We start from the raw sequence: 288,269 nt of genomic DNA, 5'->3' as shown, positions 1-288,269 counted from the left end.
TCTCAGACTAAATCTAGTTATACTGTGTTGCGAAGATGAACGGAGGTCTTGCGGGCTTGGAATGACACAAGGGTGAGTCATCAATGTCAATTATCTACAGAAAACATTACAAGAACATTATATAATGCTCATTCTAGCTGCGGTGAGCTCATATTGTGGCCATAGTATGAGCACATACTGAGATCACTGTGAGTTACACTTTTAGCTGACTGTGAACTCACTGTGAGATCAACATGTTGACTGGATGTTCCCTTTCGTCCTGGGAACTCCGACGTGTCGTCGGGGATTCCCTGACGAATTGGGATCACACTAGGGACCCTGATTACTTCTGATAGAATTAACAACGAGCCAATAATCATTAGCATGCAATCTTTGGTGAAGAAACGTTTGGGGTGCTGGTGTGACGGTGCTTCCAGTGATCTTCGTCCCGAGTGCAGCACGCGCTGCAGTTTCCGGCGGTGTCTGCAGCGGAGATCCCCCGGCGCTTCGGCACGGACGAGCAGTTTCTTTTTTGTTTTCTTTTCTGTTTCATTGTTCTGAAAGAGCTCCACGGTGCATTCGCGTCCTTTTCAGGATGTCGAGACGCCCGTGCGTTTCTGGATGCGGTCGATTTCTCCCTCAGGCTGATGGCCACAAGTACTGCTTCACGTGTCTGGGCTTAGCACACGCTGAGGTGGCACTTGTGGATGAGTCATGCTCTCATTGCGAGAATATGACTCTCGCGATGCTACGTTCGAGACTGAGATCCCTGAAACAGGGGGGAGTCCCTTCAGAGAATCTCCGATCTAGTTTGTCTGCTGGTTCAGTTCAGCAGATGGCTACTTAATAATAATAATAATGAATTTTATTTGTAATGCACTTTACACATGACGAACATATCTCAAAGTGCTACAAGTGTACAGATAAAAACAATAAGAATAGATATAAAAACATGCAATGACAGAATTAAAACAACAGACTTAAGAACAGTCAGTTAACAACAAAAGCAAATATAGTTTAAGAAAATGCATTTAAAAATAGGTGGGTCTTTAGTTTATTTTTAAAAACCTCTATAGTCTGTGGCGCTCTCAGGTGATTAGGTAGAGCGTTCCAAATTCGAGGTGCAGCTACCTGGAAGGCCCTGTCTCCCATAGTGCGGAGTTTAGACTTAGGAACCTGGAGTTTGTGAGTATCAGAAGAGAGGAGATGTCGGGATGGATTATGAATATTAATGAGTTCTGTGAGGTACTCTGGTGCGCTACCGTGGACGCACTGATACGTTAGGAGACAGATCTTATAATCAATCCTAAATCTGACAGGGAGCCAATGGAGTTTTTGGAGGATAGGTGTGATGTGCTCGAATTTGCGCACCCTCATCAGGACCCTGGCAGCGCAATTCTGAATGTACTGCAATCTTTGCATGCTACTGCCAGGGATCCCAACGAGGAGTGAATTGCAAAAGTCAAGCCTGGAGGAGACAAAGGCATGCACCAGCATTTCTGCATCAAAAAAGGAGAGGGAGGGGCAGAGTTTGGAGATGTTCCGGAGATGAAAAAATGCAGTTTTACAGATGTGTTGGATGTGAGTATTAAATGATAAATGGGCGTCAAATCGTACCCCCAGGTTTACTATGGAGGATGTCAAATGAATATCATGGCCAGCAAATGAGTAAATGGTCAGGGGGGAAGATCGGAGTTGGCGTGGGGTCCCAATTAGGAGACCTTCAGTTTTGGTGCTGTTTAGCTGGAGGAAGTTATCCGTCATCCATGCCCTTGTCTCCTCCAGGCAGGCGTTTAGAGTGGACAGTGATAGTGTAGGTGATGTTGGGTCTAGCCTGACATATAGCTGAGTATCATCAGCATAGCAATGGAAGGCAACGCCATGCTTGCTGATGATGTGGCCCAGTGGGAGCATATAAATGGAGAAAAGGATAGGGCCGAGAACAGAACCCTGGGGCACTCCACATGTGACTATGTGGGGCCTCGACCTGGCCCCCCCAGGGCCACATACTTAACCCTGTCAGTCAGATAGGATCGAAACCATTGAAGTGCTGTGTGTGAGATGCCAATGAGGTGTTGCAAACAATGGAGTAAAATGGCGTGGTCAACAGTGTCAAAGGCGGCTGTGAGGTCCAAGAGAATAAGGAGAGATGGAGAGCCCTGGTCAGCAGCCACAAGAAGATCATTTGTGACCCTGACCAGGGCTGTCTCTACACTATGGCCAGAGCAGAACCCAGACTGAAATTTTTCATAGAGACTATGTGAGTGAAGATGGTTATGAATTTGATTTGAAACTATCTTTTCAATGACTTTGGAGAGAAATGGAAGGTTGGAAATGGGCCGATAATTTGATAAGATATCAGGATCAAGAGATGGTTTCTTTAGCCTAGGGTTGATGAGAGCAGTTTTAAGCAAAATTGGAAAAAGACCCGATTGCAAGGAGGAGTTAATGATGGTAGTGATGAAAGAACTTAAAGAACTAATATTTGATTTGATCATAACAGTGGGAAAAGGGTCCAGTGAGCATGTTGAGGGTCTCACACTGTCTGAGAGTCTCAACCTGTCTATGTGTTGAAGTAGTGAAATGAGAGAGTATTGGTGCAGAGATTGAGCTGATGGATGAAGTGACATTGCTTGGTATTAGATTAGCGCGGATGGTAGTTATTTTAGTGTTGAAAAAATCAAGGAATTTATTACACTGGTCATCAGTATTGTTTTTATGCGTCAGGGAAGATGGACTGAGAAGATAGTTTACTGTTTTAAAGAGCTGTTTTGGATTTCTTGGATTGTTGTTAATGATATTGGAGTAGTATTGTGACCGTGCCTGACTGAGTAATTTGGAATATGACCTTTGGTGCTCTCTATAAATGATTTTGTGAACAGTGAGCCCAGTGGCAACATAGCGTCTCTCAAGGACCCTCCCAGCCGCCTTCTGTCTACGAAGTTCATCAGTATACCATGGAGCAGAGCGTGTAAATGTTACAGTCCGAGTCTTGAGGGGTGCATGGGCATCTAGTATCCCTTTTAATCCGATATTGTAATGATCGACAAGCGTGTCAGTAGTAGAGTGATCGGCAGATGTGGTACGTTTTTGTAAATCACATGACAGATGTTCAAGGTTAATTTCTTTTGTTTTGCGAAAGCAGATTTTATGTTTAGGTTTATTAAGTGAAGTCGACAGTGAAAAGTCAAATGAAATGGCATTGTGATCAGATATGCCTAAGTCATGTACATGAACACTGTTGACTGGAAAGTTTGTCACAATGAGATCCAGTGTATGCCCTTTGATATGTGTAGGGACTGTCACGAGTTGCCTGAGGTTGAGTGAATCAAACAATTGCAGTAATTCTGTGGTGTATAAACTTGTTGGAGATTCAACATGAATGTTAAAGTCTCCAAGAATTTCAACATTGTTTCATGTGGTAGAAACTGGTAAAAGTAACTCAGTTAATTCTGCAATAAAACAGGGGTGTGATTTAGGTGGTCGGTATATAAGGATGGTTGTGAATGGAGTGGGTAAGTCACATCTAAAAGCCAGACATTCGAATGATGACAGCTTTGGCATGGTCACTAAAGATAGGTGAAAATCAGAGCGATAAATGACCGCCAAACCCCCTCCACGACCATTTCCCCTAGCTTTTTCCAGATAAGAGTAGCCAGGTGGGCAAGCTTCATTAAGTGCAGAATACACTTCTGATTCTACTTCAGTGATTCCTGTTGGTGAGCGTATGAGGATTACTGTGAGAAACGTTACAGGTGAAAGATCCTGTCGGGCGCCTCACGCCTCTAGCAGCACGCTGCCATCGGCGCTTCTGTTGGAGTGGCTGGAGCCCCCTCAGCGGTTCCGGTTGTCTCTTTCAGTGCGCCACCTGAGGACCAGATGTCGATCGCGGCCTCGCAGGAAAAGCAGTCTTCTGGCGAAGACTCTGCAGCGCTGCCCCCTTCGGGTGTCGTGGCGTCGGTGGAGCCGGACCCGGAAATGGCTGCTATGCTCGAACGGGCGGCCGCGAATGTCGGGCTTGTGTGGAACCCTCCACCGGGTCCCGAACCTTCGCGGTTGGACGATTGGGTTCGTGGAGCAGGTCGTGCGGCTGCCCCGCGGCCTGCTTCAGTCCCTTTCTTCCCCGAAGTACATGAGGAGTTGAGGAAGTCGGAGGCAACCTCGCTTCTCCTTTCTCACCACCATGGATAGCGGGGCGGCGCACGGGTACGAGGGAATCCCCCCAGCGGAGCGATCTGCAGCTGTGTCCGAAGACCGCCTCCTCCTGGCGGGGTGCCCCTTCACTCCCCTCCCGCGCCTTTAGGTTTTCCTCTGGGCTGACCAGGGATGCCTACAGTGCATGTGGGGACGTCGCCTCCGCCCTTCACGCCATGGCGCTTTTGCAAGTACACCAGGCGAAGGCGCTTCATGACTTCATGGCCCTGCTGCAGGAGCTGCGTGTGGCGACAGACTTCGCTCTCCGAGCGACGAAAGTCACCGCACGTTCGCTGGGTCGGGCGATGTCCACGTTGGTGGTCCAGAAGCACCACCTTTGGCTGACCCTGGCAGATATGAGGGAAATGGGAGAAGAACAAACTATCCCAGGGCTGCCTCTTCGGCGACACGGTGGAGAACTTGGCCCAGGAGTTCTCCACCGCCCAGAAGCAGTCGGAGGCTATACGGCACGTCCTGCTCAGGAGGCGGAGTGATGCGAGTCATTCCCCTGTGGCTGTACAAGCCCCGGCTGCTTCCCGTCACCGGGGTCCTTCCTCGGTGCCAGCTCCTCCTCCAGCGCAGACCACCAACCCTGGAGTGAGGAAGTCTGGTCGCAAGAGGGCGGCCCAACCCGCTCAGGCGCCCCCGGCCCCCTCCCGTAAAAGGAGAGGAGGGAAGCGTCCCTGAGACGGGCGACCTGGTGGAGCGACGAGAGACTGCTCGGGAGGGTGCCTCTGCACACCTCCTTCCCCCGGGGGAGGGCCGGGCGGAGAATTTTTTGTTCAGTTTTGTTTCTGTTCCCAAACTTTGGTACCCAAAGTTTCAGTAAAAGAGCGGTTTCCTTTTCCTCCTCCAGGTCATCTTCGGTCGAGACTGACGGGCACTCAAATGTCCGAACGGCAGTGGATGCTGTCTCGGAGCAGCGTCGCTCTCGTTCCCCTCTTCCCAGTCTGCAGATAGCAGCGGCGCTTCCTCGGTTTGCGTCGCTCCGGTCAGCAACTGGACTCGGAGGGGCAGAGACCAGCCCACGAGGAGGCAGGGCCTCGTGCTGCGTCTCTTCCCCTCCCCTCGTCATGGGGCGGCCCGCAGCAGGGAGTCCACAGGCTCTCTCTGCCATCTGCCCCCCGGTGGAAGCAGGTCCCTGGCGAACTTCACGCCCACACCCCGCTTCCAGTGGCTACATTGCCACTGGAGCCGGGTCCCTGCCTTCCACCTCGCTGCCCCTCCGCGAGTACGCCGGTGGTTAGGGTGGGCTCATTGGGTCGGTACCTAGAAGCCTGGCTCGCGCTTCCGGGTCCGTCCTGATGGCTCATCCGCTCATCGGTTCGGCTATGCAATTCAGTTTGTGCCGGCCTCCCAGGTTCAGGGGCGTTCACTTCACCCATGTGAGGTCAGTGGACGCCCCTGTCCTGCAGAAAGAAATCGATGTCCTGCTGGCGAAGGACGCGATCGAGCTGGTCCCTCCTGCCGAGTTGAGGTCCGGGTTTTACAGCCCCTACTTCATTGTACCCAAGAAAGGCAGTGGGTTACAGCCAATCCTGGACCTGCGAGTTTTGAATCGGGCCCTGCATAAACTCCTGTTCAAGATGCTCAAGCAGAAGCGCATTTTTGAGTGCATCCGTCCCCAGGATTGGTTTGCAGTGATCGACCTGAAGGACGCGTACTTTCATGTCTCGATTCTTCCTCGACATGGGCCATTCCTACGGTTTGCTTTCGAGGGTCGAGCGTATCAGTACAAAGTCCTACCCTTCGGGCTGGCCCTGTCACCTCGCGTCTTTACGAAATTCGTGGAGGCAGCCATTGTTCCCATGAGAGAACAAGGCGTTCGCATCCTCAACTATCTCGACGATTGGCTCATTCTGGCTCACTCACAAGAGGTGTTGTGCGATCACAGGGACATGGTGCTACGGCACCTCAGCCGGTTGGGGCTTCAGGTCAACTGGGACAAGAACAAACTTTGTCCCGTGCAGAGGATCTCTTATCTCGGTAATGAGTTGGACTCGGTCGCCCAGACGGCGCGTCTCATGGAGGAACGCGTCCAGTCAGTGCTAACCTGCCTCAGGTCCTTTCGAGGCAGGACAGCGGTTCCACTGAAACTATTTTAGAGTCTCCTGGGGCATATGGCAGCCCCAGTAACGCGGCTCAGCCTGTTACATATGAGACCGCTCCAGCACTGGTTTCACAATCGAGTCTCGAGGTGGGCGTGGCAGAGTGGCACGTTCAGGGTCAAAGTAACCCCGCACTGTCGCCAAACCTTCTCCCCTTGGTCGGATCCTGCGTTTCTTTGGGCCGGAGTGCCCCATGTCCAGGTTTCCAGGCATGCTGTGGTTTTCACAGATGCCTCTGCCATGGGGTGGGGGGCCAAGTACAAAGGGCATGCAGTTTCGGGTATGTGGACGGGGCCCCAACTGCATTGGCATATCAACTGCATGGAGATTTTTTTTTATTGCAGGTTAACAAAACAGTAACACATACCAGGTAAGATTCAGTGAGACACATCTACAATACAGAAGGAGGAAAGGGGAAACGCAAAAACAAAAAAAAAACACAGAGAACAGAAAAATACACAACAGCCCCACACAGTCATCGACAAAGTGGTATATGTAGGCACACGAGATCCTTTCTGTGATGCAATTGGGTAGTATCTGAATAGTTGTAGAGGATATGATAGAGACTTTGACAAACACAAAGAAATATATATATATATATATATATATATATATATATTAGTATTAGTGGTGGTAGTATCAATGATAGTATTTATAATGATAATATTCATGACAATAATAGTATTATAGGCTATAGCAATCTACGACAGTAGTGACAATAGTATTATGACAATAAGAATACATTTAATTTCATTGCACATCTGCTCTAAACTCTGGGTCAGAGGGCTGATCCAGAACTGCCAGTGAGCGCAACCAACAGGCCCCCCAGACACAGATGTTTCCCCTCGATTCAATAACACGATTCCCCTCCACCACCATCAGTGACACCCAACCCCCATCGTTAAACTTCTGGGCTACATTGAGTTTTTCCACCGGGGGACCACAACAGGCACCTCCAAACCAATCAACTGCCTGGAGTTGCAAGCAGTACGCTTGGCTTTGTGCCGCCTCAGGCGGTTTCTCAAAGACAAGCATGTACTGGTCCATATGGACAGCACTGCGACCGTTGCGTATATCAACCGCCAAGGTGGTCTACGCTCCCGCCGCATGTCGCGACTCGCCTCCCACCTCCTTCTGTGGACTCAGAAGCATCTGAGGTCGCTTCGTGCCACTCATGTTCCAGGGGTGCTCAACCGTGTGGCAGACAAGCTTTCACGGTTGCCTCCCCTGCCAGGAGAATGTCGACTCCACCCCCAGGTGGTCCAGCTGATCTGGAGTGTTTTCGGAGTCGCACAGGTAGACCTGTTCGCTTCTCCGGACACGACCCACTGCCAGTGGTTTTACTCCCTGTCCAAGGGGACCCTCGGCACAGATGCCCTGGCCCACAGCTGGCCCCAGGACCTGCGCAAGTGTGCGTTTCCCCCAGTGAGCCTTCTTGCACAGACACTGCGCAAGGTCAGGGAGGACGAGGAGCAGGTCCTGTTCGTGGTGCCGTATTGGCCTAACAGGACTTGGTTCATGGAACTCATGCTCCTCGCGACAGCCCCTTATTGGCCGATTCCTCTGAGGAAGGACCTTCTTTCTCAGAGACGGAGCACTCTATGGCACCCGCGTCCAGACCTCTAGAAACTCCATGTCTGGTCCCTGGACGGGATGCAGAGGTTCTAGGTGATCTACCACAGGCAGTGGTGAACATCATCACTTCTGCTAAAGCTAACCTCTACGAGGTGCCTCTACGCGTTGAAGTGGAACCTGTTCGTCGAGTGGTGTTCCTCCCGCCAGGAGGACCCCCGAACTTGCCCGATCAGAGTCGTGCTTTCTTTCCTACAAGATGGGTTGGAGCGTAGGCTGTCCCCTTCCACCCTTAAGGTGTATGTTGCAGCAATAGCTGCGCATCACGATGTAGTAGAAGGTAAGTCCATGGGGAAGCACGACCTGGTCATCAGATCAGATTCCTCAAAGGTGCTTGGAGGTTAAATCCGCCTCGTGTTTTGCACTCTGTACCCTCTTGAGACCTAGCTCTGGTACTGAGAGCTCTCCAAAGTCCTCCCTTTGAGCCTTTGCTGACAGTAGAGCTGAATATCCTGTCCATTAAGACAGCGCTCCTGTTGGCATTGGTCTCTTTCAAGAGGGTCGGGATCTGCAGGCTTTTTCGGTCGACGAATCGTGCCTGGAGTTCGGGCCGGGCCTTTCTCGTGTCATATTGAGACCCCACCTCGGATATGTGCCCGAGGTTCCTACCACTCCCTTCGCGGACCAGGTAGTGAACCTGCAACCGCTGCCCCAGGAGCAGGCAGACCCAGCCCTAGCTTTTCTCTGTCCAGTCCGCGCCCTGCGGGTTTACATTGACAGAACTCAAAGCTTCAGGACCTCAGGCCAGCTCTTTATCTGTTACAGAGGCCAGCAGAAGGGGAAGGCTGTCTCCAAGCAGAGGTTAGCCCACTGGTTAGTGGATGCTTTCACCCGAGCGTATGAAGCTACGGGTGAGCCTTGTCCTCCCAGTTTGCGTGCTCACTCCACGAGAGGTGTTGCCGTCTCCTCGGCTTTGGCTCAAGGCGCCTCGCTGACAGACATCTGTAGAGCTGCGGGCTGGGCGACACCGAACACGTTCACTAGATTCTATAGCCTACGTGTGGAACCTGTTTCCTCCCGAGTACTCGCTACGGCAAGTGGTGCGAGGGAATAGGTTGTGTCGGCTTGCTACGCCACTCCGTGCCTCAGCCAGATACGTGCGTCTTCTGCTCCGTTGGCGCCCTACGTCAGTTAGCCTTGGGAGTTCCTCCATCACCCCTCCGGTACCTGACGTGGCGGACCGCCAGGCGCCAGGTCTACTACCTCTAAGGGAGTTGTTGTGTAGACTGGGTGTTATGTCCAGTGGTCTCTTCGGTGACCCATTATGCCACGTGCAGCCCAGCGTGTCTTCCCCTTGACAGACTCGTTCTGTCATCCCTGTTGTGTACGCTCCCATTTCCCCTTGGGTTGGGACTACCTCAGGGACTGCCATATGTTTCACTATCCCCCTGGGCTAGTACATATCTGTATTCCAGGCCTTCATCAGGCGACTGGCTTCCGCAGCTTTCCCTTCCCCTTCTTCGGGTTGGGCACGCTTTCCCAGTGTTATCCAATGTCCACTGGTTGGGTCTGGCGGAACAGCAGTGTGACTTCCTAGCTAGCTACCATTATTTCTGAAACTGCATGTGTAGCGTCGCTGGGCGCTGGAAGGGGCCAGCACCATGGCGTTTTATTAGGGATCTCAATTCGTCAGGGAATCCCCGACGACACGTCGGAGTTCCGAGGACGAAAGGGAACGTCTCGGTTACGCATGTAACCCTCGTTCCCTGAGTACAAGGAACGGAGACGTGTCGTCCCTTCGTCATGTTGTTGTACCTTCGCGGAGGGCTGGACTCTGTTCGGCTCTTCAGCAAAAAGCGTCTATGCAATGTTTGCTTCCGCTTTTATATCCACGTTTGTAGGCGGCTCGCGGAATGCAAAGATTGCATGCCAATGATCATTGGCTCGTTGTTAATTCTATCAGAGGTAATCAGGCTCCCTAGTGTGATCCCTATTCGTCAGGGAATCCCCGGTGACACGTCTCCGTTCTCTGTACTCAGGGAACGAGGGTTACATATGTAACCGAGACGTTTTATGTGAAGAATGAACAAAGCCTTTGAATCTGTTTTGTCATTTCCCGTTTTTTCATACCATCACCCTTATTCTCTCCATCATTTTGCAACATACATGAAAGTTTCTGACAGAAGTAATTACCTTTCCATTATAGAAATGTCTGGAGCCCAAAACATATTTTTGGGGGCAACAAATGTTTCAATTCCACAAAATCTGCTTATATTCCACCACATATTCCAATTTGGCCACTGCTGAAAAGTTATATGAAGTTCAAAGTGATTATAAGACAGATAATGTATGCTTGAAAACCAAATAAAATCTCTGATCATATGACAAAAATGTTAAATTGAGCAGAGGTGGAAAGTGCAGGGGTCAGAAAGTAAAAGTCCTGCCATATTTTTATTCTACTCATATCAAAAAGACTTAAAAGTGCTAAAGTTAATGAGATAATTAATTGAATAACTGAGTGATGATCGGCCATTATTGAAGACACCTGATGTTAACAAGAAGAATCATTGAAGGAGAAAATCTATGTAGATCTATGTGTAGGCACATTTTGTGATGGATGTATTATCAGTGACCACCAAGCTCCCAAATAATAGGGTGAAAGATTTTTTTTTTCCCAAAAAACAAAAAGTCATGCATAGTGGGTTAAGATTTTGGTTGCTGTTGTAATTGATTTTGAACTGCCAGATGAACAAATAGAAAATGTGATCAGATGTTATTGGTCATGTTTCGACTTAATTATCATTTGATCTGATTCACTGAACTCATATGGAATCTAACCTTTGACTTGAATGCAAAAGTGATCAAAACAGCATCACAGTTATAACATCAGATCCAGATTTCAATATAAACCAAATGATATCTTAAAAGTTGTTCTGATGATGACGATTAAAAAAAAACATCAACTTTTTTCAGACACAAACTTCAGTGTATGAATCTCAACAATGGTGACAAACAGAATATTCAATTAGGAAAGGAAATTACTGAGACAATTCAGATAATAATTTATTCAAACCGCAATGCATGGTGGGAGCCATGAATGTGGCAATTTTGTGGCACCTATAGACAGTTTTACGCCCGACAGTTTTTCGCACCTGTTGTTCCTGATGCGTCCAGCAGAGGGAGAAGGATATACGGCGAAATAATGTAAAACGACGCTGGAAACAAACACATTAATAACCGTCCTGACTTTTACTAATTTTTACGTATTTGTTTATTTAAATAAACGTTATATAGACAGTGGAGTTTTCTGCACTAAGGATTAAAACATCCAGACGTTCAGTTGGGCTTCACACTTCACTCAACCTACAGAAGATTTGTTTTTGTTAATTTAAAAAATATTAATACACATAGTTGGATCAGATGGACAAAGTAATGATATTTGACTGTAGAATTAATTGTTTTTAAACTGTTTTATATAGACGCTTTCATCAGACGCGTTGCCACGGTGATGAGCTGGCCCAAAGTTAACTTCCGTTCTGTTCGTTTATTACTGTTTATTGGATAATATGGCATTGACTACAAATGCAGTGAAAGTTAAGGTGATGAGCAGGCTGTTGAGCTGTGGGGTGCAAACTGACCTAGGGACCAAACGCAATTTTTAAAAATAAAAATGTCAAGGTTTCCTATGAGGGAGACAGCGGTATTAAAATAGCCTAGTTTATCTGATCTGAGTGGCAGAAAAGTCATGTAAAAGTCACGGATCTCTATCGCTCCGAAATGGTTTCAGGTGCGTCCCCGAGGCAGGTAACGCTACTGCGATTGAAGAAGTGCTGTTAGCAACAGGAGAACAGGCAGGCCATGAAAACATTGTTTCTGCATCTCGCATGAATAAAGCAGTTGTCGTCTTTTTAAAAAACGAACAACTAGTAAACCAAGGTGATTGAAAGTGGTATTTGGGTGAAAGAAACATATGTACCTGTTTCACCACTTTTTGCTCCAGCAACAAAAGTGACCATTTCCAATGTACCCCCTTTTATTAAAGATGTGCGAGAGTTAACTCGGTTCGGAAAGATGGCTAGGGCTGTGAAAACTATTTCTTTAGGTTGTAAATCTGCCGAACTTAAGCATGTTTTGTCTTTCAGACGACAAGCGTTTATGTTTTTGACCGCTCCTTCTAAAACACTGGATGTTTCGTTTCGAGTGACATGTGGAGAGAGTTCTTATATGGTTTAAGCGAGTAGTGATACGTTACGTTGTTTTGAGTGTGGAGATATCGGACATAAGAGATTGTCTTGCCCTCATAAACAACTAGCCGAGGAAGAAGCAGGGAAGTCGGGTTTGGCAGGTGCGAGTGGCGGTGCGACTGCAGTGGGGAAGTCGTTAAGTGACACAAGCGCTCGGAAAGAGGATGGAGAAAAAAGGAGTAAATGCAACAAGTGATAGTGGAGTAGAGGTGAGTGTAAACGCGTCTGGAAATACTGAGGGGACAAACTTAGAAGTTTCGGCTTCTGGTGGAACTGGCATTTGTGAGAAATGAGAAATTTCTCCTGATTTGGAGAAATTTATCGCATCCGTAATGAAAGCTCGTAAAGATTGCAATGTTGATGTTTTGTCGCTGCAAAAACGGTTCAGACTGAAGAAATATTTGACAGGAGTCAGACAAAAAATTAGAAAGATGAAACGCAAACGTAGGTCTAGTAGAACTAATTCTAAATAAGCGCACATGGGGATCTGGCCTTTTCTGTGTTATTTCCTTTGCTTTTCCTTTACCTTTCCCCCTTTTTATGGATGTTCTTAAAATAGGATCCTTAAATATAAATGGGGCAAGAGATAAAAGTAAATGGCCTTTATTAAAAGAATGGGTAAACTTGAAAGAAACTCAAGTTGTGTTTTTACAAGAAACACACAGTAATGAAGAGACTGAAACTGATCTGGGGATGTGGTGGGGAGGTGAGGAGGTGAGTCATGGCACCAACCTTTCTGCAGGGGTGGCAATACTATTTTCACCCAGATGTAAAGTTAAAGTTTTGTATAAGAGTGAGGTAGTGAAAGGGCACCTACTTGCTCTTAGAGCAGAAATAAAAAATCGAGTTTTTGGGTTAATAAATGTTTATGCTCCTACAACAGGTAAAGAGAGGATTGGGTTTTTTCTTAAACTTAAAGATGTAGTTTCTTCTTTTATGAATGAAGATTTTTTGGTAATTGGAGGGGATTGGAATTGTACTTTGGATTTTACTTATGATAGAAATGGAGAAGAACCTAATTTTTTATCAGCAGTTTCTTTAAGTGAGATTATCACACAATTTGCACATATTGATATTTGGAGAGAGAGAAATAAAGCAGTTAAACAATATACATGGATTAAAGTGACAGAAAATAGAATTAGTGCAGCACGTTTAGATAGATTTTATGTTAAGAAAACAATGTGCAGTAGAATAGAAGAGACATGTATAAGTCCAAGCTCTTTTTCAGATCATCACTTAGTTTCTTTAAAAATTATTGTAACACAAACAACCCCTCATTACTCTTATTGGAGATTTAATAATAGTTTACTAGAGAATCTTGATTTCCTTGAAAAATTTAACTGTTTTTGGAATCACTGGACAGAACAAAAGAGTAACTATGAAAACCTTCTTCAATGGTGAGAGGTGGGGAAAGTTCAAATTAAGCTTTTCTGCCAACAATATTCATCACAAGCTTGGGATAGTTTAAAAAAGAAAATGTATAAATTAGAAGATGATATTTCTGCGTTGTATGTTTTTTTTTTATTGATGAGAACGACAGGGGAGTCCAGGAGAATTTGTTATCTAAAAAACATGAATTAAGAGGTATTTTACATGAAAAAGTGAAATCAGCACTTGTTAAAGCATTAATCATCCATTAATGATATAGATGCACCTACAAAATATTTCTTTAATTTGGAAAAGAAGGTTGTTAATAATAATTATATGCATTGTTTAAGAACACCTGATGGACAAATTACTTCAGATCCTTTAATGATGAAAAGAACTGCTGTTGATTTTTATTCTAATTTATTTGCCAAAGAAGACATCGATTTGAACACAACCTGTGAACTGTTTAAAGATCTGCCAATTTTGAAAGATGATGAAAGACTTTTTCTAGACTCCAGCATTACGTTTGAAGAAGTAACTGATGCAGTAAAACAACTCTCAACTGGTCGAGTACCAGGCCTTGATGGACTTACTGCAGAATTCTACAAATCCCTTTGGGGAATAATTGGTCAGGACTTCTGTGCTGGAGTAGTTTTCTTCCCCTCCTGCAGGAGGCGCTGTAGTTGTTCCTAGTGTTATGTTGAACCATTAGTAGCAGGAGAATAAGAAATACAGCACATGTTGAAGTATGACTGACGGCAGTATCCACTTCTGACGTTATCTACATTCATCCTTCTTTGTTGTCTTACAGAAAGCATTGCTTGTGAGTATTTTATGGTTAATATTAGTCTTTAAAGTAATATTTGTGAACATTTTTGTTAATCAAGATTATATTTGATAGTTTAGTTTTGATGAATGTCAGCTCCACTTTGCACATATCCACATGTGAACATACATTAAAATACATGCTGTTTATTTGTTTCCTTTTGTAGTTTCACTCTGTCGATTATTGAAGGATATGTCAATAAAAGGACATGACAACTGTCAATTGTCGAGGAGTTTATCTATCTGCATAGCTGTGTCTGAGTCTAACAGTGAGGGCAGAATAACTTCTTCAATGTTCTTGAAGAGAGCTATAAATTGAAGGAACTGCCTAAAAGTTGTCAAAGGGCAGTCCTTTCTCTTCTTCCAAAGAAAGGAGATTTGTGTTTACTTAAAAACTGGAGGCCTGTTGCTGTTCTAAACTCTGACTATAAGATACTGTCTAAATCAATTGCAAATCGCCTTAAGACGGTTTTAAGTTCTTTGGTTCATGAAGATCAATCGTATTGTGTTTCTAAAAGATGTATTTATGATAATTTGTTTTTAATGAGAGATATTTTAGAATATGTAAAAATGTATAATGTCAGTACTGGTCTAATATCATTAGACCAGGAAAAAGCTTTTGATCGGGTGGATTATTTGTATTTGTTTCATGTTTTAAAGTGTTTTGGTTTTGGTGATGATTTAATAATGTGGATAAAATTGTTGTATAAAGGTTCCGTGAGCATGATAAAAATAGGAGGTGGGTTAAGTGTACCAGTTCATATACAAAAAGGAATCAGACAAGGTTGTCCAATGTCTGGCCAACTGTACAGTCTGGCGATTGAACCCCTTTTATGCATGCTTAGACGTAAACTAAAAGGATTAGCTGTAAATGGCAGTTTAAGAAAAGAGTCTATTATATTATCTGCATACGCAGATGATATTGTCACGGGGTGGTCAAGGAAGACGAGGAGGAGAGTGGAATAAACATATAACTTTAATAAATGGAGCTCAGGAACAGGTTGACAGCGTGTAGACACGAACAATACCGGACAAGGGAGTAAAGACAGGCAGGAACTTAAATACACAGTGACGGTGATTAACAAATGACAATCAGCTGTGCGGGAGGTGATTAGTGTCCATGGAAACAGATGAGGGCGGAGAACTCAGACGAGGGGAACACGTGATGAATCAAAACACAGACAGTCCAAGGGTGGTGACAGATATTACCATAATTGTTCAACAATAGGAGGATGTACAAAATTTAAAGGGGGCTTTAGACATGTATGAAAGAGCTTCATCTGCTAGGCTTAAGATAAAACAGAAGCTGTGTGGTTCTACTGGAAACTTTAATATGACTTTGCCCAACCTCCCTAATAATATTCAGTGGGGTACACTAGGTTTGAAATATCTAGGAGTGTATATTGGTCAAGAGGAATATAGAAAGAAAAACTGGGAGGGTTTAGTGGAGAAGGTCTGTGCGAGGTTGTCTACCTGGAAATGGTTGCTACCCCAGCTATATTGTAGGGGGAGAGTACTGATTGCCAACAATCTCATTGCCTCAATGCTTTGGCATACATTTATGGTTGTGGATCCACCAGTGACGTTAATCCAGGAAATTCAAAAGAGACTTGTTAACTTTTTCTGGTCTGGCCAGCATTGTCTGAGAGCTGCTGTCCTCTACCTTCCTGTTCAAGAGGGGGGACAGGGACTGATCGATATTCGAGCTTTCCGACTGCAGGCTGTTCAGCGCCTACTATATCACCAGCATCATGGATGGATGGAACTAACGTGTGCTATCCTACGCAAGGCTGGACGGATGGGTCTAGATAAACAGCTATTTACCATGACCTTACAGAGAACTTCTCTTGGTGGACTTAACCCCTTTTACATCAATTTGTTGGACTTATGGCAATTGTTTTCTGTTTCAAGAGAGTGGTCAAAACCAGGACCTTGGATATTTAACGAATCTCTATTTTTTAATTCTCTTTTTCCTGTCGAGATCCTGAACTCTGAGACCATAAGGTCAAATTTGATTTCTGCTGGAATAGCCATGTTTCGGAATCTCAGAAAAGGAAATGGGTGGATTGAAACGGAAGAATTAGTCCAAAAAGTAGGTTTCAGGTCTGTGCGTCTTGTCAACCGATTGCTAGAAGACCTAGAAGCTGCACTTCCGGATTCAATCAAAGAATTTCTTAAAGAGACTTGTGCAGATGATACAGAGCCTTTTGCTTTTCCGGAATTTGACTTTTTGATGAAAAAAGATGAGCAAGTGGAAGATCCTATTAAATTGCTACATTTGAATACTCCAGAAATGGGATTGTTCAATGGGTTATCAAAAAGAACTTTATAAACAGCATGTGTCAAAACAATGAACTAGAAAGACCTTAAGGATCAAATAGGAAGCAAATGGACTTTAGTGTTGGGGTCAGGCTCTTCCCCGAGTGGTAGTTGGCGGACCCTGTACAAAAAAACCCTGTGAAAAGAGAGTGGGAGATTTGCAGTGGAGAATTGTACACGGAGTTTTAGCCAAAAACAGATACATAGCACGACTGGATCCTTTAGTTGGGGAGGGTTGCCCTTTTTGTAATGTATCAGAAACGTCTCTGGTTACGTATGTAACCTTAGTTCCCTGAAGGGAACGAGACGCTGCGTGTAAACGCCGTGGGAACGCCTCTGCGTGATGAGTCATGAAGCACGTATGAAATCTGTCCAATGGCAAAACGGAACGTCATAGGGGGGGTAACGTATCGACCAGGAAACTATAAAGCACCCCCGAAAACACAAGCGCAACAGCTTCTGATAGGACTGAAGCAAGCGCTCACGGGCATGCTGGGAGTATGGCATGGACACGCAGCGTCTCGTTCCCTTCAGGGAACTAAGATTACATACGTAACCAGAGACGTTCCCATTCAAGGAACTTCGAGCTGCGTGTAAACGCCGTGGGAACGCTAATACCAACGGTATACCAAAGCAGGTGTCCGTCGTATGAAATCAGAGTGCACATTCTGACGAAAGCACCTGCGCCCCTGGAGTGGAGCTGAAGTCCAGATGGTAAAACTTTACAAATGTGTGCGGTGAAGACCATCCTGCCGCATCACAGATGTCACTCAAAGGAACTAGGCGGCCATACTCCGGGTTGAATGAGCCCGGACAGCCAAAGGAGAAGGCTGACCGGAGGACTCATAAGCAATTGAGATGGCCTCGACCACCCACTTACTCATCCTCTGCTTAGACGCAGCAGAACCTCTATTAGGAGGCCCAAAGCAGACAAATAATTGTTCTGACTTCCTCCACAGGGCAGCTCTGTGGACATAAGCGTCTAAGGCCCTCACAGGGCAGAGCAGATTTAGTTTCTCCTGGTCTGGTGTCAGAAACGGAGGAGGACAGAAGGCCTGTAGCACTATAGGTCTGACAACACTAGTTGGAACCTTAGGAACATACCTAGGGAGGATGAAAGCCTTCGCCATACCGGGAGCAAATTCCAAGTACGAGGGGGAAACCGACAGCGCCTGAATATCTCCAATTCTCTTTAGGGAAGAAATGGCTAGGAGAAAGATAGTCTTGAGAATATCTCCAATTCTCTTTAGGGAAGAAATGGCTAGGAGAAAGATAGTCTTGAGAGTGACAAATTTCTCAGGCACCTCTTCAATGGGCTCGGAAGGGGCTAAACAGAGCACTTCCAACACAACCGCTAGATCCCAGGTCGGTACCCTCGTACGCACTACCGGCCTCAGCCTCAGGATACCACGAAGGAAACGAGTTACCAGGGGATGTCTCCCGAGATAAGCTCCACTCAAAGGGACGTGGTAGGCGGATAGGGCCGCCACATACACCTTTAGTGTGGAGTAGGATAACCCCGTGGAGAAGCGTTCCTGAAGGAACTCCAGCACTGCCGGCAACGGGCAGTTAACTGGATCCAACTCGCGCTCTCCACACCAAGAGGTGAAAAATTTCACCACCTCAAGGCGTATAATTTCCTCGTGGACGGGGCTCTGGACTGGAGGATGGTCTCCACGACCTCAGTCGAGAGACCTGACCCTATGAGCTGGGCCCCCTCAGGGGCCAAGCCCACAGCCTCCACAGTTCCAGACAGGGGTGAAGTATCACCCCATCTGCTTGAGACAGAATGTCCCTCCTGACCGGAATCTCCAGAGGAGGACCCTCGAGAAGGGAAATCAGGTCCGCAAACCATACCCTGGTCGGCCAATAGGGGGCCACCAGAAGTACACTGACCCCTTCCCGGCGAATCCTTTCCAGAACCCCTGGGAGCAGAGCAATCGGGGGAAATGCGTACAGGGGTGACATCGGCCACTCCTGTACCATCGCATCCAGCCCCAACGGAGCTGGAGGGCTCAGGGAAAACCACAGCGGGCAGTGTGAATTTTCCCTGGATGCAAAGAGGTCCACTTCGGCACGACCGAAATGCCTCCAAAGGAGCTCCACCACCTCGGGGTGAAGTCTCCACTCCCCGGACCTCGGCCCCTGCCTCGACGGGATGTCCGCTCCCTGATTTAAGTATCCTGGGATATAAATCGCTCTCAGCGACCGAAGTTTCCCCTGGGACCACAAAAGGATCTGGCGCGCCAGCTTGTACAATGGACGTGAGCGCAGACCCCCCTGATGGTTTATGTAAGAGACCACTGACATGTTGTCTGACCGGACAAGAACATGGTGACCTCTGAGGTCTGGGAGAATGTGTTTCAGAGCCTGAAACACCACCATCATCTCTAGACAATTTATGTGCCACAGAAGATGATGGTCTTGCCACAGCCCACGGGCCGAGCGACCACTCATGATCGCTCCCCAACCCGTGAGAGAGGCATCCGTCATCACCGTTACCCGGCGACACGGGGCTCCCAGCGCAGGTGCCAGGGACAGGAACCAAGGTTCTTTCCACATAGCCAGGGCACGGAGACCACGTCGCGTGACCCTGATCTTGCGGAGCGGGTTTCCCCTCGGGGAGAACCCCTTGGTCCTGAGCCACCACTGTAGTGGTCTCATGTACAGCAGGCCGCACGGTAACATGTTGGACGCTGCTGCCATCAGACCCAGAATTCTCTGGAATTCCTTTACAGTGAGTGACTGGCCTAGCTTCACTTGCTTGACAGTTGAGATAATCGAGGCTATACGAGCCGGCGACAGACGTGCCTGCATCGTCGTCGAATCCCATACCACGCCTAGAAAAGTGGTACGCTGAACTGGCGAAAGCACACTCATCTTGGCATTGATTCTCAACCCCAACCTTCTGATGTGGGCGAGGACGGCATCTCGATGCCGAATCGCCTGATGCTCCGATTGAGCTAGAATCAACCAATCGTCGATGTAATTTAGAATGCGAATGCCCCGGAGTCGCAGGGGGGCCAGAGCCGCATCCATGCACTTCGTGAAGGTTCGAGGAGATAACGCTAGGCCAAATGGAAAAGCCCGATATTGGTATGCTTCGCCCCCAAAAGCGAACCTCAGGAACTTCCGATGTTGCGGAAGGATGGAGATATGGAAGTAAGCGTCTTTTAAGTCTATCGTGACAAACCAGTCCTCGGACCTGATTTGTGACACGATCTGCTTGAGAGTGAGCATTTTGAACTTGGCAGGGTTTAACGACCGTTCTGTATCGCTCCTCGGAGCAAACGAGCGTCCCTCGGGAAACCGCTCGCTGGAACCGTCTGCGCCCCACCTTACAGGCAGGGTTGGCAGAACGGACCCCTGAGGGCACCGAGAGAGAGCGGGCGCCGGATACAGCGGCGAACACCTCTCTCTCACGATGGGGACCACCCTCAGCATCCTGACGCCAGTGGCGTCAGGACTTCTTCGACGAGGCCTTCCTGGCGACAATAACCGTCCTCAGATCGGTTCTGTCCCGGGAAGACCTCGCCTGAGAACGCCGCATCTCAGCCCAGTTCTGCTGGGGAGGAGCTCGAGACGCGACGCTCTTCTTCTGCTGCGCCCTATGTGACGAGGTACCCGACGGGCGGGGCTGCTCCCGCCCAGCAACCCCGGGAGGATGAGTACGGAGGGGGAGACATTTCTGGAGCGCCGAAAAAGACCAAAAAGACCTTCAGTAGACAGCGGCGCATCCAGGAGAAAAGCTTTATCTTTCTCTTTCATACTCGCCAAATTTAGCCATAAATGTCTCTCCGTGGCCAACAGGGCTGCCATAGAACGGCCGACTGATCTGGCCATCTCCTTTGTGGCACGGAGAGAAATATCAGCCGCCTGACGCAGCTCTTTAATCACGTCAGTGCTGACGACCTCCCCCTCACTCATATCTCTCAGCAGATCTGCTTGATACTCCTGGAGAATAGCCATTGTATGCAAGCAAGATGCTGCCTGTCCGGCCGCTGAATAAGCTTTGCCCACCAAAACCGAATTATTTCTGAGTGGCTTGCTGGGCAACGCCGGTGTTTTAAAAGACGATGCCGTATCAGGAGAAAGATGGCTCGCCAAAACTTCCTCCATCCTCGGCATCGCCCCATAACCCTGTCTCCTAGACCCAGCGATATTAGAATACATAGACGTTTGATGTGTCAAAATTCTCGCTGACACCGGTTTGTTCCACTCTCACTCTCGACTCTTGTTTCTCGACTGGCCACTCAATGCTTAGTTTTTCGACAGCCCGAGTCAAAACCTCCATAAGCTCAACATTCGCGGGAGACTGGGATGGCGAGTCCCCGATCTCCACTGAGTCAATAGACTCTGCATCCACACTTTCAACATCCAGTTCCTCAGAACTGGATAGCTGAAGTGATGGAGCCTCAGCCTGGGCAGGAGAAACCGCAACGCGGACCCCCGCACCGAGATCTGAGGCGCTGGATCTATCAGGTAAGGGCAGAGAAAAGGCAGAGCCCGTCTCCATCCCTGCTGCTAGATCCATCTGCGATCCCCACGACGCAAGCCTTCGCTGTGCCTCGGCAGCAGCGGGACCCGAGCCGCGGGGAACGCGCACCGAACCACTCTCCTCGAAGAGTGCCCGGTGGGAGCGGAGTGTCTTCATGGGCAGACACTCGCAATGCTCACAGCCAGCCCCCTCGAGAGCTGACTGAGCATGCTGCACTCCCAAACAAGCAACACACAGATCGTGTGTATCCCCACCCGTGATGTAGCGAGGGCAGGGATGAACACACTTTCTGAACTGCTGCTGTTTACTCGCCATTTCTTTGATATATATATATATATATATATATATATATATATAGACAATATTTTCAGACAGACAGACAATATTCATACATAGAGCGCTTGTGAAGACTCAGAAGCTGTTGCACTTGTGTTTTCGGGGGTGCTTTATAGTTTCCTGGTCGATACGTCACCCCGCCTATGACGTTCCGTCTCGCCATTGGACAGATTTCATACGTGCTTCATGACTCATCACGCAGAGGCGTTCCCACGGCGTTTACACGCAGCTCGAAGTTCCCTGAATGGGAACTGTGTTTCACACGTTTATGGAATGTTATCGCCTGGAAAACTTCATGCAGTTAGTGAAGGTTTGGAGTCTGAAGCTTATGGGTTTGTTTAATTTTTCATTGTTCATTTATGGGCCAAAGTACACAGTAGATAACAAAAAGAGAATAATCATCCTTAATTTTCTTTATGGAATGGTGTAGTTGGCAATTTGGTGTTCTAGAAAAAACAAAATTGAAGGAAGTGGGTGTACTGATCCTATTCTATTGACAAAGTGTTTTGTAAAAAAAAAAAGGTTAATGGTAGAGTATGCTTATTACAGCCTCACACATAATGTTCAGTGTTTTTTTCATCTCTGGGGTGTTAATAATTTTTTGTGTGAACCTGATGGGAATGGAAGTTTTAATCTCAACATTTTCTAATGTGTACATGAAGAAAACATATGTTGAATTGTTTTAGAAACAAAACAAACAGACAAACATGTGTTTGTTTGTTGTTTTATAAATATTTATGCAGATAAATCCCAAATGTTAATTGGATTAATAAAGGGATTTTTAAATGTCAAAAAATGTCTCTCTCTCTCTCTCTCTGCGCATGCGTGAGCGTCTGTTGAGCGAGTGTGACGCCCGTTTCACGCCCGTTTCACACATACTCCGTTTGCAGTGCGTATGCGGTGAGTGTTGCGGTGCGTATCCGGTACAGGAGCCGCACGCGCTAAAGTGCTTTCACATATGCTGCGTTTGCAGTGCGTGAGCTGTACCACAAACACTCGCTATTTTTATTTCAAAATCAGAAGTTATGCAGCAATACCGTGACCAGTGACCAACAGTCCTGTTATCCCAGTCCTGTTTTCACGTCCTTCCTGGCCGTTTTTTATAAAGTGATGTCCTGGTTTTCAAAATAAATAAATAAATAAATAATAATAATTAAATAAAAAACCGCTGGAAAAGATCAGCTTTACAGCTAAATATAGGAGATGAGCAAACAAGGAGGATGAGGAAGAAAAACAGGATAAAGAGGAAGAAAACTAGTTCGTTTCTGTACGTTTGTGAGAGGTATTATTGTTGTTTAATTTAAAGGTATTTCTTTTAGTTAATTAATATTTACATCATTGTTGGACAGAAGAGCACCTTTAGCGACAGGATGCTCTCTTTGTCCTGCTCCACCGACAGACTGAGGAAGTCTTTTGTCCCTCAGGCGATACGGCTTTATAACGCATCCCTGTAATATAATTTTTTTTTTTTTTTTTGATAGTTTTTAATTGTTATTAATTGTTGCTACTGGAAACTTGAATTTCCTTAACGGATGAATAAAGTATTTATCTATCTATCTATCTATCTTTATATATTTATTTTTCTAATTCAGAAGAGACATTATTTTTTAATCATTATTTCATTCATTATTTTTTTAAACCAACCTGTCATAATAAAACATGTTGAGTATCCTCTGAGAAGCCTAGGCTATCTGAATTTGTGTCTTAATATAACAATTTTCTATCCACAGAGGAGGCATATCCTATTTTAATTGTATTGAAATTAATAGCATCTTTGAGTAAACTTCGAGTATCATTTGTTTTCTTGGCCATGTGTCCTGGTTTTTGGTAATCAAAATATGTTCACCATATGCAGCAACTTTTATTAAAATAAAAGTTTTGCCATGGCTTTGCGATTCTCTTTTACAAACTTGAATGGACGCATGCTCGTTTAAACACGATTTAAACAACGAATATACAATTCCATGCATATAAGATGTCTTAAAGTAAAAATATGAAACAATTAAATACCTTTATGGAGAGATTACTACATTTTATTGAATTAAATGCATTTATGGTGAAACTACATTTCGAGGTCAATCTGAGTTCATTTTGACCACGAACCGTGCGCTGTCACTTTATTTCTGCGTTTGCAGCACAGCAGAAATATACGCCCGTTTCACACATACTCCGTTTGCAGTGCGTATGCGGTCCGTATTTTTTTCCGTACCCATGTTAACAGGTTAGAGCTTTCACACTGCACACGGATGCAGTCCGTCGATCCGTTCCAGTTGCGGTGCGTATACAGCAGTGCAGAGATCGTTTCCGTACCGAGTCTATTTCTGCTGTACTGCAAACGCAGAAATAAAGTGACAGCACACGGTTCGTGGTCAAAACGAACTCAGATTGACCTCGAAATGTAGTAGGCCTAGTTTCACTATAAATGCATTTAATTCAATGAAATGTAGTAAAAGGTATTTAATTGTTTCATATTTTTAGCCTACTTTAAGACATCTTAATAAGTAATGCATGGAATTGTATGCATTCGTTGTTTAAATCGTGTTTAAACGAGCATGCGTCCATTCAAGTTTGTAAAAGAGAATCGCAAAGCCATGGCAAAACTTTTATTTTAAAAAAAGTTACTGCATATGGTGAACATATTTTGATTACCAAAAACCAGGACACATGGCCCAGAAAACAAATGATACTCGAAGTTTACTCAAAGATGCCTTATTAATTTCAATACAATTAAAATAGGCTGTGCCCCCTCTGTGGATAGAAAATTGTTGTATTAAGACACAAAATCAGATAGGCTTCTCAGAGGATACTCAACATGTTTTATTATGACAGGTTGGTTTAAAAAAATAATGAATGAAATAATGATTGAAAAATAATCTCTCTTCTGTAGGCTATTAAAAAAATAAATATATCAATATTAGTTAACTAAAAGAAATACCTTCAAATTGAACAAAAATACAAACGTACAAAAACGAACTAGTTTCCTTCCTCTTTATCCTGTTTTTCCTCCTCATCCTCCTTGTCTGCTCATCTCTATTTTGCTATTAAGCTGATCTTTTCCAGCGTTTTTTTTTTTTTTTTTTTTTTTTTTTTTGAAAACCAGGACATCACTTTATAAAAAACGGCCAGGAAAAAAACAAGCAAAATAATAATAATGTCTCTTCTGTATTAGAAAAATAAATACATAAATATTAATTAACTAAAAGAAATACCTTCAAATTGAACAAAAATACCTCTCACAAACGTGCAAAAACGAACTAGTTTTCTTCCTCTTTATCCTGTTTTTCTTCCTCATCCTCCTTGTTTGCTCATCTCCTATGCTGTAAAGCTGATCTTTTCCAGCGGTTTTTTATTTTTTTTGAAAACCAGTACATCACTTTATAAAAAAACGGCCAGGACAGGACGTGAAAACAGGAATGGGATAACAGGACTGTTGGTCACTGGTCACGCTATTGCCGCATAACTTCTGATTTTGAAATAAAAATAGCGAGTGTTTGTGGTACAGCTCACGCACTGCAAACGCAGCATATGTGAAAGCACTTTAGCGCGTGCGGCTCCTGTACCGGATACGCACCGCAACACTCACCGCATACGCACTGCAAACGGAGTATGTGTGAAACGGGCGTGAGGTGCGTTTGGTGAGTGCGTGTGGGTTATGCCCGCTGTGGTTTTTTTCCTTCAATTCTTTTTCTTTCAATCTCTTTAAGTTTGGGTTGCGTTGTTTATAGTGTATCGGGTGTTAGATTTAGGTTTTCGGGTGTCAGCACCCAGTGTGTGTCACTGGGAAGCATGGCAGCCCAAAACTCCAACACCTGTTTAGACTCTCTCACGCGGCGTCACGGAGTGAAAGTGGTGACCGCAGTGAATGTAGAGGAGTGCATTCTTGCCGTTGGAAATGTTGTTGGCCATGAGTGTATTTTAGCGGCATCTAGGATGAACAATGCAATGGTTTTGTTTTTAAATTCTGTGGAGAGAGCGAATGAAGTAGTGGAAAAAGGTGTAGTGATTAGTGGTTTGTTCACTCCAGTGCTTTTCTACACCCGCGAAAAAAGTCACTCTGTCTAACGTACCGCCGTTCATAAAAGATGAGATGCTACCCAGCAAACATTGGTCCGACGGCGACGTCGTGTCCCTGGCCAAAAATAGTTGCGGCCAGGACGTCATAAATCGGTAAAAATATGTAACACAGAAAATTTCCTAAAAATGCATTCAGATGCATTTGTACATGTCTACAGTTGCATGCATAATAGTTATTTTAAGTTTTAGGTACGTGTAGTTATATACAGTTTATCGGGTGAAAGGACGTCACTTGGCGACGTCTTTTACACGTGTATTTATAGTCCATCATGACCCTCTATGAAATCCTTGTTAAATATGCAAAAGCTGCGCTTAATCCTCGCATGGTTTATACCGCAATAATTAATGTAATTGCCGAAGTAGTTTTTAAGAGGTTGTGAAGACGTCCAATGGCGTCCTTTACACGTCTAGTCTGGCTGTGAACGTCCACTGGCGTCTTTTGCACGTCTAGTCTAGCCAGACAGAAAACAATTATCAGGAATTATCTTTATGAAATACACGATTTGTATACAATGTAAATTATAATCACAAAATGCCCAGTGTAGTCAAGTGATTGCAAAGCCACTGCATTTATTCATGTTGTGGATCAGTTTTAAGTTGACGTCCAGTAGGTGACGTCCTTTACACGTGCATTTATAGTCCGTCGTGACCCGCTATGAAATCCTTATGAAATATGAAAAAGCAATTATGCTTACACCTTGGCTGATATTGCAGTAAATAATTTAAATGCCCCAAATAGTTTTTACGAGGTTCTGAAGTACAATTACGTCCTCAACCTTTACACTTAACTGTGCTACCGAGATTTGATAACAAATCCCGCGATATGATTGATTATCTCGCGATAAAGCAACTACGCAGCCAATTTCCTGTTTTTTCTTCTTCAACCACGACGAGGCGAGAAGGACTTGATGGTCGGGGGCAATTTGTTGTACAAAAAGTTGACGAACTACTACAAATCTGCTGTTTGGTAAGTACATTTTGTATTATTTTATAAATGTGATTTGAGTTTTGTAATTGGACTCAGGAACCGGAATAAATGATGCGTACACTTTCAACTGAAAGGTTTGAGTTTGGATAAAATTAATTTGGCAGAATTTCAGATTGCGACCATTTCTCCGCCGGTGAGACCAGATTTTGTTATAAGTCGCGCTTACGCGACAGCAACGTTGCAAAAGTCAAACAAAATGAAAGCAGAACGAATCTGCGAATCGAAAGCGGAACGAATCTTGCGCTACTCCTGCACGGACCCTTTATTGGTTCGGACCATTAAGGATCTTTCATAATATTTCAGGTCCAAGTCAGGTTATGTTTTCCATAAGTGTTAACATAATATCCCAAAACGGCTCTGTGATTGACTGTGTTTATATCTTACACTACAATAAAATTAACTTTTTGTGCAGGTGAGGTAATGCACAATGAAAATAGGCACATATCTGAATGGAGACTATCTGATTCCTCAACCATGGCCTCAGCTTTAAATGTAAAGTATTGACTGTACATTTTTGCACATTTGATTATAAATACTGTCTGTATGCAAAGAATAAATCTTATGTTTTTGATAATATTTGGAATGTAATGTGAGTGTATTATTGTCACTTAGAAGACAGTTAATGTACTCTCTATAAGGCAGTTTTCCAGTTTTGCTCTGTTACAAGTCTCTAACCATACTCTAAAGATTACCAATTTTGTGATCACTTTTGTGAATTTTATTTTTCAATTTGTCTTTCAGGGTGACATAACGAACAGCCATCTGTCAGACGTAGAATTCAGGAATCCTTCTCCAGGCCATCTGGCAAAACCGAAAGAGGCATGGCATTTTTCTTGTTTTATGTCCTTCGCAAAGTTTTGTTTGTTTGTTTTGTAATGGTGTTTGTTTATTGATTAAGGTGTCTTTACTTACTTAAAATATTTTTCACCCATTTGTTTTTAATGTCTATAGTCACCAGTTCCAAATTCTGCATTATCATCCCAGTCCCAGAGGACACCCCATTGTATGTTAGAACTTTGCTATTTGCATCTTATTTTTTTTTACACAATTTACATTGAATACAAATATAGAGCCTATGTCTGTCATTGCTCAAGAAAAAGCTAAAGTACAGCCAGCTAATTTCATAGTATCTAAGTCATTATTACACTGTTAAGTGAACATTTGAACTGCAGTCTTATTACACAATTTAAAATATGCGCAGACCAGGTGTAGCCAACCCTGGTCCCCGAGAGACACTACCCTGCTTGTTTTCCAACTATTCCTGCCCTTGCAGCTTCTGAAAACACACCTAATCCGTTAATAGTCAGCACTCAGCAGTAGGACAGGGATAGTTTGGAAATAGCAGGAGTGAGGCTCTCGAGGACCAGGGTTGGCTACCTTAGATTTAGTCATTATGAATGATCATTATATGGCTACAATAGTTTACTAGGTAGAATTGGATAACAATATGTCTAAATCCTTGCTACATCCACAAAGTAGGCCTAGTTAAAATAAAACAATATTGTTTACTGTTTTTTTTTTTAATTTATTAAACTACTCTCTTATTTAAGTCTGTTATGTTTTCATGAACAGAATTTCCTAATGTTGTCTTGCCTCTTGACCGCTGCATTCGGGAGAGAACACAGAAGTGAGGGTATGTACGTTAATGTTTTTTTCCAGCCATGGGGTTGTCCTATCCAAAACTGAATTTACATTTTACAAATATTTATTTAATATCTCTTGTTCCTTAATGTAATTTTATTTTAATTATTTCACTCTTCAAACGCATTTAGTCCAAAACATCTTTTATTGGCATAAGATTATTATGCAGAAAAATAACATTGCTATTTTCAGACATTTTCAAACACCGTACGTAATTAACCTAAAAATGAGCCTTTTTTTAAACCGCATTCTCTTCCCTCAGATGCTGTGATTGTGACGAGGTGGAGCCCAAACGCCACAGATTAAGATGTTGATGCAGCAATGGCGAACACCTGAAGCACACTCAAGAAGAGCTGGATATAAAAATAGCCATAAACAAAACCAAAACCTTAAAGCCATAAACAAATTTCAAAGACTCTAAATAATTTTATTTATGTCTGTTTAACAGTAATGCAAGACTGAAGTAACTGAAAGTTAGTACTGTCACAGCTCTGACTTCTATTTATCAATGGTGGAATATTTTTAGAACGACTTTTCTGTAATATTATAGAATGTGTTGACTGTTCCTGTACTTTTGTTATATTCTGGTTTGATTAGTGGCTGCTTAACCTTAGCCTAATGTGAAACTGTCAGAAAATGTCATTGTACTATTTTTATTATTATTATTTTTAGCAGTTTAACAACTGGAAGACATTTCAAATGTAATATTCTCAATAAAATGTTGTTGTAAATTATAACTCTTTTGCTTTTGTCCAGAAGTAATGTGTTGATGTAGACGTGTTTAAACCGTTTTATAGACGTCCAGGTCTGACCGGACCGATTTTGGACCCGTTTTAGAACCTAGTAAAGTTCAGATGTGTAGAAATATCCTGATTGATTGACTTTCACGAACTTATACAATATGGGTGTAATTATTTTATATGCAGGAATATATATAAAAAATAAGCCCATTTAGACGTCCGTGGACGCGCAGAAAAGACGTGCAGTTCACGGCCAGATGACGTCGAAGACGTCGGTTCAACTTCCATTTTGGAACTATTTTTCAACCATGACGGGACGTCTCGGATGGACGTCTTTTCAACGGTCAATAAACGTCAAAATGTTTGCTGGGTAATAAAAGAACTGTCACGGTTCGGAAAAGTAGTCAGTCCCATGAAAAAGATCGCTCTGGGTAGCAAATCAGACTTGATCAAACATGTGGTATCTTTCAGGAGATTTACTTATATGATCTTGAAAGATAATCGAACTGAGCTTAATCTGAATTTGAAACTCAGAGTTGATGACTTTGATTACACCGTCTTTGTGAGCACCGATGTGATGAAGTGTTTTGGCTGTGGAAAAACAGGGCATTTAGTACGTGCTTGTCCGGACAGTAATGGTACAAGCACACAAGGTGTCTCAGGCGAAGCTGATGTGCAGGTCAGGAATAGAGTAGATAATGTTCCTGATTTAACCCAAACTGATCCCAGACCATCCACTAGTGGTCTAACTGAAACAACTTTTCATGAGAATCAAGCCATAGCTGGGAATAACGAGGAGAATGCTTTAGCTAATGTAGTTGTAGTTGACAAAGGTGACCCCAAGGCTGATGAGAGCATGGATAGTTCGGATGTCACAACTGTAGTATCTGAAGCAAAGTCTCTTGCAGAAAGTGTCAACTCAGGTGATGATTTAATGATGGATTTAGATACAGTAGTTTTTAAAACACCGTTAAAGAGGAAAAAGAATGACAAGGTTTCTGAATCAAAACAAGCTAAAAAAAACAGAAAATGAAAAAGAGTCTGATGATGATGTAGGAAATGAGAGTGATCTCTCTGATTCTGGTGCTTCTAGTTGTTCCCAGAATGAGTGGACGTGTCGAGACTATGATGCTGACGAAATTAAGAAGTTTTTGAAAATGTCAAAAAACTTGAGGGGTGTACAGGTTGCTGATTATTTTCCAGACATAAAGCGTTTTGTGGAAAATACGAGGGCTTTCATGGCTGAGGGATGTTTTACTAATAAAGAAGTTTACAGGTTGAAAAAGTTTGTGACAAAACTCCAACAACAGTTGAATAATTAATGGCAGGAAATTTGACAATTTTTTTGGCCCTTCTTGGCTTTTTTTTTCTTTATGGCCTAAGTTTATTTTTTCATAACTTTCACATGGGTGACTTTCGTGTTGCATCCTTAAACGTGAATGGAGCAAGAGAATGCATAAAGCGTGCACAAATAAATAACACTATGAATCAGAAAAAACTTGATGTGTTATTTTTGCAAGAAACACATAGTGATAAGACAAATGCTGATGAATGGGCAAAAGAATTTAAAGGTCTTTCTTTTTTTAGTCACAAATCCTCAATTAGTGGTGGTGTGGCTATTTTATTTGCCAATAGTTTTACTCCCTCTACTATTGAGACTGAAGAGGTTGTGAACGGTAGATTGTTAAAGATTCGAGCCCATGTTGAGAACCATATCTTTATTTTTATATGTGTATATGCTCCAACTCTACCTGCTGAAAGAATGGTGTTTTTACATACTCTTTGTGAGACATTGGATAAATGTAATAGTGAGGAGCATTTATTTTTAGGTGGAGACTTCAAGTGTGTAGAAAGTGACATGGATAGAAATCATGTAGAGCCACATTTGCTTTCTCGTAAGCGACTCATCCAGTTCATCAAAACAAATGATTTATGTGACGTCTGGAGGAGTTTAAATGGAAATGTAAAGCAGTACACATGGGCACATGCCCGTGATAGGTTGTCATTGGCAAGACTAGATAGATTTTATGTTTTTAAACATTATCTTAGTACTTTTAAAAATTGTTTTATAAGCCCAGTTGGGTTTTCAGATCATAGTATTGTCATATGCACAGTAACGTTACGCTCTGTCAAGCCAAGAAGTGCTTACTGGCACTTTAACACAAATTTATTAAGTGATGCACATTTTAGAGAAACATTTACATTTTTTTGGGGAAAACTTTAAGAAGGAAAAAACAGATTTTCAGTCTTTGGAAAAATGGTGGGAGTTTGGTAAAGTACAAATCAAACAACTATGTCAACAGTACACTCACAATGTCACAAAAGATATAATCAATTCTATAAAAGCTTTAGAAGATGAAATTCTGAAATTTCAAGAAGTGGCAGAGTCAAGTGGAAATCAAATACATATTGAATCCCTTTTTTTAAAGAAATCTGTTTTGTCCGATATACAAAAAGTGAAGGCACAGGGGGCGCTTGTTCGGTCACGTTTTAGAGATATAGACCAGATGGATGTACCGTCCAAATTTTTCTTTAGCCTAGAAAAAAAGAACGGTCAGAAACGTTTTATACATTCTTTATTTTCTGAGACCAATGCCGAGCTCAAGAGAGCTATAAGCCTAGGAGAACTGCACGAAGTGCTCCAGAGCATGGAGAACGGAAAGGCTCCTGGGATCGATGGAATCCCAGTGGAGTTCTATAAAGCCTTTTGGCCTGAGATAGGGGAGGATCTGCTGGCGGTTCTCAGTGGCAGTCTAGTCGGAGGACTTCTGCCGCTGAGCTGCAGAAGAGCGGTCCTTACTCTTCTGCCGAAAAAAGGTGATGTGAGAGACATAAAAAACTGGCGACCTGTATCCTTGTTGTGCTATGACTATAAATTGCTCTCAAAAGTTTTAGCTACTAGACTGGGAAACGTTTTGGAGGAGGTAATCCACTCTGGTCAGTCCTATTGTGTACCAGGAAGATCAATTTTTGATAATATCCATTTAATGAGAGATGTATTTGATGTTTCAAAAATAGTGGGTGTAGATATGGGTTTGATTTCCTTAGATCAGGAAAAAGCGTTCGATCGTGTAGAACACGATTATCTGTGGAAAACTTTGCAAGCATTTGGTTTTAGTTCTGATTTTATAGGTTATATTAAAATTCTTTACAATGACATTGAGAGTCTGCTGAAAGTTAACGGTGGCTTCTGCGCTCCTTTTAGAGTGTGTCGTGGAGTAAGACAGGGGTGTTCTCTGTCAGGAATACTGTACACGTTGGCAATAAAACCGCTTTTAAATAAATTGAGAAGAGTTTTAGAAGGGGTATCTTTACAAGCCTGTAACAGCACTTTATGTTTATCAGCATACGCTGATGATGTTGTCATTATACTTAACAAACAAAATGATGTGGATTTATTAGTAAAAACATTGAGAGATTTTGGAACCATTTCTTCAGCAAGAATTAATTGGGGAAAAGGTGAAGCAGTGTTAATAGGAAAATGGGAAAGAGGGGTACCAACACTCCCAAATGGGTTAAGTTGGAAAAAAGATGGCTTGAGATATTTAGGAGTTATTTTAGGAGATGAAACGATTGTTCAAAAAAACTGGGAGGGAATAATTTAAAAAATGAAAGGTCGTCTGTTGAAATGGAAATGGATTGTAAAAAGTTTATCATACAGAGGACGTACTTTGATTATTAATAATTTGGTGGCCTCTTCCCTATGGCATCGACTGGCTTGTATTGATCCACCTGCAGGGTTACTTGCAAAAATTCAGTCTCTTTTGGTAGATTTCTTTTGGGAAAAAAATGCATTGGATACCTCATAATGTTTTATATGTACCAAAAGAAGAAGGAGGACAAGGACTTGTACACTTGCAGAGTAGGACTGCAGCTTTTCAGCTACAATTTGTGCAGCGATTTCTCACTGGTCCAGAGGACTTAAGCTGGAGACCTGTGGCCAGTACGATTCTAAAGACTGCTGAAGGACTGTGTTTGGACAAGTCGTTGTTCTTGTTAAATCCCAGTAAACTCAACACATCCAGAATGCCGGAGTTCTACAAGAATCTTTTTAAAGTGTGGGATGTTTTTAATGTTAAAAGAATTGAGTCTACTTCCTCCTTGTTTTGGCTGTTGAAAGAACCTCTGATTTATGGGTCACGTTTGGACATTTTAGGAGCATGTGGGACAATGTCTGCTAATTTTATCAAATCTAAGATCACAACACTTGGGTGTTTAATCAATGTGGTTGGCTCAGGTTTTGAAAAAGTTGAAGATTTAGCTGTTTTGTTGGGAGTTAGGTCCATGCGAATTGTTGCACAAGTATTACATAAACTACAATCTGCTTTTACAACGGAAGAAGCAAAAATGCTTCAAGGTTACTGTAAAGGAGAGTTTATCCCTGATAAGAGAGACACATTTCCGAATTTGCTTCTTTCACCAAAGTTAGGTGAATGTACAGGAGTGTTTTTAGAATCTGAAAAGCTAGACATGGAGTTGCATGAAAGTAATGGGAAAAAATTGTATAAAGCTTGTGTAAAGGCTTTTAACAAAAAAGGACTACATGAAAGAGTTGACACGCCATGGCGTACTGTGTTTCAGATGAATGACGGAGTCAGGCCAGAGTGGAGAGCGTTGTACAAGCCACCGTTAGCTAAAAGAGATGGAGATCTACAATGGAGGATTTTGCATGGCATTATTGCTGTAAATGCTTTTATTTCTGTTTTAAATCCAGATGTTGGCAAAGAATGTCCCTTTTGTTTCCAGAGAGAGACTGTTTTCCACACATTTTTGTATTGTTCAAGGCTTAAGCCTTTATTCGATGGTTTGCAGAATCTTTTTAATGTTTTTGATGAGAGTTTTTCTGTGCAGACTTTTATTTTGGGCTTTAAATATGTTCAAAAGCGAAGGAATGAGTGCCAGTTGTTGAATTTTATTTTGGGTAAAGCCAAAATGGCCATCTATATTAGCAGAAGAGATAAAATTGAAAAACAAATTGAGTATAATGTTGAAAGGGTGTTCACAGCTATGATCAAATCAAGGCTTGTAATTGATTTTCGTTTTTACAAAGCTATGGATTCCTTAAATGTGTTTGAAGGAATATGGTGTCACAGAGGAGCGTTGTGTTCTATCATTGAAAATGAACTGCATTTTGCACTTTTTTTATAAAAAAAAAAAAAGTAATACCTTACATTTGTTTTATGTGAAGAATCATTTTTGATAAATAAAGATGATTGAAAAATCAAAAAATCTCTCTCTCTCTCTCTCGCAAACACATTGACAGCGGACCAGTCTGTGTATTGAATGGTTAGTATCATAAACAGCGCTGCACAGATCCATCCAACATGCTGTCAATGTGGAGACCCACCTTAAAAAAGGTTAGCAAGCATGTAAGAAGCCTAGCTAATAAGGAGAGCTATGTTAACCTTATCAAACCCCGCCGTCGCACTCGCCACAGTTTTTTTAACACTGCGGTAAATCAGACACGTCGGTAGAAAAACATCTTGTCTCCAATTTTTGTTCAACGGGTCTGGTAGTGTCACATTTCAGTTTGGCCAGGTAACAATTATTTTCTTTGACTGGCAAAAAATACCAACTACTAAGGTTATTTACTTGTTATGGATTGTCTCCGCAAGTCTGCCGGAAGTTAAGTTTGGGCCAGATTAATGCACATGCGCAGTACCGTTTGTTTATGTTGTCACTGCTGAAAGCGTCTATACAGGTAACTGACTGATATACTGTATGTTGTTGTGAATTATATAAAGTTACATAACCATTTTTAGCCCATTAGACACTCAGTACTGTGTAATCAAATGGATCCTTAATGAACTATCTGCTGTAATATTGTCAGTTGGTCATACAGCGACAGAACAGTGTCCTACATAACATTTAATAAAGACAAACACAATCTAACCCTTTTCTAAAATTCCAAGGGCCATTTAAAAGAAAGAGACAATATTTTTGTTCACAAAAAAAAATATTTATTTACAAAATAAGCTATAAATAGAAGCTTATTTTGTAGTTATAAAATGGCAGGATGTCATTTTTGGGGGTTCAAAAGATGGGTGTTTATAAAAGTTTAGAGATAGAGATTTTAATTTTCTTAAGTAGCTAAAGCAGACACACACCTAATGAGATACAAAGAACTAAAGACAGAGTATGATAAAACACTCATACACTGTATACAGGGTATACACATCATAAACTGTGATTAACACATTTCTAATATCCATTGTAATGTTGCTCCAGAAACCATGTGGTAGGCTATGTTTAAATGCAAGGACTAAACTGGGTCTTACCAGAAGAAGCCATGTCATGCCAGGTAAAGACAGACAAGATTAAAATTAAAATTAAATGAATTTTAAAAGTGAGTGAGACAGAGCAGAAAAGACTCGGGCAGCTTTTAAAATGGCATATTATACACTCACGAGAATACTTTATTACTTTAACGAAGTAAATATACATTAATGAGCACATATATTTTTTAAAGAACTAAGTGTTTTTAGCTAAGAATAAACTAGAAAAGTTACACAGTGTAGCTTTAAAGATATGAACGCACAATGCAATGTTTCGAACATTAGACAGCCTGTGTTACAAGTGATAACTGTTTTGAGTTTTGTGTCTAGAGTTTTGAAAAATGACATCAAGCTTCTGAAAATAGTAACAAAGTGATTGTAAAAAAAAACTGTAAATTATAGACCCATCTTTTGAATTGATATCGAATCTTAGCTTATCATTTATAAATAATAAATATTGCATCATTACAATACAATCAACAACAAAAACTTTAGCAGATTATTTAAAATACCTCAATTCGTTTCGCTTCTAGAAGGTCTGATGATGCTATAGGTCTGTAATGAAATAGGACTAGGCTCATATAACGTTACTAATGTAGTCTCCCCCTACTGGACGCATCAGGAACATGGCGGGCATAAAACTGCCGCCTCCAGGTCTGAAGCCTCCCCCTACTCCCCAGAATGCACTGCAACATGCTATATAATTGTCCCCATTGTTGAGAATCACATGCTGATTCTTGATGTCTCTGTGTCCAAATATGTTTTTTTTTCTTTTGTTTTGACTAGAACAGCTTTTAAGAAATATTTTGGATAATATTTAAATTGCTGAAAATATTACATCGTGTAATCAAAAGGTTGAACTCTATAAATGAGTTTTGTGACAAATGGTGATTATGTCAAAGCATAACAAACATCACCTCATAAGCTTTCCATGTTGTTCATCTGGCTGTTATAACTCCGGTAGCAGTCAAAGAAAAACTAATATGAACAGTTTAAGGGTCAAGAGTCAAATTAAAGCAAAGACTGACCACTTAAAAAATGTGACTTGCTGCGTCCCAATTCGCTTACTTATACTACGCCCTAAAAGTGTACTCTTTTTGTGAGGAAAAAGTACATACTTTTGAGTGTGTAGGAAAAGAGTAGGCAAGCTTTGGGACATACTATCACGTCATCTTTAACGGACAGCTCTGTCGCGTGCTGCGTTGCATCCTGTCACCGTAAACTGCCCTGTCAATCATCTTGTCACAGTTAAAATCCTCCATTCTATCTAATTATATTTCCTACCGTTTCGGAGAGCACGTTCATCTGCCAGTTGTGGGTCTTTCATGCTCTCCTCGTGTTTTCAATTTGAATATAATGATGCATGTAATGTAAAACGTAATGGCTAAACGTGTCTTTACAAAAGTTCACAATGCTGCTGCAAATGCAATATAATGTGGACAACATTGAATAAATTAATTTTTGTCAGGTTAGATACTGATAATTAATTACTCAAAGCTCTTTATCTAAACCTCTCTACACAACCGAGGGGACTCGTGCGTCCTCCGAATCGACTACGTGCTGTAGTTTTTTAACACTTTTTACTCGTGTTTGTAGTTCTAACCGAATCCTCGTCCAACGCGCAATGGTTTGTGGGCAATATCAGCCGTTAGAGTGCGCATCGATCTACACTTCGGATTCCGACCGGAAAAAGTAGACCATCCGGGTATCTTTAAAACACTCATTTCAACATACGATTTGGGACGTACTAATTCTATTTTCGAATACTATTTAGGACGGATAGTATGCGAATTGGGACGCAGCAACTTCCTCCTTCAGTGATTCAGCTTGTTAACATCAGGTGTCTTCAATAATGCTCAATCATCACTCAATTCTTCACTTAGTTATCTCATTAACTTTAACACTCTTGAGTCTGGATCCAAATAAAATCCCAGGAAAGTTAATTTAACATTGGAGTTTTTGCTGTAGGTGGAATAAAAATATGGCAGCACTTTTACTTTCTGACCCCTGGACTTTCCACCTCTGAAATTGAGTAAAACTGTGAAATAAGAATGAAATAGATTTTTAAAAGGCTTACTGTTAGTATTTTGACCTGTGTCGTGAGACTCTGCGCTTTTTCATCCTGTAGATATAAGATGTGTTGAAAGATGATATTGCAACTGCTTGACATCCCATAATGACTTGAATGAGAAGATCAATCATACTGGACACATACCACATTTATGATGGAGGTCACATACAGGTCCACATAAATATAGAGAGGGGAGTAATAGTATATCATGGGCCACATTCTGGTATTCTCAGAGTCGTTCTTGTCCAAGCCGAGATATTTAAAAAGATCACTTTTAGCTGTATATTGTTCGTAAGGACTGCAGTCATAAGCATCAGACGTCCACTCTGCGAACATGAGACAACACAGCACAATATATTCTTCAAGTACACAGTAAAATAAAATTTCATGATCTTCTACATTTCATAGTTTTGCCAGACATACACAGAAATACGAAAACACACACAAAGACAAACCCATACTATAGGGGGTCATCCAAATGTTCTTTTTTAAAAACATTTTTATAGATGAGGTAATTCTAGATCAGGGGTCTACAAATAACAGTCCTGGAGGTCCACAGCTCTGCAGAGTTTAGCTCCAACTCTGATAAACTCTCTTGTCTGTAGCTTAAGGCGATATCGATATACACTGTGCGATGTCTGTGCGATTTCAGCAAGGTACCTACTCACACTCAACGAGTAAATCGCATGCGATGCAAAGCCAAAGTTTAGGATTTATGTGCTCACACTGTACGGTCCGATCGTCGAGCTGCGACTTCACTGCTCACACTATACGTGTATGTATCCAGAGATATCGCCAAAACAAGCATCTGCTGTCAGTATCAAGATGATTTAGCATTTTCAATTTATGCATTTAATTATTATTAGTATTATTGTATTATCATTATTAGGGGAGGCCTATAGGCTAATTTTATTATTAAATTGATCCGCTATTATAATTAATTTGCCACGCAATATTTTCACAGCACATAACCAACGTGCTGTGAGGATAATAAAATATTACATAATCTTACTGCTCATTAAAAATCGTCTAAAACATTTAGGTCGATTACAATGAATTATATACATATAAAATAACTATTAACAGTCTATAATATGTCCGAACATTGCCATTATTAATCATCAATGAAAATTAAAAACAGGTTTATTTCAAAAACATTGTCTGACAAATTAATAAAAGAGGCGTTACATCGCAGGTGGCTTGGAAGACGGTGGGTAATATTATCCATTTTTCAACACAAACTGGAGGTAAGCAACAGACAGTAATTTGTAGCTAGTTTGAGCTACAGAACTTAAAGATCTCCCTCTTTTCGTTTTTATTTTAATTTTATTTTTGCTGCAGATGAAATGGTTAAACTTCTGTTTTCGCGCAGGTGCAGTGAGGGAAAAAACACTGAGTTTAGGGCAATCGGTTCGTAGCGTTGCTTCAACTGTGCGATATAGTCACGAGGAGCGACCAAAATTTCTGACATGCCAGAAATTCATCCGACCATCCGATTGTCGACCGTGAGAGGTTAATCGCCTCTCGTTTCTCCCTGTACACTGCACGAACACTGCACGACAAAGCTGAAAATCGGTCCGACACGAAAAAGAGTCGCACGAGTCAGAATTCGGCTCAAAATCGGACGGAAATCACACAGTGTATGCCCGCCTTTACTATTCCTGATTCTGAAGACACTGATTAGCTGGTTCAGGTGTGTTTGATTAGAGTTCCAGGTAGATAGCAACAACAATTGAAACAAAATTAAATCAATGTTAATGTGTACATTTATGACTCAATATCACTTTTGCTCCCCCAATTAATGTGATTATTATTATTTTTTTTAAGATTTAATCCAAAAATCAATGGCAATGGGCCGTGAATCCAGGATCGCTGTCGTGAAACACTTAAATGTTTTCCTTATCTAAGAGAACCGTTTAAGAGATTATATGCAACACCCTTAAGTTATTCTCTCAGGTAAGGGGAAATCGCTCCTTAAGTATCATTCTTAAGGGAAAAACTTAAGGTGCTTTATGCAACCGGGCAATGGTGTTTGACCCTCGGTCATTGGGGGATCATACCCAACTGTGTATTCACAGGGAAGAGATCAAACAGGTTACTTCTTATAGGTATCTGGGTATCCACCTGGATAACCTTTTGAGTTGGGGTGATCATGTTGATTATTTATGTTCCCGTTTACAGCAAAGGCTGTATTTTTTACGCAGACTGAGGGTGTTTGGTGTCAGTCAGAATATCATGTTTTTGTTTTATCAGGATGTCGGCGTGGTTTGGCAGTCTCTCCACACAGTCCAAATCAAAGTTGCAGCGCCTGGTACAGACTGCTATGAAGGTGATGGGGAGGACTGAAAAGCTCTCCCTTCAGTCCATCTATGAGCAGGCTGTACTCAGACAGGTGCGGAGAGTACTGTCGGACCCGTCCCACATCCTTCATACGGAGTACGAGCTCTTGCCTTCTGGCAGAAGGTTTAGAATTCCAAAAACCAAATTGAACCGTTTCAAATACTCTTTCATACCCAACTCCATCAAAATCTTAAATCAAAATTTTTAGATCTGTATGGGGAGGAATGAGAAGTGTGCAATAACTTGGTGTTCTGCTTGTTGTTTTAGTATTGTATGTTATTTTAATTTATTTATTCATTTTTATTTTATTTTCTATTAGATGTGTCATGAGTATGTATGTAGCCTACATGTACGTTTTTAGCTGGTATTTGTTTTACTATGTGTATTTATTGTTTCTAATGGCAGCTACTACTCTGCACCACACACTTTTGAGTCCATGACAAATTTCCCCTAGGGGACAATAAAGTATATTCTATTCTATTCTATTCTATTCTATTCTATTCTATTCTATTGTTTGCTTTAGGTGGACTCTTGACCCTTATATTATTAACTTAAGATTTTATTTGTTATAACTGCCAGATGAGCAAAGAACAAAAGTGATCTAATGGTGTTGTTTATATTATGACAATCATCATTTGAATTTTATGTTTGTGATTTGTGCTGTTGGTTACAGTATAACTATGATTCTGCATAAATATACAGAATATTAGATATAATATAAAGGATTTCTTAAAAGTAGTAAAAGAAATCATTCTTTTAGGCACACACAGACCTCAAGATTCAGTCAATGCATCTTAACAATGGTGACGAACAGAATATTCAATTAGGAAAAGTAAATTACATAGAAAATTCAGATTATAATTTATTCATACCGCAATGCATGAGGAGAGCCATTAATGAGTTGTGATTGGTGGCAGCCACTGCAACATGCATTGTTATTGTCACCATTGTTGAGACCCACAGGCTGATTATTGATGTATGTGTTTCTGAATACATTCTATTGAAAGTGTTTTGATCAGAACAATTTTTATTAAATATTTTATGTTATAAGGACAACACTGAATATCACATGCTGTAACATCACAAAGCAGTTGCTATCAAGTTGAATCAAATCATCTAATTAAGTTTCATTATTCAGATCACAACATGATTATGCCATAACATAACCAACACTCTTCTTTGTTCAATTTGACTGTTATAAATCAATAACAGCACACCAACTAAAGCAACTAAAGCAAACACTGATCTCCATAACGGTGACTTACAATTTGTGATTTTCCCTTCAGAGATTCTGCTTGTTAACATCAGGTGTCTTCAATAATGCTCAATCATCACTAAATTAATCACTGCATCATGTCTTCCATCTGAAAGCAGGTGAAGGCGATTTACTACTAATCAAGGAACAGGCTTTAGTGAAGAGATGCGCATAACAATGTAATGCAATATATCGCCCAGCCCTACTCCAAAGTGTTAAAACATAAAGGGGTCATTGAAGCCAATAGTTTAAAGGACCATTTCTTTGTTAAAGCCTTACTTTCCAGTCAGACTAAAGTTTAGCTATCCTTGAGAGAAAAAAGGCATTATCTTGATGTTGAGACAGACGACTCTCCTGTTTATAGTTAGAGCCTGGCCAAATCCAACCATGGAAAAGCAGTGTTGGTGTGTGTGTGTTAGTCTTCTTGGTTAAGGGTTAAGGAACCACTGGCATTATTGGAGATTGACTGAGTTGTTCTGGACATACTGACGCCCAGCAACCCAAATCTTTGACCTGGAAGGTCATGACGAGCCTCTGCGTGTCAGAGGCATAATCGATGTAGATATGCTTCTGTCTATCTGTATATGTGTGGAAAATTACTGTGTTTATCTATTTCTTAGCCAATAAGAATCATTCAACGTGTAAGCAATGACGTATCTCAGACCTTGAAAATGGTATAACTGCTGTGATCTTTGTAACTGTATGGGGGGCGGCCTATGAACTCCTGTGTGAGTCTTGAAGCTGACTTCTGCTGATGAAACTGCAAACTATATTCAGTAAAGCTTTTCTTTAATTTTTTTTATAATTCTTACTCCGGGTCTTCATTCTTCATATCTGGTTCTGGGTCTTTGACGATATACCCCTTACACATCCCTAAATGAATAACTTAAATATGTAATTAGTAACTATAATATTGCTTAGGTGTTATTTTTAACACCCTGTTGGTGGTTACCCGAGCGGTGTTAATTCAACACTGGGGAATTTTTTTTTGAAAACCTCAAAATAATTTAAATAAAAAAGCACAATACAATGACATCCTAACTCCATAAAGACAACAAAAGCAACAAAAGTATAATTGGTAACACTTTATGTGAAGGGGTGTGCATAAGACTGACATGACAGTGTCATAAACATGACATAACACCTGTCATGAACATGAAGGAGCCTTTATGAATGTTTATGACTGTTGTCATTAAGTGTCATTCAGTAAATTATGACACTTTTAATGCAAAGTTGACATTGTTTAAAAATGTCTTTGTTATGACTACTTGACATTAACAAAGACAAAAATGTCTTGATTACGACAACTTGACATTAACAAAGACAGAAATGTCTTTGTTATGACAACTTGACAAAGAAATCATAACTAGTCCAACGTGTTCCACTTTACTTGAGGTAAGGGGACATATTAATGACACTGTTGTTAAAGAATTTGACAGTTTAATAACCCTTAATGACATCTTTATAACTAGTACAATGTGTTCCACTTTACTTGAGGACAAGTAAAATATTCATATCACAGTTATAACACAGTAAATTCCCCGGTGTTAAATTTAACACCGCTCTGTGTTTATATGGGAACCACTAGCAGGGTGTTAAAAGTAACACTGATACAGTGTTAGAGTTAATGAGATAATTAAGTGATTAATTTAGTGATGATTGAGCATTATTGAAGACACCTGATGATAACAAGCAGAATCACCGAAGGAGAAAATCACAAATTGTAAGCCACCGTTATGGCGATCAGTGTTTGCTTTAGTTGGCCATTATACTTCCACTTTAAACTTTGTTTGTCTGCTGTTATTGATTTATAACAGTCAAATGAACAAAGAAAACCGTGAACTGATATTGTTGGTTATGTTTTGACATAATCATGCTATGATCTGAAAAATGAAACTTTTCAGATGAATTGGCTTAACTTGTTAGTAACAGTTTAGTGATTGTGCCGCATATCAGTATTTTTCTTATTACCTAAAATATTTAATAAAAACTATTCTGATCAAATCACTTTAATCTTTATTTAGTAACACAGACATCAATAATCAGCCTGTGTATCTCAACCGTGGTGACATTAATAATCCTTCTTGCCACCAATCACAACTCATTAATGTCTCTCATCATGCATTGTGGTATGAATAAATTATGATCTGAATTGTCTATGTAATTTACTTTTCCTAATTGAATATTCTGCTCATCACCATCATTGAGAAGCATTGACTGAATCTTGAGGTTTGTGTGTGCCTATAAGAATTAAAAAAAAAAAAAAAAAAAAACTTGTAGAAATCCATTATATTATATCTAACATTCTGGATATTTATGCAGAAATCCAGTTATGCTGTGACCTACAAAATTAACCACAAACATATATTTCAAATGATGAACGTCATAATATGACCAACACCATCATATAAATTGTTTCTTTGCTCATCTGGCAGGTATAACTCAGATGCAACAGTCAATTAAAATATAAAGTTAATAATGAAAGGATCAAGAGCCCAACTAAAGCAAACACTCACCTCCATAACGGTGACCTGAAAGTTAGGTTTTCTCCTTGTAATTCTGCTTTAGGTGTCTTCAATAATGCTCATCAATCATCACTCAATTAATCACTTAATTATCTCATTAACTCTAACACTGCCTCAGTGTTACTTTTAACACCTTGCTGGTGGTTCCCATATGAACACAGAGCAGTGTTAATTTAACACCGGGGAATTTACTGTGAATGGTGTCATGACAACCACAGATAAAACCAACCATAACATATGACAGGGTAATGTAATGTGAACATAAAGCTAAATAACTTCTTTAAGTTTGATAATTAGATCTGTAATGACATATTTGTGACAGGTTGACAGGTTATGATTTCTTGGTTAATGTCAAGTTGTCATAACAAAGAAATTTAAACAATGTCAACTTTGCATTTAAAGTGTCATAATTTACCAAATGACACTTAATGACAACAGTCATAAATATTCATAAAGACTCCTTCATGTTCATGACAGGTGTTATGTCATGTTTATGACACTGTCATGTCAGTCTTATGCACACCCCTTCAAATAAAGTGTTACCGGATAATTCTTAGCACAGGACACAAGCCATGTGGAGCAACAATGAGCAACAAACCACCAGGACATTAACTCATGCCGAGTTCAGACTGCATGATTTTCAAAGTAGTCGGGTCGCTGTTCTTTTCACACTGCATGACTATCTTGGCCAGAATTCAGTCACTGCTGTGTTCACACTGGACGATTGATCGGTGACAGAAGGTTTCACACTGCATGACTTTACAATAGGAAAAATCGCCGACAGACTAGCACGCTGCGCGCAAACTACGTTTTACAACAAACACACGTGAGATGTGAAAACGAAACAACGCGACACCACACGTGCAAGACCGGAGTTCTCACGTGAGACTTTTTTTCGACCCGGTTGTGGCTACGTTAAAGCTGGTGAAACGTCAAACAGACACGAGTGTTCCTGCCAAATTTCTACTCATTTTTCTTCCATTTATTGTGTCCAAATAGACCGAGAAGGAGCTTTTTTTCTGAAACAATGCCTGTTATGTTGATATGTGATCTATAACTCCTCCCCGAACTCCCTGCTGCTCTGTATCTTGCTCTCTCACTGGCTGCCGGTGATCGCCGACGTAGTTTTCAGTCAAAACACTTTTCACACAGCAGGATTTTGAATCACCGACAGGTCCAGATATTTAGGATGCCAAATATCTCACGGGCGCCGGCGACTCGTCGGTGATTCTCTCATTTCGCGTCTTTGCTCATTCACACTGCGTGATTGTCACTCGCATGAACGAGCGCCGATTTGCCTGTTATTTCGGGCATTTGTCGGCGATTTCTCAAAACCTGTCGGCGAGCCAAAATCGTGGCTAAAATCATGCAGTCTGAACTCGGCATCAATAATAACAAATAGCCATACAAGCATACAAAGTGACAACACACAACCTTCTGTTGGTACATGTATAGGCATGCAGGAATAAACAATAAACATATGTAAAACACAGACAACATTTTAATCTCGATAAAATATTAGAGACACAGATACAGGTTGATAAAACGGCATCATGCACCTGAGTTATAAAACAGCATTATAGAAGAACATAACAGACTGATAATAAAATACAATAATCCATACATACCATAATCATCCTGCGTCACTCCTGGCAACAAGCAAAGGACATGAAGCATATTAACAGCAGATTAAATAATAACAGCATTAATAGTTAAATAAAAAAGCACAATACAAGGACATCCTAACTCCATAAAGACAACAACAGCAACAAAAGAATAATTCTCAGCACAGGACACAAAACCGGGATATTAGCAATAACCCTGTCGCGAACGGCCATGTAATCACCGGCAAAACCCAGAATATGCTCATATCCCGGATTTTAAAAACCGGGATTTTATACCTGGGGTACCTAGCCTGGATGCCAGCAACATTTTTTGGTCGGTAAGTTCGGTCTGGACTCGATCCATTGAGGAGAAATTATGATCAGTCAAAAAATGATCGGGCCAATCAAATTGCCAGGGCGGGCTTTATACGATGATGGACAGATGATCTGCAGGGACGTAATCATCACGTTATCAAAGATCGCTTAACTGGTTTAACTGGAGAATTGAGATGTACAGATTCCGCTGTCGCGTCTGTTGTAAACTAAATCGACAGCGCATTCATTTTAATAGACAAACAGAAAACTGCAATCAAGGCATTTGTCGATCGGAAAGATATTTTTGCCGTCCTTCCTACATGATTCGGGAAAAGTGGAACTTATCAGCTGGCTCTGACGGTCGTTAAGAAGATGGGACGTAATGAAAAGACCTGTGGTCGTTGTGGTTTCTCCTTTGGTCGCACTCATGGAGAAGTAAGTAAAAGAAGTAAAAATCGTTATTTAACTTCTAAAATAAGTAAGTTCTGTAGTTGACAACTGTGATATTGTGAAGTAGTTGACTTACTGCGTTGCTCTGATTGGTTGTAGGTATACCGACTATCCAATTGAGTGCAGAGTTTTTTTTTCCTGGTTCGGTTAAGACACGCCTCATAATCAAAGCCCTATGGAGCAGTTTCAGACTCACATTTTGACAAAAATATGAGCATGACAAAGTCAGGCTATAGGGTACCCCTTTTCTAACCCTAATTTTTGGTCATATAAACGCGTATCGGCATATCTCCATAGTGATTTGTGTTCTGCGCATGTTCTATTCGCAAGGAATCTTGGTCTTTTGAATAGAGAAAATCCTCGGTGCATACAAAAATCCGTGTGCAGTATACCGGAAGTAAACATGGCGAGACGCAGCACAGCATAGTTTTGGAGCGAGCTCAGTAACGTTACCAGCATCAAAGCACAAACAAAGGCGATCGCTATCTGCTCCAAACTATTCATTATCTGTGTGCTGCTGTTGTTGTTGTCTTTGGATACAGGAAGAAGAATCGGAAATGATGCATATTACGTCTTAAGGTTGTCAGTACGTCTAGACGCTAGCTGCGCGTCACCGTTTACATCGGGATGTTGCAATTCCATGTATACAGGAGAAACTCTATCTGCTCACGCATGTAAACGGGTTATTCCTAATGTTTCAGAAACCCAAGTAGTGACCTTAACCCGACAATAACCCTAAAATTGGGTGCATGTAAACGTAGTCAATGAGCAACAAACCATCAGAACATTACCTTAGTAAAACCAATCAGCATTTCCACACAAATAGCCATACAAGCATACAGTGACAACACACAACCTTCTAGGCATGCAGGAATAAACAATAAACATATGTAAAACACAGACAACATTTTAATCTCGATAAAATATTAGAGACACAGATACAGGTTGATAAAACGGCATCATGCACCTGAGTTATAAAACAGCATTATAGAAGAACATAACAGACTGATAATAAAATACAATAATCCATACATACCATAATCATCCTGCGTCACTCCTGGCAACAAGCAAAGGACATGGAACATATTAGCAGCAGATTAAATAATAACAGCATTAATAGTTAAACAAGCAATGAACTACAGAATTGATCACATGTTTGATTTTCTAGAAGCCAAGCTTTAAAGGGTTAGTTCACCCAAAAATGAAAGACCTCCGTTTATCTTTACACAGTTTAAGGCCATGTCCACACGGACACGGGTATTTTTATAACCGGAGTTCCCTTTCGTAGTCACTTCGAGTTACGTCAGAAGTGACGGAGATTGGGGGTTTCGTATAGAAAGCCAATCCTCTTCGAGTATTTAAAAACGAGCCAATGGCATGCAATGCCTTGGGGCTGCGGAAATTTGCATAGCGTACTCCGCCCTACTCCGTGAGTATAAAAGGAGGAAGTGAACGCAACCGCAGTATGTCTTCGCTGAGGAGCCAAGAGAACCTCTTCAGTCCTGAAAGCCATTCTCACTGTTCAAGACTCTTCGAGACGAGCGTCCTCTTCAGTGTTGGTGTGACGGCGGTACCCAGCGAGATTCTGCATCGCCTGCGATCTGAGCAGTGGTCTGCCAGACTTTGCGCTTCTCCCTGGTCGCCTCAGCGCTGAAAGAGTGAATTTCCTCCTCTCTTTAAGTGAAAGAGCTGCACGCGGCACGTCTTTTTAAAGACGACTCGCCCGTGTTCTTCTGGGTGCGGTCGTTTCATGTCATTTTCTGATGGTCGCGATCGCTGCTCTGTGTGTGCCTGGGCTTCAGCATGCAGTATCAGCGTTCGCGGATGACTCATGTTCCTTCTAAAGGGGAACATGAGCATCTCTACACTGTGATCGAGACTCAATGATCTGATAGTGAGAGTCCCCGTGTCCGTTACTCGTTCTGCTTCTAAAAATAGAAGCTCTTCGACTCGCGGATAGGGTGATATGACGGTGAATGTGTGACACTCCCCCCGACGTTAGTTAAAGCCTCGGGTCACACCCACCTCTCCAGTGTTAGAGCCAGTGAGCGCTGTATCGCTTCAGACGTGCCTCTCTGAGGTACCGTCTGTTTCGTTCAGCGCTCCAGAGAATGATGCGATGACGATCGCAGCATCACAAGGCGGGCTTGACTCCTCGGGAAGTGAGGATGCTGCCGCGTTGCCTCCCTCGGGAGCGTCGGCGTCGCCGTGTCTGATCCCGCGATGATGGCCATGCTATCTCGGGCCTCCGTGAGCATCGGATGGGGGTGGAACTCCGCCCTATCCCGATCTCTCGCGGATGGATAATTGGTTTTTGGGTAACGCTGCCGCCTCACGGCCAACCCCAACTGACACGCACTTAAAAAACAAACAAAAAAAAAACGAGAGCGTGCTTCAGTTCCCCGCCCTTCCTCCCCTCGGCGATGCGGCTGTCTGTGGGTACGCTGGGGCTCCCCGGTGGAACGCTCTGTTGCGATGCAGCTGCGTCCGCAGGGCGCGTCCACCCGCGGTTGCTCTCAGATGCCCCTCCAAAGCCTATGGGTTCTCGTCGTCTATGGCGGCGCGATTAGAAGTAGAGCGGCGGGACAGGCAGCCTCCGCCCTGCATATGATGAGCACCTACAAAGCTAGCTGCTCAGGAATGTGCACGAGGAGAGGACGGACCAAGCGAGCTGCGAGCCTGCCGCCTACCTTGCCCTTAAACGGGTCACGGAAGCGGTCGCTCGCTCCCTTGGTCAGGTGATGCCCACCGCTGTGGTCCGGGAGCATCATCCAAATGTTCAGCGGTGCGGTCAAGGACTTTGCCCAGCACTTCTCGACTACCTAGGAGCAGACGAAGGCGGTTTCTCTGCCCCGACGGCCAGCTGCTGCCTCCAACCAGCCGTCGGCTGAGACGCCTCCGCCCGCTCGCCGCCGAGGACGCCCCCCTGCGGCTCCCTTCCCACCCACGCGGCCCCAGCAGCAGCCTTCAGCCGGTTCACGTCGCGGAGGAGGCCACAGGTAAGCGTCCCCCCCCCTCAGGCCGTGTGCCCCGCTAAACGGCAGGCGAAGCGATGTTCCTGAGGCGGGCCGCTCAGTGATTGTGTCATGGTTTTTCTCAGGAGGCGGTAGCAGGGCCCCTCCTTTCCCCGGTGGAGGGTCTGTGGAGAGGAAAAGCTGACACTGTCATTGAGCACACAGACTGGAATGAGCGCGCACGACGTCCAGTGCGTCGCCCCGTTCATTCCTCTCTGTCTCTGAGGGTGCGGATGGGAGCGTGTGCCGTCCCCCGACTACATCACTCCTCTCCCCCTCTATCGCCAGACCCCCGGCAGAACAGACCCCCGTGGAACGCTCTGCCTTCCCTGGTCTCTTCTGTCGGGGAACGGGGATCGACTGTGCATCCGCACAGGGTAACTCCTGTGCGCATGCCGGTCTCCCTGTCCCGCTGCCCCTCCGGGGGGACGTCTGTGGTTCGCATGACTCCGCTGGTTCAGTTCCTGGGAGCCCGGCTAGAGCTCCCCGACCTGTCCCGCTGCGTCATCAGAACGATCAGATTCGGCTACGCGACTCAGTTCGCGAGGTCTCCTCCCCGCTTTAGGGGAGTTCGCTCCACGGTGGTTGGTGGCTATGCCCCGGTCACGAGAGCGGAGATTGCACCCTGCTGGCGAAGGGTGTCTACTCAGGGAACGAGGGTTACATCCGTAACCGAGACGTTTCCCCCCCCTACGTTTAAAAAAAAAACCTCCATCCACATGAAAGTGCAAAAACAAGACATCAAGCACTGTCAAGAGCATGCAACGCCAGCAGGCGGCGATATAAACCTAACCGTAAAGCCACATTAGCCAATCAGAAGCCGTCAGCGGTGCAAAAACTCCGATTTCACTGTCTACACTGTCCACGCTGTCTTTCCGTGTGGACGAACGGCCGAACCATGTAAAAAAAGTCACGGTTATAAAAATACCCATGTCCGTGTGGACTTGGCCTAAGACAGTGGTTCCCAAACCTGTCCTGGAGGACCACCAACACTGTTGTCTCCCTAATCAAACACACCTGATTCAACTCATCTGTTTATCATCACATGGGTTAATGAGTCATATCAGGTGTTTTTGATTAGGAAGACAACAGTGTTGGTGGCCCTCAGTTTGGGAACCACTGGTTTAAGATATTTTAGATTTAGTCCGAGAGTTTTCTGTTCCTCCATTGAAAATGTGTGTACTGTATACTATCCTTGTCCAGAAAGGAAATAAAGACATCATTAAAATATATTTAGCTAACTAATCCACTGATGTCACATGGACCACTTTGATGCTTTTTTATTTCCAACTGTCTTTTCAGCTGATTTCGTTGCAGTTCTTGTGTTTCTCTTTACTTCTGTGATTCTGCTCATTACCATCAGGTTTCTTCAATACTCAAACAACCATCTGAAGGGGGTGGATTGGAATCCACTGCTGCTTCAATGTATATGTAATGATAATCAAAGTTTTAATCATTATTTTTCCTTCTAAATATTAAATGAGTTGAATGACTTTTCTAGGCTTGTGAGCTTTTACTTTGTTATATTATATTTTACTTAAGTTACCAGTATGATTACTGAAATGTTCGTTTCATGTATTTTCTAATGTCTATATTTGATATCTGAATGCAGTAACAGTGTTTGCTCATTAGCCCAGCTTTCAGAAATGAAATAGGGATTTGTTTTGTGTTTGAGAAAGGTCTCCAAAGTAGGGCTGGGCGATATATCGCACAATATTGTTATGCGCATCTTATCAGTAAAGCCGGTTCCTTGATTAGTAGTAAATCGCCTTCACCTGCTTTCAGATGGAAGATATGATGCAGATATGAGTGTTAAATTAACATTCAAGACTGTTAAAGTTAATGAGATGATTAAGTGATTAATTTAGTGATGATTGAGCATTATTGAAGACACCTGATGTTAACAAGCAGAATCTCTGAAGGAGAAAATCACAAATTTTAAGTCACTGTTATGGTGATCAGTGTTTGCTTTAGTTGGACTCTTGACCCTTACGTCCATTTCACACATACTCCGTATGCAGAGCATATATGGTCCATATTTCCGTACCCATGTTAACAGATTAAAGCTTTCACACTGCATGCGGATGTAGTCAGTCGATCCATTCCAGTTGCGGTGCGTATACAGCAGTTACAGAAATCGTTTCCGCACCGAGTCTATTTCTGCCACATTGCAAATGCAGAAATAAAGTGACAGCGCATGGTTCTTGGTCAAAATTAACACAGATTGACCTGGAAATGTAGTAGTTTCACCATTAATCTCACCATAAATGCATTTAATTAAATACTACTTTTCATCTTTTTAATTTAAGACCGGGGTTTTAAGGAAGGAAAACTACAATTTACCTCAAGAAGGACATAATGAACGACACTCTCTCATTTGTGGAGGTAGAAAAACAATTTCTTTGTGACATGCAAGATTTATTGTATTAAAATTTAAATGCAAAAGAAAAGGCATGAGAGTCAGCTTTTTAGTCAATTTTAAGTTTTTATTTAAAATGTTTTCGGTTTTAATATAAATACATGGTTAAAGGGTTAGTTCACCCCAAAATGAAAATTCTGTCAGTATTTACTCACCCTCATGTTGTTCCAACCCCGTAAGACCTTCGTTCATCTTCGGAACACAAATTAAGATATTTAAGATATTAAGATCGCTCCTGCATACAGTCCATAGGCTTCTTGAGGGACTGGCTCTTGCTGTCCTTGAAAAGTCATTAAAGACATCGTTAAAATAGTCCAAGTGACTACAGGGGCTCAATCTTAAGTTTATCAAACGACGAGAACACTTTTGTGCGCAAAAAAAACCCCAACAAAAATAACGACTTTATTTCAACTATTCGTTTATTTCTCCCTCTGCGCGAGTCAGGTTACTAGTTTAATAGCGTAAGCTTCTGTTATTGTATGTCACACGCATCACACACACATGACCAGCGTCAGCCAATAGTGAGCCTACGTGTGACGTAGCTCTACGCAATCACACTACGTTAACTGACTTACAGGCTCATGGAGAAGGAAATGAATAGTTGAAATAAAGTCGTTATTTTTGTTGTTTTTTTGCGCACAAAAGTGTTCTCGTCGTTTGATAAACTTAAGATTGAGCCCCTGTAGTCACTTGGACTATTTTAACGATGTCTTTAATGACTTTTCGAGGACAGCAAGAGCCAGTCCCTCAAGAAGCCTATGGACTGTATGCAGGAGCGATCTTAATATCTTAAATATCTTAATTTGTGTTCCGAGGGTGAACGAAGGTCTTACGGGGTTGGAACAACATGAGGGTGAGTAAATACTGACAGAATTTTCATTTTGGGGTGAACTAACCCTTTAAATATTTGACCACTTGCTTGAGCAACTTAATATATAGAAGGAATGCATGGAATTACAGTCCTACGTTGTTTAAATTGTGTTTAATCGTGCATACGTCCATTCAAGTTTGCAAAAGTGTACAAAGAGAATCACAATGCTGACAAAACTTTTATTTTAATAAAAGTTGCTGCATAACTTCTGAATTTGAAATAAAAATATTTCCAGACTATCAATCTGTCAATCCTTTCCGTGTCCGGGCCGGGTGAGCTTTCCCGTGTTGTGTCAAATTAACCCTTCCGTCAATTCCTTTAAGTTTCAGCTTTGCAACCATACTCCCCCCGGAACCCAAAGAAGAATGTGTTTGTGGTACAGCCGTGGATCAGCAACGAACTGCAAACGCATCAGATGTGAAAGCACTTTAGCGTGTGCTGCTCCTGGACCAGATACGCACCACACCACTCACCGCATACGCACTGCAAACGGAGTATGTGTGAAACGGGTGCTAGACTTTCATTTTACATTTTGTTTGTCTGCTATTGTTGATTTATAACAGTCTAATTAACAAAGAAAACTGTGATCTGATAGTGTTGGTTATGTAGTGGCATAATCATGCTGTGATCTGAAAAATGAATCTTATTGAGATGATTTGGCTTAACTTGTTAACAACTGCTTTCTGATTCTGCAGCATATGATTATCAGTATTTTTCTTATAATCCACAATATTTTATAAACATTGTTCATTGTTCTGATCAAAACACTTTCAAATGAATTTATTTAGAAACACAGACACAGAAACACAGCTCTTTGTAGTAAATGCCGCTCCATCTGAAAGCAGGTGAAGGTGATTTACTACTAATCAAGGATACTCAATTTAATACTCAATTTTACTACTAATCAAGGACACTCAATAATCAAAGATACAGTAATTCAATCAATTTACTGATGAGATGCGCATAGCAATATGATGTGATATATCGTCCAGCCCTAATGTATAGGTATCCAGGAATAAACAATAAAGACAGACAACATTATGTTAATCTCGATAAAATATTAGAGACACAGATACAGGTTGATAAAACGGCATCATGCACCTGAGTTATAAAACAGTATTATAGAAGAACATACCAGACGGTTAACAAAATACAATAATCCATACATACCATAATCATCCTGCGTCACTCCTGGCAACAAGCAAAGGACATGAAGCATATTAGCAGCAGATTAAATAATAACAGCATTAATAGTTAAACAAGCAATGAACTACAGAAATGATCACATGTTTGGTTGGAAATACATTTTTATCATTCTTATCAGCCTGACTTCATCACACTCATATTCTTGTGGTAATATGAGTCTGCAAAAAGCAGCCTCATATTACCTGCAAAAAGCAGCTGTGTTATGGTTGTCTGTTGTCTACTGCCCAATCCTGTTTCAGAAACCTTTTTGTTTCCTGCTCAGCAGGATTATTTTATGATGTAGCCCTCGACTGCGGATAGCTCTACGTGTTTACGATCAAAGACACTGCTTATATTGCTGAAGAAACTCCTTTGGTGGGAAACCTTATGACTGACTAAACATCCAAGTAGAGGACAACAACTTTATAACTCTGCTCATCTACAGATAAGACTGGTTTCCTTGATGTCACAAACTGATGCTCTCAACCAGTATAGTGGAATGTGTTAGATGTTTCACCACACACACCTGTGCCAAGTAACTGGGACGGGTATATTTGACTTTTAAGTTATTCAGAATTGTTTATATTATAAACAGATATGAATGAACAATATCTAAAAATCAACATATCTAGATCAGTGTTTCCCAGCCCTGTTCCCAAAGGCACTTGGTGTGACATAACAAAATTCTTAAGTCTTACAACTCAAACATACATGTTTCAACTCATCAGCTCATTAAAAGGGACTCCAAGACCAGAAATTCGTAGTGCCGTTAGTGTGCCTCCAAGAGCAGGGATGGGAAAATCTGATTAGATTAACAAGTCTCGTAAAAATGTTGTTAATTGTTTTCATTTACTGTCATGAACTAATGTTACCAAATTGATCCTTATTGTTAAGTCTTATCATCAAAAAAATATTTACTTACCCAACGAGAACAGAAAGAATATAAGCCAGTGTGGGTGCATGTTCAATAGCGAAAATAATCCCAAGTGTCTGAGATACTTCTGCTGTAGGATGAGGTTTCACTCTTGAACAGATGTCAGTCATCTGGTCATATTTATACACTGTGAGTCAGCCACACATTCTCACTCTCAACCAGTGGTGGAGTCAGGATATTTAGATTTTTGCCTTTTGCCCCTCAGGTCACAAGACTTTTATTTTAATAGTTTTTTTTTTTCCCTGTTTTTTTTTTTTCATTTCTCCAGATGTTCCAATATTCATTTTTTCTCCAGATTTTTTTTTTTAAATTATGAAATATGCAAATACAGGCACCATCAATAACATAAATGTAAAAGCAGAAGAAAGTATTATTAATCATTTTGTTACACCACAGAAGTTCTTATGATTATAAGTTCTTATCATTTTATCACTTGACTATCATATAGACGGTTTCACAAGATTCTCTTTCAATTTCTAAAGGTTTCAAAAGGTTTCAATTTCTCTCTAAACATCCCACTTACTGTTTTACGAGTTCACACTTACATATAATTGAGGAATAAGATTTAATGCGTATTTGGCGTGCTGTCCGGAGGGAGGGCTCCAAGCTCGAATCCAGCCCGAACCCAGAGTACTCCCCCCCATGTAAGTGATTTTTTAGAAAGAGGAGTGTGGAGAACTAGGAGTGTGGAGTGTAGCGGTCCCTTGGATTTACTGATCAAGACGCAGAGAGTTTCAAACGGGTGTCGATTTATTTATACCTCTCAACGTGCACCATGCACCATGAACACCGTGAAAACTACAGAATAAACAGAAGAAGTACAAAATGCTTCAATGTAGTTTCACAAATAATTGCACATAAATAATGTTCACATATTAATCATGTTTACACACAATGCAAATCATTTTTAACTAACAACCAATAATACTATTAAATGTTTTTGAGCCTTTATGACAAAATATCACATGCTTTTACATGAAATACAATATAGTTGCTCACAAAGATGATATTGCTTGTATATTGACGACATGTGCAATTAACCATAAACAAATGAAGTAGTAAGATTTCTTTTCCTTAAAATCCCTTCTAATGACAATAAACTAGACACACTTTCATACCTCATTCCGCTATCCAAGGACGCTATTCAAATAGTTTCCACCATCAGCTATCGTGCTCTCTTGACACTCTCACAGTTCGTAGGTCTTAGAAATAACACGTACAAACAATACAAAATAATAAAATCACAATGAGAACACTTTCTTTACAAGAATCAAAGGGATGAACATGAAAAATAACTACGTGTTTAACAGTTTTACCGTTCTTCCGACGACACGTGAGCATCACATTATGAGGAGAGAGTGGCAGGAAGTTTTTTGCGTCACAAACACATTAGAAGAAGAAAATGCACCTTTTTCAAAATAAAAGCCAAACAGACAAAGTGACACCGTAGAACTATAAATATAATAATAATATAATATAAAATATTTATATAAATGTAATACTATGTAAGATAATATTAAAGTGATTTATCAGACATTTACATGGAGAAGGGGTGGAGGAGGGATGCTGCAAACTGCCAATGAATCGAGGTAAGACTGCTGAGTCTATTTGTACCCTCTCATCATTGATTGCTGATTGCTGTCCACTCGTGTTAATTATCTGAACATGCTCCTCCCGAACTTAGTTAATAAAACTTCATTTCACAAGTTCACACTTACATGTAATTGAGGAATAAGATTTAATGCGTATTTGGCGTGCTGTCCGGAGGGAGGGCTCCAAGCTCGAATCCAGCCCGAACCCAGATTACTCCCCCCAATAGACAAGAAGCAGAGGACAGCCGCCGGACTAAAGACCCCCCAATGAGTGCCGAGATTGGCGGGCTGGCATCTTGAGAAGGGGCCTGGATGCTCGATCGGGGAGACCCGTGATGGTGGCTCACAGCCTGGACTGAATGCCCCTGTCTGTGAAGAGGTTGTAGTGTACTTGTTCAGGAAGTTTTTCACGCTGCGTCCGCTGAAAGACCAAATGCTCTGAAATGAAAAGGGACAACGTGAGTGCTCTACCAGGATTGTTCTCGCTCCGTCCACTGAGAACCAATGCTCGCTGGATGAAAAGAGAAAATGTAATGCTCTACTGGGAAAGCTCTCACTCCGTCCGCTGAGAGACCAATGCTCGCTGGACGGAAAGAGGAAACTGAAGAGAGGAAAATGAGTGCTTTCCTAGGAGATTTTCCCAAACTGCATCCGCTGTGAGACCAAATGCTCGCTGGATGAAAAGAGAAAATGTAAGTGCTCTACTGGGAGAGCTCTCACTCCGTCCGCTGAGAGACCAATGCTCGCTGGACGGAAAGAGGAAACTGAAGAGAGGAAAATGAGTGCTTTCCTAGGAGATTTTCCCAAACTGCATCCGCTGTGAGACCAAATGCTCGCTGGATGAAAAGAGAAAATGTAAGTGCTCTACTGGGAAAGCTCTCACTCCGTCCGCTGTGAGACCAATGCTCGCTGGATGGAAAGAGGAAACTGAAAAGAGGAAAGAATGAGTGCTTGCCCAGGAGATTTTCTCGCACTGCATCCGCTGTGAGGCCAGATGCTCGCTGGATGGAAGAGAAAATGTAAGTACTCTACTGGGAGAGCTCTCACTCCGTCCGCTGAGAGACCAATGCTCGCTGGATGGAAAGAGGAAACTGAAGAGAGGAAAATGAGTGCTTTCCTAGGAGATTTTCTCAAACTGCATCCACTGTGAGACCAAATGCTCACTGAATGAAAAGAGAAAATGTAAGTGCTCTACTGGGAAAGCTCTCACTCCGTCCGCTGTGAGACCAATGCTCGCTGGACGGAAAGAGGAAACTGAAAAGAGGAAAGAATGAGTGCTTGCCCAGGAGATTTTCTCGCACTGCATCCGCTGTGAGGCCAGATGCTCGCTGGATGGAAGAGAAAATGTAAGTACTCTACTGGGAGAGCTCTCACTCCATCCGCTGAGAGACCAATGCTCGCTGGACGGAAAGAGGAAACTGAAGAGAGGAAAATGAGTGCTTTCCTATGAGATTTTCTCAAACTGCATCCGCTGTGAGACCAAATGCTCGCTGGATGAAAAGAGAAAATGTAAGTACTCTACTGGGAAAGCTCTCACTCCGTCCGCTGAGAGACCAATGCTCGCTGGACGGAAAGAGGAAACTGAAGAGAGGAAAATGAGTGCTTTCCTAGGAGATTTTCTCAAACTGCATCTGCTGTGAGACCAAATGCTCGCTGGATGAAAAGAGAAAATGTAAATGCTCTACTGGGAAAGCTCTCACTCCGTCCGCTGTGAGACCAATGCTCGCTGGATGGAAAGAGGAAACTGAAAAGAGGAAAGAATGAGTGCTTGCCCAGGAGATTTTCTCGCACTGCATCCGCTGTGAGGCCAGATGCTCGCTGGATGGAAGAGAAAATGTAAGTACTCTACTGGGAGAGCTCTCACTCCATCCGCTGAGAGACCAATGCTCGCTGGACGGAAAGAGGAAACTGAAGAGAGGAAAATGAGTGCTTTCCTATGAGATTTTCTCAAACTGCATCCGCTGTGAGACCAAATGCTCGCTGGATGAAAAGAGAAAATGTAAGTGCTCTACTGGGAAAGCTCTCACTCCGTCCGCTGAGAGACCAATGCTCGCTGGACGGAAAGAGGAAACTGAAGAGAGGAAAATGAGTGCTTTCCTAGGAGATTTTCTCAAACTGCATCTGCTGTGAGACCAAATGCTCGCTGGATGAAAAGAGAAAATGTAAGTGCTCTACTGGGAAAGCTCTCACTCCGTCCGCTGTGAGACCAATGCTCGCTGGACGGAAAGAGGAAACTGAAAAGAGGAAAGAATGAGTGCTTGCCCAGGAGATTTTCTCGCACTGCATCCGCTGTGAGGCCAGATGCTCGCTGGATGGAAGAGAAAATGTAAGTACTCTACTGGGAGAGCTCTCACTCCGTCCGCTGAGAGACCAATGCTCGCTGGACGGAAAGAGGAAACTGAAGAGAGGAAAATGAGTGCTTCCCTAGGAGATTTTCTCAAACTGCATCCGCTGTGAGACCAAATGCTCGCTGGATGAAAAGAGAAAATGTAAATGCTCTACTGGGAAAGCTCTCACTCCGTCCGCTGTGAGACCAATGCTCGCTGGCGGGAAGAGGAAACTGAAAAGTAGGGGTGTCCATGGTTAACCGATTAACCGTTTAAAATTGCATAACCGAGTGAAACCTTTTTGCTCGGTTAAGTGGCGTCGATACATATTTGCACAAAACTTTTGCATTTTTTTTCTGATTGTCGATAAAAAAATATTGTGAAATGACAGCGTTTCTATTAACGGTGTTATGCGACTAAAACTTCTTTTTTTTTACTTTCGCGATAAGCCATTCCAAAAATAATGGCAACGGACGTTGGTATCACAGCCACCGCACTAGACATTATTATTATTTATGGAAGGAGACGTGGTGTGTCATCCAAGCATTAATGGCAGGGAAAGTCACAGAGTTTCTGTGTGTTTCTCCCTCATTTCTGTTCCGCGGCTTTGATTGTGGCATTTCTTTGAGGTTTTGTCTAGTAGGCTATTCCTTGTATCTTTTATGAATTAAAAAAAAAGAACTCTGCCTCGTATATGTCCAAACGGTCAGTGATCAGGCTGTTTATGCTTGGGAATGGAGAATTGTGCGGGGCTGACAGGTCGATTATTAGGCGTTTTTTACCCGAGAATTTCCTTGTAGCCACTCCAATGGGGCTGACACGAAACGGATTGAATGGAGGATTGTCAAACGGACTGATCATGAAGACGGACTCAACTTCTTTTTTGATCAGTTTTTCTACAACTTCAGGTTCTGTCAGGGCGGATTGGAGATTATTGCATATGATGTTTTGAGAAAGCAGGCATTCTAAGCCGGGTTTAAAGCTGTTTTTTAGACCTGACAGCAGATAATCGGTAAATTCGGCATCTGGGTGATAAGCTAGTTCGTGTTGCATGCGCGAAATATTGTCGAAATATAAGTCGCCAAATAATTTTTTGATTTTTTATTCACAGACTTGAAGACTGGACATACAATGTGGGCATGGGCGCCGCCACAAAAGCTGCAATGTGCATGTAGCGGCAGCGCGCTCTTTGACATTTGCCTGCGTTGAAGTGATTACAGGGCTGCCTGCTTTCGTCAAACGTAGAATCTTGAATTGCGCTGGTGGTTGCTGCACGCGGCACATAGCTGGTGGATTTATTATTACTTATTCCCACAAAGGGAAGAGAGGTAGTGTTAACCTGTGGGCATGTTGCGGTTGAGTGAGCCGCTGACCTGCAGGGAGGAGAGACAACAGAGTGGAGAGGTCTATGTCCATACCTGAGAGGATCTGAGCGCGGATGGATTGAGAAACTGGTGGGGGTTCCATGGCAACTGCATTGAGCGGTACAGGCATCGGAGTGGCTGTGAAAAGAGAATATGTAAGGGTTAATGCCCGACGAGGTGTCCATTGTCAGGTTTTAATGGACGACGGCGAGGCGTAAACCGGCCGACGCGCAGCGGAGGAGTCCATTAAAACCTGACAATGGACACCTCGGAGGGCATTAACCCGCTTATACCATGGTCACTTGCCAAATAAAACATTTTTAAAACATTAGTTTATATTTTAATTAGGCTAAATCTAGTTTTTACAAATAATAACTTGCCTTGCCTGACTGTTTATTTAGCAACCGGAGATAATTATAGTCCGCTTAGTATCCCTTCAGGTTCACAAATGCTTTTTTTTTTTTTCATGAAACACAAAGGTAGGTAGGCATAGTTTTTTTTTTTTATTACACATAAAACAATTAATCAAACAACAATAAAAATACAATTAGCTCTGAGGTCCAGCGATTTGCGCTTAACGTTATAGAGGGCAATAAATTAATCAGATCAAAGAGAGGGTCATTTGCCTCAGGCTCCTTAGGCTTGAAACGCTGTAACGTTCAGCCTTCTCCTGCCTTGGTTGTCTGGACAGCTGCGTAAAAACTCCCCGCAGGGTCTCATTCAGGGGTGCGTTTCCCGAAAGCATCGTTATCCAACTATGGTCGCAAGTTACGTCGTTACCAATAGCGTTCAATGGAGCAGAGCAGCAGCGGTGTAATTTTCTCCGTTTTATTTACATTTTTTCTTTCTTCAGCAGCATACCAGTCGTCAAAGTTGCCATATTCTCCATAAATGTTAAAAGAAATAGCACGAAGTCGCTCATTGTTGTATTAGGCTATAATATCTAACGTTAGATGATAGAGCATGTGACTGCCTGTTGCTATGGTTACTCACAGCCGTTGTAGGCAGCGCATTTATTTATTCATTTCGAATGGTAAACAGGCAGTTTCACCAGAACTACTTTACTAGGTGTCCTCTATCACTTTTTAACGGACACCCTGCAGCCAATCAGAATCGAGTATTCACCCAGACCATGGTGTAAGGTGATTTAGTTTGTATAATGGAACTGGGAAGGGTATAATCCGGGGCTGCGATTGACGGCTGTGCCCTCGCGATTGGATGACCTGTTGTAAAATGAGCAGGAAAGTTAGTTGGAGGATGTGAGGGATGATAGAAAGTGGTGTGAGGTTGTGCTGCAAGCGGAGGCGAGCCCACGCTTGCTTGAGCTACTGGAGCTGCAGGCCACTGGAAGTGTTGTAACCTGTTGGGTAGACCTGTTGTCGACATGTTGGGTCTGTGATCCTAGCGGCGATAGCTTCGCGCTAGTGTCTGCAACTGGAGCTGGAGGCCACTGAAAAGGAAAAGGGTTATGTACAGCGGGAGAGTAAAATTGAGCGGCTGTGGGGAGGCCGCTGTATGTGGCACTGCGGCGGCGGAAGCAGAGGTGGAGGGCTGGGCCTCATCCAAAGGTGATAGTGGAGCTGTTGTGACGAAACCTGAAGAGCGGCCCTGGCTCGCTGAGGGCCTGTTGCTGCGGCGGGTCGAAGGGCGAAGCGAGCTGCGTCCTGTGCGAAGAGACGAGGGTGGTGACTGGGCAGGTGAATTTTGAGCCCTGTGGACTTTGCTCTGCCTGTGGGTCGTTTTAGGAGTTGGATTTAAGGAGACGTATAAATCATACAGCTCCGCTTTATTCATTTTCCTTGGAACTTGTAGATCGGAGTTACCCAGCGCTTGCCTCAACCCAGCAACGGTCCATTTCCCGATGGATGGGATAGTCGGGACGGCCGAGCGGTAGGAGGAAGCTGGGGAACAAGATGGAAGTCTTGCCGGAGGCAGCGAAGACTGGTCATGGCGTCTTGTTAAGCGTCGGGCTGATTGGGCCGGAATGCGGCCGCGAGGAGATGCCATGACCATGCCATGCCATGGGCTCAGGTGCACCGACCGGCGTAGAAGGGATGATCGTGGGTCCAACGGGGTGAGAAGTTGCATCCGAGGTGAATTCTTCGTCAGAAGAGGAGCTTGTTGGAGACATGCTGCGAGTAACCGGTAGTTGACCGAAGCGGCGAATCTACTAAATGCTGCAAACTGTCAATGAATCGAGGTAAGACTGCTGAGTCTATTTGTACCCTCTCATCATTGATTGCTGATTGCTTTCCACTCGTGTTAATTATCTGAACATGCTCCTCTCGAACTTAGTTAATAAAACTTCATTTAGTGACCGTAACCATAAGACAGGCGCAAGTATTCAACTTTAAATAAGCATACAGTCATGTCACTATATAAATATGATTTAAATTCCTTATGTCTAGTCTGTTTTGTTTTTTTCACAAAAAAACCCTGTTATTTAACATGTTCATAATCATTTATGCATTCACTACTTTGCCTGGCAATTCAGCCTTAAAGGTTGAAAAAACTTGGCATACTGTCCTTGGAGGAGGCCCTGAACCAAGACTCCGCTTGAGCTCTGAGTTAAAATGATGGCATTGTGCATAAGAGGAAAGTGATAATTTACTGGAGGAGGAGGGCGGCCGGAAGAGTTTGTCAATGAGATGACATGGTGTCTGCTGCTTATATAGTACGCTTATAATGATGATTGACAGGACATAAAGTTTAGGCTCCTAAACTATTGAGCATTAATGATGAACACCTGATGTGTATAAGCAGAATTACTGAAGGAAAGAGAAACATAAGAACTACAACTGACTTCCAGCCACAGTCTTAGATGAAATCAACTTAGACATTAAAGACATTAAATCTCTGAAGATCTCAGCAAACATATAAACAACAATAAACAACTCCACAAACATCATTAACAACTTCACCTATTACTAACCAGATTGACTTTATTTCTGTCATGCGGCAGAAGTTCTTATGCTACGTTCACACCGGACGCGAATCGCGCGTCAAATTCGCGCCTGACGCGTCTAGTTTGACGCTTGACCACTTTGTGTTAATTCGCGTGTCAAGAGCAAAACTGGCGCGCGTAAAAACAAAAGTTTGAAGCGAAATTTACGCGCGTCAGAATCGAAATCCGTTGGCGGCCATTGTTTTTATGTCGACCGAGCATTCATCAAGAGAGTTACCGCTCTATATTTACTCCGGAGAGCAGAACAGTGGCGTGGGGATCATCGTCGCCGTATATTTGTGTCCACCGGACCCTTCGGAGCCGAACCGTTTGGCGAGTTTCACCATTTGCTCGCTCCAGGAGCTGCGCCTGGATGACGGCCGTTGTCAGCGGTACTTCCGCCTGTCCCGCGGCCAGTTTGATGACATGTTGTCCCGCATCGGAGCGAGGATCACCCTCGCCCTCATCCATCTAATCTGTCATTTATTTTTTGTTTTGATGATAAATAGAGCCAGCCTTCAAAAGTTATTAACCTGTCCTGTGATTATTTTTCTCTCTCTCACGTCCAGACACGAATTTATGCACATATGTTGATTGTCTTTACAACATAATACTGTTTCATATAATCTAGCTATGGAATGAATAACATTCAATACAAAATGAACATGTCTCATATATAGAAATAATGTTTTAAGTGATAACATTTGCTTTGCTGTGCATAATCCCGCCATGCATTTAGTCATATTAACAAAATAATTTATTGAAGCATCCAGACACTTCACCACGTGAGCAAGCAGCTAGGCTCCTGAACGCCAAAGTTCAGATTTTTCAACTCGGGCGGCAGACGCGAATTTGCATCAAACGCGTGAATGCACAAATGGCACTAACTGAATCATTCGCGCGTAACGCGCTTAACGCGCCAGACGCTCAATTCACGCCATTCGCGCGTACTTGACGCGTGAATGAGGCGTATTCGCGTCTTCCGCGCCTCGCTCCGCGCCTCATTCGCGCCGCAGGAATTTTTCACGCGCGTAAAGCGTCTTTGCATTGACTTAACATTGAAATCATTCGCGCCTGACGCGCTATTCGCGTCCGGTGTGAACGTAGCATTATAGAGAATAAACAGAGGTTTGGATGTTGATGTTTTATTTACATTTTGGTCACCATTATGGTGATCTGTGTTTTATTTAGTTGGTCAGTTTGACACTTAGCTGTTAATGTAAGTTAGTAGTCTTTGCAATAGTGTTTACCAAAGCACATAATTTGTTCCAAATAAAACGAGAAGCACCTGGCTGCAGCCTGCAGATTTGGGCGGGGGTGCACCTGGGGCGGGGGTGCATGTGTAGCCCCGCCCACAATGCTTCTCACTGGTTAGGGGCAAAGTGATGACGTCGATCGAGGTGGGGCCGCCGCTTTCTAGCTTGTTTTCATTTCCGCTGTTCATCGCTGCATGGTGAGTACAGGCTAATGTTCTTTTTTTCCTCTGATTTTATTTACAATTTTTAATTCTGAAGTGGCGTTTAGTGTGATGATACAATGAAGTGGTATAACAATAAGATTGTGTAACTTTACTCACCATATCACACAAATAACTGGGGCAGCGTTTCCCAAAAGCATCATAGGTGTGTGTGTGTGTGTGTGTGTGTGTGCGCGTGAGCGCGGGCGTATGTATATTAGGGTGGTTTTGGTGGGATTTGGAGGATATTAGTGTTAAAAATGAACCAGAAGAAAAACATGATTTAAGAGTTAATAGTAGCAATATACAAAGTTATATTGTAAGATTTTTTTCTATAAATAAATTGATTAAATGTAAACTATTTTGTAATTAAAAAGATTACATTTATTTAATTGAACATGAAACAAACATGCTTATTCTGATGCTCTATACGTCATTCTCTTTGCTTATCCTTGGCATTGTCATCCTCATTTATATTCCCTGGGTACCACTTTTGCTATTTTACTTTATATATATTTTGGTGTTTGCTAATTATTCTATAACACTTACTCTAGTCCTCCATCTCTCTCACCTATTTTTTGTTGTTGTTTACCCCCCCCCCCCCCTGCAAAAATTTACACAACAGTAGGTCCCCATTCTGTCAGTACACCAGCATGCCATATGGCCGATGTATTACCACAACAAAAATAATTTCATAATCTATCTATTCATCTCTGTGTGCTATCCATCTCTACCTAACCGTCATATCCATACATCTGTCTGTGCTTGATAAACTATATTGCCCTCAAAACTTTTAGGATAGGCTTGCTCAAGCCAAATTAAAGTTTTTATTTAGAGTTTATATTCTTCCTAAACAATTAGGTACTTGGGTACTACAGACAAAGCCTGTAGTAAGCCTGCACTCAAGTGTATCTTGTCTAACATTTTCCTATATAATATGTTTAAAATGTATAAAAAAGAAATTCCTTGTATGACTTTGTACTGATAATGCCATTCTTCAAAATGATTCAGTATTGTTTGTTCTGTATTTTATCTAAATTAGGTGTTGTGGACTGGAGTGCAAGAGTTCCAGGTGCCCTTGTTGACTGTGATTGCACTGTACTGAAATACACAAGGACTGCCCACCTGGGTGTGTAGGTGATGGCAGAAGGGGAGTCCTGCATGCATTTTCTTCCGTGAAGGAGGTTAAGGGGTAGTTTTTTTAATTATGGAGGGGAATTTCAGGCTGAGTAGATTGTGTGAGAATGTATGTGTGTGAGAGTGAGTGTACGCGTGTGTGTACATGATGTGTGTGACTGTACGTGTGTGTGTGTGTGTGTGTGTGTGTGCGTGTGTGTGTGTGTGCGTGCGTGTATTTGTGTGTAGGTGATTATCTGAATATCTCTTTACACTATTTTTCAAACTTGTTTTGAAATAAAAGTTATCACTGGTATGAGTTTGGTTTTTTTGAGTTGGCATGCATAATATCGTTTGCAGAGATTGACAATGTACTGTATGTAGTTATTTTAACTTCAAACTTTATTGGCATAAATGTTTTATAATAACCTATATAATGCACAAAAATAAACAAGACCTATTACAGAGGAATGCTTAAAATAAAAAATATAGGTAACACTTTAAAATAATGGTCCGTAGTTAACAAGTAGCTATGCAGGAAGTAATAGGTAGTACTGCATTAACACCGAACTTAATACTATTAACTAATATGGAAGCAATATTAACTAAGCATTAAGTAATAGGTAATTTAGTACAAAGGTAGTTCCTTGCTAGGTATTTGATTATTACTAAAGAAATATATCCTCATTGAGAACTACTTGTGAAATAAGAAATAATAACCAATTAATTACTAATCACAAAAGTAACATGTCTAAAAAGTGAACAATTGTGGGGGTTTTATACTCTTAACATGGTCATAACATTTCAGAAGCATGTGCCTCAAATGGGTTCTTTGTGGAAACCAGTTTATGAAGTTTATACATCCCCCCAAATACATTAGCTAGGTTGAGATTGTGACTACTACTCTTGCCAGGATGGACGCATGTTCTCTGTTTATTTAAAACTTAAACAGAAAATAATACTAATAATGACAGTTTTTAAAAATAAACCTTAAATAATTAGGAAGTGATGCTGACACTCTCGTGATTGGATTAGTTCACTATTATGAGCTCTATTGAATGTCATTCACATATATCTCAGACTCCAAAGACCTATAACTTTATGTTACAGTAGCTGCCTGTATAAAGGCGGATATTGACGGCGGTCAAAAGACGTCCCAAAACGTCAGTTTTATGACTTTTTGGGATGAGACTGTGTTGTCCTGGCAAGAGTAGTGGTCACAATCTCAACCTAGCTAATGTATTTGGGGGGATATATAAACTTCATAAACTGGTTTCCACAAAGAACCCATTTGAGGCACATGCTTCTGAACTGTTATGACCATGTTAAGAGTACAAAACCCCCACAATTGTTCACTTTTTAGACATGTTACTTTTGTGATTAGTAATTAATTGGTTATTATTTCTTAGTTCACAAGTAGTTCTCAATGAGGATATATTTCTTTAGTAACAATCAAATACCTACCAAGGAACTACCTTTGTACTAAATTACCTATTACTTAATGCTTAGTTAATATTGCTTCCATATTAGTTAATAGTATTAAGTTTGGTGTTAATGCAGTACTACCTATTACTTCCTGCATAGCTACTTGTTAACTACGGATTATTATTTTAAAGTGTTACCGAAATATATTTAGGTGCCATTAATGTTTACAGTTATTTTGTTATTTACATGGTGAAGTGCAACAGAATGTGAAAAACTTTTAAAATACTACAAAGATATTACACAATACTCTGTAATACCTTATACACTGAACTTGGATCAGGCATAGTTAAAACTATGGATATGTGCTCTACTCCTTTTTGCTGCTTTCATTATTACTTTAGAGATTTTTAATACTTAATAATTTTATTAAAAGTATTATTTCAAATTTGCGCATTCTGTCATGAAACTGCACATGGAACATGGACAGAGGTGATCCAAACGCAGGCTTTATTAAAGAGGAGAATCCAGAGACAGGTACAAGGAAACTAGAAGATACTAGAAAAACACTAGAAGCAGTCAGACACTAGACACAAACAATACTGAGCACCGAACAAAGGGGAAACTCGGGCTTAAGACAGGTGAACTAAACAAGATGATAAAACACAGGTGCATGAAATAAACCATAATCAGTCCAGGGTAAAACAAGAAAGAAACAATAAACTAGGAAGGAGTGCCCCCCAGAGGCTCAAGCGGGCACTCCAGCCGCAGATCATCACATAACCCCCCCTCTAAGGAGCGGCTTCCAGACGCTCCTAGAACAATCCAGGCGGGGGGCAGAGTGAAGGTGATCCCGGGGGAGGGACGGAGGGCCAGGCCCGTGCAGGGGAACGGGACCCGGACACAGGCAAGGCGGGCCTGGGCCGTGGAGCGTGGGTGACCAGGTTGGAGCAGGACGTGATGGCGGCCAGGGGGGAGCAGGACGTGAAGGCGGCCAGGGCGGAGCAGGACGTGAAGGCGGCCAGGGCGGAGCAGGACTTGATGGCGGCCAGGGCGGAGCAGGACTTGATGGCGGCCAGGGCGGAGCAGGCTCAGGCAGAGACGAGGGCGGAGCAGACTCAGGTGCGGTCCATGTCAGTGTCGCCTCCAAGGCCCCCGCAGAGTACCTAGTGCCCCCCCCCAAAAAATACTTGGGGAAATTCACGGGAGGAACCTCTGGGTGGTAAACGGGTTCAGGAAAGGTCTCCCAGAGCTTGAAGGACGCAGTCAAGGTGATGCGCAGAGGCGGGGCCGGCAGGGCGAGGCGCAGTGGAGGGGCCGGCAGGGCGAGGCGCAGAGGCGGGGTCGGCAGAGCGAGGCGCAGAGGCGGGGCCGGCAGGGCGAGGCGCAGAGGCGGGGCCGGCAGGGCGAGGCACAGAGGCGGGGCCGGCAGAGCGAGGCGCAGAGGCGGGGCCGGCAGAGCGAGGAGTCTGGGCACGCTCACCGGGGCCTGGCGAACCAAACGAGTCCTCCTTCTCCTCCTCCTGCGGCGGCGCGTCACAGGGCTAGACACACTCGCTGGGCTGGACAACTCACTCACTTGAAGAGGAGATGCAGCGCTCACTTGAAGAGGAGATGCAGCGCTCACTTGAAGAGGAGATGCAGCGCTCACTTGAAGAGGAGATGCAGCGCTCACTTGAAGAGGAGATGCAGCGCTCACTTGAAGAGGAGATGCAGCGCTCACTTGAAGAGGAGATGCAGCGCTCACTTGAAGAGGAGATTCAGCGCTCACTTGAAGAGGAGATTCACTCACTTGACTCGATTTGGACCTGGACACACTTGACTCACTTGATTTGGACCAGGACACACTTGACTCACTTGATTTGGACCTGGACACACTTGACTCACTTGATTTGGACCTGTACACACTTGACTCACTTGATTTGGACCTGGACACACTTGACTCACTTGACTCGGCCGTTGACTCACTTGACTCGGCCGTTGACTCACTTGACTCGGCCGTTGACTCACTTGACTCGGCTGGCACGCGCTCAGTGGAAAACTCTTGAGGCAGGAATGCAACGGAGCTCACGTGAAGTGTTAGAACAACAGGATTCACATGTCGCGTGGATTCGGGGGACTCCTCACCAAGTGCTGGTTCAACTGGGCTTTCATGTAGCACAAACTCGGCGGAGCACGTGTGAAGCGCTGGTTCACCGGGAGACTCTAGATGCGTGGATTCAGTGGGTACCTTGTAAAATGCCGCATCGTCGGGTCCTCTGTGAAGCAAAAGTTCCAAAAAATCCACAGTAAAAAGCGAACCGCTCATGGAAAGGGCCAGATCAATATATTGGGAAAGAGTCCAGCTAGGACTCGGAAACGGTATATCAGAGCCGAGCGGTTCAGACAGTCCTCCCCGAAAGAATATCATTAAACAAAAATCATCCAAGTAGGACTGATGAGAGAGCTTCAAAAAATCCATCACAAAAACCTTGAGAGGACGTTCTCCTTGGCGGAGGCATACGATCTGTGCTGTGGGATCCATTGCGAGGTCCGTGTTCCTCTCAGCCGCTGGATCAGTAGTGGCTCAGTATTCTGTCATGAAACTGCACATGGAACATGGACAGAGGTGATCCAAACGCAGGCTTTATTAAAGAGGAGAATCCAGAGACAGGTACAAGGAAACTAGAAGATACTAGAAAAACACTAGAAGCAGTCAGACACTAGACACAAACAATACTGAGCACCGAACAAAGGGGAAACTCGGGCTTAAGACAGGTGAACTAAACAAGATGATAAAACACAGGTGCATGAAATAAACCATAATCAGTCCAGGGTAAAACAAGAAAGAAACAATAAACTAGGAAGGAGTGCCCCCCAGAGGCTCAAGCGGGCACTCCAGCCGCAGATCATCACACATGCGTTTTGAAGCATCGACATCATTACCGTACCACTTAATGCAAATACGATGCATGTGCTTTCAGCGAGGTGTATATATATATATATATATATAGCACAAAAAAACTTATATATCACCTTTATCACCTCCCATACACACACACACACACACACACACATATATATATATACATACATACAGAGAAAGAGAGGTGATATATACAGTAAGTTTTTTTTTTCTATTTCATGAACCACAGGGATTTGTAATAGGCTACAATGCAAATTCTCTCTTGAAGACAGTAAATAGAGACTGTGTTTTTAAACATTTACATTTGTAGATGAAAAAATGTACCCAAGATAATTAAAGCGTTTAAAAGCATTTCATTGTTTTTGTCTTTTATTATAATTCCTAATGTGATGTTATGTCTATTGAAACTGGAGAGAGACTGGAGATAAGGCTCCAGCCAATGATACATGTCACACCAGAATGTGTTGCTGTAAGAGCAGGAGAAAAACAAATGATCCGTGGTCTCTATGTTCTAATCACAGAATGTACAGTTAGCTCTAAGGTAAATCTACGTGAGAGGTTTCAGCGCGATTTAGCGCAGGAGTTTTTCAGCCCCATTTACTGTTTACCGTGCATGGCGTCGACATCATTGCTATGCCACTAACCAATGAGAAGCGTTTTGGGGCGGGACTGCACATGCAGCCCTGCCCTAGTGCGGCCCCGCCTCGATCGACGTCATCACTTTGTCACTAACCAATGAGAATTGTTATGGGCGGAGCTGCACGTGCAGCCTCGCCCCAGGTGCAGCCCCACCCCGATCTGCAGGCTGCAGCCAGGTGTACTTGAATAAAACCAGTGTCGTGGCAAATTCTCAATCTTTAGTTCAAGTCTTCAAAGTCTGGTTCAGCTCTCATTAAAAGAGTCGAGGTTTCAGGTCTCAGAAGAATAACTTTATTGAGCAGTTCAACAAAGTGAGATGTTGGCCAGGCATCTGATCTTACAATGGTCTGCACTCATTTCTTATACCTTGTGGTACCCAATTAGCGCTCAACTCATTATCTTTTCTCTCTTTGCTCCTCCTTATTACTCCTCCCAGATTAAAAACACCTGCATCATTATTTTATTTTTAATTGGGGCAACCTTCTTTGCACATGCGTATCTTTCTTTTTACACAATGGGCTCCTTGTTTTAGTATGCTTTTCTCGGTGGCACATTGTTACATTGTATACAATCTGTTTCTCTCCCAGTGCCTCCCAACACCTGCATCTGTGCTACAAGTGTTTTTGGGTACTTTTCCACTCTCTTGTCCCTGTCCTCATGTTCCCACAGACTTACATTCACACTTCTTTCACATTTACAGCACAAGCAGAATTCTCCAACACCAGCAATTATGTAGATGTAGATGCAGATAAAGTGGTGATGATGTTGTTTTCAGCATTGTAAGGTAGAAAAATGAATTAAGAGTTTTCTGACCAAAAGTGGTTATTGGTTATTAATAGATTTTATCCATCAATAATAATTTCTTGCAGCAGATCATATTTTATGAAATTTGTTATTTAAATGTACAGTAAGAATTATTTCCTTAAGAAGCCCACAGACATCAATGAGAAAAGAAGTTTACTCTGAAAACTGGTGCTAGACCAGTGGCTGAAATCACTTCTGCGGTAGTGAGAGAAATGTATTGTAATGAAAGGAAGCAGTACAGAAATGATAGACATAGAAAGAATTCAGACAGGCTGAGCAGCATTTTATGTGGTTATGCCAAAGGTGTTTGACTGTAAAAAACATCTCATGAAAAACAAAATCAGCATACACACTCATACACTCACCTAAAGGATTATTAGGAACACCTGTTTAATTTCTCATTAATCTAATCAACCAATCACATGGCAGTTGCTTCAATGCATTTAGGGATGTGGTCCTGGTCAAGACAATCTCCTGAACTCCAAACTGAATGTCAGAATGGGAAAGAAAGGTGATTGGTGTGGGGGATGTTTTCTTGGCACACTTTAGGCCCCTTAGTGCCAATTGGGCATCGTTCAAATGCCACGGCCTACCTGAGCATTGTTTCTGACCATGTCCATCCCTTTATGGCCACCATGTCTCCATCCTCTGATGGCTACTTCCAGCAGGATAATGCACCATGTCTCAAAGCTCGTAAAAGCTTGTATTGTAATGCTTTTTTACATCTTGGCCAGGGGACTACAGATGAAAAATAGCCTTTTGGCTAATTCTGGCTTTTTTAACCATGTTTGTTCATGTGTTTTGTGAAATTGCACTGTCCCCTTTTAAATAAACCAATAAATCAAATCAAAGCTCGAATCATTTCAAATTGGTTTCTTGAACATGACAATGAGTTGACTGTACTAAAATGGCCCCCACAGTCACCAGATCTCAACCCAATGGAGCATCTTTGGGATGTGGTGGAACGGGAGCTTCGTGCCCTGGATGTGCATCCCACAAATCTCCATCAACTGCAAGATGCTATCCTATCAATATGGGCCAACATTTCTAAAGAATGCTTTCAGCAGCTTGTTGAATCAATGCCACGTAGAATTACAGTTCTGAAGGCGAAAGGGGGTCAAACACAGTATTAATATTGTGTTAATAATAATAATCATTTACGTGGGTGTATATTGTTTTGGTTTTGGCATAACTAAATTCTGAATTCTTATTATTCTTTTTCTTTTTAATCTGTACTGCAGAAAGAAAAAAAGAAGAAAATCTTTCAAAACCTCATTGTACAGTTTTTGCCACTGTACTTTTGCCATCTCCAATTAACTCAGATTACTCTTTGTTGAATTTAATTAAGGGTGCTTATTAATTTAACTTCTAAAATCAAAATGGCCTTGTTTTATTTAACTCTTGTTTTTTTAAGATCTTCCTGACAACAACATTTTTAGTTAATTAAAAGGTTAATATGATGTTCCTGAAACATTCTATCAATCATTCAAACACCATATGTGCGAGCACGGAAAGGAAGAGAAATAAGAACATAATGTAGCCCTTTGGGAATTTGAAGTGTTTTCTAAAATCATTTATTTTTATTTTGTTTTCTTTAAAAATGTACATTTCATGTTGTTAAAAATGTTTAAATAATATTTATGTGTGTTAAATATTAAGTCAGTTAAAATTCATGTACCCGAAAAAAGAAAAAAAAAGATCCAATCAGGAGTGAGGGTGAGAGTTCAGGGAAGAGAGGAAGAATAGAGGGAATGCATTGACACGTGACTTCCCGCCGGAACAACCCTCCTCAGCCTGACAAAGTGGCAAAAGATCTGCTGCGTGACTGAATTTAATAGGGGAAACTGTGGAAATGTGACAAAATCGAACAATTTTATCAATTTAAACTAAATGTTGGACTCAATATAGTGTTCCTTACAACTTACTAAAGATCCAGTGATCCATGGATATTGGACATGAAGCCAGGAATCGTGTTGCCTGACATTTATGTTTGCCTGATTTCAACACAGGGGAAATAAAAGCAATATAGACCTAAACATAAAGCAAATTTGCCTGTGAACGCTTTATATAAATACAATATAGGTAGGTCTAAATCCGGGTGATCACTTATACCAGTGTTATATATAGCCTATATATAGCTATATATAGTTATAATATCATATCGTCCAGCCCTAAAACGTCTCGGGTTATGACTATAACCCTTGTTCCCTGAGAAGGGAACGAGACACTGCGTCGATAAAATCGACTCTTTGGGGACGCTCCCTAAGCGTGCGCCTCTGAAGTATGAATGAAACTAATCCAATCCTGATTGGTGTTGCGTCGTGACGTAACATGTGACGGCATACCCGGAAGTATAAAAGTGACGCTGTCACAACACACACTAGCCTCGCGATGAAGCAAGACGCTCAAGGGTCTGAAAAGGGGGCGTGGCAACACGACGCAGTGTCTCGTTCCCTTCTCAGGGAACAAGGGTTATAGTCATAACCCGAGACGTTCCCTATCGAGGGAACTCAACACTGCGTCGATAAAATCGACTCTTTGGGGAACGAGTACCCACTAGGCCACGCACCGAACAGACCCGCCCCAGAGTGAAACTGATTAGGCACTCAGCAAGGGCCGAGTACGTGTGCACCGGGCGTACTGGGAAGGCTGAGACTGTAAAACCTGATGAAAGTATGCGGGGTAGCCCAGCCGGCTGCCTCACAAATCTCCTGCAGAGGTACTCCCGACAGAAGGGCCCTAGAGGAAGCCATGCCTCTAGTCGAGTGAGCCCTTAAGGCCAAAGGTGAAGGAACCCCACGCACCTTGTAAGCCTCAGTAATAGCCTGGACAATCCAGTTACTTATAGTTTGTTTGGTCGCCGGGAGCCCCCTCTTAGGTGACCCAAAGCATACTAACAACTGGTCAGATCTTCTCCAAGAAGCAGACTTTTCCAAGTATACACTCAAAGCTCTGACGGGGCAGAGCAAGTGAAGCCTCTCTTCTCCCGCCGACACATGAGGTGGAGGATGGAATGCCTGAAGGACTACAGAGCGAGCCGTACTCGAAGGAACTTTAGGCACGTAGCCCGGACTCGGGTGCAAAAAGGCCTTTACTTTGCCAGGGGCAAACTCCAAGCAAGCTGGCGTTACCGCCAGGGCCTGGAGATCTCCCACCCTCTTAAGAGAGGTAATCGCTAAGAGAAAGACCATTTTCAGCGTAAAGTCCTTAGGCGAAGCCGACTCTAAAGGTTCGAAGGGAGCGAGGGACAACCCTTCCAGAACTATTGCCAGATCCCAGGCAGGCACCCTGGACCTGATCGCCGGCCTCATCCTCCAAGCACCACGGAGAAACCTAATGACCAATTGGTGCCTCCCCAGAGGTCCACCATCTACTGGCGCGTGGAAAGCCGAAACGGCAGCCACGTACACCTTAAGAGTGGACGGGGAGAGACCCGCAGAGAAACGATCCTGAAGGAATTCCAGAACTGAAGCCACTGGGCAGTTTACTGGATCCAACCTTCGTTCTCCACACCAAGTGTGAAAAACCTTCCACTTGAGGCCATATAATCTCCTGGTAGATGGGGCCCTAGAGCTAAGTATGGTTTCAACCACCTCAGCTGATAAGCCAGCATTTAGGTACTGAACCCCCTCAGAGGCCAGACCCACAGCTTCCACAACTCTGGGCGAGGGTGGAAGATTGTGCCCTCCGCCTGAGACAATAGATCCCTCCTCAGAGGAATCGGCCATGGCGGAGCTATGAGGAGTGATATTATATCCGAGAACCATACTCGTGTCGGCCATCTCGGGGCAACCAGAAGAAGACTGATGCCCTCTTGACGGACCCTCTCCAGGACCCCTGGGAGCAGAGCGATCGGGGGGAAAGCATACAGGCGAAGCCTCGGCCAAGCCTGTACCATGGCATCCAACCCCAGCGGGGCTGGATGTGAGAGGGAGAACCAAAGTGGACAGTGCGACGTCTCTCGAGACGCAAACAGATCCACTTCCATCGGTCCGAACCTCTCCCATATCGACTTCACCACATCCGGATGAAGTCTCCATTCCCCGGGCCTCAGCCCCTGCCTCGACAGGATGTCTGCTCCCCGATTCTGAACCCCTGGGATATACATTGCCCTTATTGACAATATCTTTTCCTGGGACCAAAGGATAATCTGATGCGCCAGTCTGCACAGAGGGCGCGATCTGAGTCCCCCCTGTCGGTTCAGATAGGCCACCACTGACGTATTGTCCGTCCGTATAAGGACGTGGCGACCCTCGATGTCTGGGAGGAAGCTCCTCAAAGCCTTGAATACCGCCATCATCTCCAGGCAATTTATATGCCAAGTGCGATGATGGTCCTGCCACAGACCCCTGGTAAAGCGGCCGTCCATGACCGCGCCCCAGCCCGTAAGGGAGGCGTCTGTCGAAACGGTTTCCCGGCGACATGACACCCCCAACACTGGCCCTTGGGATAGGAACCAAGGCTTCTTTCATATTTGCAGAGACTGAAGGCACTTGCGCGTTACTCTGATCATACGGAACGGATTCCCTTTGGGTGAGAACCCCTTGGTCTTCAACCACCACTGGAGGGGCCTCATGTGAAGGAGGCCCAGCACCCTGGACACCATCGCCAGAATTGACTCGATACGTGCGGGAGACATATGTGCCTGCATTGTAATCGAGTCCCACACGACTCCCAAAAAGGTCGTGCCCTGGGACGGTTCTAGCACACTCTTCTTCAAATTGAGTCTTAACCCCAATTTTTGAATATGGCCAAGAACGACATCTCGATGCCGAACTGCCATCTCCCGAGACTGGGCCAAAATAAGCCAGTCGTCGAGATAATTCAATACGCGAATCCCCTGAAGTCTCAGTGGAGCAAGGGCCACGTCCATACACTTGGTAAATGTGCGGGGAGAGAGTGCTAGGCCGAACGGAAGAACCCGATATTGGTATGCTTCGCCCCCGAAAGCGAACCTCAGGTACCTCCTGTGACAAGGAAGGATGGAGATGTGAAAATAGGCGTCTTTCAGATCTATCGTGACAAACCAGTCCTCGGATCTGATTTGACTCACGATTGTTGGAATGGTCAACATTCTGAATTTGAACTTTCTCAGAGACCGGTTCAACACTCTGAGATCCAAAATTGGCCTTAACCCCCCATCCTTCTTTGGAACTATAAAGTACCGGCTGTAAAACCCGGACTCCCTGTCTACCGGAAGAACACGTTCTATGGCTCCTTTCGACAGCAGAGTCTGTACTTCTTGTTCCAGCACCTGAGCCTGCTCTGGGACCACCGCAGTGAGCACCACCCCAGAGAACTTGGGGGGGCGGTGCGCGAACTGCAGTCTGTACCCAACTCGTATTATCCGCAGGACCCATGGAGATATGTTGGGAAGATGATACCATCCCTCTACAAAATCTGCTAAGGGTACCAGCCTCTCGAGGCTGGCCTCTGGTGTCTTTTCGCTGGAAATTGATGCGGCCCGAAGCGCTGTTAACGGCGGACCTGCATCTTTTCCTAGAGGGCCCCGTTGTGAGAACAACCTCGGTTCTCTCACTGCGGAGGGGGCAGCCCTCTGAAGTCCTGCCTTGGCTAGGACCTCTTTTCCGAAGTCCTCTTAGCCTGAATGACGTCCCTCAGGTCGCCCCTCTGGCTGGAGGACTTCGGTTTTTGGGAGCGTTTCCTCTGTTGCCAAGACCCCGGAGGGGGGGCTCTAGAGGAAACGCTCTCCTTCTGCTCTGCCCTGTGGGAGGAGCTGGCTGATGGCTGGGGCTGATTGCTTTGCCCCCCCCTACTAGATTTGGCCTTCGCTTTCCGGGGGAGGTACTGCTGGAACGCCGCAGATTGTTTTCTCGACTCCTGAAACCTGTCGACAACCGAATTAACGGCGTCGCCGAACAGGCCAGAAGCCGAAAGCGGCGCATCCAGCAGGAAGGACCTATCCTTTTCTTTAATACCGGATAAGTTCAGCCACAGATGCCTCTCCGTGGCCACCATGGCCGCGACATCTTCAGGAGTAGGCCCCTCCCCCTCATCCAAATCTTTCAGGAGGTCGGCCTGGTATGCCTGCAAAATCGCCATTGAGTGCAGACACGAACCAGCCCGACCCGCCGCCATGTAAGCCCTGCCCACCAATGCAGATGTCTCTCTGCAGGGCTTACTAGGCAACACCGGGGTCTTTAGGGAAGACGCCGATACGGGAGAGAGATAGCTCGCTAAAGCCTCCTCCACCTTCGGCATCTTCCCATATCCCATATCTCGAGCCCCCATAACATTGCTGTAATCTATTACATTGGGACTCGAAATACGGGACGAATGCGGTCTTTCCCACGTTCTCGAGATCTCTTTATGGAGATCAGGGAAAAACGGCAGACCCCGGCGGTGAGGCTGTGACCTGCGCTGCAGGTAACGCTCGTCCATTTTACTGGTGACTTGCGTTTCCTGCTCATGTTGTGGCCAGCTGATGTTTAGTGTGGCCACAGCGCGTGTTACAACCTCCACCAGCTCCTCATAACCCAGGCCGCGTGATGGCGTGCTGAGATCACGGTCGTCCGCATCGATGCTGAGCACGTCCCCTTCCTCAGAAGTAGACAGCTCAAGCACCGGGACCTGATCGCGGGTAGGAGAAACCGCAGCGCGGGCTCCCACACCACTCTCAGAGGCTGTGGGATCAGCCGATGGCGAGCGAGAAAATGCCTCAGCATTCTCACTCTCCTCCGCCAGATCCCGCTGCGAACCCCAGGATCTCAGTCGCCGCATCGCCTCGACATATGCGGGACCGGAACCCTGGGGAACGCGAGCCTGACCGTGCTCGTCAAAGCACGCCAGCCGGGAGCGCAGCACTCTAATAGGCAAAGCCTCACACATTTCACAAGCAGCCCCCTCGAGAGCTGCCCGTGCGTGCTGCACTCCCAAACAATACACACAGAGAGAGTGTGCGTCCCCACCCGTGATGTAACGAGGACAGGGATGCACACACCTCTTGAATTGTTCACTGGCCATACTTTCTTTCAATAATAAGACAAACAACACCAAATAAGACAGACAGTTTCAACATAAAGCGCTTGCTGAAGAGCGAAAAGCTAGTGTGTGTTGTGACAGCGTCACTTTTATACTTCCGGGTATGCCGTCACATGTTACGTCACGACGCAACACCAATCAGGATTGGATTAGTTTCATTCATACTTCAGAGGCGCACGCTTAGGGAGCGTCCCCAAAGAGTCGATTTTATCGACGCAGTGTTGAGTTCCCTCGATAGGGAACTTTAGAGTTTTTTTGGTCAGTGTTTATTAAAAAAAAAAAATCCAATAATGCAGAATATACAATGATACATATTTAATTGATGAGTTGTTAATGTATATAACAATACAAAATATATGGGTATGGTTTTACAGCTAAATTCAGCATATTGACACAAAATGATAACTGCAAATCCACCTTTCGCTGACTGGAGTCCAGTTGTTTCTGTGAATTGCAGCGATCCATTCGCTCCTCTTTCTATAGCAGTCTGTAAAAATATACCTCCGATGTTTTGTCAAATCCATTTTTTTTATTAAAACAAATTAACCATCTAAAACTGAAAATCAAATAATGGTCTTCAAAGTATGGGTTTTCACATTTTTATTTATGACAATTATTTTAAAAAAATTACAACCAATTTGTATGATTTACAACATGTAAAACTGACACACCAACTTCCTGCACAAGTACACAAAGGGGTACAAAGTGTTCTATTCATCACAAGAATCAGTAAATTTACTGTTTGGAATCTGAGCTACTGACATGACTCCTGAGCGGATCTTCAAAAATAGTTTAGCAGCCAGGACTCGGGGCATCTGAACACCAGGCTACAGCGTCCGTCCAAAATGTCATGGTCATCGTGCACGAGCTGCCCACCCTTATACTTTCACTTAATATTTTGTTTGTCTGCTGTCATTGATTTATAACAATCAAATATACAAAGATAAGTGTGATTTGATAGTATTGGTTATGTTCAACAGTTTAGTGATTCGATAGCATATGATAATCTGTATTTTTCTTGTAATCCGAAACATTTCATTAAAAATTGTTCTGATCAAATCACTTCCATGTTTATTTAGAAACACAGACATCAATAATCAGCCTGTGAATCTCAACAGTAGGGACAATAATAATCCTTGTTGCCACCAATCACAACTCATCAATGGCTCCCATCATGCATTGCGGTATGAATAAATTATGATCTGAATTGTCTATGTACTTTACTTTTCCTAATTGAATATTCTGCTCGTCACCATTGTTGAGATGCATTAACTGAATCTTGATTTCTGTGAGTGGCTAAAAGACAGATTTTCTTTCTTTTTTTTTTACAACTTTTAAGAAATCCTTTGTATTATATCTCAAATTCTGGATATTTATGCAGAATCACAGTTATGCTGTAACCTTCAGCATAAATCACAAACATAATGCTCAATCATCACTCAATTAATCACTTAATTATCTCATTAACTTTAACACTCTTGAGTTTGGACTCATACACTCCCAGGGAGTGTTAATTTAACACTGAGTTTTTGCTGTGTGTAAGAGCCGTAGTTAACTGATAAGCTGAGCCATATCACATTAATTATCGTTGGCGATACATCCTCGATATTAATGCGATATGGCTCAGCTTGTCAGTGAACTACGGCTCTTTGTAGTAAATGCCGCTCCATCTGAAAGCAGGTGAAGGCGATTTACTACTAATCAAGGAACCGGCTTTACTGACGATATCGTGCGATATTTCGCCCAGCCCTACTTTTCAGTGTTAATTTAACAGTGGGGATTTTGCTGTGTAGCAGGTCAATAAACAGTTGTTTATATAAATTTACAATTTTTAGACAAATTTTACTCTTTGAAAACAGTTTGAAACTAAGCAGAAAAGTCATTCTTGAAAGATTCATCTTTTTTTACGAATTGGGTGAGTCAATAATTCAATGACCCATTCATAAAGTCAATTGACACTTGGGCTGAATCCAAAATTGCCCCCAGCACACTCTAATAGGGCGCTATTTGAAGGGACTTCCATTTGTGGTGGTGTCTGAAACCATAGTGGGTGCACTAACCACATTATTGAGTGTAAGGGTGGATTTCCTGCATGGGTTCAGGTTGCAAGACTGACAAATGACTAGAGAAACGATAGTAGCAAGATGGTAGAAAAATGTACATTTCTTGTCTATTTCACCCACTGCCACTTATACCAACGACGGAAATAAGCGCAGTTACGTAAGGGTTAATGCCCGACGAGGTGTCCATTGTCAGGTTTTAATGGACGACGGCGAGGCGTGAACCGGCCGACGCGCAGCGGAGGACGGTTGCCTCCGCCGAAGTCCATTAAAACCTGACAATGGACACCTCGGAGGGCATTAACCCGCTTATACCATGGTCACTTGCCAAATAAAACATTTTTAAAACATTAGTTTATATTTTAATTAGGCTAAATCTAGTTTTTTTTAAATAATAACTTGCCTGACGATTTATTTAGTAACTTGAGATATAGTCCGCTCAGCTTGTAGAACCCTTTAGGTTCAAAAATGCTTTTTTTCATCAAACACAAAGGTAACGTTAGGCATAGTTATTTTTTATTACACATAAAACACTATGTGTTACACTAGTCTACACTAACCACTGCTGTAGATCGACTCTCCGATGCTGGACTGGAGATCCGTCAAATAATGTCGGTGACATCGATGCGAGAGCAGTCTGCGGGCTTAACTTACTGGGCTCCGTCAGTCCGTGAGAGACTGACGAAAAAACGAAGTCGCTCATTGTAGTATTAGTAGGCTATGTAATATCCAACTTGTAAAGCTTTTGTTCATATTACGATGGAAGGAGGTGCACGCTGAATTCGTTTTATCATGAGGATTTATTAACTCAAAATCACACAGGCAAAGTGCTCACTCTTATCTCGCTGGATGCATACTGAACTCTGAACTCTCCAGAGCTATATCGTATTACTCACATGTGACATGGCCAATAAGAACACAAGATATTATGTCTATGGCATATGATTGGTTCTTAGCAGAATAACGTTAGATGTTTGTTTTGATAGAGCAAATTGTTAACGGATACTTCGACTGCCTGTTGCTATGGTTACTCACAGCTGTTGTGGGCAGCGCATTTATTTATTCATTTCGAATGGTAAACAGGCAGTTTCACCAGAACTACTTTACTAGGTGTCCTCTATCACTTTTTAACGGACACCCTGCAGCCAATCAGAATCGAGTATTCACCCAGACCATGGTATAAAATAGCTTAATATGTGGTAGAGCTTTGTTATAGAGAGGGAGAGTATTGTATTGCAATAGGTAGCACCTCAAAGTCAATACCAAATCAAAACTATTTAGTAGAGTTGAGCCGGATACTCGGCTGAAACGAGTATCCGGTACGGATAAAGCACTTTTGTCGAGTACGAATATTATACGAGTAATACGAGTCAACATCTGTGCTCGGATAAAAAAAAAAAAAAAAAAGTTACGTTGAGATTAAGGCTGAGCGATATATCAATATAAAGAATATATATATTTTTAAATGTGATATGTAATTAAATCATATTGCATATCGATATAGGCTATTCAGGTTTGCGCTGTGATCCTTGCTCCAAGCAAGCTGCTGAGTGCTGAACCAGAGCTCTCTGCACTGCTCCCCGCGCCCCAGCCACTCCTTTTCCACTTTGCGTGCTTGATTAAAGGCAAGCATGTTATGTTATGAAATAAAGTCTTTCACCTCAGCAAAACGGACTTTCTGTCCTGTCACCCGTTAAACTGTAACGTTAGTCGTGGCGCACACTCAATTGCACGCGCAAATGCGGTGGCGAGCGATGGATCGCCTCTGTATATAAAGTGCAAAAGAATCTACACGAGCATGCAACACCGTTACGTTGTAAATTACACGAAATAAAAGCAATGCAGTTATGATTTTCATTCTATTCACCAGAGCAGTTTCCATGTTTCATAAACAGTTCTTGTTAGTATTGTGTATTCACTATTCACCATAGTAACTGTCGTTTCTATATTAACCCCTTAATGCCCCTATTTTTCTTTGTTATTTTTTATATTTTTTTAAATGACTGTAATGGCTCATACCAACGTTGTATTAACAAAATAAATAAACCAATTAATAAATCACAATTACAATTCCAAGGGAATAATCTGCAATTATGATTTTTGTCATAGCTAATCATGCAGCCCTAAGGTGAAGAAACCTGTTTATTATTCATTCATTTGGTTTGGCAAATGTTCAAGTTTCAATAAAACTACTTGTGACATGTCATATTTGGCTTTGACTGAACATTTGCTCTCACTTTGCAGAAAAAAATATCAGGATATATTTTGTATATCGAAATTCAGCCTAAATATATCGGGATATGACTTTTGGTCCATATCACCCAGCCGTAGTTGAGATGAAAACTCTTGTTCATTACATTTTATTTTATAATTGCAGCCACTTGTGTTGTATTCATTGTTGCAAAACTTGTTTTGGAGTTCGTTTGTTATCGTGATCAAAACCATTGATCTGAAGCTCAATGCTGATGCTGTCATGTAAATAGTTTTATTTCTTATCAGCAAAAAATATAGCAATTTCAGATCAACCCATATCAATTGCATGCTTAAAATAACATACCGGTTAAAGCCCCGCCCATTTCAAGACTACCCGACCCACTTCCGGGTTTAGGCCCCGCCCAGTCCGAATACAGATACAGATACAGATAATTCACATGGTTAACAGATACAGATACAGATACAGATAATGCTGTACTCGCTCATCCCTACTATTTAGCACATTAGTTGTAATTGAAAAGGTTTAATGACAAAATATGGCTATGGTTATATGTATGAGATGATGATAACTTATACCAATAATCTTACCCAGCATTGTGAAGTATTACCAAAGAGAGAGAGAGAGAGCGAGAGAGAGAGAGAGAGAAAGAGAGAGAGAGGAGGCAAAGGGTGAGAGGCCCCAAGAAAGGGAGAAAGCCAGAGCATAAAAAGAGCAGAGCATTACAAGAGACAGATCAACAGTTACAGTCTTCTTTTATCCTTTCCCTGACTAAAACCCAAATGTGAGACATTCAAACTGACCTGATCAGATAATTACACTTCCCCCAGTGTTCTAAAGGTTTGACAATTCATTGACCCCCAAAGTACACAAATCTTGGCCTACAGGCCTATATCACTATCAGCCCTTGATCACTATCAGCCCATCTCTGTCTTTGGGAACTCCAAATGTTCCTTGTGGTTGAAAGAAAGTAACACAGTAAAATTAATTTCATTATGTCTTGGATTATTTTCAATCCTACACCAGTGCACTCATTCAATCCCACAATAATCCCTTGATACTTATGCCAATGTTATATGCACTGATGGGCAGTAACGCGTTAGAAGTAACCAGGGGTGTAAAGTAACGAATTACAAATACTCACATTACTGTAATTAAGTAGTTTTTTTTTCAGAAATTGTACTTTTTTGAGTAAGTTTAAAATTGTGTAATTTTACTGTTACTTGAGTATATTTTAAGTGATGTATCGGTACTTTTTTCCGCTATTTTTCTTCTGTTTGTGGCCGTTACTCGTTACATGCTTGTTTTAATTTTATTTTTATCCATCAACGTGATTGGATCGAGTAATCGGTCTCGTGACTGTCATCAATTCAAATTAAGCATAGAAAACTTTAACCGCCTATTCCTGCTGTTACTCGTGACTGCTGTGGAAGTGCATTCATCACGCATCAATTCAATCCAGATATCAGCGTCTTCCTCTAATATGCTAAGGTACATTTCACATTTCTGCTTAATATGATATTTATATAGGCTGGCCTGTCTACATGGCCTAAAATTTGGTCTGAGGTTGGGGGAATTGCGAGACGAGTTCATAATGCGGTGAATTCCCGCTCCCATTTACTTCACAATCACATTTTAGAGAGACGCGCGTCACGATCTGTGCACTGCCGCTCGCCATGCCGCCAGATTCAGAATCAGTGCATGTCGTTAACTTGAACTGCATTTCTTAATAAGAAATTAGCACAGCTCGTTAATAAACAACGTTTTTTGATTGATCCATTATAGGATCCGTCTTCATTTGGCAAGTGCACTTCCGCAAAAACATTGTTCATGTTGAACTTTTTTTTTTGTGGATGTTGCTGATAAAACAGCTTCGCCGAGACTTCAGAGACAAAGTGTGTTTGTTTGTTTCTTTTGTAAAAGTTTCCTGGATATAACTTCCCTATTTAATGCACAATTTTCCTTACAAATTATCCATTTTAATCCATTTCCAATTAGTCCATTTTACCAAATTATATTATCAGCATTACAATGTGAGTAAAACACCCCTCTAGAACTGTCACGTTGTGGGTTTTGTTTTGCTTTGTATATCACGTGTTTCCTTGTTTGTCATGTGATCCTGCCATGTGTCTTGTCTTTTGTTATGATTTTGCTCAGTGTCCACAGGTGTTTCTTATTTACCACACCCCCTTGTTAGCTTGATTAGCTTGTTTGTCTGTGTATTTATACCCCTGTGTTTCAGTTGTTGGGTGTCGGTTGTTGTTTAAATGTTACTTGGTTCCTGTCTGTTTCTCTGTCCTGTTCTGAGTTCCCTGGATTATCGGTTAGTGTTATTAATAAAAGCTTGCGATTGGATTCACTCTCTGTTTCGTTCCTGACCAGATGTGACAGAACAACCGACCCAAAAATGAATCCAGCAGCACAAATCCGGGAGTTTGCTGGTCAGATCGCGGCCTTGGCCCTGAATAGTTGTGATTTGTTCCAGTATACCTGGGGGTTTGTTCCTCTCGCTGCCTCCTGCTCTCTCGGTGATGAGGCTATTAAGCTGTGTTACCAGCTAGGGGCTAAGGAGGTCAACCCGAGGGAGCTCCCCAATCTCTCGGGTCTGAACTGGAGAGAGGCGATCTTCGTTTGTGAAGAGAGTTTCATTCCAAAGCTCACCGTCAGCCCTGCCGAGCCTGCGCTCACCGTCAGCCCTGCCGAGCCTGCGCTCACCGTCAGCCCTGCCGAGCCTGCGCTCACCGTCAGCCCTGCCGAGCCCGAGCTTTCAACGCTGGTTCCGTCCAGCTCTCCAGAGATTGAATGCTCTTCACCGCTGGTTCCGTCCAGCTCTCCAGAGATTGAATGCTCTTCACCGCTGGTTCCGTCCAGCTCTCCAGAGACTGAATGCTCTTCACCGCTGGTTCCGTCCAGCTCGCCAGAGATTGAATGCTCTTCACCGCTGGTTCCGTCCAGCTCGCCAGAGTCTGAATGCACTTCACCGCTGGTTCCGTCCAGCTCTCCAGAGACTGTATGCTCTTCACCGCTGGTTCCGTCCAGCCCTCCAGAGACTGTATGCTCTTCACCGCTGGTTCCGTCCAGCTCTCCAGAGATTGAATGCTCTTCACCGCTGGTTCCGTCCAGCTCTCCAGAGACTGAATGCTCTTCACCGCTGGTTCCGTCCAGCTCGCCAGAGATTGAATGCTCTTCACCGCTGGTTCCGTCCAGCTCGCCAGAGTCTGAATGCACTTCACCGCTGGTTCCGTCCAGCTCTCCAGAGACTGTATGCTCTTCACCGCTGGTTCCGTCCAGCCCTCCAGAGACTGTATGCTCTTCACCGCTGGTTCCGTCCAGCTCTCCAGAGATTGAATGCTCTTCACCGCTGGTTCCGTCCAGCTCTCCAGAGACTGAATGCTCTTCACCGCTGGTTCCGTCCAGCTCGCCAGAGATTGAATGCTCTTCACCGCTGGTTCCGTCCAGCTCGCCAGAGTCTGAATGCACTTCACCGCTGGTTCCGTCCAGCCCTCCAGAGACTGTATGCTCTTCACCGCTGGTTCCGTCCAGCCCTCCAGAGACTGTATGCTCTTCACTGCTGGTTCCGTCCAGCTCTCCAGAGACTGTATGCTCTTCACTGCTGGTTCCGTCCAGCCCTCCAGAGACGGTAGGCTCTTCACTGCTGGCTCCGTCCAGCTCTCCAGAGACTGGATGCTCTTTACTGCTGGTTCCGTCCAGCCCTCCAGAGACCGTCCAGCCCGTCCAGCCAGAAACCGTCCAGCCCGTCCAGCCAGAGACCGTCCAGCCCGTCCAGCCAGAGACCGTCCAGCCCGTCCAGCCAGAGACCGTCCAGACCGTCCGGCCAGAGACCGTCCAGACCGTCCGGCCCGAGACCGTCCAGACCCTCCAGCCCGAGACCGTCCAGCCCGAGACCATCCACTCCCCATCTGCCCTTCACCCGGGGACTCAACCCAAATATTTTTTGGGGGGGGGCCCAGTGTCCCAGCCACGGCCGCCTGAAGGGCTCTCACCGCCGTGGCTGCCCGAAGGGCTCTCACCGCCGTGGCCGCCCGAGGGGACTTCACCGCCGTGGCCGCCCGAGGGGTCTTCACCGCCGTGGCCGCCCGAGGGGTCTTCACCGCCGTGGCCGCCCGAGGGGTCTTCACCGCCGTGGCCGCCCGAGGGGTCTTCACCGCCGTGGCCGCCCGAGGGGTCTTCACCGCCGTGGCCTTCGCCTGGTCCTGCTCCGCCCTGGCCTTCGCCTGGTCCTGCTCCGCCCTGGCCTTCGCCTGGTCCTGCTCCGCCCTGGCCTTCGCCTGGTCCTGCTCCGCCCTGGCCGTCGCCTGGTCCTGCTCCGCCCTGGCCTTCGCCTGGTCCTGCTCCGCCCTGGCCTTCGCCTGGTCCTGCTCCGCCCTGGCCTTCGCCTGGTCCTGCTCCGCACTGGCCTTCGCCTGGTCCTGCTCCGCACTGGCCTTCGCCTGGTCCTGCTCCGCACTGGCCTTCGCCTGGTCCTGCTCCGCCCTGGCCTTCGCCTGGTCCTGCTCCGCCCTGGCCTTCGCCTGGTCCTGCTCCGCCCTGGCCTTCGCCTGGTCGCCTGCTCCAAGTCTGGTCCTGTTCCCCTGCACAGACTTGGCCCTCCTTCCCTCCCCCAGGACCATCTCCGCGTCACCACCCTCCTGAACTTGTGTTTTGGGTTTTGTTTTGGGTGTTACACTAGGGGCGTCGGGAGCCGCCCATAGGGGGGAGGCTATGTCACGTTGTGGGTTTTGTTTTGCTTTGTATATCACGTGTTTCCTTGTTTGTCATGTGATCCTGCCATGTGTCTTGTCTTTTGTTATGATTTTGCTCAGTGTCCACAGGTGTTTCTTATTTACCACACCCCCTTGTTAGCTTGATTAGCTTGTTTGTCTGTGTATTTATACCCCTGTGTTTCAGTTGTTGGGTGTCGGTTGTTGTTTAAATGTTACTTGGTTCCTGTCTGTTTCTCTGTCCTGTTCTGAGTTCCCTGGATTATCGGTTAGTGTTATTAATAAAAGCTTGCGATTGGATTCACTCTCTGTTTCGTTCCTGACCAGATGTGACAAGAACAATGTGCATTTACGTTTAAATTGTAACATATTTAATAGCATGGAATTAAAGTGTGTAATTAGTGTTAGCTCACTATCTTAGCCTTTTTCAGTGCATTAGTTGAGGTAATATGATAATATTAGTGATTCTCATTTATCAAAACACTAACATTGGTACCGTTTTGGAGAGAAATTGGGTATTTTTTAATCTCTCTATTTAACCCATCTCTTGGTGTGTGATGCTGAACTATCATATGAGTTTCTAAAGGTTTTTGAATTCTTTGCACAGTTATGAATATTGATATTTTATGTGCAACAATAGCATGCTCAGACCCAGTGGTTTTTCGTCTAATTTTAAATGCTTCCCCCCCCCCAAATAATATGATTTAAATGGTGATGAGTATACTGATTTGATGCATTTTAAAAAGATTGATGATAGATATTCTTCAATCTCTCTTACAAAGAACAAAATATAATGTGAATTACAGTATGTGCAATTTTTTTTAAATTTATGAATTGTAGTGCACAGTGTTTATTATAAGGGGTAGAATCCGCACCTCAGTACTCACTACTCACTACTCTTAAGTACTTTTAAATAGCTACTTTTTTACTCTTACTCAAGTAGTTTTTTGGACAAGTACTTTTTACTCTACTCACACTACATTTTTTGGAATGTAATGGTACTTTTACTTGAGTATGTTTTTTTCAGTACTCTTTCCACCACTGGAAGTAACGCGTTACTGTAATCCAATTACTTTTTTCTAGTAACGAGTAAAGTAAGGGATTACAATTGAAAAAAACAGTAATTAGATTACCGTTACTTCCCCGTAAACAGCCTGCGTTACTGCGTTAGTTAACCGTGATTTTGTTTAGTCAGAGCGTCTCGTGACATGAGTCTTGCGTGAATAAAAATGATGTATGAGCGCCGCGACATCAGTGAGAGACAACTAGAGCGCGGGAGAGAGCAGCCGAGCTGCCAACTCTCACACACGCTCACACGACACAACCCCGATTTCTCGCGCTGAAGTGTCAATCCCGTCGGCCAAATGCCTGAAAGATGAGTATATCTATAAATCTAACCGTTGAGCCACATTTGTGATTGACTAGTTATACCGCAAATTAGTTAAAATCTCCCGGAATCTAGAGCGAGCGCACATGCGAGACTGTGTTCCAAAGTCCAAACTTCGTATCGTGCGCACGACGAGGAGAGCGAGAGAGACTTGCGTACTATGCAGAGAGCATCCTGATCTGGAAACAGGACCCCCGTTGGAGAATGTCAAAATTCTACCTCAAATCTGAGCAAGCATGTCACGAGACAGCCTCATACGGTTAACTAAAGCAGCAAGCCGGTACAGGAATGTGAAACTTACTGAAAAAACCCTGAACCCCCCATCTGACATGACCGCTGCGGCTACATGCTGATGGGACATAACCACTGTTTAACTCCGAAAGAAAAAAAAAACAGAAAAAAACTTGAAGCCAAAATACGGCATGCAACAGCATTTTCTGTTTTGATTAAACAAATTTTTGCTCCTCTCTGCACTTTACTGTTAAAAGACGTGTTAATAATTTGTAATATAGTCAGGAGCGACTTTCATGATTTTGTTGCTGTATTTTTACATCTATTCAAATGAAGGATTTTACAAAACATATTTATCTTATATGCTGGAATATGTAGAAATGAATATTAACAGAAGAAGGGCTGTCTTTATTTCATTAAATGGTGGAATGTGCAGAAAATAGGTTTAAATGTTCAACAATTTTCTTCTAGTCTGAGACTGTTGCATTTAATTAAATTTTTGCTCAATGCAATGTGCATAAAGTAAAATATTGAAAGAAATAAAACAAGTTTAAAAAAAAGAAAATGTTTAATTTGATTACATTTTAGATGATGGAATATGCAGAAAGAATAGAATTAGGCTGAAAGGTCTATGATTTAGCGTATTCAAGTCGTGCATCATGTTTTTGAAAAGTAACTTAGTAAAGTAACTAGTAAAGTAACTAATTACTTTTGAAAATAAGTAATCAGTAAAGTAATTTGATTACTTTCTTGGAGAAGTAATCAGTAATCAGTAAATAATTACTATTTCCAAGTAACTTGACCAACACTGGGTATATGTAACTTTACTTTTTATAAATAATTATATAGTAGAGAGGTTAAGCGACTTTTGACTTCAAGTCATGATGCAAAGGTCCCCTTTGGTATGGAAGTACCTTATGGCCATAGAAATAAATTTATCCTAAGACACAAGTGAGATCACATTTTGTTTCTTATATACGCACATTTTTTTTAAATGGCCACCAATCATACTTGAGAGGCCCATATCTTTGCTTCTGTTATAGCTATAATGACAAATTTGATATCAACGTGCACATTTTTGTGGTCAAGGAGTCCAATAAAGTAGGTTCCAAGACTAGAAAACAATAATGTTGTCCTTACCATGACAATTGGAGGTGAAGTATGCATTTTTTTTAATAAAAAAAGCATGCCAAACACACAGTCCAATCACAACTTAAAGGGACAGTTCACTTTGAAATTAATTTTTGATATGTTTTGGCTTACCTCAAGGGCATCCAAGATGTAGGTGTCTTTGTTTCCACAGTAGTTTCAATTTTGATATTTTTAGGTCAAACCGTTTGAGTCTATCAGTCATATAATGGAGGTCTATGGGGTCCACCTTAAAGAGCATGCACAGAGCAGTCCAAATTAAACATGATTAAATGACTCGTAAATGTAAGTACACATTGATGGCCTAAGACACGAAATGAGTGGTTTGTGTGAGAATGAACAGAATTTATGTCGTTTTACCTCTTGTAACCACGGCCACGTCCAAGTGATCTGAGAACGCTTTGTGGCTGTGGTAACAAGAGGTAAAAACAATATAAATACTGTTCGTTTTCTCAAACAAACCGCTTGTTTTGTGTCATTTACGAGTCACTGAATCATGTTTAAATTGGACTTCTCTGTGCATGCTCTTTGAGGTGGACCCCATAGACCTCCATTATACTGTATGACTGATAGACACAAACGTGTTTGTGTTTGACCTAAAAATATTTAAAAAAATTGAAACTATTGCGGAAATAAAAACACCTACATCTTGGATGCACTTGAGGTAATCTAAAACATATCAAAAATTAATTTCAAAGTGAACTATCCCTCCAATAATTTCTGCTTCGCCTTTACAGCCTTTACAGCACTGGCTGAAGACGCGGGTCCCGTGTCGAGCATGGGCATCCGGACGTTTATGTCTCAAGGTAACTCAGAACTGTATCACAGCTCTGGAGCCCTGTGAGGCGGTCGACTGGTATCAGACAGGTGTAAACCTGGGCGTAATCTCAAAACTGAAAGTGGTTTCGACAGACGCCTCCAATTCGGGCTGGGGCGCCCTCTACAAGGGAATTTTGGCCTGTGGTCAAGCCAAGAAAAGAGCTTGCACATAAACTGTCTAGAGATGAAGGCGGTTGAGAATGCCTTACATAAATCGCCAGGGCGGTCTGAGATCACGGAACCTTCATGCACTGGCAGAACGCCTGCTTGTATGTGTTCAGCGCAACCTACTCTCGTTGAGAGTGGAGCGTGTGCCAGGCCATCTGAATGTGGGTCCAGACAAGCTGTCCAGGGACAACGTTCCCCCAGGGGAATGGTCTTTCCACCCTCAGACAGTTCAGCTGTTGTGGGACACCTTTGGTGCAGCAGAAGTCGGCCTCTTTGCGTCTCAAGACAACGCTCAGTGTCCAATATGCTTCACAAAGAACAAGGACACGCTGGCCCATCACTGGCCCAGCCGCCCTCTCTATGCTTTCCCTGTGATCATGCTGTTACCACAGGTAATCAAGCGTATCAGGGAGAATGGTTCCTCTGTGCTTCTAATAGCACCGTTCTGGCCAAACCAAGTTTGGTTTCCGGAGCTGATACAGCTTCAGAGCTTGGCTGCATGGCCTGTCCAGTTGAGGAGAGATCTCCTCTCACAGGTCGTGGGGACAATTTGGGCTCTGCATGTGTGGGCCATCAACGGGTACCCATCAGTCTCCCAGACGGAGTGTTAAACACGATTACGCAAGCTAGAGGGCCCTCTACTAGACGGCTTTATGCTTCCAAGTGGTCAGTGTTCTTAAGTTGGTGCTCAGCTCGCAACCCTGATCCACAAGATTGTGAATTATCGGAGGTTCTCTCCTTCCTACAGAAGCTCTTGGATAAGGGTAGATCCCCATCCATGCTCAAGGTATATGTGGCGGCTATTGCTGCTCTTTTCAAACATTCGCATGACCAGTCACTGGGTAAGAACAACCTTGTAGTCCGCTTCCTCAGGGGAGCTAGAAGGATGAACCCTCTTCGCCCCCCCCCCCCGTTCCCATATGGGACCTTTCCTTGGTCTTTAAGGCCATGAAGGGTGCCCCTTTCAAACCTCTACAGTCTGTGGACCTTACGTATCTCTCATTGAAAACCGCCTGGCTATCGCCTCAGTCAAGTGGGTGGGTGACTTACACGCACTTTCTGTTAGCGCGTTGTGCCATGAGTTTGGGCCTAATGACTACAAGGTCATCCTCAAACCAATACTTGGTTATGCTACCATCTGGTTTCGCTTCAGTCAATGAAAACCAAGGAGCATCCTATCAAGCTCTGGCTTATATAGGCATAAGCCACGCCCATTTGCGCGGGACGTGACGTCTGAGGGCGCCGGCGCCCTCATTGGGGCTTACGTCACGAGCAGTCCCTCGATAGGTTGCAGCAGTTGCCGCAGAGTGGAGGGCTGCATTGGGATTGAGTCCCGCCGGGTCCTGCGGGACCCAACGCAAATCACGCGGGAGCGGGCACTTTGAACTTTGCTGCGGGCGGGAATGGGCGGCTAAAAAAAACCTGCGGGATCGGGAGGTAGCCTAGCAACATGATGGGGATGTCAATAAATGATGTGGAAAAGATCCTCAAACGAGGTATTTACAGCACAAAACCTAAGCATGGAAAGTCTGACATTTGGACTACTATTCATCTTCCTGATTAGTGCGTCAAAATACTTGCAGGCCAGGGTAACGAAAAAAACAACCCCATGATTCTCTTTAATAATAGCAATACAAATATGTGTTTTTTCCCGCGGGATGGGAGAAGACACAAAATCAATTCATCTCTATTATTGTGTGGGAATAAATTCTCAGAGTTTTGCGGGTGCAAATGGGAGTGGACATACATATTGCGGGAATGGGTGGGAGTGGAGCACATACGCTGCGGGAGCGGGCGGTAATGGTCAGAATTTCGGCGGGCGGGATGATGAAAACAGTCCAGCGCAGAGCTCTACTGCAGAGCATCCAATAAGCGAGCAAGCTGCCTCACCTAGGTCTGCTAGCAGCAGTAAGTGCATTTAAATTAATACAAATTATAAGGATAATTTTTGCCTTCAGTATTCTCGAGAGAGAGTTTTTCCCTCTAAGGTTTTATTTTCTTCCATAGTCAACTATCTAGCTAGTTATTAGTTATCTAACATTTCAAAACATTTTTCTATTTAACAAGAAAGTCAAACAAACCTTAAAGTGTTAACCTGTCACCTCTGACCTTCAACAGCTGCCACAGCTCCTGGTGCAGATGGGATGTGTTGTTGCAGGAACTGATTTGCTATAGGCTACTCCTGACTGGTCGAAATCTCATGCTACTTAGGACAAATGTACAGTAAAGTACAGAAGTAGCTGCATTGCTTAAATACAAAATTAAAGTTTTTGAATGAAAAGATATGTAAAGTCACACTGATGACATAATTGTTTATGTAAAATGTGCATATTTACCCCCAATTGTCATGGTATGGGGAAAATTATTATTTTTTTAAACTTGAAACCAATTTCATTGGATTCCTTGACCCCAAAAATGTACACTTTGACACAAAATTTGTCATTATAGCGATAACAGAAGGAAAGATAAGGGCTCAAGAGTAATTTCGGTGCATTTTTGAAAAAACGTATTTTGTTTATTTCTGAAACAAAGTGTGATCTCACTTGTGTCTTAGGATAAATTTATTTGTATGACCCTAAGGTACATCCATACCAAAGGAGACCTTTGCATCATGACTTGAAGTCAAAGGCCTATTTTTTGGGCTTAACCTCCCTACTAATAGGGATATTCTTTTTTTTCACTTGAGATGCAGTGAATCTTTGTGTTTTGTCCATGAATTCTTGTGTATTAAACTTAATATAAACTTTAGATTAACTATGTTAACTTTTAATTTTAAAATGTAGTATTGTCCCAGCTAACAGAATTTTGTTATAAGAACATTCTCTAAATATTCAGTGTTGGTTCTGGGAACATGAAAAATGTCCAGTTTTCTTGATGTTAGAGGAACGTGTATTAAAAGGTATAATGTTCCTCATAACATTCATTACACATAATTTTCGATTAAAAATTCAACATGATAGAGATGTTGATTTCTAACATTCCAAGAACATAAAATGTCCAGTTTCCTGAATGTTTTTTTTTTCCTGAATGAGAATTGAGATGTATAGATTCCGCTGTCGCGTCTGTTGTAAAATAAATCGACAGTGCATTAATTTTAATAGACAAACAGAGAACTGCAATCAAGGCATTTGTCGATCAGAAAGATTTTTGCCATCCTTCCAACTTGATTCGGGAAAAGTGTAACTTATCAGCTGGCTCTGACGGTCGCTAAGAAGATGGGAGATAATGAAAAGCCTGTGGTCGTTGTGGTTTCTCCTTTGGTCGCACTAATGGAGAAGTAAGTAAAAGAAGCAACAATCGTTATTTAACTTCTAAAATAAGTAAGTTCTGTAGTTGAAAACTGCGCTATGCAAAGGAGTTGACTTACCGCATTGCTCTGATTGGTTGTAGGTCTACCGACTATCCAATTGAGTGCAGAGTTTTTTTTTTCCTGGTTCGGTTAAGACACGCCTCATAATCAAAGCCCAACAGAGCAGTATCAGACTCACATTAGAAAATGAGTATGACGAAGTCAGGCTACAATTTTTCAATATAATCCAAAAGAATTCTTTAAAATTGTTCTGATCAAAAGCCATTGCAATGGAATTTTGTTTGGACACACAGATATCAATAATTAGCCTGTGATTCTCAACAATGGTGACAATAGCATTCTGGGTGCCAACAATCAAAACTCATTCATAGCTCCCATCATACATTGCGGTATGAATAAATTATGATCTGAATTGTCTTACGAATATCCTTTTCCTAATCAAATATTCTTTTTGTCACCATTGTGGAGATTTATACACTGAATCTATATGTCTGTGTGTGCCTGAGAATTATTATTATTATTATTTTATCAGAACAACTTTTAAGAAATGATTTACTTTATACTGAACAACCTGGAACTTATATGCCTGAATCACTTTGATTCTGTAATGACCAATATACATTCTAATCTGAGATTAGGACTACTTGAGTTTGATGAATCAGGTCATATGATTGTGAATTAATTATTATGTTGTAACATAACCAACACCATCAGATCAGATCAGATTAACATCAGAGAAGTTAAACATGCAAAGGTCAACTGTCCAGCTAAACCAAACACTGATCTCCATAATGATGACTAAAGTTTAAATTTTCTTCTTCAGTGATTCTGCTTGTTATCATCAGGTGTCTTATATCAGGTGTCAATAATGCTCAGTCATCACTCAATCAATAACTTAATTACCATAACCTTAACACTCTTCAGTGTTTATTTAACACTCAAATTTGAACACTTAAATGCTCTTGAGTCTTTAACACTCTCGAGTTTTTGCTGTGTAGTAACATTCAGGAAACTGGACATTTTTATGTTCTTGGAATGTTAGAAATCAACATTACTATCATGTTGAATTTTTAATCAATAATTACGTTTAATGAACGTTTGAGCAACATTATACCTTTTAAAGTATAATTAAGGTATAATTATTATACCTTTTAATTTTTCATATTATTTAGAGAACGTTCTTATAACAAAATTCTGTTGGCTGGGGTGTGATCTCAAGTATAAGACATCACAATGGAATCCAAAGCTTCCCAAGCACAGACAGAAAGACAATAATAGTGATTATGTAAAGAACTAAGAAGGTCAGATCTATGATTCTTGCCACACTGGTGAAGTACAGACATGTCTTCTGTCGTTGGTTTCGTTGAGTTGCAGCCTGACACTCAGTGAGGATCTGCTTCAGAAGGTCGAGGGTATGAGTCTGTTCTTCATTCTGATCTGTAACTGAGGCTGGAGGGTTCTGCTGGTCTCTTACACCGCCTGTGAGAGGAAAACAGCAAAGCAAGTCCCTGGATGCTATTTTGTGTTGTCTGAACAATCTCAATTATACAATTTTCAATGTGGAATCTTTGTTGATACTGTTATAGAAAAACAAATGAAAATTCATCCTTTAGAGGGGTTTGCTTCATACTGAATTATTTTTTGTGCCATGTGTGGCTTTACATGGGTTTGTTTCATACACAATTATTATTTTTTAGATGTGCTATTTTCAGCCATCAAAACGCTTGTACTATTTTACGGGCCCATGGATGCTGGAACGTGTTAAAAAATGTTCATGTCTAATTTACTCACAAAGATTAAATTTATTAGCTTTTTTTTGCATATGTACCAAATTAACAAAACAAACTAATCTTAAGATTAATTTAACTAATAAACCTTAATGTGAATTAAAAGTATAAATACAGGAATCAGATGCTGTGTCGACTCTTACCATCTTGGCCACTAACAGTAGATGTTGTTTCCACTGATCTCCTTTTAACTTCTTTAACCTTCAGATAATTCACAAGGATGGTCTCCAAAACGCTGATACCAATGAGACAGAAAACCGCACAGCAGTAAATCCCTGTGAAAAACAGTAAACTATGACCATTATACAGACTCATACACTGATTCAAGTGACTCAAGTGAACGCAGCCATTTGTGTCTGTCATTAATTCAGTTGTCATAACAACATAATATAGCATTAATTGTAAGCAATCAGAATTAATAGCCTATGTGTTTAATTCAGTCTGGACTATAAAGACTATCCAGTGTTATTTTACATTGGATTACTTTATTCAGTATCTGTAGTATTTCTGACCTATACCAAAAAAATACCCCAAAATGTCTCTTTATTTGTGTCTTTATTGTATTTATTTGTGCTACTTTTTTCAATTTAATTCAAAGATTGAAATCAAGCTTCCATGTGTTGCATAAACTCTTAACAAAAAAAATGACAAACATTTAGGTAAGATCATCAATGTATTTAAAAAAAAGTCTAAATATTTATATATATTTTTTTATCTATATCTATCTTAAACATAAAATAACCTGATCATGTTTGGTCAAGGCGTGCAACTGACTTGTCCAATTTTCAGCATCAATTTTGCATCTTGCATCAAAATCCTGTCTATTCATTGTATGCATTTAGTGTATAGTGTACCTAAAATAAAAACAGTTTTATTTACAGGTTTGTGGCTCTTAATTTCTTTGTATTAATTAGCCACTAGTAAACTTATGTCCACTGTTCTTTAAAAAAAAAAATATATAGGATATGTATTACAAGTACATCTATATTCATTATAGTCGAATCGAGAATCAAATCAGGAATCGAGAATGGAAATCGAAAATTTAATCGAAAATCGAAATCGAATCGAAATTGAACATGTGAATCGATACCCAGCCCTAAAATTGTTGTCCCCGTCCCCACCAATTTCAAAATCAAACCTACGCCCTTGCGTCATGCACATGCATATTATGTGTTCAGTCTATAGTGTTTCCTCGCCATCTACTGGCCTGGCTGCAGAATACAGGGTTTTTTGTCGTTTTCACGGATCCGTAAGAATTGGGATCGTTTTGACAATGGTGTCATCTGTACACGGAAAACTCTGTACACAGAAAATTGCCGGGTTTAGACCGCTTATGGTTTACACATGTGCCTCTCACTGCTCTCCTTGTTCGGTTCTGCTGCTTCAGTCACGTCACGCTGGCTCTAAACAAAAACGTGTTGTGGAAACTCGTTTGCCTATTACTTTTTGATCTTTTCTGCTATTATAGTTTTTCGAGATGGTGGATTGACATGGAAGCCTCCATGGACTTACCCATCCCATATATATAAAAATAATAAATTCTTCGTTTACAAGGATAAGTCAGATAATTGGCAGAGTTATTTGTGCACCACTGAGGACATATTTATTTAAAAAAATATTGATTTTAGATAACAAATTACCTAAAAAGTTACACACAGTCCCTTAACCCCTTGACGCCAGAATTCATTTACAATTATATAAAAAAATATATATATTATGTGTGTTTCTGGCTCCAAGCTGATGCTAAATTAAGTTGAGATTGTTAATTTTTCTATAGCATATAGAATAGACATAAATTTAGGTATGATGCAAATTAGCGACAACAGGCATTTATGGTAATTTTTTTTTTACTAAATGGTCAAATTAATAAAACACATTTTCCCATCTCAGGTGTGTAGATTATATTCATGTCACAAAGTTGTAATAACTTCTAAACTTTAATTGACAAATTAATGAATCTTGACAACAGCAAGTGTTACGTCCCAAGGGACGTATTCATTTATTTATTTATCTAGTGTTACGTCCAAGGACATATTCATTAATTTATTTGTTATGATCATTTATGACTGTGTGGGCATAGTTGTGTGTCCTTTGTTTTTGTTTGCTTGCTGTCTCTCTTTCTCTCTCTACTCATTCTCAGGCCTAATCATCAGCACCTGTATCTCATTTGGGAGTGTGCCTGAGACGGAGAGTGTAGACAAATCCGCCGCAAACTCTATGGGCGCCGCCATCTTGCCTGCCGCCATTACTGCGGGCCTGCGAAGTGTGACGGTGACGGCGCTCTAATGATATTTCAATGAAAGTGGATCCTGCTTATGAAATAAAATATCTGGTTTACATTGGGTACCCGGTAGATGATGTCAGGCAGTGGCCAAAACTTACAGATAAAGGTAATTTATTGACAACATGTGTTAATGTAAAAATGCGTCAGCCTAATGTAATGTAATTAAGACGTGTATTAATTTATGACAACAATAAAACCGACCTCTGTCATAGATGTGTTGCTAATATCATATGTTCACATGCCAACTGTCCCGATTAAATACTGCCCTACAAAGGCAAAATGAACTAACTACGCAAACAAAGACACGGAGAAAAGGCCTTTAAAGTTTTTATACGCAGGCAAACAAAGTGAAGTTTCCTGCCGCCAGCGCGTATCTCCGCCAGATTGCGTTCGTTACTAGGCAACATATATGCACGCTACGTGCACCACTGATCTATACAATGACATGTCATTCAGTAGCGCGAACACCCGGAAATGGACGGAACTCGGCCACCGTACGTTCGTTACTTGGTAACCAACAACATCGCGCGAACACATGTGTCGTGATGGAGAAGAAGCTAAGTTGGAAGAAGCTCGTCTAACATTTTTAGGCTAAAACATTTAATATATAGCCCATCGTACATTATTATTGATGCAGTCAAAAACTCTACTACAACTACTTTGCAACCAGGCTCAGTTTGGCTATCTTACGTTATCTGAAACTAAGAGAAATGTTAGTGGGTATGGAAAGGAATGAAGATTTACTGATTTTATTTTAAATTATACTGTAATATTAATAGTCTTTCTAGTTACATTAAGGATGTATTACAGCAGATTGCTCTGGGTAATATTTAATCATTGTCATAATGTTGCATTTGTATTTTTCAAAGATGTCAGGAAAAAAGCAGAAAGATATTTTGTCATTTTGGGCACCAAAGGGTAAGCCCCCTACAAAGGTTGCCAGATTAGAGGAGGATACAGTGGAAGAGGTGGTGCACTCTAATCTGTCCATTTGTTCTCAATGTCCCACCACACAATAAATCATTCGTCTAGAAGACGCATTCAAAAATCAAAATGCAATTTTTAAAGATTTGTTTGAAACTGTTCGGAGCAATTTGTTATATTTTTGGTTAGCTATATTTGTAATACTGCATTAAAGAGTATATTTGATGTGATGAATTGCTCTGTCATTTATCAGATTTACTAATTGTTATGATTTCAATTTGTTCTGGTTAATTATGAACAATGGGTAAAATTGGGGGCGGGGATGGGTGGGGCGGGGCTTCATTATGGCTCCTCCCCTAACCGCGTGTGATCTCACTCCAAGCTTTTGCTCAAACTTGAGAACCCTGCAGTAACAATACAGAGAAAATTGTTAAAACAGCCAACCACGCAACATGCTCTTCCCGGCATCACTGGACATACGCACAAAATAACTAAATAAAAACATCTACCATCTGCTATAGCCACCTACGAGAACAACGCTACTTCCGCAGCAGCAAGGCCCGCAGTAATGGCGGCGCTGCTTTACTTCCTTGTTTCGCAGGATTTGTGTATAAGGGTGCAGTTCAGTGTTGCAAAGGAAGGACACACTTCTTCCCTGCTCCAAAGTGAATGCTGTTTGCTTGTGTGATATGTTTGTCTGATGTTGAGACTAAACTTGTGAGTTAGCGGTGGCTAACTAAGTTCAGCAGTGGCTAACTGAGTTCAGCAGTGGCTGGTACTTAGAGATCTTGTTCTCACAACGAAATCAAGCAGAAGGTATTTTGTTATTAATCTGTTTAGTTTTTGTGAGGGAAGCTGTAGGGGGTGAGTGCCTATTTAATTTTTTTAATACTGTTTATGTCTCTGTTCCCTTTCGTAGTCACTTCGAGTTACGTCAGAAGTGACGGAGATTGGGGGGGTTTCGCATAGAAAGCCAATCCTCTTCGAGTATTTAAAAACGAGCCAATGGCATGCAATGCCTTGGGGCTGCGGAAATTTGCATAACGCACTCCGCCCTACTCCGTGAGTATAAAAGGAGGAAGTGAACGCAACCGCAGTATGTTTTCGCTTCGGAGCCAAGAGAACCTCTTCACTCCTGAAAGCCATTCTCACTGTTCAAGACTCTTCGAGACGAGCGTCCTCTTCAGTGTTGGTGTGACGGCGGTACCCAGCGAGATTCTGCATCGCCTGCGATCTGAGCAGTGGTCTGCCAGACTTTGCGCTTCTCCCTGGTCGCCTCATCGCTGAAAGAGTGAATTTCCTCCTCTCATTGAAAGAGCTGCACGCGGCACGTCTTTTTAAAGACGGTTCGCCCGTGTTCTTCTGGGTGTGGTTGATTTCTGTCGTCATCTGATGGTCACGATCGCTGCTTTGTATGCCTGGGCATTTCAGCATGCAGCAGCAGCGTTCGTGGATGACTCATGTTCCTTCTGTGGGAACATGACCATCTCTACACTGAGGTCGAGACTCAATGATCTCACTTGAGTGAGAGTCCCGGTCCCCCCCGCTCGATCGGTTTCCTCCATAGGGGGCCCGTCGACCCGGGGACCTGGTGATTTTACGGTGATGGTGTGGGACAAAGCCCAGACGATTCCTCGGGCCACACCTCCCGCCTCAGTGCGAGAGCCAGCGAGCGTTAGTTCGATTCAGTCGGTTGCTTCTTCGGTGGCACCGGCTGCTTCGGGCAGCGCTCCAGATGATGATGCGATGTCGATCACAGCATCACTAGGCGGGCTTGACTCCTCGGGAAGTGAGGATGCGGCCGCGTTGCCTCCCTCGGGAGCGTCAGCGCCGCCGTGTCTGATCCCGCGATGATGGCCGTGCTATCTCGGGCCTCCGTGAGCATCGGGTGGGGGTGGAACTCCGCCCTGTCCCGATCTCTCGCGGCTGAATAATTGGTTTTTGGGTAACGCTGCCGCCTTACGGCCACGGCCAACCCCAATTTCCTTTTTTTCCCCGAGTTGCATGCGGAACTGACACGCACTAAAAAGTAAATAAAAAAAAAAAAAAAAAAAAGCGTGCTTCAGTTCCCCGCCCTTCCTCCCCTCGGCGATGCGGCTGTCTGTGGGTACGCTGGGGCTCCCCCAGTCAACCGGCGGTTGCTCTCAGATGCCCCTCCAAAGCCTATGGGTTCTCGTCGTCTATGGCGGCGCGATTCTGTAGAGCGGCGGGACAGGCAGCCTCCGCCCTACATATGATGAGCACCTACAAAGCTAGCTGCTCAGGAATGTGCACGAGGAGGTGATGGACCAAGCGAGCTGCGAGCCTGCCGCCTACCTTGCCCTTAAACGGGTCACGGAGGCGGTCGCTCGCTCCCTTGGTCAGGTGATGCCCACCGCTGTGGTCCAGGAGCATCATAATGTTCGGCGGTGCGGTCCAGGACTTTGCCCAGCACTTCTCGACCGCGTAGGAGCAGACGAAGGCGGTTTCTCTGCCCCGACGGCCAGCTGCTGCCTCCAACCAGCCGTCGGCCCAGACGCCTCCGCCAGCTCGCCGCCGAGGACGCCCCCCTGCGGCTCCCTTCCCTCCCACGCGGCCCCAGCAGCAGCCTTCAGCCGGTTCGCGTCGCGGAGGAGGCCACAGGTAAGCGTAACCCCTCAGGCCGTGTGCCCCGCTAAACGCCAGGCGAAGCGATGTTCCTGAGGCGGGCCGCTTAGTGATAGTGTCATGGCTTTTCTCAGGAGGCGGTAGCAGGGCCCCTCCTTCCCCGGTGGAGGGCCGGTGGAGAATCTTTTGTTCTAGCTAGCTCCCTGAGCTGGTTGAGGAAAAGCTGACACTGTCATTGAGCACACAGACTGGAATGAGCGCGCACGACGTCCAGTGCGTCGCCCCGTTCATTCCTCTCTGTCTCTGAGGGCGCGGTGGGTGCGTGTGTCGTCCCCGGGCTACGCCAATCCCTTCCCCCTCTATCGCCAGACCCCCGGCAGAACAGACCCCCGTGGAACGCTCTGCCTTCCCTGGTCTCTTCTGTCGGGGAGCGGGCTTCGACGGTGCATCCGGACGGGGTAACTCCTGCACGCATGCCGGTCGACCCGCCTCGCTGCCCCTCCGGGGGGACGTCTGTGGTTCGCATGACCCCGCTGGCTCACTTCTTGGAAGCCTGGCTAGCGCTTCCTGGGCTGTCCTGCTGGGTCATCAGAACAATCAGATTCGGCTACGCGATTCAGTTCGCACGGTCTCCTCCCAGTTTCAGGGGAGTTCGCTCCACGATGGTCGGTGGCAATACCCCGGTCATGAGAGCGGAGATTGCGACCCTGCTGGCGAAGGGTGCAATCGAGACGGTCCCTCCAGCCGAGATGAGGTCCGGGTTTTACAGCCCCTACTTCATTGTCCCCAAAAAGACCGGTGGGTTACGACCGATCCTGGACCTGCGCATTTTGAACCGTTCTCTCCATCGATTACCGTTCAAAATGCTCACAGCCAAACGCATTCTCGAATGCGTTCAGTTTCAGGATTGGTTTGCAGCGATCGACCTGAAGGACGCGTACTTTGATGTCTCCATTTTGCCTCGACACAGACCGTTTCTTCGGTTTGCTTTCGAGGACCAGGCATATCAGTACACGGTTCTCCCATTCGGCTTAGCTCTGTTCCCTCGCGTCTTCACGAAGATCGTCGAGGCAGCCCTTGTTCCCCTTCGCGAGCACGGGGTTCGCATCCTGAACTATCTCGACGACTGGCTGATACTGGCACACTCTCGAGCTCAGGTTTGCGAACACAGAAACCTGGTGCTCCGGCACCTAGCCCGTCTGGGCCTTCGGGTCAACCGGGAAAAGAGCAAACTTTGCCCCGTGCAGAGGATCTCTTTTCTCGGCGTGGAGATAGACTCGGTCGCCATGTCCGCGCAGCTCACGAGCGAGCGCGCACACTCACTGCTGACTTGTCTTCGACAGTTCGAGGGCAAGAGTGCGGTTCCACTGAAACTATTTCAGAGGCTCCTGGGGCATATGGCATCCGTGGCCGCGGTAACGCCGCCTCGGTTTGCTTCATATGAGACCGCTTCAGCTGTGGCTTCGCGATCGAGTCCCGAGGTGGGCATGGCATCGCGGTTCGCTTCGAGTTCCAGTGACTCCAGCGTGCCGCCGAACCTTCTTCCCGTGGTCGAACCTCAGCTTCTTACGGACCGGCGACCCTATTCAGCGAGTTTCCAGGCATCTCGTTGTCTCCACGGATGCGTCTACCACGGGTTGGGGTGCCATGTGCAATGAGCATGCAGCCGCCGGTTCCTGGACAGGAGCCCAGCGCCTCATGCACATCAATTGCCTTGAGCTGCTGGCAGTACGGCTCGCCCTGCACCGCTTCAGAGCGTTGCTCTCTGCTCAGAGCTCTTGCCAGCACGGGACAACACTACGGCAGTAGCGTACATCAACCACCAGGGGGGTCTACGCTCGCGCCGGTTGTCGCAGCTCGCCCGCCACCTCTTGATATGGAGTCAGAAGCACCTGAGGTCCCTTCGTGCAGTATACATTCCTGGAGACCGGAACCTGGCAGCCGACGAGCTGTCACGGGTCCGTCCCATCTCCGGCGAATGGCGACTCCATCCCCAGTCGGTCCAGCTGATTTGGGACCAGTTCGGGGAGGCACAGATACATCTGTTCGCCTCTCGGGACTCGTCCCACTGCGCCCAGTTTTATTCCCTGACCTGGGGTACGCTCGGCTCAGATGTGCTGGCGCACAGCTGGCCACGGGGCCCAAGCAAGTATGCGTTTCCCCCAGTGAGCCTCCTTGCACGGGTGTTGTGCAAGATCAAGGCGGACGAGGAGCAGGTCTTGCTGGTAGCCCCCTACTGGCCCACCAAGACGTGGTTCTCCGAACTCATGCTCCCCGCGACAGCACCTCCTTGGCCTATTCCTCTGAGACAGGACCTACTCTCTCAGAGACGGGGCACTCTGTGGCACCCTCGTCCCGATCTTTGGAGGCTGCACGTGTGGCTCCTGGACGGGACGAGGCAGGTTTGAGTTCGCTGCCACCTGCGGTGGCGGCAACCATCACTTCCGCAAGAGCGTCGTCCATGAGACACCTTTATGCGTTGAAGTGGAACCTCTTCGTCAATTGGTGTTCTTCTCGCGGAGAAGACCCTCGGAGGTGTTCGATCGAGGTCGTGCTTTCCTTCCTGCAAGAAGGGTTGGAGCGCAGGCTGTCGCCCTCCACCCTTAAGGTTTACGTCGCGGCCATTGCCGCTTCTCATGACGCAGTGGAAGGTAAGTCCTTAGGGAAGCACGACCTGGTCATCAGGTTCCTGAGGGGAGCGAGGAGGCTGCATCCGCCTCGTCCTCCCCTCGTACCCTCTTGGGACCTCTCGGTAGTTTTAAGTGCTCTGCAGAGGCATCCCTTTGAGCCTTTGCAATCAGTAGAGTTAAAGTTTCTGTCCATGAAGACAGCACTCCTGGTTGCATTGGCCTCCATCAAGAGGGTGGGGGACCTGCACGCATTCTCCGTTGACGAAGCGTGCCTGGAGTTCGGGCCGGCTTACTCTCACATGATCCTGAGACCCCGGCCTGGATATGTGCCCAAGGTTCCCACCACTCCCTTCCGGGACCAGGTGGTGAACCTGCAAGCGCTGCCCCTGGAGGAGGCAGACCCAGCCTTGGCACTGCTCTGTCCGGTACGTGCTCTCCGCACCTATGTCGACAGAACGCAGTGTTTCAGAACCTCAGACCAGCTCTTTGTCTGTTATGGAGGGAGCCAGAAGGGAAGGGCTCTCTCAAAGCAACGGCTGTCCCACTGGATAGTGGATGCCATTGCTTTGTCTTACCAGCAGCAAGGCCGTCTGTGCCCCCTTGGTGTGACGGCCCATTCCACTTGGAGTGTGGCCTCCTCTTGGGCTTTAGCGCACGGCGCCTCGCTAACAGACATCTGCAGAGCTGCAGGCTGGGCGACACCCAACACCTTCGCCAGATTCTATAATCTGCGAATTGAGCCAGTGTCCTCTCACGTTCTCGTTTCGGCCAGTTCTGGACCTGCTCAGGTGTCTTCACTTGCTCGCCACTCCACTCCCCGGACTGGATAAGTGCGATATTCCTCAGTTCTTCCATTGAAGTCCTGAGTCCTCCAGCACCGACGATGCGGGCACCACTGCTGTTGCTCTGGATGCTGGCTAGGTGCCTCCATGCGTACGGTTCCCCCTTGGTAACCGTCTCATGTGTATTATCCACTGTAAGCCTCGCTGAGCATGTGTCTTCCCTTGGCAAGCCATCTGCCACCCCTGGAGTTGAAATCTTTGCAGCCACCTACGGTTGGTGCTCCAGTGTCTCCATATGCGTTCCTTCGTGGCCATATGAGTATTCTTAAGTCCTCCCTTCGGTAGGCATCTGGTAACATGTCCCTCCCGGGATATGTTTCCCAGTGTACCTTGGTAATCCTGTGTCAAAGTAGAATCCCTAAAAAAGAGAGGAGGAGTCCAGACTTTCGCAGGGCACTGGAAGACAGCTTGAAGATGGCGTGATGGCACAGACCCCCAATCTCCGTCACTTCTGACGTAACTCGAAGTGACTACAAAAGGGAACGTCTCGGTTACGTATGTAACCCACCCTTAAATTAACTACATATCATTTAAAGAGAATACTCTAGTTTTAATATATAATTTGTTCGATTGTTGCTCACTTACTTTGAACTTCAACAACAAAAAAATGTATTAATATTAAATAATCAGGTCAAAGTTACTCACCAATCAGAGGGAGGTTTTCAGCCGTAGAGGGCAGTGTGTTACTAAGAATCAGCAGCATCACAGAAATAGACAGCAGTAAAGTCACTTTAAAGCTCAACTTGTCATCTCTGTTTGTGTCGATGAAGAAGGTGGCCATATCCAGAATGAGGAAGAAAAATACCGGTACTATAATGTTTATGACATACAGTAGAGGTCTCCTTTTTATCTTGATCTGTCATAGAGAGAGAGAGAGAGAGAGAGAGAGAGAGAGAATTTTAAAACACATTTAATTACAATCAAAAATTAAACATTATTTCATTACATCATTCTCATTTTATAAAACACACACAAAAACTCTACTCTGCTATTTATGCATTACCCCATAAAAATACTCCTTTTACTGCAAACAGGCAGCAAAAATTAGTGTCCCTTCATGCACAGAACACAATACCTCTCCACAACACCATTTCACTTCAAACAATGACAAATCATTCATAGCCTTGAAAAAATTGAAATCTGTAATTATTCTGGACTTAATCAGATTGGAAAAAAAACACCAGTACATCTTGTCCCGAACTATTTTCAATCTTATTCTTCCTACTCACATAGATTGCCATTTTTTATTGGCCCAACACATAATTTAACGACTGACACACAGATGTCACAGATAAGAAGAACACAGATGAGTGAGTATCAACCAGGTTCATTGAGACAGGTGATATTGGTCAAATAGCAGGTGAGTAATGTAGATGAAGTTCAGTAAGTAGCTGGTAAACAGTCTGATAGCGTTTCTCTTATCTTGAGCAGGAATGGAAGACAGATGGGCTGTAGCAGCGGACGGGTGAACAGGAGAAGACCGGGAACAGGAGCAGATGAAACTTGGAGCCAGCGGGTAAGTAATCCTTTTCAAAGTAGAAGCGGAGCGGGAGTCTGTAGTCGTAGTGTAGACGAGACCAGACAGTGAGTGACTGTGAGAGGTGAGTCTTGACAGGGAGGATGGGAGGATGATTAGCACGGTGATTGATGAGAGCAGGTGACGGTTATTAGTATTCTGGGGAGCTGGAACGAGTGGGCGGAGTGATGGTGTCTGGTGCTGACGCTGATGGATCCGTGACAGTAATATCTCGAAAATATTTCATTCAGATCTCGAAATATTTCATTCATGAAGCCTTGGAAGATGGCGGGTGAGTTGGACAATCCGAAGGGCATAACAAGATATTCATAGTGCCCTGCAGGGGTGATAAAGGCGGTTTTCCATTCGTCTCCTTCCCGGATTCGGATGAGGTTGTAGGCACTACGAAGATCTACCTTGGTGTAAATGGATGCCCCTCGGAGTTGTTCCAGAGCGGCTGGGACCAGAGGAAGAGGGTAGCGGAATTTGACTGTTGCTTGATTGAGGATTCGATAATCGATGCAAGGGCGCAAGCCTCCATCCTTTTTTCCCACGAAGAAAAAACTCGAATCGGCAAGGGAAATGGATGGTCTAATGAATCCTTGGTTTAGAGCCTCCTGGATGTACTCCTCCATGGCCTTCTGCTCCGGGACGGACAGAGGGTAGATCTTACCTCGCGGTAGGACCGCCCCAGGCAGAAGGTCAATCGCGCAGTCCCATGGCCGATGTGGAGGTAGGGTGGTAGCCTGGTGTTTATCGAAGACATCCTGGAACGCCCGGTATGGAGTGGGGATCTCCGGTAGAAATTCGAAGGGAGGACTCTCCATGGAGGTGGTGGACAGCGGAACTTTCCCGACCGGAGTGGTGGAATGACAGATGGTCTTCGTAACGGATGATAGACAACGTTGGAAACAGTCGTTACCCCACTGTAAGATCTCACCGGTGGACCATTGAATGTGTGGAGAATGGGTCTCTAACCAAGGGCGTCCCAGGATGATCTCTGCCGTTGAGCCCTCCAGCACCAGAAAAGATATCTCCTCCTTATGGAGCCAGCCGATCTCTAATCCCAGGTCAGGGCTTCGATGTCCAACCCGACCGCGTCCCAGTGGTTGTCCCAGAATGGTCTGTACCTGCAGTTTATGTGGGATGGTTCGTTGTTTGGTTTGAAGACGGTTAAGCGTGGATAGAGCGATGAAATTGGCCGCTGATCCGGAGTCGATCAGCGCCTGAACTGGAATGGAACGATTCATATAAGTGATAGTGGCAGATGTAAATTTCAACGTAGAGATGGGTAATGGTAATTGAACCGTACTCACAGCGGGTCGGGGTGGACGAGTGGGACAGGAGGCGAGCAGATGGCCAGAGGCTCCACAGTATAAACACAAGCCGTTGGAGATACGACGATTTCTCTCTGATACTGGAAGGCTGTTGTGGGGTGATGGGCTAGGAGTTGGAGGTGCAGGGCTGTCGAGCTGGCATGCAGTGCGTCGCTGGTGGATGCGAATGGATTGCTGGATGATGCTCTCAATACCGACATTGTTGTCATAAATCGCCAGCTGAAGACGGATATCATGGTTTAGACCATGGCGGTAGGCGGTAATGAGAGCTGATTCATTCCATCCGAGAGTGGCGGCAAGGGTTCGGAATTGCAGCGCATACGTTGCAAGGGACGATCTTCCTTGCCTCAGACGATACAGCTGATCTTGCACAGAGATGGAATGCACGGACTGAGAAAACACCTCGATGAAGTGACCGGAGAATGCGGTGAATGTCCGGGTAACAGGACCTCGATCCTTCCAGAGAGCATGGGCCCAATTAAGCGCTCGACCTTGGAGTAGAGAAATGAAGAAGGCTACCTTCGATCGTTCGGTGGGGAATGATAGTGGATTCATCTCCATGTAGAGCTCACACTGCAAGAGGAAGCCACTGCACTCCTCCTCCTCGCCAGAGAAGGGCGCCGGTTGGGCCATGGGACTGACAGAGGCAGATGCTGAAGAAATGGTCACGGAGGATGTGGCAAGTGCTGAAACGCTGGTCAGGGGAATGGAAGGAGAAGGTGGGTTCGTTGTAGCGCTGGTGCTAGGGGTGGATTGAAGCATTTTGTTGGTCTGGTCTTCTGTCACAGATTATAAGAACACAGATGAGTGAGTATAAACCAGGTTTATTGAGACAAATAGCAGGTGAGTAATGTAGATGAAGTTCAGTAAGTAGCTGGTAAACAGTCTGATAGCGTTTCTCTTATCTTGAGCAGGAATGGAAGACGGATGGGCTGTAGCAGCGGACGGGTGAACAGGAGAAGACCAGGAACAGGAGCAGATGAGGAGCAGATGAAACTTGGAGCCAGCGGGTAAGTAATCCTTTTCAAAGTAGAAGCGGAGCGGGAGTCTGTAGTCGTAGTGTAGACGAGACCAGACAGTGAGTGACTGTGAGAGGTGAGTCTTTATAGGGAGGATGATTAGCACGGTGATTGATGAGAGCAGGTGACGGTTATTAGTATTCTGGGGAGCTGGAACGAGTGGGCGGAGTGATGGTGTCTGGTGCTGACGCTGATGGATCCGTGACAACAGAAGCCTTTCTCTTTACATATTTAAACCCACATATAAACATTTGCATAGAGAATTTTTCATTAAAAAAGCCTTAAAAAAGACTCTACAACAATAAATAAAGGTCTTAATCTATCACAATACATAAAAGCATGAAAAACGGTTTCTCTCTGCAAGCAAAAAGGACAATCAGAACTAATCTCTGGGTTTATTACAGAAGTAAAAGCATTCACAGCTATGACTCCATGTAATAGTCTCCACTGTATGTCACCCGCTCTCTTAGGTAACGGTGGCTTATATAGTGCTCTCCATTGCGGTCTAAAATCTCTACTAAGACCAATGACATTACGCCAAGGTGTATCACTCCTGTTATGTAAAACTTTCCTGTTAAAAACTTTCACACAGTTGTTATACACATCTTTCACATTAAAAGAATCAGCCCTGAAAAAAACATCTTTCTTTTCCAAAAAAATACATTCATACTCATCCATTTTTGGTGACTAGGGTTGGGTATCGAGAATCGAGTATCGATTGGAACCGAGACTAACTTTTCGTTTTTCCCGGAATCATTCAAAAGTTAAAATTTCGATTCCTAGTTTCGATATTCACAGTCCGCCGAGCGGAAGAAGAAACCGCTGAACAACACCAACGAAGAATCGTCTACCGGAAGTGTTCGCATAACCACGCGAGTCGAACATGAGTACCTTACGTCGGCGATCCAAAGTGTGGCTTCACTTTTCTAAAAATAACGAAATCTCGTCAAAATGCAAAATTTGTGACAAAAGGAGTATTTTTACAGAAGGAGTATTTCCTTCAGAAAGGATTATCTCCTTCAGAAAGGCCGTTGGTTAGCAAGGTTAGCTAAACTTTTTTGACCCTGCCTCTTAAAAGAAGAATCGAGAATCGTTAGGAACCGGAATCGAAACAAGGAATCGCAATCGGAATCAGAATCGTTCAAATTCAAACGATACCCAACCCTATTGGTGACAGTCTTAAAGTATGGAAAGGGTCATCCTCCTTGGGTCTTATGACACCTCTACAAACGTCTTTGATGGTTTTCAACTCCTCTTCTTCAAGAACTGACCTCCACTTCAGTAAAAGTTGATGAACCACCCTTAGAGATTTAAATCCCAATTTTTCTGCTGTCTTCTCAACATTGTCCAAATCCGGTCCTGCAACATTTGCTAAATGTCCCAATGTTGTAATTCCTGCTTTAATTAATTGTCCAGTGTTTGCAGGAAAATGAGAACTGTTCACCACATTTTCAAAACGGGTTCCATAAATCAGTGGTTCTTGAAGTATCCAGAACAAGCTTGACTTTTGAACATTTTTCACATCAAACAAATTCCAGACTTTAAAAATGTTCTGATAAAAAATTGGTGCCTTCAATACATTCATCTTTGGGAGATGCATCAAAAAAGAGATTTACCAAAATCTAACTCTTCCATTTCCTTCAAAATCTCACAAGCAACAACCTTCCAACTTGAAGTGGATGAACCATATAAAAGTCTGTGTATGAAACGCATTCGCAAAGCTGCAACTCTACTTTGCACATTTATAAGACTCTGCCCTCCTTCATCTTTGGATAAAAAAAGTAAAAAATCAACCAAAGCCTTCTGAATCTCACACACATGCATGGTCCACACATGCTAAACGGTGCCACAAAGTAGATGCAAGGTTGTTAATAATTAAGAGTGCGTCCCCTGTACGACATCTTTGGAATCAACCACTTCCATTTATTCAATCTTCCTTTTACTTTTTCAAAAGCATCATCCCAATTTTTTTTTAACAGTAGAAGCATCGCCCAGGAAAACACCCAGATATTTAAACCCTCCCCCAACTTAAGTCGTGTGGGAGCTTCGGTATGCCCTGTGACCAATTTCCAACCAAAATCGCTTCACTTTTGGCCCAATTTACCTTAGCAGAAGAAATTTCTTTAAAATCATTTAAAATATTGACCACAGTATCAATGTCCCTTTGGTCACTAATTAAGACCACTACATCGTCAGCATACGCTGATAGTGAAACAGTTTTACCTGAAAAAGGCAAACTTACACCTTTTATGTTTTCTCTAACCTTGCATAAAAGAGGCTCTATTGCAATAGAGTACAACATGCCTGACAAAGGACAGCCTTGTCTTACACCTCTTTCCACTTTAAAAGGAGCACATAAGCCACCGTTAACCTTAATGGATACTTTCAATGTCATTATATAAAATCTTAATTTTTCCCTCAAACTCTTTAGTAAAACCAAAAGCCTCCAGAGTTTTGATGTTGATGTTTGATATTGATGTTCAACCCTATCAAAGGCCTTCTCCTGATCTAAAGAGATTAGGCCAACATCAAAACCTTTCATTTTAGACAAGTCAAAAATGTATCGCGTATGAACGATATATTATAAAAAATAGACCTCTCCGGGATACAATATGATTGGTCAGAGTGAATCACTTGCTCTAGAACCCCTGAAAGTCTATTAGCAAGGGCTTTAGAGAGGATCTTATAGTCACTGCACAACACTGACACTGGTCTCCAACATTTAATTTCTGTGAGGTCTCCTTTTTTTGGTAGAAGAGTAAGGACAGCTCTACGACAGCTCAAAGGCAAATGACCATTTGTAAAACTGTCATTTAAAACCTCGAGCAAATCTTCCCCCACCACGGACCAGAAAGCTTTAAAAAACTCGACAGTGAGCCCATCTATACCTGGGGCCTTTCCAAGTGCCATACTCTGGAGTGCTTTTTCCAGCTCTTCCAAACGTAGCTCTCCACCAATATCCCCATTAGACTCAATAGAAACCTGGGGTAGTTCTTTAAAAAAAGAATTACTTATGTTTTGTTCATTTTTTTAACTCACATTTATACAACTCTTTATAAAAACTAAAAATGTGTTTGTGTATTTCATTAACATCAGTCAACAATCTCCCAGAGTCAGATCTCAATGAATGAAAAAAGCGTTTTTGACCATTCTTCTTCTCCAGGCCAAAAAAGAACTTAGATGGTACATCCATTTGGTCAACATTTAAAAAACGTGACCTTATCAAAGCCCCTTTTGCTTTTGTCTCCAAAAAATCTCCGAAAAATCCCTCATAACAGTCCAGTGTCCATTAGTTTCTAATTGCTCTTGCAACTGTACAATTTCCATTTCTAAAACTTTCATAGACCTATCTATATTTGCAGTAATATTTTTTGTGTACTGTTGACTTAACTGTTTAATTTGGGCCTTTCCATAGTCCCACTATTGTTGTAATGAGCTAAATGTTGACTTTGAGTCTCTAAAATCCTCCCCAAAAAATTCAAAAATATCTTTAAATTCTTTATGATTTAGAAGAGCATTATTTAAAGTGCCAGTATGCACTCTGTGGTTTTACAAAGTTCAGGAAAACAGCACAATGAACCATACAGTGATCAAAGAATGAAACTGGAAAAATATTACAACTTCTAAAAACATTACTCTGATGACTATAACAATATATTCTGTCCAACCTTGCTAAAGACATAATCTTATCTCAAACATGAGTCCATGTATATTGTCTACAATTGTGATGAAATGTTCTCCATACATCACTAAGTTTGTGTGTGTTAATGAGTTGGATAAGCCTTTTACGTGACAACATGTGAGGTTCAATGTGATTTCTGTTACATCGTGGAGTGCTATTTATGCACGACTTGTTTAGAGTGATGACACTGACACGAGCATTTCACATAGCAGCCTTTACTGACTCGTGACTCAACAAGACACAGTTGTTCTGCGCATGAACAATATCCCGAGGAGGGCAAATACGGAATCACCGTAAGGACAAAACCCGAAACGTTAAGTAAACAATACACAACATATTCCTCCCCTTTTACTTTTGAAGTCAATCTTAACAAATAAATGCTTTTGATGTCATACATACATTTGTCTTTAGTTTAAGAACATTACTCTTATTATTATTATTTTCATGAACATTCTATTAACTTTTCTAACTCTGGGGAAGGAGGGTAGACTGCCTCAATTCCCTGGCGGAACCCTGGGGATTATTCTGCCCCAATGTCGTGGGTTAGCCTCTAGACTAAAGATCCAATCTCCGTGGTGGTTTTCGCACTCTAGTTGGGTAACGATGGAGAACAGGCACCGGTGGTGTTTCTACTGAAGTGTCTGTAACTGTCACTGATGAGGAAGAAGTATTCTCAACGGGAACGCTTACCCGCGGTTCACTCGAAGATGGTGTGGGTAAGGTTTCTGATACCACCTTTCGACCCGAGTTGAAGAGAGATGCGTGTTGATGTGCGTCCAATTCACAGGGATCATCACTGGAGATTGTCGAGGACAACAACTGGTCAACATGTCTCCTCCACGTAAACTTTTCCTTTGTTTCAACGATGTATGAAACAGGGCCGGTTTGTGCAAGAACAGTTGCAGGTACCCATTTCGCTCCCTTTCCATAATTACGAGCAAGTATCTCATCACCTCTGTTGAAACTCCTGAACTTCGCCTTGGATCGCCTCTCCACCTGCATTCGCTGTTGTGACAATACAATCTGCTTGGTTCCGGTTGGTCTCAGAAGATCCAGTCTGTTGCGTAGTTGTCGTTTCAACAAAGCTGTACCTGGAGAGACTTTTGTGGTTGCATGAGGAGTGTTGCTGTAGGACAATAGAAATGTGTTCAGTCTTTGGAGCCCTTACCCTGAGATGTCTTTAGCGCCTTCTTCAGTGTCTGCACGAATCGTTCAGCCAGGCCATTTGTGGATGGATGATAAGGAGCAGATCTGATGTGCTGAATTCCATTTACACTCAGGAAAGACTGAAACTCTTCAGACACTAGCTGGGGCCCATTATCACTTACAAGCTGTTGTGGCAGTCCAAAACGACTGAAAACATTTCTAAGCTCCTCAATGGTCTTCTCCGAAGATGTGTTATGCATGACCGCAACCTCAGGCCATTTGCTGTGAGCATCCACAAGTACCAGAAACATGTGGTTCTCCAGAGGTCCTGCGAAGTCTATGTGAATTCTTTGCCATGGCACCTCTGGAAAATCCCATGGATGTAAGGGAGCTGGCTGGGGCATGTTCCTTACATTCTGACATTCTGAACAACCCTTAACTTCCTCCTCGATCTCTGCATCCAAGCCAGGCCACCAGAAGTAGCTGCGTGCCATCTCTTTCATTCTCACTATTCCCGAATGACCAGCGTGAAGTTCTTTCAACAAACGGTGCCTCAGGGGCGGGGGTATGATGACACGATAACCCCACAGTAAGCAATCCGACTGCACTGTCAACTCATTTCGTCGAATCAGATAGGGTTTGAATTTATCTGTCATCTTTCCTTTCCAGCCCTGAGATATCCTGGTCAGAACTTCTGACAAGACAGGGTCAGTTCTTGTGAATCGTTTCACTTGGGCAGCAGTTACCGGAGCACCTTGCACTTCTTGGAAGTAGAATATGTCGCCTTGAGGGCATTCTGGCTTTGTGTCTGGCAAAGGCAGCCTAGACAGTCCATCCGCATTGCAATGTTGCTCAGACCTCTTATACTTGATGTCGTACTGATGAGGCGACAGTAGCAGAGCCCAACGTTGCATGCGATTCGCTGCCAGAGAAGGAATACCGGTTTGGGGACCAAAAATGGAGGTAAGGGGTCTGTGGTCTGTGAGCAGGGTAAATCTGCGCCCAAACAGGTACTGGTGAAATTTCTTCACACCAAACACGATTGCTAAAGCTTCTCGCTCAATTTGAGCATAATTACTCTCTGCTGAGTTCAGAGTCCTTGACGCAAAGCGATTGGTCTTTCTTCACCAGATGGCATTACATGTGAAAGTACCGCACCTACACCATACGGTGAAGCATCACATGCCAACTGTATCGGTAGGGCAGGGTTGTAGTGTGTGAGGACCTCTGATTGTGTTAATGTGCACTTCACATCTCTGAATGCCTTTTCACATTTGTCAGACCATTTCCATTTGTTTGACTTGTTTAACAGTTCATGAAGTGGACGAAGTCTACTGGAAAGGTTTGGCATGAACTTTGCATAGTATGTTAGCAATCCTAGGAATGATCGCAGTTGGCTTACGTTCTTTGGTGACGGCGCATCCACAATAGCTTTTACCTTTGATGGAGCTTTGTGAAGACCAGCGCTATCAATCACGTGTCCTAGGTATTCGATGGTGGGCTGGAAGAAGTCACATTTGTCTTTCTTCACCCGAAGGCCATACTCTTTTAGCCTTTGTAGTGTTGCGTTCAGGTTCCCGAGATGGTCTTCATCATCTTTTCCTGTAATTAACAGATCATCGAGATAACACTGTACTCCATTCAATCCACTCAGGATCTGGTCCATGGCCCGCTGGAACAACGCTGGAGCCGAAGTTATGCCGAAAGGAAGCCTCTGATACCTGTATAGGCCCTTGTGTGTCACGATGGTCAGCAGCTCTTGGGAAACAGGATCCACCTGCATTTGGAGGTAAGCTTGACATAAGTCTATCTTGCTGAATTTTTGGCCGCCTGCTAATCCAGCAAACAGATCTTCAATTAGTGGCAAGGGGTAGTGTTCAACAGTTAACACCGGGTTGATAGTAACCTTGAAATCGCCACAAATTCTGACTGATCCATCCTTTTTCAGTACAGGAACAATTGGCGTGGCCCACTCGCTAACACTCACTTTCTTCAGTACACCGGTTTCCTCCAGCCGGTCTAATTCAGTTCCTACCTTAGGCTTTATGGCGTAAGGAACTGGGCGAGCCTTTAAGCACTTAGGTTTACTATCAGACTTAATGGTCAGTTTTACAGTGATATCTTTCATGCTTCCCAATTCATCTCCAAACACCTCTGCATGCTTCCTCAGAATGTGTTGTAGGCTGGTAGACTCTTTCGCCACTAAATGTACTTCCTGCCAGTTTAGCTTTATTTTCTCTAGCCAAGATCGACCGATCAGAGCTGTGTGACTACTACCTTTCACAATATACAGTGGTAAGTTTACCTTTTGTCTGTTTAGCTCTACAGACACATCCACGACTCCTGACAGAGGTACAAGCTCACCTGTGTATGTTTTCAAGCTCAGCTTCGCTTCTTTGAGACAGAGGTATGGCCACTTCTCTCGGTAAGTTGACTCTGCCATGAGCGATACAGCAGCTCCTGTGTCCACTTGCATTGGGACAGCTTTTCCATCTAGAAGTGGTGTCACCCAGTAGCCATCAGAATTTGAAGACACAGACATTACATGCGAGTATTCAGTTTCATCAGATTCATCCTCCTGTTGTTTCCCTGAATATTTCACTTGATTCACGTTTTTCTTTTTGAGTTTTCTGACATAACTTTTCTTGAACTCTCCAGGTTTAGCTGGGTTTGCTTTCTCATTTTGCTTTCTGTTTTGGCACACACGTTCAATATGGCCTTTTTTCCCACAGTTTCTGCAGTCTTTGTCTTTGAACCAGCATTCCTGTGCCATATGACTACTCTTTCCACAGCGGTAACATGCTCGCTTATCATCCTGTTTCACTCTTTCACTGTACACATTGTGAACTTGACTGGCTGTGCTTAACTCTTGTGCTTCTTTTGCAGCCATTTCCATGGATACACCGATTTCCATTGCTCGCTCTAGCGTTAGGTTACTTTCACATAAGAGTCGCTTTTGAATGGTCTCACTACGCAACCCACACACAAATCTGTCTCTTATGGTGTCACTCAGTGTTGTGCCGAACTCACAGTGTTCTGACAGACGCTTCAGTACAGCCACAAATTGTGCAATCGATTCTCCTTCTAATTGGTTGCGTTTATGAAAGCGGAATCTTTCAGCGATGATGAGTGGTTTTGGTGCATAATGTTCCTGGAGCATTTTTACAATGTCCTTGAATGAGCTATCACCAGGTTTATTGGGCTGGACCAGGCTACGTAGTAGATTATATGTCTTACAACCCATTACACTGAGAAAAGTTGGTACTAGAACTAGGGATGAGCGAGTACAGCATTATCTGTATCTGTATCTGTATCTGTTAACCATATGAATTATCTGTATCTGTATCTGTATCCGGACTGGGCGGGGCATAAACCGGAAGTGGGCGGGATTTAAACCGGAAGTGGGTCGGGTTGACTTGAAATGGGCGGGGCTTTAACTGGTATGTTATTTTAAGCATGCAATTGATATGGGTTGATCAGAAATTGTTATAATCTATTGCTGATTAGAAAACTATATTTAGATGACAGCATCAGCATTGAGCTTCAGATCAATGTTTTTTTTATCACGATAACAAACGAACTATATACAGAACAGAACAAGTTTTGCAACAATGAATACAACACATGTGGTTGCAATTATTAAGTAAAATGTAATGAACAAGAGTTTTCATACACAACATAACTTTCTTTTCTATTTTTTTTTTTACTTTTAATTTTTTTATAAGTATTTTTTTTCCACACCAGGTGTGTGTGTGTGTGTGTGTGTGTGTGAGAGTGAGTGAGTGAGTGAGTGAGTAAGACAGAGAGAGATAAAGGGGGTGGGGGGGGTACGATGACTGTGTTCTACGGATCAAATAGTCCAACGCTGTTTTTCAGATCTGTATTGACTTTAATGAAGACCAGTTGTTCCACATGGCTAGGGTCTAAGTTTGAACGCTGTGGACTGACCACATTTCCAGCTGTGCTAAAAACACGCTCAGACTGGACACTTGTAGGTGGACAACTGAGATGCTGCAGTGCTAAGCGTGTAAGATTGGGCCAGCACTGAAGCTTGCCTGACCAGTATTTCACTGGGTCTTCGGTAAGGCTGATGTCCCCATCTGCCAGGTAGGCCTCCACATCACCTGATGGTAAATGTGTCCTCATTGGAATAGCCAATTTCTTTTTCTGCAGGAAAGACAAGACTGAAGTGCTGCTGGTGGCAGGTGTCTCTTCTGTGTTTCTTGCAGGTGTAACCACAGGGTCACAGAGCTCCATCCTAAGGAGTAATGTCCTCTTCAGTGTCTCCACATCAACATTGTTTGGAAAACAGCTGTCCTTATATCTGGGGTCAAGGAGAGTGGCAAGCAGAAATGTGGAGTTTGCAAAAATTGGTTCGAAACGCCATTTTAGTTCTTTGCTCAGATTGGCTGCCAGTTTCCTTGCTGCTGTGCCTAACCTTTCCCTGGACTCAGCCGCAACATCTTGGCCCAGCTCCACTGTGGGATCCTGATCATCATCACCAGCCATGAACTGATCAGATTCATCCTCAGATTCCTCACTAGCATGCAGTGACCTGATAATGGAGCACAGGCCATGCAGGAGGGGGATGACCTCAGAGATGGAGGCGCTGTGTTTTGAGAGCGTCCGTGTGACCTCCTCAAAAGGAATAAGAACAGTGAGCATGTCTGATGCTAACTCCCACTCATTTGGATAGATGATTGTTGGAGCTTTACCCATGTTAGATTCTTGTGTCATAATCTGCACAGCCCTGCGCTGCTCCACCAGCCGCTGGAGCATGTAGAACGAATAGTTCCACCTTGTTTTTACATCTGTAATGAGTGTGTGATGGGGGAGGTTCAACTGTGTTTGCAGCTCATGTAGTCTGTTGCTGGCTTTGCTTGAGCGATGAACATGGCCAGATATGCTCCTGGCTTTGGAGAGAAGGGATGTCACAACCCTGTCCTTCTCCAGTGCTTTGATCACCACCAAGTGAAGCGTATGGGACACGCAACGGATGTGCCCATATTCAGTCAAAGCTTTCACCATGTTCGCTGCATTATCTGAAACAACAAACCGTATTGTGACAGACTGACCAACAGACTCTTCCCACTCTCTCATCTTTTCCTTAAGGCAGCACAGAATGTTGTTTGATGTGTGCTCAATGTCCAGCACACCAACATTTAGCAGCCCTGCTTTCCTCTGTACTGAAGCTTCCCCTACACGTTCACACCAGTGCCCAGTAAGACAAAGATATGCATGTGCATTATGATTGCTGGTCCAGAGATCTGTAGTGAGATTGATGACACCTCCCTCAGCTGCCTTAAGTGACTGGACCAACTCCCCTCTCATTGCCTCATAGAGCTCAGGCACTACAGTTCGACTGAAATAGTGCCTTGATGGGATCTTATACTTGGGCTCTAAAAAGCCAACAAGTGTCTTGAAGCCTCTCCTCTCCACCACAGAGAAAGGTTCAAGATCAGTGCAGATCATTTTACCAATCATCTCTGTAATTTGTTTTGACCGGGGATGGTTTGCTGAGAATGGCTGTTTTGCTGCAAATGCAGTGAGTATTGTTGAAGAGGAAGATGAATGTGAGCCCTTAGCATCACCCAGCTGAACACCAGTGCCCCGAGAAGGAAGAGGAGAGGAGGAGGTGCCTGATACAGTGGGTTTTCTCATGTGATGAACATATAACAGATGGTTATGCAGAGATGTTGTGTTGTAATGTTTTGCATCTCTACCTCTGCTTAGCTTGGACTTGCATAGCTTGCAAATGGCTTTGGATGGATCATTTTCGGAAACAGTGAAAGAGTTCCATACTGTAGAAGTCCTCTTGATCTTTGGTGGAGGAGGACCTCCATCCGCAGATGCAATATTGGTCTCAGTGGGGGAAAGGTGTGTGCTACTGCCACTGTTTTCATTGTCACTGATTTGACCCTCACTGTCTTGCAAGGTTAAGCAAACTCTGACTGGTTGTGCAGTGTTAGCTGAAGTACTCTCTGTATCACTCATAATTCTGTATCACTGATCATGAGAGAGGGAGAAAGAGCGAGGGAATGGGGTGTTTGTGTGTGTATCTTAATTAATCTGTAATATTATTTATACCACAACTACCTTTATATTTTATATAAAATACCGCAATATATCAGAAACTCAGTGCATGAAGTCCAAAAAACAAACAAAACCTGACGGTTTAAAAAAAAACAGCAGATGGTAAAAAATTAAAATAAAACCTCTGATGGCGGGCAGATAGAGGGAGTGTCAGTGTGTGTGTGTGAATCTATTCTAATTAATTTGTAATTTAGTTTATTAGTTTTATATCACTACTTCCTTTTTTTAAATATAAAATATACAGCAAGATGTCAGACACTCAGTGCGTGTGTGTGTGTGTGTGTGAATCTATTCTAATTAATCTGTAATATAGTTTATTAGTTTTATATCACTGATTCCTTTTTTTTAATATAAAATATACAGCAAGATGTCAGACACGTCAGTGCGTGAAGTCCAAAAAAAAAAAAAAACGACGGTTTAAAAAAGCCAGCTGACGGTTTAAAAAAATAAATAAATAAAACTCAGATGGCCGGCAGAGAAAGGTGTGTGTGTGTGTGTGTGGCTAATTAATTTGTAATATTAGTTTTATACCAAGTTACTTCCTTTATTTTTTTTAATGAAATACAGCAAGACAGTGTCAGACACTCAGTGCGTGGTGAGAGACAGCTGACGGTTTAAAAATGAAAAAAAAATCTCCGACAGGCAGAGACGCAACGCGAGTCGCATTCAAGCACCACGTCTGAACAAACCCCAAGTTAACCAGAACTCTACTGGCTAATAAGTAAGTACAAATCTGAACCTGAAGAAACCATAAATGTTAACGGAAAAGAGAAGACACGGCCGCGAACCTGAGTGACTGAGGGAGAGACAGAGAGCTGTTCTCTTCTCAGTGTTCTGTGTGTGAGTGAGCAGAGCGGGAGAGAGCAACACGGTGTTGACGCGCTGTGTTGACGCGCTGTGTTGACGCGCTGTGACTATAGCCTATCACAGAACGTAGACACAGTCAGCTACCCAATTAGGATTTTATTCAATCCGAGCACAGATATTGACTCGTATTACTCGTATAACACTCGTACTCGGCAAAAGTGCTTTATCCGTACCGGATACTCGTTTCAGCCGAGTATCCGGCTCAACTCTAACTAGAACCTCATCTTTTATCCCATTAGCCTTGACAAAATAATCGAACCGCTCCGTATACGAGCTCCACTGCTCGACAGTTTCATCATATGGTCCGATTTGCCCCACTAGAATCGCCATTTTGGTCTGTTGGTCAGTGTAATTTACCACTCACTCTTCTTTTATACTGTTTTGCGTCGCCTTCGTAGTGTGTAGTTGCCGTTCTCTGTTTGCGCTATTTCCCAGCGCGACGAGCATCGCACGACATGACTCGCGTGCGTTTTTGCCTGTTAGCTTCCACTGCTCGACGCCGTCGCGGTTAACGAGTCGCCGTCAGCTGAATAGCACGTTATCTCGGAGGGAGAGAGAGAGTTTATCCTCGTCGCCAACTTTGTTACATCGTGGAGTGCTATTTATGCACGACTTGTTTAGAGTGATGACACTGACACGAGCATTTCACATAGCAGCCTTTACTGACTCGTGACTCAACAAGACTGTTGTTCTGCGCATGAACAATATCCTGAGGAGGGCAAATACGGAATCACCGTAAGGACAAAACCCGAAACGTTAAGTAAACAATACACAACAATTTCTATCCATGTTTTTTTCAGTACAATTAAAATCACCACCAAGAATTAAAATATCATCATTAGAAACCTCTTGTATAGCCAAACAAAAAGAATCTAAAAAAACTATTCTATCTGTAGTTGCAATAGGAGCATATACACACATCAAAACAAACACTTTATCCTCAACAACAGCTCTAATTTTTAAAATTCTTCCTTTTAGAATCTCATCCACTTCATAAGAAACAGGGGTGAAATTTTTTGAGAAAAGAACAGCAACTCCTGCGCTAAGTGAATTATGATGACTCAAAACGGCAAGGCCATCCCATTCCATGGCCCAATTGATTTCATTTTGTAAGTCGCTATGGGTCTCCTGAAGTAACACAACATCAAACTGTTTTTGTATAGCCAACTCATAAATCTCCGCTCTTTTTTTGCTATCCCTTGCACCATTCACATTCAGGGATGCAATATTGATGTTACTCATGCTTGCTAATATAAACCACAACAAAAAGCCCCATACCAGCATCACAACAGGGACCATGGAATCCGATTTTTTAAACACCATCATTGCTTCCTACTTCCATGCTAACTTTTCTCACAATTTTCTTCAGTCGGTACACCTCTCTATCAGTAAAACACCCCTCGCTCATTAAAGCACGTGACCTTTCCACAAACAACTGAGCATTTGGGAAATAATTTTCAGCATTTACGTTCCGCTTATTTTTTGTAATTCTCAGAAACTGTTTAATATTTTGAACATCATAAACTCGAAACCCATAATCCGACTGAGAATAAACACTACTTGAACCAGATGAATCTTGATCAGTTTCATCTTCCTCTCCATTTGACATCTCCGTTGTACCTGCTTTTTTCACCAACTTCACGCTACCATGACCCTTCATCTTTCTTCACAGCACACTCAGACCCCGCTGGGGGCTGCCTCCCAGAGAGAGCCCCCCCCAGCTAGGTCCCTGTGTTCCACTTCGATGCCCCACTCCGGGTATGCCTACGGTCCTCTTGGTTCCGCTTGTAAGGTCTCTGAGAGCCTGGTTAGCGTTCCCCAGTCCGTCTCGCTGTCTCATCCAGACCATCAGGCTCGGCTATGCGATTCAGTTCGCCCGGCGTCCCCCCAAGTTTCGGGCCATCCACTCCACTACAGTGAGAGCAGCCGATGCCCATGTCTTGTGCGCGGAGATCGCAGTCCTACTGGCGAAGGACAGGATAGAGCCGGTCCCTCCAGCCGATATGAAGTCAGGGTACTACAGTCCCTACTTTGTACCCAAGAAAGGTGGTGGGTTACGACCGATCTTGGACCTGAGAGTTTTGAATCGGAGCCTCCACAAGCTACCGTTCAAAATGCTCACGCACAAACGCATCTTCGAATGCATCCGTCCCCGAGATTGGTTTGCAGCGATCAACCTGAAGGACGTGTACTTTCATATCTCGATTCCCCCTCGACACAGGTCATTTCTGCGCTTTGCATTCACGGGTCGAGCATGTCAGTACAAGGTCCTACCCTTCGGGCTGTCCCTGTCCCCCCCTGTCTTAGTTCATGATGTTGATTTAAAATTTAACCAACTTAAAGGAATATTTTTCAGTTCATCTTCTACTAAATGTTTTATTTATGGATGTTTGTTGTATGGTTTATGGTTAGTTTGTTGTATGAATGTATGTTTATTTTGTAAAAAAATCATATGTAATAGTGATTGACCACAGGAAGAACAGCACTCATATGAATATGAGATAGCTGATTGTTGGATCAATAAACAATTCAATTCAATTCTTCACGAAAGTCGGAGTGGGCCCTTGTTCCCATGAGAGAACGGGGTGTTCGCATCCTCAACAATCTCGACGACTGACTCATACTAGCACACTCTCGAGATCAGTTATGCAATCACAGGGACCTTGTGCTCAGGCACCTCAGCCAGTTGGGTCTTCGGGTGAACTGGAAGAAGAGCAAACTCGCCCCTGTGCAGAGGATCTCTTTTCTCGGTATGGAGTTGGATTCGGTCGCACAAACAGTGCGCCTCACAGAGCAGCGCGCTCAGTCGGTGCTGGAATGCTTGAAAATCTTCAAGGGTAGGATGGCGGTCCCACTGAAATTCTTTCAGAGGCTCCTGGGGCATATGGCAGCGGCAGCAGCGGTAACCCCGCTCGGCTTGCTTCATATGAGACCGCTTCAGCACTGGCTTCACGGCCGAGTCCCGTGATGGGCGTGGCATCACGGCACTCACCGGGTGGCAATCACACCGGCCTGCCATCAGACCTTCAGCCTGTGGTCAGATCCCTCGTTCCTTCGGGCAGGAGTCCCCTTGGAACAGGTATCCAGGCACGCTGTGGTATTCACAGATGCCTCTGCCACCGGCTGGGGTGCCACGTACAACGGGCATGCAGTATCAGGGGTGTGGACGGACCCTCATCTGCATTGGCATATCAATTGCCTCGAGTTGCTAGCAGTACACCTCGCTCTGCGCTGTCTGAAAAGGCTGCTGCAGGGCAGGGACGTGCTGGTCCGTACAGACAACACTGCGACCGTTGCATATATCAACCGGCAAGGTGGTCTACGCTCCCGACGCATGTCGCAGCTCGCCCGCCATCTCCTCCTCTGGAGTCAGAAGCATCTGAGGTCGCTTTGAGCCATGTATGTCCCCGGTGTGCTCAACCGTGTGACCGACGAGCTATCACGAGCTGTGCTCCCGGGAGAATGACGTCTCCACCCCCAGGTTGTTCAGCTGATCTGGAGAGAGTTCGGGGAGGCTCAGGTAGACCTGTTTGCCTCCTCAGAGACCTCCCACTGCCAGCTGTTTTACTCCCTGACCGAGGGAACACTCGGTACGGTCGCACTGGCACACAGCTGACCCCGGGGCCTTCGCAAATATGCGTTTCCCCCAGTGAGCCTTTTTGCACAGACACTGTGCAAAGTCAGGGAGGACAAGGAGCAGGTTCTTCTGGTGGCTCCCTACTGGCCCACTCGGACCTGGTTCCCAGAACTCATGCTCCTTGTGACAGTCCCTCCCTGGCCCATTTCTCTGAGGAAGGATCTTCTAACTCAGAGACGGGGCACCCTGTGGCACCAGCGTCCAGACCTCTGGAAGCTCCATGTCTGGTCCCTGGACAGGACGCGGAGGTTCTAGGTGACTTACCCCTAGAGGTACTTAACGCCATCACTTCCACGAGACGTGTCTACGCCCTGAAGTGGAACCTGTTCGTCGAGTGGTGTTCTTCTCGCCGAGAAGACCCCCGAAGGTGTTCGATAGGGTCCGTGCTTTCCTTCTTGCAGCAAGGGTTGGAGCGAAGACTCTCTCCCTCTACCCTCAAAGTCCATGCTGCTGCTATTTCAGCTTATCACGACCACATCGATGGCTAAAAATCTGGAAAGCACAACCTGGTCGTCAGGTTTCTTAGGGGGGCGAGACGATTAAATCCTCCTCGACCCCCCTCCATACCCTCTTGGGATCTTTCCCTGGTGCTCCGAGCATTTCAGGACGTTCCCTTTGAGCCTTTGCAAATAGTGGACTTAAAGGTTCTTTCCATAAAGACGTTGCTGCTGGTTGCATTGGCCTCTGTCAAGAGGGTAGGAGACCTGCACGCATTTTCGGTTGACGAATCGTGCCTAGAGTTTGGGCCGGGTGACAGCCACGTGGTATTAAGACCCCGGCCTGGCTATGTGCCCAAGGTTCCTACCACTCCCTTTAGAGACCAGGTAGTGAACTTGCAAGCGCTGAGGAGGCAGACCCAGCCCTGGCTTTTCTCTGTCCCGTTCGCGCTCTGCGTATGTACATGGACGGGACTCAAAGCATCAGGACCTCAGACCAGCTCTTTGTCTTTTACGGAGGCCAGCAGAAGGGAAAGGCTGTCTCCAAGCAGAGGATGGCCCACTGGATAGTGGATGCCATTGCCTTGGCTTACCAAGCTCAAGGCGTGCCCTGCCCACTCAGGTTGCATGCTCACTCCACGAGAGGCGTTGCATTCTCCTGGGCGCTGGCTCGTGGCGCCTCGCTAACAGATATCTGTAGAGCTGCGGGCTGGGCGACACCTAACACGTTCACTAGATACTATAGCCTACGTGTAGAGCTGGTCTCCCGTGTTCTCATCCTAAACAGGTAGAAGCACTGAGAGGCCCAGCTCTGTCGGCTTGCTGCGCCCTACTGTGCAATGTTATTGCTCCAGTGTGAAAAACCTGTTGAGTCCTCCAACACCCCTCGGCCCGGACATGGCGGAGCATTGAATCCGCTGTCCGCTGAATCCTTGAGAGCCGGACTCGGGCTGGGTTCCATATGTGCGACCCTTCGGGGATCCCATATGTGTATATGTTCCACGGCTGCTCCTAAGACGGAAGCCCGTGTCTTCCCTTGGGCTAAGTCACCCATGATATCATATACAGTACAGCCTTCGGGTTAGTCCATATGTATTTTCCACATAACTCTCTGAAGAAAGTGGGTTCCGCACCGTTCCCCTCCCTCTTAAAAGGGCACGCTTTCCCAGTGTTATCCAAGTCTCACTGTATGGGTTCTAAAGGAACAACAGTGTCAGACACTCTCTGTGCAACAACAGTGTCAGAACACTCTCTGTCAGACACCCTCCTCCTATCGTCCTTCCAGGCAAGAAGGTGCAGAGGCTTGCATGGGGCACTGGATGGGGTGCAGCGACTGTGGCGCTTTGGTAGGGATTCCTATAGGTCAGTCTGACCTACGTTGTAGTGACTGACCGATAGGGAATGTCTCGGTTACATATGGTAACCCTCATTCCCTGAGGGAGGGAACAGAGACGAATGTCTCATCGCCACATCTGCTGCTGCCCGCTGGGGGTCAGCCTCCCATGTTTTGCTCCTCAGCAAAAAACTGAAGTGCAATCACACAGCCGCTCATTATATACCCGCGCTGAGGAAGACGCGCAGCTATTGCAAATGATTGCACGCCAATGTGCATTGGCTTGTTTTAGATTCACTCGAAGTAAATTGGCTCTCTAGCGAGATTTCTATAGGTCAGTCTGACCTACATCTCCATTCCCTCCCTCAGGTTACCAGGTAACGATGGTTACCATATGTAACCGAGACGTTTCTGGCTCTGACCACAAACTCACATCAAAAGCCAAGAGTCAAACTGACCAACAAAAGCAAACACCAATTACCATAATGTTGACCAAATATTTTCAATAAAAGATCAACATACCTTTGTTAATTCTCAATAAGAACTTCTATAGCCGTATGACCGAAATAAAGTAAATCTGGTTTGTAATTAGTGAAGCTGGTAATGGTTATGTGGAGTTGTTTAATCCCTCTCTGCTGAGATCTTCACAGATTTAATTTATTTTCTCTTCAGTTGATTTCATCTCAGGCTGTGGCTGGAAGTCAGTTGTAGTTTTTGAGTTTATCTTTTCTTCAGTGATTCTGCTTATTAATCATCAATAATGCTCAATGAACACCTGTGTCTGATTGCAGTCATTGGCGTGGAGAGACCGCATATAACCGGCGGGAATGAGAGAGCAAGAGAGAGAGTTGGACTGAGACTTCGCACGTGGCTACTGCAACCGAGACTGAGAAGCAAGTGTTGGATCGTGTGTTTTGTTTATGGTGGTGCCTCGTTTTTTTTTTTTTTCTGAATAAACGGGAGTCCCAGTAATGCCGACCCTGTCTTCTTCCTTCCACACACACTGAACCTCTTCACACTGACCTTATCTGATAGGCTACTGTACAATATTTTCATTGTGGTATAATAGAAAACGCATTTTTGCACATAATTTGGTTAAACCGCCCGCCACCCGCCCGAATTTAATAAAAATGTTAAAATTCTGTCACGAGACAAACACTACAGCGACATGGCTACATGCACGAGCACAAGTGATAGGCTACTGTGGCCGCCGGTCAGTAGCGGAGTGGCAATCTGGAGATTCAGGACTTTTCCCGGTGGGCCAGTAGTGTTTCGAGGCCACGAGGACCGGTCTGATAGTTCTACTGTGCAAGTTCTTAGCAAACACTATCCGGCGGCCTGTACACAATAGTCTCTGCAACGGTGAGAGAGTGAAGTGTGCATCCGAATGAAGACGGTGCGCGAGCCGCAAAAGACCATGCAACTGATAGCAGCAAAAAAGATAGCTCCGCTTGATTTAAAAAACAACAGATTTTAGCGCTAGATCTCTTATTTAATAGCAAAATAAATTAATTATCTGCTATTTGACTGGAGATGTTTTATTTATTTTTGTATTAGCTGTACAACTTTCACCTCAACTTTCATAGATAGAATAATTTGCAAGCAGCTAAAATAAAGCATACAAAACATCGGCTAAAATAATCTATAGCTGTATGATAATAATAATAATAATAAACTTTATTACAGACTCACCGGTCCAGATAAAAAAAGACAGACAAATAAGACAATACACACAGTATAATACAAACTTCAAAGGAGACAACTGTACCAATGCTTCCATAACTTGGACACATACCGTGTAGTGCTAAATTTGATATTGGTCAAAGCCACAATTATATAATTCTCTGAGTTATTCAACCGACATATAAATTTGTACATGAAATTTCTCAATGTGGCTTGCAGGGTATTAACACCTGCCGCCACAAACATCTCACTGGCGGATTATAATCAGAGCATGTGCATGTTTGTCAGTGATTTATTTATATTAGGTTATTACAGCATTTAGAGCACAGACCTACGCAAAGGAGGTGCATGTGAAACACCTTGTAAGAAATACTTTCCTTTTCAGGAAAAGCGATTTTTCAGCGATTCTTGACTTGGTATTGGTATCGAAACAATAATTTTGGTATCGTGAAAACACTACTGTGTAGTTATTCTTTGGTTTTTGTTTTTATAATTTCATTTACCTGATATATCAGCTGATCAAATTCAGTCCCCCTAAAGAGTGTAGCTTTAGTGTAATTTAAACGGAGGAGTTCCCACTCTCCCTGGGCCTGAAAGAGCTCCTGTGAAAAATAGATGATGTTTCCTTGGTCAGACATTGGCATAATTGTAATATCCTTCTCTGTGGGAACAGACATTAAAATTGTATTTCATGTTAAAGTCAAATAGTTCAGAAGAATAAACCATGTTATCTTGTGTTTGTTTGTTAAAACTGATTTTTGTGTTTTAGACATACTTGAATAGACTGTAGACTGAAATGTTATATTGCAGCTTTGGGAGTCGAAGGGAAACCTGTAGAGATCCATCTTACAGGCTGTGGTCAGAGTTACAAAGTCAGCTGAGACTGTGATGCCGTAATGGAACAACAGCAAATTTGAAGACTCCTTTGTTCCAAACTCTGTCCTTATGCTAAATGGATAAAATATAAATGAACACTGATTGAAGTATGATGATTGTAGATCAAAAAGGAGATCAATCAGTTTTTGAGGGGTATTTCCAAGCCACTTAAGATCCCAGATTCTAGAACAGTTTTTTTTTTCCCCATTGCAGGTACATTAAAACTGTAAATGAATATCATTAAATTGTGACCATGCCAATAGCCGCGTTTTCACTGCCGGGCGAGGGCTGGGCCAGAGCTAACAGCGAGCCGAGCCGAGCCAGTGGCCTCGGGCCTCAAGCACCGGGCTTGTGTTTCCACTGCCGGAACAGTAGCCCCACAGCGCTGCCCTAAACCCCACCCCTAACACGCCTTTCTCGATCAAACGTCATACAACCCAACCCATTTCAGCCGGTATTATGAATTAATTAATTTTTTAAGTTAGAAAGATAGCATGTACATATTAACTCACCGGCCGTGGCTGCAATAGTGTCCCGATTGTCTCGCGAGTCGCCACTAACAGAGGAACGGTGACCCAGCACACCGTCCATCAAGTCGAACCATGGAAAAATCCTTCTCTGTACTCCGCTTTGTCCATTGTGCATTTTAATCGCCTTGTACAATACTGCACCCGCAACTTTTTTTTTCCTGAACTTGAATCGTTGCTCGCTGAATGCTTAGCTTAGAAAGTTGAGCATCAATGTATTTTATAACGTCCTCATTTCTTCACACGGCGTCAAATTGGCGTCGTTCCCTTTCTTCTGCCCAAATGCTCAGAAGAGCTGTCGTATCCTCGACAGACCAGTACAGGCGATTATCCATTTCTGCGCAATATAAAAAAGTGAAATGTGCATCTTGCTTCAGATCATAACATTCCATAACACCAATAAACTCCGCCTTTTACCTTGAGCACGCCTCTAGCACGAGCTGGCCTGCTCTGGCCCAAGGTATTAGACGGGCCAGATCACCGTGGCCGTTGGCCCCGAGTAAGCACCGGCAGTGGAAATGCGGCTAATGATTATGACTTATGTGTACCCGGGCTTCCTAATGTGATTGGTGCCATAGACTGCACACACATCCCCATCAAGGCCCCATCAGCCCCCAATGAAAGGTATTTTGTAAACCGAAAAGGGGTTCACAGTGTAAATGTGCAGGTAAGTTACTATTAGGATTCTTCATATCTTATATCAAATTAAAAGAAAATAAAATCATAACAATGGAATCAAAAAATATACAGTTCACTTATTAAAATCTCTTTTTGAGATTTTGTGTGACTATGTCCCATATGACAAATTTGGAATCAAAATGACCAGAATCTGTGCATGGCTCAAGAATTTTCAGAGAGTCACATGCAAATTATATGAACGTAGTAAGGAACAATATGTCAAATTTTGGTAGAAAATGAAATTTGGGTTAACGTCCAAACATTTGTTTAATTTCAGGCTCCAACGTCATTAAACAACTCTACAAACAGCATTACTAGCTTCACTTATTACAAACCAGATTTACTTCAGTTATATGTGTATATAAGGCCTTAGTTCAGATGTTGATTTATTAAAAAATAATAGTTTGGTTTGATGTCATCATTTAATAATCAATGTTTGCTTTATTTGAGCAGTTTGACTCTTAATGTTAGATTTTACTGAAACTGTGATTATATGCCATCAGATAGATGATGACAAAAGTAAATATACAGTAATTATGCAGTGCTCTGATAAAAATGATGTCATCTTAACCTGAAAATGTTTTAATAATTTCATTTTAATGAATACATCATTTTCATGTATACACACTCAAACCTCAAGAATCAGCGTGTGAATTTCAATAATGGTGACATGCTTCATGCCGCAATGCATTTTGTTAGCCACTGATGATTTCGGGCCTTTCTCAATCTGTGTTCTTGTCTGTATTTGTGTCCTTGGGTCCTGGTGAAACGTCATCATTTGTGGCCCAAGTACTGTCCCAATACACAAGTTTGCATTTTGGCAAGAACGGTTAAAAATCCTGGATGTGTTCTTGACACGCCCATTTTACCGAGGATGCATCGGTTGGTAACTTGTGTGAACTTGACGGCAGAAATATCCCAGCATTCAACTCGGCATTCGAGGAAGGAGAGGCAGGTCAATACAGTAATTTGTTTTTCTACAACTACGTACGCTAGTCACTAAATTCACTTCTGAGAACATTTGATATGAGAAATCAACTGAGTAGATTTCAAATATTGGCATTTTTATGAAAATTTATGGCGATTCAAAAATGTACGCAAACGTTTTCGGAAGTGAGAATCTCCATAAGCGCCTGCGGGTGTTAAAGGGATAGGGGGATTTTCACTTTGAAATTAATTTTTTATATGTTTTAGCTTACCTCAAGGGCATCCAAGACATACTGTATCTGTCTTTATTTACACAGCATTTTCAATTTTGATACTTTTAGGTCAAACCGTTCATGTCTGTCAGTCATATAATGGAGGTCTATAGAGTCCACGTCAAAGAGCATGTACAGACAAGTCCAAATTAAACATGATTTAATGACTCGTAATGGCCTAAGACACGAAACAAGTGGTTTGTGAGAGAAAACGAACAGTATTCATGTCATATTTACCTCTTGTAATCACAGTCACGTCCAAGTGATCCGAGGGCGCGGGCGCTTCTGTCTGCACAAAGGCTGTAAGTGATCTCGTGCGTGGTTGCAAAAAAAAAAAAAATCAACGTTGTCTGTTATCGAAATCGTCTTCCATTGTGATTTCCTGTATATCTAAAAATGTTTAGATCTTCACAGTGAAAGGTTACACTTCTGAAATCTCGGTGTAAACAACGAGTGACGCGCGAGAGATCACTTCCGGGGCTTTCCAACGCTTGCGCAGACCGAAGCGCATGCCCCCTCAAGGGGGTCGCACACTGGGCGCGCACATTCTATTCGCACGAGCTCAGTTTTGAATCAACTCCTGGTAGAAGTCAAGAGCTGCAAGATGGGTGAGTTTAAATTTTTATATGTATTATGTATTTTGGATGTATTATATTTTTTATGTTAAGTGAATAAAATAGCTGATGTTTGAACGTTGTTAACCAAGTAAAAGTGTTTATCACCTTGTTAAGTCTGTTATTTTGTTGTAACGTTATCCGTTGTCCAGGCAACTACTTCATTGATTACTTCCTACTCCTTCATACTACTCTCTACTTCATTGATGAGTTTTTCTTCGTTCATTTCGCTCCGCTGCTACGCTACAGAAATTACCTGAAGTGTGTTGTGACCTGGTAAATCCAATAGGTGGCTCTACACGACCGTGAATGTAACCACGTGAGGCAAACGTTACATCGCCTATGCATTAATATTTCGCACTGATGGGTTTAGACTGGTACTTAATAATAATAATAACACAGTTAGTGTATGGTTAATATGATAGAGTAGCCTATTGAAAAATGGATTTAAAAAGGCTATGTTTTACATTTTTTTCCCCAATATGACTATTCAAGCTGTTAGGAATTAGGAAAATTAGGAATGTTAAATAGGCTTAAATTTATATTGCAGCACAGGGTGAAGTCTGTATGTACATTAACGTCGATTTGAGACAAATAAATGCAATTTTAATATAAAACTATGCAAATGGCGCTTTGTGGCGCGGCAGGGTTTTGAACACAGTCCTGAACCGTAGCTGGGCGGCGCGGACAGACGATTCACTCACGGATTCTTGAGGTTTTTCGACTTTATTGTAACTACTTTCTGTTTTTTCTGATTAAATGCTGGAGGATATTATGCTGTAGGAACTTTGGACTGATATAATCATGCAAAATAGATAACACTAATTCCCTGGTTGAAATCAGGAAATTGTATTAATTGAATTATGAATTTCTTTATTATCAACAAGTAACCAACTTCAGCAATCACATTTTCTCTCGCCATAAGAAATGTTTACAGATACACAAGAATATTGATTATTAAGAAGTAAAGGCCAAAGAGCCCAACTAAAGCAAACATTGACCTCCACAATGGTGACCAAACCAAACTTTAACTTTCAAGCAAACTTCGACATCTAAACCTCTTTAAGAAGCTAAGTCTTGTGTCTGCTGGGAAACTTCCCGTTAAAACTTCATAAGAATGTTAGGGTATAATGTTTTATCAGTTTTCATCACTAAACATTTTTGAAATGTTTTTAGATAGTGTTCCTAGCCTTTAGGATAACATTCTGTAAACATAAATACAATTATCTACAGAAAACATTACAAGAACATTCATCATTCAACATTCAAAACATTCATAGTACAACAACATTTCTAGCTGGGGTGAGCTCATATTGTGGCCATAGTATGAGCACACACACAATGAGTGCGCTCTAATGTTACACTTTTAGCTCACTGTGACCTCACATTGCTGACGCTGTGACCACATGGTGAGATCACTGTGAGATCAACATGTTGACTGGATGTTTTATGAGCAGAATGAACAAAGCCTTTGAATCTGTTTTGTCATTTCCGTTTTTGTCATACCATCACCCTTATTCTATCCATCATTTTGCAACATAAATAAAAGTTTCTGGCAGAAGTAATTTTGTATACCTTTCCATTATAGAAATGTCTGGAGTCCAAAACATATTTCTGGGGGCAACACATGTTTCAATTCCACAAAATGTGCTGTTATTCCACTGCATATTCAAATTTGGCCACTTCTGGAAAGTTAAATAAAGTTTAGAGTGATTATAAGACAGCTACTGTGCTTGAAAATCAAATAAAATCCTTAAATTGAGTAAAACATTGAAATAAGAATGAAATAGTTTTTTAACATGCTTACTGTTAGTATTTTGACCTGTGTCGTGAGACTCTGGGCTTTTTCATCCTGTAGATATAAGATGGTTGAAATATGATATCGCAACTGCTTGACATCCCATAATGACTTGAATGAGAAGATCAATCATACTGGACACATACCACATTTATGATGGAGGTCACATACAGGTCCACAAAAATATTGACTGGGAAGTAAGTGAACATCATGGGCCACATTCTGGTATTCTCAGAGTCGTTCTTGTCCAAGCCGAGATATTTAAAAAGATCACTTTTGGCTGTATGTATTTTAGAATAATTGCAGTTATGAGGATCAGACAGCGACCCTGTGCATATGAGACATTCGGTAACAGAGCAGAATATATTCTCCAAGCACACAGTGAAAGAGAATGTCATGTTTAAACATCCATTCTTCTACAGTTCATACTCTTGTCAGACACAGAAGTACACAAACAAAAACAAACATGTACTATTGATCTTAGGGGGTCATCCAAAGGTTCTTTTTCCCAGCAAACAAATTTAGGTTCTGGGAACGTTAGCTTTTGTTTCCCAGAACGTTCCTAGAACTTTCCCTTAAGGTTAAGGGAACGTTCCCAGAACATTCTCCTTACGTTATAAAAATGGAACCTAAAAATAACCTACATGGAACGTTCCTATAACGTTCTTGTTTGGTTCCCAAAAAAATATCCTCATCAGACCATTCGGGAACGTTAGGGGAACGTTCTGTGTTTGCTGGGTTGTACATATTTATAGATACGCATGGAGGAGCTGCCGCTTTTACTTTTGTTTTGTGTTTGGTTATGATACATAGCCGCAATGTTACTTTTCTCACTTAACACCCTTTAGTGTCGACATATGTACATGGTTTACAAACTTATTACAAACTCTGGTTCACCTGAAATCTGTGAATTGAAGTCAGTTTTAGTTCTGTAGTCATTGCAAACATGCCGACGCATGACAGAAAACAGAATGGACAAGGACAAAGAAAACGTGCAGTGTTGGAGGTCCCCCAGGACAGGTTTGAAAACCATTGACATAGACAATTCAGATTATAATTTATTCATACCGCAATGCATAATGGGAGCCATTAATTAGTTGTTATTGGTGGATTATTATTTTCACCATTGTTGAGATTCACAGGCTGATTATTGATGTCTGTGTTTCTAAATAAATTCATTTGAAAGTGTTTTGATCAGGACAATTTTAAATAAATATTTTGGACTATAAGAAAAATACTGATAAGCATATGCTGTAGATTCACAAAGCTGTTGCTAAAAAGTTAAACCAAATCATCTCAATAAGTTTAATTTTTCAGATTACAGTATGATTACGCCAAAATATGTGATTACGTGGAAAGCATCCAAACAAATGGTATTATTGTCTGGTTTGGAAGCACCACCCAAGCAGAAAGGAGAGCTCTCCAGAGGGTAATAACGACAGCGGAGAAGATCGTTGGATCGGACCTTCCTTCTATGGACACTTTATTCACACAACGCTGCAGGAAGAGAGCTAAGAACATTCTAAAGGACACACACCACCCTGCATACTCTATGTTTAAACCTAAACACTCAATATATAACTTGAGATATAACAGACCGGACAGTATTATTTCACACAGGGTGCGGTTCTATAACAGCTTCTTTCCAGCTGCTGTGAGACTGATGGCTAAGGACATGGCAGAAGGAACGAATGTGTTTGCCTCATTTTTTGTATAATGACAGGTGTTATTTATTATAGTAAGAGTATAGATAAGTGTAAAAGTATATTTAGTACAGACAAGATTTATTACAGTAAGTTTGTTTTTAAATATTTATATCACGTAGTATCTTGGGACAGTGCAATATTCTTTCTTTTAGCGTGGAGCAATCTTAAATGTAATCTCAAAGTAACAATTGTAGGGGTGGGGGTTTCTTAACATGGGATTATGATGCTCTTTGTTGAGGTTGAATGTATTTTTTAAGTCTTGATTTCTTAAAGTCCATTGTGTGTAGCGTGTGCTGTGTAGCTTGTTAGCTGTTTTAATGTTTATCTTTTATGTTTGATTCAACGAGCTCTGCTACAAAAATTCCTATGTACATGTACAGCTGTACCAGTACAAATGGCAAATAAAGCTTTAACTAACTAACTAACTAACTAACTAAATATAACCAACACTATCAGATCACACTTTTCTTTGTTCATTTGAATATTGTGAATCAATAACAGCAGACAAACAAAATTTATAGTGAAAATATAATGGTCAACTAAAGCAAACACTGATCACCATAATGGTGACTTACAATTTGTGGTTTTCTCCTTCAGTGATTCTGCTCAATTACTTGACTTCTGGTAATTATCGAATTAATTTTAACACTTTTCAGTGTTCATTTAACACTCATATTTAAACACTTTAACTCTTTAATTGTGGACACAGGAGAGTAAATTTAGCACTGGAGTTTTTGCTGTGTAGGATAACATTCTTGCTTTCTTGCGAACGTTGATTTGATAATGTTCCTCCTTTGTTATTATGGAACATTGTATAATCTTTTATCTCAACAACTTTCCCAAAACATCCTCAAAATGTTACAGTTAAAACATTATATCTTAGTTTACATTTAACCTCATAGAAACATTATTTGAAATGAGAAAACCTTAAAACATTCTTTGAACATTTCTTTAAAACATTAACCAAATAGGGAATGTTAGCCAATGTTCTGAAAACGTTCTCTGCTAGCTGGGGACCCAAATTAGAAATTTATGATACTATTCTACTACATATTTGACCCACTTTAAATACATATTCATGTCTCCACCAGGGGAATTACCCTGTAATCCTCCTTTGCTGAGATCTTCAGTGATTTAAAGTATTTTATCTTCAGTTAATGTCAAGCTGTGGTTTTAAGTCAGTTGTAATTTATGGTTTAATTTTCTGAGAATGCAAAAATGTTGTTGAAACAACAGCACATTGTAACATTGACTCAATGCCTTTACCATTGATTTAAAAAAAAGTTCACCATTATTAGAGTACTAATTATGGGTGCAACAGTTGATTCAATACAGTTAACGATTTTTTATATCCATCTGGGCAGCTATTCTGCAGCATTTATTAACTTGGCTACTGTTTATTTTAGGGCTGTGCAAAAGTTAATTACGATTAATCGCATCCAAAATAAAAGTCTCTGTTTACATAATATATTTGTGTGTGCTGTATATAATTATTTTGTATATATAAATACACACACATGCATGTATATATTTAAGAAAATATGTTATTCATATATAAAATATTTATATTTATATAATATAGATTATGTATTTATAAATATATACAGAATTTAACCGCAAATAATTCTTAAATATATACATGCATGCATAGGTATTTATATATACAAAATAATTATATACAGCACACACAAATATATTATGTAAACACAGACTTTTATTTTGGATGCGATTAATCGCAATTAACTTTTGCACAACCCTAGTTTATTTATACATACTGATACATTTTATAAATAAACATTATCTAGATTAACAGATGTTTTAAAACTGTTAATTATTGTCCTTTATGATGCCTAATGCATTAACTAATGTTAACAAATTGAACTTTATTGTAAAGTGTTACCATTAAACAATATTACTTACCCATTGGTGCAAGAAAAAATATTAGCCAGTGTAGGTGCATGTTCAATAGTGGAGAAAAAAAAAACAAGTGTCTGAGATACTTCTGCTCTACGATGAGGTTTCAATCTTGAACAGATGTCAGTCATTTGTTATATTTATACACCGTGAGTCAGCCACACATTATCACTCCCAACCAGTGAACCAGGATATTTTCATAGGAGTGGTTAGGCAGGGGCCAGTAAAACATCTTGGACGGCCCAGAAATAATCATTTACAGAATTACAGAATTTATATACATACATTATAAACACAGTATAAATATTAAATAACAATTGACCAATTTAAGACAACCGGTTTCCTAAAATAATATTAATTAACAGGCAACCAAAATTGCCAGTAACTTACTGTCAATTATACAGTTAATGTTTTACAGTGTGAGTGATATTTTTGTTTGTTTAATTTCTTACTGTTAGAAAATAACCTCACACTGCACAATGTAAAACATTTGTGAATTATCTCAATGAGACAATAATAATACAATCTCCATACAGCTATCACTCATAGCAATATGTTTTGTACAGTGTCTGTTATGTTACCTATGAGTCGTGCAGTGATGGAGTGTGGTGGTTCAGGGAAGCTCTTGAGAAAAACATTTGCATTGCTTCAGGGAGATCAACACTGTAATACATTCATGATTCTGTCACGATATTGGCATTTTGTGAATGTTATACAAACAAATTCCTCTAGCCCGTTCGTGCGGTGATACATAGGCTTCTAAGTAACTGAAGATAAGTTCCAACCACAAGGCAAAATAACAAAAGATTTGTTGTTCACAACCAGAGATGGGCAGTATTTTAATTACATGTACACAGGAAGTACAGTAGAAATAATTCAATAATTCATTGTGAGGATGTAGAATTCATCAGTATGTAGTATGTATTACAAGGTATTTTTCCATGTGTTACCTGCAAACATGTGAGTGTTACGGTGTGCTGTGGGTTGAAGAAGACTCAAATCAAAAAGGCTCCAATAGAAATTATTTACTATATATTACTCACAGGTTCAGGCAGGCAGGCAGAATGACAGGCACACACATACACACACATTCTAAACACAACTATGAGTAAAGCAGAACCGATCAGAACTGAATGAACAGAGGGAAACTAAATACAGATACCAATGAACACTAATGAGGTGAGGATACTTTATACTTTTACTTATGTAGAAATCCCATCAAATTCATTTACAATTACGTTAGTAAATCCTTGGTTAGAATATTAATTTGCACTTCCTCCACCGGTGGCTAAAATTATTAGCATCACAATCAATTCTAGAATGCTAACAGGCAGATTTACGTGGGCTAACTATCTGTTTCTGCTTCTTTTATCACATAGTGTGTGTTAAGTTGAATTTGAGAGAAAGAAAAAAAAAAGGGAAAAAAAAGAGACATGGTTAAAAAGTATAAATTCATCATTGGTAAAGAAGATTTAAGATCAAAATGAGTGCAGCCTATTGGTTGGGAGCACATGGTGCAACCTGGGAGAATCAAGGTAGCTGATTGGTCATTGAAACTCCACATCTCCAAACTCCACCAGGTGTGTGTGATTACTGGGAGCAAGAGGGATCTTTGTTTGCAGTAAATGTGCTTCTCCTAGTGAAGTTGGTGGGTTTTGGTGTTTAAAAAACCAAAGGAGAAAGACTGTTGAAAAGCCACAATGTTTCATCAACTTTGAGATGCAACTGGTAGGACAAAGACTTATTTTTCTTTAATGACTACATATTTTGTGTATGTTTGAAAGGTGTTTAATGCTAGTAGTTTAGCATTTTACTTTCTAACTGCATAACAAGCTTCATTATTTACATTGCTGTTAAGTTGCTGTGTAAATTGTGAATGTTTGACAATGGTGTTTGTACTTTTGTTGCACTTTGTAGTGACTCATATCACATATCTGTTTCTGTGTAGGTTATTAAGCTAACCTTCTGGAATTATCATTGAGACAAGTACAAAAGAAGATCTAGTCAATGATGAGAGATTTTTAATAAACTGCTTCTATGATGAAGAACCAGATGGTTTGAGTTATTCCATGCACCTTCATTGAGGCCTTTTTCAAGTTTGGGCAGACATTGAGGCAAAGAAAAACCCTGATAACTTGACAGTGTGTGATTTATAAAATACATTATATCCTTCATCAAACATAATGTGTCTGGTCACTTTATATCTTATATCAGAATATTATATTACTGTTAAGCCTACTATGGATATTAAAATACGCAGAACCATGTGTCACATGAATGGTTTGCAGCAAAAAAAACAATCAAAATCAGTTCGTTTTTCAGTGAGATGTGATTCATTAAATGCGTTGACAGCTCATATCCACCATACAGTTTACACTGAGTAGAGCGGATGACCGGTTTAAGATGGCGGCTCCACGGCTCGTCTGATAGGGCGTCTATCTATATGATGTCTATGTTGCTCCCAATGCTAGAGAGAAATGCTGGTATCGTCACATTTGCAAAATTTGGTACAGAAGAATTTTTGACATCACTATTTGAAACACTGTAAGCAGGATTGTGTAATATTTGCTAGTTTGCTTTTTGCTGTAGTTATTTTCTACTGATAATATGCAAGTATGGTGAGAATATTTTGAGATAACATTTTTAAAACACACCATGAACATATAAAAGCAGTCTGCCGTAGGAAGGAAGGGAGGTGGGGCTCCAAAATGTATTCAATTAAATATTTAATTAAAGCCTAATAATAATAATAAAAGAAACAATTTCTTCAAGCCAGTTTTAATGTTACAATCACGATTGTTAGAGGAGGCTGACAGCATAAACATAAAAAACATATTTTTGGCCAGAATAAGGAAACTTAGAAATACCAATGTGATGTGTTTTTTAATGTTAAAATACAGAAATGTTAAAATACAGAGAGTTTTGTGTTTGTCTATGGAGTCCATAAAACGTGTGTGTGTGTGTGTGCGTGCGTGCGTGCGTGCGTGCGTGCGTGTGTGTGTGTGTGTGTGTGAGAGTGAAAAAGTCAGGTAATAAGGCACGAGGACAATGGTAAATAATATAGTTTTTATTGTGACCAACCAATCAAAAAAATATCACTAATAAAGAATACAAACTTAATCCAAAAGCAATGAGCTAGACTTAAAATAAACTTCAACCTTCACCTCAATATAAGGAAAATCAAAGGAAATCTGAACAGAACAAAAGTTGACCTCCTGAAACAGCTGACAGATATTTAAGATACACCACGAGCTTACACCGTTATCTCAATGTGAATACTTTTATTATAAACCAAGCTAGCTTTAATAAACTAGTTTGCTACCATACTGTTTTATTAACATGTTCACTATAATATGTTATTGGGTAGCATTTGCTGTACGAGTGCAGCATTGCAAAAGCTTTTATTTGCTCTCAAATCAAGCTGCGTGCACCACTTGTCACCATCCTAAAACCAACATTTACAGAAATTCATTTCAATTTGAAAACCAAATATCCCACTTAACATTAATCTTGCACCAAAAAACCAAACAAACAAACAAACATAAAACCCCATTATATTATTATATTTTATAATAAAAAGTTATTTTAAAATATATTTTACATAAAACCCCATTATTGCTTAATTTTAGAATTTAAATATGCCCTTTCGAGTGCCATCGGCAAAGCATGCTGGGAAATAGACATCCCAGCATGGGATGTTAAAAAGGGATAATTAAAAAGGGATAATTTCATAAAACTCAACACAATGAAACCGTTTACTTAAAATGTATTAGCTATGTGAACTTGAAAGAAAAAAAGGTGCTAAATACTCATAAAAGTTAATTTGACTGAACTAATTAGTTTAAGTTTGTCCTACTCAAACCAATTAATAATTTTGAGCGTAGGGTTTACAGTAAGGGAAAAAGAAATGGCACAATGAGTGTACTCCAAAGAAACGAATTAAGTACTTAAAACGAAATTGCAATAGTGTCAACTAAAATCTTTGTAAATTTTTTTATCACATGCATCTTAAACCTTAAATATTTAGTGTATTATAAACTAAATTAAAGTGTAGAGGAAGAAAATGAATTGTGGTTTCATCTCAACATCCGCTAATCTCTGTATGCAAGGTGAGAAATGCCACCAAAATGAATAAAAATACCCCCAAAATTCAGGATATAAATTGCCAAATTCTTGTATTTTGTGTTTAGATAACATAAGCAATATCACATGAGCACGAGTGTAATTTTCACGAATATCAGCACAATTACAAAATGTGAAATACATTTTGTACAGTATAGCAGTTAAATAAATTCTTTACTATTTTTAGACAAACCATTGTCAAATTTGACTCTTTTTGCTCAATTTTCCTGGTGAAAACAGTTCGAAACTGTTCTTGAATAATTCATTGATTTGGAATGAATTGGGCGAGTCAATAATTCAATGACCCATTCATGAAGTCAGTGGACACTTGGGCTGAATTCAAAATCACCCCCAACATCCTTTTGTAGTGGTGTCCGAAACCATAGTGGACATTATTGAGTGCATTCATTCAATCCCACATTGCACCACAATAATGAGTGTACAACCGATGTACGCTCAACGGCTCTCCAAATTCATTAACTCGTTTTCATTCACTCCTTCAAGTGAACAGTATTAGTTGACTAACATAGGGAATAGGGAATGAGGGTTTAGAACGAACTTTTGAGCGAATTGGTTGAAGGAATGATTCAATGATTCACTAATTATGACTTACTGCCAGCTTCTGGCAGTTTTAGTTTAATATAATATGATAATACAATTTTTCTCAACATCCCATTTTTCCATATTCAAAATGTTATATTTACATTAACCTTACTACATTATTTAGGCATTTGTAATTGCACTGTAAATAGATTTTAATAATTGGTAAGATATATTTGGTTGATACTTATGTAATTTAACAGCCCTATAGTGTTCAATAGAGTCATTCATTAAATCACCAATATGTAACTTAACTTTTTATAAAAATGATTAAGAGTGATATTCTTTTTTTCACTTGAGATCCTAAATGTTTGTGTTTTCCCATGAATTCTTGTGTTTTAAACTCAAAATAAACTTTTTATTAACTCTTTATATTAAAATGTATTGTGTGTGCTCTCAAGACATCACTCTGGAATCCAAAGCTTCCCAAGTACAGACAGAAACACAATAACAGTGATTATGTAAAAGACCATGAAGGTCACATCTATGATTCTTGCCACTCTGGTCCAGGACAGACATGTCTTCTGTCGTTGTTTTTGACGAGTTGGGGCACAACACTGATCTGTAACTGAGGCTGAAGGGTCCTCCTGTTTTTTTACACCGCCTGCGAGAGGAAACGAGAAAAGCACAGCTCTGAATAAGCACTGTTCCCTTTCGCTGTCACTCCGAGTTAAGTCGGATGATGACAAATGTGGTTTTGCTTAGAAAGCCTACCAACTTGAGAATTACAAAATGAGCCAAGGGCAAAGAAATGCCATGGGTCTGCGAAATTTGCATGGCGCAACTCCGCCCCACCTTGTGGGTATAAAAGGAGGACGGCGGCAACATGCTTGTGTTATGTTTTCGCTTCAGAGCCAAGTTAATTCTTCACTCCACAGTCATCTCTGAACTATCAGCTTTACAAGACGAGCGAGACTCTCCGGTGTTGGTGTGACGGCAATGTCCCAGCGAGTGCACACTTCCTGCTTATGTGTGCAGTGATTTGCCAGTAAATCTGTTTCTCCCTGGGCGCTTCAACACTTGCGTTTTTCCTCTCACGAAAAGAGGTGTACAAGAGGTTGTCTTTTTAAAGATGCCTTGCCTATGCACTTCTGGTTGCGTTAGACTTGTGTTTGACTCTGATGGGCACGAGCGCTGTCTGATTTGTTTGGGTATTGATCACGCTAGAGCAGCGTTCATGGATGACTCGTGTTCTCTCTGTGGGAACATGACCATCACAACACTACGGTCGAGACTCAGTGATCTCGCAAGAGTGAGATTCCCCTCATCCACACCCCGATCTGATGTCTCCACGAGAGGAACTACTTCAGCTAGTGGCCAGGGTGACCTGAGGGTGACGGTGTGGAACAAGGCGCTGACTATAGAGCATCACAGTCCCGCCCACAGCCCAAGAGAGCGCTGGTGCCGGAAGTAAATTTCCCATTAATTTTTCCCATTGAAATTTTGTAAAATCCATATCTAAAGAGTATAAGAGCATGTCTGAGGATAACCAGCTACGGCTGAACTCATAAGCATACAATATATCATTTCGAGTGAAAAAACAAAGAGAAAATCCAAAAAAAGTCGAAGGTACAAGCCTGTGTACATATTTTCATTTCCGAGCAAAGGAACTACTCCTCCCATAAACCACCGCACCTCACTGAAGTCGACTGAAGCCACCGTAAAAGAGCCTTTTGAGTGACTTCCAAATCTGACGACGGACGTGCAAACTTTTTCCTCCGGTGAATTTTATACAGTGAATGTGCAGGGAAACTCCTTTTCCTCGATTTGCTGAAGCTTATGCACATGCTAAAACATTGAGCATCAGGCTCGCTCATTGGCTGAGTTGTGGCAACTGCTCATCCAATGGCGCGGGGACGTCTCTGAGGTGCAACCAATGAACTTAGCCCTAGCCCTCGTTGCGAGCATCGGTTTAGAGTGGAACCCTCCACCCTGTTCATAGCGCTCACGGCTGGACGATTGTTTTATGACTATCGTCCGCGGCCAACCCTAATACCTTTCTTCCCGGACGTGCATGATGAGATCTCAAAGTCCTGGAAGGAACCCATGTCTTCCCAATCGCTGATCACATCCGTCTTTCCTCCCCTCGATGGGGCACTGGGCTCCCCCCAGATGAACACTCTGTTGCGATGCAACTGCGTCCTCAGAGTGCTCCTCCAAAAGCACCCATCCAAAGCCTGCAGATTTACGTCTACGTTAGCAGAGCGGCGGGACAGGCAGCTGCTTCTCTGCATGCCATGGCCACTCTGCAGGTCTACAGGCCTAGATGCTCAGAGACATGCACAATGGTAGGACAGACCCAGGGCTCTTTGATGAGCTGCACGCCGCCACTGACCTCGCGCTCCTGGTGAAGAAGATGACCGTGCATTCCCTGGGTTTGGTGATGTCCACAGCCGACTAGTTCTCACGGCTTCAGCCCCTCCCTGGTGAATGACGACTCCATCCCTAGTCGGTTCAGCTGATTAGGGACCAGTTAGGGTTTGCCTGTCACGACTTGACACATTGCGCCCTGTATTATTCCCTGACCGAGGGCACGCTCGGCACGGATGCACTGGTGCACAGCTGGCCGGGGGGCGGAAATATGCATTTCCCCCAGTGAACCTTCTTGCGCAGACCCTGTGCAAGGTCAGGGAGGATGAGGAGCAGGTCATTCTGTTCGCGTCACACTGGCCTATCCGGACCTGGTTCTCCGAACTTGTACTCCTCGCGACAGCACCTCCCTGGCCAATTCCTCTGAGGAAGGACCTCCTTTCTCAGGGACGGGGCACCCTATGGCACCCTCGTCCTGATCTTTGCATTCCCCCTCTAGGCAACCCCCACATGTGCATTTCCAATGTGAGCCTCTCTGAGCATGTGTCTTTCCCTTGGCAAAAAAGATATGGACACCATCTTTCCAAATGGTGTCCACATCTCAAGATGTGAGATATGCTCCCCAGTGTACCTTGGTATTCCTGTGCTAAATAGGAGTTCTTCCTCCATGCTAGTCTCACAACAGATATCTCAGATTTATGCAGGGCACTGCAGGGCACTGAAGGTGGTGTGATTAGACTGGTAACCCCATTCGTTGTCATCCGACGTAACTCAGAATGACAACGAAAGGGAATGTCTCGGTTACGTATGTGATCCTCGTTCCCTGAGTAGGGAACGGAGATGTTGCGTGTTCCTGCCACTCCTGCTGTACCACGGGGATCGCCTGAGCTCAGTCTTGGCTCCTCAACGACGAAACATATATGCATGTTGCTGGTGTCCTCCTTTTATACCCACGAGGTGGGGCAGAATTACGCCATGCAATTTCCATGGCATCTTTTTGCCATTGGCTCGTTTTTAAATACTCAAAGTTTATAGGTTTTTCTAAGTGAAACCCCATTTCGTCGTCATCTGACATAACGTGTCCGTTCCCTACTCAGGGAACGAGAGTTACAAATGTAGCCGATATGTTTTGTGTGGTCTGAACAATACCAAGTATACGATATTTTGAAAGTGAAATTCATTTTAAATTAATTTCATGTGTGGTTTCAGAGTGGTTTGTTTCATGCTCATTTACATGGTGCAATTTTCATCCATCCATATCCAAACTGCTCGTCCTATTTAAGGGCACATGGATGCTTCAATACATTCACATTTTTTTTCAGTCTAATACACTCAATGATTAATTTTAATTGTTTTTCTTTTCGTATTTACCAAAGTGTCAAAGCAAACAAATCTTAACCTTAATTTGTGAAGTAAAAGTTTCAAAGACAGGAAAATGTTCCTCATAATCAGATGCGGTGTCCACTCTTACCATCTGGTCCAGTGACAGTAGATGCTGTTTCCACTGATCTTCCACCGGCTCCTTTAGCCTTCACATAATTTACAAAGATGGTCTCACAAATGCTGATGCCAATGAGACAGAAAACCGCACAGCAGTAAACTCCTGTGTCAAACAGCAAATTGTGCCCATTTTAGAGATTCATAGACTGACTCTTGATACCTGTGTGTCAATGTAATACTGTAGACGAAAGCATTGCCTTTTAAAAAAACATTAAATATTTTTTAAATCATATTATTTGATTATCACAACAAGTCAAGTCAAGTAATTTATATAGCGCTTTTCACAATATAGATTGCATCAAAGCAGCTTCACAGTGTCAATCCAAACATAACAATGTTTGTTTCTTAGTGGAAAAACATCCACATTTGGTAGAGCTGATCAAGGGTATTACTGATTGGTTAATCAATTTGAATATCCCCAACTGAGCAAGCCAAAGACAACAGTGGCAAGGAACCGAAAAACTCCATCACGTGACTAATGGTGTCCTAAACCTCCATCAGGTGACCCAATGGTGTCCTAAAACTCCATCAAGTAACCCAATGGAGTCCAAAAACTCCATCAGATGACCCAATGGTGTCCTAAAACTCCATCAGGTGACCCAATGGTTTCCAAAAACTCCATCAGGTGACCCAATGGTGTCCTAAAACTCCATCAGGTGACCCAATGGTGTCCAAAAACTCCATCAGGTGACACAATGGTGTCCTAAATCTCCATCAGGTGACCCAATGGTGTCCAAAAACGTCTCTGGTTACGTATGTAACCCTAGTTCCCTGAAGGGAACGAGACGCTGCGTGTAAACGCCGTGGGAACGCCTCTGCGTGACGAGTCATGAAGCACGTATGAAATCTGTCCAATGGCGAGACGGAACGTCATAGGCGGGGTGACGTATCGACCAGGAAACTATAAAGCATCCCCGAAACACAAGCGCAACAGCTTCTGATAGGACTGAAGCAAGCGCTCAGGGGCATGCTGGGAGTATGGCATAGACACGCAGCGTCTCGTTCCCTTCAGGGAACTAGGGTTACATACGTAACCAGCAGCCATATCACCCTGTAGCCCAAGACTGGTAGCCCATTAAAGCTAAGCAGGGCTGAGCCTGGTTAGTACCTGGATGGGAGACCTTCTGAGAAAGCCAGGTTGCTGCTGGTAGAGGTGTTAGTGTGGCCAGCAGGGGGTGCTCACCCTGTGGTCTGTGTGGGTCCTAACGCCCCAGCAAAGTGATGGGGACACTATGCTGTCAAAAAGAGCACCGTCCTTCGGATGAGACGTTAAATCGAGGTCCTGACTCTCTGGTCATAAAAAATCCCAGGATGTCTTTCGTAAGAGCAGGGGTGTAACCCCGGCATCCTGGCCAAATTTGCCCAGTAGCCTCTGTCCATCATGGCCTCCTAATCATCCCCATATACACCAATTGGCTTCATCACTGTCTCCTCTCCACCAGTAAGCTGGTGTGTGGTGAGCGTTCTGGCGCAATATGGCTGCCGTCGCATCATCCAGGTGGATGCTGCACATTGGTGGTGGTTGAGGAGATCCCCCCCTTCTATGTGAAGCGCTTTGAGTGTCCAGAAAAGCGCTATATAAATGTAACGAATTATTATATATTATTATAACCAGAGACGTTCCCATTCAGGGAACTTCGAGCTGCGTGTAAACGCCGTGGGAACGCTAATACCAACGCCGCCATGCGAGCAGGTGTCCGTTGTATGAAATCAGGCACATATTTAGACGAAAGCACCTGCGCCCCTGGAGCGGAGCTACCATACCCCTGGTTGAGTGAGCCCAGACAGCCAAAGGAGAAGGCTGACCGGCGGACTCATATGCAAATGAGATGGCCTCGACCACTCACTTACTCAACCTCTGCTCAGATGCGGGACAACCTTTCTTCGGAGGTCCAAAACAAACAGATAACTGTTCAGGCTTTCTCCACAGGGCAGCTCTGTGGACATAAGCATCTAGAGCCCTCAGAGGGCAGAGCAGATTAGTTTCTCTTGGTCTGACCTCACAATACCACGAAGAAAAAGAATTACCAATGGGTATCTCCCGAGAAAAGCTCCACTCAAAGGGACGTGGTAAGCAGATAGGCCACCACATACACCTTTAGTGTGGAGTGGGATAACCCTGTGGAGAAATGCTCCAAAGGAATTCCAGCACCGCCACACCGGGCAGTTAACTGGGTCCAACTGGTGTTCTCCCCACCAAGAGGTGAAACATTGCCACCTCAAGGCATATAATCTCCTCGTGGATGGAGCTCTGGATTGGAGGATGGTCTCCACGACCTCAGTCGAGAGACCCCATTCTATGAGCTGGGCCCCCTCAGAGGCCAAGCCACAACCTCCATAGATCTGGGCGGGGGTGAAGTATCGACCCGCATCCATACTCGGGCCGGCCAACGCGGGGCTACTAACAGTAGAAAGACCCCGACTCGGTGAACCCTCTCCAGAACTCCTGGGAGCAGAGCAATCGGGGGAAATGCGTACAGGGGTGACCTCGGCCACTCCTGTACCATCGCATCCAACCCCAGAGGGGCTGGTGGATACAGAGAAACCACAGCATGCAGTCTCTCAGTCCCTGGATTCAAATAGGCCTACCTCTGTATGACCGAAATGACTCCATAGGAGCTCCACCACCTCGGGGTGGAGTCTCCACTCCCCGGGCCTCGGCCCCTGCCTCGACAGGATGTCTGCTCCCCGATTTAAATATCCTGGGATATATAATCGCCAAAGAAGAAGCTTCCCCTGGGCCCACAGAAGGATCTGGCGCTAGCCTGAATAATGGACATGAGCGCAGACCCCCTTGATGGTCTATAAAAAGACCCCCGATGTGCTGTCTGACCGGACAAGAACATGGTGACCCCTCAGGTCTGGGAGAAAATCCACAGACCCCGGGCTGAGCGACCACTCATGATCGCCCCCAGCCCGTTGAGGGAGGCGTATATCGTTAGCTTCTTTGGAACAATGAAGTAACGGCTGTAATACCCCAACTCTCTGTCGGGGGGAAGAACTCGTTCTATCGCCCCCTTCAGTAACTGAGCTTTCACCTCTTGTTCCATGACCAGAGCCTGCTCGGGGGATACCACAGTAGGCAAAATCCCCCGAAAACGAGGCGGACGTGACCTGAACTGGATCGCGTACCCGCGTTCGATAGTCTGCAGGACCCATCGAGATATATTTGGAAGACTTTCCCATTCTGCCAGAAATTCCACTAAGGGTACCAGTCTCTCGAGACTGGCCTCTGGAGTAATTATAGAGACAGAAACAGTGCCCTGTGACCGCGCACAGGCAGGGTTTAACGACTGTTCTGTATCGCTCCTCGGAGCAAACGAGCTTCCCTCAGGAAACCACTCGCTAGGACCGTCTGCGCCCACCCTCACAGGCAGGTTCAGCAGAACGGGTCCCTGCAGACCCCCCTGGTGGTTTATGTAAGAGACCATGTTGTCTGACCGGACAAGAACATGATGATCTCTGAGGTCTGGGAGAAAGTGTTTCAGAGCCTGAAACACCGCCATCATCTCTAGACAATTTATATGCCATCGGAGATGATGGTCTTGCCACAATCCGTGGGCCGAGCGACCACTCATGATCGCTCCCCAGCCCGTGAGAGAGGCATCCGTCGTCACCGTTACCCGGCGACACGGAGCTCCCAGCGCAGGTCCCAGGGACAGGAACCAAGGTTCTTTCCACATAGCCAGGGCACGGAGACCACGTCGCGTGACCTTGATCTTGCGGAGCGGCTTTCCCCTCGGGGAGAACCCCTTGGTCCTGAGCCACCACTGTAGTGGTCTCATGTACAGCAGGCCGCACGGTAACACGTTGGATGCTGCTGCCATCAGACCCATAATTCTCTGGAATTCCTTTACAGTGAGTGACTGGCCTAGCTTCACTTGCTTGACAGTCGAGATAATCGAGGCTATACAAGCCGGCGACAGACATGCCTGCATCGTCGTCGAATCCCATACCACGCCTAGAAAAGTGGTCCGCTGAACTGGCGAAAGCACACTCTTCTTGGCGTTGAGTCTCAACCCCAACCTTCTGATGTGGGCGAGGACGGCATCTCGATGCCGAATCGCCTGATGCTCCGATTGAGCCAGAATCAACCAATCGTCGATGTAATTTAAAATGCGAATGCCCTGGAGACGCAGCGGGCCAAGGCCGCGTCCATGCATTTCGTGAAGGTTCGAGGAGATAACGCTAGGCCGAATGGAAGGACCCGATATTGGTACGCTTCGCCCCAAAAAGCGAACCTCAGGAACTTCCGATGTTGCGGAAGGATGGAGATATGGAAGTACGCGTCTTTTTTAGGTCTATCGTGACAAACCAGTCCTCGGACCTGATCTGTGACACGATCTGCTTGAGAGTCAGCATTTAGAACTTGAGCTTCCCTACTGACCGATTTAAGAGGCGCAGGTCTAAAATCGGACGCAGCCCCCCATCCTTCTTTGGAACAATGAAGTACCGGCTGTAATACCCCAGCTATCTGTCGGGAGGAAGAACTCGTTCTATCGCCCCCTTCAGTAGCAGAGCTTTCACTTCTTGTTCCATAACCAGAGCCTGCTCGGGGGTCACCACTGTGGGCAAAACCCCCCGGAAACGAGGTGGACGCGACCTGAACTGGATCGCGTACCCGCGTTCGATAGTCTGCAGGACCCAACGAGATATATTTGGAAGACTTCCCCATTCTACCAGAAATTCTACTAAGGGTACCAGTCTCTCGAGACTGGCCTCTGGAGTAGTTTTTAAAAACAGAAACAGCGCCCTGTGACCGCGCACGGGCAGGGTTTAACGACCGTTCTGTATCGCTCCTCGGAGCAAACGAGCGTCCCTCGGGAAATCGCTCGCTGGGACCGTCTGCACCCCCCATTACAGGCAGGGTTGGCAGAACGAACCCCTGAGGGCACCGAGAGAGAGCGGGCGCCGGATTCAGCGGCGAACACCTCTGTCTCACGGTGGGGACCACCCTCAGTAGCCTGACACCAGTGGCGTCAGGACTTCTTCGACGAAGCCTTCCTGGCGACAATAACCGTCCTCAGATCGGTTCTATCCCGGGAAGACCTCGCCTGAGAACGCCGCGTCTCAGCCCAGTTTTGCTGGGGAGGAGCCCGAGACGCGACGCTCTCTCGACGGGCGGGGCTGCTCTCGCCCAGCAGCCCCCGAAGGATGAGTACGGAGGGGGAGACATTTCTGGAGCGCCGCTGCCTGTTTTTTTCGGTCGACAGCGGCGGATCCAGGAGAAACGCTTTATCTTTCTCCTTCATATTAGCCAGATTTAGCCACAGATGCCTCTCCGTGGCCACCAGGGCTGCCATAGAGCGGCCGACTGATCTGGCCGTCTCCTTGGTGGCACGGAGAGAAATATCTACCGCCTGACGCAGTATCTCATTAATCACGTCAGTGCCGACGACCTCCCCCTCACTCATATCTCCTAGACCCAGCAATATTAGCATACATAGAGGTCTGGTGTGTCAAAATTCTAGCTGACACTGGTTTGTTCCACGATCTACACACCTCGGTGTGTAGATCGGGGAAGAAGGGCAAACACCGGCATGGAGTTAGTGAGTGTGATAATAAAAATCTCTCATCCATTTTACTCTCTCGACTCTTGTTTCTCAACTGGCCATTCAATGCTTAATTTTTCCACAGCCCGAGTCAAAAACCTCCATTTTTTTTTTTTTTTCCCTTTTATTTTTTTTTTATTATTATTTTTTTTCTACATTCGCGGGAGACTGGGATGGCAAACGAGCTTCCCTCGCTCTCCACTGAGTCCATAGACTCTGCATCCACACTTTCAACATCCAGCTCCTCAGAACTGGATAATTGAAGTGATGGCGCCTCAGCCCGGGCAGGAAAAACCGCAACGCGGACCCCCGCAGCGAGAACTGAGGCACTGGATCTACCAGGTAAGGGCAGAGAAAGGGCGGGGCCCGTCTCAATCCCCGCTGATAGATCCATCTGCGATCCCCACGACGCAAGCCTTCGCTGTGCCTCGGCAGCAGCGGGACCCAAGCCGCGGGGAGCGCGCACCGAACCACTCTCCTCGAAGAGTGCCCGGCGGGAGCGAAGTGTCTTCATGGGCAGACACTCGCAGTGCTCACAGCCGGCCCCCTCGAGAGCCGACTGAGCATACTGCACTCCCAAACAAACAACACACAGATCGTGTGTATCCCCACCCGTGATGAAGCGAGGGCAGGGATGAACACACTTTCTGAAATTCTGCTGTTGTTTGCTCGCCATATCAATATATATAAATATACAATATAGACAGACAGACAAAATTCATACATAGAGCGCTTGTGAAGACTCAGAAGCTGTTGCGCTTGTGTTTCGGGGATGCTTTATAGTTTCCTGGTCGATACGTCACCCCGCCTATGACGTTCCGTCTCGCCATTGGACAGATTTCATACGTGCTTCATGACTCGTCACGCAGAGGCGTTCCCACGGCGTTTACACGCAGCTCGAAGTTCCCTGAATGGGAACTCCATCAGGTGACCCAATGGTGTCCTAAAACTCCATCAGGTGACCCAATGGGGTCCTAAAACTCCTTCAGTTGACCCCAATGGTGTCCTTAAACTCCATCAGGTGACCCAATGGTGTGCTAAAACTCCATCAGGTGACCCAGTGGTGTCATTTAACTTCATCAGGTAACACAATAGTGTCCAAAAACTCCATCAGGTGACCCAATGGTGTCTTAAAACTCCATCAGGTGACAAAATGGTGCCCTAAAACCCAATGGTGTCCTAAAACTCCATCAGGTGACAAAATGGTGCCCTAAAACCCAATGGTGTCCTAAAACTCCATCAGGTGACCCAATGGTGTCCAAAAACTCAATCAGTTGACCCAATGGTATCCTAAAACTCCATCAGGTGACCCAATGGTGTCCAAAAACTCCATCAGTTGACCCAATGGTGTCCTAAAACTCCATCAGGTGACCCAATGGTGTCCTAAAACTCCATCAGGTGACCCAATGGTGTCAAAAAACTCCATCAGTTGACCCAATGGTATCCTAAAACTCCATCAGGTGACCCAATGGTGTCCAAAAACTCCATCAGTTGACCCAATGGTGTCCTAAAACTCCATCAGGTGACCCAATGGTGTCCTAAAACTCCATCAGGTGACCCAATGGTGTCCTAAAACTCCATCAGGTGACCCAAAGGTGTCCTAAAACTCCATCAGGTGACCCAAAGGTGTCCTAAAACCCCATCAGGTGACCCAATGGTGTCCTTAAACTCCATCAGGTGACCCAATGGTGTCCTAAAACTCCATCAGGTGACCCAAAGGTGTCCTAAAACTCCATCAGGTGACCCAAAGGTGTCCTAAAACTCCATCAGGTGACCCAATGGTGTCCTAAAACTCCATCAGGTGACCCAAAGGTGTCCTAAAACTCCATCAGGTGACCCAAAGGTGTCCTAAAACCCCATCAGGTGACCCAATGGTGTCCTTAAACTCCATCAGGTGACCCAATGGTGTCCTAAAACTCCATCAGGTGACCCAGTGGTGTCATTACCTCTTTCAGGTGACCCAATGGTGTGCTAAAACTCCAATCAGGTGACCCAGTGGTGTCATTAAACTTCATCAGGCAACACAATAGTGTCTAAAAACTCCATCAGGTGACCCAAAGGTGTCCTATAACTCCATCAGGTGACCCAAAGGTGTCCTATAACTCCATCAGGTGACCCAATGGTGTCCAAAAAATCCATCAGGTGACCCAATGGTGTCCTAAAACTCCATCAGGTGACCCAATGGTGTCCTAAAACTCCATCAGGTCACCCAATGGTGTCCTAAAACTCCATCAGGTGACCCAATGGTGTCCAAAAACTCCATCAGGTGACCCAATGGTGTCCTAAAACTCCATCAGGTGACCCAATGGTGTCCAAAAACTCCATCAGGTGACCCAATGGTGTCCTAAAACTCCATCAGGTGACCCAATGGGGTCCTAAAACTCCTTCAGTTGACCCAATGGTGTCCTTAAACTCCATCAGGTGACCCAATGGTGTGCTAAAACTCCATCAGGTGACCCAGTTGTGTCATTAAACTTCATCAGGTAACACAATAGTGTCCAAAAACTCCATCAGGTGACCCAATGGTGTCCTAAAACTCCATCAGGTGACAAAATGGTGCCTTAAAACCCAATGGTGTCCAAAAACTCCATCAGGTGACCCAATGGTGTCCTAAAACTTCATCAGGTGACCCAATGGTGTCCTAAAACTCCATCAGGTGACCCAATGGTGTCTAAAAACTCCATCAGTTGACCCAATGGTGTCCTAAAATTCCATCAGGTGACCCAATGGTGTCCTAAAACTCCATCAGGTGACCCAATGGTGTCCAAAAACTCCATCAGGTGACCCAATGGTGTCCAAAAACTCCATCAGGTGACCCAATGGTTTCCAAAAACTCCATCAGGTGACCCAATGTTGTCCTTAAACTCCATCAGTTGACCCAATGGTGTCCTAAAACTCCTTCAGGTGACCCAATGGTGTCCTAAAACTCCACCAGGTGACCCAATGGTGTCCTTAAACCCCATCAGTTGACCAAATGGTGTATCAAACGCCAGTATCATACCATTCTCCATTAACCTGCGAATGTTCAGGGGATTTCCGTGGGACCATTTTTGGATGCCCCACACTTTTCCTTTGGTGCTCCAGAGGAAGACTCCGTGTCTATTGCATCATCATAAGGTGGGTATGATTCCTCTGGAAGTGAAGGCTTTTCACAGCTGCCACCTTCCGGTGTGCATACGGCTGTGCCTGAGTCTGATCCACAGATGTTTTCTAATATACCATTGAAAACAATGCATTCTGCGTAATATTTGTTCTTTAGGATTAACCCTCTGGGGTCTAAGGTGTTTTTGGGGTCCTTGAGATGTTCTGACATGCCCTGACATTTGTGGGTTTTTTTCAGTTGCTTATAAGCATATTAATGGCACAGGTGAAATTACACTCTATTTAGCACAAACAGGGCTACCATAATATGTGAGCAAAATGTATGTACATGTTTGTATTTTTGAGAGAATATTGTTAATGCATGGTTATTGAAAAAAAATAAAAATGTAAGTTTCTGAAATAAGGCCACAAAACACATACTAAATGTATTGACTAACGTATGTTGTGGCCTAGAGTTTTTTCTTCAAAATGATCTGGAAATCATCCTGCCTAATAATTCAAATAAAACTGTTAATTGTTTTAAATTGTGAAAAACATTTTTATTTTTTGGAAAGGCAATGTGTGTGTGTGTGTGTGTGTGTGTGTGTGTGTGTGTGTGTGTGTGTAACGGGTCAAATATGTGTTCCCACTTGCTACATTTATTTTTTTATGTATGGCCCCTTTAAATCGCACTCTCTGACCAGATCTGGTAGTAGGATGAACTGGTTCCAGTAGGGCCAATTAGGTCCTGTCCACACAGAGTGTGTGTGTACAGCGTATAGCTGTATACAAACAATTTTTTTGTCGTATTGGCATTTTGTCCAATACGGATCTGGCGTTTTGGGACACTGCAATCGCTATTTTTTTTTTTTTTTACCGGGCCTCAGGGTGGATAAATCTGAAAACGTCATCATTGCATTTTCGTGTGTACGTCCAATCCGTATATTTTGTGAAATGATGATGTCATCACTCCACGTGTCGACTAGTCAGACAGTCACGTGTTATTTACTGAGTAATGTCCATGTATAAACATACAGTCATTTTGCCTCTGCCCAGGGACTACAGACGAAAATTAGCTTAAAGCAGCGCTCAGTAAGACTGGAAACTTCTTTGCTGTTTTCTCGCAGGTTTCTCTCTCGAGCTCCCCCTACAGTTTCGGAGTGTATATATATATGAGAAAACTGTCGTAAACTCGTTGTCAACTCCCCCTCCCATCTCGTTCAGGCAGGCCATGTGCATTTGTTTTCAGAGAAGCCGGCGAACAAACGGATTTTGTCCCCACCATACAGCATTCGTTTCATTTGTTTGTTAAATAACAGGCGATCTAGCACTGAAATGTGTTGGCTTCTCTCAGAAACGCGCTTCAATCCGTTGCGGAGATTCTTTCCGGTGAAATCACAAATCAAAATGCACACAAACGTGTCCCTTTTTCTCATGGTTTCTAATTCCTCTCTCGTATATTTTTCCCCACTCATCAAAACATATAAAACCACTGATAAACATTATATCAATTTAACCACTGATAAACATTATTGGTTTTGATGAGGGGGAAATAAAAACTATTCGAGTGCGGAATTCTACCTCTGGACGGACCATCACTGTACATATCAAGGGCGAATATTTTCTATATACCCACTATACTCGGACATTGTGCTCATTTTTATTTATGTGCATCAGGAAGCTACAGGACATCGTCTTTCAAAACATTACCTACTCGAAAGAGAAAAAAAGAATGAATGCGTTACCCAGCACTTTTGAAAATGCCCTTCCGAATGCGTCTCTGTCCCCAGCACATTTCAAACCAAACTGACGCCCGAGCCATATCCACTGAGGTATGTATGATTCTCAGAACAATATTATTCAAATGTTGAGATAGTGTATATTTTTATTGTGTTACGCTATTTATTTATTTTTAGTTTAGCCTACAGCTATAGCTACTTTGATTATGCATTATCAAAATACATGTTACGTTACATTCTTATATCATTTTTCTGGTGATCCGAGTTGTCTATCGTAACGATTGACCAAAGAAAGTCAAACACGTTTAATTTGTTTATTACACGATTGTTTATTTTATTATTGAAGCTTGAGACCGGTGGTACTGGTGGTCTGGGGTGCCTCGGAGTTGATAACACTTGCCAACGCTTGTAGCTAAAAAGGAAAAAGAAAATGTATCAATTTTTTTATCAACATATCATTTATACACAAGGTCAAACTAGCACAGATGGAGTTGCATGTGTGAAGTTGCAATGCAATTTCTCGTTTACTTATAGTTCTGTTTGTGTAAATGTGGGTAAATAAATATAAAAAAGTTGCATTATTAGCTAGCTGCTCTCGTGTCGGTTTATGCATTATATATCAAGTCAGCAGCACAGTATAACGTTGCTAATTCTGAGGCTGACGACAAGCTAAACTAATGCATAATTTGTAGAATTTCATATCGATTTATAGGCGATCTGAGAAACACAAATAAACCCTGCTAGAGGAACGGACAAAACACTTACTTACAGAAAACAAGTTTGTTTGCTAATGAAAATGCTAACATCTAACGTACTAGTAAGTCGGTAACAGACAGCGAGCATAATAATAATAAAAAAAAACAGACAATAGCAAACATCCCGACTCCCGAGGTCACAATTACAAGAAATACAAACTTTAAACACAGTTTATTATAAAGATACTTACAAGTGCAACAGCAAGAAGGCCAGGTCAGCATCGGTTTTGCAGGCTTCACTTTCTTTCAGTTCTCTCTATTCTGAAAAAGCCTGTCCGTTTTCTCTTTCTTTGTTCCTCTGATAAACACTTCCGAGCTTTCTTCTTCTTCTTTTACATCAGCCATCACGAAAACGTGAAGAATTCAATATCTAGCGTTACCTTTTTCTTATAGCTAGCCGGCTCCTGGATGGATGGGGACGTGTACGCATGCGTGTGCGCGTAGAGTGCCGTAAAGCAATTCGTTACCTCGCGAGACCTGAAATCTCAAGATACTTCCTAACACTGAGGCCGGCGAGCCGCCGGCCTAAAGTTGCAAGGGTGGTTTTGCGGCTCACAGGCACCAGGGGGGTGCGAGATGATCACCATTCAACACGAAATCAGTGATATTAACATTACAATGACTCCAAAGCTGTTCAGTTAAGGTAAAAAAAGTTACTTAGTTCTGCTTTAAAGCTATCTCTATCTTGGTAAACACATTCGTTGTGTTATGTCCCTGTCAAATGAACAAATGAATAAATGTCAGCCAAGAGCACATGTCAGCCAAGAGTCTATTTCATGATGATTATAAAACCATTACCAGGTAACCGTCATAACCTGATCTTAGTTAAAACTCTATAATTCTCAATAAAACGTTTGTAGACGTCTGACAGAAATAAAGTCAGTCTGGTTAGTAATAAGTGAAGCTGGTAATGCTGTTTGTGGAGTTGTTTAATCCTCCTCTGCTGAGATCTTCACAGATTTAATGTCTTCTTTTCTCTTCAGCTGATTTCATCTCAGGCTGTGGCTGAAATGATTCCATATTTAATATACACTATTTTTTTTGGCAGCGATAAAGTACCAGTTCTGGTTTATTTCTTTGCTCTTGGCTGGCATGTGGCATTATTAGAGGTGTAAAGTCCAGGTTCAGAAAGTAAAAGTCCTCAGTATTTTGTTCCAATCATAGACATATTATATACATAGACGCCCTATTGGCCGCTGGAGCGTACGTCAACGGCGCCGCCATTTTGGGGAGAGCAACTTTCCCATACCTCTCATACCGGGAATTGAGAAAAATGCCTGTTTTGTGTGCTGCTTGAGGCTGTAAAAATCGCCACACAACTGAAAACGTCTCAGTTACGGATGTAACCCTCGTTCCCTGAGTAGGGAACGGAGACGTTACGTCAGAAGTGACGCAGATTGGGGGTTTCGCATAGAAAGCCAATCCTCTTCGAGTATTTAATCACGAGCCAATGGCATGCAATGCCTTGGGGCTGCGGAAATTTGCATAGCGTACTCCGTGAGCATAAAAGGAGGAAGCGAACGCAACCACAGTATGTCTTTGCTGAGGAGCCGAGACTGAACTCCGGCGTCTACCCAGCGGTACAGCTGAAGTGGCAGGGAGACGTAAAGTCTCTGTTCCCTACTCAGAGAACGAGGGTTACATCCGTAACAGAGACGTTCCCTTTCGTAGTCACTTCGAGTTATGTCAGAAGTGACGGAGATTGGGGGTCAATGCCATCACGCCATCTTACAGCTGTCTTCCAGTGCCCTGCGAAAGTCTAGACCCCTGAACCTGGAGTTAAGCACCAGGAGTCCTACTTTGACACAAGAATACCAAGGTACACTGGGAAACATATCCCGGGAGGGAGATGCTACCAGATGCCTACCGTAGGGAGGACTTACGAATACACATATGGCCGCATAGGGACTCATATGGAGATCACTGGAGCACCAACCGCAGGTGGTTACTAGAAGCTCCAGGGGTGGCAGATGGCTTGCCAAGGGAAGACACATGCTCAGAGAGGCTTATAGTGGAAAATACACCTGAGACAGTTACCATAGGGAACCGTGCACATGGAGGCACCTAGCCGGCATCCAGAGCAACAGTGGTGCCCGCATCCTGGGTGCTGGAGGACTCAAGGCTTCAATGGAAGACTACTGAGGAATATCGCACTTATCCAGTCGGAAGTGGAGTGGCGAGCAAGCGAAGACACCTAAGCGGGTCCAGTACTGGCGGAAGCGAGTACGTGAGAGGGCACCGGTTCGACTCGCAGATTGTAGAATCTGGCGAAGGTGTTTGGTGTCGCCCAGCCTGCAGCTCTGCAGATGTCTGTTAGCGAGGCGCCATGCGCTAGAGCCCAAGAGGAGGCCACACTCCGAGTGGAAAGGGCCGTCACACCAAGGGGGCACGGACAGCCTTGCTGCTGGTAAGACAAAGCAATGGCGTCCACTATCCAGTGAGACAGCCGTTGCTTTGAGAGAGCCCTTCCCTTCTGGCTCCCCCCATGACAGACAAAGAGCTGGTCTGAGGTCCTGAAACACCGCGTTCTGTCGACGTAGGTGCGGAGTGCACGTACCGGACAGAGCAGTGCCAAGGCTGGGTCTGCCTCCTCCAGGGGCAGCGCTTGCAGGTTCACCACCTGGTCCCGGAAGGGAGTGGTGGGAACCTTGGGCACGTATCCAGGCCGGGGTCTCAAGACAACGTGAGAGTAAGCCGGCCCGAACTCCAGGCACGCTTCGTCAACGGAGAATGCGTGCAGGTCCCCCACCCTCTTGATGGAGGCCAATGCAACCAGGAGTGCCGTCTTCATAGACAGAAACTTTAACTCTACCGATTGCAAAGGCTCAAAGGGAGGCCTCTGCAGAGCACTTAAAACTACTGAGAGGTCCCAAGAGGTTACAAGACGAGGACGAGGCGGATTTAGCCTCCTCGCTCCCCTCAGGAACCTGATGACCAGGTCGTGCTTCCCAATGGACTTACCTTCTACTGCATCATGAGACACGGCAATGGCCGCGACATAGACCTTAAGGGTGGAGGGCGACAGCCTACGCTCCAACCCCTCCTGCAGAAAGGAAAGCACGACACTGATCGAGCAACTCCGGGGGTCTTCTCCGCGAGAAGAGCACCAGTTGACGAAGAGGTTCCACTTCAACGCATAAAGGTGTCTCGTGGACGACGCTCTAGCGGAAGTGATGGTTGCCGAACTCAGACCTGCCTCGTCACGTCCGGGAGCCACACGTGTAGCCTCCAAAGTTCGGGACGAGAGTGCCACAGAGTGCCTCGTCTCTGAGTGAGTAGATCCTGTCTCAGAGGAATAGGCCAAGGAGGTGCTGTCGCGAGGAGCATGAGTTCGGAGAACCACGTCCTGGTGGGACAATAAGGGGCTACCAGCAAGACCTGCTCCTCGTCCTCCTTGATCTTGCACAACACCCGTGCAAGGAGGCTCAATGAGGGAAACGCATACTTGCGTGGGCCCCGAGGCCAGCTGTGCGCCAGTGCATCTGTGCCGAGTGTGCCCTCGGACAGGGTGTAAAACTGGACGCAGTGGGATGAGTCCCGGGAGGCAAACAGGTCTATCTGAGCCTCCCCGAACTGGTCCCAAATCAGCTGGACCGTCTGGGGATGGAGTCGCCATTCGCCGGAGATAGGGCGGATCCGAGACAGCTCGTCGGCTGCCAGGTTCCGGTCTCCTGGAATGTACACAGCACGAAGGGACCTCAGGTGCTTCTGACTCCATAGCAAGAGGTGGCAGGCGAGCTGCGACAACTGGCGCGAGCGTAGACCCCCCTGGTGGTTGATGTACGCTACAGCAGTGGTGTTGTCTGAACGGACAAGTACATGTTGACCCTTGAGCAGTGCTCGAAAGCGGTGCAGGGCCAGGCGTACTGCCAACAGCTCGAGGCAATTGATGTGCATGAGGCGCTGCATGCCCATTGCACATGGCACCCCAACCCGTGGTGGACGCATCCGTGGAGACAACGAGATGCCTGGAAGCTTGCTGGAGCGGGACACCGGCCCGCAAAAAGCTGAGGTTCAACCACGGGGAGAAGGTACGGCGGCACGCTGGAGTCACTGGAACTCAAAGCGAGCCGCGATGCCATGCCCACCTCGGGACTCGATCGCGAAGCCACAGCTGAAGTGGTCTCATATGAAGCAAACCGAGCGGCGTTACCGCGGCCGCGGATGCCATATGCCCCAGGAGCCTCTGAAAGAGTTTCAGTGGAACCACATTCTTGCCTTCGAACTGTCGAAGACAAGTCAGCAGTGAGTGAGCGCGCGCTCGTTCGTGAGCTGCGCGGACATGGCGACCGAGTCTATCTCCATGCCGAGAAAAGAGATCCTCTGCACGGGGCAAAGTTTGCTCTTCTCCCGTTTGACCCGAAGGCCCAGCCGGGCTAGAGCACCAGGTCTCTGTGCTCGCAAACCTGTTCTCGAGAGTGTGCCAGAATCAGCCAATCGTCGAGGTAGTTCAGGATGCGAACCTCGACAATCTTCGTGAAGACGCGAGGAGACAGAGCTAACCCGAATGGGAGAACCGTGTACTGATATGCCTGGCCTTCGAAGGCAAACCGAAGAAACGGTCTGTGTCGAGGCAATATGGAGACATGAAAGTACGCGTCCTTCAGGTCGATCGCTGCAAACCAATCCTGAGGCCGTATACATTCGAAAATGCGTTTGGCTGTGAGCATTTTGAACGGTAGCCGGTGAAGAGCACGGTTCAAAATGTGCAGATCCAGGATCGGTCGTAACCCACCAGTCTTCTTGGGCAGTAGCGGTTCTAGGCACGGGCGAACCGGGCAGTCGCCCGGGGCGGCATTTCTTCATGTCACGTGGGGGGCGGCACGAGCAGTTAAAAAAATCCTCTGTGCCGCAAAGTTTTTCTATTTTTTATAATTTCGATTCAATTATTGGCAATGGCGCCCTGCTTGCTGAGAAGGTGCCGTGCGCAGAAGCGAGGGGATCAAGGGGATCTCCTGATTAGTTCACGTATCGCGTCTTTTGCGCGCTCGAGGTTGTTATTTCAAATCCTCTATGTTTCAAATAGGCGCACGGGAAGCGCGCTCATTATGCGGTCACTGGAAGCGCGCTCATGAACTTTTCAGTATGGGAGTGCACGTGCACCCAAACACTTGGGTGTTTTCTCTTCTCCGTAAATAAATCTTTCAGCAGAGCTACAGCAAGCGTTTTTCTGTGGTGGAAATACTACTAAAACATCTTTGTCGTTGTGGATAGCGCAGTGTAATGAGTGCATGGTTCTATTGCAACGACAGCCATGGCAAAATCGGTACGAATTTTACTATTAATAATAAAAGAAAAGCTATACTGTGCATTATAAATGTCAGGCATGTATCTTTATTGACTCATTCTTTTTATAGAGATGATTTGAATGCTGAAATATAAGGTTTATCTTTTTATAAAACCTTTTTGTTAACCTTTTTTTTTAAGTTTAGTAGGTAAGATAAAAGACACTCCTTAAAAACAAATCTTTAATGTTATTAACTATGTGAATTGATTAACTATGTGAATTGGGGCGCTCGAAGGGGGTCTCGCCCTGGGTGTAATTCAAAGTAGAACCGCCACTGTTCTTGGGGACAATGAAGTAGGGGCTGTAAAACCCTGACCTCACCTCGGCTGGAGGGACCGTCTCGATTGCACCCTTCGCCAGCAGGGTTGCAATCTCCGCTCTGATGACCGGGGCATTGCCACCGACCAAAGTGGAGCGAACTCCCCTGAAACGGGGAGGAGACCGTGCGAACTGAATCGCGTAGCCGAATCTGATCGTTCTGATGACCCAGCGGGACAGCCCGGGGAGCTCTAGCCAGGCTCCCAGGAAGTGAACTAGCGGGGTCATGCGAACCACAGACGTCCCCCCGGAGGGGCAGCGGGGCGGGGAGACTGGCATGCGCTCGGGAATTACCCCGTGCGGATGCACAGTCGAGCCCCGTTCCCCGACAGAAGGAACCAGGGAAGGACCAGCGTTCCACTGGGGTCTGTTCTGTCGGGGGTCTGGCGAGAGAGGGGGAGGGGAGGTGCGTAGTCGAGGGACGACACACGCTTCCTTCCACACCCTCAGGGACAGAGAGGAATGAGAGGGTCGCCGCGCTGGGGCGACGAGCGTACTCATTCCAGTCTGTGTGCTCAGTGATGATGTTAAGTCTTTCTTTCACCAACTCAGGGTGCTGCCCACCCGTGGGTGAGCAGCGGGGAGCTGAGAACAAAAGATTCTCCCCCGGCCCTCCACCGGGGGAAGGAGGGGGCCTGCTACCTCCTCCTGGGAAACACTGAACTTCATCACTGAGCAGCCCGTCTCAGGAACGCCGCTTCGCCTGGCGCTTAGCGGGGCGCGCGGCCTGAGGGGGCTGCGACGCATGCCTGCAGCCTCCTCCACGCCGCGTCACGGGTGAAGGGGGGCGTCCTCGGCGGCGAGCAGAGGGAGGCGTCTGGGCCGACGGCTGGGTGGAGGCAGCAGCTGACCGTCGGGGCAGAAAATGTTTGATGGCCTCCGTCTGCTTCTGGGCGGTCGAAAACTGCTGGGCAAAGTCTTCAACCGCACCGCCGAACAGGCCAACCTGGGAGAGAGGGGCGTCGACCAGACGTGTCCGCTCAGCGTCCTTTGTGTCTGCCAGGTTGAGCCATAGGTGGCGCTCCTGGACCACGCTAGTGGCCGTCACCTGCCCAACGGAGCGAGCAGCCATTTTCGTCGCCCGGAGGACGAAGTCAGTGGCCGCTCGCAGCTCATTAAAAGCCACTGGATCAGTCCCGCCCTCGTGCATGTCCCTGAGCAGTTTTGCTTGAAACACTTGCAAAGTGCTCATGGCATGCAAAGCAGCGGCTGCCTGTCCCGCCGCTCTATAGGATCTATGATTTGTCTAAATAGTTTTGGCTGAGGGTAAAGTAAAGTTTCATAACTTTATATTTAGGCTATTTTAACATTGTATGTTTGACTGAAGCTACTTCTGTTATAATGGCTAGCCTATTACTGATCAATAAAACTGAAATTTAACACAAAGAGCTAAATATTAAATATATTTTCTGTGTGTGTTTATTCTGTAGTTGAAATGTCTTATTCTATTGCTATTATTATAGAATTATTAATAAACTATTATCAATAATTTTACATGTATTCATTACCATTTTATTTGCTCTATACTATTTGTTTATTTTATTGACTAAACTATTTACTAGTACTTTTCACTTTATGTTATAATTACTATTTGCATTGCACTGCATGCCCAGTTGTACCACAACATATGTATTATCATAAAGGATCCATCAGTTATAAATGTTATTGCCAAAATCTGGTCAATCACATAAAATGCTTTTTCCACAATGAGAAAACTTAAATATCTCAGTATGGGGATCTTCACCATTCTTATCCAAGAATGTTTTTATCCAGAAAAACGCAGCTCACCCGTTTACTTACATTTAATTACAATGCAGTCTTGACCTCCGCAAAATGGCGGACCCGTTGACGTATCGCAGCAACGTTCCAAAGCGGCCAATAGGGCGTCTATGTATATATTATGTCTATGGTTCCAATCACCTGGATTTGCTAATTCAGACAGGAGACAGAACTAATTAATGAAATCAGCTAACTGAGATCATGGGTGGAATTAACATATGGCAGGACTTTTACTCTCTGACCCCTGGATTACCCAGCCCTGAGTTGATCTTGTCTCTGTTTCCCTCTGCTGGACAGGTCATGGTGTGACAGGAGGCATCAACTTTCATTTGATCTTAATAGTATTTGAAACTGTTCTGCCTTAAATTATCAACTATATGTCATTTAAAGAGAATACTCTAGGTCTAATGCATATTGTTTGATTGTTGTGATTAATTTCAACTTTAACAAAAATGTTTAAGTCATATTAAATAATCAGGTTTGACTCACCAATCAGAGGGATTTTTTGAGCCGTAGAGGGCAGTGTGTTACTAAGAATCAGCAGCATCACAGAAATAGACAGCAGTAAAGTCACTTTAAAGCTCAACTTGTCACATCCATCAATGAACAAGGAGGCCACATCCAGAATGAGGAACAAAAATACCGGTAGTATAATGTTTATGACATACAGTAGAGGTCTCCTTTTAATGTTAATCTGTCAGAGAGAGAGAGAGAGAGAGAGAGAGAGAGAGAGAGAGAGAGAGAGAGAGAGAGAGAGAGAGAGAGAGAGAGAGAGAGAAATTATGCAATTTAACACTGGGAACACTAAGATAATTTATAAATATTCACCATAAATCAAGACGTGTTAAATAGAGACAGAAGCAAGAAAACTAATAAAATATTCTATTCAAGTAAAAGTACTATAAATTAAACTTTACTTAAGTACAAACCAAATTAGGTAACACTTTATGATAACTGCACGCTATTAATAATTAGTTAAGCATGAGTAAACAGTTAATTCATCATTTATTAAGCATTAATAGACATTAATAAGCAGTTTATAAATACAGCTATAAATGCTTTCCTCTTGATTTATAAGCATATCTTTAATGCATTTAATAATTGTATTTTCATACTTTGTTAATGATCAAGTAATCATTTCTAAATTAAGTATAGCATTATTTACAAACCAGTTAATTAAGAGTTGTCAGTCATTTATAAGATCACTTAGAAAGTGTAAGTAAATGTAGTAAATATAGGTTGTTATAAAGCTTTTAGTAGTGGTCAGTTAACTATTTTGTGAGCTCATCTAAAGTGAGGACTATTCATGCCTTGTAAAGCATTTATAAAGGAGATTTAAAGGCGCATAAATCTTCTAAACAGTAAAATGTAACAAGCACAACACACCCTGCGTCCCAATTCGCATACTATCCGTCCTAAATAGTATTCGAAAATAGAATTAGTACGTCCCAAATCGTAGTATGTTGAAATGAGTGTTTCAAAGATACCCGGATGGTCTACTTTTTCCGGTCGGAATCCGAAGTGTAGATCGATGCGCACTCTAACGGCTGATATTGCCCACAAACCATTGCGCGTTGGACGAGGATTCGGTTAGAACTACAAACACGATTAAACAGTGTTAAAAAAACTACAGACACGTAGTCGAAACGGAGGACGCGCGAGTCCCCGCGAGTCCCCGCGGTTGTGTAGAGAGGTTTAGATAAAGAGCTTTGAGTGATTAATTATCACTATCTAACCTGACGAAAATGAATTTATTCAATGTTGTCCACATTATATTGCATTTGCAGCAGCATTGTGAACTTTTGTAAAGACACGTTTAGCCATTACGTTTTAAATGCATCATTATATTCAAATTGCAAACACACGAGGAGAGCATGAAAGACCCACAACTGGCAGATGAACGCCCTCTCCGAAACGGTAGGAAATAAAATTAGATAGAATGGAGGATTTTAACTGTGACAAGATGATTGACAGGGCAGTTTACGGTGACAGGATGCACGCAGCACGCAACAGAGCCGTCCGTTAAAGATGACGTGATAGTATGTCCCAAAGCTTGCCTACTCTTTTGCTACACACTCAAAAGTATGTACTTTTTCCTCACAAAAAGAGTACATACTTTTAGGACGTAGTATAAGTAAGCGAATTGGGACGCAGCATCAGTGATACAGAACATAGAGATATTTAACAGCCTTTAAATCTCCTTTATAAATGCTTTACAAGGCATGAATAGTCCTCACTTTAGATGAGCTCACAAACATAGTTAACTGACCACTACTAAATGCTTTATAACTACCCGAATTAACCCTGAATTACAGCATAAATACATGTTGATAAAGCATTTATTAACACACTCAGTAACCATCACTATATGTCTGAATGATAAGATGTATGAATGTACAATTTAAATAGTTTATTAATCATTTACTTACACGCACTAAGTAATCGTATGAACCACTGAAAACTTTTAAATAACTGGTTAATAAAAAAATTGCAATTCTTTATTTAGAAATGATAAATTGATCATTAAAAAGGATAAAAATAGAATTATTAAACAAATTATAGATATGCTTTTAAATAAAGAATAAAGCATTTATAGCTGTATTTATGAACTGCTTATTAATGTATATTAATGCTTTGTTAATGATGAATTAACTGTTTACTCATACTTAATTATTATAAAGTGTTACCAACCTGGCCTGAGATTTTTTTTTTTCTCACACACAACAAGAACTATGTTTGTATGCACTTTAGTATGTTGGTTGTCTTTACATTAGAACAATAATGTTTCATAAATCTAGATTAAAAGAATAAAAGACATTACAAAATGATATGTGTCACGGCTGCGGGTTCAGGCAGAAGGACAGGCTGAGTCCAAATCTCGATAAAGAGACATTTTATTTACAAACAGGCAGGAAGACGGGGTATACAGCATAACATGGAACATTGACCGACAAAACTGAAACAAACTGGACTGAACTAAATACACAGAGGAATCAGGGTTAATGAGGTGAACACAGGTGAAAAAGATAATGACAGGACGAGGAACAGGTGGCTGATTGGGGAGTGAGTCCGGGAGAGGAACAAAAGGATCCGGGGAAGTGTGGTGCAGATGACGGGACAAAACAGGTGAGGACGACAGACTGTGACATTACTCCCCCCTCCCGGAAGGCGTGGCCTCACGCCATAACATCAATGGGGAGGGGGGGTGGGCACCCTGGAGGCTGTGGAGGGCGTGGTCAGGAGGAGACAGCCCCCCAGGGCGGAGCAGGATGAGGGCGAGGCCAGGGCGGAGCAGGCTGAGGGCGTGGCCAGGGCAGAGCAGTCTGAGGGCGTGGCCAGGGCAGAGCAGACTGAGGGCGAGACCCGGGCGAAGCAGGCTGAGGGCGTGGCCAGGGCGGAGCAGGCTGAGGGCGTGGCCAGGGCGGAGCAGACTGAGGTCGAGACCAGGGCGAAGCAGGCTGAGGGCGAGACCAGGGCGGAGCAGATGGAGGAAGGACCCCTGGTGGAGCCGATGGAAGCGGGGCTGACAACACCAGGGGGCTGACAGACAGGGGCGGAGCAGATGGGAGAGGAGACCAGGGTGAAGCAGAGGGACAGACGACATCGGGTGCTGAAGAGGGACCGAGGGACCATGGGGACACCGTAGGCTCAGGTGACAGAAGTGACGACAGGGGCACAGAGGGACACGGTGAGGCCAGAGGGAGTGAGGGCTGACGGGTGACTGGAGGGAGTGAGGAGTCCGACAGAACCGGGGGGGTGACATGACGGTGCGGAGCAAAGGGAAGGAAGTCCAAAGGTGAAGGGAGGATGACGAGGGAACGAAGGGAGTCCGGAGGGTCGAGGGAGCCTGGTCGAGCTGGTGGACTGAGGGGCCATGGAGGAGCTGAGGGAGGTAGGAGCCACGGGGGAGCTGATGGGACAGAGGGACGATGAAGTGTCCAAATGGAGGAGGTGTGAGGCGAAGACCGGGGATCCAAGGACCAGGCTGGTTTAGGGGAGCTGAAGGGCAGGAGAGCAGAGCGAGGACAGATGAGAGGAGGCGGGAGAGGGAGGCAGGGTGGGATCCTGGTCTCTGGCTCTGGCTGGACGGTCTCTGGCGCTGGCTGGACGGTCTCTGGCGCTGGCTGGACGGTCTCTGGCTCTGGCTGGACGGTCTCGGGCGCTGGCTGGACGGTCTCTGGCTGGACGGTCTCGGGCGCTGGCTGGACGGTCTCTGGCGCTGGCTGGACGGTCACTGGCGCTGGCTGGACGGTCACTGGGGCAGGCTGGACGGTCTCTGACGCTGGCTGGACGGTCTCTGGCGCTGGCTGGACGGTCTCTGGAGAGCTGGACGAAACCAGCAGTGAAGAGCATACATTCTCTGGAGGGCTGGACGGAACCAGCTGTGAAGAGCATACAGTCTCTGGAGGGCTGGACGGAACCAGCAGTGAAGAGCATACAGACTCTGGAGGGCTGGACGGAACCAGCAATGAAGAGCATACAGTCTCTGGAGAGCTGGACGAAACCAGCAGTGAAGAGCATACATTCTCTGGAGGGCTGGACGGAACCAGCTGTGAAGAGCATACATTCTCTGGAGGGCTGGACGGAACCAGCTGTGAAGAGCATACAGTCTCTGGAGGGCTGGACGGAACCAGCAGTGAAGAGCATACAGACTCTGGAGGGCTGGACGGAACCAGCAATGAAGAGCATACAGTCTCTGGAGAGCTGGACGGAACCAGCAGTGAAGAGCATACAGTCTCTGGAGAGCTGGACGGAACCAGCGGTGAAGAGCATTCGGTCTCTGGAGAGCTGGACGGAACCAGCGGTGAAGGGCATTCGGTCTCTGAAGAGCTGGACGGAACCAGCGGGGTGGATAGCTCGAGCTGTGGAGTGGTGCTGGTGACTTTCTCCACGGTGAATGGAGACCCACAGCACACCAGCACCCACTCCACACAGGCGGCGAAATCCTCGGGACCGTTCCCTGGGAGGCGTGCCCGGGACCGCTCGCTGAGGCTGGCGATGTAAAACTCGCTCAGCGAACGGTCAGAGTAGTGAGTCAGGCACGCCAACTCCAGAAAGTCCCGTGTGTGGGATTCCAGGGAACGGTCCTCCTGATCCAGGCACAGAAGAGCCACAGCAGGAATGTCCATTTTTCTTTTGGGTCGGTCAATCTGTCACGGCTGCGGGTTCAGGCAGAAGGACAGGCTGAGTCCAAATCTCGATAAAGAGACATTTTATTTACAAACAGGCAGGAAGACGGGGTATACAGCGTAACATGGAACATTGACCGACAAAACTGAAACAAACTGGACTGAACTAAATACACAGAGGAATCAGGGTTAATGAGGTGAACACAGGTGAAAAAGATAATGACAGGACGAGGAACAGGTGGCTGATTGGGGAGTGAGTCCGGGAGAGGAACAAAAGGATCCGGGGAAGTGTGGTGCAGATGACGGGACAAAACAGGTGAGGACGACAGACTGTGACAATATGTCTCATACTGCGGGTTATCTAGCCTTTATCCTACATGTGATCATCACAAATATTATTTTTTTAATTACACTAGGCTATTTTGCTTTAAGATAATGATTTTACTTTCAATCTTTTTAGGCATAGTTTACTGTAGGAAGTATTATTTCACATAACTTTAATTTGACTTTATTGACGTTTTCATTTCCGGATAATTATCAGTATTTCTATTTATTAAAAATAAACAAATTCCAATTTGCAAATGTGCTTACTGCATATATATATATATATATATATATATATATATATATATATATATATTCCGTCTTTTAAACTTTTGCTCAACGTGCATGCAGTGTAAGTAATAGTAATAGTCCAAATAGTATAGTCTAATGGTACCGCCCACGGAGCAAATTACAAGACAAAAATTAGAAAATCAGTTAGATTTCATTTATTCAAATGTTTGTTTCTGAAGTCATAATTTAGCACAAGTAAAATTGAAAAAAGGGAGAAAAAGTTAACTATCCATTGATAATGTATAACTGGAAAAACAAGAAAAATGAATGTCTGGTTTCCATTTTTAATTTTTGCATTTGCATTGTATGGTCCGAAAATTGAATTGTGAAGCGTTACACGGACCGACTCTGTGTTCTGTACCTGATATATCAGCTGATCCAAATCAATCCACTTAGTGATGGTAGAAGTAGTGTAATTTATACTGAGGAGCTCCCACTCTCCCTGGGCCTGAAAGAGCTCATGTGATGAACCGGTGATCAAAGTTTGATTAGTTATTGGTCGAATTATAATCTCCCGCTCTGTGGGAGCAAACATTAAAATTGTGTTTCATATTACAGTCAAATAGTTTAGAAGAATAAACTATGTTATCTTGTGTTTGTTTGTTAAAACTGATTAATGCGTTTCAGACGTACTTGAATATGATGTAGACTGAAATGTTATATTGCAGCTTTGGGAGTCGAAGGGAAACCTGTAGAGATCCATCTTACAGGCCGTGGTCAGAGATAAAAAGTCAACTGAGGCTGTAATGCCGGAACTGAACAACACCACATTTGGAGAATCCTTTGTTCCAAAATCTGTCTCGATGCTAAATGGATAAAAAATAAATGAACTCTGATTAATAAAGACATGATGATTTAAGACAGCAGGTATTAAAATCAAAAGTAACTTGCACACTACTGATTAATCAGCAAACCAAGAGCTCTATCTCATTTTGAAGGCTGCACTGGAGGCCGCATTTGTCGGCCACATACCTCACAGAAGCTTCAAATACATGATTTATTAAAAAATGGTGACAGCTGCACTTTCAATAGTAAGTCATGTTTATTTTTAAGCCCTGTTTCCTCAGTAGAGTGTAGTAAGCAAGATTTTTAACCGTTCAAAAACGCAGGACTGTGTTTATTTATTTTTTTAATTATTGGATTGAAGATTATAGGTTACTCACAAAACGTCTCGGTTACGTATGTAACCCTCAGGGAACGGAGACGTTACGTCGGATGACGGAGTATGAGGGTTTCGCCTAGAAAGGCGAATACTCTTCGAGTATTAAAAAATGAGCCAATGGCAAAGAAATGCCTTGGGTCTGCGGAATTTGCATAGCATATCTCCGCCTCACCCCGTGAGTATAAAAGGAGGAAGCGGACGCAACCGCAGTACGTCTTCGCTGAGGAGCCGAGACTGAACTCGGGTATCTACCCAGCGGTACAGCGGAAGTGGCAGGGAGACGTGACGTCTCCGTTCCCTACTCAGGGAATGAGGGTTACTCATGTAACCGAGACGTTCCCTTTCATAGTCACTCTGAGTTACGCCGAATGACGGAGAATGGGGTTCCCCTGTATAATCAAGCCACCTTCACAGCTGTCTTCCAGTGCCCTGCGAAAGTCTGATCCCCTGTCGTGAACTTAGCACGGACGAGGAGTCCTATTTAGCACAGGAATACCAAGGTACACTGCGGAGCATATCTCAAAGGAAATATGCCACAGTATGCCTACCCGTAGGGAGGACTTAAGAATACACATACGGCCCAAGGGGGCTGCATATGGAGGAACACTGGAGTCACCAACCCGTAGGGTGGCTAGAATTTTAACTCCAGGGGTGGCAAGGTGGCTTGCTGATGGAAGACACAAGCTCAGAAAGGCTTACAGTGGAAATACACGTGGAGGTTACTAGCAGGAACCATGCACACGGAGGCACCTAGCCGACGTCCAGGCAAAGACACTGGCGCCAGCATCAACAGTGCTGGAGGAACTCAGGGCTTCAATAGAAGGCTCAGCTGAGGAATAATCGCACTTATCCAATCCGTGAAGTGGAATGGCGAGCAAGCGAAGACACCGAATGAGTTGGGTGTCGCCCATCCTGCAGCTCTGCAGATGTCTGCTAGCGAGGCGCCATGTCACAACAAGGGGGCACGGTCGACCTTGCTGCTGGTAAGTCAAAGCAAAGGTGTCCACTATTCAGTGAGACAACCTCTGCTTTGAGAGAGCCCTTTCCTTCTGCTCCCACCATAACAGACAAAGAGCTGGTCTGAGGTCCTGAAACACCACGTTCTGTCTACGTAAGCATGGAGGGCGCGTACTGGACAGAGGCTGGGTCTGCCTCCTCCAGGGGCAGTGCTTGCAGGTTCACCACCTGGTCCTGGAACGGAGTGGTAGGAACCTTGGGTACATATCCAGGGCGGGGTCTCAGGATCACGTGAGAGTAGGCCGGCCCGAATTCCAGGCACGCTTCGTCAACGGAGAATGCGTGCAGGTCCCCTACCCTCTTGATGGAGGCCAGTGCAACCAGGAGCGCTGTCTTAAGAGACAGTAACTTAATCTCGACTGATTGCAGAGGCTCAAAAGGAGGCCTCTGCAGGGCGCTTAAAACCACTGAGAGATCCCAAGAGGATACGAGAGGAGGGCGAGGAGGATTCAATCTCCTTGCTCCTCTCAGGAACCTGATGATCAGGTCGTGCTTCCCCAGGGACTTACCTTCAACTGCTTCGTGATATGCGTCAATGGCAGCCACATACACCTTCAGGGTGGAGGGAGACAGCCTTCGCTCCAAACTTTCTTGCAGGAAGGAAAGCACAACACTGATCGAGCATCTCCGGGGGTTTTCTCAGTGAGAAGAACACCAGTTGACAAAGAGGTTCCACTTCAACGCATAGACGTGCCTCGTGGACGACGCTCTAGTGGAAGTGATAGTAGCCGCCACAGCAGGTGGCAGGGTACTCAAACCTGCCTCAACCCATCCAGGAGACACACATGTAGCCTCCAGAGATCGGGGTAAGGGTGCCACAGGGTGCCCCGTCTCTGAGAAAGGAGGTCCTTCCTCAGAGGATTTGGCCAAGGAGGTGCTGTCATGAGGAGTATCAGTTAGGAGAACCAGGACTTGGTGGGCCAGAATGGGACAACCAAAATTACCTGCTCCTCGTCCTCCTTGATCTTGCACAGAGTACGTGTGAGAAGGCTCACTGGGGGAAACGCATATTTGTGTAGGCCCCGCGGCCAGCTGTGCGCCAGTGCGTCTGTGCCGAGCGTGCCCTCGGTCAGAGAGTAATACAGGGCACAATGGGATGAGTCGTGGGAGGCAAACAGATCTATCTGTGCGTCCCCGAACTGGTGTCACCATTCACCAGAGACTGGACGGAGCCGAGACAGCTCGTCGGCTGCACAGTTCCGCTCTCCTGGAATGTGGATAGCACGAAGGGACCTCAGGTGCTTCTGACTCCATAAGAGGAGGTGACGTGCGAGTTGCGACATACGGCGAGAGCGTAGACCCCCCTGGTGGTTGATGTACGCTACTGTCGCGGACTAGTACGTGACTAGACTAGTTGTCTGAACGGACTAGTACGTGTTGACCCCTGAGCAACGCATGGAAGCGGTGCAGGGCAAGATGTACTGGCAGCAACTCGAGGCAATTGACATGCATGAGGCACTGGGGTCCTGTCCAGGAGCCCGCGGCTGCATGCCCATTGCACATGGCGCCCCAACCCATGGCAGAGGAATCTGTGGAGACAACAATATGCCTGGAAACTCGCTCTAGGGGAACACCGGCCACGTTGCCGCGGCTGTGGATGCCATATGCCCCAGGAGCCTCTGAAAAAGTTTCAGTGGGACCGCACTCTTGCCCTCGAACTGTCGAAGACAAGTCAGCAGTGGGTGTGCGCGCTCGCTCGTAAGCTGCGCGGACATGGCGACCGAGTCTATCTTCATACCGAGAAAAGAGATCCTCTGCACGGGGCAAAATTTGCTCTTCTCCCAGTTGACCCGAAGGCCAAAACGGGCTAGGTGCCGGAGCACAAGGTTCTTTTCATATTTGGTGGGTGTCTGGTGTGTCTGGATCAGAATTCCCCACAGATAATTTTGAACGTTGGAATGGTCATTTCGAAGATCATTAAGCATATCTTTCTGTCTATCCCTTTGGATGCGGCAGGGCAGCTACTCCCGGCACAGGGGCGGGAGTTTTAACACCCTGTTCCCTTTCGTAGTCACTTCGAGTTACGTCAGAAGTGACGGAGATTGGGGGATTTTGCATAGAAAGCCAATCCTCTTCGAGTATTTAAACACGAGCCAATGGCATGCAATGCCTTGGGGCTGCGGAAATTTGCATAGCGTACTCCGCCCTACTCCGTGAGTATAAAAGGAGGAAGTGAACGCAACCGCAGTATGTTTTCGCTTCGGAGCCAAGAGAACCTCTTCACTCCTGAAAGCTATTACAAGACTCTTCGAGACGAGCGTCCTCTTCAGTGTTGGTGTGATGGCGGTACCCAGCGAGTTTCTGCATTGCCTGCGATCTGTGCAGTGGTCTGCCAGACTTTGCGCTTCTCCCTGGTCGCTTCAGCGCTGAAAGAGTGAATTTCCTCCTCTCTGTGAAAGAGCTACACGCGGCACATCTTTTTAAAGACGGTTCGCCCGTGTTCTTCTGGGTGCGGTCGATTTCTGTCGTCATCTGATGGTCGCGATCGCTGCTCTGTATGCCTGGGCATTCAGCATACAGCAGCAGCGTTCGTGGATGGCTCATGTTCCTGCTATGGGGACATGACCATCTCCACACTGAGGTTAAAAAAAAAAATATATATATATATATAATATATAAAAAAAAAAAAAAAAAATCTCACTAGAGTGAGAGCCCCGGTCCCCCTTACTCGATCGGCTTCCTTCACGAAAGGGGGCCCGTCGTCTGGGGACCCGGCGAATTAACGGTGACGGTGTGGCATAAAGCCCCGACGATTTCTCGGGCCACACCTCCCGCCTCAGTGCGTGAGCCAGCGAGCGTTAGTTAGATTCAGTCGGCTGCCTCTTCAGTGGTACCGGCTGCTTCGAGCAGCGCTCCAGATGATGATGTGATGTCGATCGCAGCATCACTAGGCGGGCTACAGTCCTCGGGAGATGAGGATGCGGCTGCGCTGCCCCCTTCGGGAGAGCCAGCGCTGCCGTGTCGGATCCCGAGCTGACGGCATGCTGTCTCGAGCCGCTGGGAGTATTGGGTTAGAGTGGCATCCTCCATTCTCCCCCGATCTCTCACGGAGGGATAATTGGTTTTTGGACAAAGCTGCCGCCGCGAGGCCACGGCCAACTCCATTGCCTTTTTTCCCCGAGCTGCATGTGGAGTTATCGCGCTCTTGGGGGACTCCTCTGTCCACTCGAGAGCGCGATCTCTCCCCCGCCTTTCCCCCCTCGATGGGGGGGCCGCCCGTGGGTGCACTAGGATGCCCCCGCTGGAGCGCTCTGTGCGATACAGCTGTGTCCGCGGAGCGCCTCCTCCGTGGTCCTCCTAGGCACCCATCCAAAGCCTGTAGGTTCTCGTCTGCCATGGCGGCGCGTTCCTATAGAGCGGCGGGACGGGCGGCCTCCGCTTTGCATGCGATGAGCACTGTGCAAGCGCAGATGCTCAGAGATATGCTCGAGGGCGGGACTGACCCAACGGCATTCGAAGATTTGCGGTCCGCCACTGACCTTGCTCTCCAAAAGGGCAACGAAAGTGGCCGCTCGCGCCGTTGGTCAGGTGATGGCCACTAGTGTGGTCCAGGAGCGTCAACCTGGCGGGACTCGGAGCGCTGAGCGGATTCGTCTGCTCGACGCCCCTCTCTCCCAGGTTGGCCTTTTTGGCGGTGCAGTCGAGAACTCTTGCCCAGCAGTTCTCCACTGCCCAGGAGCAGACGGAGGCAATCAAACATATTCTGCCCCGACGACCAGCTGCTGCCTCCACCCAGTCGTCGGCACAGATGCCTCCCGCTGCTCGCCGCCGAGGACGCCCCCCCGCGGCTCCCCTCCCTCCCGCCCCGCCCCAGCAGCAGCCTTCATCCGGGCCACGGCGTGGAGGAGGCCGCCGGCAGGCGTCACAGCCCCCTCAGGCCGCACACCCCGCTAAACGCCAGGTAAGCGACGATCCTGATACGGGCTGCTCAGTGATGGAGTTGAGTTTTTCCCCAGGAGGCGGGAGCAGGCCCCTCCTGCCCCCGGTGGAGGGCCGGGGGGAAATCTTTCGTTTTCAGCTCCCGCTGCTCGCCCACGGGTGGGCAGCGCCCTGAGTTGGTTAAGGAAGACTTGACATCATCACTGAGCCCACAGACTGGAATGAGTGCGCTCGACGTTCCAGTGCGTCAGCCCACACATTCCTCTCTGTCTCTGAGGGCGCGGAAGGGTGCGAGTGTCGTCCCCGGGCTACGCCAATCCCTTCCCCCTCTATCGCCAGACCCCCGGCAGAACAGACCCCCGTGGAACGCTCCACCTTCCCTGGTCTCTTCTGTCGGGGAGCGGGCTTCGACGCATCCGAGCGGGGTAACTCCTGCACGCGTGCCAGTCGACCCGCCCTGCTGCCCCTCCGGGGGGACGTCTGTGGTTCGAATGACCCCGTTGGTTCACTTCCTGGAAGCCTGGCTAGAGCCTCCCGGGGTATCCCGCTGGGTCATCAGAACGATCAGATTCGGCTATGCGATTCAGTTCGCACGATCTCCTCCCCGCTTCAGGGGAGTTCGCTCCACGATGTTCGGTGGCAATGCCCCAGTCTTGAGAGCGGAGGTTGCGACCCTGCTGGCGAAGGGTGCAATCGAGACGGTCCCTCCAGCCGAGGTGAGGTCCGGGTTTTACAGCCCCTACTTCATTGTCCCCAGGAAAACCGGTGGGTTACGACCGATCCTGGACCTGCGCATTTTGAACCGTTCTCTCCATCGACTACCGTTCAAAATGCTCTCAGCCAAACGCATTCTCGAATGTGTTCGGTTTCAGGATTGGTCTGCAGCGTTCGACCTGAAGGACGCGTACTTTCTTGCCTCCATTTTGCCTCAACGCAGACCGCTTCTTCGGTTTGCTTTCAAGGGCCAGGCATATCAGTACACGGTTTTTCCCATTCGGGTTAGCTCTGTCCCCTCGCGTCTTCACGAAGACCGTCGAGGCAGCCCTTGTTCCCCTTCGCGAGCACGGGGTTCGCATCCTGAATTTTTCTCGACGACTGGCTGATACTAGCTCACTCTCGAGCTCAGGTTTGCGAACACAGAGACCTGGTGCTACGGCACCTAGCCCGTCTGGGCCTTCGGGTCAACCGGGAAAAGAGCAAACTTTGCCCCGTGCAGAGGATCTCTTTGCTCGGTATGGAGATAGACTCGGTCGCCATGTCCGCGCAGCTCACGAACGAGCGCGCGCACTCACTGCTGACTTGTCTTCGACTGTTCGAGGGCTAGAGTGTGGTTCCACTGAAACTATTCAGAGGCTCCTGGGGCATATGGCATCCGTGGCCGCGGTAACGCCGCTCGGTTTGCTTCATATGGGACCGCTTCAGCTGTGGCTTCGCGATCGAGTCCCGAGGTGGACATGGCATCGCGGCTCGCTCCGAGTTCCAGTGACTCCAGCGTGCCGCCGAACCTTCTTCCCGTGGTCGAACCTCAGCTTCTTATGGACCGGTGTCCCTATTCAGCGAGTTTCCAGGCATCTCGTTGTCTCCACGGATGCGCCTACCACGGGTTGGGGTGCCATGTGCATTGGGCATGCAGCCGCCGGTTCCTGGACAGGAGCCCAGTGCCTCATGCACAGCAATTGCCTCGAGCTACTGGCAGTACGGCTCGCCCTGCACCGCTTCCGAGCGTTGCTCAAGGGCCGGCATGTGCTTGTCCGCTCAGACAACACTTCGGCAGTAGCGTACATCAACCACCAGGGGGGTCTAGGCTCGCGCCGGTTGTCGCAGCTCGCCCGCCACCTCTTGATATGGAGTCAGAAGCACCTGAGGTCCCTTCGTGCAGTGTACATTCCTGGAGACCGGAACCTGGCAGCCGACGAGCTGTCACGGGTCCGTTCATCTCCGGCGAGTGGCGACTCCATCCCCAGTCGGTCCAGCTGATCTGGGACCAGTTCGGGGAGGCACAGATAGACCTGTTCGCCTCTCAGGACTCGACCCACTGCGCCCAGTTTTAATTCTGACCCGCGGCTCTCTCGGCTCGGATGCGCTGGCGCACAGCTGACCACGGGGCCCACGCAAGTGTGCGTTCCCCCAGTGAGCCTCCTTGCACGGGTGTTGTGCAAGTTCAAGGAGGACGAGGAGCAGGTCTTGCTGGTAGCCCCCTTCGGGCCCACCAAGACGTGGTTCTACGAACTCATGCTCCTCGCGACAGCACCTCCTTGGCCTATTCCTCTGAGACTATTCTCTCGGAGACGGGGCACTCTGTGGCACCCTCGTCCCGATCTTGGAGGCTGCACGTGTGGCTCCAGGACGGGACGAGGCAGGTTTGAGTTCGCTGCCACCTGCGGTGGCGGCAACCATCACTTCCGCAAGAGCGTCGTCCACGAGACACCTTATGCGTTGAAGTGGAACCTCTTCGTCAATTGGTGTTCTTCTCGCTGAGAAGACCCCCGGAGATGTTCGATCGGAGTCGTGCTTCCTTCCTGCAAGAGGGGTTGGAGCGTAGGCTGTCGCCCTCCACCCTTTGGATTTATGTCGCGGCCATTGCCGCGTCTCATGATGCAGTGAAAGGTAAGTCTTTGGGAAGCATGACCTGGTCATCAGGTCCTGAGGGGAGTGAGGGGGCTAAATCCGCCTCCCTTCCCTCCTGCCCTCTGGGGACCTCTCAGTAGACCTGGGTGCTCTGCAGAGGCCTCCCCTGGAGCCTTTGCAGTCGGTAGAGTTTTTGCCCTGTCCTATGTGACAGCACTCCTGATTGCATTGGTCTCCATCAGGAGAGTAAGGGACCTGCACGCACTCTCTGTTGACGAAGTGTGCCTGGAGTTCGGGCCGGCTTACTCTCACGTATTCCTGAGACCCCGGCCTGGATATATGCCCAAGGTTCCTACCACTCCCCTCCGGGACCTGGTGGTGAACCTGCAAGCGCTGCCCCTGGAGGAGGCAGACCCAGCCTTGGCACTGCTCTGTCCGGTACGTGCTCTCCGCACCTATGTCGACAGAACGCAGTGTTCAGGACCTCAGACCAGCTCTTTGTCTGTCATGGGGGGAGCCAGAAAAAAGGGCTCTCTCAAAGCAACGGCTGTCCCACTGGATAGTGGATGCCATTGCTTTGTCTTACCAGCAGCAAGGCCTTCCGTGCCCCCTTGGTGTGACGGCCCATTCCACTCGGAGTGTAGCCTCCTCTTGGGCTTTAGCGCACGGCGCCTCGCTAACAGACATCTGCAGAGCTGCTGGCTGGGCGACACCCAACACCTTCGCCAGATTCTATAATCTGCGAATTGAGCCGGTATCCTTTCACGTACTCGTTTCGGCCAGTTCTGGATCCGCTCAGGTGTCTTCGCTTGCTCGCCACTCCACTCCCCGGACTGGATAAGTGCGATATTCCTCAGTTCTTCCATTGAAGTCTTGAGTCCTCCAGCACCGACGATGCGGGCACCACTGCTGTTGCTCTGGATGCTGGCTAGGTGCCTCCATGCGCACGGTTCCCCATGGTAACCGTCTCATGTGTATTATCCACTGTAAGCCTCTCCGAGCATGTGTCTTCCCTTGGCAAGCCATCTGCCACCCCTGGAGTTGAAATTGTAGCCACCTGCGGTTGGTACTCCAGTGTTCCATATGTGTTCCTATGTGGCCATATGTGTATTCGTAAGTCCTCCCTTCGGTAGGCAGCTGGTAGCATGTCCCTTCTGGGATATGTTTCCCAGTGTACCTTGGTAATCCTGTGTCAAAGTCGGATCCCCAAAAAAAAAAAAAAAAAAAGAGGTAAGGCTCGGGGGTCCAGACTTTCGCAGGGCACTGGAAGACAGCTTGAAGATGGCGTGATGGCACAGACCCCCAATCTCCGTCACTTCTGACGTAACTCGAAGTGACTACGAAAGGGAACGTCTCGGTTACGTATGTAACCCTCGTTCCCTGAGTAGGGAACGGAGACGTTACGTCTCCCTGCCACTTCTGCTGTATCGCTGGGTAGATGCCGAGTTCAGTCTTGGCTCCTCAGCGAAGACATACTGCGGTTGCGTTCACTTCCTCCTTTTATACTCACGGAGTAGGGCGGAGTACGCTATGCAAATTTCCGCAGCCCCAAGGCATTGCATGCCATTGGCTCGTGTTTAAATACTCGAAGAGGATTGGCTTTCTATGCGAAATCCCCCAATCTCCGTCACTTCTGACGTAACGTCTCCGTTCCCTACTCAGGGAACGAGGGTTACATACGTAACCGAGACGTTTTGCAGCTTCGATTACCTCTCACCAACAATTTAAAATTTTTTGCTTGTTCAAATGCCGGCATCTTTCAAGATGGCGAGACCCAAGTCAACATATAGATAACATTCCGAATGGTTATTGATAAATTATGTAGCTCATCGTAGCTATCTCTAGTCACTTATTAGCTTATTCTGTCTCAATATTCTTTAAATCATGTCCCGTGGGCAGGATTCATGCAAATTTAGGTCGGGATGCACTTACCCAGGAAGTATTTTATTTGCTTTCCTCAGAGCTGTTCTAGCCTTTAAAAAAGCAATTCTTTAATTTCTCCCATCGCTTGAACTTTGAGTGCTGTAACCTCAAAGTTATTGGTTGCGTTTATACAGTAACATTGCACACTAAGTAAATTAGAAAAGCAAAATCCCTTTAACCCCTTTTATTACCTACTGTCTGCTATGCTCTATTTTCTAGTGTTATTCAGATGGTAGCCAGACACCAGGGCTGCAGTGGCTCAGTGGTTCATGTAGGTTGTTTACAAACCAAAAGGTTGGTGGTTCAATCCCCGGTTCCACCTGACCAAGTTTTGAGGTCCTCGTGAGCAAGACACCAAACCCCGGCTGCTCCCGACAAGCTGGATGGCACCTTGCATGTCCGACACCGTGTCGGTGTATGAACGGGTGAAGGTGAGGCAAATTTAAAGCGCTTTGTTGACCTTTGGGTCTGTGAAAGCACTATATAAATGCAGTTAATTTATTCAGATGGTAGTGCTCCGTTTCAGCGTTCATAGCTCATGCTTCCAGGGGATTCACTCCAGAAGCTAAATACTCTTTAGAACTAAATTTTTAAGAATGACTCAAGGCTCTGTATCACATTATTAATTTATAAATTAGTAATCAATTATGTCCCTTGTAATCTATGATCGATTTCTTTAATTCCCCTTCATTTATCTTAACAAACGAGCACTTCTTTCTAAGCCTAGTTCAGGACTCAGGTCTCTGCCCTCAAAAGCTGCTGCTCATTTTATACCTTTATACTGGTTAATCATTCCGGATCGGGGCAGCCACCACGGCAGCTGAGCGAGGAGCGTCTACAGCTGCTATCAAAATAATGGGAAGATGGTCTTCCTCAGCTTTTGAATGCTACATAAGAACTGATTCTAAAATGATCAATGAAGCCCAGCAAGCTCTCCATCAATAATCCAGGTAAATCCTTTCGCAATTACTGGTGGTGGTGGTACAACGTTATCTACTGTTATCTATCTATCTATCTGATAAAGCCCCTTCATACTCGTCTCTGTGTTTGTCTTGTCCCGCGGTGTCCCGCTTGACTTCTGTCTTTATGCGATCCTCCTCGGCCACTAGTTTAGCCGTGGTCCGTGCAGGCGATCATAGCTTTGTCAGTACGGTCCATCGTGGCCTGGTCTGTCTGCCTTGTTTCGTGATTTTGTCTTTCATGTGGAATTAGCGGCCGGTGTGGCTCCTAAGCGGTCTCGTCTCTGTGGTCTCCCATGGCCGTGTGGCCTACTGTGGCCTTGTCCTTTAAGGTCCATCATGGCCTAGTGACCTCTAGTGGTCTTGGTTTTATGTGGCCCTATGGCCGTGTCTATGATTAGCTCGTTATGTGTGGCTTCTAGGGGCTTTGCGCCCTTTTGAAGCCTGTCCTACATGTGGCCATCCGTGGTCTGTGGTCCATCGTGACCTTATGTGTGGCTTAGCAGCTCTGTCTCATAGGTTTGTCTTCATGTGGCATTAGCGGCCGGTGTGGCTCCTAAGCGGTCTCGTCTCTGTGGTCTCCCATGGACGTGTGGCCTACTGTGGCCTTGTCCTTTAAGGTCCATCGTGGCTTAGTGACCTCTAGTGGTCTTGGTTTTATGTTGCCCTATGGCCGTGTCTATGATTAGCTTGTTATGTGTGGCTTCTAGGGCTCTGCGGCCTTTTGAAGCCTGTCCTACATGTGGCCATCCATGGTTTGTGGTCCATTGCGACCTTCTGTGTGGCTTAGCAGCTCTGTCTCATAGGTTTGTCTTCATGTGGCATTAGTGGCCAGTGTGGCTCCTAAGCGGTCTCGTCTCTGTGGTCTCCCATGGCCGTGTGGCCTACTGTGACCTTGTCCTTTAAGGTCCATCGTGGCCTAGTGACCTCTAGTGGTCTTGGTTTCATGTGGCTCCATGGCCGTGTCTATGTCTAGCTCGCTATGTGTTTATGTGGTCTATTATGGCCTGTGGTCAAGCTGAACTTGTGTTTATGTGGTCTATCATGGCCTATGGTCAAGCTGACCTTGTGTTTATGTGGTCTATCAAGATCGTGGTCAAGCTGACTCTGTGTTTATGTGGCCTATCATGGCCTGTGGTTAAGCTGACATTGCGTTCATGTGGTCTTATCACAGCCTGTGGTCAAGCTGACCTTGTGTTTGTCTACCGGTTTTATACAATAAATATAAGTGTATAAATAAATAATTTCGTAAATAAATATTATCTTATCTGTATTCTTCTCTCATTTCAGGAACCCCAGGATCCACGACTGGTGGGTATATTTATTTACAGTTCTTTGGGGGTGGGCTCCGTCGTTGTGGAATTATTCTTCCACTTCTCTTTGGGGGTCGGCTGCGCCCCCGCCTTCATCTCAGGCGGGACATGCAGATTCGGCTAACCTCGCTATGCTCGCTAAGGACGGGGCCTACGCCAAAGAACTCATAAATTTATGCTTGCTGAGCTGTCAATAAATGTATACTGCTTTTCAATTTATCTCCCGAGTCTTTCTGGTAGAACTGAGAGAGAACATTTCCCACTGAGAGAACATGACACACCCACGAGCGCTGTTTGAGCATGATCAAAGCCCAAACACGTCAAACAGCGATCACGCCCATCAGCTGACTCTATCAGAATACCGCACTCAGGAATACACGGGCAGATCGTCTTTAAAAAGACGTGTCGCGTGCATACTCTTTCAGTGAGAGGAGAAAACTCAGCAGACGTTGAAGCGACCAGGGAGAGACACACACACTGGCAGACCACTGCTCAGATCGCAGGCAATGTGAAACACGCTGGGTACCGCCGTCACACCAACACCAGAGAGTTCGCTCGTCTCGAAGAGGTGAGTAAACTCAGATTGTGTGGCTTGTGGAGTGAAGAAGTTATTTTGGCTCCGAAGCGAAAAACATACTGTGGTTGCCTCAGCTTCCTCCTTTTATACTCACGGGGTGAGGCGGAGATACGCTATGCAAATTACGCAGACCCATGGCATTTCTTTGCCATTGGCTCGTTTTTTAATACTTGAAGAGGATTGGCTTTCTTGGCGAAACCCCCATTCTCCGTCATCTGATGTAACTCGGAGTGACTACGAAAGCGAACTGTACTTTATGGAAGCTTTTTTCAATGTTACAAAGAAATAAACAAAAAGAAACATGAAAACGATTCCAGGTGAAAACGTAAAAATATTTTATCGGATGTGCCTTTGGTTTACATGGCGACTGCGTTTTTGGGGCTTAAAAACGTAAAAAAGTGAAACCACCCTCCAGAGTGGAAAATTTAAGGGCGTTCCCGTCTAAAAGGTAAAAACGCAAATCTGCTCACGGTGGCTCTCGTCACATACGTGTTTACGTCACAGACATGTGCCAACATTTTGGATTAGTTCCATACAGTACGTCGGACCTTCAAGTTGCCCTAGCAGCTCTGATAAATGAGTCTTTTCAACAGTTGTACAAAATATTCTGAGATATTGGTGTGGTTTTGCCACCTGGAGTGCATACCACATCAACTGCACACCTTTGCGTCACCATATGCACACGGATTTCCACGTATAAGGCTCATCTAAACGCAGAAATAAAAGTGATGACAACGCCACGTTTGCATTTTCTCTTCAAATCGTTTCCGTGTAAAACATAGCCTCAGTGAAGAACACATGCTAATTCTAACCCTAACATCGTAATAAGCAGAAGCACTGAAGGGAATAGAAACACAAGAACTACAACTGACTTCAACCACAGCCTAAGGGACTGTTTACATAACACCGGTTTCAAGTAAAAAAGTAAACCTTTTCATGTGTTTTGGCCTTTCGTAAAAAACATTAATAATGCTTGGGTGCTAACTACACGCTAATAATCATTAATTAAGTATGAGTAAACAGTTAATTCATCTTAAATAAAGCATTGATAGACATTAATAAGCAGTTTATAAATACAGCTATAAATGCTTTCTTCTTTATTGAAAACCATATCTATAATTTGTTTAATAATTCTATTTTCATCCTTTTTAATAATCAATTTATCATTTCTAAATGAAGAATTGCATTTTTTTATGAACCAGCTATTTAAAAGTTTTCAGTGGTTCATATGATTACTTAGTGCGTGTAAGTAAATGATTAATAAACTATTTAAATTGTACATTCATACATCTTATCATTCAGACATATAGTGATGGTTACTGAGTGTGTTAATAAATGCTTTATTAACATGTATTTATGCTGTAATTCAGGGTTAATTCGGGTAGTTATAAAGCATTTAGTAGCGGTCAGTTAACTATGTTTGTGAGCTCATCTAAAGTGAGGACTATTCATGCCTTGTAAAGCATTTTTAAAGGCTGTTAAATATTTCTATGTTCTGTATCACTGTGTTGTGTTTGTTACATTTTACTGTTTAGAAGATTGATGCGCCTTTAAATCTCCTTTATAAATGCTTTACAAAGCATGAATAGTCCTCACTTTAGATGAGCTCACAAAATAGTTAACTGACCACTACTAAATGCTTTATAACAGCCTATATTTACTACATTTACTTACACTTTCTAAGTGATCTTATGAAGGACTGACAACTCTTAATTAACTGGTTTGTAAATAATGCTATACTTAATTTAGAAATGATTACTTGATCATTAACAAAGTATGAAAATACAATTATTAAATGCATTAAAGATATGCTTATAAATCAAGAGGAAAGCATTTATAGCTGTATTTATAAACTGCTTGTTAATGTCTATTAATGCTTAATAAATGATGAATTAACTGTTTACTCATGCTTAACTAATGATTAATAGCATGCAGTTATTATAAAGTGTTACCTTGTGGGGCAGCGCTTCACATCGGCACCTAGCCGCCTGGAGGGCATACTACATCGAAATTTACACACTTTTGCGTCACCATATAAACGCAGATTTCCCAACCATTACACTCGTCTACACGCAGAATAAAAAGTGTTACGAATAAAGGCGATTACACAAGATTGCGACTTTGGGTGTCTCTGTGTTTCTTCGTGTTTCTGCCGTGTTACTTTCTCTTTCGCAGAGAAGCGCTGATTGGTTGTCCTGGTTACGGTCATTGGCTGATCCCTGAGGCTTGTCATCAGAGAGGAGGGAAAGAGCGATCCAATCACGGGGATCATCAGGAGATGCGGGAACTATAAAAGGAGCACCTGAACGCGATTGTGTGGCCAGCCTTTATTCGTAACAAAAAGTGAAAACGCAAAGCCACTTTTTTTCTCTTCAGATCGTTTCTGTGTAAACATAGCCTTAGTGCCATCTGTCAGGTTAGTGAAAATATTCATTTGAATGAAAGAGTCTGTGAATGTGTCTCATTTCGTTTCCAATTAATAAAGTATCTTCAGCTTTTGTATTGTGACGAGAGTTGATCATTGTCTGGATAAACAGATATAGATTTCAAAATGATAATGTTAACAATCAATCCTAAAGATCTGCTTTGACAAATAAAAAGCTGTTTAATGTGCAGTATGAAAAAAGTCTTTGGATCTGTTTTGTCATTTCAATTTTGTCATACCATTACCCTTATTCTATCCATCATTTTGTAACCAAATTAAAAGGTTCTGACAGAAGTAATTTTTATACCTTTCCACTATACCAATATCCGGAGTCCAAAACATATTTTTAGGGGCAACAAATGTGTCAATTCCACAAAATTCAGTGTCATCCCACTCCAAATCCCAAATTGGCCAAGACTGGAAAAGATATAGTTACAGAGAAGGTCACAGTGATTACAAGACAGACACTGCATGCTTTAAAATCAAATAAAACCTCTGATCATGTGACAAAATTCTGTAAATTCAAGGTGCTATATGTAACTTTTCTTCTTGAAATGAATCCCTTTTCTATTGCCTGTGTGTGAAGGGGTTATAATCACAAATTACAATGATCCACTTGTCGGGTTTTGCTATTCCCTCTGAAGGCCAGTATTCATATTTCTATGAAGTCTCCAGGTCGGATTTTCTGCGAAATCCATCAGATGTGACGTGCATGCGCGCTCCAGAGCCTCTCTCCTTTTATATACGTACAGTCTATGCGACGACACTGCAGCTAAGGACATGAGTGAAAACACGGATCAATGTCGACAGAGCGTTTGAATTATGGAGAGACCTCCGCTATTTTTATTGTGATAAATTACAAGTTTTTATGATATGCTGAAAGAAATAATAGAAAACTGTAATAAATAGCAAGGTAAACTACAACATATGAGACATGAAATGAACACAAAAGACTGTTCCAGAATAACAAAAAGTCGGTGCTTTAGGATGTAGCTTTTATTTTCTGTACTAGATCTACTGTCTAACGTCACTCATCCCACTACTCTCATATTGTTTATAATACACATTTCCAGACACGTTCAGTACAGTAATGTCAATTCCTACGATCGTACTGTTTCACTGAAATTGTTCAGTCTAGTTCACTAACCGTTTTTGTTATCATATTATACATTCACTTGACATTGTTGACATTGCTGATTGTAAAAGATACACGAATAGTTTGTGAAATGCCTTATGCTAGATAACAGCACAAATGTAACGTTATCATGGTACGAGCATGGAGCATTAGTTCAACGTTGACCTGATAACAGTAGCCTATTATTGTAACGCTGCAGTTTGCATGAGTTTCCAGCCTGTGATGCTTTCTCCGGAGTGTGTAAAGTCTCAGTGTGTCACACAAGCGCAATCACTGAGGGAGGCAGCTAAAAAATACATATAGCACCTTTAAGTAAATTTAAGAAAAATAAGAAGAAAATATTTTTTTAAGACGCTTACTGTTAGTATTTTGACCTGTGTCGTGAGACTCTGGGCTTTTTCATCCTGTAGATAAAAAGATGTGTTGAGAGATGATATTGCAACTGCTAGACATCCCATAATGACTTGAATGAGAAGATTAATCATGCTGGACACATACCACTTTTATGATGGAGGTCACATACAGGTCCACATAAATCTCAGCAGGGTTGGAACTGTAGTATGAGTCATATTTGTTGAATATCAAGGGCCACATTCTGCTTTTCTCATTTTGTTGGTCATTCTTGTCCATGCCGAGATGTTCAAATAGACGCTTTCTAGCTTCAGCATATTCAACATCACTGCAGTCATGAGCATCCGTCACTTGAGCATCAAACACCCACCCTGTGCATAAGAGACATTCTGTAATACAGCAGAATATATTCTCCAAGCACGCAAACTTTTTAAACTCAGGGTTTTTTTTTAAATATATGCATGTAAAAGTATATTTTGAAAAAACATTTTCTTTACATTCACAATGTACTAATGGCTGAGTGCATTGTCCTATTTTCCAAGTTCAAGGGTCTATGGTGCTATTTTTTTTTTTTTTTAATTGGTCAAAATGTGGCTTTCATTAGGTCAGTACATTCAAGGCCTTAGGTCTGCTTCAAAGGAGTACTCCACCCAAAAATGAAAATTCTGTCATAATTTACTCACCCTCAAGTTTATTTCTTCTGCTGAAAACAAAGGAAGATATTTTGAAGAATGATTGGACTCAAACAGTTGTTTGGCACTAAAAAAAAATACTATGGAAGTCAATGGTGCCAAAGTTCCAATCGTTCTTCATAATATCTTCCTTTGTGTTCAGGAGAAAAAAGAAACTCACACAGGTTTGCAACAACTTGAGGGTGAGTAAATGATGACAGAATTTTCATTTTTGGGTGGAGTATACCTTAAAGGTGCAATGTGTAAAAAAGTTGAGTATCTATTAACAGAAATGCAATATGACATCCATAACTATGTTTTCAGTGGTGTATAAAGAACTTACTTAATTAACCGTAATGTTTTTATTACCTTAGAATGAGACATTAATAGCTCCATAACCGCGGGAATCCCCTTCTATGAAGGTCGCCATGTTGTGACGTCATATTCCTACCGTAGCCGAACGCGAACACACAGTGCTACAGAACGCGTTTCATCACTACCGTGAAAGAGAAGTAGCGGAAAGCTGGAAGCTAGCCTTACACTCCGTGAGTAGTGACTTTTCCCTTGTGAGTGGTGTAAAATATGTAGTTGGGATTGTTTCATGTAACTTAGTTCTCCCTCGCTGTGTTATGGGTTTGTTATGTTGGGGATAGATGTGCTGTTACGTTCGTGAGACAGCTGATGATTAGTATTCATGTCATTGACAGTAAAACAGTACGTTACAGGAATCACTAACCCGTCGATAGAGACTTTTAGATCACTAAAGTCGATCACGAAGAGTTTTCAAAATCAGACAAAAAAGCCTATTGTGTGTAGTAAATAGTATCTATGGGATGCGGAGATGACATGATTGTAACAGCGCGCGCACTTCCGACCTTTGGACTCATGCGGACGAGTCCCAGCTCAGCCACAGTAACAGCTCATATTAGCCAGCTAAACTATTACTACCCTGTTAGAAAAAATATATAGCTGCTCCCTCGCTGTATTATGGGTTTGCTACAGTATGTGGGGATAAATGTGCTGCTGGTTACGTTTGTGAGACAATCAGCTGATTAATATTATTATATTAAATTATATATTAAAACCCTTGATCCTCACCTGACTATGGCTTTGTAAACAGTATCCATGATGTGGTTTATAATGGACTGTGGTACAGAAACAGTGACAATGTTACACACTCTTGGCTTACTCTGGCTATTCTCTGCTGTCTCAGCCGACGAGATGTTTGTCCCGTTTTAGCAACCGTAGCTTCTTCCAAAGGGAGGGGTGAGCAGTGGGCTGAGCCCTTAGTGCAAACCTGGTGCAAACTCGCAACCGAACCACTAGATGTCGCTAAAAATCATACATTCCTCCTTTAAACACATAGTCTATTGCGGCCAAGAAACCACACAGTGAAATGGGCTGATGGTGCAACAGTGTGCATTATCTATGCTAAGTTTAATGGTTTCTCATGCACACACGAAAGTCTGCATATTTTTTTTTTATTTTTGCAAAGATCCTTTTAGTGGCTCTGTAAGAATGCTAAGTAAATATTGTTGTAAAAAGTACAAATTTTGACAGGTGATATATGTTCCCCTTCTAACTTCCTAGACTTTAAAAAAAATGAAGGGATGTAACGGTTGGTAGAAAATGATCTAGATTAACAATTCATGTAAAAATTTTCTTATTTGTTGTCATTTACTGTCATGAACTAATGTTACCAAAGGTTCCTTTTGTAAAGTGTTATCATTAATATTTACTTACCCAACAAGATCAGCAAACACATAAGCCAGTGTAGGTGCATCATGTTTAATAGCGAAAAGTGTCTGAGATACTTCTGCTGTCGGATGAGTCTTCACTCTTGAACAGATGTCAGTCATTTGGTCATATTTATACACTGTAAGTGAGCCACACTGGAGGAGAAAAGGAGGAGGAGGGCTGCTGGAAGAATAGAGCATCACAGTCCCGCCCACAGCCCGAGAGAGCGTTGGTGCCGGAAGTAAATTTGACAGTACATAAATGTTTAGACTCCTAAATTATTGCACATTAGTAAAGAACACCTGCTGTTAGCAGAATCACAGAATGAAAGAGAAACACACGAAATACAACTAAATTAAATTAGATGAAGAGAAAAAAAGACATTAAATCTCTGAAGATCTCAGCAAAGGAGGAATGAACAACTCCACAAACAGCATCAACAGCTTCACTCATTACTAATCAGACTGACTTTATTTCTGTCATGCGGCTGTAGAAGTTCTTATAGAGAATTAAAGGATTAGTTCACTTTTGAAAAAACTTTTGCTGATAATTTACTCACCCCCATGTCATCCAAGATGTCCATGTCTTTCTTTCCTCAGTCGAAAAGAAATTTAGGTTTTTGATGAAAACATTCCAGGATTTTTCTCCATATAATGGACTTCAATGGGAACCGGACGGTCCAAGGTCCAAAAGACGGTTAATAACAGTTTCAGATGCAGCTTCAAATGTCTTTAAACGACACCAGACGATGAATAAGGGTCTTATCATGCGAAACGATCGGTTATTTCAAAACTTATTCCAAAAATGTAACTTTTCTAAGGACAAATGATAGCCTTGCTCTATTCTGTGAGGCGCGTTTGTAACGTCACGTAATACGTAATTACGTTCAAAAGGTCACGGGAGACGTAGCCGGAAGTACAGAATCAAAATCGTCCGACATCGTTGTTTTTCCTTTTAATTCCTTTTTTTGGAAACGGCGTTTGAGTTAGTTTGCACGTTCAACTTGTAAACACTGACTCTGTACTTTCGGCTACGTCGCCCGACCGTGACCTTTTGAACGTAATTACGCATTACGTGACATTGCAAACGCGCCTCAGAGAATATAGCAAGGCTAGCATTTGTCCTTAGAAAAGTTACATTTTTTGGAATAAGTTTTGAAATAACCGATCGTTTCGCATGATAAGACCCTTATTCATCGTCTGGTGTCGTTTAAAGACATTTGAAGCTGCATCTGAAACTGTTATTAACCGTCTTTTGGACCTTGAACCATCCGGTTCCCATTGAAGTCCATTATATGGAGAAAAATCCTGGAATGTTTTCATCAAAAACCTTAATTTCTTTCCGACTGAGGAAAGAAAGACATGGACATCTTGGATTACATGGGGGTGAGTAAATTATCAGCAAAAGTTTTTTTCAAAAGTGAACTAATCCTTTAACAGAGGTTTAGATGTTGATGTTTTATTGACATGATTGGTCACCATTATGGTGATCCGTGTTTCATTTAGTTGGTCAGTTTGACACTTAGCTGTTTATGTGAATTAATGGTCTTTGCAACAGTGTTTACCAAAACACATATTTGGTTATGAAGATGAAGATGAAGTGGAGGTTATGGTGATGTCATTTTTGTAAAATGTTGTATTGTAATGTCTTGCAATAGATAAGATATTATGAAATTTGTCTTTTAAATATATAGTAGGAATTATTTCATTAAGAAACCCACAGGCATCAATGAGAAAAGAAGTTTACTCTGTAAACTGGTGCTAGACCAGTAGCTGAAAATCACTTCTGCGGCTGCCGCAGTGAGAGAAATGTATTTTAATGAGGGGAGAAAGCACTGCTGCGGCAGTGAGACATGAAAGTTTGAGAGTTGTAAAAGTAAAAATATTTTGAGACAATAATAATCATCCCAAAAGTTGTAATGTGTAATTAATAGCTTTTTTTTTTCCCCAACAACATCAATTTACGTTTAAGCAGACCTGACATCTAGCTGATTTTTTTAATATTGGGAAAGGATTCTTTGGATAAAAACACAGACATCAAGAATCCACATATGAATCTCAGCAATGGTGAAATGCTTTATGCCGCAATGCATCCTGGGAGGCACCATAGTTTAAAACTCTCAGCTCCAAGCATGCATTCACAAGCAGTCACAATTGCATGACCATGAGATTCATATTCTGATTCTTGATGTCTGTTTGTTTCTGAAAAAAAAAAAAAAAGTAAATATTTTCAAACACTGTCTGCAATGTATGTTACAATTCAGAATGTCTGATCTGTGTCAAGAAAGATGAAAGTTATTTATTAAAAGCAAATGACAACTTTTGGTCAGGGATAAGATTATAGAACCATTTTTTTATTATTATGAACTACTTCACCTGAACACCTTTGTTTATTGTTTCCTTTATAACAAATATGTGCTTTGGTAAACACTATTACAAAAACAAAAATGCACTTTGAAATTAATTTTTGGTATGTTTTAGCTAACTTCAAGGGCATCCAAGATGTAGTTGTCTTTGTTTCCGTAGTACTTTCAATTTTGATATTTTTAGGTCAAACCGTTCTTGTCTATCAGTCATTTACTGCTCTTCAGAGTGGGACCTTATGTGCTGTAAGCAGTCAGCGGAAAAAAAAAAAAACTTAATTTGACAATTGCAGTTTGGCAAACTTTTATTAAATATATTTTGCACAATTCATTCTGCTGTTTGTAACCAAAATAATATGGCAATAAATACATAATACAGTTTATTCAATACTGTACAATCAAAGGCAAGCTCGGTGAAGCTGTTAGTTGATGTTTCCGTCCACGTATCTTAATACTGTCCCTGATGTTGTCTGTATGCTACAAACAAACAGAACAATAATTAGTCATCAGATTACAACTCAAACGTATTGTTTCATACAGCGCTCTTACCATTCTACTAACTCTGCTCCAACTATATCATGAATATGATACTTCATCTGGAATTTAACATGTGAAGTTGTGCGGCGTCCCTCAAGTTCAGTCTTCAGGATTTCACCGTATTTGGATTTCTTCACCATGCCAAGAACAGCTTTGCGCCCTGTTATAAAATCAGATATAATGCAGTAATTGTTAAAGCACTGATCGTGAGTCTTTTGGTAAACACACCTACCCTTGATGAAGTACTTAATGAATTTGCCAGAGTTTGGGATTGAGAGCCACCAACTGCCCGCGTCCCTCACCGTGAGGACGCCGGACTTCACCAGCTGCCTGCAAACAGAAACCATCTTTAGATAAAGTGCCTGAGACAGTAATTAAGGCAATCGGTTTCCTCAAATGTAATGAGTTATCTTAACTCATTGCATTTGACTTTGTGTGTGATATTGTGAGCTAGCAGTTATTGCGATTTTGTCATTTCACTGTTTTTACTCAATAAAGTGAAGTTTCAGCCATTGAAATGCAGTGTAAAGTTTAATTGTGTATTGAGAAATATCATTGTTTTATTTGACTCAGTTAAAAAAAGTTCAGAGTACTCACAACTATTGTTTTTTATATACTTAATTGCATTGAGGCAATCGGTTTCCTCAAATGAAATGAGTTAGCTTAACTTGTTTTACAGTGTAGCTGTGTTTCCACTGTCGGGCTAAAACTGGGTGTGCTAGTCCAGTGCCAGTCACGTTTCCACTTTCACTTCCAGGGCTTGATCAGGCCAACGGCTCAGGTCGTATTTTTGGAGGCATATTTGTAGAAATGATCATTCTTTCTTAATGTGATATAAATATAATGTCCTGTGACTAAATAAACAGAACGGACTGACTAAGTGTTCCGTAAAATAAAGATAAACCACTTTATTTCAGTGAGACTAATGTCCAGTCTTGACACAAATTAATTCATTATGATTAATGCATCACTTTTTATAGAAAACCTGTGGTAAAAAAATTTAAGCTTCTGTTTTTAAGTAAACAACAAAGAATACTAGCAAACGGTTGCTTTTATCATGTTCGTTTTGCGATCTCGCTGTTTCCAGTGATTTCTTTCTGATTAGTTTTCTGATAAAAACTTCTATTTGTTGGTGAAATAAAGGGCTAGTGCGACGTTGTTCCAGAGAGGTGTGTTACGGGTGGGTTTTAGTGAAGCGCTGAGGAGCTTCGGGCCCGACGGTGGAAACGCAGCAGGTTTTGGGCTCAGTGCTCCAGGTCCGAGGCTATTAGCCCCGCCCGGCCCGTTTACAGCCCCGGCTCGCACTGGCCCGACAGTGGAAACACGGCTAATGAACAACTTAGCAGGATTTGTTTCCTTACGTGATCTCAGAGTCCGTGAAGAGGAACTCCTTCAGCATCTTTTCTTTGTTGAAGCTCAGATCGGAGCAGCCGGGAATTAGTTTATCCAGGAATTTCTCCACTGTTTCCAGTGTTTCTCTTCCGGCTTCGCCCTGCAGGACTTTGGCTCGGTAGTCTTCAGCAAACACCAGTGCGAAAGCCTCCGAGTCGAAGCCCAGCTGGAACATCAACAGCTCGCCGCTCGCCCTCAACTCATTCTGAGCCAGAAAAGGAGAAACCAGCTAGCCAAGGGGTAATCAGGCTTACTTTTCGGATTCAAATTAGACAAATCTACCTGTTACTTGCTTAAAGGAGTAGTTCACTTTTAAAAACACTACTGATAATTTACTCACCCCATGTCATCCAAGATGTCCATGTCTTTCTTTCTTCAGTCGAAAAAGAAATTAAGGTTTTTGATAAAAGCATTCCAGGTTTTTTCTCCATATAATGCACTTCAATGGGAACCAGACGGTTCAAGGTCCAAAAGATAGTTTCTGTTCTGTGATCTCTGCGTGTTCGTGACTCTCCTGTTCAAACTCGTTTATCAAAATGAACGAATCTTTTTTTGTGTCATTTGGTTCATTCAATGAACGAAATGAACAAATTGACTCAGAAAAAGATTTGTTCATTTTGATGAACGAGTTCGAACAGGAGAGTCACACAGAACAGAGCAAGGCGAGCAAGGCTTTGTTCTTTATTTATTAAATGAGCGATCGTTTTACTTGATAAGACCCTTATTCATCGTCTGGAATCGTTTAAAGCCTTTTGAACAGTTTGTAGTTTGCACTGAAACTGTCTTTTGGACCTTGAACCGTTTGGTTCCCATTGAAGTCCATTATATGGAGAAAAATCCTGGAATGTTTATCCAAAACTTTAATTTTTTTTTCCGACTGAAGAAAGAATGACGTGGACATCTTGGATGACATGGGGGTGAGTAAATTATAAGAAAAAGTTTTTTTTTAAAAGTGAACTACTCCTTTAAACTTCATCCTTAATTGGATTTGAGGAGTTTTGTGGTTGAAATGTAAAAAAAAGTCACAAATCCTTCCCTCACAGGTCAATTTGATCCTCTTAGGAATGAATGGGATGCAAGGACTGCTTCAGTACACATAGACAACCCTAAAAATGCTCAAAATTCAAACTAAAAATGCTAAAACTTTACAAAATTATTATTATTAGAGGTCGGCAAAGACACCCAATGTAAGATTGGGTATGTAAGATCATTTAAAGATATATATATATATATATATAGACCATTTTGCGAGATGTAAACAACACTGATCCAGAAGCACTTCCTGTTTCAGTTTTTTAACACTACATAAAAGCTGGGATAAAATACAACCAACAGAACATATAAAACTGAATCAAAAAGTTAAACAAACATCTTTACATGTGAAATAAAGAAAACAGTTACAAACTGAAACAGGAAGTGTTTCTGGACCAGTGTTGTTTACATCTTGTGAAATGGTCTGTATTTTTATCTCCCCAAAAAAATTCATTAAAAAGACAAAAATATTATCAAAATGAAATTAAATTAGCTTTCTGAACAAGGAAAACAACACATTATTTTAGGGCTTTCGGGTAGTTTTAATCCGAGAGGGAAGGATGAAGGTTGAAGTTTTTAAAGGAAAGATGTGCTACTTGCCACATAAATCATGACTGTGCTAAGGTCATTATTAAATCATCAGTGCTTTGCGGGGATGAATACATTAGCACAAGCGGATCTCACCAGCTGCTTGTCCACGGAGGTTTTGTCGCTGTGTAAACTGTACAGCTGGTGTTTCAGGACCACCGGAGGGAGACTGTCATTGAAGAGTTTGCGTGAGAACAGTGTCATGAGGTTCTGCAAGCTTGAGCGGATATCAGCTGCTCCTTCTGCTGAACACACACCTTTATTTCCTTACTTCAGATTCACACATTTGTGTATGACTTCATTCAACTCAGAAACAGGCCCCAGGTTTGATATGTTATTTGTTATTATGATAGTCCCAGAGTAAAATTAACTGGTTTAACTGTAACCATTGTCTTGTCTCAAGATGCACAACAAATATGTTTTTTTTTTCTTTCTAAGACAACTTTATAAAAGCTACTTAAATGCCCTAATTAAACTAAGGCCTAATCCTGGCTTAATCTAAACCCTGTCTGTGAAACCGGAGTGGAGAGTAATATTTGAAGCCTGTTAGCATGTTTATCGTGCCATATTAATATATTTACATACAGTGAGATGCTTGCAAAACCATTAAAATTACTGGTCAGAGAGTCATATGTGTTCATACATTATATTTCAATTTGACTTAAAAGTAGGGCGGGGCTTGATTTTTGATTGGATGGTTGTGCTTTGCTGTTGGTGGATCTTGTGTGAGTGACAGGTGTTATCCGTCAGTCACATTTTCACAAAAGCAGTTTGAGATTAGACAAGATTGGCCGAGTAATGGTGTACTAAATCAGTGAAATTGATTGCATGAATCCACATTTATATCTGGAGCCTACCAGAAGTCATATTTTAAGGAGGATAGACGTTAACTGACACATTACTTTATAATGTCTATTTAATGATAAGTGTTTTTGATCTGCATGAGGGGGTAAATGACAGATCTTACCGTGACTGTCTCCGGCAACAGTGTCAGCTGCGGATCTGCGTCTCTTTAAGCAGAAAGTATCTGCGATCAGCGCTCGCTTTCTGCTCATTTCTCACTGTTTACGGAGAACATTTCTTTGTTTACTTATATAGCTGCTATATGCTCTCTCTTAGAAAAGCGCAAATCTTTCTATATGTCACGACATTTCCCTGCTGAAGTGACTCGGATCGAAACAGGTTTGTTCTCAAGAATATCTTATAAGTAAATCTGTTGTAACTCGAGTTCCCATGTGTGTATCACAGACAGTTCATCAACACAACAGCTCAGCTGACTGAGACTCTTCCTCGTTGGTTTTAGGATGAATGAGCGCTTCTGCTGCCCTCTGGCGGACTATTTTAAACACAACACGCTCACGTACATGTTTATAATATCAAATATTTTGAAAAGAAACCTGTTTCGATCATTGGCTGTAAATCTTTCTTCGTTGCTACTGCGTGCGAGTTTGTTTCTATGGTTTGTTTGCGGTTTGCCCACCCCTTGTTTAAATTTCCCGGAAGTGATGTGGACAATGACGTGTGATATACTTTACGGTTGCTTTTTAATAATAAAACAATATATTTCAAATAGTATATTTCAAATAGTGTATCCCAAAAGGGTGACTTGTCTAACCTTTTCTTTCGATCTGTGTTTCAATAATCTTATTATCGAGTGCTTAAAATATGAACATCTTGTTTCATTGGGAGGTGCCAGAGCCGTATTGAGATCGTAATCTTCTCATGATGGTGGTTCTGCTAAGGTGCAGAGCCATGTGGCTCTGCTAAGGTGATACTTGACCATTGCAAGTTTTGGTTCAGTGTTCGTACATTATGATTGACTGTTTCTATTGTAAAAATTAATGTGTAAAAATATGAATTGCTATCCTTTCATTTGGATATGGACATTAGTATGGTTAAGTCAAATTAACAGCATTTGTCAATAAAATGTCTCTATAATAATCACGTTCCACTCGTTACTCAAATGTAATACATAATTGAAAAACAGCGGTTATGCATTTATGATTATAACATGCTGTCAAGTGTATAACATTATTTTGTTTCCTAATAACAGGAACACTCTGAATTGTAAACCGTTTTCTTAATGTTTGAAATGTCTTTCAGTCTGTTATTGTCTTGAAATCAATATTAATATAGTGACTTTATTTTGTTACTGCTGGTTACTGAGTTTATATAATAGCCTACTTTTTAATGTTTTATATTTTTTCTATGTATTGTTCAGTGTTTTTAAAGCATCCCAGTTGCATAGATTAATAAAGGAGCAATTTATGTTTACCATAGTTCATAATAGCATTTGAGTTCACGAGTTAGCATTAAGCACTCCCGGTTCCCTCGCTCTAAAGTCTATGGGATTTTTGAATGGGTTTTTGCTAAATCGCCTGAAATAAGGTCTGTGGTGAAAAAAAGCCAAAAATTTTCACGTTTTGATCTATGACAGAACACACAGTTATAACCTGTGTTTTTTAAACTTTATTGTGTCTGCTTGTGTTTTTTAAAAACTTTATATAAGCTTCAAAATTTATACATTTTGGATTAACTTGTAAAGATTACCTTCATAGACAAAATGTGTAAGGGTCACAACTCTTTGTTGAACACAGATCGTAGTTTTTGCGATTTTCCAAAAGTCTATGGGGAAAATCCATTGCTTTTCGATCGAGGGAACCCATGCACCGCTAGCTTCCTACAAAGAGACGTCATCACTTCGGCACTCTATTGATCTACTTCCAAATCACTAATTTTTTTTTTTTGGGGGGGGGGGGGGTTTATGCAGATCATGTGACGTCCAATACAAACCTTTGCCTTCGCTACCGATGTGTGACCATAGACTGTAAAAAATGTGTGTGACACATGGATAAACTAATCTGTGATTGGTTGTCTAAACTCGAAATTTTGTGATCTGATTGGTAGTCTACGGTCAGAGACTATAGACTCTTGGCCAATCAGAACGCTTAATTGTCTACGGTCACTAGAGGTATCCTGTTAAAACTCTTTCAGGTTTCCCACTGATGTAGATGTTAAATGTGATTTCTGTGGGACTAAGAAAATGTTGTCCAATTATTTTTCAATTGCATTTTTTTTGATAGATTTGGAATGTTTAAAAGTTGAATTTTTACTTGAATTGACAAAGACTACCACCAAATGTGGCCTTTCTTGTTAATCTTTGATCAAAATGCATTAGGTCTCGATGTGGAGCTTTCATCGTGAAAACATTAGCCTTTAGGACAATGAAAAGTGAGGCTATTCTTTTAATCATCTAGTTGTCTCCCTCAATGCCATCAAATGTAATTAAACCCCACATTGTCTGCTGATGTGCCGTGATTATCCTCATGTATGGCCTTGTCCTCTGCCTTTGTGAAGCACTTTAGATCGGCCTCCTGTTTGCCTGGGTGAGGGGTCAAAGCCCGGCAAGTAATTACTGCTCTGTTGTGATGTTTAACAATGAAATGAATGCTGAGATCTTTAAAAATCTCATTATCTATAGTCTATAGATATTTTGTTTGCCTTGCGTAATAACATTCGTGTCATAGTCAAAGAGCCATGACCCTTTAAAAGAGCCAAATGTCCTCGTTTCCCTCGGGTGAAGTTTGTCGGAATCAGATCCAAGTTTGCTATTTTCAGCATTTGCTACCAAAGGTAAAGGTTATCTGTTTAACATTCTTATCAAAAGCTAAAATAATGTGTAATTGCTCATTGTTGTTGTTGTTTGTAGGAGCTGAAATGGTTCTTCAGCGCAGCATCTCTCTGCTAATGCTCCTCTGTTCATCTCCACTTGGTAAACTCTCCATTCAAAACACTTTGGGATTGAAATACCATGTGCTTATGTTTATTATTCATGTGATAAATACACTGTAAAAATGAAAATGACTGAGTATGTTAAATCTAATCAATAAAATTGAGGCAACAGATTACAATCTATATTATAAATTAGATTAGAATTGAGTAATAACTAACCAAATGGATTACTTAAAAGCAATTCTTAACAAAAATATCGTATTAACAGACTGACGTCAAAGATGAATGAAGAACTCTTTTTTTATTGCCATTTTTAAGACACCTGATGATAACAAGTAGAATCACTGAAGGAGAAAACTGTAATATGTCACCATTATGGTGATCAGTGTGTGTTTTAGTTGGCCTCTTGACCCTAAATCATTTACTTCAAAATTGTTTGGTTGCTGACTGTACGTGAGTTATGACGGGATGATCTGATAGTCTTGGTTGTGTTTTAACATAATCATTATTTTAAAACATAATCTTTTGTATAAAAAAATTTCAATTCTACTAATTTTACCATATTTTCCGCACTATAAGGCGCACTTAAAAGCCTTTAATTTTCTCCGAAAACGACAGTGTCAGTTATAATCCGGAGCGCCTTATGTATGGATCAAGTTAACAATAGTTAGTTAACAATGCTCCGCGTTATTAAATCCGCCCGCGAACTCGCGCTCGTGTCCATCTTATGACCGCTCTGTCACACGGCCAGTTCAACCTCGTATAAATCGGGTTATGTGTGTAAGTCACGTGCCTGCTCACGAGCGCTCACTCTTAACAGATACACAAACAGACACACTGTCCCCGGCGCTGCTCGCGCGTCACACAATGTTCATAAAGCGCTCCCCGTTCACAGTAACTGGGTCGTCTCATTTAAAACAGCCAGCTGTTGCTGTCAGCGAGCCGCCACACATATGAGTTACGTGCCCGCCCCAGCGCGCTCACGCCCTATATATGAAAAAATTTCTAAAATAGGTCATTCATTGAAGGTGCGCCTTATAATCCGGTGCGCCTTATAGTGCGGAAAATACGGTAATTGACTTTTGAGTGAACTTCTAAGTAATTCATTTGGATAATTCAATTGGAACTATTACTCAATTCTTGGTTTATACATTTAATTTATAACATTGATTGTAAGATTTTGCCTCAATTTTATTGATTAGATTTAACATATTCAGTCGCATTCATTTTTACAGTGACGGATGTTTTTATCAGAATAATTTTTGGAGTGAAATAATTGGAAATTTGACTTTAATTTTGCTTGGAGAATGTCTTAGTATTTTGTAAGTCCAAGTTTTGTTGTTCCATCTAGCAGGAAAATCTGACTGGATTTTGGCTGTCAGCCCAAATCCCATTATTTGTTCATCCGATTGGAATCTGATCTAAATGAGTGACTGTCCACACTAACACTGTGAAAAATAAAAATGGAAAATGTACTGGTAATTTTATGCCTGGACATTGTCCAGTAATTTTACAGAAATTAACCCGTAAAACACAACCTAATGCAATGCATATTTAAAATACAGTTTTTTTTTAAAAAAAAAAAAAAATATATATATATATATATATATAATATAAAAATATACATGAAGTTCCTTAATATTCTATTTTTACTGAGTTTTTTTTATTTTTTTTTTATTTTATTTTGCAGTTTAAAAGGTTTCCAACTTTCCATCCAATAATTGTTTTGCCAGTTGTCGATAATATTTGGGAAATGTCGATACAATGTTTTTCTGTTTAACTTTAGCACATAAATTCAAATGTCGCAAAAAAAAAGAGTTACGCAAATAAATCTGGTGTCACATGACAGAATTAGCTAAAGTGTCTAGTTCGTCTTACTGTTAAAGCACCTTTTCTCTCTAATATCCAAAGGTGCGTCAAAACAATTATATTCATATTATTGAATTATTTGTACAACTATTATTAATATTATTAATATTGCTAAGAAAAAGACGTGTTACCTTTTAAACTTCATTAATCCTTATTTTTGTAATTTTGTCTAATATTTGTTTTGGTGATTACACATCTTAATTGGATGTTCCTTTTATTTATATACGTTAAAATGTATTGGTTTTGTTCTAAAGATTAAAAGTCAAATTGCATTAAAAAATTGTTTCAATGTAAAGTGTTCATGCTGCGTTAAAATGTTAAGTTTAGCCAACTTAAAAAGTATTAAGTGACAACTATTTGAGTTATCTTAGATTAAATCTGATAATTTATTTGATAATTTAAGCTTATTTTTCTTTTATAATTTACGGTTATTCTGATGCTATTTTTAAGTTGTGACATAGCTACTTGCAACAAAATGTATAGTTTTACAGTGTGTAAGTTCGCAATAGGCAGTTATTGCTCCCATTTAAAAAATAATATCACCAAGCTTTCTTTTCAGTCTGTCAGACAAAGCTGTCCCACTTCGCCATGATCTTAACATTTCCTAATTTAATAATAGGCTTTTTATTTGTGAAAATAGTAAGCAGTAAACAAATTTCAACTTCTCATTACACTCTGCATTTACACATATTCGGGATGCAAAAGATATAATATAATAATTTGTGGAAACGACTCGAGGGCAGAATTTTTTAGTGACACAGCAAGGGATGACGTCATTACGAACAACAGTTTATCAGTAGGCTGGTGGCAGTAAATTTGTAGTAAATTTGTATGTTTTTTTTAACGCATATTCACTTATATTCACTCGATACAGTGAATTGAAGTTGTGTATCGCGAATGTTCAGATCAGATTCAAAATCCAAAGTTGTGTGTTAACCAGCCCAGACATATTTTTATTTATTTATTTATTTATTTATTTATTTTTTGCTGCTGTTAACACTTGCTAAATATGATCTGATTCCAATATACACAAAAATGGATTTGGATTGACAGTCTGAACAAAGCTTTTAGTAACAGGCTCATTGTCACACATTTTCTTATTCTGTTACAGGAACAGAAATAGTGTAGAATCCTTTAATTTTTTTTTTTTTTTTACATTTGTATCAAACCTGTTCTTTTTGTTCTCCTTTTGCATGTCTAAATGAGTGAACTTCCCCATTTTCCTGTGGCTGATAACATGTTCATCTGGTCCTATAGTGTTCGCTACTGGTAACTCCACTAACTCCACAGAGGCATGTGACCGTCGCTGTCTGGCGAACTCTCTGGTTGAAAAAGAACTGTTCAGCCCGCCACAGGATGATAACTGTACCATCGTAGTCAACATCACTTCCATAATATATCAGATGTTGTCTTTCGTGAGTGTCATGTTTGTTGTTTTGTTGATCTCCTTTGAAAAGCACAAATATACTTGCATAACAAACATAATTCATGTATGCCATAATTCTGTACCACCATTTCTTAGGATACAAAGGCCATGGAAATGACCAGCCGTATCAAGATAAATATGGTGAGAAGTTCATTAGTAGTTCATTTCAAGTTCTTGGATGAAATACGAAAATTGAATGTCATTAAAATCTCCTTCAAAAAGAGTGATTGTCACCTGCAAACATTCAGTTATCTGAATACATTTATAGTATATCATAGAGTATAAAGTATCAAGTGAGCAAGAGTGCTGTTATACTGAGTTTTAGCACATGCTCACTGTTCACCATGGAGGTTTTGAATTGCTTGAAATATGATTGGAATCACTTTGAAAAAGAAAATACACAAAAGTGTAACATTCATTCTTATTGGCTAAATACAATTATAATGGGAACATTACAATTGTGTGTTTGGGACATGATTTTAATGGTAAGACTTTTGTTTTTGTAATCAGGCTCTCAAAAATAATGTGTAACTTTGGATTTATATTTATCTGCCAATAAATCGGTTATTGGCTTTTCAAATATAAAGACTCATCGGTTTTGGCCAAAATTTTCATATTGGTGCATCCTTGAGTATTTGAGACATAAACAGTGATAATGTCTGCATGACATTTCGGTGCATCCCTACAAAGTAAATAAATCATAAGAAATAATATATTTATGTGTTGCTGTAATTGACCAATCAGAATCAAGCATTTCAAAGAGCTGTGTTATATTGTAAAACAAAATGAGAGGCTGTTTATTTCACTTAAACTGTTGGACAAATTTTCTGCCCAACAGGAATGGATGGACCCTGATCTTGGATGGATGCATAAGAGATATAAATTTTCAACAATTGTTTTACCTGTTGATAAAATCTGGATTCCTGGGCTAGTTTTGGAGAATTCGTGAGTTGAACTCAAGACTTATGCACATATTCTAATAATTGGCCTGTTTTAATGATAAGCTCAGAGACACACATTCAATGACTGATTCAGAACTGAAATCAATTCTGGCATGGTTGAGATAAAATGTCAGAAATGTACTCTTAATGTATTATTAAAGGATTAGTTCACTTTTGAAAAAACTTTTGCTGATAATTTACTCACCCCCATGTCATCCAAGATGTCCATGTCTTTCTTTCCTCAGTCGAAAAGAAATTTAGGTTTTTGATGAAAACATTCCAGGATTTTTCTCCATATAATTGACTTCAATGGGAACCGGATGGTTCAAGGTCCGAAAGATAGTGTTAATAACAGTTTCAGATGCAGCTTCAAATGTCTTTAAACGACACCAGACGATGAATAAGGGTCTTATCATGCGAAACGATCGGTTATTTCAAAACTTATTTCAAAAATGTAACTTTTCTAAGGACAAATGCTAGCCTTGCTATATTCTCTGAGGCGCGTTTGTAACGTCACGTAATGCGTAATTACGTTCAAAAGGTCACGGGCGACGTAGCCGGAAGTACAGAATCAAAATCGTCCGACATCGTTGTTTTTCCTTTTAATTCCTTTTTTTGTAAACGGTGTTTGAGTTAGTTTTCACGTTCAACCTATGCGTTCAACTTGTAAACACTGACTCTGTACTTTCGGCTACGTCGCCCGTGACCTTTTGAACGTAATTACGTATTACGTGACGTTGCAAACGCACCTCACAGATAATTTTTTTGGAATAAGTTTTGAAATAACCGATCGTTTCGCATGATAAGACCCTTATTCATCGCCTGATATCATTTAAAGACATTTGAAGCTGCATCTGAAACGGTTCCCATTGAAGTCCATTATATGGAGAAAAATCCTGGAATGTTTTCATCAAAAACCTAAATTTCTTTTCGACTGAGGAAAGAAAGACATGGACATCTTGGATGACATGGGGGTGAGTAAATTATCAGCAAAAGTTTTTTCAAAAGTGAACTACTCCTTTAAGAGGCATGAAACACATTTTCAGTTAGCTATGAAATGATACCAGTTTTGGTTAAGGGACACTGAGCTCCACACTCATCAACAAGGCCTGTAATATAATATTTGGTAACATCTCAAGTGTTAGATGGCAGATAACTTTTGCCACCAAATTTAGAAACAATAATCTGTGGCGTTATCCCACATAGTAATATTGTTTCAGCCCATATCCGGCCCACATCTGGCACATGATCTCAGCCTCAATAAGCCTGTTAACAAGCAGAATCACTGAAGGAAAGAAGAGAACAGAAAAAGAAACGAGCAGAAACACAAGAACTGACTTAGATGAAATCAACTGAAGAGATTAAACAGAGATGGATTAAACAACTCCACAAACAGCATTACCAGCTTCACTTATTACTAACCAGACTGACTTTATTTCTGTCAGACTTCTACAGAAGTGCTTATTGAGAATTAACAGGGGTTTAACTATAATGTGTTTAATTTGAAGTCACCATTATGGTGATCAGTGTTTAATTTAGTTGGGGTTGTAATTATCTATAAGAATTTTTTTGTCTCGTTTTTTGACTGGTGTGACAGTGTGTTTATAAAAACACATTTGTTAAAAAAGATCAATTGAAGAGAGATCAGGTGATGATGGTTCCCTGCTCTCTCTCATTCTCTCAGAGTCGACGTGACCGTGGAGCCTTACTCTAAAGATGTGCAGGTGAGGAGGGATGGGACTGTGACCCATGCGGTGGTTTTGTTCACGACGGTGAGCTGTGAAATCAACCTATTCAGCTACCCCTTTGTGACTGGGACATGCCCTGTGGCCATCAATGGATGGAGCCAGAAATGTAAGAAAATAATTGTTGGGAAGCATATTATGTGCCTGCCTTAATGGCTTGCCATGTTTACATAGAGTAAACATGCAAATATGGTCTATAATAGCCGAGTTTACTTAGAAAGGAGACATGTTTGCATTGATTATAATGACAGTGACTTAATTTAAATATCTCACAGTCTGATTAATGTGTATCTATAGTCAGTAGCCCTGGTGGGAGTTATATTTGTAATGAATATGTCCTCTTGTTTGTTTGATCTAGCTTGTGAGCTCAAACTCCAGATTTCTGATAATGTGTCTTCGATTGCCAGTTCGGGAGGAGAATGGCAGACTTCGAACGTCATCAAACATGTGGATCCATCACAGCGTGTTTATCTCGAAGTAACTGAATTATTCAATTATCGTATTGAGTTTACAGAGTCTGTCAATATTACCTTGAACCATCAAAGCAACTATTATCCTTAGGGGTACGGTGTACATTTTAGGACATCCTCAGACATATGAAGACAAGGCATCATGCCTCAGACTAAAAGGCCTCAGTTATTGGACAAAACGGCATCACGCCTGAGACTGAAAAGCTTCAGGTCTCAGGAAAAACAATGTCAGGTGTCAGGTCTCGTACAATTAGGCATCAGACAAAACAGCCTCAGACATAAAGGCATCAGGTGAAATGGACTTAAATGGAGTTTGGAGGTTCGCATTGCCCCGCCCCTTGTGACATCACGTGTACACGCGGTTCATAGCTCGAAAGAAGCAAAGAAAGCTTTACTTTACAATAGTTTGCACAAATATGTCATCTAACATTTTAAACGTGCAAATAAAACTCGCGAAATGCATGTTCACAAACATTTCCGTTGTGGACCGTGTTATTTGCAGCGCGTTTCTGTATTTGGTTGTGTTGTGAGTACTTGGAGCACAGGTGTGTTGTGGAACTGATGAAGATGTTTTTCTTAATTTGCGGATGTATTTTTGTATTTCAATGCGTTTTTATAGTTGCACACGTTTTTTTGAATTTGCAATCGTCTTCATCAGGTTGCAGCGCGGTGAGCTCTCTCGGCCACCGTACCATTGCGCTCTTTAAGATCATTAAATTCGAGGCTTCTGGTCATTCCTAGGATATCCAGATCCACCAAAGGAGGGAGGGCATTTTCACATTTAGCTCCGAAGCTCTGGAATAGCCTTCCTGATATTGTTCGTTGCTCAGACTCGCTCTCCCAGTTTAAAACTAGATTAAAGACGCATCTATTTAGCCAGGCATTCATTTAAATTATCTTACAGTTACTGTAAATTTGGCCTCTAGTTCATAAACACCAGAGGAGAACTGGCCCCCGACTGAGCCTGGGTTCTTCCAAGGTTTTTTTTTTTTCTCCATTGGGTCATCTGATGGAGTTTTAGGACACCATCGGGTCACTTGATGGAGTTTTTCGGTTCCTTGCCACTGTTGCCTTTGGCTTGCTCAGTTGGGGATATTCAAATTAAATGACCCATCATACCACTGATCAGCTCTACCAATCTTGGATGTCTTTTTTTCCATGAATAAACAAACACTGTTAAGTTGTCTTGATTGATTCTGTGAAGCAGCTTTGATACAATCGGTATTGTGAAAAGCGCCATATAAATATATTTGACTTGACTTGACTTTACATACTTATTTAAATTAATATATTGAGAAATATTAATAATATGATTATTAATAGTAATCTACATAGTGTAAAATGCTAATAAAAACATTGAATCGCGTAAATAGAAATTATATGTAATTGTCCCCCTTCAACATCAACACAGCAAAAAACAAACAAAACTTTTGTTACCTTTTTTTGCGTATTTATTTGTCTTACGTAAGTGTCTGTATTTATTATTTTTTATTTTTGTAAGCACTTTGAGATTTGATGTCAAATAAAGTGCATTATAAATAAAATTCATCATCATCATCAGTCTAAGGAAACAGACAGTACTGGTTTAGCTTGTGAAGTGAGGACATTAACCTATAATTGTTTGTCGAATGTCTTTTGGACAGGTGGAATTGTCTATTAACGCCTTCGGTGCTGTTGTGACCCTGATCCTGCCCAGTGTGTTAATAATGCTGGCTGACCTGGTGAGCTTTGCTCTGCCATTTGAAGGAGGGGAACGCAACTCTTTTAAGGTCACCTTGGTCCTGAGCTTCACCATGTTCCTCCTCATCCTCAATGACCACCTGCCCAACGGGGGCAACTGCAGTCCCCTCCTCCGTAAGTGAAACAACCGAAAGAAAGCGAGAGAAAATCGGCTCCATTTTAACAACACTACGTTTTTTGGTGGTATTATAGATTAAAATGAATGCCAAATGTAATTGAAATAGAAAAGCGTGTTGCGTTCCATTAACCCAGCTTGCATTTATTATTTTTTTGGGCTTGCATTGGCAAATATGAATAGGTAATCTACTGCTATTCCTGCAGTTCCCGGATGTGAAATGTTTCATTTGTTTATTAAATTTGGACCACTGAATTTGTCAAAGCTAATTTGTAAAGTGAAATATGAAAGGTGAATATGGACTCTTACATTTGTATTCATTTTTGGTTTGACTGTGTATTATGAAGATCGGACCTTTCTTCCACCCTTCATGAGAAATTTGTTCATGTCATACTTTGAAAAGGCATGATGTGAATGGTGATGTGAACCCTGTTCTCTGTTTCCTCCTCTGAAGACTATCACTTCAGCTTCTGTCTGGTGTGTCTGGTTGTGAGTATGCTGACGTCTATAGTGTTGACACGTCTGTCTGTAGAGGACAGCTTCCTTCTGTGTAGACGACGCTCCGCCAAGGTTCATCCATCAAACAACAGCAAAACACAACATGACAGCCTGGATCAGGAGAAAGGTAAGAGTTGACTGTAAACACAAAGGCTCATAAAAGCTTCGTAAAAAAAAAAAAAAACATTCATAAAGTCAGTGGACACTTTCATGAATGAATCAGCCGGTTTGAACAAATCGGTTGAATTAAAGATTCTATGATTCACTACTGACGGTTTTAGTTTCATATGCTAACTTCACATTTTTACCAACATTTAATATTTTTTATATCTCCATTATTTAGGCGATTGTAATTACAGTTTAAATGGATTTTGATAAATGGTAAGAGGGATTTTGTTGATACTAATGTCATTTAATTGTTTTTAATTAATATCACTGTGAAGCTGCTTTGATACAATCTGTATTGTGAAAAGCGCTATATAAATAAATGTGACTTGACTTGACTTAATTGGTATTACAGCCCTAAATAGTGTAATTAATTAAAAGATGATCAACAATATTTTACTTTTTTTATAAATAATTATAAGAGGTATACCCTTTTTTCACTTGAGCTCCTGCCCCAACAAAATGTCTGCACGGCCCTGATTGTTTATTATACAATATTCCATTAAAACAAGAAATTGCCATTTTTTCTTGTTAACCGGCTCGAGGGCGGGGCAACCTGTCACTCATATGACATCACAGCAGTAGCAAACCACAACCATCAAACTATCCAATCAATAGAGCATCACAGTCCCGCCCACAGCCGGTGCCGGAAGTAAAAATTCAATACAATTTCCCCATTGACATTTGAGATATAAGCCATAAAAACGTAACCATACATGGTAGACTTAAAACCAACGGCTGTACTAAGCGATTGTATATGCTCATATAAACGGCAAAAGTTCATGGGGCACTAACCTTGTTTTAAGATAAATGCCTTTTATTCGCGATGTATTGGATAAGTAGATCTTTACCCAACAATCCCACAATCCAACAGTGATGCATCTGATTGGTGGAAGTCGTGTCACGTGTCTGAAACCCCGCGAAGGTACGTGAAGACTGAAGATCGCGTGATGACGTAGGGCTAAGTTCATTGGTCGCACTTCTGAGACGCCCGCGCGCCATTGGATGTGCAGTAGCTAATGAACGAGCCAGATACTCAATGTTTTTGCATGTCAAGCTGCAAATGCGTTTGCTTCAGTAAATCGAGGAAAATGAGTTTCCTTGCACATTCACTATATAAAATTCACTGGAGGAAAAAGTTCACGTGCCCGTCGTCAGATTTGGAAGTCGCTCAAAAGGCTCTTTCACGGTGGCTTTCAGTCGACTTCAGTGAGGCGCGGTGGTTTATGGGAGGAGTAGTTCCTTTGCTCGGAAATGAAAATATGTACACAGGCTTGTTCCCTCGACTTTTTTTGGATTTTCTCTTCGTTTTTTCACTCGAAATGATGTGTTGTATGTTTATGAGTTCAGCCGTCAGACATGCTCTAATACTCTTTAGATCTGGATTTTACAAAATATCAATGGGAGAAATGAATGGGAAATTTACTTCCGGCACCAACGCTCTCTCGGGCTGTGGGCGGGACTGTGATGCTCTATTCCACATGGACAAAATCAAGCCCCGCCCTATATTTGTTCTGATTTAAAGAAGCCATATACGTCACAATAGGGAAGAAAAGACTCTCACAACTTCTGTTTTAATTTCTCACTGGCTTGAAGTCAACATATATTGCCATTTGCAACCCATTTTGCTCCCGTAACTTGACCTGTTTCTGGTCAAAATGTGATATTCAGCATTACAAAATAATTTTATCCAACACCAATTCATATCCATCCACCTTTAATGCTAATTAAGCTTTAATCTATTAAAATGGGGAAATGGATCAAAATCTGCATAATTAATTGACAAAATTAGTTTTCAGTATCAGGATTAAAATCTAACAGCAGTCATGAATTGTGCTTCTTCTGCTCAAATCACTAACAAAAAAATAATGTTTTTTAGGCTGGCCCAGATATTGTTCACGCACGTAAAGAAAAAAACATGCACTGAGCTCTTTAAGGCAACTTTAAGACAGGCCTTTGTTATTATACCAAACTGTATTCGACTCATACGCCGCCTTCACACTGGCAGTTTAAATCAGCTCCGTAATACGCAATACGTTCCCAACGGACGTCGTACTACACAGTGAAAAGCGTCGGACGTGGGTAGAACAAAAATGGCGGAGAGATTAAAATACTGTCAGTTCTGTATGATCTCTCTGATGAGGACTATGCTGCGTGAGGAAAGTTGCTCAGGACGTTGACATGTCAGGTCGGCTAAAAAATGTGATATAGTGGTCAATAGTTCAATGTCTACCATCAATTTAATTGTATTAACTGCCCTTATAAACGTTAGAAAGTCATGAAAATAAAAAAATAACATGACAACTTATCGTTATAAAATCATTATTTATTTGATTAAAAGTTAATAATTCAGGTTTGTTTATCAGTACCATAGCAACGGTCAACTTCCGCTGGAATTGTCGGATAGGAACCGTCCGTAGCTTTTCGCACGAGTTCAAATTTTTGAACGCATCCGGATGACCAACGGACACGATTTCGTTTCGGACCCATTCGCATGCGGTATGCGAATCTCCATAGAAATGAATGACTTCCGGTCGTTTCGCAGCCGCATCGGAGCTGATTTCAACTGCCAATGTGAAGGCGGCGATAGACTGTAAAAAAATATGGACGTGGTATCCGTGACGTCACCCATAGGTTTCTGAAGAGCGTTTTTGAAGCCTAAAGTGGGCGGGGGCGGCCGTCGCCATCTTGGCAGGGCGTCACCTCTCGTCACTACCGGATAAATTAAAATGGGCAAAGAGGCGGGACGCGGGTGGAGCTGAGGTGCGACTGCACTCACGCTGAATTGACAGCTGATTGAAAAAGTAAAGCCAATGCTTAAAGTTCATGTTTTTGCCCTTCGAAATATTATAATAGTTAAGACGTAACTAAAAGTGAGACTACTTACTTTACTTTTTTATCAAATTTATTAATCTCACAAGGGGCAATTAGTTAAGAGCATATATACAAGTACATAACACAGATCACACACATTTCTCACAACATACAAGCAGTCAACTGTGTGCATTGTGATATAGACCAAAACAACTATTTGCCACCAGGCTGTAAACATGTTTTTTTTTCTGCTGTGAAATTAGACATTTTAACTTGGGGGAGATACAGATTTGACTCGCTTTTGCAGTCAGCCTCAAGCGGCCACTCGATGAATTGCAGTTTAATTCACTTCCGTGTTGGCTTCAAGAGAGAGACGGGGAGGTTGCCCCTTGATTCTCCTGCAAAAGTGCTGCAAATGTTTAGTGAATCATTTTTTCAACTCATTTTGATGACAGTAATGGCACAGAAATTAAATGCACCCCCTTTAATTAAAGCTCTATTAGATCAATATTGGAATAACATGAATAATACGGTATGCATTTACAGATATTGGCGTGATTACAACACAGTCTGGTGATCTGGCTTCAGAGGTGGCTTCCCTCCAGAAAATAGCGAACTTTTTGGAGAACGTGGAGAAAGGAGAAGAGGAGAAACAGAGGAAAGTGGCCTTTGCTTACCGCCTAGACCGATTCTGCTATGCGGTTTTTCAAAGCATCTACATAATTTATGTCATAATCATTATTAGTATCACCCAGACAGATATTTGTAAGGTTAATAATCTAGACTTCTGGGATAATTCTGACCATGGAGATGACGACTATGACTACACTTCACTGTAGTTTAAACATAACCTCTCAGACCGGCTCTGTTTCCTGCACGTCATCTGTAGAAAACTGGCAATTATTGGGAAAAGTTCATATATTATACATTTAAAAAGCTTGGGGATTAAAACAAGGCTAAATAAATTTCAGAATTGCTTCTGAAGACTTGAACTAACATGGTAATTGTTGAACTGTATCTGTTAGTTTCTTTAAATGTATAAAGTTGACAAAAAAAAAAAAAAAAGCGGTCTCTTTAAAATCGGCCCACATTTCTTGTGATTTGTGTGCTGTTATGACCCTGGTTTCTGGTGGGCTGTGGGAAATAATTGCCTAATTGTCTAATTAACCTAATTGTGGAGTACATTTATTCATTTAGCTGACGCTTTTATCCAAAGCGACTTACAATTGCTATATATGTCAGCGGTTGCACGCCTCTGGAGAAACTTGGGGTTAACCCTGTTGGGGTTAACAGGGACACACTGGTGTCGCACAGTGGATTCGAACCCGAGTTTCTCAAAGCAAAAGCATGCGTCTTATCCACTGCGCCATCACCAATTTTCCCGCTCTCTCCATGAACTAATTTCAATAAACATAAATAAACATCATATAAATAATTCAATAAATGTTATTCCTATCCCAACCACAGCTTTATCTGGCATAGCTTCAGGCGAAATCTAATGTTCACAATTTTCCAATGATGAGAAAATGTTTTCATACAGAGAAAAGTATGTGTAATCTGAGAAGACTGACTGTTGTTCTGCTAGCAGCTATCATAACATGATTAAATGCACTATTGTTCATGATCATTAATCATTATTTATTATGGTTCCATTCATATCTCACTGAAATAAAGAGTTGGCAAACATCAATCACCTGTTCTGATATTTCCTGTGAATCGGCTGTTTGGCTGGACTTGGATGTGGTCAAATGAGCTATATAAAAAATTACAGTAAAAGCATAATTCACCCTTGTGTTGTCCCAAACTTATGATGCTCTGTTGGGAACACAAAATGATTTTTTTTTTTAAAGAATCAACTAGTGTTTTCCCCCTTGCAGTTACAATTAACATACGTAGAAATATTTTCTCCTTTTGCATTCAAAGGAGGCATAGTTTGTTTTTACATTTTTTTGGTGAAATATTCCTTTAACAGAGACTTGAAACTACTAGGAAACAATGTATTATGTATGAATTAAGATTAATAATGTGCACAGCAAAATCCCCAGTGTTAAAGGGTAACTAAACCCCTGGTCAGAGCCTGACTCCACCCACTAGCAATATTTGAAAAATGCTGGAAAAGTTGGCGGACCCCAGCAGAGGGGGGCGTGCACCTGAGATGCATCTCTTTGTATGAAACGTGCCTACGTCACCAACAACCGCTGTGTCACGTACCACCGCAAACATCCAATAGGAAAATTCAACTGGAGGAGCCACCGTTCAACCTGAAGAGGGCAGCACTAAGACGTTTTTACACCATATATTTTAGAATTAAAACACTTTATAAGCAAATGCCAAAACTACGGAGGCGTATTGCATTCACTTGAAGAAAAAAAAATCTACTCTGTTTTTCTGAATTAACGAGTTAATTTTTCATGAGATAAAAAAAATTGCTCTGTTTTTCTGAATTAATGAGTTAATTTTTCATGAGAAAAAAAATTTGCTCTGTTTTTCTGAATTAACGAGTTAATTTTTCATGAGAAAATTTTTTTTGCTCTGTTTTTCTGAATTAATGAGTTAATTTTTCATGAGAAATTTTTTTTTGCTCTGTTTTTCTGAATTAACGAGTTAATTTTTAATGAGAAAAAAAAATTTGCTCTGTTTTTCTGAATTAATGAGTTAATTTTTCATGAGAAAAAAACGTTTTTGCTCTGTTTTTCTGAATTAATGAGTTAATTTTTAATGGAAATTTTTTTTGCTCTGTTTTTCCGAATTAATGAGTTAATTCAGAAAAACAGCAAAAATAAATTTTCTCATGAAAAATTAACTCATTCATTCAGAAAAACAGAGCAAAAACGTTTTTTTCTCATGAAAAATTAACTCATTAATTCAGAAAAACAGAGCAAAAACTTTTTTTCTCATGAAAAATTAACTCATTAATTCAGAAAAACAGAGCAAAAAAAATTTTTCTCATGAAAAATTAACTCATTAATTCAGAAAAACAGAGCAATTTTTTTTCTCATGAAAAATTAACTCATTAATTCAGAAAAACAGAGCAATTTTTTTTTCATGAAAAATTAACTCGTTAATTCAGAAAAACAGAGTAGATTTTTTTTCTTCAAGTGAATGCAATACACCTCCGTACAAAACAGTTACTCGAATCAATGACTGGTATTAATAAAGATCCATTCTTACAGATCATTAACTAAAAAAAGTTGGTTAAGTGTTTAGTTACTCTTTAAATGAACTCTGCTCAAAGTATTTGTGGTCCCACAAAATGTTGAAGTAACACTGAATCATAGTTCAAGTTAATGAGATAATTAAGTGATTAATGAATTGATGATTGATCAAAACTCAGGTCTTAGGAGGCTAGATGCCGCTAAAAATTACACACTGCACTTTAAATTTCTTGACAGCAATATCTACTTTTAGTGAACTCAACTGAAACAATTTCAGAGTACTCATTACTATTGTTTTTTTTATAAACTGAAATGAATTGAGGTGATCGGTTTCCTCAATTGAAATGAGTTAGCTTAACTTGGTAATGTAGACTGTATTCCGGACATCACGGTATTCCAGACACTTGACCTTTTCTCGCAAATTTTATAAATAAACACTTTCAGGTCCCGGCGTATATATATCCGTGTTATCTTTGCCTCCTCCTCTTTCGATTCTGACCAACCCTATGTTTCCAGAGCCATTCGTTTCAAAGAAATCAACGCGAGTTTCTAAAGTACACCATTGACTGTTCAAAAAATGATGAGGGGAAGGTTTTCCGGCAGGACAAATGGACAAGGGGAGAACATCCATAAAAAAAAACACTCTTAAAACACGATCACCCACCAGAAAATGACGAAAAAAACATTTGTATGGTCTTATAAAGTAATTATGAGTTACAATTTGCAAATATTTTTTACTTCAAGGGATTAAAAAAATAATGATATTTTAAATTCTTAAATAATGCTCTAATGAGCAATTGTCGATCAAAAGAGTGTATAGACGCTTATAAAACAAAGTTATGAAGATTAATATGATAACTACTTCTAGTTGCTAAAATGAATGCATTTTATATTAGTAATTACTGTCCGAAACACAGTGAGTCGAAATTTGCAGCCGTCCGGAACACCGTGAGTCCTTATGGTAATCCGGACACTGTGTCTCCCGGCAGCTTTTTCAAGATTTCTCTAAAACGATCAGTCCAAAATGTGTCAATCAAACTTTGAAACGTGTGGAAGGCATGTCCCCAGAGACAGACGAGACAATCAGGTTTATCTTTCAGCAGGTTGATATCTAAAAGGACGTTTTACTGTGCAAAGTGTCCAAAGTGTTAACATAATATCTAAAGTGGACTATCGAAATAAAGTCTTACCTAAAAACCTCACTGACATAAAGAGTTAGCAAATTTCAATCACCTGTTCTGATCTGTCCTGTGCTGTTTGGTGGAAGGCCTTGAGGAAAAGGCTGCTTGGTTGGACTTGGATGTGGTCAAATGAGCCGTTATTGGCATTTGCAGTAAAAGCAAGATTCACCCTTGTGTCGCTCCAAACTTATGATTTTCTGGTAACACTTTAAAATAATGGTCAGTAGTTAACAAGTAGCTATGCAGGAAGTAATAGGTAGTACTGCATTAACACCGAAGTTAATACTATTAACTAATATGGAAGCAATATTAACTAAGCATTAAGTAATAGGTAATTAGTACAAAGGTAGTTCCTTGGTAGGTATTTGATTGTTACTAAAGAAATATATCCTCATTGAGAACTACTTGTGAACTAAGAATTAATAACCAATTAATTACTAATCACAAAAGTAACATGTCTAAAAAGTGAACAATTGTGGGGGTTTTACTCTTAACGTGGTCATAACATTTCAGAAGCACATGCCTCAAATGGGTTCTTTGTGGAAACCAGTTTATGAAGTTTATATATCCTCCCAAATACATTAGCTAGGTTGAGATTGTGACCACTACTCTTGCCAGGATGGACGCATGTTCTCTGTTTATTTAAAACTTAAACATAAAATAATCCTAATAAAGACAGTTTTTAAAAATAAACCTTAAATAATTATGAAGTGATGCTGACACTCTCATGATTGGATTAGTTCACTATTATGAGCTCTATTGAATGTCAGTCACATATATCTCAGACTCCAAAGACCTATAACTTTATGTTACAGTAGCTGCCTGAGGAGGACTTCTCTTTAGGACATGAATATAAACATTGATGTTCACTTGTCAAAAACAATTAGCATCTTTAATGAAGAAATTGGCAGCATTTATGTTACGATAAGCAGAAAAACCACATCTTCCAGATTACAGTGTTTGTTATAATATTAGTGCCTCACAGAACCTGTACAGTATGTGTCAAATATAAAATTAAATTACTTGTATCATTTGTGAAAAACATGTTAACTCCTCACTAACTACTTAAGCGTTACCTTGTTATCCCGCAGGAACTACTAGTGATGTGGCCCATTATTTTAAAGTGAAAAACATGTTAACTCCTAACTAACTACAAGCGTTACCTTGTGTAAACATTGCGGGATGACGAGGTAACGCTTGTAGTTAGTTAGGAGTTAACATGTCATCCCGCAGGAACTACTAGTGATGTGGCCCATTATTTTAAAGTGAAAAACATGTTAACTCCTAACTAACTACTAACTAACTACAAGCGTTTAACGCTTGTAGTTAGTTAGGAGTTAACATGTTTTTCACTTTAAAATAATGGGCCACATCACTAGTAGTTCCTGCAGGATAACAAGGTAACGCTTAAGTAGTTAGTGAGGAGTTAACATGTTTTTCACAAATGATACAAGTAATTTAATTTTATATTTGACACATACTGTACAGGTTCTGTGAGGCACTAATATTATAACAAACACTGTAATCTGGAAGATGTGGTTTTTCTGCTTATCGTAACAGAAATGCAGCCAATTTCTTCATTAAAGATGCTAATTGTTTTTGACAAGTGAACATCAATGTTTATTTTCATGTCCTAAAGAGAAGTCCTCCTCAGGCAGCTACTGTAGCCTAACATAAAGTTATAGGTCTTTGGAGTCTGAGATATACTGTATGTGACTGACATTCAATAGAGCTCATAATAGTGAACTAATCCAATCATGAGAGTGTCAGCATCACTTCATAATTATTTAAGGTTTATTTTTAAAAACTGTCTTTATTAGGATTATTTTATGTTTAAGTTTTAAATAAACAGAGAACATGCGTCCATCCTGGCAAGAGTAGTGGTCACAATCTCAACCTAGCTAATGTATTTGGGAGAATATATATACTTCATAAACTGGTTTCCACAAAGAACCCGTTTGAGGCACGTGCTTCTGAAATGTTATGACCACGTTAAGAGTATAAAACCCCCACAATTGTTCACTTTTTAGACATGTTACTTTTGTGATTAGTAATTAATTGGTTATTATTTCTTAGTTCACAAGTAGTTCTCAATGAGGATATATTTCTTTAGTAACAATCAAATACCTACCAAGGAACTACCTTTGTACTAATTACCTATTACTTAATGCTTAGTTAATATTGCTTCCATATTAGTTAATAGTATTAACTTCGGTGTTAATGCAGTACTACCTATTACTTCCTGCATAGCTACTTGTTAACTACTGACCATTATTTTAAAGTGTTACCGATTTTCTTTTGGGAACACAAAAATAATTTTGTGTTGTTTGTACACAAAATTCTAGCTTAAATAAAGGGACTATAATTTTGATTACTGATCATGAATATGATTATTGTCTTTGTCCACATCAGGCACATCTAGAAGCTCCGGCAAAACAAAGAGCTTGCAAATGAGGATTACAGACTCTTCTGAATGAGTTTTCTTTCAGGACGCTGCTAATAGATTAGCGTGTTTGGCTGAGAGGAGAATGAAGAGCCTGGAGGTACAGTATCTGACGCTGCACTGAAAACAACTTTTGTACTCATAGCCCTGAAGCCCTTTCACATCAGAATCTCAAATGTAGGCTGAAATTTAATATGAGCTGACTCAATTTTGTTTGTTTTTCTGTACTCTGATGTGGTATTAAAAGAGCTCCTAGCCTTTAAAAATACGACTGATGCTTGTTCATATAAAGTGGTGAGAGCTGATGTTTGTGACATTTTTGGAGAAGTCAAGCAAAGGTAAAGTTTATCAGTTTCTTAAATTTGTCTTAAAGATACATACAGTTGTATGCATATAAGAGATGTCTGAATATAATACTTTTTTGTTGTTTGTTTGTAGGGTCTGAAATGGTTCTTCAACACAGGATCACTTTGTTGCTTCTCATCGTTTCATGTCTGATTGGTAATCTATTTCTTTTGTAATTTTGACATTATGTGGTTGGAAAATTCTTTGACTGTTGACACTTCTTTAAATAAGTAATGTTTATAATATGTTAATCTGGTCTAACAGTCTTGACGGATTCATGTAAGAATCGATGTCTGGCAAAGATGATGATTGATAAGAAAATGAAGAGCGCACCACAGCGTAATGATTGTTCTGTCAATGTAAACATCACTTCAATCAAGTATGAGACCATGTCTTTTGTAAGTAGCAGATTGTTGTTATTGTTTTTAGGGCTATATCGCATGAGCACATCTCAAAAGCCGGTTCCTTGATTAGTAGTAAATCACCTTCACCTGGAATATATGATGCAGAACGGCTCTTTGTAGTAAATCCCACTCCATCTGAAAGCAGTTGAAGGTCATTTACTACTAATCAAGGAACATAACAATGTCATGCGATATATATTGCCCAGCCCTATTTTTATCGGCCAGCCCTATCATTATAGTTTCTGTCCTTTTTCATGCTCGAAAAACAAATGTAATTAATAATATAACAAATGCCGCTGTTAACAATGTACATATACAGTATACACAGATACAATATATATATATATATATAGAGTAACACTTTGTTTCAATGGTTTATACTTTAGACATTCTACTAACTTGAACTTTACAAATAAATGTCAACTTATTCTACAAACCCGAATCTTAACACCTATAGCCTACTCAAATAAGAGTTAGATGGCATAGTTGCAAAAATACTTATAGGTAGTACAATGTCTAAAGTGGACCATCGAAATGAAGTGTAACCAATATATTCTATTAACTCAAATGCTATAAGAATATCTTGTGTTTTTCCATATGACAAAAACGTTGATTTGACTTATTCTTATTATTATACAATTACAATAAATTTGAAGTAAATCTAACTATTCATATTTTATGTAATATTTTTGTTTATGTGATATTACGTGTTTAAAATGTATAACCCTGTTTCAATGTTTAGGACACAAAAAACATGCAAATGAGCAGCCGTATCAAGGTAAACATGGTAAGTATTGATACATTTTTGATGTTGACTTTCAAAAGAACAAAAAAAAAATACTTTTATTTTCTCTAAAAACAGAAATAGGAGTATATTAAGTTACACTTTATGTTGATGATCCAGCGGGCAGTCTCCTAAGCCACTGTTTACACCTGGAATTAACCCATCTGGATTAATCCACCAAAATATACCCCATAATCACTTGCAATTTCTGATAATGCACTGATTTAATGAAAGACAGGGTCAACAGCCCAACTAAAGCAAACTGTCACAGTCTGTCGTCTTCACCTGTTTTGTCCCGTCATCTGCACCACACTTCCCCGGATCCTTTTGTTCCTCTCCCGGACTCACTCCCCAATCAGCCACCTGTTCCTCGTCCTGTCATTATCTTTTTCACCTGTGTTCACCCCAATTAGCCTTATTCCTCTGTGTATTTAGTTCAGTCCAGTTTGATTCAGTTTTGTCGGTCAATGTGAATGTCAGTGTTACAATGAGTGTTTCTACCCGGCTTCCTGCCTGTACCTGTATCCTGTTTCGTGAGATTAAACCTCTGTATTGGAACTTTTGATCTCTGCCTGTTCGTCTGCCTGCACTCCTGCACCAGATTCCGTGACAGATTGACCGACCCAAAACTGCAAAATGAACGCCATATGTTTCCAGGGGAGAATCTACCCGGTTCTGCGACCCCGGTTAATTCTCGTCCCCAGGAAACCTGCGCTCACCGTCAACCCTCCAAAGCTCGAGCTCTCCTCTCCGCTGGCTCCGTCCAGCCTCTCCGAGCCCGAGCTCTCTTCTTCGCTGGTCCCGTCCAGCCCCGTCCAGCCCGCACCAGAGACCGTCCAGCCCGCACCAGAGACCGTCCAGCCAGCGCCAGAGACCGTCCAGCCTGCGCCAGAGACCGTCCAGCCTACCCCAGAGACCGTCCAGCCGGCGCCAGAGACCGTCCAGCCGGCGCCAGAGACCGTCCAGCCAGCGCCAGAGACCAGGATCCCACCCAGCCTCCCTCTCCCGCCTCCTCTCATCTGTCCTCCCTCTGTTCTCCTGCCCTTCAGCTCCCCGAAACCAGCCTGGTCTGTGTTTCCCCGGTTTTCGCCCTCCCACCTCCTCCACATGGACACTTCCTCGGCCCCCGGTCCCATTGGCTCCCCCCTGGCTCTTACCTCCCTCAGCTCCTCCATGGCCCCTCAGTTCACCACCTCGGCCATTCTTCTTCGACCCTCCGGATTCCCTTCGCTTCCTCGTCATCCTCCCTTCACCTTTGGACTTCCTTCCTCTGGCTCCGCCCCGTTATGTCACCCCCCCGGTTCAGTTGGACTCCTCACTCCCTCCAGTCACCCGTCAGCCCTCACTCCCGCTGACCTCACCGTGTCCCTCTGTACCCCTGTCGTCACTTCAGTCACCAGAGCCTGCGGTGTCCCCATGGTCCCTCGGTCCCTCCTCAGCACCCAATGTCGTCTGTCCCTCAGCTTCACCCTGGTCTCCTCTCCCATCTGCTCCGCCTTGGTCTCGCCCTCAGCCTGCTCCGCCCTGGTCTCGCCCTCAGCCTGCTCCGCCCTGGTCTCGCCCTCAGCCTGCTCCGCCCTGGCCACGCCCTCAGCCTGCTCCGCCCTGGTCTCGCCCTCAACCTGCTCCGCCCTGGCCTCGCCCTCAACCTGCTCCGCCCTGGCCACGCCCTCAGCCTGCTCCGCCCTGGTCTCGCCCGCAGCCTGCTCCGCCCTGGCGACGCCCTTAGCCTGCTCCGCCCTGGCCTCGCCCTCAGGTTGCTCCGCCATGGCCTCGCCCTCATCCTGCTCCGGGGGGTTTTCCTCCCTCCTGACCACGCCCTCCACAGCCTCCAGGGCGCCCACCCTGTGATGTCACAGTCTGTCGTCTTCACCTGTTTTGTCCCGTCATCTGCACCACACTTCCCCGGATCCTTTTGTTCCTCTCCCGGACTCACTCCCCAATCAGCCACCTGTTCCTCGTCCTGTCATTATCTTTTTCACCTGTGTTCACCCCAATTAGCCTTATTCCTCTGTGTATTTAGTTCAGTCCAGTTTGATTCAGTTTTGTCGGTCAATGTGAATGTCAGTGTTACAATGAGTGTTTCTACCCGTCTTCCTGCCTGTACCTGTATCCTGTTTCGTGAGATTAAACCTCTGTATTGGAACTTTTGATCTCTGCCTGTTCGTCTGCCTGCACTCCTGCACCAGATTCCGTGACACAAACACTGATCTTGTGGTGACCTCAAACGAAACATTTTCAACCAAACAATCTAAAACTCTGTTAATTATCAATAAAGCTTCTGTAGATGTCTGACAGAAATAAAGTCAGTCAGGTTGGTCATAAGTGAAGCTGGTAATTCTGTTTGTGGAGTTGTTTTATCAGATCTTAAGAGCTTTAATGTCTTCTTTTATCTTCAGTTCATCTGTGAAATAGAAAGAGGAATAATAATACAAACTATAACTTTCTTCAGCCTTGGCTGTGTAGTTTGTGTTCTTATTTCTCTTTCTTTCAGTGCTTGTTCAAAGCCCGTGTTTGAATGATTGAAAGAATGTTTGTGAAGATCACACTAACATTGAAAGGGATACCACCGCCTCTGGAAAGATGAATGTGTATTTAAAATGGGTAATTTATTTAGAAGGATTGTGAAATTATTTTTGAATTTGGAGCTAGACTGAGAAAGAAAATGTATTTTTGGCTTATGTGGATGAAAGACAACAACTCCCAGAATGCACTTGATTCGCTGCCCTAGGAGGCCACGCCTACCAGTAACAGAGCGCAGTAGTTAAACAACAAGTCTAGGTTACTAATGAGTCTCTGTGATGAGTCTGCCCGAAAATCCGTTTCGAGATGTCTAAAATGTCCGGGATTCGGCTTTTGCGTTCTACAGTTGCCATTTGCATTCAGCAGGACGATTGAGGGCCGCTTTGAGAATGATGCGAGGCCGGTGGCGTGATTACGATGAGCGACCAAGAGGGTAATCCATCAGCCGGAAGTTGAAGCCTCACGGAAGCCAACATTGTAGCAGAACTTCACCTGCTGTTAGCATTCCATTGACTCCCATTCATTTCGGCGTCACTTCGACAGCGAATAACTTTACATCTGAGGCATCCAAAGACTTCATTTGTCCACTGTTTATTTCTAAAGAAATTCGACAATGTATAAAATCCTCCTTACTTTGTATCTTATGTTACAGGCCCGTAGAAGCCATTTTTGTAAAAAAAAAAAAATAGGCTAACGATTGTGTCATAACCCCGCAACTTTCTGTCGCACAATAGAGACATTAGCGTATAGACTGGAGAAGCTCGCAGGCAATCTTTTACTGTCTATGAGACAAACGGGGGGACATAAAGGCATAAAGTCAAGGAAAAGCCCATAGATAGAGAGTCCATAAAAGCTGAGATTCACATGCTGATCGACGGCTGGGCATGTCCGGGAAAAAAAGGACGGTAACCCCTACTACTCAGCTTTCTCCACAGAACAACAGCCTGCTAGTTTAGCTTCCAAAAACAAACAAAAAAAAAAACAAAACATGGCTGACACTATGTGTAATCCCAATCCTCCATAATACATCCATCTGCGTATTCAGTACCTTCATCCTCATTTTCAAAAAGTTTCTGCCGGTGAAATCAAACGCACTGTCACTGATCTGTGATAGGTCTGTTAGCGCATTAGGTCCAACCAAGTTATAACAGCCAGACAAACAACATGGAAATCTTATGAGATAATTTTTGTTATGTTTTGTTATGTTTATTTGTCAAAAAACTCATTTGTACAGTTTAACCTTTTGATTACTTAATGTAATATTTTCAGTAATTTAAATATTGTCCAAAATATTTCTTAAAAAATGTTCTATTCAAAAGACAAAAAAAGAGATTTGTTTTGGACACACAGACATCAAGAATCAGCCTGTGATTCTCAACAATGGTGACAATTAAATTACATGTTGCAGTGCATTCTGGGTGCCACCAATCAAAAGCCATGCATGTCTCCCATCATGCATTGCAGTTTGAATAAATTATTATCTTTATTGTCTTAGTAATTTCCTTTACCTACTTGAATATTCTGCTTGTCACCATTGTTGAGATTCATACACTGAATCTTGATGTCTGTGTATGCCTAAAACAAAGATCCTTTATTCTTTAGAACAACTTTTATGATTTTATTTGGATTTAAATTTAACATCATAAGACCTGAATTTTGGTTGGAAAAGTCCAGGGGTCAGAAAGTAAAAGTACTGCCACATTTTTATTCCACCCACAGCAAAAACTCCAGTGTTAAATGAACTTTACTGGGAGTTTATTTGGATACAGACTGAAGAGTGTTAAAGTTAATGAGATAATTAAGTGAATAATTGAGTGATGATTGAGCATTATTGAAGACACCTGATGATAACAAGCAGAATCACTGAAGGAGAACGTCACATTTTTTAAGTCACCATTATGGTGATCAGTGTCTACTTTAGTTGGGCTCTTGACTCTTAAATCATTAACTTTAGATGTTGTTTGGCTGCTGGACATGAGTTATAACAGCCAGATGAACAACAAAGTAAGCTAATGCGCTGAGGTTGGTTATGTTTTGACAAAATCATCAATTTTCACGAAACTAATTTGTAGAGTTTAACCTTTTGATTAAACAGTATAACATTTTCAGAAATGTAAATATTATCCAAAAGATTTCTTAAAAGCTGTTCTATTCTAAATACTTTATGGGCACACAGACATCAAGAATCAGCCTGTGATTCTCAACAATGGTGACAATTATATAGTATGTTGCAGTGCATTCTGGGTGCCACCAATCAAAACTCATTCATGGCTCCCATCATGCATCGCGGTATGAATAAATTATGATCTGAATTGTCTTAGTAATTTCCTTTCCCTATTTGAATATTCTGTTTGTAACCATTGTTGAGATTCATACACTGAATCTTGATGTCTGTGCGTGCCTAAAAGAAAGATTTGTATTTATCAGAACAACGTTTAAGATATCATTTGGTTTATTTTGAAAAATGTGGATCTAATGTTATAAAATCACAGTGATGCTGTTATGATCATTATACTTTGAAATCAGAGAGTAGGCTTTAAATGAGTTCAGTGATTCAGATCAAATGATGATTATGTCTAAACATGATCTTGAACATCTGATCTGATCTCTTTGTTCATCCAGCTGTTAAAACAGCTAAACAAAACCTTTAGTAAAACATTTAAAGGTCACCTGCCCAACTAAAGCAAACACTGATCACCATAACGGTGACTAAAAATATAGATTTTCTTCTTTAGTGATTCTGCTAGTTAACATCAGGTGTTTTCAATAATATCTCAATCATCACTCAATTATTCACTTAATTATATCATTAACTTTAACACTCTTGAATCTGGATCCAAATAAACTCCCAGTAAAGTTCATTTAACATTGGAGTTTTTGCTGTGGGTGAAATACAAATATGGCAGGACTTTTACTTTCTGACCCCTGGACACACAACCAATAATGTGATGTCCTCGTATGTGGACAACCAGGTCTTAGGAGGTTAAGTTAGATTCTATGAGTTTAATTATTCAGGTCAATTAATAATTATGTCAAAACATAACCAACAACATCTGATCACCTTTATCTCTTTGTTAATCTGGGTGTTAAAATTCAATTATAACAACCAAACTAAATCTTAAATTAAATATTCAAAGGTCAACTGCCCAACTAAAGCAAACACTGATCGCCATAATGGTGACTAAATATATAGATTTTCTCCTTCAGTGATTCTGCTAGTTAACATCAGGTGTCTTTAATAATATCTCAATCATTCACTTAATTATCTCATTAACTTTAACACTCTTGAGTCTGTATCCAAATAAACTCTCAGGAGAGTTCATTTAAGACTGGAGTTTTTGCTGTGGTTGGAATATAAATGTGGCAGGACTTTTACTTTCTGACCCCTGGACTCACCTCTGATGCAAATGGGTGGAGTGTCCCTTTAAATAACATTTAACATCTATTAAAGGTCCCGTTCTTCGTGATCTCATGTTTCAAACTTTAGTTAGTGGGTAATGTTGCTGTTAGAGTAAAAATAATATCTGTAAAATTATAAAGTTCAAAGTTCAAGACAAGCGAGGAATTTTTATTTAACAGCAGAAGCCTACATCGAATGCCCATTTGGACTACATCCCTCCACTTCCTTCTTTAATGAAGTCAGTAGAACAGGAGAACAGGGCCAAAGAGTAAGGCCCTGTTTACATGAGAACGCTCGCGGGTGAAAACGTAAAAATATTTTATCGGATGTGCCTTACGTTTACACGGCAACGGCGTTTTTGAGGCTCAAAAACGCAAAAAAGTGAAACCACCCTCCAGAGTGGAAATCTTAAAAACGCCCCACCGCCACGTTCCCGTGTAAACGGTAAAAACGCAAAAGTCTGCTTGACTGTGAAGGTTGTACGCAGGCGCGTGGACTTGGTGTTGTTGTAGTATGCACTCCTTGCCGCCTGAAGTGCATACTACATTGAATTTCACACACTTTTGTGTCTCCATTTCCGCGCGGATTTCCCACACAAAACGCCCATCTAAACGCAGAATAAAAAAAGATGACGCAACGCCACTTTTGCGTTTTCTCTTCAGAATCGTTTCCGTGTAAACACAGCCTCAAATTCCTGCCATACATTTATTCCACCCATTAACTCAGTCAGCTGATTTCTAGAGATTTCCACAACGTATGCTTCTTGCGCATGCGTTGTGGAAATCTCTTGAACTTTCGTCTCAGGCCAACAAGGAAGAAAAGGAATAGTCGAATAAAGTCGTTATTTTTGTTTGTTTTTTCACACAAAAAGTATTCTCGCCGCTTGATAAACATATACTTGAGCTACTTTACTCACACTTCTTCAATGACTTTTTGGGCCGTCAAGTTTCGATCCCTTGGGAGCCTATGTTGCAGTGATCCACCTCTCAAATTTAATCAAAAATATCTTCATTTGTGTTCCGAAGATGAACGAAGGTCTTACGGGGTTGGTACAGCATGGGGGTGAGTAATTAATGACTTCATTTTCATTTTTGTGTGAACTATCCCTTTAAATGCAATCAACATCTCAGCAGAAGAGGAATAAACAACTCCACAAACAGCATTACCAGCTTCACTTATCACTAATTAGACTGTCAGACATCTACAAAAGTTTTTTTTGAGAATTAACAGGGATTTAACTCATTTTAGCTTCATTTGAAGTCACCATAACAGTGATTAGTGTTTCATTTAGTTGATTTCTTCTTAACTTATTACATGCTTGGCTGGTTTGACATTGTGTTTGTCAAAAACCTTTGCAAGCACATCAATAATATTGTTGAATATTTGAATTTAAGAATGTTTTTTGGGAAAGAAAAAATTGTGGATATTAAGCAGACAGTCTACAAATACTTTAATTAATTGTTATTTCACAATTGTAAAGTTAATTTTATTATTAGAATGTCTGAAGTGGATGATTGAAATAAAGTGTTACCATTTATTTTTTCTCTATAGGTGTGGAGGGATCTTGAACTACAGTGGAATACCACAATTTCTGATGCTGAGGCTGTTATGTTACCAGTTGATAAAATCTGGACTCCTGAATTGGTTTTGGAGAATGTGTAAGTGACATCAGAACAAATATGTTTATTTTGCATGACATGCGTTTTTGTTTAGTATATGCAAACACAGCCTGTCCAGTAGTGTAAGATGACCCTCCACTTTTATTTTTACTTTTTTATAAACAAGGTATTTGTGGACACATTTATTAACCTATAGGCTCCTTGAGTAAAATCATAAAATTTTAAGTGTTGCTCTCTTAAGTGTAACTTATTCACAATTATAAGTTATAAAATACTCAAGTAACTTTTATTTATAGCATATAGTACTTTTTACAATAAAAAGATATGAAAATAAAATTCATCTCTTTTATTGAATCTTTTTTATGCTGTTTACACTTACTGTATAACAATAATGATACCTGAGTACCTGTGTATATATATATATATATGAAGAGTTCAGATGCAAAAACCTCTAAATGCCATTTGAAATTTTCTTCTTTAATGATGATTTTTATCAAACTTGCATATTTAAGTTCAGTAATTTCACTTAAATAACAATTAATAGGTAATTATCATTGCCATTTAAGTGAAATTACTGAACTTAAATATACACGTTTGATAAAAATCATCATTAAAGAAGAAAATTTCAAATGGCATTTAGAGGCTTTTGCATCTGAACTCTTCATATATATATATATATATATATATATATATATATATATATATATATATATACAGTACAGTACATTGTTACATGTATTTGTGGGTGTTTTCTGATGAATAATTTTGTCTATAATTGGGGAAGGATGAAGGGGTACATTAGCCATACTGAAATGAATCCCGTTAACAATTATGGATCTTATGTTAAAAAAAATACATATTATGGATCGTAGCCTATTTAGGAACATAGTTAATTCACTCATTTACTATCTCTCCAGTTTCATTTTATGAAGTTAAAATTTTACCGAACATTGCAGCAAAAATGTTCTGTTATGGGAGCAGTCCATTTCCCTCCAAAATTAAACACAAAAACTTAATAATGCTTATTAACACTTATTAATGTTTCTGTCACTCCCCAGAAAAAAAATGCTATTATATGTATTTAAAGTCAGCGTCAACATAATAATCAGTGTGCATTATGCGTCAATATTTACTGATAATTGCTGCCTGCAAATATAGCTGCTGCTGTCTGTCCTGCTTAAAATCATTCAAACTGGTTGACAGCACAGCTCTTTTTGGAATTATTGAGAGCTACTCAAACCACATGACAACGAGACCGCAAGGTCAAAGAGTGTCGCAATTCACATATTTGACAACTCTGCTGGCAGCTGTAAGTCAGTTAATTAACAACCAAACAAAAACTAATAGAAGTACTAAAAGGGTTAAGTCTGGAGCCAAATAAACTCCCTGGAGAGTTAAGAGTTAATATATAGATCTCATATTGTGAGGGGGGAAATGACAGTAAAAAACAAAAAAACAACAACAAAAAAAACATTTAAATTGCATATTATTTTCCAGACAAATTTATGCTTGTTTTGTGCGGGGAAAAATATTTTTCAATATTATTTTAATTACATTTAGATATACCCCATGACAACTTAGATTTCTTGATATCAAAGTTTTGTAGTTAAATTGCTAGGAGAGTGAAGGAGACTTCCTACAGGCTATATATTTGTAAATGTCTCAATAATTTCCTGGTCAATCTCTAAACTACTTAAAAGTAGAACAACAGCAGGAAAAAAAATATATATATTGTTACATTTTACAATAAGGTTTCATTAGTTAACAACTTTAGTGAACATGTTCTAAGAATGAACAGTACTTCTACCGCATTTATTTATCTTAGTTAAATGTTCATTTCAACATTTGCCTATAGACTATTTATTAACATAAACTCAAGAACTAGAAACAAGTACATATTAAAGGGATAGTTCACTTTGAATTTTTGGTCCCACTTTATATTAAGTGGCTTTAAGTACTATGTACTTACATTGAACAATAAGTACAATGTATTATTGTGTTCCTGTTGTATTATAAAACACTTTTGCTGCTATTGAGGTGTGATACGGGTAAGGTTAGGGACAGGTGTGGTGGTATGGGTCGGTTTAAGGGTAGGTTAAGGTGTGAGGGGAGGGTCAACTGTGTAATTAGGGCCCGAGCACTAACAGTGCGAGGACCCTATTGAAACTGTTAGGATTATTATTTAGGGCCCGAGCACTAACAGTGCGAGGACCCTATTGAAACTGTTAGGGTTATTTTTTTATTAGGGCCCGAGCACTAACAGTGCGAGGTCCCTATTGAAACTGTTAGGATTATTAGGGCCCGAGCACTAACAGTGCGAGGTCCCTATTGAAACTGTTAGGATTATTAGGGCCCGAGCACTAACAGTGCGAGGACCCTATTGAAACTGTTAGGATTATTATTTTTTTTTTTTTTTTTTTTTTTCTTTTTTCTGCAAAGTAAGTGCCATTTTCGGGGCCGCAACATGCTCAAAAACTCACCAAATTTTGCACGCATGTCAGGACTGGTGAAAAATTTCGTATTTTGTGGGTTTCGCAGATGGGCGGGGCAAAATGGCACGCTAGCGCCACCTAGAAAATTGGAAAAAATTAGCCCCTCGTCCACGTTCAACCTACATGCACGAAATTTGGTGGGGACGTGTATCATATCAAGACGCACAAAAAAGCCTCAAGAACCCATACCCTAAACTCGACAGGAGGTCCGCCATTTTGAATTTGGCGGCCATTTTTGGACGATTTACAGACTCCGTACTTTAACGAACTCCTCCTAGGGATTTAGTCGGATCGACTTCAAATTTCTGCTGTGCCTTCTAAAGGCATTGACGATGTAAAGTTGTGCTATCTGCGCGTTTTCGTCGATGGGCGTGTCCGTGGCGTCGAAGATTCGCCATGAAACAGGAAGTTGTAGTAACTTGGCTGTAAATGCCCAGATCTGCACTAAATTTTACACATTTGACAAGAGTCACGCCCTGAACAAATCTACATGCCGACATTCACCCACAGTCATAGCGCCACCTGCTGGCAACAGGAAGTGACCTTTAACGAAGCAGCCCCCGCCGCTTGTTTGACCGACATGTACGAAATTTCTGTGGTACATCTACCATGACCAGACGCACAAAAAAGCCTCAAGAACCCATACCCTAAACTCGACAGGAAGTCCGCCATTTTGAATTCGGCGACCGATTTGGGACGATTTACACACTCCGTACTTTAACGAACTCCTCCTAGGGATTTAGTCCGATCAACTTCAAATTTCTGCTGTACCTTCTAAAGGCATTGACGATGTAAAGTTGTGCTATCTGCGCGTTTTCGTCGATGGGCGTGTCCGTGGCGTCGATGATTCGCCATGAAACAGGAAGTTGTAGTAACTTGGCTGTAAATGCCCAGATCTACACGAAATTTTACACATTTGACAAGAGTCCCGCCCTGAACAAATCTACATGCCGACATTCACCCACATTCATAGCGCCACCTAGTGGCAAGAGGAAGTGACATTTAACGAAGCAGCCCCCGTCGCATGTTTGACCGACATGTAAGAAATTTCTGTGGTACATCTACCATGTCCAGACGCACAGAAAAGTCTCTTGGAGCGATGCCCTAAACTCAACAGGAAGTCAGCCATTTCTAATTTTACCGCCATTTTTGGATGATTTACTCATTACGTACTTTAACTAACTCCTCCTAGGGCTTTTGTCGGATCGCCTTCAAATTTCTGCTGTGCCTTCTAAAGGCATTGACGATGAAAAGTTGTGCTATCTGCGCGTTTTCGTCGATGGGCGTGTCCGTAGCGTCGATGATTCGCCATGAAACAGGAAGTTGTAGTAACTTGGCTGTAAATGCCCAGATCTGCACGAAATTTAACACATTTGACAAGAGTCCCGCCCTGATCAAATCTACATGCCGACATTCACCCACAGTCATAGCGCCACCTGCTGGCAAAAGGAAGTGGCCTTTAACGAAGCAGTGTGGCAAATGCACAGCCGCACTGGCTGAGCTGCAGAAAATGAAACGCGGCCGCCTCAGACCCCGACGTGCTACAGGTGCGAGGGCCCGCCCATCGCTGCTTGCAGCTTTAATTTTTTTTATTTTTTTATTTTTTTTTTTTCTGCAAAGTAAGTGCCATTTTCGGGGCCGCAACATGCTCAAAAACTCACCAAATTTGGCACGCATGTCAGGACTGGTGAAAAATTTCGTATTTTGTGGGTTTCGCGGATGGGCGGGGCAAAATGGCACGATAGCGCCACCTAGAAAATTGAAAAAAATTAGCCCCTCGTCCACGTTCAACCTACATGCACGAAATTTGGTGGGGACGTGTATCATATCAAGACGCACAAAAAAGCCTCAAGAACCCATACCCTAAACTCGACAGGAGGTCCGCCATTTTGAATTTGGCGGCCATTTTTGGACGATTTACAGACTCCGTACTTTAACGAACTCCTCCTAGGGATTTAGTCGGATGGACTTAAAATTTCTGCTGTGCCTTCTAAAGGCATTGACGATGTAAAGTTGTGCTATCTGCGCGTTTTCGTCGATGGGCGTGTCCGTGGCGTCGAAGATTCGCCATGAAACAGGAAGTTGTAATAACTTGGCTGTAAATGCCCAGACCTGCACGAAATTTTACACATTTGACAAGAGTCCCGCCCTGAACAAATCTACATGCCGACATTCACCCTAAGTCATAGCGCCACCTGCTGGCAACAGGAAGTGACCTTTAACGTAGCAGCCCCCGCCATATGTTTGACCGACATGTACGAAATTTCTGTGGTACATCTAGCATGACCAGACGTACAAAAAAGCCTCAAGAACCCATACCCTAAACTCGACAGGAAGTCCGCCATTTTGAATTTGGCGACCGATTTGGGACGATTTACACACTCCGTACTTTAACGAACTCCTCCTAGGGAATTAGTCGGATCAAATTCACATTTCTGCTGTACCTTCTAAAGGCATTGACGATGTAAAGTTGTGCTATCTGCGTGTTTTCGTCGATGGGCGTGTCCGTGGCGTCGATGATTCGCCATGAAACAGGAAGTTGTAGTAACTTGGCTGTAAATGCCCAGATCTGCACGAAATTTTACACATTTGACAAGAGTCCCGCCCTGAACAAATCTACATGCTGTCATTCACCCACAGTAATAGCGCCACCTGCTGGCAACAGGAAGTGACCTTTAACGAAGCAGCCCCCTGTCGCATGTTTGACCGACATGTACGAAATTTCTGTGGCACATCTACCATGTCCAGACGCACTGAAAAGTCTCTTGGAGCGATGCCCTAAACTCAACAGGAAGTCGGCCATTTCGAATTTTACCGCCATTTTTGGATGATTTACTCATTACGTACTTTAACTAACTCCTCCTAGGGCTTTCGTCGGATTGACTTCACATTTCTGCTGTGCCTTCCAAAGGCATTGACGATGTAAAGTTGTGCTATCTGCGCGTTTTCGTCAATGGGTGTGTGTGTGGCGTCGATGATTCGCCATGAAACAGGAAGTTGTAGTAACTTGGCTGTAAATGCCTAGATCTGCACAAAATTTTACACATTTGACAAGAGTCCCGCCCTGAAAAAATCTACATTCAGAAATTCACCCACAGTCATAGCGCCACCTGCTGGCAACAGGAAGTGGCCTTTAACGAAGCAGCCCCCGTCGCATGTTTGACCGACCTGTATGAAATTTCAGTGGTACATCTACCATGTCCAGCCGCACAGAAAAGTCTCTTGGAGCGATGCCCTAAACTCAACAGGAAGTCGGCCATTTCTAATTTCACCGCCATTTTTGGATGATTTACTCATTACGTACTTTAACTAACTCCTCCTAGGGAGTTAGTCGGATCGACTTCAAATTTCTGCTGTGCCTTCTAAAGGCATTGACGATGAAAAGTTGTGCTATCTGCGTGTTTTCCTCAATGGGCGTGTCCGTGGCATCGATGATTCGCCATGAAACAGGAAGTTGTAGTAACTTGGCTGTAAATGCCCAGATCTGCACCAAATTGTACACATTTGACAAGAGTCCCGCCCTGAACAAATCTACATGCCGACATTCACCCAGTCATAGCGCCACCTGCTGGCAACAGGAAGTGACCTTTAATGAAGCAGCGTAGCAAATTTACAGCCGCACCGGCTGAGCTGCAAAATATGCGACGCGGCCGCCTCACACCCCGACGCGCTACAGGTGCGAGGGCCCGCCCATCGCTGCTTGCAGCTTTAATTTTTTGTATTTTTTCTTTTTTCTTTTTTCTGCAAAGTAAGTGCCATTTTCGGGGCCGCAACATGCTCAAAAACTCACCAAATTTGGCACGCATGTCAGGACTGGTGAAAAATTTCGTATTTTGTGGGTTTCGCAGATGGGCGGGGCAAAATGGCACGCTAGCGCCACCTAGAAAATTGGAAAAAATTAGCCCCTCGTCCACGTTCAACCTACATGCACGAAATTTGGTGGGGACGTGTATCATGTCAAGACGCACAAAAAAGCCTCAAGAACCCATACCCTAAACTCGACAGGAGGTCCGCCATTTTGAATTTGGCGGCCATTTTTGGACGATTTACAGACTCCGTACTTTAACGAACTCCTCCTAGGGATTTAGTCAGATCGACTTAAAATTTCTGCTGTGCCTTCTAAAGGCATTGACGATGTAAAGTTGTGCTATCTGCGCGTTTTCGTCGGTGGGCGTGTCCGTGGCGTCGAAGATTCGCCATGAAACAGGAAGTTGTAGTAACTTGGCTGTAAATGCCCAGATCTGCACGAAATTTTACACATTTGACAAGAGTCCCGCCCTGAACAAATCTACATGCTAACATTCACCCACAGTCATAGCGCCACCTGCTGGCAACAGGAAGTGACCTTTAACGAAGCAGCCCCCGCCGCTTGTTTGACCGACATGTACGAAATTTCTGTGGTACATCTACCATGACCAGACGCACAAAAAAGCCTCAAGAACCCATACCCTAAACTCGACAGGAAGTCCGCCATTTTGAATTCGGCGACCGATTTGGGACGATTTACACACTCCGTACTTTAACGAACTCCTCCTAGGGATTTAGTCGGATCGACTTCAAATTTCTGTTGTACCTTCTAAAGGCATAGACGATGTAAAGTTGTGCTATCTGCGCGTTTTCGTCGATGGGCGTGTCCGTGGCGTCGAAGATTCGCCATGAAACAGGAAGTTGTAGTAACTTGGCTGTAAATGCCCAGATCTGCACGAAATTTTACACATTTGACAAGAGTCCCGCCCTGATCAAATCTACATGCTGACATTTACCCACATTCATAGCGCCACCTAGTGGCAAGAGGAAGTGACATTTAACGAAGCAGCCCCCGTCGCATGTTTGACCGACATGTACGAAATTTCTGTGGTACATCTACCATGTCCAGACGCACAGAAAAGTCTCTTGGAGCGATGCCCTAAACTCAACAGGAAGTCAGCCATTTCTAATTTTACCGCCATTTTTGGATGATTTACTCACTCCGTACTTTAACGAACTCCTCCTAGGGCTTTAGTCGGATCGACATCACATTTCTGATGTGCCTTCTAAAGGCATTGACGATGTAAAGTTGTGCTATCTGTGCGTTTTCGTCGATGGGCGTGTCCGTGGCGTCGAAGATTCGCCATGAAACAGGAAGTTGTAGTAACTTGGCTGTAAATGCCCAGATCTGCACGAAATTTAACACATTTGACAAGAGTCCCGCGTTGAACAAATCTACATGCCGACATTCACCCACAGTCATAGTGCCACCTGCTGGCAACAGGAAGTGACCTTTAACGAAGCAGCGTAGCAAATGCACAGCCGCACTGGCTGAGCTGCAGAATATGCAACGCAGCCGCCTCACACCCCGACGCGCTACAGGTGCGAGGGCCCGCCCATCGCTGCTTGCAGCTTTAATTTTTAATTTATTTATTTATTTATTTTTTTTTCTGCAAAGTAAGTGCCATTTTCGGGGCCGCAACATGCTCAAAAACTCACCAAATTTGGCACGCATGTCAGGACTGGTGAAAAATTTCGTATTTTGTGGGTTTCGCAGATGGGCGGGGCAAAATGGCACGCTAGCGCCACCTAGAAAATTGGAAAAAATTAGCCCCTCGTCCACGTTCAACCTACATGCACGAAATTTGGTGGGGACGTGTAACATATCAAGACGCACAAAAAAGCCTCAAGAACCCATACCCTAAACTCGACAGGAGGTCCGCCATTTTGAATTTGGCGGCCATTTTTGGACGATTTACAGACTCCGTACTTTAACGAACTCCTCCTAGGGATTTAGTCGGATCGACTTAAAATTTCTGCTGTGCCTTCTAAAGGCATTGACGATGTAAAGTTGTGCTATCTCCGCGTTTTCGTCGATGGGCGTGTCCGTGGCGTCGAAGATTCGCCATGAAACAGGAAGTTGTACTAACTTGGCTGTAAATGCCCAGATCTGCACGAAATTTTACACATTTGACAAGAGTCACGCCCTGAACAAATCTTCATGCCGAAATTCACCCACAGTCATAGCGCCACCTGCTGACAACAGGAAGTGACCTTTAACGAAGCAGCCCCCGCCGCTTGTTTGACCGACATGTACGAAATTTCTGTGGTACATCTACCATGACCAGACGCACAAAAAAGCCTCAAGAACCCATACCCTAAACTCGACAGGAAGTCCGCCATTTTGAATTTGGCGACGGATTTGGGACGATTTACACACTCCGTACTTTAACGAACTCCTCCTAGGGATTTAGTCGGATCAACTTCAAATTTCTGCTGTACCTTCTAAAGGCATTGACGATGTAAAGTTGTGCTATCTGCGCGTTTTCGTCGATGGGCGTGTCCGTGGCGTTGATGATTCGCCATGAAACATGAAGTTGTAGTAACTTGGCTGTAAATGCCCAGATCTACATGAAATTTTACACATTTGACAAGAGTCCCGCCCTGAACAAATCTACATGCCGACATTCACCCACATTCATAGAGCCACCTAGTGGCAAGGGGAGTGACCTTTAACGAAGCAGCCCCCGTCGCATGTTTGACCGACATGTATGAAATTTCTGTGGTACATCTACCATGTCCAGACGCACAGAAAAGTCTCTTGGAGCGATGCCCTGAACTCAAGAGGAAGTCAGCCATTTCTAATTTTACCGCCATTTTTGGATGATTTACTCATTACGTACTTTAACTAACTCCTCCTAGGGATTTAGTCGGATCGACATCACATTTCTGCTGTACCTTCTAAAGGCATTGACGATGTAAAGTTGTGCTATCTGTGCATTTTCGTCCATGGGCGTGTACGTGGCGTCGATGATTCGCCATGAAACAGGAAGTTGTTGTAACTTGGCTGTAAATGCCCAGATCTGCACGAAATTTTACATATTTGACAAGAGTCCCGTACTGAACAAACCTACATGCCGACATTCACCCACAGTCATAGCGCCACCTAGTGGCAACAGGAAGTGACCTTTAACGAAGCAGCCCCCGCCGCATGTTTGACCGACATGTACGAAATTTTTGTGGTACAAATAACATATCCAGACGCACAGAAAAGTCTCTTGGATCGATGCCCTAAACTCAACAGGAAATCGGCCATTTCTAATTTTACCGCCATTTTTGGATGATTTACTCATTACGTACTTTAACTAACTCCTCCTAGGGATTTAGTCGGATCGACTTCAAATTTCTGCAGTGCCTTCTAAAGGCATTGATGATGTAAAATTGTGCTATTTACGCATTTTCGTTGATGGGCGTGTCCGTGGCGTTGATGATTCGCTATGAAACAGGAAGTTGTATTAACTTGGATGTAAATGCCCAGATCTGAACGAAATTTAACACATTTGACAACAGTCCCGCCCTGAACAAATCTACATGCCGACATTCACCAACAGTTATAGCGCCACCTGCTGGCAACAGGAAGTGACCTTTAATGAAGCGTAGCAAATTCACAGCCGCACCGGCTGAGCTCCAGAATATGCAACGCGGCCGCCTCACACCCCGACGCGCTACAGGTGCGAGGGCCCGCCCATCGCTGCTTGCAGCTTTAATTACAAATGTAGTTACATAAATTAATTATTGCTGTAATTACATGCTGGAATTTTATAAATGTAAGTACAATGTAAAAACATGTATGTACACAATAAGTCCATTGTATCAAATTATTAATTTCAATGTAAGTACATAGTACTTAAAGCCACTTAATATAAAGTGGGACCGAATTTTTTTTTTTTTTGGCATGTTTTATCTTACCTTAAGGGCATCCAAGATGTAGATGTCTTTGTTTTTACAGTATTTTCAATTTTGACATTTTTCGGTCAAACAGTTCTTGTCTGTCAGTCATATAATGCAGGTATGGGGGTCCACGACAAAGAGCATGCACAGAGAAGTCAAAATTAAACACGATTTAATGACTCGTAAATGTAAGTACACATTGAGGTCCTTAGACACGGAACGAGTGGTTTGTGTGAGAAAAAGGAACGTATTTATATTGTTTTTACCTCTTGTTAACAGCCATGTCCAACTGATCTGAATCAGTTATCCAATGTCCAACTGAACCGAACTGAACCGTGTCCAAAGTTCCACCGGAAGTGATCGCTTACGCGTGTGTACGTCACTCATTGTTTACACGGAGATTTCTGAAGTTTTACCTATCACTGTGAAGATCTAAACATATTTAGATATACAGGAAATTGCAATGGAAGACGATTTCAATATATCTAAATATGTTTAGTGAAAGGTAAAACTTCCGAAATCTCTGTGTAAACAAAGAGTGACGTAGACGCGTAAGCAATCACTTCCAGCGTAACGCTGGACATGGTTCAGTTCGGTTCAGTTGGACATCTGATTCAGATCAGTTAGACATGGCTGTTAACAAAAGGTAAAAACTATATATTTTTTTCGTTTTCTCACACAAACCGCTCGTTTCGTGTCTTAGACCATCAATGTGTACTTACATTTACGAGTCATTAAATCATGTTTAATTTGGACTTCTCTGTGCATGCTCTTTGTCGTGGACCCCCATACCTGCATAATAGGACTGACAGAGAAGAACGGTTTGACCGGAAAATTGAAAATACTGTGGAAACAAAGACACCTACATCTTGGAGGCCCTTGAGGTAAGATAAAACATACCAAAAATTAATTTCAAAGTGAACTATCCCTTTAAGCAGGTAACAAACAACAATAACTTAACAAAACGCAGGTCTTAAATGGACAAACACAAAATCATTAAACAAATGAACAGCAGGTGAGCAAATTAAATCAAACAATTGCTGCATCCCAATTTGCATATTATCCGTCCTAAATAGTATTGAAAATAGAATTAGTAGGTCCCAAATCGTAGTATGTTGAAATGAGTGTTTCAAAGATACCCGGATGGTCTACTTTTTCCGGTCGGAATCCGAAGTGTAGATCGATGCACACTCTAACGGCTGATATTGCCCACAAACCATTGCGCGGTGGACGAGGATTCGGTTAGAACTACAAACACGAGTAAAAAGTGTTAAAAAACTACAGACACGTAGTCGATACGGAGGACGCGCGAGTCCCCGCGGTTGTGTAGAGAGGTTTAGATAAAGAGCTTTGAGTAATTAATTATCACTATCTAACCTGACGAAAATGTAGGGCTGTATTCAACCAAAGAAATCCTTAGTCGACCAAAGTCGAGTCCTGCTCGACGATTAGTCGACTAAAAAAAAAAAAAAAAAAAACGTGATGTTTTGATTAAACATTTTTTAAACAATTGTCATTGAGCATTTATAAAACAACAACGAAAAAACATCACAAATAAATAAAACTATAATAATAATACAATTCTTTGAAAATTAAGTGATTTTTTAACTGCAAAAAGTGAAGAGCTCTGTCCTAGGTCTATAGTACAGTCCCACTCGCGCACCTGACCACACCACACCCTGCAAAAAATATAACTGCTATCTGCCACATAATGAAAAATTCCAACAAAAGCTCTCGTTTATACAGGCTTTATATTCTTCTTTACTTTCAAAGCTATGGGTTAACTTTAGTCCTGACGATCAAGGCGTTTTAAACAACACTCAAAAAAACCCAAATAACTTAAAAACAATCCTAATAATAGGCTGTAGGACTGCGTATAGGTTTATTTTCGTTTTGTTGCATTATTTAGGCTATTTTCAAATGCGTCCAGTGTACAAATAAAAACGAAAACATTAAGAAAACACAATCTATTGAGTCAGCATGATATAGCCGTTAAAAGGCTGTTCACGTCTTTTGCGCGCTCAAGTTCGATTTTAAATGTAGGCGCGCGACTTGCGCGCTCATAATGGCAACGCGATCGCCTCCCTCCACAGTCTTGTCGTCTTTGTTTTAAAATGCAGCCAGACAAAAGATTTATATTTCCTGGACATTTTGTCGACTAAAGCCAAAACAAGCAGCGTTCTAACTGAATTAATACAGCATCCCTTACCGAGCGTGAAGCAGCAGCGCAGCCAGCCACAGGTGCGGTTCCCGACTGTATTATGTGTGTGTGCTAAACTGTGGCGCAGTTACAAAAATAGCCTAAATTAAAGCATTTTAAAGTTGGGGACAAAACATAGGCTAATTATATTTAGAATACAGTAATAAATAACTGCTTATAAATGAATAATTATCAAGGAGTAAGTCATTGAAAAATTCCTACTATTGGTAAAAAAAAAAAAAATGCAACTGGTCGACCAATAAGAATGTCAGTCGACCACGACGGCATCGACCGATTAGTCGACTAAACGACTAAAGTTGACAGCCCTACGAAAATGAATTTATTCAATGTTGTCCACATTATATTGCATTTGCAGCAGCATTGTGAACTTTTGTAAAAACACGTTTAGCCATCACATTTTAAATGCATCATTATATTCAAATTGCAAACACACGAGGAGAGCATGAAAGACCCACAACTGAACTGGCAGATGAACGTGCTCTCCGAAAACGGTAGGAAATAAAATTAGATAGAATGGAGGATTTTAACTGTGACAAGATGATTGACAGGGCAGTTTACGTGACAGGATGCACGCAGCACGCGACAGAGCCGTCCAATAAAGATGACGTGATAGTATGTCCCAAAGCTTGCCTACTCTTTTGCTATACACACTCAAAAGTATGTACTTTTTCTTCACAAAAAGAGTACATACTTTTAGGGCGTAGTATAAGTAAGCACAGAACAAAACATGTGACCCCCCCCCCCCCCCCCCCCCAAAAAAAAATAAAAAAATACAATTAAACGCTGATATTACTATAATTAATCACTTTATTATCTCCCTAATCTGAACAAGGATTGATTCAGAGTTACTTTAACTCTCTGTTTAGAGGAACCAAATGTTGTGAGTTGATTTTGCTGTGTGTACAGATGAACCAAAGCTAAAAATGACAACAGACTCATCATTGGTTTCCGGATGGATGAAAGTCATATTCTTTCTTTATGAATTCAGGATAGATGTAACCGTGAAGCCTTACACTCATGATGTGCAGGTGAACCGGGACGGATTGGTGGACTATAGTGCTATCTTGTTCATATCCGTGAGCTGTAATGATATCAACCTTTTCAACTACCCCTTTGTGCATGGAGAATGTTCTGTGGCTATCAATGGATGGAACCAAAGCAGTAAGAGAACACTTTTAAGAGAATTAATTATATCTGAATAAGTGCTAAACGGCTAAATATTTTTTTGCTTGTGTTGATCTACAGAATGTCAGGTTAACTTCAACCATCCACCTAACGTATCGATTGTTGGAGGCATTCAAGGAGAGTGGGAGACTTTGAGTGTGATAATAGAACAAGACCAATCGTTTCAAAACAGCAGCTATCTCTCGGTAACTACTGACTTCTTTCAGATTCTTACTTCTACGCATGGTTTCACAGACAAGGCTTAAACGAGTCCCAGACTAAAATGCATGTTTGAGCTGTTTTAAAGGTGCAATGTGTCAAAATTTTGAGTATCTATTAACAGAAATGCAATATGATATCCATAACTATGTTTTTAGTGGTGTATAAATAACTTACTTAATAAACCGTAATGTTTTTATTACCTTTGAATGAGACATTTATATCTACATAACCATGGGCACCCCCTTCTATGAAGGCCGCCATATTGTGACGTCATGTTTCTACCGTAGCCGAACACGAACACACAGCGCTACAGAGCGCCTTTCGTCACTACCTTGAAAGAGAAGCCGCAGAAAGCTAGAAGCTAGTCATAGACATAAAAATGGTTGGTTGTTTAATTTTGGTTTAGTCTTATTTTCCTTACCATGTCATTCAAGGCCAGGGCACTTTGTACATTTCTGGAACTCTTGCGCGCTTCCACATCCCGTGCAACTACAGAAGTCCCAGGAACATATTGATGCGTACATTTATCCGTGTCACCTAGACGCGATCATGGTCGACTGACGACAGCTGAAGAATACCGGTCGTTTTTCAAAATTGAATTATGTGTTTAAAAGTTGCAGAATGGATTAATTGGGAGACTCCAAAATTGGCAGAGATAGGCAAGCAATGCGAAACAAAATCCTACATTGGGAAATAGTGGGGGGGACAAAACTTAGATTTAGAAATTTGGGGGGGACGTGTGTTATCTATGATGTGAATGGGAGTGAATTGAACTGCTTATTGTGCTATTTTAAAGGTTCCTATTTTCGATTTGGAGGTCTCTTACAATAGGTTAACAACAAAGTCGAAAACACTTTTCAAAAACAATTTTCTTATAATATACATTCCAACATCAGCTGTGTCAGAAACTTTTCGATAAAGGATTCTGTCTCTCTAAACCCCTCCTTTTGAGAACCTTTTACTATAATTTACTATGACGTTTTACTATGATTTACAAAAAAATGTTGGTGAAACATTTTCACACTTAAAAATATTGGATTAAATTGTAATGCAATGAAATCAGTTACATATATGCAAGTAGAAAAAAAAAAAAAGCAGATCTGAGTAACTGCATTTGCCAATAAACATACAGTGCACAGTTCTGAGAACATTTTTCATCCAAAATAATTATATTTATTATGATTGGGAATAAAGTTATGTGTTTTATGTGCGAGGCATCATGCATTTCAATCAGGCGAAAAGACAGACATGACACTAATGTAGATTGGTCTACTCTGTTCTGATTGGTCAGATGCCTCAGTCTGTTGTGATTGGTCTACTCTGTTCTGATTGGTCAGATGCCTCAGTCTGTTGTGATTGGTCTACTCTGTTCTGATTGGTCAGATGACCCAGTCTGTTGTGATTGGTCTACTCTGTTCTGATTGGTCAGATGCCTCAGTCTGTTGTGATTGGTCTACTCTGTTCTGATTGGTCAGATGCCTCAGTCTGTTGTGATTGGTCTACTCTGTTCTGATTGGTCAGATGACCCAGTCTGTTGTGATTGGTCTACTCTGCTCTAATTGGTCAGATGGCTTAGTCTGTTGTGATTGGTCTGCTCTGCTCTGATTGGTCAGATGACCCCGTCTGTTGTGATTGGTCTACTCTGTTCTGATTGGTCAGATGACCCAGTCTGTTGTGATTGGTCTACTCTGTTCTGATTGGTCAGATGACCCAGTCTGTTGTGATTGGTCTACTCTGCTCTAATTGGTCAGATGGCTCAGTCTGTTGTGATTGATCTACTCTGCTCTGATTGGTCAGATGACCCAGTCTGTTGTGATTGGTCTACTCTGCTTTGATTGGTCAGATGGCCCAGTCTGTTGTGATTGATCTACTCTGTTCTGATTGGTCAGATGACCCAGTCTGTTGTGATTGGTCTACTCTGCTCTAATTGGTCAGATGGTTTAGTCTGTTGTGATTGATCTACTCTGCTCTGATTGGTCAGATGACCCAGTCTGTTGTGATTGGTCTACTCTGCTCTAATTGGTCAGATGGCTCAGTCTGTTGTGATTGATCTACTTTGCTCTGATTGGTCAGATGACCCAGTCTGTTGTGATTGGTCTACTCTGCTTTGATTGGTCAGATGACCCAGTCTGTTGTGATTGGTCTACTCTGCTCTGATTGGTCAGATGACCCAGTCTGTTGTGATTGGTCTACTCTGCTCTAATTGGTCAGATGGCTCAGTCTGTTGTAATTGATCTACTTTGCTCTGATTGGTCAAATGACCCAGTCTGTTGTGATTGGTCTACTCTGCTCTGATTGGTCAGATGACCCAGTCTGTTATGATTGGTCTACTCTGCTCTGATTGGTCAGATGACCCAGTCTGTTGTGATTGGTCTACTCTGCTCTGATTGGTCAGATGGCCCAGTCTGTTGTGATTGGTCTACTCTGCTCTGATTGGTCAGATGAACCGGTCTGTTATGATTGGTCTACTCTGCTCTGATTGGTCAGATGACCCAGTCTGTTGTGATTGGTCTATTCTGCTCTGATTGGTCAGATGACCCAGTCTGTTGTGATTGGTCTACTCTGCTCTGATTGGTCAGATGACCCAGTCTGTTGTGATTGGTCTACTATTGCTCTAATTGGTCAGGTGGCTCAGTCTGTTGTGATTGGTCTACTCTGCTCTGATTGGTCAGATGGCCCAGTCTGTTATGATTGGTCTACTCTGCTTTGATTGGTCAGATGACCCAGTCTGTTGTGATTGGTTTACTCTGCTCTGATTGGTCAGATGGCTCAGTCTGTTGTGATTGGTCTACTCTGCTCTGATTGGTCAGGTGGCCCAGTCTGTTATGATTGGTCTACTCTGCTTTGATTGGTCAGATGACCCAGTCTGTTGTGATTGGTCTACTCTGCTCTGCTCTGATTGGTCAGATGACCCAGTCTGTTGTGATTGGTCTACTCTGCTCTGCTCTGATTGGTCAGATGACCCAGTCTGTTGTGATTGGTCTACTCTGCTCTGATTGGTCAGATGGCCCAGTCTGTTGTGATTGGTCTACTCTGCTCTGTTTGGTCAGATGGCCCAGTGTGTTGTGATTGGTCTACTCTGCTTTGATTGGTCAGATGGCCCAGTCTGTTGTGATTGGTCTACTCTGCTCTAATTGGTCAGATGGCTCAGTCTGTTGTGATTGATCTACTCTGCTCTGATTGGTCAGATGACCCAGTCTGTTGTGATTGGTCTACTCTGCTTTGATTGGTCAGATGGCCCAGTCTGTTGTGATTGATCTACTCTGTTCTGATTGGTCAGATGACCCAGTCTGTTGTGATTGGTCTACTCTGCTCTAATTGGTCAGATGGCTCAGTCTGTTGTGAATGATCTACTCTGCTCTGATTGGTCAGATGACCCAGTCTGTTGTGATTGGTCTACTCTGCTCTAATTGGTCAGATGGCTCAGTCTGTTGTGATTGATCTACTCTGCTCTGATTGGTCAGATGACCCAGTCTGTTGTGATTGGTCTACTCTGCTTTGATTGGTCAGATGACCCAGTCTGTTGTGATTGGTCTACTCTGCTCTGATTGGTCAGATGACCCAGTCTGTTGTGATTGGTCTACTCTGCTTTGATTGGTCAGATGGCCCAGTCTGTTATGAATGGTCTGCTCTGCACTGATTGGTCAGATGACCCAGTCTGTTGTGATTGGTCTACTCTGCTCTGATTGGTCAGATGGCTCAGTCTGTTTTGATTGGTCTACTCTGTTCTGATTGGTCAGATGGCTCAGTCTGTTGTGATTGGTCTACTCTGCTTTGATTGGTCAGATGACCCAGTCTGTTGTGATTGGTTTACTCTGCTCTGATTGGTCAGATGGCTCAGTCTGTTGTGATTGGTCTACTCTGCTCTGATTGGTCAGGTGGCCCAGTCTGTTATGATTGGTCTACTCTGCTTTGATTGGTCAGATGACCCAGTCTGTTGTGATTGGTCTACTCTGCTTTGATTGGTCAGATGACCCAGTCTGTTGTGATTGGTCTACTCTGCTCTGCTCTGATTGGTCAGATGACCCAGTCTGTTGTGATTGGTCTACTCTGCTCTGATTGGTCAGATGGCCCAGTCTGTTGTGATTGGTCTACTCTGCTCTGTTTGGTCAGATGGCCCAGTGTGTTGTGATTGGTCTACTCTGCTTTGATTGGTCAGATGGCCCAGTCTGTTGTAATTGGTCTACTCTGCTCTAATTGGTCAGATGGCTCAGTCTGTTGTGATTGATCTACTCTGCTCTGATTGGTCAGATGACCCAGTCTGTTGTGATTGGTCTACTCTGCTTTGATTGGTCAGATGGCCCAGTCTGTTGTGATTGATCTACTCTGTTCTGATTGGTCAGATGACCCAGTCTGTTGTGATTGGTCTACTCTGCTCTAATTGGTCAGATGGCTCAGTCTGTTGTGATTGATCTACTCTGCTCTGATTGGTCAGATGACCCAGTCTGTTGTGATTGGTCTACTCTGCTCTAATTGGTCAGATGGCTCAGTCTGTTGTGATTGATCTACTCTGCTCTGATTGGTCAGATGACCCAGTCTGTTGTGATTGGTCTACTCTGCTTTGATTGGTCAGATGACCCAGTCTGTTGTGATTGGTCTACTCTGCTCTGATTGGTCAGATGACCCAGTCTGTTGTGATTGGTCTACTCTGCTCTAATTGGTCAGATGGCTCAGTCTGTTGTGATTGGTCTACTCTGCTCTGATTGGTCAGGTGGCCCAGTCTGTTATGATTGGTCTACTCTGCTTTGATTGGTCAGATGACCCAGTCTGTTGTGATTGGTCTACTCTGCTCTGATTGGTCAGATGACCCAGTCTGTTGTGATTGGTCTACTCTGCTTTGATTGGTCAGATGGCCCAGTCTGTTGTGATTGATCTACTCTGTTCTGATTGGTCAGATGACCCAGTCTGTTGTGATTGGTCTACTCTGCTCTAATTGGTCAGATGGCTCAGTCTGTTGTGATTGATCTACTCTGCTCTGATTGGTCAGATGACCCAGTCTGTTGTGATTGGTCTACTCTGCTCTAATTGGTCAGATGGCTCAGTCTGTTGTGATTGATCTACTCTGCTCTGATTGGTCAGATGACCCAGTCTGTTGTGATTGGTCTACTCTGCTTTGATTGGTCAGATGACCCAGTCTGTTGTGATTGGTCTACTCTGCTCTGATTGGTCAGATGACCCAGTCTGTTGTGATTGGTCTACTTTGCTCTAATTGGTCAGATGGCTCAGTCTGTTGTAATTGATCTACTCTGCTCTGATTGGTCAAATGACCCAGTCTGTTGTGATTGGTCTACTCTGCTCTGATTGGTCAGATGACCCAGTCTGTTATGATTGGTCTACTCTGCTCTGATTGGTCAGATGACCCAGTCTGTTGTGATCGGTCTACTCTGCTCTGATTGGTCAGATGGCCCAGTCTGTTGTGATTGGTCTACTCTGCTCTGATTGGTCAGATGAACCAGTCTGTTATGATTGGTCAGATGACCCAGTCTGTTGTGATTGGTCTACTCTGCTCTGATTGGTCAGATGACCCAGTCTGTTGTGATTGGTCTACTCTGCTCTGATTGGTCAGATGACCCAGTCTGTTGTGATTGGTCTACTCTGCTCTAATTGGTCAGATGACCCAGTCTGTTGTGATTGGTCTACTCTGTTCTGATTGGTCAGATGACCCAGTCTGTTGTGATTGGTCTACTCTGCTCTGATTGGTCAGATGACCCAGTCTGTTGTGATTGATCTACTCTGCTCTGATTGGTCAGATGACCCAGTCTGTTGTGATTGGTCTACTCTGCTCTAATTGGTCAGATGACCCAGTCTGTTGTGATTGGTGTACTCTGCTCTGATTGGTCAGATGACCCAGTCTGTTGTGATTGGTCTACTATTGCTCTAATTGGTCAGATGGCTCAGTCTGTTGTGATTGGTCTACTCTGCTCTGATTGGTCAGATGGCCCAGTCTGTTATGATTGGTCTACTCTGCTTTGATTGGTCAGATGACCCAGTCTGTTGTGATTGGTTTACTCTGCTCTGATTGGTCAGATGGCTCAGTCTGTTGTGATTGGTCTACTCTGCTCTGATTGGTCAGGTGGCCCAGTCTGTTATGATTGGTCTACTCTGCTTTGATTGGTCAGATGACCCAGTCTGTTGTGATTGGTCTACTCTGCTTTGATTGGTCAGATGGCCCAGTCTGTTGTGATTGGTCTACTCTGCTCTGATTGGTCAGATGACCCAGTCTGTTGTGATTGGTCTACTCTGCTCTGATTGGTCAGATTGCCCAGTCTGTTGTGATTGGTCTACTCTGCTCTGTTTGGTCAGATGGCCCAGTGTGTTGTGATTGGTCTACTCTGCTTTGATTGGTCAGATGGCCCAGTCTGTTGTGATTGGTCTACTCTGCTCTGATTGGTCAGATGCCTCAGTCTGTTGTGATTGCTCTACTCTGCTCTCATTGGTCAGATGGCCCAGTCTGTTATGATTGGTCTACTCTGCTCTGATTGGTCGACCCAGTCTGTTGTGATTGGTTTACTCTGCTTTGATTGGTCAGATGGCCCAGTCTGTTGTGATTGGTCTACTCTGCTCTGATTGGTCAGATGGCTTAGTATGTTGTGATTGGTCTGCTCTGCTCTGATTGGTCAGATTGCCCAGTCTGTTGTGATTGGTCTACTCTGCTCTGATTGGTCAGATGACCCAGTCTGTTGTGATTGGTCTACTCTGTTCTGATTGGTCAGATGACCCAGTCTGTTGTGATTGGTCTACTCTGCTTTGATTGGTCAGATGGCCCAGTCTGTTGTGATTGGTCTACTCTGTTCTGATTGGTCAGATGGCCCAGTCTATTGTGATTGGTCTACTCTGCTCTGATTGGTCAGATGGCTCAGTCTGTTGTGATTGGTCTACTCTGCTCTGCTCTGATTGGTCAGATGGCCCAGTCTTTTGTGATTGGTCTACTCTGCTCTGATTGGTCAGATGACCCAGTCTGTTGTGATTGGTCTGCTCTGCTCTGATTGGTCAGATTGCCCAGTCTGTTGTGATTGGTCTACTCTGCTCTGATTGGTCATATGATCCAGTCTGTTGTGATTGGTCTACTCTGTTCTGATTGGTCAGATGACCCAGTCTGTTGTGATTGGTCTACTCTGCTTTGATTGGTCAGATGGCCCTGTCTGTTGTGATTGGTCTACTCTGTTCTGATTGGTCAGATGGCCCAGTCTATTGTGATTGGTCTACTCTGCTCTGATTGGTCAGATGGCTCAGTCTGTTGTGATTGGTCTACTCTGCTCTGCTTTGATCAGTCAGATGGCCCAGTCTTTTGTGATTGGTCTACTCTGCTCTGATTGGTCAGATGACCCAGTCTGTTGTGATTGGTCTGCTCTGCTCTGATTGTTCAGATGGCCCAGTCTGTTGTGATTGGTCTACTCTGCTCTGATTGGTCTACTCTGCTTTGATTGGTCAGATGGCCAAGTCTGTTGTGATTGGTCTACTCTGTTCTGATTGGTCAGATGGCCCAGTCTATTGTGATTGGTCTACTCCGCTCTGATTGGTCAGATGGCTCAGTCTGTTGTGATTGGTCTACTCTGCTCTGCTCTGATTGGTCAGATGGCCCAGTCTTTTGTGATTGGTCTACTCTGCTCTGATTGGTCAGATGGCTCAGTCTGTTGTGATTGGTCTACTCTGCTCTGCTCTGATTGGTCAGATGCCCCAGTCTTTTGTGATCGGTCTACTCTGCTCTGATTGGTCAGGTGACCCAGTCTGTTGTGATTGGTCTGCTCTGCTCTGATTGGTCAGATGGCCCAGTCTGTTGTGATTGGTCTACTCTGCTCTGATTGGTCAGATGACCCAGTCTGTTGTGATTGGTCTACTCTGCTTTGATTGGTCAGATGGCCCAGTCTGTTATGAATGGTCTGCTCTGCACTGATTGGTCAGATGACCCAGTCTGTTGTGATTGGTCTACTCTGCTCTGATTGGTCAGATGGCTCAGTCTGTTTTGATTGGTCTACTCTGTTCTGATTGGTCAGATGGCTCAGTCTGTTGTGATTGGTCTACTCTGCTTTGATTGGTCAGATGACCCAGTCTGTTGTGATTGGTCTACTCTGTTCTGATTTGTCAGATGACCCAGTCTGTTGTGATTGGTCTACTCTGTTCTGATTGGTCAGATGGCCCAGTCCGTTGTGATTGGTCTACTCTGTTCTGATTGGTCAGATGACCCAGTCTGTTGTGATTGGTCTACTCTGCTCTGATTGGTCAGATGTCCCATTCTGTTGTGATTGGTCTACTCTGTTCTGATTGGTCAGATGACCCAGTCTGTTGTGATTGATCTACTCTGCTCTGATTGGTCAGATGACCCAGTCTGTTGTGATTGGTTTACTCTGCTCTGATTGGTCAGATGACCCAGTCTGTTGTGATTGGTCTACTCTGCTCTGATTGGTCAGATGACCCAGTCTGTTGTGATTGGTCTACTCTGCTCTGATTGGTCAGATGACCCAGTCTGTTGTGATTGATCTACTCTGCTATGATTGGTCAGATGGCCCAGTCTTTTGAGATTGTTATTGCTTTCTTTGCCTTATTATACAATTGCCTTATCTTTTCTTTGCCTATTACCACATGCCTAATAACACTGGCAAATTAACGTTTTTACTTACTGCTTTGCTGTTACTTCAGAGTGGGAAAAATTTTTTGGTTTGCAGAGGAACTTTTGAGGATTTAAAAGTACTTTTTTTAAAAAAATTCAGTACACATAATTTTGTTAGGTGTTCATCTGTGCATGTTTAGAGTGAAGACATAATTATTAAACTGATATGTATTCTTTCTCCTGTCTGTTAACAGGTCTCTTTATCCATCAGTCCTTTCAGTGCTGTTGTGACCCTGATCCTGCCCAGTGTGTTAATAATGCTGGCTGACCTGGTAACTTTTTCTCTGCCAGTTCAAGGAGGAGAACGCAACAGCCTTAAGGTCACCTTAGTCCTGAGTTTCACCATGTTCCTCCTCATCCTCAATGATCACCTAAGCAGTGGTGGACGATGTAGCCCTATCCTTCGTAAGTGGAAAAAAAAACAAGCCTTTTGCACACCTTTCAGTGTGTCCTGGGCAGCAGTCATATTGTGATGCAGTATAATAGAAATGGCCTTGTTGCATACTTTACGCAGATTTACACGTTGTGTTGAATGTATTTAAAGTTGGCATAAAATGAAAGTTGCATCCGACAATACACTATGCAGCGTGGGATGACGGCCCTAGATACTTTATAAAGACAGTTCACTTCGTGTACACAGACAGGAGCCATCTTGGAAAACAGTCACGACAAGTGCGCGCAGTAGGTATGGCGTACCATACCGCGTACCCTTCGCCGTAGCCTCATGCGCACCTCCTCAAAAATGTAACTACACGTAGCAAGTTTGGACAATGTCTGAGGCTTCAGACACATGCAGTGGTTTCTTGAAAGCAGGCCAGCAGCGGAGAAAACCCTCTCTGTGCTCGCAGACCCGCTTGGGGATGCTGAATAGAATGCAAGCAACTTTAGTCAGGCGGAGAAAGACGTGGAGTTTTCTTGTGGTGTTCTTTTAAAAATGCCGCTCTGCGCCCACTTTTAAAAATGCCGCTCTGCGCCAAGATCCGCCCACTCGCGCTCCCCACTGGCTCCAAGCTCCACTCCGCTCACATGCTCTGGTCTGAAATCAGTTATAGTTCTTGTGTTTCTGCTCGTCTCTTTTTCTATTCTCTTCTTTCCCTTAGTAAAGGGATAGTTCACTTTGAAATTAATTTTTGATATGTTTTAGCTTACCTCAAGGGCATCCAAGATGTAGGTGTCTTTGTTTCCACGGTATTTTCAATTTTGATATTCTTAGGTCAAACCGTTCTTGTCTGTCAGTCATATAATGGAGGTATATGGGGTCCACGTGAAAAGGCATGCACAGAGAAGTCCAAATTAAACATGATTTAATGACTCGTAAATGTTAGTACACATTGATGGCCTAAGACACGAAACGAGCGGTTTGTGTGAGAAAACGAACAGTCTCGCGTTTGCTGGCTTATAACGTTTTTACATGATTTCTGCTAAATCACAAGTAAATAGCCTAGAGTGTAGGACTAATGTATAATTTCATTTGTATTTTTTGATAGTAATGTAAACATTACAAAATGTCAGATGACATCAGTAAAGTTAAATGTACTGTATGTCGCATTATTTCATAACATTGCATTATTACAATTTATCATAATGGTTGGCAAATTGTGCTCAATGACACTATTTACAACCTCTAGTCTAGGCTTATATATGTCCTAATAATTATGTGAGATATTGGGCCCTATTTTAACGATCTGAAACGCAAGTGTCAAAGCGCAAAGCGCAAGTAACTTTGTGGGCGGGTCCCGGCGCTGTTGCTATTTTCCCGGCGGGATAAATGCCTCTTGCGCCTGGTGCAAATCTAAAAGAGGTTGGTCTGAAGTAGCTTCATTATTCATAGGTGTGGTTTGGGCGTAACGTGAAAATAAACCAATCCGAGCGCCATCCAACATACCCTTTAAGAACAGGTGCGCATGTTGCATGACAGATTGTTATTATAACGGCGGGTTTACCAGGAGCGTTCACAGCCGATGAGACCGACGTTCTTGTCAGGACAGTGAAAGATAGAGAAGTGACGTTGTTTGGGGATGGGAGAAACCAACATTATCTCACGACCAATTCGTACGAATTCGACGCATGATTAAAAAGTGTCTAATTCGTACTAATTCGTACGACCTTACTCGTACTAATTTGTACGATTTGTCTAAACCCACGTGATGGTTAGGTTTAGGGGCGGGGTCAGGGGTAGGTCATTCGTACGAATTCATTCGAATTGGCCAATTCGTAAAATATGTACGAATTAGCAAAATCGTATTAATTCGTACGAGTGAGGTCGTATGAATTGTTACGAATTAGCCACTTTTTAATCATTCGTCGAATTCGTACGACTTGGTCGTGAGATCTGGTTGGAGAAACCCTCGCACAACAGCGTCGGTTAAACATTATATACTTATGTTTCTTGCCACTATTGGGCAAACAGGTCTGATCCTTTAGTACTACAATTAGCCTTAAAAAATGGGTAATAAGGTTTTTTCATCTTCATGTAAACCACAATGATTTCCCTCATGTTTTAATATTTTTCCTTGTTATAATGCATGATTTGCAAAAATAAAAACTGCTGCATTTGTGTTGATGAGAGAATCAAAGTGTATGCGTGCTGTGCACCCACTAAATTATGGCCAAGCATGCGCGCTTAAAATAGCATTATGAACAACGCGCAACACGCCACTGACTTTAGACCAGTTTTTTTCTGATCAGTGGCGCAATTGTGTTCTGGAAGTGTAAAATAGCACCAGGGAAGGTTTGTGCCGAAACACGCCTCCTTTTTGCGCCGATCCGCCCAGGGAGCGCAAGTTAATTTCCTAGTTTACTGACGTGCATCTGTAGAGGGAAAAATCCAGCTTTGCGCGTGTTCAAAATAGGAATGAGACATCCACAAATGCACGCAAGAGATCCACACATGCAAATCCATCCACAAATGCACGTGACAGATCCTAACACACACATCCACAGATGCACACAAGAGATCCACACACACACACACACACAGCGATCCACAAATGCACGCGAGATATCCACACACTCAATTGTCCTTACTCACATGGCTTTTTTCACAATCCACAAATGCTTTATCTGTACCTGTAATTTCATGCACAGCGAATCACGTGACTTTTAAGACTGTTGTTCCACGGTCTTGATTCACAAATGCACACAAGCCGATCTGTCCACATGACCCAACATTATGAAGCTGCAGACTCGGAGCCTGCATCTACAGTCCCCCACCGAGAGTCCCGCATTCTCAGACCCCTCGTGTTTCGAACACAGCGCCTCCTGCTGTTCAAAAGATCGAATAACACCCGCACACAGAGTACAGCGCACGGTTATCCAAATGCAATTAAAAACAATAGGATGCAATATGACGGTCTCCAAATAAATTATCCAATAAATATTTGCATTCCCTGCTTAATGCATGTGCAAAATAAATTAATAATTGTTACTGATGGAAGGGATACAATTACAGATTGAACTATCTTCAGAAAAATAGTATGTGATATTATATTGCTGCAATGTTTTTTGTTTTTTCAAATTCCAATTTTTCTTTCAGTTCAACCTATAATGGTCTAATTAACATTACCATGCTAACATTACAAAATCTGTTTTTTGATATTTTGAATGCGAAGCAAAACAAAACAGAATAGACAAAACACCCATAATAAACAATTCCGTACTTTATTTAATGATCACCTAACCATCATCTTGCTGTAAAGAAAAAAGGAAGAAAAAACTGTGTTCGTGACATTATTTTAGTCTTCAATTGCATTAAAAAACTCATTTATATGTCGCTTTGCATAATCATAAAATGATGTTGCTGGGTTCGGCAGGGGCAACTCCATCGATGTATGGTGTATTATTGTTATTGTACACTGATGAAAAAATAAGATGAAAAAACATTGTTACAAACTAACTTTACAAATATTCAATGGACTATGTTGTATCGATGAGCTAAATTAGTTTTATTAAAAAAATAAATCAAGCGAGTAGGCTATCGCTAAATAAAATTGAAGATAGCCTACTCACGTTTTATACGATACAATTTGATAGGAGGCGCTGTCTCGAAAAACGAGGGGTCTGAGAATGCGGGACTCTGGGTGCAGGGGGACTGTAGATGCAGGTCTCCGAGTCTGCAGCTTCATACTACTCACATGACCTGCAAGGAAGCGATATGGTGTCTTCCTCCAGAGGGCGCTAACCGGCCTTTGAGCTGAGTCTTTCAAAGGGCTGGATTCATTTAGTTTTCTGATTTTCGAGACAACTGAAGTCTAAACATTTGTCACTAAATATCGTATACAAATAAAGAGTAAAAACAAACCTCTTTTTTATTCTCCATCGTATAATCAGAGTATACAGCCTATTTAAGAAAACCATTTGGATAACAGGACAGCTTTACAAAGTCTTTAAATTATTTCTGTAACTGTTTGCCTCGCTTCTGTAACTGATCAATGCCCTTTTTCACCCAAATCTGTTTACCTCAATTTAAAGTGGTTTTCATGTTGTGGTTGCTTTGTAATAACCATTGCCTTGAATTGAGTAGGCTATATCATTCAGTCTCATTATTTAGTTGAAATAATATCCCCCCACACACTTTTTCTATTTAACTCTTTCTTGATACACTTACAAATTAATCTGATTCACCTCAAAAGGAGCGACTGAGGCAATTCTCAAACTTTTGCATGTAATGGTTTGCTTGGGAATTGTTTACGTGAGGGTAATACTTGTGACTTCTTTTGAAAGAAAATCTTTTACTTTGTCTGTTAAATTATGTAGAAGCATTCATCCTTTCTTTAAAAATAAGCAAACATATAGGTAATTGCTGAAATGATATTATTCTCCAATTAAAATGTGTGTGTGTGTGTGTGTGGGGGGGGATATATAGCCTACTCTGATTTTACGTTGAAGAATAAAAAAAGAAGTTTAGTTTTTGTAAGGCTCCAGCTTGTAATGACTCTCCCTGCCTCTAGTTGGTGCTGAGCTGTAATGATTCTCCCAGCCACTAGGTGGCTCAGCTTCTGTAATTGTTATCACTCATTACTATTTGATTTATCCCACCTGTGTGGTTCATTAGCTTGTTTGTATTGGCCTATTTAAGTATGTCTCTTTCTCACAGTTGTGTTCAATCTTGAGCCTACCATGCCTGTAGTTTTCTTGCCAAGGAAGCTTAAGTCTGTAACATTTTGTTTCTTTGATTTATTCTCTGGAAGCTCGGCTTCCTTTTTTTGTTGTACCTTTTAAAGTTGGATTCTTCAGTAAAGACACCTTTTGTTCAACCATTTAAATATTCAAGTTGTTCTTCTGCCCTTGGGTCCATCTGCTGTTTGAGATCCACAATAGCTCAGAGGTAAAGAAGCAGCTCAGATGTCTAGAAGACCAGGGTTCGATCCCAGCCTTAGTCACCTATCACTTTTTTACTATATATATACGATATTTAGTGACAAATGTTTAGACTTCAGTTGTCTCGAAAATCAGAAAACTAAATGAATCCAGCTCTTTGAAAGACTCAGCTCAAAGGCCGGTCCTCTGGAGGAAGACGCCATATTGCATCCTTGGAAGTTTTGTCAACAGATCGGCTTGTGTGCATTTTTGAATCAAGACCGCGGAACAACAGTCTCAAAAGTCACGTGATTCGCTGTGCATGAAATTACAGGTACAGATAAAGCATTTGTGGATTGTGAAAAAAACTTGCATGGCTGTTTTTTCCGGCAGCGTCTCCCCCAAGCTTTATTACCAGGATGATTCGCCCTACTATGACTTTGTTTACCACCGAAACAACTTTGAAGCTGTTATATTAAGGTACAGATCTTGCATAGAGCGCCTTTAATATACACAGATTTTGTGTCTCAGATAAAGTCCAGTTCTGGTTTATTTCTTTGCTCTTGTCTGAAATGTGGCATTGCCATGACCTGCTTGTGGCCCACCCAAGGGCCGTCATTCCACGCTGCATGTGGGCCAGATCCGCATCCCATGAGTGCCAGATGCTGGGCCGAAACAATGTTGCTATTTTATACAATGCTAAATTATTAATTGCTCTGTATTTTGCTCCAAAGATTATCATTTCTGCTTCTGTCTGGTCAATCTGGTGTTCAGCATGATGGTGTCTATTTGTTTGACACGTCTGACGTTGAATGACACAATCCTGTCTTGGAAATGCTCAAAGAACAATAAAAAACACAAAAAAACTGTGAGCCTGGGTCAGGATGAAGGTAAGAGAATACTAAATACAGCTACCATTAATAGCTTGATACCAACTTGTAGTGTGTTCATGCACTCATATATATATATATATATATATATATATATATATTTTTTTTTTTCCCATTAGCAGATGCTGGGGTGATTGCAACAAAAACGTCCAGCGATCTGCCTTCAGAAGTGGCTTCCCTCCAAAAAGTAGTCACTTTTTTGGAAAACATTGACCAAAAAGCGGAAGTGACAAGCAGCAACGAGTCTTTTGTGGATGGCTTGGATAAAATCTGTTTCTGTTTTTTTTTATTCATTGACATAATTTATATCATCGTTGTTGTAATTATCACCAGAACAGACTTGTGCAAAGAAAAAAAGAAGGAATTATGGGTTAACGAAGATTTCTATGATCCTCCTTATTATCCGTATGGGTATGATTCTCATTATCACAACGACAGTTTTTATTATTAACTTTTTAAATTTTGAAATAACATATTGATTTGATTATTGTAAAATTGACATTGGTGATTTGGATCTACATAATTTCTGTATGCGATTTCCAAGAAAGAGAATTTAATTTAGTGTTGCCTTTGCCTTTGCGTATATTTTTTATTTTATTTAACAATATAATAAATTGTACATATTAATTTACACATTTGAGGAATTTTATTAACTGTGTCATCAATAAAGGCTTTTGCTTTTATTGTTTTTATGTTGAAAATTAAAATATGTCGTCATGTGTTTAAAGGGGATTTGGGATAGAAGGCTCCTAGTAGTGTATTTGTTGCTCAAACTTTTATTGATATTATTACACATTGAAGTTTTAAATAAAAAAAAATTTCATGTTTTTTAAACCTTTCCATGTTTCATCATCATGTTTTACGCCAGTTTAGTGTAATTTGTTGTTTATTTAGCATCTGGTGTAAAATGCAATATAAAAGAAGTGAATGAAACATTATGTGATCACATACAATTCAACTAGGATATAGGCTGCTTGAAACAGGAAGTTTACATATTTCTGGCATGAAACTTTGAATGTTGCAGGCTGATCACTCTTAGTAGTCTATATAGGGTAGCTTATGTCAAAAAAATGACTTATGACCCCCTTGATTGATGGTTTTGACAGGTGTTTATGACAGGATATGTCCATGAGAGATATTACAGTTTATTGGCTGTTTTTTGTGAACGTGAGTGTTTCCGGATTGAGTTTATGACGCCCCAATCTGCTTTGTGTAACTCTTAGGAATGTTTGATGGGGAAGTTTTTATTATTGAGAATAATATCCACAGAATGATGAAATGGGCTATATGCACTCATAAGTTCCGCATTTGACGTAAGGATGCTCGTCCATTTCCGGTTGTGTAGATTAAAGCGGAGGAAAACCGGAGAAAACGGGATTATGGCAGAGTCTTCAATATTTGCTGTCCTCCCGTCTTTGAAACGAAACGTACATACGTTTAGATGTATTTTTATATATAGTTATGTTTATTTAATATAATTTTAAAAAGAAGCATAAACACAACGAGGGGTGTCTGTTTTATCTGTTTTTGTGACTAACGTTTGATTAGTATAACTATGGAGTATAAAATTCAATATACATTCTCGGTATTGCATTGGACTCTATGATCGGCGGAAGTTATCGAGCATCCCTAATGCTTCACCGGAAATAACGCCGTGCATAGAGCCCATTATGAACAGAGGATTCGCGGCCATGATTTCGGATGGATGAGCGATGTCTGCGGGAGAGAATGAAAAGAGTTTAAAGAAATTGCATTGATGACAAAAAGCTTATCAAATAAATTAACAAGATGTTAAAGCTAGGGTATACAAAGATTGTTCATTATTAATATCCTTGTTTATATGCTGGTTATGGTTATATAGTACAATCCTAACAATATGAATAAAAAAAAGAATGAAAAAAATCCATTCACTCTATTGGCTGTACAGCCTCATAGAAGTTGACCAATGTAAGCCGTCCGGCCGGACAGCTTACATTGGTCAACTGCTCTCATCCAATCACCAGCTCCACTTGAAACTCCGCCTGGCGCTCGGGTCTTCAATCCAACCGCACCCAAACCCCGCTCCCTCCTTACATGAGCAAGTGCAGCTGACAGACAGTCTATGGTAGCTAGCTAAGTAGCGTCGTATCAGCAATGGATAAAAATAAACGACTTTGCGTCTGTAGATTTTTCATAAATTCAACAAAAGTTGGCATTGTAAATCATCTGCAACGTCATCATAGACACTGTTAGAAAGCTCTCTCTCTCTCCTGTACAATGTTGTCGGATCCAAATATGGTCATTTCCTTCTAATCAGCAACCAATCACTAAAGTAAAAGGGGGGATTTAACTCTAAATGAGCAATCTCATTGGCTGATGTCTTTAGAGTGAAATCTTTAGAGCCCGTTTTGCGTTTTCTCAAAATGACTTTTCTCTGAAACTCCAAGTCTGAAATCTCCACTTCAGTAGCACCTATGTACACCAAACTTTCCAGTCTTGTACCTAGTTTTATTATGAAGACTTTACAGATGGATTTGTAAATATATTATTCCTAGCTTGATTTATGTAACATTGTTTTTCCAAAAACATGGCGAAAATCTACTTAAGGCTATCTGATTACAGGATAACAAAAGTAGATATCCATAAATATCTATTTTTTCCGCCATCTATGATGTGAACACAATGAAACAATTATTTTAAACCTGGCTTTATCTAATAGGCTACTCAGATTTCGTTTTTTTTTTTTTTTTTAAATATATGCACATTCGCACATATTTAATTAGACAATGCTTAATAATTTAAGACTTGAGACTTGAGACTTGACTTGGACTCGTGGCAAAAGACTTGAGACTTGACTTGAGCTTGCCCCTCAAAGACTTGAGACTTGACTTGGACTCGAGCTGAAAGACTTGAGACTTGACTTGGACTTCTAAAAAATGACTTGTGAACATCTCTGACTCTAAGAAGGATAAATATAGGGTCCACTATTGACCGTTGGGAGGAAGCTTCAGGGTGATCTGGGACTGAAAACCGACGCTGACACGGATGATTTTTGTTGAGCAGGTAAACATTTATTTATACTTTTATATTGTGACGTGTGTTACATAAATAGCTTTTTATCAGTTTGACAACATGCTCATGCTGCCGGCTGGCATTGGCAATGTTAGCCGTTTAGCATCGCCGGTCGCGGGTCAAAGTAATTATTTCTTGAAGTGCTTGAATATATTTCAGTATGCCTAGCGGTTTCTGTTCGAGACGATCGGAATTTGAACAAGATGCGCTGCAATAACAATTACTCAAAACCTTAGAAGAACATTTCATGTGTTGCTAGTCTTGCGTTGACGTGAACTCAAACGTGACATAGCTCAGGGATCAGGTAACACAGAGGGGATGGGTGTGTGTGTGTGGAGGGGCGGGATGAGTTTTTTAAAACTTCCCTACCGTCTCGACCAATTTTTAACATCGTATACCATAGCTTTAAGTTTATTAGGTATTTAAAAGTAAGCTTTATCCATGTGTTAAACTTAATGAGGCGATAGTTATGCGTCTATCTGGATAGTTGCAGAATCTTAAATGCAGATGAAATGTCAGAAATATTTTTTAATAATAAAAGCATTGTACTTGAATAAATGCATATAAATACTGATTAAATGAAATAAGATTTTAAATTTAAAAAGTACTTTAAAGTAAGTTTTAAACATGTGTTAGGCTTAATGAGGAGATATTTATGCGTCTGGATAATGGTGCTGTAAAGGTGAAGAGGAGGCAGTCGAATCCATCTGCAGCACTTTATTCAAACAGGTAATAAACAAGGAATCCCTGACATGAACCAAGGGAATACGTAGCAACGTGCAGCATGGCAAAACAAGACTTCGCAATGAACAGACAACTGAACAGTCCAGATAAAGGGTGGATAATGATTAACAGGTGGGAGTGATGAGACTGAATGGGAGAACCAGGCAGGGATGGAATCCAATGATAGCAGAGGGGAATGAAGGGAAGTGTAGTTCTAGAATTCAGGTGACAACGAGCGTGAGAGACCGGAGAGAGGTGAACAGTTAATAATAGTTCTTTATTTGAAATAAGATGCTAAATTATCAGGTATTTTAATCTAATACAACACAATATAATACATCACAATAAGTGTTTTACACCGATAAATAAAATAGTGAATAATAGCTATGAAATAAGCTGTTAAATTATCAAGTATTTTAATCTAATAAACCACGAAATATGGTCTTACACAGTTACATAAAACAAAAATTAGTGAAAATATTTTGTAGTCTACTATTTGAAATAAGATGCTAATTATCAAGTATAAGCATTTTAATATAATACAGTATACTTGCTTACACAGTTAAATAAAACATAAAATTGTGAAAATAGTTTGTACTATTTGAAATAAGATGCTAATTATCAAGTATGAGCATTTTAATACAATACACCACGAAATACTGCCTTACAGACAAATAAAACTTAAATTAGTGAACAATAGTTCACATAATTTTAAATAAGGTTAAATTATGCAGTATTTGACCTAAATATGTTTGAAGTGTACCTACTATTGATGAAATTGGGAGGTCTTTTGGCGCTGGTTAAAATCACAGATACATGAAAAAATAAAAATAATAAATATAAAAAATAAACAAATAAATAAATTATATATTCCTATATATATATATATATACATACACACACACACTCACACACACACACATACACACACATACATGTATAATATTAAAAAATTAAATAAAAATAATAAATAACAAATAAATAAATCATATATATGTGTGTGTGTGTGTGTGTTTATTTTTACATTTATTTATTTTTTATTTATTTATTTATTTTTCATGTATAATGGTTCCAAGTAGGTTGTAACTGTGTACAATCACGTGCTGTTACTGTTGATGGCATGTTGTAAATTAGAGATTCTCAATGAGCTTAAGTGATCACAGATCACAGATGGAGCTGTGTTGATTGGTCATGTGTGTATTTTAAATATGATAAGTTTGTAGAAATTTGTATATGTCTGATGAAGGTCTTAAGACCGAAACGTTGCTGCTAAATTAAAGTTTTATTTGCAAGTATAGTGTGCGGGATTTCCTAATTGCAGATTGTCATTCTTGGTCTTCCTTTCCTACGCACCTATGGCCTACAAGTGTGCGATGGCGTTTGTTTATTGATCTATTAAAATGGGGAAATAGATCAAAATCTGCATAATTAATTAACAATATTATTTTTCAGTATCAGGATTAAAATCTAACAGCAGTCATGAATTGTGCTTATTCTGCTCAAATCACTAACAAAAAAATAATGTTTTTTAGGCTGGCCCAGATATTGTTCATGCACGTAAAGAAACAAACATGCAACAAGCTCTTTAAGGCAACTTTAAGACAGGCCTTTATTATTATACCAAACTAGTGGTAAAAAAAAATGTGTTTTTTTCTAGTGAAAAAGTGCTGCACATGTTTAGTGAATCATTTTTTCAACTCATTTTGATTACAGTAATGGCACAGAAATGAAATGCAACCCCTTTAATTAAAGCTCAATAGATGGACATTGCAATAACATGAGTAATACGGTATGCATTTACAGATACAGGTGTGATTACAACAAAGTCTGGTGATCTGGCTTAAGAGGTGGCTTTCCTCCAGAAAATAGCAAACTTTTTGGAGAACTTGGATAAAAGAGAAGAGGACAAACAGAGCAAAGTGGCCTTTGCTTACCGCCTAGACCTATTCTGCTTTGTTTTTTTGTTTTTTTCAAAGCATCTACATAATTTATGTCATAATCATTATTAGTGTCACCTAGACCGATATTTGTAAAGTTAATGATCTAGACTTCTGGGATAATTCTAAACATGGAGATGACTACTATGACTACTTATAGTTTCCGACCTCCCCAGAAATGTTTTATTCTAAAAAAGTTCTGGGAACATTACCACAGAGTTCTAATAATGTTTCCAGTGGGTAGTTTTATTTTTGTCCCCAGAATGTTCTCCTAAAAGGAACACAGCAAAAACTCCAGTGATAAAAGTTAAAGAGATAATTAAGTGATTAATTGAGTGATGATTGAGCATTATTGAAGACACCTGATGTTAACAAGCAGAATCACTGAAGGAGAAAATCACTATTTTTTTAGTTACCCTTATGGTGATTAGTGTGTGCTTTAGTTGGGCTCTTGACCCTTACATTTTTAACTTTAGATTTTGTTTGGCTGTTGTAACTGAGTTATAATTGTCAGTTGAACAAAGAGAAAGGTAATCTGAAGATGTTGGTTATGTTTTGACATAATCGTAACTTTACCTGAATCAAAAATCTAATTTAGAGCTTAATCTCTGACTTATATTTATATTGTCGATTGCAGCATCACAGTGATTCTACAGCATAAGAGCCAGAATTTTCAATATACTCTAAAAGATTTCTTAAAACTTGTTCTGATAAAATAATTTTTAAAAAATGTGTAGGTACAAACAGACATCAAGCATGAGTGTATGAATCTCAACAATGGTGACAAATTAAATATTTAATTAGGAAAAGGACAGTTCAGATCATAATTTATTCATACTGCAATGAATGATGGGAACCATGAATGAGTTTTGACTGGTGGCACCCAGAATGCACTGCAACATGTTTTTTTATTGTCACCATTGTTGAGATTCACAGGCTGAATCTTGATGTCCGTATGACTTAATAAAAAAATCTTAAATGTGACTTAAATCTTCTGAACAGAAATATTAATATTTATGATTCTATAGAAAATGCTACAAATCGTATGCTGTAGAATCACCAGGCTGCTGTAATCAACAAGGTAACCCTAATTATCTAAATTGCAGTCCTCTGTTGTAAGTCACTTTGGCTGAAAGCATCTACTAATTGTAAATTATGTTTATTGGTTCAAGCCAAATGATGATTACGGCTAAACATATCCATCACCACCTGAACATCATTCTCTTTGTTCATGTGGCAGTTACAACTCAATTATTACAGCCAAACAAAATCTAAAGTTAATAATTCAAGGGTCAAGAGCCCAACTAAAGCAAACACTAATCACCATAATGGTGACAAAATTAGATTTTCTCCATTAGTGATTCTGCTTGTTAACATCAGGTGTCTTCAATAATGGTCAAACGTCACACAATTAATAACGTAATTATCAAATTAATTGTAACACTCATATTTGAACACTTTAACTCTTTGAGTGTGGAGTCAAATAAACTCCCAGGAGAGTAAATTTAACACTGGAGTTTTTGCTGTGTAGGATAACGTTCTTGCTTTAACACGTCACATTGCAAGAACGTTTTATAAAATGCATTCCGTCATCTCAGGCCTCAGTGATATCCTCAAAACATTTTGCGAACATTGATTTAACAATGTTCCTCCTTTGTTATTATGGAACATTGTATAATCTTTTATCCCAACAACTTTCCCAAAACATCCTAAAAATGTTACAGTTAAAACATTATATCTTAGTTTACATTTAACCTTATAGAAACATTATTTGAAATGAGAAAACATCCTTAAAACATTCTTTGAATATTTCTTTAAAACATTAACCAAATAGAGAATGTTAGCCAATGTTCCGAGAACGTTCCCTGCTAGCTGGGTCGTTCACTTCACTGTAGTTTAAACAGAACCTCTCAGATCGGCTCTGTTTGCTGCATGTCATCTGTAAAAGACTGGCAATTATTGGAAAAAGTTCATATATTATACATTTAAAACGCTTGGGGATGAAAACAAGGCAAACCATATGTCAACATTGCTTCTGAAGACTTGAACTAACAGGCTAATTGTATAACTCTATAGTCTCTTTAAATTTGGCCCACATTTCTTGTGACTTGATTTCTTGTTATGACCCTGGTTTCTGGTGGGCTGTGGGAAATAATTGCCTAATTGTCTAATTAGCCTAATTTTGGAAGTAGAAAGTTTTTTTTGTTAGATTTTTTCCGCTCTCTCCATGAACTAATTTCAATAAACTGAGGACATTATTCCTATCCCAACCACAGCTTTATCTGGTATAGATGTGCTTCAGGCGAAATCTAAGGTACACAACTCTCCAATGATGAGTATGTTGTCTTACATAGAAAAGTATGTGTAATCTGAGAACACTGACTGTTGTTCTGCAAGCAGCTATCATAACATGATTAAATGCACTATTGTTCCCTTCATGATCATTATTTATTATGGTTCCATTCATACCTCACTGAAATAAAGAGTTGGCAAATATCAATCACCTGTTCTGATCTTTCCTGTGAATCGGCTGTTTGGTGGAAGGCCAGGGGGAAACCGTTGCTTGGTTGGACTTGGATGTGGTCAAATGAGCCATTATTGGCATTTGCAGTAAAAGCATGATTCAACCTTGTGTTGTCCCAAACTTTTTCAGATTTTCTGTAGCGAACACAAACAGTTTTTTTTTCAGAATCAACTACACAGTAAAACCCCCACTGTTAAATCAACACCGCACCGAGCAAATATGGTCCCATTTTACAGAGTGTTAAAGTAACACTGAAGTAGTGTTAATTAGTTTATTAGATAATTAAGTGATTAATTAAGTGTTGATTGAGAATCACTGAAGGAAAGAGAACCACTGTCTCCTCAAAAGAGTCCGTTTACAAGCAGCAGAGGTACATGTAGCATGTTTATTTGTATACTTATGAATTCCACCCAAAAATATTTATTTCTGTATTACTGGGAGTTTTGTTTTGGGTTCATTCTGCCTGCGTGTCGGGTTAGTGCAGTGTGTGCGTGTGACGTCATCAGAGCGGGGACTTGCGCCGCGCAAGTTTTACCTCAGTCAGAACAATGCAGGATTTGACTGAGATGCTAACCTGATGTCCCGCAGCACTCATTGCCATTTTGTTTGTGACCGCAGATAATAAACTGCATTTTGACCGGCCGTGCCTCTTGAGTCTACTTGAGAGACAAGACGGGTTACATTGGTGCCGTGACCTTTTGGATTCTTCGAGTATCGACGCCACTTCGATCGCCGTGGAGACTGCATTGTTTCACCCAAGTATTGCATAATAGACTCAGTAAATATGCCAGTGGGTACGGGGGTTCTTGATCGTGATGTGTATGATACTGTGGGGTTTGGGAGGGGGATGTTATTCAAGGACGAGGTTCAGACGCCTGATGTGGGTGGGTTGAGAACGCCCAGGGCGTGTTCTAGTCGTGTCCAGTTTCCCCGCAGTCTTTCCCCAAGTGAGCAGCGTACCACATCAGCCTCTAGTGATGATGCCTCTAGTGAGCCCTCATTACAGAGTTAGCCAGCCAAATTGGCCAGTCTATTGCAGACCAGCTACAACGCAATAGTGATGTAACAGTACACAACACATTTGAAAAAAAGGGGTGTTCACAGCCTGAACAGCAACCGAGTTTAATTTGTCCGGTGTTAGGCGAGTAATGCAATCTGATGCTAAGGAGCCGCCTATTTATAGGGGTGACAGCAGTGATAAGTGTTCTGTCCGGGAGTGGGTGGAAATGGTAGGGGCATATTTTCGTAAGAGTAATGTCCCAGTACACCAGCAGCTACAGGAGATATTAGCTAAGCTAAGGGCAAAGGCTAGAGATGTATTAAGGGTTACTCTACGACATAAGTCTACTGACGCAACTCCCGATCTTGTCTATGACATACTGAAACAACACTTTAGTGAGTTGACGTACTCATCCATGCCAATGGCTGTCTTTTACAACACCAGGCCACTGTGAGATGAAGGGGTGATGGACTACTGGATCAGGTTGAATAACGCCATTGATATCGCTGACGAGTGCCTAAAGAGACAGAAACAAAGTGTTGAAGATCCTGGACGGGAGGTATGCATGATGTTCATCAAGTTTTCATCAGACACCATACTCTTTAACAGACTCAGCTTCAAGGCGGCTGAGGAGTGGACCACAAGTGAGGTCCAGGAACGCATTGACGCCTACCAGAGGGAACTCAGGATGCGCAGGATCCACAGAGACACATAATCACCCACAGCCAGTCAGCCATGTCACGAGAGCCAGAGCTGTCTCAACCAGCGCCAGCAGAGCCCCAGTTTCAGCTGCCTTTTTCTCAGTTTCTCGTTCTGCCTCAAGCCACTATGGTTGCTAACGCATCAGTTCAGACACCAACATCACAGCTTTCACCTATGGCAGAACAATTTGTGCCCAATTACCCAGCTGTTCATTTGCCTCAACCATGCCAAGCACAGTCTGTTTCACAACATGCACAGTCACCAGCATGCTTTCAGGCTCCCCAGGCCAGTCACGCCACTCCAGCCACTGCCGCAGCTGTTGGTGTGAATAGTATGAATGCACTGATCAGTCTTCTAGATCACTTGGTGGTGCGTCAGAACGTCCAAGCCCCTGCACAAGAGCCATCATATGCTCCAATGCCCTTTCAGATGAGGAGTTGTAGAGTCTGTGACGATGTCAGACATTCCACACTCGCACATTGCAGGAGAGAAAACCTGTGTCTCGCGTGTTTTTCTCCTGGTCACTGGAAGAAGAACTGTGACAAGTATGGACGGAAGCGGGTGGGCCAGGCGGATGCCAGACAAGGGCCACCAGCGGGAAACTAGAGAGCCCACACTTGGAGAGGGGCAGTGTGGGGGATCAACAAGAAACCCTCATTGGAAACGAGGACTTGGAGGTACTTTATATTAATGCTTGTTCGGCCGTACCAGAAGGTCTTCAGGTCGTGGTTCAAGGGTCTAGAGAGGTGCCAGCTTTCAGTGAATTATTCTACGTTCAAGTTGTGGTTAATGACCAGGTGGAACTGAAGGGCATGATTGACTCAGGATCCATGGCTTGTACGATGAGTGAGGGGGCTGAAGCATTACTCAAGGTGGCGGGAGTCCTTATTAAAGAGCCTGAATCAGCCGAAAGAATTGTGCTTGTGGGTTGTAGGGTAAAGCAAACATGTCCCAGAGGTGTTTATGACTTGACGCTGTCTGTGTATGGAGTGAAGTGCGCTGTTCCTGTTCTGCTTGTGCCAGCGTGATGAGCTTCTCATCGGTTCAAACGTCCTCTAGCACCTTGCACGTACCATGAAGAACGATGAAAACTACTGGAGACTCATATCTGCTGGAGGCAAGAGAGTACCATCAGACTGTGACCTGTTCCTTGATATGCTGTCCTGCTCCACAAGATGGAAGGGTGAGGATGTCCCAGACAAGATCAGCCCTTTAAAGCTGCCTCATCCTGTCACACTGGAACCGCAACATGAACACCTAGTGTGGGGTAGGCTGTCCAGCAAGGTGCCGATGTCTCCAGGCAGCACAGTCATTGTGGAGCCATGTGGTTCCAGGTCAGGTCCACAGGATATCCTTAGGGTAGGTCGTGTCATTACTGAGATGTGGGCTGACAGATGGGTGCCCTTGAAGATGACAAATATCTCGCCGAAGCCAATCACATTGAGACGTAATGCCATCATCGCTGATGTGTTCACGTGTCTTGCTGTGGAGGACTTCAATGTTCAGCAAGGTCTGTGTGAGATGGAGGGCTTGGAGTCACAGAGTATTATAGTTTCAGCTGTCACGGATGCTGACCTCAAAGAACGCCTGTCCAGCCTGGGGTTGAGCGATCTGGACATTGACTCATGCCAAGCTAGCTTTTGGGTGAAGAAACGTCTTGTCGAACTGGTTCAAGAGTATGAGGATATCTTCTCCAGACACTCACTTGATTGTGGCGAGGCGAGAGAGTTTGTGCACAGCATTCGCCTGACAGATGATCGCCCATTTCGCATGCCATATAGGAGAGTCCCTCCTGCGCATTACCAACAGCTACGACACGTGCTCTCAGACATGGAGGAGAGGGGGATCATCCGCAAGTCCATCAGTGAGTATGCATCCCCTCTCGTCATGGTGTGGAAGAAAGATGGGGGGCTCAGAATCTGCACAGACTTCAGGTGGCTGAATCCACAGACTTTAAAAGATGCTCACCCACTGCCTTATCAGGCCGACTGTCTAGCAGCACTGGGAGGTAATGCTGTTTTCAGTACAATGGATCTGATATTGGGCTTCTATAATGTTTCAATGTGTGAGGAACACAAGAAGTATACAGCCTTCACGACACCTGTTGGTTTATATGAATACAACAGAATGCCGCGAGGACTTTGTAACAGCCCAGCATCGTTCATGCGTATGATGCTAAGCATCTTTGGTAGCCTAAACTTCACCAGCCTGCTCTGCTACTTAGAAGACCTACTTGTCTTTGCGCCCACTGAAGAGGAAGCACTAAACAGGCGCCAAGTGGTCTTCGGTAAGCTCAGAGACAACAACCTCAAACTGAGCCCCAAGAAATGCCACCTTAGTATGAGGTCAGTGAGGTTCCTTGGCCACGTCATTGACCAAAGTGGGGTTGCAGTGGATCCCAACAAAGTTGATGTCATCTGCAAGATGCCAAAGGAGGCTCTGATGGAGGAGGATGGTTGTACCCCATCTGTAAAGAGGCTGAAGTCTTTTCTTGGGATGGTGTTCTTCTACCAGTCTTTCATTTCTGGCTGCTCAGCCATTACCAAGCCCTTGTTTGCTTTGAGGTGGGTACCCAAACTGTCTTCATACAACTTCGGCCTGAAATACATCCTAGGCCTAAAAAATGTTGTAGCAGACGCACTCTGTCAGGATCCCTTTACCACTTCAGTTAGCAGGCGTCTGATCCAAGATCCATATGGTAACCTAGTGCAGGAGGCTGAAGGTGCGGAGGCTGCGGAGGTGCAACAGACATTCAGACTGGGCGTCCAACACCTCCAAGCGGTTCAACAGCACAAGCCAACACATTACACTGCAGGCTCCTACAGTGCAGCTGAAGTCAAAGCTGCTCTAGCCTCTCACAGCTCATGGAGGAGTGGGGTGGAGAACAGGGCTCTTTGTCTTGGCCAACATGTCCAACAGTTGCAACCTGCAGGCCAGTGTACCCTGCCCTCACTCTGCGCGAATTGGAAGATAAGCAGCTTCAGGATCCCACAATATATTCAGTACTCCCGTTTGTGGTCCGAAGACGTCGCCCATCCAGACGAGAAAGGCACAATATGGGCCCCAGTTCATTGGCATTACTGAAACACTGGGAGAGGCTTGTCATTCGGAATGGTGTCTTGTACCGAGAAACGAAGGACCCTGTGAGTAGGATGAGGAGATTCCAGTTGCTACTGCCAGCCAGTTTGAGGGGTGAGGCCTTGAAGGGTGTTCATGACTTGGCAGGACATCAAGGACAGGCGAGGACGCTCCACCTGGCGAGGCAGCGCTTCTTCTGGCCCACTATGGAGAGAGACACAAGAGAGCATGTGCGATGCTGTGAGAGATGTGTACTTGCAAAATCTCCGGAGCCCTCAGCATGAGCCCCTTTAGAAAGTATTAAAACTTCTGCTGCCATGGACTTTTGGACATGACTTTTGGTCAGCAGAGGATAAGAACAAGAACTCTGTTGATGTACTGGTGGCGACTGACCACTTTACGAAAATGGCTTTTGCCTTTCCTTGCAGAGACCAGACTCCCAAGCAATTGGACAGGAAGTTATGGGATCGTGTCTTTTGTGTCTACGGGTTCCCTGAGTGCATCCACTCTGACCAGGGCCCTAATTTTAAGAGTGAGCTGGTGTCTGAGTTGCTGTAGCTGTCGGGGGTGGCAAAGTCTCATACAACGGCATATCACCCAATGGGCAATGGGGCACAGATCACTTTAACCGCACACTGGGAAACATGATACGGAGTCTTCCTCTGAGAGCCAAGCAAGAATGGCCACAGCAGCTCCAGATGCTGACATTTGCATACAACGCGACTGCTCACGAAACAACTGGCTATGCACCCTTCCACTTGATGTTTGGCCGTGTTCCAAGGCTCCCAGTTGATGTTGTCTTTCAGTCTATTCTGCACGACCTCACTGTGACAGACTTCAGCAGCTACTCAAAGACCCTGCTATCTTACCTGTCTGAGGCAGCCAACATCGCCCAGCAGCAAGCCACTAAAGAGCAGGAACAGCAGGATCATCAGTACAATAAAAAGGTCAGAGTGGTTTCCTTACATGTTGGAGCCCGAGTGCTGCTTGCGAACAAGACAGAAAAAGGAAAAAAGAAGTTAGCCGACAAGTGGGAACCTGCAGTGTATACGGTAGTGGAGTAGAACCCCAAGACTCACATTTACAGAATCAGCGATGCCTCTGGCCACAGCAAAGTTGTGCACAGGAACCTCTTGCTTGACGTGAGCTTCCTTCTTATCCAAGACACCCTGGAGAGTCAGTCTTTGGTCAGCTCGTTGGAAGTTGGAGGCTCAAGTGTCTGTGGAGATGCGGATAATCTGAGCAATCTGGGTTCTGTCAGACCCAGATCAAGCTGCTGAGGCTTCAGCAGCCGAAAAAGCTTCTATTCCAGAACTTGAGGACGAGTCTCACGCTTATGAAGACATGGCCAGTCCACCTGAAGCGACTTTGTCTGACCCAGATCCTGTTCAGTCAAACGAACCTGCTGATGTTGATACGAGTCCGACTGACTCTACCTCCACTCAAGCCTGCTCACATGCTGACTCTACTGTGACTCAAACTGTTGTAGTTCATAACACAGTTCAAGGCAGGGTTGTAACAAGAGCTGGGAGAGTGGTTAGGTCTGTCAACAGGCTTATTGAGAGTATGGTTCAGAGACCTGTTTTATGGGGTCTATCTTTGCCCCAGAAAGTTTAATTTAGAGTGCACATTGTTAAGTTTTTTTTTTCTCCATCCTTGAATGAAATCGTACTGTGAATTTTTCAAGCCAGGGGACCAGATGTTTAGGGGTGTAGGCTGCACCTTTATGTTCCTGAGAGGATGAGGGCCGAGAGTGTACATATGTACACTGGGGATTTTGCTGTGTGCTTATGTCCACAGAGCTGCCCTGTGGAGAAAGTCTGAACAGTTATTTGTTTGTTTTGGACCTCCGAGGAAAGGTTGTCCCGCATCTAAGCAGAGGTTGAGCAAGTGGGTGGTTGAGGCCATCTCACTTGCATATGAGTCTGCTGGTCAGCCTTCTCCTTTGGCTGTCCGGGCTAACTCAACCAGGGGTATGGCTGCCTCTAAGGCTTTTTTGTCAGGAGTTCCTATTAATGACATTTGTGATGGGGCAGGATTGTCATCACCGCACACATTTGTAAAATTTTATCATCTTGACTTTAGCTCCACTCCAGGGGCGCAGGTGCTTTCGTCAGAATGTGCGCTCTGATTTCATACAAGGACACCTGCTCGCATGGCGGCGTTGGTATTAGCGTTCCCATAGCGGTTACACGCAGCTCAAAGTTCCGTGAATGGGAACGTCTCTGGTTATGCATGTAACCTTGGTTCCCTGAAGGGAACGAGATGCTGCGTGTCCATGCCATACTCCCAGCATGCCCGTGAGCACTTGCTTCAGTCTTATCAGAAGCTGTCGCGCTTGTGTTTCTAGGGTGCTTTATAGTTTCCTGGTCGATACGTCTCCCTGCCTATGACGTCATAGGACTGATTTCATATGTGCTTCATGACTCATCACGCAGGGGCGTTCCCATAGCGTTTACATGCAGCATCGCGTTTCCTTCAGGGAACTAAGGTTACATGTGTAACCAGAGACGTTGTGGTCTTTGTTACAATGTTTACCAAAGCACATAATGTGTTACAAAGGAAGCCAAAAATATGAGATGTTCAAGTGTTATAGTTTTTATTATTATAAAGATTAGTGATTCACTGATCTTATCCCTGACAAAGATTGTTATGTTATTAATATCTATCACTTTTTTGACACAAAGCAGACATCTTGAATTAAAATATTTTGTATACATTGCAGAATATTTCAGAAAATCATTAGTTTAAACAAAAAGACATCAAAAATCAGTGTATGAGTCTCAACAATGGTGACATGCTTCATGCTACAATGCATGCTGGGAACCAAGCTTTTTATACTATGGTGCCTCCCAGAATGCTTTGCGGCATAAAGCATGTCACCATTGTTGAAATTCACATGGGGATTCTTAATGTCTTTGTGTTTATCCAAAGATTACTTTCCCAATAAAAAAAATAAAAATTCAGCTTGATGACTGATCCGTAGAAAGAAATGAATGTCATTGAAAACAATCTATTAATACCAAATAACCATTATCAATAAATGATCAAATTTGTGAATTTGTGTACTTTATGATGTTGAAAACCAGAGAAGGGCTCATTCAGCTCATCAGGCGATTGTTTAAGCATGTATGGGTTAGAAAACGGCTATTTTTAACAGGAAATGTTGCGCAATGCACCTTTAAAGACTCTTCTGAATGAGTTTTCTTTCAGTCAAGTCAACTTCATTTATATAGCACTTTTAACAATATGTTTCAAAGCAACTTTACAGTGATAATAGGAAATTAAAGTAACAGAGATAGTTTGGCTCTACATTAGCTCTTGAATAAAGTTATTGTCCAGTTAAAGTTAGTTTTGATTGATCACTTCCATTGGAAAGATCATTAGTTATTAACTTAGTTGCCACGACATTGTTCTAACAGAAAACCCGTAATGTGTTCTGGCCGTTCATCAGCACAACCACAGTTTTGGTGGCTCGAAAACACAGACCTTGACATAGGTTTCAAGGAGCAGGCCTTGAAATAAAAAAAAAACAGTTATCAGGTGTGTAGTCTTTCTTTACAAATTGACCTCGACAAATTACTTATAGCCTTAAAAATTTATAATACAGAATTATGTATTGCTTCCGCGTATGTGTAAACTGGAATTAATTTGACAATGTTTTACAGAGATGTGTTTGGCTGAGAGGAGAATGAAGGGCCTGGAGGTACAGTATCGGACGCTGCTCTGAAAATGACTTTTGTACTCATAGCCCTGAAGCCCTTTCAGAGGCTTATCAGAATCTCAAAAACTAAAGTTTACACAAAATGTGGCATGAAATTTAATATGAGCTGGCATATCAAAATCAATTCAGTTTGTTTTTCTGTAGTCTGACGTAGTATTCAAAGAGCTCCTTTTAAAAGATGACTGATGCTTGTTCATATAAAGAGGTGATAGCTGATGTTTGAATATAATAATACATTCACATTGGCCAGCAAAGGTAAAGTTTATCAGTTTCTTTATTGTTTCTTAAACTACTATAGATCTGTATGCATATAAGAGACGTTGTTGATCTGTGTTGTGCTACTTACATGTTATCACTGTGAAGCTGCTTTGATACAATCTGTATTGTGAAAAGCGCTATATAAATAAATGTGACTTGACTTGACTTGACGTTTGAATATAAGAGAAGTAATTTTCTTTCTTTCTTTTTTTTTGGTAGTGTCTAAAATGGTTCTTCAACGCTGGATCTTTTTGTTGTTCTTCAACTTTTCATGTCTGATTGGTACGTATTTCTAGACGTTTTAGTGTAATTTTCAGGATTGTCAAATGTTTTGTTGATGTCTGCAATGCCTTTTGATTTAGAAAGTAATGTTTATAATATGTTAATCTGGTCTAACAGTCATGACAGATTCATGTAACAATCGATGTCTGGCAAATATGATAGTTAATAAGAAATTGAAGAGCGCACCACAGGGTAATGATTGTTCCGTCAATGTAACCATCACTTCAATGCAGTATGAGACAATGTCTTTTGTAAGTATCAGAGTGTTTTTATCATTTCTTTGTATTTTTTTTTTCATGTTCGAGCATCAAAATGTGATGACAAACTTATTTGTTATCAATAGAATTTTTTTTCAGTGTAATAATTTTCATGCAAAAAAATTAAGTCTGTCACCATGTTTAGGATACGAAAAACATGCAAATAAGCTGCCGTGTCAAGGTAAACATGGTAAGTATACATTTTTTATGTTACTTTTCCAAAAAATAAAAAATAAAACTGTTCCCGAAAAACTCTCAAAGCAGTTATCCTGACCTTCTAACAAATGTTTGCAATGATTTGATGGGAAAAATGTTAGCTCAAAGTGTTTAGAAGTATATTTTCTCTCTATAGGAGTGGAATGATCAGGATCTAAGGTGGAATGGAAATACATCTAATGCTTCATACGTTTTGTTACCAGTTGACAAAATATGGACTCCTGTGTTAGTTTTGGACAATGCGTAAGTGATCTCAGAACAGATTTTTTGTGGCATCATATGAAAAAAAATCATATGTTGGCTTTAATTAACTTTTTTATGTCAACAGGTTCCACATTACTGGGTTACATTAAAAAAACATAATTTGTTCATGTAACGTCAACATAATTAGATTTTTTTTAATCGCTGCAATAAATGCTTTCCAAAAGGTTTTACAACCTTTTGCAAACACAGAAACCGAAATTTTCTCGGGACAGCAGCATGTGTCCAAATTTTAATCTTAACCGTTTTATTTTATCAGAATCGATCTTGAAACAGGGCTTTAAGTGTAACCCAGCTAACAGAAATGTAATAAGAACGTTCTCTAAATATTCAGTGTTGGTACTGGGAACGTGAAAAATGTCCAGTTTTCTTGACGTTAGAGGAACATGTTTTAAAAAGTATAATGTTCCTCAAACGTTCATTAAACGTAATTTTCGATTAAAAATTCAACATGATAGTGATGTTGATTTCTAACATTCCAAGAACATAAAAATGTCCAGTTTCCTGAATGTTACTACATAGAAAAAACTTGAGAGGGTAAAGACTCAAGAGTGTTAAAGTGTTCAAATTTGAGTGTTAAATAAACACTGATGAGTGTTAAAGTTAATGTGCTAAGTTTGATTGAGTGATGACTGAGCATTATTGAAGACACCTGATGATAAGCAGAATCACTGAAGAAGAAAACTCAAATTTTAGTCACCACTATGGAGATCAGTGTTTGGTTTAGTTGGGCAGTTGACCTTAGCATGTTTAACTTTGGATTTTGTTTGGCTGTCTTACATGAGTTATGATCGCCAGATGAACAAAGTGAAAATGTGAATTTATATTGTTAGTTATGTTACAACATAATCATTATTTCACAATCATATGACCTGAATCACTGAATTTAAGTAGTACTAATCTCTGATTAGAAAGAATATTGGTCATTAGAGAATCAAAGTAATTCAACCGTATAAGTTACAAGTTGTTCAATATAAGGTTAATAATTTCTAACTTTTTCTCAGGCACACTCAGACATATAGATTCAGTGTATGAATCTCCACAATGGTGACACAAAGAATATTTGATTAGGAAAAGGAGATTCGTAAGACAATTCAGATCATAATTTATTCATACCATAATGTATGATGGGAGCTATGAATGAGTTTTGATTGGTGGCACCCAGAATGCACTGAAATATGCTTTATTAATGTCACCATTGTTGAGAATCACAGGCTGATTATTGATATCTGTGTGTCCAAACAAACCAAAATTCAATTTTCAATGACTTTTGATCAGAACAATTTTAAAGAAATCTTTTGGATTATGTTGAAATATCTGGAGTTTATGCTGTTAAATCAGTTTGATTCTGTAGTGACCAATATACATTCTAATCAGAGATTAGGACTGCTTGAGTTCAGTGATTTAGGTCATATGATTGTGAAATAACAATTATGTCAGAACACAAACAACACCATCAGAGCACTTTATTTTTTTGTTCATCTGGCGATCATAACTCATGTATGGCAGCCAAACAAACTCTTAAGTTAAACATGCAAAGGTCAACTGCCCATCTAAACCAAACACTGATCTCCATAATGGTGACTAAATTTTGAATTTTCTTCCTCAGTGACTCTGCTTGTTATCATCAGGTGTCTTCAATAATGCTCAATCATCACTCAATCAATAACTTAAATAGCACATTAACTTTAACGCTCTTCAGTGTTTATTTAACACTCAAATTTTAACACTTTAACACTCTTGAGTCTTTAACACTCTCGAGTTTTTGCTGTGTAGTAACATTTAGGAAACTGGACATTTTTATGTTCTTGGAATGTTAGAAATCAACATCACTATCATGTTGAATTTTTAATCGAAAATTTCGTTTAATGAACGTTTGAGGAACATTATACCTTTTAAAATAAATTCCTCAAGAAAACTGGACATTTTTCACGTTCCCAGAACCAACACTGAATATTTAGAGAACGTTCTGATAACAAAATTCTGTTAGCTGGGAAAATACCGATTTTTTTTTTTTTTTTTTTTTTTATGGATCTGTGAATACAAACTGCAAAACTGAGGGTATAGTTTGGCAGTACGAATTTCTCAGTACAGTTTTTGTTGTTCCAAACCTATAAGCATCTAATGAAATTTTGTTGCAAAAAAAAAAAAAACCATAAAAAAACAGTTATCATCCAAAATACAAATCATAATTTCAAAACATCTTCTATTGTGTTCCACAGTATGTGGAACATTTTGGGTGAACTAATTAAAGATTACTTAATCATAACACTGTCCCTAACTGCATAGTGCCTGCATTGCCAGTGACACAACTGCTATAAACTGTAACTGTCACCGTGAAGAATATGAGTATATATAAATTAACTGGACATGAGGACAGTTGAACCTAAACAAAATAAGATAGCTTGGTTAATTAAAATCTTCACTGGATGGTTCCTTTCTTGAATGGTTCAGCTGGATGACATGTTCTCTGTCTTTCAGGATAGATGTAACCATGAAGCCGTACACAAATGATGTACTGGTGTCGAAGTATGGAAATGTGGACTATGCCCTTATCTTGTACATAGCAGTGGGCTGTGATGATATCAGCCTTTTCACCTATCCCTTTGTGAATGGCGATTGTTGTGTGGCGATCAATGGATGGAGCCAAAGAGGTAAGATGACATTTTAAGTGAAGAGTTGATTAAGTTAATCATTTGTTCTTAACCATTCTTCCAGAATAAATGATCAAATGTTGCCACATTTAACATAGAAAACATGGAAAATATATCTAAATAACTGCTTAGCAGCTAAATGTTCTTTGGTTTGTGTTGATTTAGGTTGTGGGCTTACTGTGAATCCATTTACAAACATATCTGTGATTAACAGCATTCAAGGAGAGTGGAACACTGTGAATGTGACAATACCACAAGAAACACCTGAAAACCGCACCTGTCTCTTGGTAACTATTGACTTCATTCTGATTCTTGCTTTTACTTAGCCTGGGTTTCCCCATACTGCATTTGCGCAGCACGATTTTATTCACAGTGCTAGGCAGTCTGGATACGATGGACCAAAATTTCACCTCAGCGAGGGGACCAATCACAGAACGGGGATGGAGCAGCAAGACGATGGCGACGTCTATGCGACACACCAAAGCAGTTTGTTTATACTTATGGATCCAACATGGCAGCAGATGCGAAGTTACCTTTCGATGCAGCCTTGGATATTGTTCTAAGTAGTTTAGAACGCACGTTTTCCTGGTTCCGGCTGATCTAAACTATGCAGCCAAATTTTGAATTTAGGGAGTCTATAGTGTAAAAAACTAGGTCTAGGTAAAAAAAAAAAAAAACTCAAGGTAAAAAAACATACTAGCATTATAAGGGCAACCCAGGAAACATTGTAAAATAATAAAATAACCCCATGTTAGGGGACCTTTACATGTTTTGAACAAATATTATACATATCTATACAATTAAAAATGTTGACTGCGCTACCATTTACTAAAAGGCAAAGAAGGACCACATTCTTAAAGAATATTGGTGTTCATCTGTGTAGTGAAGACAAAAATATTAAACTGATATGTATTCTTTCTCCTGTCTGTTAACAGGTCTCTTTATCCATTAGTCCTTTCAGTGCTGTTGTGACCCTGATCCTGCCCAGTGTGTTAATAATGCTGGCTGACCTGGTGACCTTTTCTCTGCCCGTTCAAGGAGGAGAACGCAACAGCCTTAAGGTCACCTTAGTCCTGAGTTTCACCATGTTCCTCCTCATCCTCAATGATCACCTAAGCAGTGGTGGACAATGTAGCCCTATCCTTCGTAAGTAAAAGAACAAAACGACAGGCCTATTGCACACATGTTAGTGCCCTGGGTAACAGTCATATTGTGATGCAGTACAACAGAAGTAACATTTTATTGCTGTCTAGGACACATTTAGGATGGTTAAAGTTACTACCAATGCTAAATTATCCTAGAATAAACAAATTGAAAGAGAAAAAAGAGCAAAACTTTACCAGGGATAGACAGGTAACTGCAACAAAGAGTTAGACACGACTATAGACCATTTTGCAAGATGTAAACAACACTGCTCCAGAAGCACTTCCTGTTTCAGTTTTTTAACACTACATAAAAGCTGGGATAAAATACAACCAACAGAACGTATGAAACTGAATCAAAAAGTTAAACAAACATCTTTAAGATTTTTTTCTTTACATGTGAAATAAAGAAAACAGTTACAAACTGAAACAGGGAGTGTTTCTGGACCAGTGTTGTTTACATCTTGCAAAAAGGTCTATTGCATGTAGCTCAACAAACCATCTGCGTATATGTGGCACAAAACGAGATATGTGGGAAGAAAACATAGTGAGGAAAGCACACGCGGACCAGGTGAGCACAATTAGTTAAATTTAACTTTATAATCAAAATTGTGAGTTTGGATCTCACAATTACAAGAAAAAAAAGTCTGAATTACGAATTTCAAAAGTTCAATTAGAGGCGTCTGGTGACCTAATAGTTACCTAATTTTATTTAATTTAACACATTGATGTTGATGTAGATGATTTTTATATATAATTAGGCCCATTGATTCATTTAATTTTACAGGTTTTTTTTTCCGTTTTTTTTGTGTGTGTACAGATGATATAGGCCTAAGCCAATTTAAATTTTAATAGTGCGTGCTGTGCAAAAATCAGTTAGGCTTATCAAAATCTGGCCTAATAATTAATTAGCCTAGCTACTTTTAAACATTTATGTAGGCACATATATATTTTGTGTACAATGGTTATAAGCCCATTTACATTTTTATCGTGTGCGTTGGGCAAAAGTTCAGTTATCAAAATTCTGGCCTATAGTTAATTTACTTTTTGTGTATGCTACATTCCTGTTCTTGCTAGTCCTAATTTGTAATTTGAAATGAAACATTTCTGTTTGGAAAATGTTGTTGGTCTTTGTTTAGTTCTTTGTAAGGTAAGGCTGTGGTCTAGCTCAAAAGTGAAATAAAAATACATGCTGATTTTTTTTGTTTTTAGAGCGAGCGGGGGGGGGGCGATTTGAGTGGAGCGCGAAGCAAACTGCGTTGAGCGCTTTATGAACATTCTGTGACGCGCGAGCAGCGCCTGGAACAGTGGTTTGATTATTGATTATATGAGCGCGAGTTAGCTCATAACGCGGAGCGTTATTAACCAATTGATCCATTTATAAGGCGCCCCGGATTATAAAGCGCACTGTCGTTTTTGAGAAAATTGAAGGCTTTTAAGTGCGCCTTATAGTGCGGAAAATACGGGTACATGCCGTCTTTAAATAAATGCACAAAAATATACATTTTTATTTCTATTATTGCAAAGGAAACAATAAACAAAGGTGTTCAGGTGAAGTAGTTTTCATAATAAAAAATAGAATGGTTATCTAATATTATCCCTAACTAAAAGTTGTTTTAATAAATAACTTAAACCTTTCTGGACACAGAGTAGACATTATGAATTTTTACATACATGTCAAGAATCAGTATATGAATCTCAACAATGGTGACATGCTTTATGCTACAATGGATGCTGGGAGCCAAGACTTTTAAACTATGGTGCCTCCCAGAATGCATTGGGGCATAAAGCATTTAATCATTGTTGAGATTCATATGGGGATTCTTGATGTCTGTGTGTGTCCAAAGAATAATTTCCAAATATTAAATATTATCTGTATAAACAAAAATGAATGTTGTTGAAAAAAACTATAAATAACATACAACTTTTAGTCTTTTTTCCCCTTATTATGTTGTAAACTCTCTAACACTGCTTCAGTGTTACTTTAACACTCTGTAGAGTGTTGTACTCTGAGCAGTGTTGAATAAACATTGGGGATTTTGCTGTTGGAACGATGAGGAACTTTCTCTTGTTTCATAAAGGCGTTCATAAATGTGTGCACTCTGGAATCAGTGGTGTTACTGTTGTTAGCATAGCAGTGGTAAGAAGAACTTTGTGAACAGATGATAGGTCTTATGTGCTACATGTATATTGAAAAGAGAAGGGTCCCAAGCACTGAACCCTGAGGTACCCCAGGGGTTTGCTGATGTGACACTGATTTTTACATAACTTATAATACTGTACAGTTTATTTTTTTATTCATCTACAATTATGCTCTGCATAGGTAAATTATTGTTTGCTCTGGATTTTGTTCCAAAGATTATCACTTCTGCTTCTGTCTGGTCAATCTGGTGTTGAGCATGGTGGTGTCTATTGTGTTGACACGTCTGACAATGGATAACAGATTTCTGCCTTCAAAAAACATCAAAACCCCCCAAACAACTGCCAGCCTTGGTCAGGATGAAGGTAAGAGAATACTAAATACAGCAAACATAAAGAATAAATAGCTTGTATGTTTATGCATTTATATATATATATATATATATATATATATATATATATATCAGTGGTATTCTACGTGATACGCAGGTATACGCCATATACCCACTAGTCAAGGATTTCTGTATACCCAATTAAAAAATCGTGAGGATTCATAACTACATCGTTTTGTGACAGAACTTTCAAACTTTCATTCATAAATTCACCCCGTCTGTGTTTGCGCAGCGGCACGGATCAGATTGCGGAATCCACTCACAAATGTAAATTAGCCTACTGTAAAGCGGAATGTCACAGAATTTGGACATTCTTGAATGAATAAATCAAAAGAAGGGATGTACAACGAATCAAATCTCGATATGTCTATCTCTATGAATATTAAAGCTCAAAAAGACTGCTATTGAAATAAACTGTGAGCACTCATTCACAGAGAACAGGCAATTATCCCAAAGCATTTTGAGGCCGGTCCCAGATAGCAACATTGTTTCGGCCCAGATCCGGCCCACATCTGGCACTTGTGGGATGCAGATCTGGCCCACATGCAGCATGGAATGACGGCCCTTGGGTGGCCCACTCCTGTTTGCCAGATCTGGGCCACAAGCAGGCCATAGCAATGCCACATGTCAGCCAAGAGCAGCAAAGAAATAAACCACAACTGGACTTTATCTGAGCCACAAAATCTGTGTGTATTTAACATGGAGTCATCTCAACCTTAATAAGCCTGTTAACAAACAGAATCACTGAAGGAAAGAAGAGAATAGAAAAAGAGACGAGCAGAACAAGAACTACAGACACAGTCTTTGATGAAATCACCTGAAGAGAAAAGAAGACATTAAATCTGAAGATCTCAGCAGAGGAGGATTAAACAAATCCACAAACAGCATTACCAGCTTCACTTATTACTAACCCAGACTGACTTTATTTCTGTCAGACTTCTACAGAAGATTTTATTGAGAATTAACAGAGGTTTAACTCTGTGTTTCATTTGAAGTCACCGTAACATCAGAATCTCTGAAGGAGAAAATCGTAATTGGTTACCATTATGGAGATCAGTGTTTGCTTTAGTTGGCCTCTTATTTTTGGTATGTTGTTATAGATAGTGTTGCTTTCGTCAATGAAAATTATGACGAAATATCATCATAACGAACCTTTATCACGTGACGAAAACGATACGAGACGCAACGTAAATGCTGGTCTTGTGACGATGACTATAACTAAATGTATAATGCAATATCGTTGACGAATAAAAACGAGACTAAATGTGGTTTACAAAAATAAAAACTATGCTAAAATGTCTCTTCATTTTTATTGACCAAAACGAGACGAGACGAAATGTTATTTAACGTTATTTCGTCTCGCTTAGCCTACTTGCATTATTAGTATGCAGCATTTCTGTTTCCTGTGTCACTTCAGGGGCTGCATTAGATCGCACTGTGCAAACGCATGCGACTTCAGATCCTCGAGCCCCATTTGCGGCATTATTTAGAAGAAGCAGTTGCGTGAGTTACAGCTGTTTCAAACAACAAACAAAGTTAAGTCTGACAGAGAGAAAGGGATTCATCTTTGGGAGAAAAAGAAGAAATGACATTTGGAAAAACTTTCATTTCATCATGTGTGTAGGCTACTAACATGTTTGGTTGGTAAAATAAATATGTTGTAAATTAAATTCAGAGCGTCTTCCTGGATGTATTCTTGAGTCTATAAGCTAACAATAATATAAGAAGATAACTATAAGAAAAAAAAATGGTTTCGTATAGGCTAGCCTATTAATAGGTAGGCTTCTTATACATTGACTGGGTTAAATAGAATTGCCTACTAAAAAGAGACTAAAATACAATTTTCATTGACTAAAACTAGACTAAAATGTCATCGGTTTTCGTCGACTAAAACTAGACTAAAATGTCATCAGTTTTCGTCGACTAAAACTAGACTAGACTAAAAAGAGTATGAAGGTGACTAAAACTAAAAAAAACTAAAATGTCAGCTTGACACAAAGACTAGACTAAAACTAAAATTAAAACAGGCCGCCAAAAACAACACTAGTTATCGAGAGAAAGTAATAACTCGAAGAAATTATGAAAGAAATTGCACAGTAAGATGTACTTTTTAAAATAACAATAATCAAATTTATAAAACATAATTTTAAATGAATATTATAAGTTTTCATTCAACATCGTTTTTATATTCAATACAAAAAACTAGACTACACCACTGATGTATATATAATATATGTGTTGTGTGTGTGTGTGGTGTCTCCATTAGCAGATCTTGGTGTGATTACTACAACAAAATCCAGCGATCTGCTTTCAGAGGTGGCTTCCCTCCAAAAAATTGTGAACTTTTTGGAAAACATTGACCAAAAAGAGCAAGTGGCAAAGAGCAACGAGGCGTTTGTTGACCGCTTGGACAAAATCTGCTTCTGTTTTTTTTTGTTCATTGACATTATTTATGTCATCATTGTTATCATTGTCACAAATACAGGGATTTGCAAAGAAACAAAGAGGAATATCTGGGACAATGAAGATTTGCTGGATGATCATGAAAACTACACATATCATTATTCTTATTCTTCTTATTATTATTACTGATTTGATTGTTGCACTGTTTTCAATGGTGATTTGGATCTACACTATTTCTGGATGTGTCTGTGAATTTGATTTCATATTGTATTTAAAACTTTACATTTTTTTAGACAAGTAGATTGTACATATTCATTTACAAATGTATTTGAGGAATTTCATTAACTATCATTAATGAAGGATATAAACTAGGAGATGTATTGTTTTATGTTGGAGATTTACACATACACTTGAAAGTGTACTATTTCAGTAATTCTCTGGACAGAATTGGCCCCCTTTTTAGTTTATAAAATGATACATTTAAGTTTACATTGAGCAGTAAACTTTCAGTTACAGTTAACTAGTTTGTATGTGTGAGGTCAACTACTATACAATGAACTACAATTAAGTTAATAACTGTAAAAACTAGAGGTGGGCATAGATTATTTTTTTTTAATCTAGATTAATTTTGAAATTAATCTAGATTAATCTAGATTAAAATGGCTCATTTGAATTCTACCAAAGGCGTGTGCTATACCCAAATAAATAACCTCGCAGGTAGTTTGTAATTAGGCCTTAATATGTTTTATACAAGATTTAACACTGGAATGTTCATATTATTATAAATAATGAAAGTAATCATAATTATTTTATTCTATTGTCAACCCTAGTTTTAAATAGCACAAAAAAATAACTAAATCATTTTTGTTGTTGTTTTTTTTTTTTCATAAGGATTTCTTTTGTAATTCTAAACCCATTTGATCTACTTTTCTTCTATGTAACACGAAATGAATTATTTTGTAGTGTCCGGGAAGCTCTTTTTCTTACAATACAAATAAATAGAGTGGGATCTGATGAATGCATATAATGCATAGCCTAATACTGAAATCAGCTGCTTGAATGACAATTGCTGATGTTATTAGATTTTCAGGTGAGATTCTCAATTAATTCAGTTAACGGATGCTCTGAAATCACTTTATACGTTTTCTGTATCCGATCTTGAAAAGACCAGAACTCGTGGCCACGAGATAGTAACTCGTGGCCACGAGATAGTAACTCGTGGCCACGAGATAGTAACTTGTGGCCTCAAGATAGTAACTCGTGGCCACAAGATAGTAACTCGTGGCCTCAAGATAGAGTTAGTATCTTGAGGCCACGAGTTACTATCTCGAGGCCACGAGTTAGTATCTCGTGGCCACGAGTTACTATCTTGAGGCCACGAGTTACTATCTTGAGGCCACGAGTTACTATCTTGAGGCCACGAGTTACTATCTTGAGGCCACGAGTTACTATCTTGAGGCCACGAGTTACTATCTTGAGGCCACGAGTTACTATCTTGAGGCCACGAGTTACTATCTTGTGGCCACGAGTTACTATCTTGAGGCCACGAGTTACTATCTTGTGGCCACGAGTTACTATCTTGTGGCCACGAGTTACTATCTTGAGGCCACGAGTTACTATTTTGAGGCCACGAGTTACTATCTTGTGGCCACGAGTTACTATCTTGTGGCCACGAGTTACTATCTTGTGGCCACAAGATAGTTATAATTAATTTTTTTTACCAAAGTGGGACTAGAGGGGCTCCGTAAGAGTCTCATGTTAACGCAGCACGTTAACGCCGATAACGGCCCACCCCTAGTAAAAACATATTTATTTTGTTATATGAGAAATATATGAGAAAATACAGTAATATTTAACAATAATTTCCCTTTTGTTTTATATAAAACTGCTAAATTTCCTTAAACATACAGACATTCAAATTCTGAAAAAAACAGGTCTTCTTCCTTGAATAAAGGTAAATGTCATGAAGTTTAATCTGAGATGGCCACAAATATACATAAATATAATTAAGTGATGATTGAGCATTATTGAAGACGGCTGACGATGATGATAATAAGCAGAATCACTGAATAAGGAAAGAGAAACACAAGAACTACAACTTTCTTCAACCACAGTCTTAGATGAAATGAACTGATGATAAAAGACTACATTAAATCCCTCAATTTATCTCAGCAGGGGAGGATTAAAATTATGCAAACAATGCAAATTGGCAACTAGAGTATCACAGACCAAAACAAAAACAAACTTTCCAGCCTGGAAATGCACATTTCACAGTAAAATTACCGGCAGTAGAAATGTTTTTTCAGAGAAACGAGTTTGTGAACTTAGCATGTTTCCTCAATATATGCAAACATATTATGGTATTTTATGCTTTAGTAGAGTGAAAAAGTTACATACATCACTTTTAATCACGATTCACTGTTGAATTCTGTCTAGTCAGTGCTGATTTCTATATTGGGTCCTGTCCCAACTGCAGATGGCGGTACAAGCTCAAAGCTGTGTGTAGAAATACCCGGAGAGCTGTACATGAACAATCCCATTCATCTCTGGAAAATCATGGACACATCGTTTGGCCACAAACACATAGCCTTAAAGCCCATATATTGTGATTATTCTCTTAAAATGTTTTTTTTATTTTTATTTTTTTTTTTTAGTCAACTTAGAAAATGTACTTCATGTGGTAGCCTAATGTCTAATTTCTGGGTTTGTTGAAATTAAATACAGCAGTCAACATTTGAAGTGGATCAAAATCTTTCATCTTGCTGGGAACAGATCCACTGTCCAGGGCATCGTAAACTCTTTGGCACCAATGGTATCTACGATCAACTCAGCTCACAATGCTTTGAGAAACGTAGCTCTGAATCTGTAGTTCACAGCATTACAAGGGATTGCATTAGGAGAGTACATTTAGGGGTTAACCCAGTTAAGAACATTTTCCAGATATTCAGTCTTGGTTCTGGGAACGTAAAAAACATCCAGTTTTCTGGACTTTAAAAGAATGTGTTTTAAAAAGTTTAATGTTCCTCAAACGTTCTTTCAAATGTCTGAGGAACGCTTCCAGGACTCAAAATGTTTGCTTGAGGTGCTCTTTGGATGGGATAATCATATGTAGCAAAAATCTCCAAGGAATTCTCTTTAGAAAGATTAAAAACCCTTTTTTTCTTTCTTTTTTTGGCTTGGTCATCTTAAACATTTGAAACACTCCTACAAACCTTCATCAGAGAGACAACCAAATAAGTTCTTTCAACTTAATTTTAGTGGAAAAATTCAACAATCAAGGAAAGTTGATACATAGAACATAAATAGGTCTAATTTCTAAATGTTACTATAATGTTATTTAAAGGTTAGTATGATCAAGGATCAACATGTGAATCCCAGCAATGATGACATGCTTCATGCAGCAATGCATCATGGGAGCCACCATAGTATAAAACTTATGACTGCCAGCATGCATTGCGGCATAAATTATGTTACCATTGTTGAGATTCATATTAATTCTTGATTTCTGTATATTATGAATGTCTGGAACAATATTGTTCAGGAAAGCATACATTAACAGCTCAAATTTTGTTACAAACTATCTTTACAAATGTTACATGAAGTGAACTAGGAAGGTTGTGCACTTTACATAATAGATTTATATTTAGTTTACTTATAATAATTGTGTTTTTTGACTTGAAATGTTTTTTTCTATTAAGGTCTATGTAATCATGTCTCAACTTAACGGTACAAAATCTTTACGTGTTGTACATCCAGAGGATGACAGTATAGTGCCAGTCCACTGCCATTTTGCTCGAACTTAATTTGATTGTGTTCAATCTGCTTAAATAAATGTAAAATTTAAGTTTACTTAATCCGTTTGTGTTGGATTACATGATTGATTTGTGTTGCTTTAACTGAAACTGGGTGGTGCTTGTTAGTTCCCAGCATGCTTTGCATATGGTTGAATTAAGAGACAATAAATGTTAAAATTAAGTGTTATTTATCTTTTCTTTTTTTGAGAAATTTAGAAAAGGCGAAGACTTGATTGTGTGTAATTGTGTTTAATGTAAAATTACATTGGAATTATTAGAACCATTTCTATTGCTTTGGTTGAAGGAGCATGGATAACTTAGCATTTAAGATTTTATTATGTGCTACTGCTAGCAAATAGCTAGCTATCGTCTATCAGTTTAATTATTTGTCACTAAAATAAATGAAATATCAATGAATTAATGAATATAAAAAATACCTGAATCATATCAGGAAGCCATTCAAAATTCATGTTGAGACTACTTAATTTGGGTCAGTTAAAATTACTTAATTTCATGATGTTGAAGTTACATGAACAAATTATGTTTGTTTAACGTAATCCAGTTATGTGGAACCTGTTGACGAAATAAAATTAATTAAAGCCAACATACATTTTTTTGAGTGTATGTTGGTGCATCGATGAGCTTAAAGTAGTTTGATTAAAAAAGAAATCGAATGAGTAGCCTACGATTCGCTAAAAAAAAATTGACGATACTTACGCTTCAGCTTAAGTTCTTCACATGTTTATCCAAAACAATTTGATATGAGGCGCTGTCTTGAAAAACGAGGTGTCTGAGAATGCGGGACTCTGGGTGGGGGACTGTAGATGCAGATCTCCAAGTCTGTAGTTTCATTGTAATGTCTTTTCGGTCCCACTTTATATTAAGTGGCTTTAAGTACTATGTAATTACATTGAAATTAATAATTTGATACAATGGACTTATTGTGTACATACATGTTTTTACATTGTACTTACATTTTAAAATTCCAGCATGTAATTACAGCTATAAATAATTTATGTAATTACATTTGTAATTACACAGTTGACCCTCCCCTCACACCTTAACCTACCCTTAAACCTACCCATACCACCACACCTGTCCCTAACCTTACCCGTACCACACCTCAATAGCAGCAAAAGTGTTTTACAATACAACAGGACCACAATAATACATTGTACTTATTGTTCAATGAAAGTACATAGTATTTAAAGCCACTTAATATAAAGTGGGACCGTCTTTTCTGTTGATTTCATCTAAGTCTGTGGCTGAAGTCAGTCGGGGTTCTTGTGTTTCTCTTGCCTTCAGTGATTCTGCAAGTTATCATCTGGTGTCTTCAATGTTGGCAATCAAAAATAAAGAGTTATTAATTTCATCTTTGACGTCTGTATTTTTTAAAGATTTTACTCATTTTAAATGGCTGACTTTTAAGGAGTTAATTTGGTAAATTCTCACTCACTTCTTATTTATTACATTTAATTATTAACATTGCTTGTAATGTGTTGTCACAATACTATTGTGTACATATAACATATCAATTTTTACAATCTGCTTTAGACCATGCACTTAGATCCTTAAAATAGTGTTTTCAGTGAAAGTTACACAACTTATATAATTCTAGGTCTACCAAGACACTGTTGAAGTCGATTATAGAAGTCGATAATGTATTACTTTGAACTAACAGAGCGTGTCTGCTTCCCAGACAAGTTTAGGAAGACTGTTCTAATGTTTTGGTGCTAAATAGGAAAAGGATCTCCCGCCTGCAGTCGATTTTGATATTCTAGGTATTATCAACTGGCCAGAACTTTAAGATTGCAATAGAAGTGAAGGAATATAATGAGCTTGATCTTGAGCTTTAAGAGCTTGCTCAAGTACTGCGGAGCTAAACCATGTAGTGCTTTGTAAGTAATCAGCAATATTTTAAAATTTATGTTTAATAGGCAGCCAATGCAGCCAATGCTAATATGGTCATACTTCCTGGTTCTGGTAAGAACTCGAGCTGCAGTGTTTTGGACTATCTGAAGTTTGTTTATTAAGAACGCAGGGCAACCACCCAGTAGAGCATTACAATAATCTAGCCTTGAGGTCATGAACGCTTGAAGTAACTGTTCCGCATTTGTCAATGAGAGCATATGGTGTAATTTAGAAATATTTCTAGGATGGAAAAAATAGGGTTTTACAGATACAAGACATGTGACTTTCAAATGAAATATTGGCATCAAAGAGCACACCCAGGTTCCTAACCGACGACAAAGACTTAACAGAGCAGCCATCAAGTGTTAGACAGTATTCTGTTACGTGTGTAAGTTTTTGTCCAATAATTAGAATTTCTGTTTTTTTTCAGAATTTATTAGTAGAAAATGACTAGTCATTCAATTTTTTATGTATCGATTTTGTGAATTGATAAGTTTCGTTAGGTTTTGAAGAAAAATGCAGCAGAGTATCATCGGCACAACAGTGAAAACTTATTG

General features: G+C 42.3%; 8 protein-coding genes across 16 annotated transcripts; 4 read left to right on the top strand and 4 right to left on the bottom strand.

The window, feature by feature from the left end:
• The first annotated feature begins 25,540 nt into the window (after window positions 1–25,540).
• On the top strand, window positions 25,541–28,750 carry LOC148982105 (uncharacterized). 6 transcript variants are annotated; one of them, XR_016155233.1, is made up of 6 exons: window positions 25,541–26,484; window positions 26,918–26,997; window positions 27,247–27,324; window positions 27,457–27,508; window positions 28,078–28,138; window positions 28,409–28,750. XR_016155233.1 is itself a non-coding variant. In XM_089128928.1 (4 exons), exons 1-4 carry the CDS (start codon window positions 26,341–26,343, stop codon window positions 28,450–28,452), a joined length of 327 nt encoding a protein of 108 aa, XP_088985054.1. In that variant the 5' UTR covers window positions 25,541–26,340; the 3' UTR covers window positions 28,453–28,750. The 6 variants fall into 6 exon arrangements, 1 of the variants encoding a protein (XP_088985054.1); XR_016155232.1 differs by having other exon boundaries at window positions 25,541–26,997; XR_016155236.1 differs by having other exon boundaries at window positions 25,541–26,997; window positions 28,078–28,142.
• A 2,889-nt stretch (window positions 28,751–31,639) lies between these two features.
• On the bottom strand, window positions 31,640–54,221 carry LOC148982104 (uncharacterized). Its single transcript, XM_089128056.1, has 7 exons — window positions 54,133–54,221; window positions 53,196–53,216; window positions 46,758–46,778; window positions 44,981–45,001; window positions 37,377–37,558; window positions 37,239–37,283; window positions 31,640–31,690 (listed from the first exon to the last, which is right to left on the bottom strand). Exons 1-7 carry the CDS (start codon window positions 54,170–54,172, stop codon window positions 31,640–31,642), a joined length of 381 nt encoding a protein of 126 aa, XP_088984182.1. The 5' UTR covers window positions 54,173–54,221.
• A 40,715-nt stretch (window positions 54,222–94,936) lies between these two features.
• On the bottom strand, window positions 94,937–136,982 carry LOC148982103 (5-hydroxytryptamine receptor 3A-like). The gene is made up of 9 exons (XM_089127781.1): window positions 136,894–136,982; window positions 133,414–133,595; window positions 133,277–133,321; window positions 133,045–133,154; window positions 128,351–128,523; window positions 128,079–128,236; window positions 105,471–105,681; window positions 95,703–95,834; window positions 94,937–95,251 (listed from the first exon to the last, which is right to left on the bottom strand). The coding sequence occupies exons 1-9, from the start codon at window positions 136,931–136,933 to the stop codon at window positions 95,001–95,003; spliced, it is 1,302 nt and encodes a 433-aa protein (XP_088983907.1). The 5' UTR covers window positions 136,934–136,982; the 3' UTR covers window positions 94,937–95,000.
• A 2,983-nt stretch (window positions 136,983–139,965) lies between these two features.
• LOC120491736 (5-hydroxytryptamine receptor 3A) lies at window positions 139,966–187,354 on the bottom strand. Its single transcript, XM_089128930.1, has 8 exons — window positions 187,131–187,354; window positions 186,992–187,036; window positions 185,805–185,914; window positions 170,308–170,480; window positions 170,036–170,193; window positions 164,420–164,624; window positions 145,391–145,522; window positions 139,966–142,213 (listed from the first exon to the last, which is right to left on the bottom strand). The coding sequence occupies exons 1-8, from the start codon at window positions 187,260–187,262 to the stop codon at window positions 142,014–142,016; spliced, it is 1,155 nt and encodes a 384-aa protein (XP_088985056.1). The 5' UTR covers window positions 187,263–187,354; the 3' UTR covers window positions 139,966–142,013.
• A 4,686-nt stretch (window positions 187,355–192,040) lies between these two features.
• LOC120494934 (winged helix repair factor 1) lies at window positions 192,041–196,740 on the bottom strand. Of its 4 annotated transcripts, none has more exons than XM_039694275.2 (6): window positions 196,270–196,735; window positions 195,399–195,547; window positions 193,652–193,887; window positions 192,523–192,620; window positions 192,303–192,450; window positions 192,041–192,230 (listed from the first exon to the last, which is right to left on the bottom strand). In XM_039694275.2, the coding sequence occupies exons 1-6, from the start codon at window positions 196,355–196,357 to the stop codon at window positions 192,176–192,178; spliced, it is 774 nt and encodes a 257-aa protein (XP_039550209.2). In that variant the 5' UTR covers window positions 196,358–196,735; the 3' UTR covers window positions 192,041–192,175. The 4 variants fall into 4 exon arrangements, with proteins under 4 accessions (XP_039550209.2, XP_039550210.2, XP_088985052.1 ...); XM_039694276.2 differs by having other exon boundaries at window positions 195,399–195,544; window positions 196,270–196,731; XM_089128926.1 differs by having other exon boundaries at window positions 192,303–192,620; window positions 196,270–196,740.
• A 2,164-nt stretch (window positions 196,741–198,904) lies between these two features.
• Window positions 198,905–212,412, top strand: LOC120494933 (5-hydroxytryptamine receptor 3A). Its single transcript, XM_089128925.1, has 9 exons — window positions 198,905–199,074; window positions 202,161–202,318; window positions 202,426–202,470; window positions 203,168–203,274; window positions 204,955–205,124; window positions 205,374–205,492; window positions 207,129–207,339; window positions 207,795–207,965; window positions 211,364–212,412. Exons 1-9 carry the CDS (start codon window positions 198,978–198,980, stop codon window positions 211,654–211,656), a joined length of 1,371 nt encoding a protein of 456 aa, XP_088985051.1. The 5' UTR covers window positions 198,905–198,977; the 3' UTR covers window positions 211,657–212,412.
• A 5,630-nt stretch (window positions 212,413–218,042) lies between these two features.
• On the top strand, window positions 218,043–255,983 carry LOC120460771 (5-hydroxytryptamine receptor 3A). The gene is made up of 9 exons (XM_039649106.2): window positions 218,043–218,097; window positions 218,206–218,339; window positions 219,088–219,132; window positions 226,604–226,710; window positions 240,071–240,243; window positions 240,328–240,452; window positions 249,271–249,481; window positions 255,109–255,264; window positions 255,387–255,983. The coding sequence occupies exons 1-9, from the start codon at window positions 218,043–218,045 to the stop codon at window positions 255,713–255,715; spliced, it is 1,335 nt and encodes a 444-aa protein (XP_039505040.2). The 3' UTR covers window positions 255,716–255,983.
• A 16,505-nt stretch (window positions 255,984–272,488) lies between these two features.
• On the top strand, window positions 272,489–282,196 carry LOC120466930 (5-hydroxytryptamine receptor 3A-like). The gene is made up of 9 exons (XM_039655635.2): window positions 272,489–272,543; window positions 272,661–272,794; window positions 272,946–272,990; window positions 273,153–273,259; window positions 275,759–275,931; window positions 276,097–276,218; window positions 276,867–277,077; window positions 279,432–279,578; window positions 281,871–282,196. Exons 1-9 carry the CDS (start codon window positions 272,489–272,491, stop codon window positions 282,194–282,196), a joined length of 1,320 nt encoding a protein of 439 aa, XP_039511569.2.
• Window positions 282,197–288,269: the final 6,073 nt, after the last annotated feature.

The sequence above is a fragment of the Pimephales promelas genome, chromosome 3 (genome assembly GCF_988280905.1).
Source record: "Pimephales promelas chromosome 3, fPimPro1.hap1.1, whole genome shotgun sequence".
In the NCBI taxonomy this organism is placed as follows: domain Eukaryota; kingdom Metazoa; phylum Chordata; class Actinopteri; order Cypriniformes; family Leuciscidae; genus Pimephales; species Pimephales promelas.
The sequence above is the reverse complement of the archived record's forward strand: the minus strand, read 5'-3'. Positions and strand labels throughout refer to the sequence as shown.

Coding starts and splice junctions, on each gene's coding strand:
- LOC120491736 (XM_089128930.1), bottom strand. CDS start 187,262: ATGGACAAGAATGACCAACAAAATGAGAAAAGCAGAATGTGGCCCTTG. Junction 145,523..164,419: donor TCAAAAAATCCCTCTGATTG/GTGAGTCAAACC, acceptor TGTTTGACACAG/GAGTTTACTGCTGTGCGGTT. Junction 142,214..145,390: donor TACTGTCACTGGACCAGATG/GTAAGAGTGGAC, acceptor TTCCTCTCGCAG/GCGGTGTAAAAAAACAGGAG.
- LOC120460771 (XM_039649106.2), top strand. CDS start 218,043: ATGGTTCTTCAACACAGGATCACTTTGTTGCTTCTCATCGTTTCATGT. Junction 226,711..240,070: donor GAATTGGTTTTGGAGAATGT/GTAAGTGACATC, acceptor TTATGAATTCAG/GATAGATGTAACCGTGAAGC. Junction 255,265..255,386: donor GAGCCTGGGTCAGGATGAAG/GTAAGAGAATAC, acceptor TCCCATTAGCAG/ATGCTGGGGTGATTGCAACA.
- LOC148982103 (XM_089127781.1), bottom strand. CDS start 136,933: ATGCACCTACACTGGCTAATATTTTTTCTTGCACCAATGG. Junction 133,596..136,893: donor ATTTTTTCTTGCACCAATGG/GTAAGTAATATT, acceptor TCATATGCACAG/GGTCGCTGTCTGATCCTCAT. Junction 95,252..95,702: donor TACTGTTAGTGGCCAAGATG/GTAAGAGTCGAC, acceptor TTCCTCTCACAG/GCGGTGTAAGAGACCAGCAG.
- LOC120466930 (XM_039655635.2), top strand. CDS start 272,489: ATGGTTCTTCAACGCTGGATCTTTTTGTTGTTCTTCAACTTTTCATGT. Junction 275,932..276,096: donor CAATGGATGGAGCCAAAGAG/GTAAGATGACAT, acceptor GTGTTGATTTAG/GTTGTGGGCTTACTGTGAAT. Junction 279,579..281,870: donor CAGCCTTGGTCAGGATGAAG/GTAAGAGAATAC, acceptor TGTCTCCATTAG/CAGATCTTGGTGTGATTACT.
- LOC148982104 (XM_089128056.1), bottom strand. CDS start 54,172: ATGCACCCACACTGGCTTATATTCTTTCTGTTCTCGTTGG. Junction 45,002..46,757: donor AGTGACGCAGGATGATTATG/GTATGTATGGAT, acceptor GCTTGTTGCCAG/GAGTGACGCAGGATGATTAT. Junction 31,691..37,238: donor CACAGGTCAAAATACTAACA/GTAAGCCTTTTA, acceptor TTTTTTCGGCAG/AAGAGTAAGGACCGCTCTTC.
- LOC148982105 (XM_089128928.1), top strand. CDS start 26,341: ATGATTGATTATCTCGCGATAAAGCAACTACGCAGCCAATTTCCTGTT. Junction 26,485..27,246: donor TACTACAAATCTGCTGTTTG/GTAAGTACATTT, acceptor TTTGTCTTTCAG/GGTGACATAACGAACAGCCA. Junction 28,139..28,408: donor GAGAGAACACAGAAGTGAGG/GTATGTACGTTA, acceptor CTCTTCCCTCAG/ATGCTGTGATTGTGACGAGG.
- LOC120494934 (XM_089128926.1), bottom strand. CDS start 196,357: ATGAGCAGAAAGCGAGCGCTGATCGCAGATACTTTCTGCTTAAAGAGA. Junction 195,548..196,269: donor TGTTGCCGGAGACAGTCACG/GTAAGATCTGTC, acceptor GTGTGTGTTCAG/CAGAAGGAGCAGCTGATATC. Junction 192,621..193,651: donor TTCACGGACTCTGAGATCAC/GTAAGGAAACAA, acceptor TTCTGTTTGCAG/GCAGCTGGTGAAGTCCGGCG.
- LOC120494933 (XM_089128925.1), top strand. CDS start 198,978: ATGTGTAATTGCTCATTGTTGTTGTTGTTTGTAGGAGCTGAAATGGTT. Junction 203,275..204,954: donor GGGCTAGTTTTGGAGAATTC/GTGAGTTGAACT, acceptor TCATTCTCTCAG/AGTCGACGTGACCGTGGAGC. Junction 205,493..207,128: donor CACAGCGTGTTTATCTCGAA/GTAACTGAATTA, acceptor TCTTTTGGACAG/GTGGAATTGTCTATTAACGC.